Source organism: Acanthopagrus latus, chromosome 13 (genome assembly GCF_904848185.1).
Source record: "Acanthopagrus latus isolate v.2019 chromosome 13, fAcaLat1.1, whole genome shotgun sequence".
NCBI classification, from domain to species: domain Eukaryota; kingdom Metazoa; phylum Chordata; class Actinopteri; order Spariformes; family Sparidae; genus Acanthopagrus; species Acanthopagrus latus.
The window spans coordinates 26,263,428-26,541,610 of NC_051051.1; the positions used below are offsets into that span (position 1 = coordinate 26,263,428).

Consider the following 278,183-nt stretch of genomic DNA (forward strand, 5'->3'; position numbering starts at 1 on the left):
ATAGATTGAGGCATCAGACCTCCGCTACCTTACAAGGATTGCTATTGTAAAGTGAACACAACTCACCACTCTCCTGCTGCAGCTTCCTATTGTGGGCAAGTCCCTGCGAGTCGATTAGCGCGTGTGGTTAGAAACACTCAATTCTGTTCTTTTCTCTGTCCGCTCTCAATAGTAACTGTCATAAAGGTAGGTAAGACACATATGAACTTTGATTGCATTTCCATGGAGTAATAATCATACATTTTCATCCTTGAGCTGCGGAACTCTACTGCACTCGGTAAGCGACTAGCAGGGCTTTCCAACAACAGGAGGCTGTTGCAGGAGAATGGTGATTTGTGTTCACTTTACAATAGCAATCGGGCTAAGCCAGCAGAGGTTTGATGCCTTGAACTATGTGCTGGTTTATGAGCAAGAATGGTGTCTTTTAAATTGGAATAAATCTTAACACCTATTGAAAATCAATCTGAATTTACTCCCTCATGGCGTGTAGTGATTTTGAAATTCCTCAACAACTTAAGTTTGGAAAAGTTTTGACTGGACAAAAACAAGAGAAATTGTGGAAGAAGGGAGGGGACAGGGCAACACAATCACAACCTGGAGTCTATATAATGCTGCAACAGGGGAGATCTTCATTGGAGTTGATGGATGTTACAAAGCTGTTACTATTAATGTGTCTTTGCAAGTTTTCTGACACGATGTCAAATGTTAATCTCTATCACCTTCATTATTCTGTTTTATGATTTGTGAAATCTGCTGCGTGGAGGCGGGGTGCTTTGGTAAAGACATGTAGAAAGATTTTGTACAATCGTCAAATTGTCAGGAACTTATGACTGAGGCATGGATTTACTTAGAATTTTCATACATAATGTTTTAAGTGCTTATCAAAGTCTGAAAAGTTCTTTAGCTCTCACTTATTGACTCTGGGATACACAGTGATAACTATAACTGGGAGAGCTGCATGGTCTTGTCGTGGTTATCGTGACTTAAAAGTGATTTTTGTTACACAGATTGCATATTTTTGTGACATTCACAGCACTGCTGTTCTTTCAGGTTGATGGAAAACTACACATACAACAGTGACACACTCCAGCTGGAAGGGTTAAATGTTTCAGAGGATTTTACATACCCCTTGTTTCTCTTTCTCTTCTTCTCCTACTTGTTCATAATTGTTGTAAATTTAAGCATTGCTGTTCTGGTTTTCATTGACAAAAACCTTCACCAGCCGATGTATCTCCTGTTTTTCAACCTCTCAGTTAATGACATACTAGGAAACTCTATTCTGCCCCGTTTGCTTGTAAACATGTTGCTGCCTCCATCTGAGCGCCTCATCAGTTATTATGAATGTGTAGTTCAAGCTTTCACTGTGCATGTGTGCAGTACCTGCTCTCACACTGTGCTCATGATTATGGCCTTTGACAGATATGTGGCCATCTGCAATCCTCTGCGCTATGCTGTCATAATGACCAACAAAATGCTGATAAAGCTGACAGTTTCTGCCTGGGGAGTGGCCTTTGTTCTGGTCGGGATTCTTCTCGGTCTGACCATACGGCTGAACCGATGCAGGACGATGATAAAAAATCCATACTGTAACAATGCCTCTTTGTTTAAACTCTCCTGTGAGAATGTGTTCATTAATAATATCTACGGCCTCACGTTCACTGTCGTCCTGTTCACCTCTTCTATAGGCACCATGGTTCTTACTTACGCAAAGATTACAGCCGTCTGTCTGACCAGTAAGAACAAGAACAGTAAAGCCTTGAAGACCTGCAGCACTCATCTGGCTGTGTATCTGATTATGTTGCTCAGTGGATTGACTATAATTATTCTGCATCGCTTCCCTCAGTACTCAGACTACAGAAAATTTGCTTCTATTTTGTTTCACATCATCCCCAGCAGCCTTAACCCCATTATTTATGGCATGCAGTCCAAAGAGATAAGAAAGTTTTTATCTATGTCAAAGAAGGTTTTGCCATCCCTGTAAAGACATCTTCCAAGTGTTTTGTTGTGGAGACCTTATTTTCCTCTGAAAACACCTTTTTTATTCACTTGAGGAAAAAAAATATTGTGCATTGTTACCTCATTATTGTTGTAAATATTAAAATACTGAGGTTGAATTTCTTCTCCAAAACTACATAGTGCTCAATCAAAACAAAGTTATGGACATACATTCAAGTCAGGCACAAGGATGGCACTGAACTGTATGTTACAGCAAACTTATCAAGGAGTCAACGTGTTAACTTCACAGCTGAGAACAGGAAACCTTCCTCTGGCTCTGAATTTGGTAGAGGTAAAATATTCAAGAGGAGGACAGGTTGAGTGAATTATATGAATTCAAAGAACTTGAGATGAATCACATTTTCTTCTGCATGTGTCCTGTCCTGTGTCCTTAATATAATCAATGCTTATAAGTTAGCTACCTTTTTCCTCTGTGTGTTGATCAACAAATGCATGACAGCAGAGTAAACTTGTTTGATATATATGTAATTTTATATACACACACACATATATATACACACACATATATATGTATATATACACACACACACACACACATACATACATAGCTTACCAGTCAAAAGTTTAGATATACCTTTTTGGACACACCTTCTCATGTAATACGTTGAATCAATTAATTTATCAATTAAGGCCGTCATTGTTGGAACAGTGAAGATAAAAGAAGTGTTGTCTGGTTTCAATGAAGTGTGTTATACAACAAGAAAATCACTCTTTCTGCAAAGGAAGTCTGGCTGATTTGGTGAGGCTGTTTACAACATAGCACAAAAAGTAGGGAAATTTGTGTTTCAAAGATTATTCCTCTGTTGTAACAATACAATAAATCTTAAAATCTTACACCGTTGGAAAGCCTGTTTATTTCCCTTTTAAATTGTACCACATTTGTAAGGAACATATATTTGTGGGATAAGCAGCACAGCTGGGCATGTGGGTCGTGCCGCTGAAAACTTGGCCAAATCTTCTTTGCAAAACAGCTTATTCTGCTATTGACTCTTGCTTTGTGTTGTTTGGTGGATTGGATGACTGAAGTCTTAATTTCACAAGAGATTAATTCAACCAACAGTGACCTCAGTAGCATGTGATGCCGCAACAGCCTGTCATGTTCTCCTCATGCTGGTCACCAGCCTGGTCACAGACTGCTGCAGGATGGCATGTCATTCTTCAACCATTTATTGCATGTCAACCAACGTGGTTGTGTTGGTCACCCTGGCACGAACAGCAAACCCAAGCTGATCCCACAAGTGTTCAATGAGGTTGAGATCAAGACTGCTGGCAGGACATTCCATCCTCTCCACTCCCAAATTCTGCAGGTAGTCGGTTTGTGTGTGTTTTGGTCATTCGATTTTCCTTTCACAAAAGGGTATTTAATAAACCAAAAAATAGTAGTTACTTGATTTTCATTTTGATATACAAAAATTGAAATACACAGCGTTTTTTTCTTCATGATCAAAAGGGGATGAGTGAAATTTAAAAAATGATTCGATTTTCTATATCATATCACAAAAAATAAAATCACTAGAATACAGAAACGGAAAAGAGGCTTGTTTTTTATATTCTGAGACCGGATGTTGTCATTTACAGGACAGTGCTGTGTAGAAGAAACTGTAGGCTAGTAGGATACGTGGGTGTTTGAACCTACATTTGAAATAAAAATGTCTTACATTAAAGTGGTTGATGAGCCCATGATGAATAATAAATACTTAATATCAAGTATCTTTACTGCACCAGTGTGGAGAAATGCCAAAATAAAAGTCCCATATTTATGCCTCCAGATTGCAAATTTTACCATATTTGAGGTGATGTAAAAACACATTGCTCAATATTTCCTGGCTACTGATGGTATATTTGACTTTTACACATGTAAGACTACAACTGTACTTGCTATCAAGCATTTTAACTGGACCAATGTGGAGACATTCAAATGACATTAAATGTCCCATCTTTCTACCTTGAGATTGCATATTTGACGGTATTTGAGCTATTGTAAAAACACTATGCTCAATAATTCCTGGCTATGGATGATATTTTTGACTTCTATACATATAAGACTACACGCATACTTAATATCAAGCATTTTTACTGCACCAGTGTGGAGAAATTAAACCATAAATGTTCCATATTTGAATCTCCATGTGGCATATTTTCATATATTTGAGCCACTGTAAAGACACTTTGCTTGATAATTCCTGGCTACGGATGGTATATTTGACTTCTACACATCTAACTGTGCATTCAGATCAAAAGCACACATAGAGTGAATTATGCCTTCTCTCCCCTGACCACTCCACCTATGTTGCTTATGTCGCTTTTGTCACTCTGTTCGTTCTTGCCTCTAAATTTAAGGGGCCCGCAAACCACTTGCGTTAAACACCACCATGGTCCCATAAGGTGCCAAAAGGTGGCTCTCTGTAAGGTTTCAACTAGTTCATTGCAAGCCCAGCAGCCAACTAACTATAAGTTGACCATCCTCTGGGTCTCAGCATAGGGAATTCCTGATAAATAAATGTTTTAATGTTGACTGACAGTGTTGGGGGGGTCTACTTTTCTATGGCGTAACATGAATATATTTATCTTAGAATAAATAATTGTATTTATTTTATATGGAATCAAAGAAATAAGTTAACAGCAAAATGAAAACATATTTATTTTTCAGATTGATAAAATGTGTCTGTAAAATAAAGTACTTCAGTACATGTGTTTAGTGGAGACGTGTTGCTATTACATTTATTATGTGACAGTAAGACTTGATTTGTTGTGTGGTGTCCCCTCGTGTTTGTAAATGAACCCTGAAACGATGGCGTCAAAACTGACTACAGAGTTGAGTCAACAACCAGTCTGACACAGCAAGATTTCTTACTTCTGCAGTGGTGGTTACTCTGTTTAACATTACATTAATGTAAATGTTTGAGTTGATATCCTGTTCTCTCTTTTTATAGGCAGTAACTCAATGTATATTTTACTTTCTTCCATCACTGGGTTTTTGGTATATGAGCAAGAATGCTGTCCTTTAAATTGGAATAAATCTTAACACCCATTAAAAATCAATCTGAATTTAACCCCTTATGGTGTGTAGTGATTTTGCAATTCCTCAACAACTTAAGCTTGGAAAAGTTTTGACTGGACAAAAACAAGCCACAAGGGAGGTATAAGGGGAGTGAACAGGGCAACACAAACACAACCTGGAGACTACATAATGCTGCAACAGTGGAGATCTTCCTTGTAGTTGGTGGATGTTACAGAAAGAGTCAAAGTAGCTGTTGCTGTTATTGTTTTGTTCACTAGTTTTCTAACATGATGTGAAAACTTAACCTCTATCACCTTCATTGGTCTATTTAATGATTTGTACAATCATCACATTGTCAGGAACTGATCGCTGATGCATGGATTTACTTAGAGTTGAGTGCTTATCAAAGTCTGAATATGTATGTATAACATTAACTTCTTTAGCTCTTATTGTTGCTACTTCCACAATGACTAACTAATTAACTTACTTACTTATTGATTCTGGGATACACAGTGATATTTATAACTGGAAGAGCCGCATGTTTGTGTTGTGGTTATCTTGACTTAACGTGATTTTTGATACTAGGACTGCCGTTGGTTGTGCCATTCACAGCACTGCTGTTCTTTCAGGTTGATGGAAAACTACACATACAACAGTGACACACTCCAGCTGGAAGGGTTAAATGTTTCAGAGGATTTTACATACCCCTTGTTTCTCTTTCTCTTCTTCTCCTACTTGTTCATAATTGTTGTAAATTTAAGCATTGCTGTTCTGGTTTTCATTGACAAAAACCTTCACCAGCCGATGTATCTCCTGTTTTGCAACCTCTCAGTTAATGACATACTAGGAAACTCTTTTCTGCCCCGTTTGCTTGTAAACATGTTGCTGCCTCCATCTGAGCGCCTCATCAGTTATTATGAATGTGTAGTTCAAGCCTTCACCATACATGTGTGCAATACCTGCTCTCACACTGTGCTCATGATTATGGCCTTTGACAGATATGTGGCCATCTGCAATCCTCTTCGCTATGCTGTCATAATGACCAACAAAATGCTGATCAAGCTGACAGTTTCTGCCTGGGGAGTGGCCTTTGTTCTGGTCGGGATTCTTCTCGGTCTGACCATACGGCTGAACCGATGCAGGACGATGATAATAGGTTTATACTGTAACAATGCATCTTTATTCAAACTCTCCTGTGAGAATGTGTTCATTAATAATATCTACGGCCTCACTTTTACTATAGTCCTGTTCACCTCTTCTATAGGCACCATGGTTCTCACTTACACAAAGATTACAGTTGTCTGTCTGAACAGTAAGAACAAGTCTTTGAACAGCAAAGCTTTGAAGACCTGCAGCACTCATCTGGCTGTGTATCTGATCATGTTGCTCAGTGGATTTTCCATAATTATTCTGCATCGCTTCCCTCAGTACTCAGACTACAGAAAATTTGCTACTATTTTGTATCACATCATCCCCAGCAGCCTTAACCCCATTATTTATGGCATGCAGTCCAAAGAGATACGGAGGTTTTTATCCAAGTCCAAGAAGGTTTTGCCTGTAAAGACGTCTTAAAAGTGTTCTGCTTGTATTGTTCTTGGGACATTATTTTCCTATTCAAGAGGATGACTTTGGTTTGGTGAAATATACAAATTAAAAGAACTTGAGATGAATCACATTTTTTTCTTTATTATCCTTAATATGATCCATGGCTACCCTTTTTCACTATGTGTTGAAATGCAAATTAATGAATGCAAAGTAATCTTATTTGATGAACCATGGCCATACCTTGTTCGATAAAATGATTAAGATATATATATAAGAGCTCTGCTTTTAGCATATTATATTAATAATAAAATGTGTAATGATTGTTGTCATGATTACAACAAAGTTACAGTGAAGTTATAATGAAGTCATAAAAATTAGAAACAGTTACAAAATTGAATGAAGAGATTAATCAGACAAAACTTAATACACAAGATGAAGTGGGGCATGGTTAAGATTTCACGAGAAAAAAGAGGAACAACAGTCAATTAGTATGTCATTGTGCTACTGGAATCGGTGGCATGGTCTTTCAAGGAAGGAAGTAGAATCTCCCTCTTAATCAACAGATGGCCAGCTGATGGAGTATTAAAAACAATGCTCTTCCTCTGCTCTCCTACCTTGGATTAACCTACAAGACGGAGCATGTGAGCAGCCCATCATCGCAGAATGCAATTCAAGAGATTCGCAGTTGGATCTAAGGTTAGCAGAGCACAAGGAAGACTAACCATTTTTACCAACCAACTGTGGGTTATAATTTTGACATTAGAGTTATTCTATTCACTCTGCTGGCATGAATTTTGGACTTTGAGGAAATTTGGGGACCTTGGACCGGGTCATGAGTTACCGCAAGGATTTGGACTTTCAGTAGGAAGGGAAATGCGTACCAGATGGCTTTGCCCTTGCAATCTCTACTACATCTAAATATTTAAACCAAGCCTCAGCTCCATCCATCCATCCATTGTCTGTAACCGCTTTATCCCTTTTATGGGGTTGCAGGGTTTTTTGTTGGAGCCAATCCCAGCTGTCTCTGGGCGAGGGCGGGGTACACCCTAAACAAGTCGCCAGCTCATCGCAGGGCCCTCACTGATGGCAGATGCCACCATGAAAGGTGCCAACCGCACATCAGAAGCAATTTGGGGTTCAGTATCTTGCTCAAGGACACTTCGACATGCATCTCAGCTGCGATTTGAACCAGCGACCTTCTGATCACAGGCCAGCCTGCTCTATCCACTGAGCTACAGCCGCCCCAGCCTCAGCTCTTTTAGATTAATTTTTTTGATATATACTAAAATGTGATCTTTATCGATAGGTATTCTTGATAATGATTGATAGTAATTGAGTAAAAGTAGAAGTTGTGAACATTTCACTTCTCTTTGATGAGAGAAAAAGTAAGTAAAAATATGGGGGTTTTTTCTAGGGAGTTTGGATGAGTTAGCTGCCCGTGACAACAGTGCTTCCCTCGAGGAGCTTTTTTCTTTAGCCATACGGCTAGATAATAGGTTAAGAGAGAGACACAGGGAGAGGCCATTAGCATTGTGACAGCCATTCCCCAATCCAGAAGACTGATGTTTGCGAACACCTCTGACACATCTTCAGCCCCTCCTGCCCAAGTGGAGGAACCTATGCAGCTTGGTCGGATGCGCCTCACCCCAGCAGAGTGCTAGTGCAGGTTCCAGGAGGGACTGTGTCTTTACTGTGGGAAGAACGGTCACGTCATCTCCCACTGTCCTCAGCAACCTCTCTTATCTAGCTCCAAGGTAAGTGCTCATGGCCTCAATGACCACTCTGCAAGAATTAATTGACTCTGGTGCTGAAACGATGCTTCATAGACTCCAAAACTGTTACTTATGCCCATACTCCCACACTCGTTTTCTAGTCTCCAAAAGATGTCTTTGCTTTGGACAGCTGACTTCTTGCTCAAGTAACAAGACGGACAATCCCGCTGACCCTTCTCCTGTCTGCATAATCTCCATATTGACTGGTCTAGTTACCCCTCCTGCAACTCCTCGGCACCAGCCATTCTGGAACCAACTGACCTTTTCTTCAGTTCTCTCAGAGTATCATGACCTGAGTGACGTGCTTAGTAAAGACTGTCCTCTCTCACTACCTCCTCACAGACCTTATGACTGCTCTTTTGACCTGCTTCCTGGTGCCACTCTTCCCTGGAGTCAACTCTATCACCCACCCAGAACAGGACGCCATGGAAACCTACATTAATGACTCCCATGTTTCCGGACTCATCTGCCTGTTCTTCGCCAGTAGACAAAGACGGAAGCATCTCTCCATCCTTGCATTGTTTACTAAGGATAAAAGACATTACTATTGAATACAAATACCCACTGCCCCTCATCAACTCTACTTTCGGACCACTCCATCAAGCCACCATCTTCTCAAGATTGAATCTACGCAATGTGTATCACTTGGTGCATATTCGCAAGAAGGAAGGCAGGATGAGTGGAAGATGGCCTTCAAGATGCCCCTGGGCCACTTCGAGTACCTGATCATGCCCTGGTCTCACCAGTGCACCCACTGTTTTCCACAACTTCATCAAAGACATTTGCTGCGACATGCTGAACTGATACGTGTTCGTGTACTTAGATGACTTCCTTATCTTTTCCCGGAGCCAGGAGGAGCATGTTCAGCACTGGTTGGTGCTCTAATGTCTACTGGAAAACAGGCTGCATGTTAAGGTGGAAAAAAAAATCATTTTCATACTACCCCTTTGGACTTTCTGGGATTTATTATTGAGCATGGACAATGGAGGATGGAGCCCTCCAAGGTGCAGGTATTTTCTGGGGTTTGCCAATTTCTACAGACGTTTCATTCATGTTTACAGCTTTGTGGTTGCCCCTCTCTTCCAGCTCACCTCCACCAAGCTCCCTTTTCTGTGGTCACCCTAAGTCGAAGGGACCCGGCTGAAGACAATATTCTCCACTGCTCCAGTTCTCTCCCAATGAATCAAGCCTCCAGTTTGTGGTGGAGGTGGATGCCACCGACACTGGAGTTGGAGCAGTGCCATCATAGCGTTTGCTGGTAAACCAGAAGCTTCATCCCTGCGCCTTCTTCTTAAGTTGTCTCACCCCAGCTGAGTGAAATTACAATATGGGTAACCGAGAGCTACTAGCTGTTGGACTTGTCCTCCAGGAATGGAGGATCCTCGAGAATCCTCGTTTGGACTGACCTTAAGAACCTCACCTTACTGCGCTTAGCCTAATGACTGGCCGTCAATTTACTTTGACACCAAGGAGTTCGTCACTGCCTGGTACATCTGTGCCCATGGTAAAGCATCACATCATGCCCCTGCTGGTCTGTTACGACTGGCGTGTCGGTCAGCCTGTCCTTGGGATATCACTCCCAATCCAACAGGCAGACATAGCGGGCAAACCAGGACTTAGAGTCTGGACTGCGCTGTGTTTCCACCCAGCATACCGTCTCCTGGGTTGAATATGCACGGGACCACCTGAAGAGATGTCGCAGGATTTGGCAAGTGGCTGGCTCTGCAATCCTCTGTTCCACTGGGCAACACTGCACACCAGTCCCTACATACGTCCTGGGTCAGAAGGTTTGGCTCTACACCAAGGGTTTCACCCTCCAAACTTACTCTTGTAAGTTGGCACCCAGATATATTGGTCGTTTTGAGATTGTCAGGATGATTAACCCTGCAGTGACCTGGCTCAGACTTCCTCCGGAACTCAAGGTGCTCCCTTCCCTTCCTTTCATGTGTTGTTTCTTAAGCCTGTGTCTTCCTGCCCGTTGAGCACCCCAGCCAAGCCCCTCCACCCCCTAACTTGTGGATGGCCATCCAGTCTACACTGTCCGTTGCCTTTTGGATGTTTGTCGTCAGGGCAGAGGTTTCCAATACCTGGTGGTTACGTTCCAGAAGAGCAAGGTAAATAGTTTTTAAGGTGAAATATAATGGTAAAATCAAAAGTAGTCAGAAACAGCCAATTATACCCCAGACCCCAGAGTGTTAACTTGAAAAATGGTCTTTTTAATTCAGAAACATTGTTTGTGTGATTCATGACCAAATTCAAACAGGATCAAAACTGATCATCATGATAGTATTGAATCCGAAGACTAGTATATTCTACTAGTTTAATTTTAAAGATGTGGGGCAGCTCAGCTGGAACAATGACCTCTGTTGGTTAAGCCCAGTCAGCCCCCTCAGTTGATACTTTAATTCAGGCCTCAAAAGTTGAGAGGGAAGTCTGTGTGTCCCGACCCCGGATAAAGCCGAAGAAGATGGATGGATGGATGGATGGATGGATGGGTGGATGGATAGTATTGAATCCGGACATTAGCATATCATACCGGGCCTTATTTTAAAGATGTGTGTATAAACTACAGTGACAGTGGGGCAACTCAGTTGGAACAAAGAGCTCTGTTGGTCAAGCCCAGTCTGCCCCCTCAGATGATACTTTAAACCAGGCCTCCAAAGTTGTTAAAATACAACTGTAAGGTATCTTAGATTAAGTTTGCAGCTGGATTATCAAGATTTATAATTTAGAGGAGTCGCATGTTAATACAAGTTGCAAAGGCCATCACAATAACCTCTTAATGTTGCATCACTCTATATGATGTAGTGACAACTGAATCCCCTGAAGATAAAATCATGACTATAAAACACTGGCACGAGTGGAAATTCTCAGCAGTGAGAAAGACAAGACAGACTGGAAACTGACACTCAAACTGGGTATTACAGATCTGCTCATAACATTTGATCAAACACTTGAACAATAATTTTTAAAGAAATTGTGAATTAATGATCTCTGTCACTGGTTAGAACAACACTGATGGTTATCAGGCAGGAAAATGCTTTTTCAAAGGTGTAACACTTATGTAAAGACATCAGTAGAGCTGAAAATGTGAAGATGAAGATGTAAATTGAACCTAAATGAACATAAGTACACTGAGCTGGAAATTTGTTGTCGCGTTAACTTTCTTCTTCTTTCTTCTTTCAGGTCAATGGGAAACTACACCTACAACAGCTTCACACTCCAGCTGGAAGGGTTAAATGTCTCGAATGAGTCGGTCTACCCCGTCTTTCTCTTCTTCTTTTTCTCCTACCTGTTTATAATGATTACCAATGTGGGTATTGTTGTTCTAATTTTCAATGACAAGAACCTTCACCAGCCGATGTATCTCCTTTTTAGCAACCTGCCATTTAATGACATTATTGGGAACTCTATCATGGTGCCTCGTTTGCTTGTAGACATTTTGCTGCCTCCGTCTGAACGTCTCATCAGTTATTATGAGTGTGTAGTTCAAGCTTTCACTACACATATGTTTGGTACAACTTCTCACACTGTGCTCATGATTATGGCCTTTGACAGATATGTGGCCATCTGTGATCCTCTGCGCTATGCTGCCATAATGACCAACAAAATGGTGATCAAGCTGACAGTTTCTGCCTGGGGAGTGGCCTTGGTTCTGGTCGGGATTCTTCTCGGTCTGACCATACGGCTGAACCGATGCAGGACGATGATCATGAATCCTTACTGTGACAATGCCTCTCTGTTTAAACTCTCCTGTGACAGTGTGTTTATTAATAATGTGTACGGCCTCACTTTCACTGTCGTCCTGTTCACAGCTTCTATAGGCACCATGGTTCTCACTTACACAAAGATTACAGTCGTCTGTCTGAGCAGTAAGAACAAGTCTTTGAACAGTAAAGCCTTGAAGACCTGCAGCACTCATCTGGTTGTGTATTTGATCATGGTGTTCAATGGATTGTCTATCATTACACTTCATCGTTTCCCTCAATACTCGGATTACAGAAAACTTTGTACCATTTTGTTTCACATTATCCCCGGTAGCCTCAACCCCATTATATATGGCATCCAGTCAAAAGAGATAAAGAAGTTTTTCTCAAAGAAGATTTTGCCAAATTACTAACTGTTGCAGAAGAGAAAAAAACACAGCTGGTACTGGGATATTGATAATTTAAACAATTTGCATTGAAACCATTTTAAATATCAAAAATCTGTACACTATTCTATAATGTGTGTGAGACTTTTTCTTAGATAAGATAAGATAAGATAAGGACGTTATTAATCCCGAAGGAAATTCTTGCATCTCTCCTAATAGTTTTTACATCAAATGTAGGGAATTAAGGGTTTATATCAATCAACCCAGTCACTGAGTGCTGGAACAGTGAAAATAAAATAACGTTTGTCTGGTTTGAATGAAGTGTGTTATACAATAATAAAATTAATGTTTCTGCAAATGGAGTCCAGTGCATTTGTGGAGGCTGATTGTGGTTCTCTGGTTCAACAAAAAAGGATCTTAATCTCAAAAGAGGTTTGTCTCTGGAAGAGGGATTCTTTCAATAATTTTGTCAAAATCTTAGAACAATTGATGAGGGGGTATTTCTCATCATTTTCTACAAGTAAGAGATGGGTGGCCATCTGATAAATAAAAACATTCTGTTTACTTTTGAAAAGTTTGTTAAAGTTTGTCAAGGTCGATATGTGATTATTACAGGATTCTTATATGGGGAACATATAATGATTTTATGTGTATATGCTCCAAATGTGTACCAAGAAGAATTCTTCTCTAAATTCTTAGCTGATGCCTCTGCAATGTCTGCAACATTCAGTATACTTGAAGGAGACTTTAACTGTGTTAAGAACCCTGAGGTAGACCAACATCCCTGACCAGTCACGTCTAAAATGAGGGAGGCCACCAGAGAGCTATGTGTAGACTTACAGTTGTTTGATGTACAGTGGGAGACTACCCTCCTTATCCATTCAATTATTCAACTATGTGACCTTGGTAATCCGCTCAGAGTTAAAGTCCCAATCAGAGGAGAACCAGCTCTGAGTCTAAGTCCAAATCAGAGGCAAGACAGCTCAGAGGCTAAGTCCAAATCAGAGGTGAGGCAGCAAGTCTTCAGTCCAAAAAGGTGTTTATTCCAAGAGAAGAAGTTATAAATCCATGAGGTACCCCAGGACAACTGAGAAATCTCCCTGGATCACCCACTTTTATACCTGGGTCAACATTACCAACGCCCACTTAGACCACCCCACTTCATCATGATCACGCGAAACTGTCATCTACTCATTTTTGAATGTGTTATGTAAAAGCCTACAAAATGTCTCACCCAGGCCCTATCTGAGGCCTTAGGTGAGCTGTGGCTGCACCTGTTGCTCACTAACTTCAGCCTTGTTATTATAAAGGGTAACTCAAACATTGGTTATCAGGCTCAAAACTCGTTATTAGAACACAGTTGGGACTGCACAGAATATTTCCCAAATCTATTTATATGCAAGATCATGACCTAGATTTATTTGCCACTACAGATGCTTGGAGAATTCTCCACCCCAGAGTGAGAGATTATACCATTTTTTCTCATCCACACCAAAGTTTATCCTGAGTAGATAATTTCTTTGTCTCAGAGATGGTGTTAGATAGAGTGGAGGAATGTACTCTAGGTATCTGTCTACTATCAGACCATGCAGATACGTCCATTATAGTTTCTCCCCTCTCCCCCCAACCCACACCACGCTGCTGGCAACTAAATCCCATCCATCCATCCATCCATCCATCCATCCATCCATCCATCCATTCATCCATCCACTGTCAACCGCTTATCCAAAATCGGGTCGCGGAGGCAGCAGCTTCAGTAGCCAGCCCCAGACTTCCCTTTCCCCGGTCACATCGGCTAATTCTGACTGTGGAATCCCCAGGTGCTCCCAGGCCAGAGAAGAGTCTACCCCTAGGTCTCCTCCCAGGAACACTCCTGAACGTGCCAGGAACACCTCCCGCTTGTACCCGCAATCTCATTCTTTTGGTCATGACCCATCACTCATGACCATAGGTGAGGGTAGGGACGAAGATTGACTGGTAGATTGAGAGCTTTGCCTTACCTTTTCGTCACAACCATGCGGTGAAGCGCATGCAACATTGCACCGGCTGCTCCGACTTTCCAGTCAATCTCACGCCCCATCATTCCCTCACTCGTGAACAAAAACCTCCTCAAAACTACTTTACTTGGGGCAAGGACTCATTCCCCACCCAGAGTAGGTGACTAACTCCCTCACTTTTTAATAGTCCCTTTATGGAAGAACAAATTAATATTTTTCTTTCAATTAATGATACCAATGATACCAATCCATCAATACTTTGGGATACGGTCAAGGGTTACTTGAGGGAGCCATAATTTCATATAGCACAGCCAGGAAAAGGGAAGTTTTGAGAGAGCAGCTGAATTTAGAGAGATAATTGGCTGATCTTGATAAACAACTAAAGGATAATGACTCTGCAATCCTGTTCAAAAAAGCAGGAGCCACAGGGTCAGCTCTTAACCAACTCTTGATGCAAAAAGCAGAAGCAAGTATCTTCTATGCAAAACACAGACTGTTTGAAATGGGTGGCGAACCAGGGCAACTACTTGCATGCTTAGCAGCTGGTAGGCGTGACGTTAGGGCTATCTCCTCCTTAAAGGACGAAACTGGGAAAAATCATTATGAGACCAAAACGATGGTGGAGATAATGAAGAGCGTTTATGAAAAATGTTACATCTCAGAATCCACTACGTCATCACATTGTATACAGGGTTTTCTAGAAAAGCTTAGTCTCCCCTCCTTATCAGACGCAGGCAAATCCGTTCTTGGAAGACCAGTAACCAGTGAAGAGATTAAAAATGCAATCAATTCTCTGCAGAACGGAAAAGCTCCAGGACCAGATGGTTATGGCCCAGAGTTTTATAAAAAACTATTTAACTCCATAGATGGACCTCTGCTAAGGACTTACCTTCATTCAATAGAGAAAGGTTCCCTACCAGGCTCATTTTATGCTGCCAATATATCTTTAATCCTTAAAAAGGAAAAATCCCCCGACGAGTGTAGCTCATACCACCCTATTAGCCTAATGAATGTGAACAGTAAAATCTTTTCAAAAATATTATTGAAAAGACTTGAGAACTTTTTGCCACTCTTACTCGGATCTGACCAGATGGGCTTTATTAAAAGCAAGAACTCTCATACCAATATGAGAAAATTACTTAACATCATTCAATATGCAAACACTAATCAGGCACAAGATCTTGCCATCTCACTTGAGGCCAAAAAGGTATTTGATCACGTGAAGTGGCCTTATTTATTCACCATCATGCGTTGGACACAGTCTGGGCTCTGGTACCCAACTCCTTGAGAGAGGCTGGACTCTCTTCAACTCTGGGGTTGCCCGCGGTGAGAGGCGGCGAGCAGGTGTGGGCTTGCCCATAGCTCCCCAGCTCAGCCGCCATGTGTTGGAGTTCACCCCGGTGAACGAGAGGGTCGCCTACCTGCGTCTTCGGTTCGGTGAAGAGAGGGGTTGAGCTGTCAACTGATCACCACCTGGTGGTTAGTTGGATCCACTGCCAGGGGAGGAAGCTGGACAGACCTGGCAGACCCAAACATATTGTGAGGGTCTGCTGGGAACGTCTGGTGAGGAAGGCTGGGGACATTGAGTCCGAAAGGACCATGTTCTCCACTTCCATTGTTGACGCGGCTGTCCGGAGCTGTGGCCGTAAGGTCTCCAGTGCCTGTCGTGGTGGCAACCCTCGAACCCAGTGGTGGACTCCGGAAGAAAGGGATGCTGTCAAGCTGAAGGAGTCCTATAGAGCCTGGTTGACTCGGGGTACTCCTGTGGCAGCTGATGGGTACCAGGAGGCCAAGCATGCGGCAGCACAGGTGGTTGCGGAAGCAAACACTCAGGTCTGGGAAAAGCTCAGGGAGGCAATGAAGGAGGACTACCGGTCAGTCTTGAAGACATTCTGGCGAACCATCTGGCAGCTCAGAAGGGGGAAGCAGTCCTCCACCAACATTGTTTACAGTGGAGAAGGGGAACTGTTGACCTCAACTGGGGACATTGTGGGGTGATGGAAGGAATACTTTGAGGATCTCGTCAATCCCACTGACACACCTTCCGTAGGGGAAGCAGAGGCTGGGGACTCAGAGGATGACTCATTCATCACTCAAGCCGAAGACACTGAGGTAGTCCAGAAGCTCCTCAGTGGCAAGGCACCGGGGGTGGATGAGATCTGTCCTTAGTACCTCAAGTCTCTGGATGTTGTGGGGCTGTCTTAGCTGACACGTCTCTGCAGCATTGCATGGCAGTCGGGGACAGTGCCTCTGGAGGTCCCCCTATTCAGGGGTCGGAGGGGGTCTGCCAGGAGGAGAACCCGAGGAATACCCAGGACATGCTGGAGTGACTATGTTGCTCAGCTGGCCTGGGAACACCTTGCGATCCTCCCGGAAGAGCTGGAGGAAGTGTCCGCGGAGAGGGAAGTCTGTGTGTCCCGGCCCCGGATAAAGCGGAAGAAGATGGATGGATGGATGGATGGATAGTATTGAATCTGGACATTATCATATCATACCAGGTCTTATTTTAAAGATGTGCGTATAAACTACAGTGACAATGGAGCGACTCAGTTGGAACAATGACCTCTGTTGGTTAAGCCCAGTCTTCCCCCTCAGAGGATACTGTCAAAATACAACTGTAAGAGATCTTTAATTAAGTTTGTGATTGTATTTTGAAGATTTATCATTTAAAGGAATCATATGTTGATAAAAAGTTCTGTGGCCATCACAATAACCTCTTAATGTTGCATCGCTCTATCTGACGTAGTGACAACTGAATACCTTGGAGAAAAAATCATGACTATAAAACATTGGAGCAAGTGGAAATTCTCAGCGGTGAGAAAGACAAGACAGACTCGAAACTGACACTCAAACTGGGTATTACTGATCTGATCATACTGTTTGATCAAACGCTTGAACAATAATTTTTAAAGAAATTGTAAATTAATGATCTCTGTTACTGGTTAGAACAACACTGATGGTTATCAGACAGGAAAATGCTTTTTCAAAGGTGTAACACTTCTGTAAAGACATCAGTAGAGCTGAAAATGTGAAGATGAAGATGTAAATTGAACCTAAATGAACATGAGTACACTGAGCTGGAAATTTCAGTTTAGTATTTCTTTAGATCACTTTGTTAGAAATTAAGGTGTTAACTTTCTTCTTTCTTCTTTCAGGTCAATGGGAAACTACACCTACAACAGCTTCACACTCCAGCTGGAAGGGTTAAATGTCTCGAATGAGTCGGTCTACCCCGTCTTTCTCTTCTTCTTTTTCTCCTACCTGTTTATAATGATTACCAATGTGGGTATTGTTGTTCTAATTTTCAATGACAGGAACCTTCACCAGCCGATGTATCTCCTTTTTAGCAACCTGCCATTTAATGACATTATTGGGAACTCTATCATGGTGCCTCGTTTGCTTGTAGACATTTTGCTGCCTCCGTCTGAACGTCTCATCAGTTATTATGAGTGTGTAGTTCAAGCTTTTGCTTCACATATGTTTGGTACAACTTCTCACACTGTGCTCATGATTATGGCCTTTGACAGATATGTGGCCATCTGTGATCCTCTGCGCTATGCTGCCATAATGACCAACAAAATGGTGATCAAGCTGACAGTTTCTGCCTGGGGAGTGGCCTTGGTTCTGGTCGGGATTCTTCTCGGTCTGACCATACGGCTGAACCGATGCAGGACGATGATCATGAATCCTTACTGTGACAATGCCTCTCTGTTTAAACTCTCCTGTGACAGTGTGTTTATTAATAATGTGTACGGCCTCACGTTCACTGTCGTCCTGTTCACCTCTTCTATAGGCACCATGGTTCTCACTTACACAAAGATTACAGTCGTCTGTCTGACCAGTAAGAACAAGTCTTTGAACAGTAAAGCCTTGAAGACCTGCAGCACTCATCTGATTGTGTATTTGATCATGTTGATCAGCGGATTTTCTATCATTACTCTTCATCGTTTTCCTCAATACTCAGATTACAGAAAACTTTGTTCTATTTTGTTTCACATTATCCCCGGCAGCCTCAACCCCATTATATATGGCATCCAGTCAAAAGAGATAAAGAAGTTTATCTCAGAGAAGGTTTTCTCGAATTTCTAACTTCAATCTTTTGCCTAGAGAAATATCAATATTTGATACCACAGGGAGAAATTACACACTTAGGGCATAAAAGATCATCATAAAAGGCTTGTATACTGTGTGTTAAACATAACAGCATGTCAGTTAATTTCATTCTGGAGGAGGTGGGACTATGTGGGCACTGCAGTGGTGCATGAGTCAACATGCTGTCAGAGAGGAGAGCAAAAACACAGCTGGTACTGTGATATTGGTAATTTAACAACAATTTATTGAAACCATTTTATATATTCATTATCAGTGTTTCAATACTTTGAAAACACAGTGAATTAAGGGTTTATATCAATCAACCCACACAGTGATTGTTGGAAGGGTGAAAATAAAAGTAGGTTTGTCTGGTTTGAATGAAGTGTGTTATACAATAATAAAATTGCTGTTTCTGCAAATGGAGTCTGGTGCATTCACGGAGGCTGATTGTGGTTAAACAAAAAAGGATCTTATTCATAGAACAGGTTTGTCGCTTCTTTCAGTAATGTTGTCAAACTCTTAGAACAACTTATAAGATTGTAAGTGACAAAACAAACACCTAATATGGTCATATACATGTACATAGTGTACACACATAGTGTGTGTGTGTGTGTGTGTGTGTGTGTGTGTGTGTGTGTGTGTGTGTGTGTGAGTGTGTGTGTATTCATATAATACAATCTAGCGACGCCATAGTGTCCATCACGCCTAGTCCTTGACTAGGTTTGTTGGTTCGCTGTTTATGTTCTAGAATGCAAATGTTACTTCTTGTTAGTGTTTTAACTTGTCTGGTTAGAACGTAGTTGTTTATGTTGGTAATTGTCATTTTTTTATAGCTCATAATTTTAACCAATAGTGAGGTGGCTGTTACATTTCAAGACCAAAGTTGTATTTCTTAACTGTGTTTCTGACTTTTTGCTTCCTATACTAAATGTCATTAAACAGTAGATATCACTGGAAGCTGCTGCTGGTTCCCCTTTCTGTACTTGTTGTTACAGTATATTAGCAGCTCCAAGAACTGATGAACTCTAGTTTCTGATAACTGCAGTTGTCAATATCACCCGACTTAATGGTTTCATAATAAAGCACCACTCCACCTGTTGTTTTACAGAGAACTTAACACCTACTGAGGGTCACTGTTTGGTGATGTTACTTTTAAAAGTAACTCATTACATCACAAGATTACTGCCACTAAAATGTACATGTATACATTATTTCCTTGTTACTGGGAAAAGTGATGTGTTAGAGTGTGTTAGAGTTACCAGCAATTACAGTAAAACTTTATTGTGACTCATTGTGCATGTCGGTTATATTGTCCAGATGGCGTGTAGGCAGCTGTACCCGTACCTTTTAATGTACTGACTCTACACTCAATTTATGTCCTTCTTTACGCCCCGCAGCCTAATAATAGGAATGACAGATGCAATATAACATTTACAGCCCTCTATTACAGCGGACTGGGCAGACGCATTCAGTATTATCCACAGCTGTTTCAATGAAAATGAAAGATGCAAGCAGCGATGGCCCTTGCAGTCCACACGCATCAGGGCATGCTGCTGTCAGGGCTTGTTCAGTCACCACCTTCCGTTGAAGAAGTCATTCTTTTATAAAAAAAAAAAAAAATAATAAATGGTGGGCAGAAATGGCCGGGGCACAATTCTGGGAACATGTGGATATATGACAATGTTGGAGTTGAGATTCTGAATCAAATTGAAGTATCATGATAAACTACAGTGACAGTGGGGCAGCTCAGTTGGGACAATGAGCTCTGTTGGTTAAGCCCAGTCTGCCCCCTCAGAGGATACGTTAATTCAGGCCTTCAGAGTTGTCAAAATACAACTGTGAGAGATCTTAAATTAACTTTGTAGTTGGATTATCAAGACTTACCATTTAGATGAGTCACACATTAAAAAAAGTTCTGTGGCCATCACAATAACCTCTTAATGTTGCATCACTCTATCTGACGGAGTGACAACTGAATACCCTGAAGATAAAATCGTGACTATAAAACATTGGAGCAAGTGGAAATTCTCAGCAGTGAGAAAGACAAGACAGACTGGAAACTGTTACTGATCTGCTCAGAATGTTTGATCAAACATCTGAACAAAAAATTCTAAGAAATTGCAAGTAAATGATCTTTGTAACTGGTTAGAACAACATTGATGGTTATCAGGCAGGAAAATGATTTTTCAGAGGTGTAACACTTATGTAAAGACATAATTAGAGCTAAACATTTCATGAACAATAAGTAAATTAAACCTAAATGAACGTGAGTATACAGAGATGGAAATTTCGGTTTAGTTTACTTTTTAGACCATTTTGTTAGAAACTAAGCTGTTAACCTGTTTTCTTCTTTCAGGTCAATGGGAAACTACACCTACAACAGCTTCACACTCCAGCTGGAAGGGTTAAATGTCTCGAATGAGTCGGTCTACCCCGTCTTTCTCTTCTTCTTTTTCTCCTACCTATTTATAATGATTACCAATGTGGGTATTGTTGTTCTAATTTTCAATGACAAGAACCTTCACCAGCCGATGTATCTCCTTTTTAGCAACCTGCCATTTAATGACATTATTGGGAACTCTATCATGGTGCCTCGTTTGCTTGTAGACATTTTGCTGCCTCCGTCTGAACGTCTCATCAGTTATTATGAGTGTGTAGTTCAAGCTTTTGCTTCACATATGTTTGGTACAACTTCTCACACTGTGCTCATGATTATGGCCTTTGACAGATATGTGGCCATCTGTGATCCTCTGCGCTATGCTGCCATAATGACCAACAAAATGGTGATCAAGCTGACAGTTTCTGCCTGGGGAGTGGCCTTGGTTCTGGTCGGGATTCTTCTCGGTCTGACCATACGGCTGAACCGATGCAGGACGATGATCATGAATCCTTACTGTGACAATGCCTCTCTGTTTAAACTCTCCTGTGACAGTGTGTTTATTAATAATGTGTACGGCCTCACGTTCACTGTCGTCCTGTTCACAGCTTCTATAGGCACCATGGTTCTCACTTACACAAAGATTACAGTCGTCTGTCTGACCAGTAAGAACAAGTCTTTGAACAGTAAAGCCTTGAAGACCTGCAGCACTCATCTGGTTGTGTATTTGATCATGGTCTTCAATGGATTTTCTATCATTACTCTTCATCGTTTCCCTCAATATTCAGATTACAGAAAAATTTGTATGATTTTGTTTCACATTATCCCCGGCAGCCTCAACCCCATTATATATGGCATCCAGTCAAAAGAGATAAAGAAGTTTTTCTCAAAGAAGATTTTGCCAAATTACTAACTTCAAGAATTTGCCTGAAAAAACATCAATATTCGATACCAGAGGGAGAAATTAAACACTGAGGGCATAAACGATAATCATAAAAGGCTTGTGTACATCTGTTAAACACAGAATAATGTAATGAATTTCTTACTGGAGGAGGTGGGACTATGAGTCAACATGCTGTCAGAGAAGAGAGCAAAAACACAGCTGGTAATGTGATATTGATAATTTGAAAAATTTGCATTGAAACCATTTGATGTATTTGGTATCGATATTTCAATACTTTTGAAAACATTCATACAAATACTTTAAATCTGTACTCTATTCTACAACACGTATGAGATTTAAATCTCAAGAAACTATCAGTGAATTAACATCATCTACCAAAATATTGTGTGCATTCCTTTTACTGGGCCATTCTACACAGTTACTATTTTCTAAGGGTTTACCACCAAAATTTTAACATGTAATGATGTTTCTTCTTTTTTTTTTTTATTTCTGTGTTACGGCTGAAAAACACTGGCCAAAAATACACAGCCTGGGCCTGATCACAGCTCAAAACATGCTTCACTGAAAACCTCTTCACACACTTTGATGCACAAAATGGCTGACCACCTTTGTTGTTTTGATTGCTACGGGGCTCTTGGTGGTTAGAGTACGGATGACATGGTGAAGGAGCTCCTGAAATCAGGGTGTTGTATGAGAGTATGATGATTCAATCTTTAAAGTAATTTTGAGCTTTGGGGAGGGAACTGGGGGGGTCGTAGGTCATTATCTATATACATGTGCTATATGTGTACTGAATGTATTTTCCTTGTGCTCCTATGAATAAATAATAGACACTTGATCATAAAAATCTCTTGCATATTCTTTATCAAAATGAGCTGACACTGCAGAGAAAATAATGTAACTCACCACACTTAAAAAAGGAAATGGCTAATCAATTGTTGTTTCCACTCTATTAAATTGAGAATCATTACAAATCAAAAGAGTAACATGATGACAGCATTGTGATTACACAGATTTTTTATCCAGTAGTAAGTTAAGGTGGATAATTTCAGTACTAACTTTGGGCATCAAAAAATATTTAAAAATATACAAATGTCAATAACACTAGTGTCTAACTATGGCCAGAAAAAACCTTTATGAAGCCACAGATGAGTTTGTAACAGAATGTAATGGTAAACCCTGTTTTTCAAACAATATTATATTGTGTCAAGAACATAAAGCTGAATTATTAAATGGCATTTACATAGCTGCTAACGTCGGCCATCACAACACCATTTTTATACACTAGAGGGTTATAGAGATGACTTTTTTTTGTAGGCTAAGTGAAGTTTGCATCACCCTGGTTACATTTTGGGTTATTGCAGAAAATAACCTCTCTGTCAAACATAAGTTTATGTCACTTCTACTGAATAGCTCCAGGTATGATAGTGAAACATGTCATTTTGCAGAGGTTGTGGTGCTCAAAAAAATGTATCCACTGTTTGACGGACCATTCTTTCACAATATTGGATTATGGGAGCAAGTATTTTGGGGGCGCAGTTCATTTAATTACGTAAGGCTGGGTGGAATGATAGAGCCGTCTTTATTGAACCAAACTTCGGTTAGCCTAGCGTCCGAGCAGACTGTGGCCGCACATCTGATGTTCTCCAATCTAGGGCAAAGTAATGCCAAACGTTTTTGCCCTCTGCCCTATCAGAACTCCTACGCCTTCGATCTTAGGAATTCTACAAAATGCCACCCCTCAAGTCTCTACTCGTGGGATCCTTCTCAAAGTCCCTTGGGCAGTACCTTCCTACTCCTGATTGGTCACTGTGGTGGGTTGAAGGTCCATCTATCCAACTGAATAGAAAAGGAGGTGGTCCATCTCCCATAAATGACTAAATCTGTTACTGTCACGCCTTCGGTCTTGTACTCCTAAATTACCTAAATGAGCCCTCTATCCTTTTCTGGAGATGTATGTGTTTAGATATCATCCTGCATCAGGAGTCAGGCTCCATTTTAGTCCCTATAGTGGCCTTGTCCCTTGCTAACTTTTGACCCACACACAGCTGAATGCTGGCTTCAAGGTCTCTTGGAGCTGTGAGCCCCGTATTGTCTGCATTCCCTACCTCACACAAGGAGGAACAGGTTATATTTAAACTGAGTTGAATTAAAGGCCAGAATGTGTCGCCGTCCAGAAACCTCAATTACTTTATCCCCATTCAAGTCAGCCACATGCTAAACCAACTAGGTCTCTCTCTAGTGCACTCGCATCAAATGCACATCCAGGCACAATAACAGAATACTATATTTTGCCACCCACCACTGAGACCTCCACCTCAGGATTGTGGAACTGCATGCCGGTTGATGTGTGTCATTAAAGAGATCCAAAGATAGATGTGCAAAGTTTCACTTTGAATTGGTACAATACTCATAAAACTGACTGATTCAAAGGATCAGCTCGCCATCAAGCTGATAGCGACTCACTTATTTCAACCAGGTGGTGGAACAAGGAAAAATCTAAACATGCAGGGCAGGGCTCCCTTTGGACCAAGATTGAAGAACACAGATCAGAGTCCACTGATGATACAAGTGTGATCACATAAAACTGCAACCATGGAAGAAGATTTCTCTGCTGGCTGTTAACTGCCAACGAAGACTGAATGCTGGTCAACCAGAGGACTCAAGGCAGGTATTAATGGAAAACACAATCTGAATCAAACTCAAAACAAATGTTCTTACCTACAATTTCAGTATTTACTTTTATTGCTTTGATCATGAAGATTTTGTTTTTGATTTTCCATTGTCACATCATTATTGAACATATCAGATAATCTTTTTGTAGTTTTTTGTTGCTTCTTTTTTACTACATTATTTTGCAAAAGTACACTTTTTATATCGTTTATGGTTTGTTGTTTAATCTATCAGTGATCTCTGATCTTATTGCAGGTTGATGGAAAACTACACATTCAACAGCTTGACACTGCAGCTGGAGGGGCTGAATATCTCCAAGGACTCTGTTTACCCCGTCTTTATTATCATCTTTTTCTCCTACATTTTTATCATGGTTGCAAATGGAGGCATTGCATTTCTGGTTTTTATTGACGAGAGCCTTCACCAGTCAATGTATCTCCTGTTTTGCAACCTGATATTCAACGACATCCTTGGAAATTCGATCATGGTGCCTCGTTTGCTGTCAGATCTCTTGCGGCCTCCGTCCGAACGTCTCATCAGTTATTTTGAGTGTGTAGTTCAAGCTTTCATTACACACATGTTCAATACCACCAGTCTCACTGTGCTCATGATTATGGCCTTTGACAGATATGTGGCCATCTGTGATCCTCTGCGCTATGCTGCCATAATGACCAACAAAATGGTGATCAAGCTGACAGTTTCTGCCTGGGGAGTGGCCTTGGTTCTGGTCGGGATTCTTGTCGGTCTGACCATACGGCTGAACCGATGCAGGACGATGATCATGAATCCTTACTGTGACAATGCCTCTCTGTTTAAACTCTCCTGTGACAGTGTGTTTATTAATAATGTGTACGGCCTCACCTTCACTGCCTTCTTGCTCACCTCTTCTGTAAGCACCACGGTTCTCACTTATACTAAGATTGCAGTCATCTGTCTGAGCAGTAAGAACAAGTCTTTGAACAGTAAAGCCTTGAAGACCTGCAGCACTCATCTGGTTGTGTACTTGATCATGGTTACCAGTGGTATGGTTGTCATTTCTCTGCATCGACTCCCTCAGTACACCCACATCAGGAAATTAGCCTCCATTCTGTTTCATGTCATCCCCGGCATCCTCAACCCTGTTATTTACGGAGTGCAGTCTGCAGAAATCTGTAAATCTGTATCAAGATTATTCAGATCCAAACACTGACATCATCATTCTGAGTATAGAAACTTTGGAAACCATATGTGTTTCTCTGTGTGATGCAACCTCAACAAGAATCATTGTTTATTTTCAGAGAAAAGTTAAAGTTATAAAGTTAAAGATTTTCATTTGAATGTTAATTTAGAGTCTCATTCCCATCTTGGCAATCAAATAATCCCAAATAGTCAGGATTTGACAAATTGGGAGTGAGACTTAAAAGTCAATATTCTTAAAGTAAAACTTTACATAATGTTTGTTAAGTCATTATGTATCACAGAATGAGGTTACTGATAATTGTGCCCAATGGCACAATAATTACATTTTTGCAGTATTACAGTGTGTCAGTGGTGACACTAGCGGAAAAAATGCTATATTAAATGTTTGATGCCCATCAATGTTTCCTGTTTTGTAGAAATTGGCGTTGATGTTCTTCACAAACGATTTAATAGATTACAGTTACTGTTGTGCTGAGAGACATTTTTTGCGTGAGTTACGTCCTGCCTTTGTAGATATACAAGTGTTCTAACATTTGTGTGTCTCTTATTGAAAATACAGAGCATTCTGTTAAAGTCTGTCTGATTTCATGCTCCAAGAAACACAAATCAGCTTCAACACAATTATCTATCAAATAGGTATACACATTGTAATAGTATATGCATATAATTCAAAGAGGTCATATCCTGCTTTTGGGGGTTTTGCCTTTCCTTTATTGTGTTATGAACATTTCAAAGTGCACGTCAAAGTGAGTAACTCTCTCCTGAAACACCTGTTTTGGAGTCAAACCTTTACTTCCATGTACTATGTAACACTATCACTATGTAACAGGCATTATATAAATATATATTTACAGTATATATTTACAGTATATATACAAAGAGTATATATATATATATATATATATATATATATATATATATATATATATATATATATATTGAAATGTATACACTCCAGTTAGAGGCAAGTTGTCTCACTCTTAGCTAAACCAGAGTGTTCAAGACAGTGTGAAAACAGTTTCTGCAGCAATGCACCATATAAGAAAAATAATGTATTGTGTGAAAATTAAATGAAGTATGTAAACCTATTCTACTAGGACCCCCAAATAAAAGTACGAACCTGAAATTTAGCTTAATATGACCTCGTTTAATAGAGGTTTCATATGTTTAAATAATTATATGTGTGACATACAGTGCATGCTAAAATATGTAATTGACATTAAATATTTCCTACTGCTGTGTCTTCACATTAAAAGCATTTCAGTGGCTAAACACAACTTGACTTTTACTTGTCTTATTATTTTTAGCATTTTTTGAAAGCACATCACTTCAGAATATTACAGAGCATAATGAAACAAGAGAGAGAAGCTACAAAGAGCTGTTGGACAACTGTTCACCTGTTCAGAATGACAAATGACAACACAGTCACACAAAACGACCCTCTACAGGAGATACTTGAAATGAGGTTTAACATAAGACAATAAAGCGAGTTGCAGTTACAGAAAGAAAAGTTTATCAACTGAACAGAAACCAAACAAAAGGAAAACCCCTTAAAAGAATCAAACAAACAAATAAACTGGTGGGCCGACCAGAATAAACAAAAGAAGGGCAGCCTCCCAGCCCAGCCCACCAGGGCCGTCAGAGCTGGGGGCTAACCCTCTACCCTACCCTAACACAAAGGAACAACTAAACCTAATTGTAACAAAGCCACAAAAAATTGACTTTTGTGACCATTAGATAAACATACAACATAATCCCCTAGCCAGCCTCCAGGCAGACTGACTGCATCTCTGGTCAGGCTGAGAGGAGAGAGCGAGTGATTGGGTAGACCAGCAGCCAAGGACTCTGATGGTGTGGTCAGGAATTCTTTTCTGGAGATGGTAGTAGTGGTGCCTATACAGAAGGACTGGCTGGAGTAAAGTTTGGTAGAGATCCCTGACTTTGATAAGACCTGGCGGAGATGGTAATGGAACCAAAAGTGTGTGGCGACTCAGTGGTGAAGAGTGGGGGATGCATGGTATGCTTGCATCTGGTGTATGTACGATAGGATGGGTTAGTAAGGGCTTAGGTATGACTTTGATCGGAAGGAGAAAATGGGATGAGAGAGGCGAAATTGGTCAGTCTTGCTTTGTTTGAGATTGAATTGGAGGGTGTCTTGCAAATGGATGCCGATGACTGAGAGGGTCGCATGTCGAGAGGGGTCATGATTGGATGTGATGGAAGTGAATTCCAAACATCGTATGAAGCGGAGGAATGCCAGGTGGAACTTTGATTTGAGGGTCGAGTCGATGGACGGGGATGGGTGACCTGAGCGGAATGTTTGGATGCGGCGGGTGAGGAGATCTGTAGTTACGGGTTTCAGTGCAAGCTGGGGTTCTGCCGGAGCTCCGGAGAGCAGTTTGGAGAAGAAGCTGATGCCGCTGACATACACTTGGATCGTGGATGTTCTGAATTTGAGAACCGTGTGGGTGTATGTGATGAGGTTGGTTGTTGTTAAGTTATGCCAATAGAGGGGAAAGGGAGGTTGTGGAGGGTATGGAGTGACTTGCAACAGCACCATCCAGAATGATATGATGAAAGGGTTTTTACCTTCTCAGTTGGAAGGGAGGCTTGGAAGGTGAGTGAATCAGGGAAAGGAATTCGAGTGATGGACTGGGACCTGTTTTTATTTTGGTGGAAAGGGGATGTCGAGTTGGTGGGAGGTTGATTGCTTGTAGGAGATACACTACTATAATAAATGTAATTAATGACTGGCGATTAATAACATACTCATAAATGGGGACCACCTTGGTTGTTTTACCTATTTGAATAATCCAGAGGCAATTAATCAAATCCGATTGGACAAGTTTAGCTTGAAACAGTTCTAATCAATTTCAAATTGATATATTCAATCTCATATCTGAATGCAGTGATTTCTTTCCACAGTAAAATTAAACCTGCACAGACAACGACATATGATTACATATGTTTATTTACTAAATAATTCAGGGTAAATAAAGGAAAGTGTTTAAATATTACAAGTGTAATTTTAATACTAATGAGACCCTAACAGAATTTCTCTTAATCTCAAAAGATAGAAATCAGAGCCTAAGACACCAACTCGAGTTTTAAGTGTGTAAATCCAGCTGTATGGAGATGTTCAGCCTACTATGTCTTGGAAAGTCCTTGGCTTTGGTTTCCTCAGGTGTTCTGGGCTTGACTGCCGGCTCGCTGTGTTGGTCCAATAGCCAGAGGAAAGCCCAGTACTCTGCTGATGAACACTTGGTCCAAAGCCTGATTTAGAGCCCTGGGGGCAGAGCCGGTCTTGGCTTGGCACAAAAGTCTCTCTTTCGTTGATAACCGTTTGCACGGTTGAAATCAACAAGTAATTGATTTGAGATTGCTGTATTAGAGCTTGTCGCAAAAATAAAAGTAAAGTAAAAAGATGAAAACATGAAAAATAAAAAGGAGACTGTGATTTAAAAAGAAGAGGTGAGAAGGGTTAAACAAAGAGAAGAGAAGAGAGAAAGCGTGTCTCTCTGTTTTATTTACAGTGTTCACGCCTTAGACAAAATTATAACTAAACAAAGGGCTGTGGGGAATCGTATATTGTCTGTAGCATCTGAATGTATGGTGAACGACAAAGTAGAAGTAGCCTCTCCAACATAAGCCAAAGAATCTTCAGAAATCTGGACACATGGGCAGGACTTTGAATGGTGACATTTGCTTTAGCCAACCAAGCGCCATGGCTGACGAGACAGATGAGCTTGTTGGCATGGGTTATAGAGGGTGTGATGCATAGAAAAATCTGGGCTGGGGATGAGGCTGTTGCTGATGCTTGGTGTTGTCATGCTTTGGGGGGAAGAGAGCTCTACGATGAGCCTACTTTTGTGTGATGATCCTGATGGGGCTGATATGGTAGATTGGAAAGAGGGGGCTGGAAAATGGGTCAATCATGAAGCTATCCTCAACATTTTTTTTTAATTCCACTGCGTCAGGCTTGGTGAGTGCAGACTGTATATTGTGGCACATGAATGATGAGTTGGGGATGATGTTAATGCCTGGAAGCTGAAACTGAAACCATGGATGAGGATGTGGACGGTGGGATATTGGCAGGTGGAGGGAGGGGCTGGCTTGGGCGGGACTGGGGAAGGAGGTGCAGCATATGCTGGTCGGTGAACACAAGAGCAGTACATGTGTGTGGGACAAAAGGATGAGGAAGTGGGGCAGTGATGATGCATTTGGGAGCTTGGTGTGTGGGAGATCCGGAAAGGTTTCTAGTCAGGGAGGGTCTTGCTGCAAATAGGCAGAGGTTGGAGTCCAGGGCTCCCCAGTAGGTGTTTTTTTATAAATGCATTTCTAAGTACAAGCAAATGTAAGAACTTGAGACAAACTGGAGAGAAATGATTAGGTTTGTCTATATAGGGATGCACAGGTGATTGAATCAGGAATCACAGGTGGTTGAGTTAAAGAAACACAGATGGTTGGGTTGATGAGAAACAGATGGTTCAATTGGATGGGTCCTGGTGGCAAATGAGCAAAGTAGAGTGGTGTGGTCCAGTTCCTGAACTTAAGTTACAATAACTTGATTGAGAGAGGTAACCAGAGCTCACAGCACTGCCAAGCAACTGTGAACATTCTAGCCCTTGAGGAACGTAAGCTAACATACTCCTGTTGACACAAATTTAAAATCTCACCTCAAGTTCTTGCTGCAGAATTAAAAAGAACTGCTGACCACGTCTTCCCACTCATCGAGATTCATTTAATTTTCTGTTTTTGTTAATTGTCACTGCAACACATTACTACAGCAGTCCCATCACACTAATCCCCAATTTGTTTACGTCTGTTTCTCCATGAGATGACCAGTGGGATCACTCATGTGATCACTCAGGGCCATGAAGCCAGATAGTCGAGGCAAAGTTAGCTTTTTACTCAAAATGTATTGTTATCGACTTTATGAGACTTGCCTTACGTGCCTTAGACTAAGATATGAACCAACTTTGGATTGAGTTTCTAAATATCTTCCTGTGTTGGATAAACCCAACTTAGTAACAATAATTACCCAGAAGCCCATTGTGCTGCCTCATTATTTCTTTTAATTGTACCACCTTATCACAACAAGCTGTTGCATACTGCACCCTGCCAACAGAATGATGACCCGTGCAGCTATCATGACATCAGCCATCATGAGGTCTGTCTGTCTCAAGTCAGCTCTGTTAGTCCCCTGACAACAAAAGTGACTATATAAATCTGCTACAAAGAGAAATTTCCCTTGCTGGCTGCAAACTGCTAACAAAGACACAAGAGAGAAAAGACTGAATGCTGGTGAACCGGAGGACTCAAAGCAGGTATTAATGAAAAACAGACTTTTGACCATTTTGAATCAAACTCAAAAACATTTGTAATAATCTCTTTTGGTTTTTAGTTGTTAGTTTTTTGTTGCTTCTTTTTTTACTACATTATTTGGTAAAAGTACACTCTTTATATTGTTTATAGTTTGTTATTGAATCTATCAGTGATCTTTGTTATTGCAGGTTGATGGAAAACTACACATTCAACAGCTTCACACTGCAGCTGGAGGGGCTGAATATCTCCAAGGACTTTGTCTATCCCACCTTTCTCTTCTTCTTTTTCTCTTATGTTTTTATCATGCTTGCAAATGCAGGCATTGCATGTCTAGTTTTAATTGACAAAAGCCTTCACCAGCCAATGTATCTCCTGTTTTGCAACCTGCCATTTAATGACATTATTGGAAATTCGATCATGGTGCCTCGTTTGCTCTCAGATATTTTGCTGCTTCCCTCTGAGCTCATAATCAGTTATCACGAATGTGTTCTTCAGGCTTTTTCTACACACATGTTTGGCACTGCTTCTCACACTGTGCTCATGATTATGGCCTTTGACAGATATGTGGCCATCTGTGATCCTCTGCGCTATGCTGCCATAATGACCAACAAAATGGTGATCAAGCTGACAGTTTCTGCCTGGGGAGTGGCCTTGGTTCTGGTCGGGATTCTTCTCGGTCTGACCATACGGCTGAACCGATGCAGGACGATGATCATGAATCCTTACTGTGACAATGCCTCTTTGTTTAAACTCTCCTGTGACAGTGTGTTAATTAATAATATCTATGGCCTCACTTTCACTGTTGTCTTGCTCACCTCTTCTATAGGCACCATGGTTCTCACTTACGCAAAGATTACAGTCGTCTGTCTGACCAGTAAGAACAAGTCTTTGAACAGTAAAGCCATGAAGACCTGCAGCACTCATCTGGTTGTGTATCTGATAATGCTGATAAGTGGATTTATTGTCATTATTCTGCATCGCTTCCCTCAGTACTCAGACTACAGAAAATTTGCTGCCATTTTGTTTCATATCATCCCCGGCAGCCTCAACCCCATTATTTACGGTGTGCAGTCTGCAGAAATCTGCAAATCTTTGTCAAGATTATTCAGATCCAAACCAGTGATGCCATCATTACGAGCTGAAAAGGCTAAAGTTAATGTGTAAACTTAAAATGTAAACTAAACTGCCTTACTGTATATCACATTATAATGCTGATTTATACATATATTGTTTTTTCATTTTTTTCTCTCTTAAGTTTGATTTTCAGGTGTAGAAATGATGATTAGTCTCTTTCAAAGGTTTACTCTGTGTTTCTGCCTCCTGCTGCTGTCTTACATTTTCCAGTATAACCCAGTAACTGTAAATCAGTAGCATGGAGCCGTAGATGTAAACAATAATCAGTTTTCTATGTGATTCAAAACACTTTCTATTTTAGGAGGAAAGTCAGAGTTTAAAGGTGCACTATGTAGTTTTTGAGAAGAATTCAAACCTTAGAATTTTATTTGTTTAATATTAATGAGGTAATAATGCAAATTTAATATATATATATATATATATATATATATATATATATATATATATATATATATATATATATATATATATATATATTTTTAATTCAGTTTTATTCAGCCATGAAAACAAAGAGAGTTTGAATTAATGAATGAAGATCTTTCTCTTCTCATCAACACTTCTTACCAAAAACTACAAAGTGCAATAATTTTATTCACTGGTTATGTACTGACTAAGAACAATACCCAGATGTAAATGAAAGTTATAAAACTGCATAACTGTTTTGTAACAATTTTCATCTATAGACAGATATGTCCAGTCCATACAGATATGCATGTTTATTATGGAAATGTCATATTCTTGTCATATAATTATACATACATCATACATATAACACATGTGTACAAATGTATGGGTATTATCATATATGTTGTATATAAACTCTATCTCTGTTTTTGTCATATGTCTATATCCAAATGGTAATAAAAGTATGTTTGTCATATAGTTTTTCATATATATGTGAATTCATTTTTTTTGTTTGTTTGTTTCAGTTTCGAAGTTTGTCTCAATCACTCCACCAGTTGTTCATACCTGTTTCTCTACTCTATAGAAGAAAACACCACTCAGTGGATTTACAGGTTTACAGAAAGTCCTTTTACATTTTAATAGTTTTAGGTTGTGGCAGATGAAAATGCTAAATCTAAATGTTAGAATGCTTTTATTTGACATAAGAATTTGTGGATACAAGACATTTACATTAAACTGCCTTAAAACAAATACTGTAGGCCTGTGGTACATGGTTTGTTAAGTTGTTTACTTACTGAGGTGTCGGCACATTTACACATTCCGAGCTAAGATTTAAATGCAATAGTTTGTTTTTCCTTATGGAGAGTTAAGACCTTCAAATGATTGATCTAGCTAGAACTAGAACAAAACTGAGATGGAAAACTTCAGGTACAACAGCCTCACTCTCCAGCTCAAGGGGTTAAGAGTCAGCAGAACCAACAAGTATCCGATGTTCTTCCTCCTGCTCGTGACCTACGTGTTCATCCTAACTGCCAATGTGGGCATGAAAATGAGCTGGACCCGAAAACGAAAATGTGGTAAATCTTAAAAGTGGCTCTTTCATTGTAATCATGCTTTCACACAAAAGGTTTGACTCATATACATTCACAAAATAAGCCTAGGTTGCATTTTGGCCAGAGTTTCAGCTTAAGAGTTAAACTCTTAATTTTTATTCTTTTAACCACTCAGTTTTCTTGCGTCATTCATTCATGTCTGGAATCTTTCTCTACTTAATCCTGGTAAGTAGCTACTGTTGTGCTGTTTTTTGTTGTTTTTTTTAACCCAAGCTTTAGCCAAGTGAAGGGTTAGAGTGAAGCTGACAGCAAGGGGTGAGCTGCAGACACAGTGCAGACCGAGCGTTAGCCCGCTATGTTCACACTGTCGATCTAACGTCAGCCAATAATATCCATAACTTCAATTAATGAAGAAACAGGATCTGCAAAAGGTAAATGTGTGTTTGTATGGTTTTAATAGTGAACACATTTCCAGCAGTTTATAATTAGCAAGCTATGGTGCCAGGTGCGATTAGCGCAGTAGCATGCTAGCGCGAGTATTAGCATGTTAGCGCGCTAATCGAAATTAGCGCATTAGCATGCTAATGACATCAGTATAGCTTTCAGTGTGGTAGCAGACTGTACTGGATTAACTGAATTAAAGGGACATCATTTCTTGCCCTTTTTTATTGATTAGAAAAGCGTTTTTGTGGGTGTAAAAAGTCCACACAGAGGGAGTTACTCTCTTGCACTGAAAACAGTGAAAAGGGATGCTTCAGCAATTCACCACATGAGAAACATTAACTGGTTCAATTAGCAGCAGTTTCTTCTTCATTTTTATTATTTTAACCGTTCAGCTTTTTGTTGCGTCATTTATTTGTGCCTGGAATCTTTCTCTACTTATACAGGTAAGCAGCTACTGGTCTGATGTTTTTTTAACCGAAGTAGCCAAGGTGTGGAGCTAACAGCATGGGGTGAGCAGCAGACATAAAGCAGACCAAGTGCCAGCTATGTTGACATATCAATAACTTAGTTGATGAAGAAACAGCACTGGCTGGTTGAAGATATGCAGATGGAAAATATGTGTTTGTATGGTTTTAATACTGTTCATTAGGAAGCAAGCTATGACGCTAATTACAATAAGCACATTAACATGCTAGCATGCATATTAGCATGCTAATGACATCAGTATAGATTTCAGTATGGTAGCAGACTGTATGCAGTGTAATTGGTGTTGTAAGCCAACACCTGAAGCTAAAACTACCTCAGCATGACGGAGTTTGAGACTACATTTGTGTTAGCTAGTGGTACTAGCAGGTGAAGCAGCCATTTTAGGCTATTAGCTTCCAAGCCAGGACTCTGGCCTGCATGCATGACATCTAAAAGTGAGAGAGAGTTTTTTTAATTGCATGACTGACCATTTTAATGGCACTATTTTATTTACAGCTATTTACATTTAATTCAGCATTGACTCATTTCACATCTGTCACAGTCATTGTATTCTTTGTAAACATGATGAAAATCTTTTGTCTGACCGCTTTGATTTGCAGTCCGTAAATAACTGCATTAAGAGCCGGAGGGACCACATGGAACAAGATGGACGCCATTTTCCTGTGATCTGAAATGTTCTGAAAGCGGTGGAGGATGATGATGATGGCCCCCGACACAAACATGATGATGTACACAGCCAGGTGAGTGGCGCAGGTCTGCAGTGCTTTGCTGTTCAGAGCCTTGTTTTTACTGAACACACACACTGCAGCAATCTTCAGGTAGGTGAGAGTGACGCTGGTGATGGAGGAGCCCACAAGAACCACCGTGTAGCCAAGGCCGTATATGTTATTGATTAGGACGCTCTCACAGGACAGCTTGAACAAGGAGGCGTTGTCACAGAATGGGTTGAATATAATCCACCTGCAGCGGGACAGGCGGACGCTGAGGCCCACAAGGATCAGCACCATCACTAATGCCACCATCCAGGCTGACAGCGACAGTGCCAACATCATCTTCCTGGTCATGATGGTGGTGTATCGCAGTGGGTTGCAGATGGCCACATATCGATCAAAAGTCATGATCATGAGTACTGTGTGAGAGGCACTTGCATGGAAGTGACTACAAAAAGCCTGAATAACACAATCGACATAATGAATGTAGCGGTCTGTGCTTGGGATAAAAATGTCACTCAGCAGGCGAGGGATGATGGTCGAGGCACCAAAAATATCATTAATACTCATGTTGCAAAAGAGCAGATACATGGGCTGGTGGAGGCTCCTCTCCATGGTGATCAGGACAACCAGGCCGATGTTTGTCACCATGATGAAGATGTAAATGAGGAGGAGGAGGATGAAGGCAGGAATGGAGGACTGGGGGGTGACCTTTAACCCCTCCAGGAGCAGAATGTCTGAACCCAAAGTCTGGTTCTCCATAGTGCAGAGGGTTAATCTCAGCCTAGCAAGGATGAGAGAGATAAACATTGAATAAATAGCAATCTTTAATAAGTTGTGTTATTATATTTAAATAAGTTAATGTTTTGAAAGAAGATAATAACTGGATTGATATGGCCTCTAAAGGTACTTGAGTAAAAGTAAAGTAACCCAGTTGCTGATAGAAATGTTATTAGTTAACGTCTTTACTAACCACTGATACATCCAAATGAGTATGTGTCAGATTATGTACCATATTGACATTTCTACAAAACATGTCAGATCACGTTCACTTTACATGCCAGTGAACACAGTTCCAGTCTGTGGTGCTACAATTTGTAAGCATGAAACTACTGGATATTTTACCTCAGGAAAATATTCAGTGAGGTATTTCAAGACAAAACAATGTTTTTTGCCTAAACCTAACCAGAGCAAGCACACAGTGTTGACAAGAGAGAAACTGTCAGTTTATCCTGATTAAATGTAAAGTTTAACCACAAAGAGATGTAAAGTTTAACCTGTCTGTGGTTTAGTAGGAGCACATCACACCTGTTTCAGCCTCTTTACTTTGGTTCCCTGTTTGTTTCAGAATTGATTTTAAGTTTTTATTAATCACTAAAGCTGTTAATGGCCCAACTCCAGATTATATTTCTGACCTTTTAATCCCTTATGAAGTTGTGTGCACTTTGAGCTCCTTCTGTCTCTTTTGTTGTCAGACCTGAAATGACAAGCCTGAAGAGATTAGACTGTTACTTGAAACTTGAATTCAGTGGAGTAAAAAGTAAAATATTTGCCTCCAAAATTCAGTGGAAGTATAAGAAAATGGAAATACTAAAGATAAATACAGTACATTTCATCATTGTTAAGCAGCAGCATCCAAATACTTCCACTGTGCATAATGTAAGCATAATACAAATATTTTTCTATTGTCTGGGGATATAAAAACGTAGTACAAATCCACAACAAATATGTATGTTTGCCTTTGAAATCTATGAATTGGTTCAATGATATGACAATAGAATTATTCAAACACGTACAGGCTACTATAAGCTTACTACCTTTCAAAGTAAAAGCCTACAGTAGCGGCTCAGGACTTCTAACTATTAAAAAAGATATAAATTGTTTAATGACAAATTCTTTCTGGCATTTGTGTGAATATGATGCGCTACAAAAAGCCTTTACAACTGAAAATGACAACAGTAGGTAGAATGATAATATAATGAATACAAAAATAAGACCAGTGTCCATAAAGGGATCCTATGATTTTGGCAGTAAACTCTGTGGACACAGTCTTTTAATCTATCCATACCACTGCTGTGTAGCTTACATTTCTGACAGTTCACTGCTTCATTTAAATACTTCTCATTACTTTAAAACACATTCTTGACATGAAGGATTTGACTAAAAGCTGCATTCCTGGTTTCAATTTTGTTTAATCTTTCATTTCAGGTGTTAAACCAAAAAATAAAACTCAGCATACTGAATAGCTGTGATAACATATCAGTGATGTTTATCTGTAGTGCATGTTTCAAAGCTTGATTTACAGATGTTTTCACACAAAGCAGCAATTATAACATTTCGTGTAGACTCTAATCAAACTGAGAGGTTTTACTTAACAAAAGCGTGAAATAGTTAAAGCCAATTTCCTGCAATATGAAGGTTACAGAAAAGATTTAAATTAGGATAAAATATTAGAATCCTGTGCAGTTGTGATGTGAGTACAAAGTATAAAGGCTGTTGCAATAATCAAGGCTGCAGAAGATTAAATTATGTAAGATGATCCAGAGAGTATTTTTTGCAGTATTTCAAAAAATGTAAATCATTTGGTGTTGATTGGTATTCAGCAAACAAACAACATCATCATCATCATCATCATCATCATCATCATCATCAACAGCATCTCCAGACTGTGTTAACCTGAGTGTCTCGTGCTCATACCTCTGTTGATGTGAGCCCCGTCCTCTTGGATCCGATGTGGGATGACGCTTCTTATAAGCTGAATGTTTTGTCCCTTCAGGTTCAGTTGCATCATAGAAACCTGAGCAGTTTGTCACCAGCCAACCGTTGTCGATCTCTGCCTTTGGCAGGAGCAACACATGCATCCTACTGGTGAACTGTTAGACTGAATGTTTGAAGTAGATAACAACATTCAAGATTCACTGCATCCAAATGACAACAAAAAACTAAGGATGTCCCGATCAGGTTTTTTTTGCCTGGATCCCGATCCGAGTCCTTTGATATCTAGTATCTGCTAATACCGAGTCCCGATCCGATGCTCAGCTGTAACTAATATTTTCCTGGATAATGCAGCTGCATCAAGAAACAAATTACCTGCATCCAAGATGTCCCTTAATAGGTTTTTTTTTATTTTGTTGAAACAAAGTAAATACTTTCATATGGCTCTTTCTTACACTGCATATGCTATTCCAACATTGGCCTCCGCCTTACTCACCTTCCTTGTGTTGGCAGGTGAGTCTGTGATGCTGCACTGTAACAGCAGACCCTCGTGTACAGCAGCTAACTCCAAAGTGGAATCAATGTAATGTGTACAATGTAATGTACTAGGGATGGAAAAACTCCAGGTGATGGAAAAAATCCTGATCCTCTACCACAGAGATGAGCTGGTTGTCCAGAGGAATTAATTTAATTACCTTGTCTGTAATATTTTGGCCATGTTGCTGTCTCGAGGATATTTCTCTGTCCTTCTGAGGGGATCCGGGAGTGTTTGTTGCTTCGGTACCTTTGCCTGTGTCTCTTGAGTGAACTCGTTGTATTCTTTGAGTGTTTGTTGTTTTATATGTCGTATCAAATGTGTAGTATTAATTGCAGCCCTTTTGTAACCCCCTCACAAAACAGTCATATTGCAGATGTTACATGTCGCCACTGGACTGCTTTCGCTTTCTAATTTAAAATATTTCAACATGGCAGACATTTTATCCACAGGTCTGCAGAGTAACTTTCGCGCATGTCTGAGTTCTGACACAAATTGTGCTCTGACGTTAAAAATAAGAAATCGGCCACGTTAAAAAATTGCTGATCCCGATCAGCGAAAAAATGCCCATATCAGCCCCAATCCAGATCAGATCGGGACAAAATCCCTACAGAAAACATTTGCTGAATTGAAATGAAATGCAACAATCCTTTGAGACCCTCATATGTCGTCAGTACACATCGATGGTGTTTATATAGAGAGATGTGACGGGAAACTCCGATATGTCATCTTCAGTTGTTAGACATTACCTTATTATAGAGGAATAGTACAGAGTGCAGCAGCTTCACTGCTGGATTTCAACACTGAAGTCAAAATGTTGGTCTGTCATGCACACGTAACCAGAAACTATGTCGCCTTTGCTAGCTAGTTATCTACAGCAACATCAGCATTATTAGCTGAATTCTTGTTACAACAAAAAGCGCCAAAATTCATTGAAGTGAAATTGAAATTCAACGAAGTTCTCATAACCCTCAGTTTGAAGTGTGCCGCTGAAAATCCTCTACACTCTACACATCAGTGTAGACTTTTTTATTAGATAATAAGATCAGTTTTGTAACCAGAGAACAAAGTCTTGTTTCCCATGAGAAGTGAGTCGTTGCAGGAAGCTGACAGTGGAAACAAGAGATCGATATGGAGTGTGACGTTTGGAGTTCGCCTCGAGGAACTGCGCATGAGAAGTTATTTCCAAGGTCATGGCTGAATATTTAACTGATTTCGTCAATCTAGATGAGGCAACAACTGTAACAACTCAATTTCTGAGATTTCAGAGTAAGATCTCTTTCTGCCGAAGAAAAGTATCTTATGATTTAACCAATAGGTATTTTTCCAGAGGAATCGTTTCTCTGATGTTGTCAGACTCTTAGAATAACAATCTCAGCCTGTCAGCGACAAAAACAAGCACTGTTAGCGGACGTGACTTTGACAGTCGGAGTTGCCCCAAAGGATTATGTTGCAGTCATCTGAGGTCATCTGGTTCCAAAACTTCTGGCAAGTTTGAATAATTTACATACTAAAACATGTACATATAGGGCTTGTTAAAGGGAATAACCTGTTAAAGATTTTTTTTTTTAAATAAAAAATACATTATTACGCTGGATTTGAATCAGTATTTACAGCTTTAATACGAAATACCATTGAATAAAGAAGGAAGAATTTTATAATGATGCAATACATTGAAGCCTAAAGTATTACCAGGATGATGATTAACAGGCGGTTTATCACAATGTTAAGGTTAGTCAACTTGTGTATCGATCATGTTGAAATTCAAATAAGACATTCATATATAATCATATAAATATCCTATGCAAAAGTAATCATTTTTCATGTGTATCACACTGTTTATCATTTTGCTTCCATTACTTTACCGTTACGGAATAAAGTCATAATCCTTTGCCTGACCTCTTTAATCTGTAGCCCATAGATGACAGCATTCAGGGCAGGCAGGGCCACATGTCCCATGACTGACGCCACCTTCCTGTGGTCAGACAGATGAGGAAAACGGTGCAGGATGACGATGATGAAGCCCGACACCAGGAGGATGATGTACACAGCCAGGTGAGTGGCGCAGGTCTGCAGCGCTTTGCTGTTCACCGCCTTGTTTTTACTGATCACACACACTGCAGCGATCTTCAGGTAGGTGAGAGTTATGCTGCACATGGAGGAGCCCAGCAGAACCACCGTGTAGCTGAGGCCGTAGATGTTATTGATGAGGACGCTCTCACAGGACAGCTTGAACAAGGAGGCGTTGTCACAGAATGGGTTGAATATAATCCACCTGCAGCGTGAAAGACGGACGCTGAGGCCCACAAGGATCAACACCAGCACGAAGGCCGTCCCCCAGGCCACCACCGACAACTTGACCACTGCACTGTTGGTCATGATGGTGGCGTATCGCAGTGGGTTGCAGATGGCCACGTAACGATCAAAAGCCATGATCATGAGTACAGTGTGAGAGGCACTTGCATGGAGATGAACACAGAAGGCCTGAATGGCACAGTCAATATAATGAATGTACCGCTTTGAGTTTGATATTAAAAGATCTCTGAATACATGTGGTATAATTATCGTGGCCCCAAAAACATCATTAATACTCATGTTGCAAAGAAGCAGATACATAGGCTGGCGAAGGCTCGTACTCCTGAAGATCAGGACAACCAGGCCGATGTTTGACACCACGATGAAGATGTAAACAAGGAGAAGTAAGACAAAAGCAGGAATAAAAGACTGAGAGGTGACCATTAACCCCTCCAGGACAAGGATATCCACCATGAAAGTCTGGTTTTCCATAATTCAAATGTCACGTAACAATGAAGCCTTTTATCTGGATAAGAATAGTCACACAGATATATATACAAAAGAGCTACAAGATTTCACAATGACACTTTGAATACTTTAACAAAGTAATAACGCTGCCTCTAAACTGCCCAATAAGCCAAAACAATTTTGGTCAAAACTGAGTTATGACTGAAATTCAACTTTTAAATGTCTAAATTTCCTAAGTTCAGCGGTGCTTTATCTCAGAGAAACTATTGGCAGTAAGACCAAAAACCAAAGCAGACTGCATTTAGTTTAGTTACTGTGCTCTGCTTCATTTTTTTCTGAGCCTCATTAATTCTGTGTCAACTGTCTATTAAGACCAATTATAAAAGCAGGTTTTCATAAATTTCATAAACACAATAGATATATCGAGCAGTCTTAATAGGTTAAACTTCAAAATATCACTTAAGGATTGCTTGAATTTATCTTAATAACACATCTCTTTCAACATGCAAACATTAAAACAGTTAAATGCAGATATGATATTTGAAGTGATAAATTAGATTTTGATTTTCTGATGAAGTAAACACAAAAAACATTATAGTTTCTGCACTTTGTCTACACTATATATGTAGTTTTCAGGTAAGACAAAGGTAGAGTGTAGTATATGCATCTTTAGAGTCATATGACAAATAATAGGTCACAATTTTAAAAACATGAATATAACTTGAAGAATACATATTTCATAAGCACATAACCAGTTTTGTACCTGTAACAGGCCTGACAGTCACAGACATTTGAAGCTATTTCACTAAATTAGCCTTGGCAGGGCAGAAAATATTCCCACATTAAAATTGCAATGAATTAATGTTATTCTGAATTGTTTTTCATCCAACATATTGACTCACATGGGTCATTTCTACCAAAATGATTAAACGATTGCTCAAGTGATCAATACAAAAAAAGTGTCAAAACGTAATTATGGATTTTAAAAAAATATTCCCAGTTACACTATCAACAGTTTTCACTGAGAAAAGAAAACAGTTGATAGTGTGTCAATCCAGAGTAACAGGAATACTGTCTCTGCAAAGACACAGTGTAAAGTCAATTTTAGTTATAGTGCAAAACTGTGTTGCTTTTCAGTCTGTAAAGCATACGACTGCCTGAAGCCTTAAAGCCTTGAATCAGATAAAGCCATCGCTGAAAAACCCTTTAAAGACGAGCAATATGGAAGAAACAGACACATATTCATTTTTTAAAAAAAAGATCTCATCAGTCAATGCTGTCAGTGGCACAAACAAAATGTCTTTCATACACTCTAATGTAGCATGAAAGATATAAAACTAACTCTAACTGAACCCTTTCAAAAAAAGCTTGAAGATGAGTTAATGTAAAGTCATGTGTGCAATAGAAGATGGTATCACGGTATCCTTGACTTGATATGAATTTGCCATTTGTAAACTATGCAGACAGTTTACATTAAGATTAACACAGTTTATGATAGCTGAAACACTCAATGAGGCAGCTGCAGAATGAACCACCCTCTCTGACACCAGCTGCCCTCCACCCCAGACCAGAGCCGACTGTTTTATTTGGTGTGTAGGAGGCAGTATCACAAGCTGACAGGTTAACTGGGAAGCCTCTCAGTACCAGTCAACATCATCATCATCATCATCATCATCATCATCATCATTTGTATCTTTTGTAGGTTAGTAGAATATAGTGGTGTAACATAAGGGACACAATGGAAGTGTGATGGTCTGAATGTTTTGCGTGCTGTTCAAGGCTGAGTGCAGAAGAATAAAGTGCGACCCATTTAGTGAATGGAGTTTCCTGTATCTTTATTTTATTATATCTAAGTATAGGTGCTATTACACCAACTCATTAGCTGATGTGTAAAAAGTGAATTAAAAACACAATTCTTTACATACGTTTAATTGAATGAGGTGCAATAAGACAGATACATTTTGAAATTCTGAATTTGAAGCCAGAAACACATTTCAAACAAGTTGGGACAAATGCAGCGATGGACTGGGAAAGTTGTAGGTTAAGTGCTAACAGATGATATCATGACTTAGAAACATTTTTTTATACAATTTGCCCATGAAGTTTTTTTGTTGTTGTTGTTGTTACCAGTGAACTTGAACTTTGTGCTCGCGCCTTGGGTTCCTGAATTTCCTGACGTTCTCTTTCAGTATCTGTCTGCCTGTTATCTGTCAGCCTGCCTGGTATTCTGCTTTCCTGTACTTTCACCCTTGACATCAGTAAATCTCTGAAAGCATTCTGTCGCTGAAGGTAATGTCGAAATGATTACATTATGAGGGAAAAGGTTATTTTCTGACCGTTTCATGGTGTGGAGGCATTCTTAAACACAATAAACACACCCACACCCCATTGATCTCTGTTATTTGCTGGTCAACACACCCACTGCCAAAAGGTTGAGGCCCAGAAGTGTCTGCAAATACTACGAAAATAAGAAAATACTGGCAGATGGATGCCAGACTCTTCAAATAGGGAACATTTTCAATCATGATTGACAGCAATTATTTATGACGAAAGCCCTGCATGTTATGCCCCCAATGATACTAGCCTATTTAGGTTTTAATACTTTTTGTCTAAGAAAGCTGTGTAGTTCAGAAGAACTCTTTTCAATAATTAGTTAAACTGAAACCAAATCAGGAAAATAAATGTAAATGTATTGTAAGACTGCCATACTGAACCAGGATCAATAGTTAAATCTGCTCTGTGAAATGCTACTGACCAGCGAGAGAGCATGATCCCAAGAAATTAATGAATGAATCTTATTTTCCTCAGTAAAGCAAATATAAAATATTATTATCATTCAGTATATCTCCCTTGCAGAATATCAGATCACAGTGTGTATCATTTTATTAGAGCCACTTTACTGTTATTAAACAAAGTGATAATCCTCTGTTTTATCTCTTTTATTTGCAGGCCGTAGATAACTGCATTGAAACCAGGCAGTGTCACTTGAACTAAGACAGATGCAACCTTCCTGTGGTCTGACAGGTGGGGGAAACGGTGCAGGAAGACTATAATGAAGCCCGACACCAGCAGGAAGATGTACACGGCCAGGTGGGTGGAGCAAGTCTGCAGCGCTTTGCTGTTCAGCGCCTTGTTCTTACTGCTGAGACACACTGAAGCAATTTTCAAGTATGTCAGACTTATGCTGCCGATGGAGGAGCCCAGCAGGACCACAGTGTAGCCGAGGCCATAGATGTTATTGATGAGGATGCTCTCACAGGACAGCTTGAACAAGGTGGGGTTGTCACAGAATGGGTTGTATATAACTCGCCTGCAGCGTGACAAGCGTATAGTGAGACCCAAGAGGATTGCTACAAAGAAAAGAGCTGCTGTCCAGGCTCCCACCGACAGCTTCACCACCATCGTCTTGGTCATGATGGTGGCATATTGAAGAGGCTTGCAGATGGCCATATAGCGGTCAAAGGCCATAATCATGAGTATGGTGTGACTGGCGCCCGCATAGAGGTGAACACAGAAGGCCTGAATGACACAGCTATTATAATCAATGACTCGCTCTGAAGGTGGTGTGAAAATGTTTCTCAGTATGTGCGGTGTGATGATCGAGGCCCCAAAAATGTCATTAATACTCATGTTGCAGAAGAACAGATACATGGGCTGGTGGAGGCGCCTGGTGGTAAAGATCAAGCTGACAAGACTAATGTTGGACACCACAGCAAAGATATAGATGAGCAAGAGGAAGATGAAGGAAGGAAGGGAGGATTGGGTGGAGACTTTTAATCCCTCCAGAAGTATAAGATCCTCACTGAAAGTCTGGTTCTCCATGTCTGTAAAAAAAAACACGACTAGAGATTAGGAAAATGTGTCACTGGGATATAACAAAGAAAATTGGACACATAAACTATATGCAATGTTAAAGTTTAAACTTGTGTTGTCTGTATGAAGATTGAAACATTTCAGCTTCAGGCTTGAGTGTCCTGAATGCAAAAATCCGTCACCTCAAGTCCCGACAGACACTGAACAATATAACTGAGGCCCCGTTCAGACCTGGTATCAACATGCATCCTGACTTATCTAGTCATTAGTGGACAGCTGTAACACACACTGAAGACACATTTAAGATCCGATCACTCAGACCACATTCGGAGGTAGTGACAGGGAGAATGGATCACACAGTGTCTGACTTCCATGTGGTTTACGTATGTAAATAACATGTTTGGGTCTCTGTGTTACCTGCCAACATTAAGCAGCTGTTTGAACACACTGTTCCAACTGATCTCAACATTTATACTCAATTTATTTATTGACAGTGATCATGTCAATTTCATGTTTACAGTAACCAACATGAGCTACTTCTAGTCCCCAGACTCCTTTAAAAGATTTGAGTTGTTGAGTGAAAAAAAGTTCATAAACTATTTGAAACACTGTTAACTGTTTAGGCCTTCTTAAGATGAGATGAGACAAGAAAAGATCAAATTTACTTTTGTTGAACTCTCATAGATGAAACTCAATGTGACATGGCTGAATTACAATAGAGAGTCTACTTACAATAGATAAAGCTGTTTGCATATACATGTGTAATGTTCATGTAAGTGTGCAATATGCAAATTTTCACATAGACTGTTTACACTCATACACAGTGTTTGTAGATACATGTGCAATATCTGAGTTACATTTTTTGTACATGAACAAGATATTTCTTTGTGTAAAAATTACAATGTGTCTGTTTGTCCCAGTGATGTACCTGTTTATCTGCATGTAGAGCGGTGAAGTGAGAGCAGATCTTGTTGATACCAGGTCTGAACTCCCTCTGAGAACTGAGGCATCATAAGGCATAAATGTAGTCATTAAAATCTTCAAACCAATTTAAAACTTACTGACAATGAAGGCTGAAAGGGACTTTCCATGTTACATAGAACAATCACAATTATTTCTGTTCAGTTAGGTATACCGATGGAAACACTGATTTGGCTGATTAGTGCTTCCCTAGTTACAGACTAGGAAACATTCAAGAGCCAGAAAACAATGACAGCAAGGCAACTGAATTTTGTCACATTTGTCAGAGATCAAAGTTTCATCAACCCCACAGAGGTGAAAAATTACAAATAGGTTGAATTGTGGATCTGAAAGTAAAAATGACAATCTGACAGCTGTCAACATTAATGCTGCTGTTAAAAAACATTACACAATATTTACACAAGTGCTGTTTCCAGCTGCAGTGTGTTTGTTAATATTACCTCATGTATCTGTGCACCATCCTCCATCCAACAAGAACTGAACCACTTTTATTTAAAGGTCTGTTGGACTTCAGCTGCAGCATCACATGTTGACAGGTAAACCGTCACTTGGCAACCAGTGACTGAGCATCATCAGTGCGTCTCTGTAGTAGTGATGTAATTATAGAGGCTAAATAATAAAGAAAAAGAACATTGTTTTGTTCTTCTCTTAATTGTTTTCCAAATTATAACACAAGTCTAAATGTTCTACCAGTTCAAACACATCACTTCTGAACTTGAATTCAGAAAACAAAGATAGTCTTCATCATGTTTTATATGTCAGACATAATCTTGTAGTCATTTCTGTTGTCTGGTGGTCTAATGATCATTTTAAGACTAGTTTTTTTTTTGTTTGTTTCATTATCAAATTCAATATAAACCATTCAGCACACTATTGTTATCAGTGGAATGTGATGAAACAATCTTTCTGAAAGAGTGAATGATCTACAAAAAAATTAAGGGACACTTTAATCATGAATCAGATCTTGATGAACAAATTATTTAAGTTGAACGTATTTACTGATCTACATTTTATAATTTGTTTAGAGCAAAATGACATAACAGCAGTCAGTGGCAACCAAAATTATCAAACCACTGAGGGGATGATTCAGAATCACAATCAGTAAAACAGTGCAATCACAGGCTGATCCAACTTCTGTGAATGTTATCACGGCAAATGAAAATGTGACTCAGTAGCATGTATGGGGCTCTTGTACCTGTACATGCGAACTCCACACAGAAGGGCCTGCCCCCGCGGCATTTAAACCCAGAACTGTCTTGATGTGGACAAAGTCCATCTTGGATGATCAGTGGGGTTTTCTTTAAACACTTGAGACTGTGACATGGTTTAAATTAAGAAGTGAAAAGGTTCCATGTTCATGCACAAGAAAAGAGAAGAGGCAGGCATGAAGGGCGATGAGACTCACATGGTCACATGACAGGATGGGGAGTGATGGAGATGTGGTCCACCTCCTCAACTTTAGCTAAAAATTGTGTTTCCATTTACGTTACCATACCTTACAACCCAGTACGTTATAACGCATTATGTTACAATATATTAGGTATGAAATTAAACTCTACATTACAATATATTATAATATATATAGACATATATATCAATGTTTACATTTTATAATACAATTACATGTCATATGACATCATTCATTATTATACCATATGAAATCATACACATTAGAGTTTTAAGGTGAGATATTTTTTTCCTCATGCAACAATGGGGTGGAACTCCTTCATGCTACACAAACATAGACCATGCATACAGTTTTTATCCTATAAGTTATAAATACACTTATTTACATAAACTTGAATACACACATGGAATGATTCTTCACAGTTCATCTTCACATTAAAAGTTCAACATCAGATACAAGCTGTCCATCGGCTTCCACTTGTGAGCACTAAGCATCAGTGATTTTTTTCATAATCTTAACAAAGTGGTTTCATGCGTAAAACGAAGCACATCATAAGGACAGGTTTGTGACAAGAGAGAGATAGAAGGTTTAACCTAAACTAACGTGAAGTTGCATCATAAAGGAACATAAAGCTAAAACTAATCTTTGGTTTTTCTGAAACGTACTCAGCAGGCATTAGTTCCGATGATTGGGTTGGAGAAAGACGCTGAATGGCCGCTGTTTGTCTGTTCTGCTCTGCCTTTGTGTGTGTGTGTAGCTCAGCCACACTGTTGTTCAAACAGAAACACAGGCCTGCAGCCTCTGACAGACAGAGAGCAGAGAAAAGAGATGGAGACAATGATGTAACTGAGTCACTATGTTTTAAGCTCTTAACCTGCCGCTATTATTGCCAAGAGGCTGATGACCAGAAGCTTCCTGAAGACAGCAAAATACTTAGAAAATACAAAAAATACTGACACATGGATGGATCAGATGCTGCCACACGCCTGCTGAGGCTTTAATACTTCTTCAAATATTAAGATCGTAAACTTTCAATATGTCTCACTTGCAGAATATCAAGTCATCAGAGCCACTTTACTGTTTTTGAACAAAGTAATAATCCTCCGCTTTATCTCTTTTATTTGCAGGCCGTAGATAACCGCATTAAAAGCAGGCAGTGTCACTTCAGCTAAGACAGCCACGACCTTACCATGTTCTGACAGGTGGGGGAAACGGTGCAGGATGACGATGGCGAAACATGACACCATCAGGAAGATGTACACGGCCAGGTGGGTGGTGCAAGTCTGCAGCGCTTTGCTGTTCAATGCCTTGTTCTTACTGCGCAGACACACTGAAGCAATTTTCAAGTAGGTGAGAGTTAGGCTGCAAGTGGAGGAGCCCAGCAGGACCACAGTGTAGCAGAGTCCGTAGATGTTATTGATGAGGATGCTCTCACAGGACAGCTTGAACAAAGAGGCATTGTCACAGAATGGGCTGAATATAACTCGCCTGCAGCGTGACAAGCGTATAGTGAGACCCAAGAGGATTGCTACAAAGAAAAGAGCTGCTGTCCAGGCTCCCACCGACAGCTTCACCACCATCGTCTTGGTCATGATGGTGGCATATTGAAGAGGCTTGCAGATGGCCATATAGCGGTCAAAGGCCATAATCATGAGTATGGTGTGACTGGCGCCCGCATAGAGGTGAACACAGAAGGCCTGAATGACACAGCTATTATAATCAATGACTCGCTCTGAAGGTGGTGTGAAAATGTTTCTCAGTATGTGCGGTGTGATGATCGAGGCCCCAAAAATGTCATTAATACTCATGTTGCAGAAGAACAGATACATGGGCTGGTGGAGGCGCCTGGTGGTAAAGATCAAGCTGACAAGACTAATGTTGGACACCACAGCAAAGATATAGATGAGCAAGAGGAAGATGAAGGCAGGAAGGGAGGACTGGGTGGAGACTTTTAATCCCTCCAGAAGTATAAGATCCTCACTGAAAGTCTGGTTCTCCATGTCTGTAAAAAAAAAAAAACACGACTAGAGATTAGGAAAATGTGTCACTTGCAATGAATGAGATGAATTACAATAGAAATGCTGTTTAGGATCGATGGATCTGTGTGCATATACCTGTGTAATATGCAAATCTTCCCTGAGATATACAAACAGTGTGTACAAACTTACACACTTCTTTGTATAAAAAATATGATGCGTCTGTTTGTCCCAGTGATTTACATGTATATTTGCATGTAGAGCAGGGAAGTGAGAGCAGATCTGAAGTGGTCACTTGAGACACCTGTTGATTCCAGGTCTGAACTCCCTCTGAGAACTGAGGCATCATAAGGCATAAATGTAGTCATTAAAATCTTCAAACCGATTTAAAACTTACTGACAATGAAGGCTGAAAGGGACTTTCCATGTTACATAGAACAATCACAATTATTTCTGTTAAGTGAGTTATACCAATTGTAAATTTGAGGGGAACTGATTTGGCTGATTAGTGCTTCCCTAGTTACAGCTAGGAAACATTTAAGAGCCAGAAAACAATGACAGCAAGTCAATTGAATTTTGTCACATTTGTCAGAGATCAAAGTTTCATCAACCCCACAGAGGTGAAAAATTACAAACAGGTTGAATAGTGGATCTGAAAGTATAAATGACAATCTGACAGCTGTCAACATTAATGCTGCTGTTAAAAAACATTACACAATATTTATACAATTGCAGCATGTTTGTTATACCTATAATAATAGGTAATATAATATTACCTCATGTATCCGTGCACCATCCTCCATCCAACAAGAACTGAACCAGCACACACTTTTATTTAAGGGTCTGTTGGACTTCAGCTGCAGCATCACATGTTGACAGGTAAACTGTCACTTGGCAACCAGTGACTGAGCTTCATCAGTGAGTCTCTGTAGTAGTGATGTAATAATGGTGGCAGAAAGAATGAACTTCAGTACTATTAAAACAAACAGGAGGCAAGGCAAGTGTATTTATATGGCACAATTCAGACACAAGGTAACTCAAAGTGCTTTTACAGGGGCATGAAATAACATTAAAAGATTTTTTTTTTTAAATTAAAGGGAAAAAAAAGAAGAAGAAGAGAAGCTGTCCTAGAGTGGTTTTAAAAAAGACAAGACTAACAGTTACAGTCCAGTTTAAGATATTGATCAAAGTTTTAGAATTGCTTCAATAAAAGATAGTGACAGACAAACAAACAGGTCTTCAGCTGTAAGACTGTAGGGACTAAAAGCAGAAACCTGGATGGCTTATAAGGAAGCAGCAGGTTCAAAATGTATTTTGGCCATGAACCATTCAGTGCTTTATAAACCAACAGAGGGATTTTGAAATCTACCAATACCAATATCTTGTGATACTGTACTCTTCATACTCAATGAATTTGTGGATGATGAAAAATATATAAATATAAATTGTTTATCAAACTTTATTTTTCATTTTTCAGTTTAACAACATTTAAGACACACATGACAAACATGACGATTGCACACTGCATACAACAACATCAGCAGTGTCACATCTGACAGTCATATAAATTGTTGTGTGATTAGGACAAAAAAAAACAAAACAGGGAATGGATCAAGCAGTCAAACTAAAAAAAACACACAAATATATAAACTGATAGCCTTATAATAAACCTAATACCTAAAAGAGATTTAAATATATTTTCACAAATTCATAAAGCCTACCATACTGACGTGGGATCGATATTTACAACTCTTCTGTGAAATATAATTGACCAACAAGAGAGAGATCTCAACATCATCCCTGCAAAAATAATTTAATGTATTCTCTTAAGTGAAGAAAATATCAATATGATTTAATATGTCTCCTGTTTAACCTGCAAGTTTTCACACTGTGTATCATTTTATTCTTACTGTGTCAAACTACTTTTATATTGTGACTTTTCTTATACCTTTGTGCAAACCACAGAATAGCATAGTGGATTAACAATATACACAATAAAATATTTGTACGCATTCTTTTTTAATCTGTATAGTTATAATGTGCACACAGATATACATCAAATTAATGCAACAGATCCACCATGAGAACAACTCACACAAAACACACGCATGATATTTCCTTGGTATTAAGTGGATAGTGAGTGTCATCAATAGTGAGAGTGTTCATTTAATCCTTTTAATTGTATTTCATTTTTTATCTTAAAAAAAATACTAAAGCATGACAGCAGAAGTGAAGCAGATGTGACAGGAGAGGCGAGGGGCATCGTCCAAATCAAGAATAAAATGATATAGAAGAAAAACCAGAATCATCATCACAATAAAATGTTTGAGAAAATATTTTGATTCAGAGGCCAATAATCTATTAATATTTGTATACAGTCTTGACCCATCAGCCTCCATGTCAATATTTAAGTAATACACCCGTCTTCAAAAGTGAGGACAGACAAGCACATTTTTCTAAATGACTTTTTGACATTTGTATTGACAACAGCATGATAACAAAACTGTTTTGGAGTGGAATATATGTAAAAAGAATTGTATTTGTTTAGACAGAACCTTTGAAATCATCTTTATTACGATGGCACTGTTTTCTTGGACTCAAATAGCTTTGACAAGAATTTCCGCACCTCCTTAGACTGCACACCGTAAATAATGGGGTTGAGGCTGCCGGGGATGATGTGAAACAGAATGGCAGAGAGTTTTCTGTAGTCTGAGTACTGAGGGAAGCGATGCAGGAGGATGATGAGCATCCCACATAAAAACATAATGAGATATACAAAGAGATGAGTGCTGCAAGTCTTTAGAGCTTTACTGTTCAAAGACTTGTTCTTACTGGTCAGACAGACGACTGTAATCTTTGTGTAAGTGAGAACCATGGTGCCTATAGAAGAGGTGAACAGGACGACAGTGAAGGTGAGGCCGTAGATATTATTAATAAACACATTCTCACAGGAGAGTTTAAACAAGGAGGCATTGTCACAGAAAGGGTTTGTGATCATCGTCCTGCATCGGTTCAGCCGTATGGTCAGACCGAGAAGAATCCCGACCAGAACCAAGGCCACTCCCCAGGCAGAAACTGTCAGCCTGATCACCATTTTGTTGGTCATTATGGCAGCATAGCGCAGAGGATCACAGATGGCCACATATCTGTCAAAGGCCATAATCATGAGCACAGTGTGAGAAGCAGTGCCAAACATGTGTGTGGAAAAAGCCTGAACTACACACTCATAATAACTGATGAGACGCTCAGACGGAGGCAGCAAAATGTCGGAGAGCAAACGAGGCACCATGATAGAGTTCCCAATAATGTCATTGACTGGCAGGTTGCAAAACAGCAGATACATCGGCTGGTGAAGGTTCCTGTCAATGAAAACCAGAACTACAATCCCCACATTGGCTAGTATAATAACCAGGTAGGAAAAAAAGAAAAAGAAAAACACGGGGTACACAGAAACTTCAGTGACCTTCAATCCTTCCAGCTGGAGGGTAAAGCTGTTTAAAGTGTAGTTTTCCATCAGCCTGAAACAAAAGAAACAAAAGCTGATTGTTCACATGTTTAAAGTTCAATCTATTAGTGACCATTTACAAGATCTATGATTAACAGTTTTGTAAATACAGACAGAGGAGGAAGAGCTTTTTGACCACAGAAAGTTATCCACGAGAAAACTTTAAGGCTTTAAGACCGAATGTTGCCAGGCCACAATTTAACTTAGATTTATTTGAAATAGTTCAGTCATTAACAATATAAACATAACTTAGAAGAAAAACTTTCATATATTACCTTTTCTTTTCCACTATCGTTTTAGTTTGAGTTTATCTGACAGGAGGCTTCAACCTCTGTGTCAACTTTTATAAAGAGGTTCAGTCATGGTGATGTAATTTCAGGTTGTCAAGATGGTCATCATGGAGACCATCCAACAACAAAAGGAGTCACAGACACTGTGCTGTTGTTCGGGATGCATTTGATTTGTGTCTTATTGTCAAATCTAACCTACTTCCTGGTGTTTTGTTGTGAGAATGAAGCCACAGTAATGAGGTGAAAGCGGTCTGTCAGTCTACATCAGCCACATATTGTCCAGTGGTCCCTCAAGTCAAGTTAGCCAGAATTAACCCAAAGCTCTATTTGCACTAGACCAGTGATGCAATGTGATTTAGAAAAATCACAGGTTTGGGGAGTTTTTTCCCACTTTTTGCATGTGTGTCAGGGATGAATACACGTTTGCAGGGCATTCAGTAACGGCGACATGACTAAAAGTCAGATGATTCTTTTCAGTCTGAGCCGTGAGTGTAATGTAAATAAGACCTCAGCGTTTGACCAGCAGGGTGTGTTTGCTGTTGTTACCGCCACAATGCGTTTATTACAACCATATGCCTCAGCTGACCGCAACCTCCCACCCGACACCAGCAGAGCTGAATCAACAAGCTCCTGCTCGTCCTGCTCAGTTTGGGTTTCCCCGGCGTTCTCAAGACATCAAAATACTTGTACATCATGACTTTTCTTACAACTTTGTTCCAACCACAGCTACATGAAGGTTAAAATCACAGAAGGACAGAATAAGTGATCTTTGCACGAGGTGTTGTTGGCGTTCTCCTTCTTGCTCTACATTTTATATAATCTTTATTTTTATGTTTTTGCATTGTCATCCCTGCCTTTTGAAAGATGGATAGAATGTATTTTTATATAATGTTATTCAACCATGTAAAACCATATCTCTGGTTTTATGACATTGAATACTATATTTGGGATTTGTACAATAGAGCATTCAGGCGAGGCTTTATTGCAGCTAGGCAAGAAGGGCAACTGCCCCCAAGGCCCCAGACCTCTAGACTGAATGCAATGCAAATGGTTTTGCTAATTAGATTAATTGATTAATTCATTAGAAAATGTGCACCTTGAGTATGAATTGGATACATTCTGCATTGTTAGCTAACCTCGTGGCCCAATCTGTAGTAATAATCATGAGAAGTAGTTAGATTGACCAAAGAAAAAAAAAAATAGACATACTTTTTGGAAATCTTACAAAACTTTTTCATTAGTTTCAAAATACTTCAGGTCAATCAGTAGCTGACAATGAAACAACTTATCCCAGCAGCATGGAAAAGTTTCTGACTGCATCCTCTGGTTGTGTCACTGATTTGATTGCCATTGTTTTTTAAAACCTATTTGGCTGGCAGCCATATCTGAGCTAGGAACAGTGGGAAGGCCGGGTGAAGGGAAATGAAGTAGTCTAAGTAATAATTTACTTTCACAGCACCAACTTTAAATAGGCCTAGAGCAACTACTACAAAAGCACAAGATTTAAGCCTGGCGGAGACACAATTATAGGCTAATAAATAACATGGGTCAGATCATTTCAGAAAGGCTTTTAAAGGGTGTTAGTGGATTAAATGCCTATTGTGTCAGTTGCCATCACATTGGCATAGACAATAGGTCTGTGCTATGCATCTTGTCACAGCTGGACTCCCTGTTATGATGTCATGGTCATTTTTAATGCTCATAAATTCAATGAGAATAAAAAAGAAATAACCCAACTGAAACTTAAATCCCGTTCTGTAATTATTCTATGTATTTATCTTAAGTGAATCAGCACCTAGCCTGCCTAAAACCTTCTAGTTTTTAGACATTTCATGTGATAGGCTAACCCATTTACACTATGAAATGTTTTTTCTTATCATCCTTTTATTTTCAATATCATTATGTTTTGGGGCCGGGGAGTATTTGTGTGTGGGACTGTGCTCAGATCTTGGTGACTGATGTCAAGGTCTGTCTTGCACACGGTGCAGAACGCATGATGGTGTAGCCTGGACATGTGGAGGCAAAGCCATCTCCCCGATCGTTGTCAAGAAACCTTTGAGGTTTCCGAACCTTTTATGAGGCGGTTCTGCTGCCATGGCCTGCAAGCCTACAGTTTTGTATGCAGCAGTAATGGATTCGGGGAAACGTTACGGTTAGTCTACTATTTGTAGCACACACACGACATCGATGAACGGTAACTCGAGTAAACTCAACGTCTTTATTTTACCTTTACGTGACAGCAAGCAGCCTCCCTGGCTTGTTTGAGGCACTGAATTGAATTGAATGCACGGAGCATTTGGCTGGGAGGAGCAGGTGGGTGAGGGTGTTAAAATGCAGCGCTCTGATTGGCCAAAAGCTTCTCACTTACACACTTGCATAGAAACTGAAACCGGCAAACTGCGAAATGCAACAGAATGCGTACCAGGAGAGCAGCAGTGGGTACAAGCGTCCTTGTCCTTTAAAGTGTTGAAGTTGTTTGAACGATCAATTCCCATCAAGACAAACACTGCACGAACAAGCTGATGATCATGCTCAACATTTTATGTTCTATGTTGAGTTAAAATAAAACACTTTCCTCCAAAAACTGTAGTTGATGTAGTTGAGCTGCTGAGTTGTGAATTATTCATATTGTGGCCACTTGCTGTAATCCTCTGTGGTGTGAAACGGTCTTCAGATGTGTGTTTTGCTGCTCTATGTGATTGTGGGGCTGTAATGAGCTTCCTGGTGGACCCGAAGCTCCCATGAGTCTCAGTGACCAGCAGGTTAATAGAATTACCATAAACACCACAGTGAGGCGTTCAGGGACTGTTGGACAGGGAGCCGCTCTCTTTCTCTGGAGATGTGTCCTATCTGTGATGCAGTAAAATATTTGTTTACCAACAATGTAAGTGTTAAATGCTTAGTTTTAAACAAATCTTAATTATTTGGATGATAATAATCATCTGTCGAATGTTCTTTTGATAAAATCCATTAGTCACCAATAACCAAGATGGCTGCCATATCAGTGTCAACTAGGTCAGGAACACGTTTTTCTTAAAGTCATATTTTCGGGCAGATGTTTTTGTTACACTGTCTCAACATCAGTTAAATGGTCTCTTCTGACCTCGACTCTCTCCGATGAAGTTACTGTCCTACAAGAAGGCCAGCGCACTTCTTCATAATCAGTCACTCGTGAAAATGAAATGATCATTTTAGTAGGCCGCATCGTTTCTAATAAAAGTTGTTTATTGTTGCATATTTTCACCCTACACTTAAAAATGTTTCAGACATACAAAAAGATTTCTGGTGTTTAAATTTGAACTTTTCCAGAGTTAAAAACCTGTGATCTGACACCAGCATCATGAAATTCAGCCTGAACACTGACCCTGACAAAAAGGAGCCATCTTTAAAAATTGCATGCGTTCTGAAATGTACGTGGCAAAGAGGATATTTCAAAAGAATATCTTCCAGATTTTTTTGCACATGTGCTGTATTTACCTGTCATAATCAGCCTTTTGTGCTAAGCTAGGCTACTTGGTATTAGCTCACCTGACACTGGGTAACACTGGTTTGAATATTTCCCTGTCATTTATCACTTTTGACTAAATGGTTCAACAACTTTTAGATGGATTGAATTTTTAATTCATGTGAATTTTGACACAACCCGCCACCGTCATCAGGTCAACATTTTATTGTGTTCAGCACTTTGGTTTATAATCAAATACCTGCAAACTTAATGATTTTCCCATCAGCCTCAGCTTTGTGTTAAGTGCTTCTTATTAGCGTGCTAGAGATGCTAAGATGCTAAACTAAGATGGTGATCACGTCCAAGAACATCACACCTGCTGACCGCTGGCATGTCAGCATGTTTTCAGTACATTGCAGTGGTGTTTCAGTGATTTTTATCAAACTTAACTGATAAATTGCTTTCTTACTCTCAGTGGATGGTAGAAAGTCAGCAGGCAGAAGTTTTGCTGTGATGAGATCCCAGGAGTCAGCGTCATCCTCTGATCTCTGATAAACATCTATTAGTGTCCCTCTCTCTCATTCTTCGCTCCCACGGGACTGATTACCAGAAACTGTTGATAAGTGTTTTGTTCAGAAGCAGCTCACTGTGGACCTCATTAATGATCACGTTTGTCTCAGAATCATTAACACTCATTATTAGCTGCTGTGGTAACTGAAACACACAGTGATGAAACTGATGGACCACCAGGGGGCAGTGTGGTCCCCTGAGCTCCCAACATGCAACAGTCCAAACAAACTTTGACTTTCTAACCACAAACAAACACAGTGAGCGCCTCCAGGGTTCAAACTGAACAAACACGAAGAAGTCACAAAAGTTACATCATGCAAGTTTCTCAAGTAACACTTTTGTTTCTATATTTCTTCACACAGAAGAACTCCAAACTCAAATGTCGGGCTGGTCTGAAAAATAAAGCTAGTTTCTGTTTATATTTGTGTCACCAGATTCTGAAAGGTGAACAGCAGAATGTTGCCTCATATTGTGCTGATGCCACAGTTATAATGCCACCAGTAATGCCAGTTAACTACAACCAATATAGATGAAGTAATATTTTAACCTCCAGTAAATATTTAAAAAGCCGAAAACAGAAACTATGCCAAACCTTGTTATGAGCATAAACAGATTGTTTATCTAAAACAAAGAAGGAAAAGTCCTCACAGAAAAAGGCACATCGCTTTTAGTCACGTTTATTTGTTCATTTGTTCATTAAGACTTTAAGACTGTGATCAATTCTGAGGAAAAGCTAATCAGTGAATTATTCCATTAGCGTGGTGATTGTAAATGGGTGATGTCATGAATGTCGTCACATGAATGATGTTCAGTTTGAACTTGTCTTTTGTTTTGCACGAATCTACTTAATTAACATTTATTCTGGTATTTGGGTTTTGAAGAACCTGCCAGAGAAATGAACCCGACACCTCGAGTACGTGACCACTATCACTGGACAGACGAAGACGAAACAATATCCCGTGTCCTTTCTGTGACACAGTCATCTAGTAGTTAATTGTTTTTGCCGGCAAAAATCTTGACCTGTATTTTTCATATTGTCTCACACTTCATCAGCTGAAGCTTCTATGTAAGCCGGTCCAGCACAGACTTCACATATGTAAACACTTTATATACATTCACACATCAACACATTGCCTGCTAATATCCATCATCAAGTCATTAACCAACAAGTTGAGTTATCAGTTTATAGTCTGTAACACAAAGCGTCTTTATTAAGTATTTGACAAGTTTAGACTGAGACTCAAAACTCAAATTTCACACTAGTTGACCTTTAATGAGCAGATCTGGAATTAATGTGATCACGTTACAAGCTCAGTTAAGTAATGACTTAATGAATTACAGCAGTTTTGAGGAGATTTGTCATCAATCTTGGAGGTATGAGATCTCCCACCTGCCCTGTCTGGTCAGATAGTTATGTGTGTTTCAGATGTACACGACCAAAAGTTGGGACTCTAATTTTTTTTATACATGAAGCCATGTTTTGTAGACATTTGAAGAAAGTGTAAATCTAATCTGGTGTCTGTTTTAATGTGTTGGATGATGTTTTCTTTGGTCTCGTAACTGCCGCTGACAAAATCTGAGAATTAATCTTGAAACATTTTGAAAAATCAGATGAAACCTGCAACAAAAATCTGAGTCAACAATCTTGACGTCAGTGAAGTGATATTCCAGAACAAGCAGCCGCGATGTTTCTGTCCGCGGGCCTCTTCCACCTGCAGCTTCACTCACATCTGAAAAAAAACAGCTTGTTTCACCTCAGTCATCATGTTCCAGATTTGAGGCACTTCTGGTTTTTACTCAGTTGTTTTCAGACGTCTCAGCAGATAAAAGCTTCCAATTTGGGTTTTTTTTCCAGGAAGTTGTGGAAAACGTTGTAAACTGCGGAAACACCATCAGAGCTAAAAACGCCTTCTGAATTCTGTGGTTTATTTTTCAGGGATTCATGTTGAACTTGGTTCTGTTTTAGTGGATGTAAACAGAAGGCAGACATGACTGTGTGTCATCACAGGGAGACTAGATGGGTGAGAGACCACCGTCTGAGAACGCTTCATACCACTAACATGTTGCAGCTGTGTTTGTGGGATTCCTAAGTCATTGTCTGGTAATTTTCCAGCATTTTCAACTAAGTACAGCACAACATGACATTACAAGAACAGCTAAAACATGAAGCTGAAGTTTAAACATACAAAAACATACAATAGAAACATTTATTGAAGCAACTGGGTCATTTTTTGAAAAATGTCTCAAATAGACGACGGGGATCTCATCTGAGGTTTACATCACTCTGAAGTCGGACCTTTTCTTGTGTTTGAATTTGTCTTTTTTTCTGTTCCGATCAAACTCAGGAGAAACATGTACGTAGTTTCCTGAAAATAAAAAGATGTAACTGCTAAAGGGAGCAGGAATGTCCTGACATGGCGCTGCAACGATTGATCAAGTCCATGTCAAATATTACGTTATTCAGGAAATATTTTGATTATCAATGAATTGATTTAAGTATTCTAAGTTTAAAGTCTCTGGTGTCAGTTTGTTAGATGTTATATTTTCTGGTTTCTTTCCTCCTCTGTGACACTGAACTAAATATCTGTAGGTTGTGGCCAAAACAACATTTGAGGACGAAACACTGATGGACATTTTTCACCATTTTCTAAACTACCTGATCATGGAGAGAATAACAGATGGAATGACAAGAATAATCATCCGCTGTGACTCTTGTTCCTTCACTGTAACGTCTGAGCTTCACTGCACATGTCAGAGTTTTAATCAGAGTTTGATGTGGTGGGAAAAAAAACCACGATGATGAGAGTTTGATGAAATGAGGCTCATTCTAGTTTCTAGTTGGCCTCGTTGTGCCTCTCAGTCAGAGGAGCCCAAACTTTCTCCCTTTGAGAGACAAAACTGAAACTGATCGACTGCCTTCAAAAAGGAAACACCTATTGTTCTGCATTGTGTTGTGAATGACCCTGACTTCCTACAATTGATTGACTTCCTGTGCAAAGTATCTGCACAAATTAGAAATAAATAGAGATTCTACATATTTGTACGTCACAAAACGTAAAAAAACAAACATTTCCATAAGTTTTTGATAAATGTATTGTGATCTTCAGCAGTGTTTCACCTTCGATGCTTCATGACTTTCTGTCAGTGCACATTTTATGTTCCTCTGTCCAAATAAGACAAGTAACCAATAACTGAAGCTGTCAGATAAATGTAGTGGGTTAGTGTAAAGTATAAAGTGGCAATGATCAGAAATGCACGAGTCAAGTGAAAGTTAATGTGCTTCCACCTCTGATCAGCAGTAACTCCTCACATACGGAGGTAAATGTGACACGAGACACAAACTGAGGAGGATCCAGAGTTTCATGTGACTCTGGCGCCACCTGCTGCTCACAGAACCACACAACCGTCAGATTTCCTCTACTGTCCTGAAGTCAGATGGTCAAACTGTTTCCAGTTCAGAGCAAATGTCCAAAAAGTCAGCAGATGAAATGAGTTGTTGTGTTTCAGTCGCTCAGTTCGCCTGCTGCTTCTCTCCTCGTTCAACATTCACCTCATCGATTATTGATGATCCGTCCCGTCTGTCCCGGCACATCTCGGGCTGTTTTGTCTGCCCGCTGTTTATTATTTATTATTAAAGTCATTGTTTGTTCATTAATCAATCAGTCAACCACAAGAAAATGAGTGTAAATATTTGATAATGTTGCTGCTTTTCTTCGTCACAGTTTATTTCTAACATGTGGGGACAACACTGATTTTTCCTTCTCTTCATAACAGAATAGAATAGAATAATCAATTCAATAAAGAAGATAATAAAGTAATAAAAACAAGTTGTAATATATTTAATAAACTATTAACACAATCATTGATTTATCATTTTATCCACTTTACCGTAGTTTACTGTTGTGTCTGTGGCTGTGAAGTCTGGACAGTTCTACCAGCCCGTTTGCAGCCTTTTCTGTGGCAACAAAACCAGGTGGGTTGTTTTCACGAGACCTCGGGACGTTTTCCAGCCGTGTTTGTAACAAAACAACTAAGATGTTTTCCAACTCTGACCAAGTCGTTTTTGTGACTAAACCTTACCGGACCGTGAGCACAGCGCTGTGACGAGAGACAGATTTCAAACTGAACTGAAAGAAACGTAAAGTTTGAGCTCATCTGCGGTTTTGCAGAGGTGTAGTTCTGCTGATTGGTTTGCTTTGAAATCAGAAATCCATCCATGGACACACTGCAAACAGGAGCTGCAGAAGCTACTTCAGCAAATTTTAAATGGAGATAGTTTGCAAATATATATGTATGTAAAATAATACATGGGAGGGGAGGCGTGGCAGAGTGTCACGTTTGATCCAAGATTCATGATTTGCACTGTTCTTGTCCTTGTAAAAGAAACTTAAAGACGGAGAACAATCAACCTTCTTAAATCAGATTCAGTTGGGTTTTGTTCTGTTCTCAGGCTGGAAGATTATACCCGTGGGTCTAAAAACCTTCCTGCTGCTCACCTTCCTCCTTCCTCCTTTTCTCTTTTCACATACTCAAGTTCTTCAACACTTACGGTTCAAATTCCAGTTCCTCCCCTTCACTCCTCCCTCCTCCCTCCTCTGTGGGCCAACAGAACTGTGTCAGCTGCTGGACGGACTCAATGGTTTTGGTGAAACACTACGAGAGGAGATCTGTGATTCTGTGATCTGAGGCGAGCTGCTGCGTTCACAGTGAGTCTGAATAAGTCATTTCTGTCTCTTCTGCCTTCTTACTGGGACAAATCTGCCTCATTAGAGCTGGTTTGTAAAAGCCAGAAAGTTTCTGGTTGTTTTTTCTTCACAGAGTAAATTCAAACAATGCAAAGTGTCACATCAGCTGATTTATTGACTGCTGAGTTGAATCCTGACAGATCTGCTGTTGTGATTCATGAATGGAAGCTGCTGCTGTTTTGGTTTTTGCAGGCGTGACTGAGAAGTATTTACTGACTTACTTGTATGTACGTGTATGATAATGTAAACTTCTCCCTGAAGTCAGAGTAATAATGGATACATGTGTTTTTTTAAAAGGCAAAGGACTCAACAAGTTTTATATTTTATATACAAGTACAAAAATCACATAAACTCTTGCTTAAAGTTTAATGTGAACACAGTAATTCTCGTTCAAACTGAGTGAAAACTGAACACGTCTGACGTTTTTAACACTGATGAAATGAGTCCTCAGTAGATCATAATGATCTGTGACCACGTGAGGCTAAATTAAAACGCTCTGGCTTGTCGACCACCTTCACCACACTGAGCTCAGAGTTGCAACAGACTCACTCGCTCTGGATCCAACAGAGTCTCTCAGTCATGTTGCTGTAGATGTCTGTGGACATTCAACTGTCTCAGACCAGACTGCAGCTCCATAACGACCTCCAGATGCTGCTCTGACAAACTTCTTTGAAATGAGAAAAGTGATAAATGCATTAGCATGAAGTTAAATTAGCATCTAATGTCGAATAAAACGTGTGTGCACTGATTTTTGTGGGTCAAATGGTTCCAGTGTGTTAAACTTTTTATGAACAAGGTGATAAAGTCAAGATGTAATATTCAACATTTCCACATTCAAATGTTTCAATGACGAGGCCTTTATTATATTCACTGCCTGGACAAAATAAAACAGTCACTTCCTGGACTCAGCTAAGCAGAAATTCATTGGATAATCACTGCAGTTGGTGACACGTTATTTAACCAACTGATGCAGGGAGGAGCTTCTCAGACCTGTCAGGAGACATTCTGTGGTTGTGGAAAAGATGTTTCTCTGTTTCAGAAAGGTCAATTATTGGCCCTCATCAAGCAAAGAAAACAGGAGGAGATGCTGAAACTACTGAAGTTGGGTTAAGAACTGTCCAACACATTATTAAATCCTGGCAGGATGGTGGTGGATATTCATCTTCAAGGTCAGAAAAACATCTTGAATGGTTGCAAAGTAGAACTCATGGCTCAACCACTCATCACTGAGGCTTATCTGTAGAAGGAGGAATGTAAAAAGTTCCACATGAGTACCCATCATGCCTCGTGCTGCTGTACAAGCCTGCAGGGGCAGAGTTTGGATCTGAGGCTGACTCAGCTGGTCAGGTTTAGGTTGACTAGCTGACTACCTGAATGTTCTGAATCAGCAGGAGTGGTTCACCTTCACACATGGATCGACCACCACTGGTCGGAAGATGCCATGAGGAATGTGTCCTGTAACCGAAGCTGCAGGCGGTCCAACGAAACGTGACAGTGCGTGGCTTTGGTTTTGGCTGCGCAGTGTATATTGTTGAGTTGTTTACTTATCCAGCATTGTTCATAGAAAGAAAAGTCTGAAACTACCTTAAATAACATCTAACATACTTGCTCGAGGATTATTTTTATTCTGTCAAACTAAAGAAGAACCACAGCTGATCTGCTCAGCCGGAACAAAACTACTCGAATTAAGTTTAAAAGCCAGAACAATAAAACACTGACATGTTTCAACCATGATGTTCTTCATCAGGGTACAAAAGTACATTTTAAAATATTTTTTCATAATAGAGAAATCAGTCCAGTTAATCCGGCCCTGGTTGCTTTAACTTCAGGAAACATCAGATGATGCGTCAGAGAGTGAAGAGGGAAGTTATTTTTTGATTTTTTACCTCGTCCGTGAACACAATCTCGTCTCGGTCAAATCAGATTTGATGAGCCATGATTCCACGCTGCTTCACGATGTCATCACACTGCGTCTTTTGTATTTCTGTATTTTAATCGGGCGACCTCTAGTGGCAGAAATGACACACTTCATGTGATACAGAGAAAATGCTGTCAGTGATTCCTCTCATGTTATGACCAGAGAGAAACAAGTAAAAGCAAGAGTGGTGCTTAAGATTCTGTAAAATAAACTGTATATCTATATCTGTTTCCACGTGTGTCGTGTTCCCTCCTCTGTTTCGTATCACTGCTGATGTTTCCCTCGTGTGTACACTCACACAGAAACATCATTTTGTTACTGTCAGCCTTGTTTTGTTTAACGTTTGGTGTCAGTCGGAGGTTGGACTTTGGAAATATCAGCTGGGGAGTCTGACCTCTGACACTGACTGGAAGGCAGCATTAGTCCTGTGATTGTGGGAGGTCATCTTGTTTTGTTTGCTCTCTGGTGAGATACAGCAGCGTACGTTTTCATTTGTTGACATTCCTCAGCTGATAAGATCCACTTCCTCTCTGCTCATCTGAGTCCTGACTTTTTCTTTGAATCTTTATCTTTCTGTGTCTGTGTTTTCTTTCCTTTTCTGTGGCCTTGTAATGTTTGTCACCACTCACTGTGGTCTGAATGTGGAAGTAGCTGTAGGATGTGAAAATCAGAAACATGTTTGATACTGATGATGATTGTATGAGAGGCTACATGATGTGTGATCAGTGTACCTGTTCAGGTGTAGACACTGATGATTCTCTCTCCTTCACAGTGAAGGTCTCCAGGTTTCTGTATGTTTCTGATAGCCACGCTAGCAGCAGCAGTTTGTCCACCATTTTGGTAAAAACTACTGCTTGGATTGTCCTGAAATCTGGTTCAGATATTTATGTTGATGATCCTCCAACATTCCCATCAGCCTCAGATGTAGTTTATGTTTGTTATCTGGAATAAAATATTACTACATTTGGATTAACAGCACCCATGGCGCTCACGACAAACAGCACAAACGCGTTGGACCGGTCGTGTTTGCGTGCTAACGTATGCATGCAGGTCCGTGCAGATACACTTGTAAAGAGTCAGTGCAGTCCGCCATAGTTGTTCCTAGCAATGCAGATATACAGTGACGTAATGAGACTCTACAGTTGCTCTCATTCTCGTGGAAAAGCAAAGCAGTTCTTAACCAACACTAATACCAGCCCAGAACCAGCACTTGGCTTGCTTCAGTGAAAAAGCTGGTAACAGAGGCACTAGCATGGCCATTAGCCTCAGTGTGTGCAGGGCATCAGCATTACATCTGAGTCACGGCGGGAAGCTAATCACCTGATTCTCTTAAAGCACCTGGATGACAACAATCACAAAAAATAATGTTAATAAAATAATGGCTTAAATGAAAAAGTTACAAATCAGAGGACAAAAGAGTCAAACAGAAACGAGCTTCATGCAGAGAAACTTGAGATTTAAAATTACTCACAGGCAGCACAGTGATGATATTACTGTGAGCGGGCGGTGCGATGGTGCGGTGGTCAGCACCGTCGCCTACAGTTAGAAAGATATAAACACTTTATTGTCAGACTGGAGTCTGAAACTTCTCGCAGTCACAGCTGATGATACAGTCACAGAGGACAAGACACATCCAGCGTTAACGTGCATTTACTTACTTAGTACTGATGCACAAAGAGTCTGACCTTGTTGAAACTCATGCACACTGTGTTTATTGAATGCACAGTGTCTTAGCAGTACCGGAGCTAGCTACATGCTAATATACATCTGTAGTTCCTGGGCAGGAGATTGAAACGTCTGAAGAAAAACGTGTTTGTGTATCAGACCATCATTACGATGTAGTTCTGTGTAATTGTATCTCACCAGTGGAGAGTCTGCTGCGCCTGTATACACACCTGGCTCATAAAATAAACTTTGCAATGCAGCTTTTTCTCTTTTGTAGCACTGCCGAAGGTTCAAACTGGCCTTTCTATGTGGAGTTTGCATGTTCTTCTCCAGGCTTTTGTCTGTAAATGTCGGCCCTGTAACAAACACGTGAACTCTCCCTCTTGCACAATACCAGCCTGCAGGATAATTTGATATCTAGATACTTTATGGACGGGTTAGGGTGCTCTTATCAGTGGTTGTTTATCTCTATGTTAAACACTCATAAAACCTTTTGTCCCCCACATGGTCTTGTTTTTGATTCAGCAGTAGTTTCCGCCTGGCTTCTGTCCAGACCTCACTGGAGCAGCCGGCGACTTTCACACTCTTTGTGAACACACACATCAGCACATGAGGTCAAGTGTGTTTGAGACCTGAATGAGTAAAACAAACGGAAAACTTCAGCTTGTTCAACATCAAGTCGTCATGCCATTAAAGTTACTGTAAGAACAGGAGGAACTGAGCCGCCGTCTGAATGTTGAAATGTTCCCTCACGACGTCACTGCGTGTGTGCCAACGTGTACTAACACGTAGATATCAGTGTGTGTTCAGCTTGACTGACTGTCTTTGTCTTTTCCAGGTGTTGATTTGTTCTTCAGTCTCTGTGTGGTGAAAATCTAATGATGGTGGCCAGAAGTCTCAACGTGAACTCTGACCCGGCCGAGTCACGACCTCCTGCCCGACGCCGGAGTCTCTTCAACAACATCAAGGTTTGTTCTGGTTCAGGAGCACATTTTCATTATTAATGATTAGTTGATGTTTATTTGGTGTAAATAAAAGCAGTGTGCATGTGAGCTGTTCTGTCAGCACCACGTGTTGCTAATTGTTTTTGCTGCTTTATGTGGTCAGTTAATCAGCGTGTTAATTAAATGAACAAAAGATCCGGTTCTAGAGGAATTCTAGAAAACAGGACCTGATTTTATTAGAGGTTCTGTTTGAAATGGACTCTGATGAGCACGTACCACCAGTCGACTGTAAAACATGTGGACGGAGCTTTTTGGTCTGAGAAGTGAAACGAGTGTGGATCAGGACTGGAGCCAGCGTCTTGTTATCAGAGGGCTGCTGGTTCACATCCAGAACTCACCTCAAATCCATCAAACTGAAGTAACAAGCCTGTTTGGTAAATGTGAGGAGGAGAAAGTTCAGATGTTTGAGAGGGAGAGTCAAAGAAATACTACAGATATAAATACAGTACAATACAAATACTAGCTGAAACACCCACTTAAGTACAGTAACAAAGTATTTGTACTCCATTACTTCCCACCTCTGTAGTCTGCAGAACACTGGATTTACACTGGAGACCACCACAAACTCACACATCAGTGAAATCGCCCACAGGCCAGTTGTTGTGACAGGAAGAGTCTATTTCATTCTGACAGTAAAGAATCTCCTCCAGAGTTCAAGCAGAGGCGAAGTGAAACCATCCAACACGTGTGATCGCTGTGTTTGGATGAGCTGAGCCTGTAGATGAGACGCTCACAGGCCTTCATTTATCAACAGTGGGTAACCACAGGTGTGTGTGTCTGTGTGTGTCTGTGTGTGTGTGGAGTTCATCAACTTAAACTTTTACTCATGACTAATGTGTGTAAATATAGGCAGAGCTCTGAACGTGGTGGTGTGTAGCCTGAACACACCTGCGACAATGTTTTGTGTTTCTGCACATTAAATATTTTATTCATACGACTTTTCTACACAATATTAAAAATGAAGGCTCAGTTTCTCTGAACAAGGTGTGAACAGACCGTAAGAGTTAGCAGGTTCCTCTGAATGTAAGTGGAAGCTCTGTGATTCTTGGTTTCTGGTTCTGTCGCGTCAGCTGAGCAGTTTTGTGTCTTTGTCTGAAGAGAAACTTCACTTCCTGAAGTCCATCCTGGTTTTGTTCTCTGAGGCCTCAGTATGTAAACATTTCCTGTCACATTGCTGTGATGAGCTCGCTGTGAAAGAAAAGTCATTTCACTGTTTCAGTCGCCGTCTTTATTGTTTCTGCACCTCACTTCAGTTTCATTTATTATCCTGACGTTGATTAATGCAGATTTAATCAAATTAACTTGGAAACACATCTCTTCTTCTTCTTCTTCTTCTTCTTCTTCTTCCTCTTCTTCTTCTTCTTCTTCTTCTTCTTCCTCTTCTTCTTCTTCTTCTTCTTCTTCTTCTTCTTCTTCTTCTTCTTCTTCTTCTTCTCCTCCTCTCTGCAGTTCTTTGTGTTGTGCCACAGTTTGCTGCAGCTGGCGCAGCTGTTGGTGTCGGGCTACATGAAAAGTTCCATCTCCACCATCGAGCGACGCTACGGCCTCTCCAGTCAGAAGTCTGGACTCCTGGCTGCCTTTAATGAGGTCAGTATGAGACACTTTCTCATGTCTAATGAGCAGCGTAACTATGAGCACCTGTGAACTGTAGAAAGTACAGTTTTTCTCTCTGAACCGTTGTGGAGTAAGGTAAAGTAGCATTTTATAAAATTCAGTACGAGAACCTCAAAATGGGACTGAAGTACGATAAAACTGAGAATCACATGAAAAACGTTCATGCTACTGATTCTGATTCTTCCTCATCTTACTGTCGGGGTGTTTGTGTGTCCAGGTGGGAAACACCGTCCTCATCGTCTTCGTGAGTTTCTTCGGGAGTCGAGTCCACCGGCCGCGCTTCATTGGATGCGGAGCTCTGCTCGCCTGCCTGGCCTCGCTGCTGATGGCGATGCCGCACTTCCTGAGCGGAGCGTACGACTACACCGACCGCATCAGCTGTGAGATTAAACACACACACACACACACACACACATGCACACACACAAAGACATATAAACAGTACACATCTAGATTTGTTGTCCTAAAATGGCACCTGTTTTAATGCTCCTCCACGGATTTTTATCAGTTTTTCAGAAGAAAACACATTAAAGTTTAATACTAATTAGAGCCATTCTCCAATTGTTCACTCATTTGCTCGCTGTCCCAAAATATCCAGACCACATAAGTCAGTTTACATCAAATTGCAGGGAAGACATCATGATGTTCACAGACACGTGACTCTGATTGACTCACATGTTGGACCTCAGGAGCAACAACCAGCTGCCACATTTCTGATGATATCATCATTTAAATGATACTGTATGTGACCTTATGAGAAAATGAACCTCCTCCTCACTTATTGTCAGTAAACAGCTTCCACATGAGTTTATTGTCTCCAGGACCTTCATGTTGATCGAACACTTTTACTTGAACACATTATTAAACTCTTCACCTCCTCTCTGTTTCCTGACAGCCCCCAGTGATAACAGCTCTGGCCTCTGCCAATCAGAGAGCACTCTCGTCACCTCATCCTCCAATCAGAGCTGCAGCCTGCAGGAGAGCCCCGCCCAGCGGGTGGTGTACCCTCTTCTGCTGCTGGGTCAGCTGCTGCTGGGTATCGGAGCCGTCCCCATCCAGCCGTTCGGCATCTCCTACATCGACGACTACGCCAGCAAGAAGAACTCACCGCTCTACCTCGGTACGACTGATCAGAAGACGCTGAATCATGTTTCATCCAAACAGTCCAGTTCTGATTAAAGTACGACTAAAGTCAATAAGTAATTTCCCCTTTCAGAAAGGCGCTGACAACGTCACTTTCGCTCTTTGTGTTTTTTTGGCCCCGGCGATAATATTCAGCATATTTTTGCCTCCTATGGATCACGTCGTGCACCCACATCCTCCCTGTTCTGATGTCCCTATGCCAAAAAGCCCCCAACAGACAGTGAAGCTCAGAGGGGGGCAGTGCTGGTGAAACAGCAGTGATGGTGGTCAGCATATTGTTGTTGCTTCATCTCAGCACTCCGAGCACACAACCAGCAAAAACAGTGTTATTTATACACTGGACGGGCATTAAACACAGCGTGGGTCATGTCTGCTCTCTGCACACTGCTCCTCTGTTACACAACAGCTGTGTGTAACATAACTCCTTCCTGCTCATAATTACATGTTAAAGGCTGGCGTGTGGTATTTTTAAGTTAAGTTCCTTTAATGTCAACGTATTATTTGATGAGGTCACATTTTCCTTGCCAGCAGGACCACACACTGAAGTTTAGTTGTGTATCGTTAAAAATAAACAAAACCATGTGAGGAGAAGTTAACAGAACGGACCGAATCAGGACACAACCGCTGCATCTGAAGGCGTTCGCAGCCTCCCTGCAGGCTCTCTGCTCACATAACAAACCGGTTTTTATTGGTTTCCTGGAACGAGTCTGAAACTGAACCTGATCCACAAACCAGAGCTCATAATCACAACAGTCACTGTATCTTTATTTCTGTAATATAGTGTGAGTTTGAAAATTCCAAGATTAAATCTGATAAGAACAAAACTTACATGTAATACACAAAATCAATGCATTAATAAGCATTAACTGAGCAACATTCATTATATATTTAAATAGGAAAAGATGATAAGATGAACCTTTGTGTAACAGAGTGCCAACAATAACAAACAGTAGCAGTGCAGGTTATAAGTGTACTCAGAGAAAAATAAATATATATATATACTCAAATACTGCTGAATAAATACTGAAGCATTTACTCAAAGATTAATCTGACAATACAGTTGTTAAAGTTACATTATGCACTGAAAACATAGAAGATACTGAAGTATTTGTGTTTTTCAGGCATCCTTCTGGCCGTGACCTCCATCGGCCCGGCCTTCGGCTTCATCACCGGCTCCCTCATGCTGCGCTTTTATGTCGACTTTGACAAGATCTCCAAAGGTGAGAAGACACAGCAACAGCAAAGCTGCACATTCACACTTACACTGATAATGTCTCAAGTGAAGTCACGCTCTGTTATAGCTCGTATTTAACAGGAGGATTTTCTGGATGTTGCAGCCACTCAGTTAAATTGGAGTCAGTGTGTTTAAGTGTGAAGTAAAAACAGTAACTGCTGATTAATGTTGGTCATTTCCTCAGAAACAGCTGTAAAAACTGAGCTGCATCTAAAGAGGACAAATAACTGACAGAGTATTTAAAGCTACAAGGAAATAACACTGGCGCTGGTTCAGTTCAGTAATGTGTTGCTCAGTAAGTATGAAAAGGTTTCACTCCTTTAACCTTTTTGCAGATCTGGTGTGAAGTTATTTTAATGACTCTGACTCGTCATTTAACACATCCAAGAGGTTCAAAGTTGCACACGACACTTCAGTTCCTGACAAAGCAGCTCAAAATCTGATGACTGAATCCTGCCAGCTTCTTCCTTCATACATACAAACTTCATTTAGACATTTGAACGTTCAACAGCTGCGACTTCCTCCTAATATTTCAATCTGAAGAAGTGAAGTTATCTTGACGTCTGAGAGTATTTTCATGTCAAGTTAAATCTGTGCAGGTTCTAAATGAGCTTGAGAGGAAACCAAGAAAAACCAAACAATGTCTGCTTGATATTCTTCCTCCTGTTGTCTTACTGTGATGACTCACTCAGTTCTGCCTTCTGAGTTTGTTTTAAATGTGACGGAACAGTAAACAACATAAATCTGCCAACACCAAGTTAAAACTTAGGTACGAAATTCTACTTATTTGTGCGTAACGGTCTAACATGAGAATATGGAGTTAAATATTTTGGTTTGTTTTGGCTGCAAATACGCTTTGGAAAATAAGTCTGAGTCACCAAATAAGAGTCAGAAAACCCACAAGAATGAGACAATTCGTCACCCACATCCATCAGGTGAGTCAACATGTACCTCTGGTTGTGTTCTGATCCAGTAATTTATCGTCCGTTTCCCCTGTAAACACACCGACCTCTTCAGCTTCTCTCCGGTCTGCTGCTGCTCCTGTCGGACTGCAGAGTCGCTGCAGCAGCAGCAGCAGCAGCAGCAGCAGCTGAAGAAGTCAGCATGCTGCACTATTTACATCACCGCCAGCTGTTTGTTTTACAAACCAACCGCAAGGAAAACACGGAAACGATTAACACCAGACCGGAGATGCACCGAACTCTGATTCCTGATTTTTAAGTCTGACCTGCTGATTCTGATTTTTTTCCCAAGAAACCATAATCGACAGAACAAACAAACATTTGTTTGGCAGAACATCGGCCCAGTTTCTTCTGACCACACAGTGATTTTGATTGTAAAGCTCAGTCCTGAGTTACTGTGTTTCAGAGGCTGCAGTGTGTGTTCACATTGTGTCTGACTTCTTTTTGTTCATGTGAGAAACAGACGTGCAGCAGCAGCACTCAGTCCTCAGGGTGTTCACACTGAGTGACGACAACTATGTAAGAAGGAAACAACTTGAAACAAATGATCTGACATTGAAGATAAGTAAGCTTCATTACTTCATTACTTTGAGTTTTTCAGACCAGTTTGAGCCCCGTCCAGATCCAGTTAAATGATCCCAAAGACTCGAAGGCAGTGCTACCTTCCACATTACTGCAGCACTCTTTGGTATGTCAAACTAACATAGCTGTCACTTATCAGCTTCAGAACACTCCAGACAGTCAAAATGTGTGATTGTACCTAATGTAGCTGCTGATTTTATCAGCGATCTAAATGTGCTGGCTCCAGATCTTGTGTGAGGGTTTCAAGGTCGATTTGTTTTGATTTTAGTGTCAAATGTTCCGCAGATATCTGACTTGTGTAACGTCGCCAACATTTTCTATGGTGACTACGCAGTGAAAGAATCTGTTATACTCATGTTCACGTCTCCCTTTGGAATGAAATGACTCGGACCTGTTGTTCACTTCCAAAAGAGGCGGAGCGGTGGTGAAACCCACATGGCACAGAGGCGGGAAATGACTCTTCAGAAAGTCATCTTGAGAAAACAGGCTAATCTGGACTCAGCAACCACACCGGACTGCTCCAAACACAGCAACTCTCTGCATAATGCAAAACTCTGTGGAGCGTTTTGACCTCCGATAAACTTTCAGATTCATGGATGAGTTACTCAGGCTGATCTTCCTGGATTGTGTTTCATAATGTCGCCAGTTGAAACCAGTGAAACAACACGTAACCAGTGCAGCTGTCCTGTATCTGCTGACTTGGTGTCGTGTGAGCAGGACCTGTTAACTCGAGCCCTCTGAGAGCGAAGCAAAAAACTATTCTGTGCTCGCCAAACTGATTGAAAACCTGAAGCCCAGTGGCGAAGGACGACTACCATGAACCACGGTGAGTCACAGCCAGATAACTTTTCACTTCTCACACGACTAAGGAAGAAGAAAAAACTCCCGAACCTCAAGTGAAACAAAACAGCATCTCCCAAACAAAAGCACACATTTCTCATGACTGGAAACAACAGAGGAACACACAACACACAAGAAGGAATCTCCAAGTACCCACATGAAACAAAACATGAGGTCAATACGCTGATGAAGGTCCTCAGTCATCCAGGTCATGGTACTTCTGACTGCTGTCCTCTAGACAACTGGACAGAAGATGTTTCGGCTCATCAGAGGCTTCTTCAGTTCTAACTAACTGGAGGGAGCTGCAGGCTGTTAAACTCTGTGTGGGAGAAGTTCAGGAATCAGTTCAATACTTTCCACAACCTCCTCAGTGAAAAATGGACCAGACGACGAGACGAGCCGCCATCACACGTGAAAGTTAAACCTGTCCCAATTCACCGTTCTCACGCAGAACACCTGACGGTCTTCAAACAAACATTGAGAATTCATCACTAAAGAATACAGTAGAAGGTTTTCTCTGTTGACATCTTAATTCTAGGTGAGCACGCTTTGGTTTTTTGTTGTCAGCGTAAATCTGAGACTTTATTTTCATGTAGAAAGATGTTTAATAGCATCAATCTACCATCATCGGCCGCGTCTCCGGGCTCTGACTCAACCACAGAGTGAAAGTTTGTTGGCGTTCAGTGAAACTGAGACTCTGGTCGTGTTGTTTTAATGGAGCTTGACCTTCTTTTAGCGGCTTGTTCAAACAGAAGCTTATCTCCTGATACCATGTCGGGTGTGTGAATGGAGGCAAGAGGTGATTGTGCAGGTCAGCATGTGTGTGTATGTGTGTGTGGACATAATGTGTGTATGTGTTTATGCATGCATGTATAATGTGTATGTTGGGGAGGATGTGTTTGTTTGTGTAAGACTCTTTTGTTGTGGTGTGTGTGTGTGTGTGTGTGTGTGTGTGTGTGTGTGTGTGTGTGTGTGTGTGTGTGTGTGTGTGTGTGTGTGTGTGTGTGTGTGTGAGGACCTGTGAAGTGAGGACGTTGTATTTAATTGTAGGATGAAGTGAAACGGTTCGTTTAAGAGTAAATGTGTGTGTGGACTCCAGCGATTAAAGGATTGTTGTGTGACTCAGCAGCTCTTTGTTCTGGATACAAACCAGTAATTTCACTAAACCATCTGTTGATGTGATGTGACTCACGAACCGTCATGACACCGTTGTTTAATTGGCTGCTGGTGAGCTTTAATTCAAACATCCAGTTTGGCAAGAGCCAAGATGTGCTGAGTGAAGTAGGCCGAAAACCTTAACCAGTTAACTACCAGTGTTTGGAAACCTCATTAAAAAACCCATTACACATTATTCTTTACATTTTTTTAATTTAATGCATTAAAATTCCCTACTAACTTCAAATAGAAAGTAACTCATTACACCTTTAGTGTCAGGGTTATGTAATGTTAATACTTTACAGTGTAATAAACCCCACACAAATTAATAATTCACCGTGAAAAACTTTACGATTATTTGCCAGCTTCAAACGTTCTTTTGTCCGGGAGCATCAGAGCTCAGAACAGGAAGCTGGTACTTGACTTCTGTTACGATACATGTAAACGTGCTGCAGGCTGCTCATGTAGGTAAAACATGCTGCAGTGATACGTCACAGATGTAGTAATAGAACATCATTGTGTTAAAACATCGTTGTTTTGGGGCAGGAGTTCCTTTTACTCTCAGTGTTTAAACCAGAGCTCTGTGAGAGTTTGAGGTTTGATTTCACCTCTGTTACATCCTCCTGCTCCTGAAGTCGACCTGAGCAGCTGTCAGGAGTCAGTTTCACTTTCAGGCAGACGTCCAACAAAAGCAGCCGAGCAGCATTCAGACCAGCTCAGATCTGTTGTGTTCGAACATGTTGCTGTGTTGATGCAACAGAACTCCTCCCCACTTTCTCACCCACAGTCCATCATGCCATCTGTCATAATGAGACAAATCCCAGTGGACCATCAAAAACCTGATAAATGTTTTACTGGCCGTCTGTCTCTCTGAAGCCTCCTGGAGAGCCGCATCACAACCTGCTGATCAGGTGACGTCCTGAACCAAGTAGTTTTAGTTGATGCAGCCAAACATTAACGTTAAGGTCAGTCGGCTGTGAACCCTGATTTCAGTATCAGTTTGTTGAATTAAAACAAACTTATGCTGGTGAAACACAAACATGCTGATAATATCAATAACACAGCAACAGATGTCAAAACAAGTCAGATTTCATAAGTGCATTTTAAATGAAATTAAGACTCAAAAATTCTCCAATAATAAAAAGACAATAAACTAATTGTTATGATATGTTGAATAATTCAGGCGGCCTTTTCAGTCCTCTTTGTTTCCGTTGGATAACAGACGAGAGTTTGTGATTCTTTTCTTTCTCCAGATGAGATCGAGTTGACCCCTAAGGACCTGCGCTGGGTCGGAGCCTGGTGGCTCGGCTTCCTGGTGGCGTCCTGCCTCCTCTTCCTCGCTGCGCTGCCGTACCTCTTCTTCCCCAGAGACATGCCCAAAGAGGTGAGCGGAAACAGTCGGACCTGACACATAAGTTCAAACTGAACATTTTATGTTGAAACTTTACGTTTGTTTAGGATTTATTGAATATTTCTCTCTCTCGTCACAACACTGTTTATGCTCTGGTTAGGTTTGTGTCGGCACCATCACATGATGGTGCCGACATCCCGTAAAAAAAATGTGGTTTGGTCGCAACAAACAGCTCAAACTATCCTCTGTGTCCTTAAAATGATCCACTGGTGTGACTCAAACTGCGGTTGTCCATTTGGAAGCCTGGTTTGATGTAAAACCTCACTGAACTTGCACAGCGAGGTGAGCTGACGGGCTAATCTGTGAGGTGACTATCAAAATGATTACTCATGTAGGAAGTGAAGGAGAAAGTGATCTATGTCACACAACACTGAGCAGATAGACAATGATGAAGCTGAGAGAAAATTGAAATCAACAGCTTGTATTTGGCTCCACGATTACAATCTGCCCTTCACCTCCGTCCTGCCAATCCAGACACGTAACAGTCGTGACATTAAAATCGTTAAATACCTGAGAATCTAGCGTGGCAGATTCAGAGATGTGTTTTTGTGTTTATAAGCTTATTGCTTAATTCAGACAAGCATCTCACTGACTGCAGCCTGCGTGACGATGACTTATTGCATTCTCAGAAGTGATAATGATCAGCTGAGGTCAAACTGCTGCAATCAAATGATTTAATGACACTTGGTCGGTTCAGGGAGGAGGAAGGGTTCGACTTTAATGAGCTGCAGGAAATGAGCCTGAGAGGTGCAGCTGAGCTGATGTAAAAATATCTTTAGTTTTCTTTTTCATGAATATGCAGGACTAAAACACAAAGAGCATTATTATGGTTGTCTTGTAGAAGAGCCTGTGTTTTAACTGACGGTGATGTTTCTAAAGCAAATTTGACCCATTTTCCTCTGAACTTGGCCAAATGTGCACGATTGTTTTCTCATAAAGTAATCTGGAAATATCCATCCAAAATCTGAAATAAGAATAAAAATACAAACAAGGCCAGAATATTAAAGTTGTCAAGTTAATTAAGATTAACAGGATGAAAAGTTTGAATAAAGAATAAAACATGTTCATTAACTGAAACCCTGTAACCTCAACAAGCTCCAACAGGATTCTGTTTCGGTTTGCTTTGGCTCCGTCCTCAAGACAAAAACAAATGAGGTTGGATTTATGTGGCGATTGCTCAACAGATTCCTTCTAAAATGACTCCTTGACTGATAAACAGCAGACGGCAGTCAGCCAGACATCATCACTTTCACTTATAAACAGCAAATATTCAAAAAGGGATGATAAAGTTGCAGTATGTTTAATATATTTTGCAGTATTTCAACACCACAAAACATAAAATGCAGATTTGACCGGATGTTTGTCTTTGTGTGTCATTTATCATGAAGTGGAAGGAAATAAAAAACCAGGAGTGTTTTGAGTGTTCAGTCCAAAGTTCAAACCAAACTGATGAGATGTGCTGATGATTTCTACTGGCTGGTAGGGAGAGACTCCACTGGTTACATAAACAAGTCTGATTGTATGGAAGCTTATGAGAAACTGACCCCACGTCTGGCTGATAAACAGCATGACGAGTCTCTTCCACAGTAAAGTATCTGATAAAGCTGGGTGTCCTTCATCAGTGTGCCAACCTGGTGATTGATAAGTCGTCACCTCAGCTGCGTGTCTTTGGTTGTCAGTCAGATCCAATCAGGATATCTCACCTAGATCCGCCCTTTTGTCCAAATATGGTCACTTCTGGCTCCAGCAGCAGACGACGATCTAATGGACGACGTCACGATGGGTTTACACTTTATATTCACACTGAACCTGGAAGGAGAACTGTAACTGTGGTTCAGTGACCTCGGATCTCTGATCTACAGAGAAAACACCTAAAGATAATTTTTTTTTTTTTAAATATCCTCTTGACCAGCTGAGCTGTTACATACATATTTTCAGATATCACACAATACAAAGGTATTTGTATTTATCGGATCAGATGATCTTAATAGTCTAAACACTTCCTTCCTGTTGCTGATTCTTGTTTGTCCAAAAGGGCCATTTTACAAAAACATTTAATGTTGTGACTTGAATGAAACTTATTTGAGTTTTTCCATCTCCAGTGGAGTCAGCAGTGACTGAGAGGTTTGGCTCTGGACTCTGGACTCTGGCAGTTGTGTGTTTTGGTGTGTGTTTCCGTTCTGGGAGTGATATCAGCAGAACGCTGTGTTGAGCAACCTGCTGGCATGTATCGCCTCATTTGTTCAAGAAAATGTTTGCGGTTGAATGTTTTTGTTACGGAGCCGACACTCCTCCACAGACCGACATGGGTTTCACTGCAGAGTCGATAACATTACTGGATTTAAACCACCAGATATCTGACTGACTAGACGGTGGTGAAATGTCTGAAGTGTTTATTTGACAACACTGTGGACTAATTTACAGATTCAGTTTATGAAAATCAAAATATAACTAATTGATATTATGGTTTAGGTTTAGGGAACTAATTTCACCACTGAGATTAATCTTATTTCCTCATTAACAGGGAACAAACTCACGACTGGCAGGGTACTAAAGCCATCTCTCTCCAAATTAATTTAAAATCAGTTCCCAATGTAATGTGAGCCACGTCTGAGCTGGATCCAAACATGCTGCCACGAAACCAGTTGGAACGTAGATCAACCGATAAATCCAGAGTTTGTCTCCAGGCTCGGCTGCAGGCTTTGTCTAAATATGTTGATGAACATCTATCAGAGGACAAAATCAACAAAAGCAAAATGTTTTCCTGCTCAGACCTGCTGGGATCTCTGACCATGTGATTTAAAGATTCACCTTACCTACCTGGGAGCATGTTTATCCGGTGTCCTTACACAGACCTTAAAATCTGACATAGGGTGTTTTATCTAATACATCTTTGTTCCATGAGTAATAAGCTTTTCCCATAAGAGATGATACAACAGTTCAGAGCACAGCAGCCTCGTTACGCGGCATCGAGAGGACTTATTTATCTAAAGCTTACAGGCTGTGAATGTAAACCTTTCCAGCAGACTCCCTGAAAGTAGCCGCAACCGCAGACTGTGCAGTTTTGAAATCAAGTCCATCATGTGATGTTCTGCTACCATATTTGTCCAGGACGGTGCAGACGATGTGGAGTGCAGACCGGACTGTAAGCAGCAGCAGCAGCAGCAGCAGCAGCAGACAGACCAGGAAGCATCTCTACTGAAGTTCCTCAAAAGTAAGACTTCTTCTCCTCTTCTGTTTCCTGTCTGAAGAGGCTGCAGCGGAGGCAACTAAAGGATATCCACAGTGAACAGGGGTCAAGTTTCACTGTCAGCACTAAATCAAAGAGACTCCCAGCAGCTTCGGTTCTTACATCTGTGTTTTAAGAGTGTAACAATCTGCGTTCTGTCCTTAAATTATCCTCTTAGCTAAAACCCAACAACAGGACTGAGTTAGACACACGGCAGTAACAGAGTGAATAAGTGATAAAATAACGGTTTGACCTCCACGCTGTCCGTCTCCGTCCCTCAGGTTTTCCTCGCATCGCTCTGCGAACGCTGCGGAGCCCCATCTACCTGCTGGTGGTTCTGGCCCAGGTCAACCTGGCGGCGCTGCTGGCCGGACTCGCCACCTTTATGGCCAAGTTCATTGAGAGACAGTTCAGCCAGACCGTCTCCTTCTCCACCATGATGATAGGTGAGAGTGCACACGGGTCTGTGGAGCGGTTCCCCTGGGACATGTTCATTCCATGAGTTGGACCGAAGTTAAAGTTAAAACAGGACCCATGTGATCAATGTTACGGGTCCCAGGATTGGTACCGAAGTAACAAAAGAGATGTCTGTAAAATACAGAGCATGCAAATATTGTCTCACACGTTCTAATGTGAATCAAAGCTTCTATATCAGTAAAGTGCAAATTACAGTAATCCTGAACTGTCTTTAAAGAGAACACTTATTCTATAGTAACTCTGGACCCAGGCAGTTACTTTACACATAACTATCACTCATGAGAAAATATAAATCACTTCAACTGCAGAACAACTAAACATCACATTAAGGTTTCACATTTATAATTATATACTGTAAATTATCATTTTAACCTTTTCTACAGATGAATACAGTTCTATTACTCTTAACTGTTTGTTTCAGTTATTACGTGTGCAGGAGCCCAAATAAAGTATTTGCATTGTAAACATAAAACCTAGAAACCTGCCTGCGAGACCGTGCACAGGTGATAAAAACCCACAACACTGTGTGCAGCAGCCTGTCTGCTTGGCTCGAAACAAAGGCAGAAACTTCAGTTTATAAAGTTCAACAGAAGTGTCTGAAACAATCTCAAAATATTGTCACAACACTTGCTGACATAAAGTTAAACTTATAGAAGTTGACATTTATATTATTTTATCAATTACTAACCTGTAAAATACAGATAAAGATCATCAGCAGTGAAGACACATGTTAACCGTTCAACATACAGATTGAATCTGAGGCAAAAGATCCCCTGAAACAACCAGGGGCACAATAGTTCCTGTGTCACATGTTCCACCTGCATGAAATAATTAGACAGTTCACCATATTAGACCCAAAAAAATAAAGGAAATTACTTCATCTTATCAAATTAAATAAACACCAAGAGTGGTCACTATATTTTGGGGTGTACCACATAAACTTTATTAACATTTTTGTCTCCCTCATTTCTTTCTCTCAGGAGGAGTTTGTATCCCTCTGGCAGTGCTGGGCACCGTCCTGGGTGGAGTCCTGATGAGGAGGTTGAACCTTTCAGTCAGCGGTGCCAGCAAGTTGTGCACCGCCGCCATCCTGATCTGCGTGTTCTCCGCCACGCCGCTGCTGCTCATCGGCTGCCCAACACAGAGGGTCGCTGGAGTGTTTCCTCCGAGGTAGCTGCACCGCCAGCGTACAGGCAACTAGCCCAGTGAACAGATTCCACTATTAACAGAATTTAACAAGTTCTACTACCAACAGGAAATTAATTTCACTGCTAACAATTACAGCAAACTAATTTCAAAGATTATATTTGTAACTGATGAGTAATTTTACTGCTAGCATTGAACTAATGTCATCACTGGTATTGCATGAATTCAGTCACTGACGGGGAATTAATCTTCACATCTCAAACTTCTGACGGCAAACTCATTTTGCAGCTGACCAAAAATTCTTAATAGGGAACTAATTTGACCACTGATGGTGAATTAATTTAATTTTCTTGGGCGTTTTCATTCTTATTTAAAAAGATAGGTGCACTTATGTTGTTCCTGCCTATTATTGAAGGGGAAGTTAAAAACGAATGTCCTTCTTTGAAAGGTTTTCCAACAACAGACCCTTCAGACCTTCTCTTAGCAAAAAGTAGTTTATTCAAGTGTATTACAAGTACACTTATTTTATACTAAAACTGAGGCAGTATACTTGAAGTGTACTTTTTATATACTATATTTTATATTCTTAGGAAAAATATAGTGAAGTATACTTGGCTTATACTGAAAAGTATAAAGAATAGTCTAAGACTAAGTACATTAATACTTAGACTTATACTTTAATACTGAAGTTTATACTTGTACTTTATTATACTGTAACGCCCCTTGTGGACTGTGGTGCAAAGACTCATGGGTATTCTGTTGTTGTTGGTGTAAATATGGTTCGTGAATGTGATTGTGAATAAGATGATGTGTAAGACAGCTGCGGGTTAATTCACATCCTTGTTCTGTGGTTAAATTGTGTCGAGTTAACAAAGATGATAAAAATGTTGGCACCGTGAGTGAAGAGGTGCATTCTGGGAGAGACTTCTCATCTGTAAAGTTGTTTACATCTGTGATTGTGAACGTTGATTCTCTGACCAGAGCTCATCAAACTGCAAGTACTAAGACTATATTTTGACCCAAGTACAGATTAAGGTTAATTCATTGACTTTGTTTACATTTAATTTAGCAAAATAAAAATGTTTTTCACTACACACATCTGCTTTGAATATTAAAACTGTTATAAACTTACATGTTAATAAACTAAATTGTTAGTACACTAGTAGTATATAGATGAGTGTACTTGTATATTTGAAAGTGTACTTCTGTTAACTTAAAATGACCTTATAAAGTAAACTTAAAGTAAACTTTTATAAACTTACAAGTATTAAATTAGTAGACTTTCCAGTACATGGTCCATAGTACACTTGCTATACTTATACTCAAGCATACTTAATAAACTACTTTTTGCTAAGGGTTTAATGCAGCGTGTTTGTTTTCAGCTCAGATGGGTTGTCGTGCAGCGCTGGCTGTCGGTGTCCTCAGGAAGCCTTTAACCCGGTCTGTGGATCAGACGGGGTGGAGTTCAGGTCTCCCTGTCACGCCGGCTGTAGCTCCATGGAGACAGACTCCAGCAACAAAGCCACAGTAAGAACTGTTTTATCATTTCACTCAGAGGTTGTTGAGGTCGTGACAGCTGCATATGTTGCATATTTCCCCCCCCAGACATCTTGTTGCTACACGCTCTGACTGACACACAACACAGAACTCATGTCTTGAGTATAAATTCATATTGCGTGCAGTGGCGCAGAACCAGTCAGCTCTTCATTTGTATTCTGCCAGTTCCCATTTACTCTCTGAATGGTTCTTGTGAAAGTGGATGACGTCAAATCTTGTCTTTGACTGAATACCTCATTGTTTTATGCAGAGCTGCAGGCAGCTGCTTTGCCTCTTTTACATATAAACTATTAATCACTGTCGCTCCTGCTATCACACCCTGCTTATGATTTGACTCAAATGTCCTTATTTTTACCACATCGACACCTATTTCTGTGGAAGTGTTCTCAGTGAAAACAAACTGTTAACATGCAAAGTGAAACAAATGTTGAGGCCAAACAAAGCTCCCTGTGTGACCCTCAGTCAGTCCAGGGAGTGGAAGCTGCTGACAGCTGGAGTAAAGTTCACTGGCAAACTATTTCAAACACTTAACTGTTTAGATGGATGGATGGATGGATGGATGGATGGATGGATGGATGGATGGATGGATGGATGGATGGATGGATGGATGGATGGATTGTCCGTTCACTGAGCAGCAGGAAGGTGCTTCATGACAGTGTGTACATTAGGTTTTGATGTGTCTTTGTTCATGGGGAATATGAGTCCTGATGGTGGCGCTGAGGAGTCGCCCTCTGGGATGCAAGAAGATCCATCAACATTTGACAGATAATGGTGGAAATCTCTGACCATCAGAGAACCAGAGCTATATTTTTAAGAACAGGGCAGACACAGGAAGTCGTTTCCTCTGACTGCTGCATTTTATCTTATCAGTTGAATTTAACAGACTGAAAGAGAAACATTTTCATTTTAGCTCCTAGATGGGAAATGATTCAAACGGGAGGTTTTCTTTCCACTGATCTAAAAGTGAAACTGAAAAGTCTTCTCACAGTTTCATCATCCTCCTGATAATGAAATTAAAAGGAAACACTTGAGATTGTCGTCATCATGGTGACGCTAATCCTACATTCTCCTACTCGGAAGTGAAAGTTCAAGTTGGACTTCAGGCTTGTATAAAAGGCCAGATGTGTAGACAGATGTGACATTATTTCCAGATGTTTGCAGCAAATGTGAATGTTTACTGTGAACAAGAAAAGTCCAGGGCTGAAATTTGAATAAGTGAGAAGTGACTAATGACCCACAGACTGAGAAACACGTTTATCACTTCACCAACATCCACATACAGGGAATGTCAAAGCACTGTGGTCATTTCCCTGCAGCTTTAAACTACACAACCACACCGGACCTCGTCAAACAGACAATATTTGGTCTTTAGAACATGAAAACAAAAACTTCCCAGAGCCCACAGCGACGTCTTCAGATGTCTTCGTTTGACTCTTCAGTTTCTGTCAGAAGAGACAAAGAGAAGCAGCAAATCTTCACATTTAAGAAACTGGAACTGGAAAATGACTTTGACCAAGTATCAAAACAGCTGATGTCCAGTTTTCCTCTGCAGCTGTACAGACGTTAGCTGTAGCTTTAGCGACATACGCTCACCACCTCTCACCAGAAGCTGAAGTCATTTTGCTCCTGACCTCTCAGACGACTGTTCTCTCATTCAATCAATCACGAAAACTTGGACGTCTTGAACGACTTGTGGCTCAGTTTTAAATAAACGTGCTGATTGTTCAGGAGGATAAAACAATCGAATCACTCTCGGGACAAACTTGACATTTTTGGCTCATTGTTGTTTGATCACAATGTGGCTGGAATGAGTAAATGAGTGCAGTGGGCAAAGTGATATTTTGCAAAGGAAGAAGTGAACTTGAGATACCTAACAGTGCAATAGTAGGGGGCGCTGCCTCCACCTGTATCCTGACGGTGTGTGTGTCTGTTTGTGCAGAACTACACTGAGTGTCGGTGTGTCGGCGGACTCGGCTTCGCTCTTCCTGGAACCTGCGGCAGCGGATGTTCCCACCTGCTGTTCCCCTTCATGGCTCTGCTCGGTGTCACCAGCTTCATCGCCTCCTTCTCACAGACGCCCTCCTACATGATGATTCTCAGGTATGAGAGCAGGACGATACAAACGATGCTGCTTTCTGTTTTCTTAACTGGACACTTTCATTATTTCAGCTCCGGAGGTCACAGTCGCTCCTCATCCTCTTTAGTTCTGACCCAGTTACACAATCACTTTGTTTCTGGAGCACAATGGAGGAGCAGCTCACAGCTGCACTACATTAACACAAATTCCAGATGGTTATGAAAGAGCTCCAGCTTTCTGTTTTATAATTACTTAAACTGTCGAGCAGGTCAGAGAGGGGAGTGGGCTTCATTTTTCTTTCTATTCTGACTTTTTAGAGCGAGTTTTATTTTACCTTCTCGTCTCAGAGACATGTTTTGAATCAGTGACAGGAAACAGTTTAATGTTTCAAAAACGTTCCAGTCTAATGCTCCGGACTCTGTCAGAGGTCGGAATTTCCCAGTTGAAGCTTTTAACGTCTGTCCTCGAAGTGTTCCAGGTGTGTAATGCCAGAAGTGAACAAAACAAAAGAAATGACTTCTCTGGCGAGTGACTCCTCAGCTGAGCAGCAGCCGCCTGCATTAAAGATGAAGAAAAGAAAAACAACAAGACATAACAGACGTCATGATACATTTTGTTTTACAGAAATGTTATACTTTGAATCAGATCCAAACATTTCATTCACTCACCTTATGATTGTACCAAACCCTCCAAACACGTTCTCTGACAGCTGCTCCCTCATGAATCAGGCAGACAGATGTCGACTCGGAGCGGCGTTACATTGTTCTTCTTCTAGAAGGAGAGGAACGCAGCTCGTCTTAGACTGAAGATATACCTGCTTTCAGCAATGTTCAGGCGCATGATATCCTGCGTCCGTTTGGAGCATCGATTGTGCAGATAGTACGACCTTTCCTGACCCAGCTGGCTTCACGTTGGTTCGGGTGACGTGTTGGTGAAACGATGTAGTTCACTGAGCTTCAACACAAAACTACATCAGGTTTGACTGTAATTACAACAAACTGTGTGATTCAAGCTATTTGTCTTTCTGGCACAGGTCGACTGTAGCTGCGTTACTTAGCGCTCTGTGAACAACAAGGTTCACTGAGCTGCCAGCTGTCACATCATTTCTCTTCTCAAGCTTTCAGGATTCCTGTTCCCACCGTCATGGTGTTTGATTTGAAAGCATGACTGTTCACATCCATGTGAGTGAGAATCAAACCATTTCACAAACCAGATAGACTGGACTAACTCAGTCTGTTAAAAGAGAAACCGATGAATCAGTAACTGCCCTGATAGAGAGTCCTGTTCTGAAAAGGACTGACAGTCTGGTGCTGACGGCAGTTAAGCTGCAGAACTTTTGAGATACATTTTGTCAGATAAGCTCCGTTCAAAGAGTTCTGAATGATCTGTCAGCAGCTCCTGTTTGTACTGTTCACTGGATGACTTTCATACTAAGAGAAAACTTAAAAACAAGTTCTGCAGAGACAACGAGCTCTCAGATAATCAACATGTTGTATCCTGTAAATCAACCTGAGTCTTTTAGTGTTTTCATGTTGCTCAGCCTGTGTTGATAAGCAGCCAAACTGCATCTAACTTCTGGTTGTTTGTAGTCCACCTGCATGCACCTGTCGCCTTCTCACCACACTCTGTGTTTGCCTCACCTGTTCCACACCTCTCTGAGGAGTCCACACACCTCTGACCCAGACAAACTAAACAAGAACAGGAACAGAGACTTGAAATGAGACAATACCAAGTCAAAACCCCTCTGACTGCATGTTATCATAGGAAGTGCCATCAACATTCCTCCTGCTGCTCAGATCTGTTTCAGCACGTCCACAAACCAAACACACGGACAGAAACTCTCGACAACCAGCATCTTATGGAGTGTGTTGTTTGTGTCTGTGCTGCAGGACGGTGCCGGCGGAGGACAAGTCGTTTGCGGTGGGAGTTCAGTACATGCTGTTCAGAGTGCTCGGTGAGTCCACGAGTCATCGGCAGTAACTGAGTCACGCATAGTTCCCTTTGAGCAAGGCACATCAGGTCTGTGGGTCGAAGGAACAGTTCACACATAAAGTGAAACTCAGTCATCTCCTCCTCCCTCCATGCTGATTCATTCATTTCATTTCCCTCTCCTGCTTTTCTCTTTATGACAGTTTCTCCCCTTTTCCCCTTTAATGTGTCACAGCAGCACAGATTCTGCACAGCAGCTCCTCGTCCTCCTCAGTGAGTGAGAGAGAGGAGAAATAATATTTGATAGATGGATTCACATTTCTCTGTAGAGTTTTATAGGAAAGGGGCAGTAAAATCTGTCAATCACAGAGGTCACAGACTCAAAGAAGCTGACAAACAGCCTGCGTGCTCCTGTCAGGAGGGCAGCGGTTACACATGAATGAATGAAAGGTGAAACTAAAAGTAAAAAGTCATTTATTTGACATAGAAACACTGTTACAGTTTGCTCACCAACAGTGCAGGAAACACACTCTCAAATATTTCAGGGTTAAGAACTCCAAAACCTCCGTTTAGTTTCAAACTAAAGACTACGACACTTCACCTGACTTTATATCATCAGGAGGAGGAGACGAGGACTGAGTTTACATTTTTGGGTGAACTGTTCCTTTAAAGACTCAAACCTGCAGTATTTTCACTGATCTCGTTTATATTTAACAGCACCTTTTAATACCTCTGTTAGAAAAATAAAAGTTGTCAACTGCTCACAAAATCAAAAATATCAGTAATAAGTAATGTGTGTGTGTGTGTGTGTGTGTGTGTGTGTGTGTGTGTGTGTGTGTGTGTGTGTGTGTGTGTGTGTGTGTGTGTGTGCGTCTGTGTGTGTGTAGCGTTCATGCCCGGCCCGGTGTTGTACGGCAGCGTCATCGACACCACCTGCATCCTGTGGGGTAAAAAGTGCGGCAAACATACTTCCTGTCTGTACTACAACCTGGACCGCTTCAGACAGAGGTGAGTGGATTCACCTTTAACTCTGATCACAGGTGACACAGGAACACACCTGAAGCCTCATCCCGGCTGGATGTGTCTCTCTAGTGCAGGTGGGAGGAATGAAGGTCTGTGAAGGTGATCCCGGCTCATGTGATTGACATATGAAGAAGCAGCTCCTGTTTGCAGTATAAAAAAACTCAAACTAGCCCTTTAAATATCTTCAGATAATCTGGACTGAGGTTGAAAACCACCAAAACAGGAAATGACATTTCCTGTCCTGTGGGTTCAGGCCAATCACAGACAAGAAGTGCCGTCCCACCTTTTGTGTCATCTGAACTGTTGCCTCCGTCATCTCAACCAAAGAAAAGTTTTATTCATATGAACTCTTTAATATTTGCTTTTTTGTGGCTTTGACTCTGCTCCAAAGCACCAAAACAACTGTGTGTGTGTGTGTGTGTGTGTGTGTGTGTGTGTGTGTGTGTGTGTGTGTGTGCAGGTTCCTGGGTGTGCAGGTGGTGTTTGTGTGCGGCGGTCTGCTCTGCTTCCTGCTGACCATCGTGGTCCTGCGCAGGAGGGCCCGACTTCAGGAGCCACAGCCGGAAAGCAAAGGCGGGTACGAGCTGGTGAACGGAGAGAAAACACCAGAGAGCGTTTCGTCCAAAGAAAAAGAAGTGAAGGGCATCAAGACCTGAAGAAACACCAGAGAGGACGAAGGGAAAGAAAGACAAAGAGGGGCTGAAAGAGGAGAATAAAGACGAGGAGGAGATCAGAAAGATCGTTTGAAAGCTGAAACCAAAGCTGTGAGTCAAGTGTTTCTCCTTCCTCCCATGTAAAGGACCAGTCCGCCTGCATAACCAGGCCAAGATACTCTGTGATGTTTTATATTTTTGTACATCTAATACTCAACACATAATCTGCATATATTTTCTAGTGGTGGAAGAAGTGTTTTCTACTCGTCTGAAAGGAGAAACAACATATGTGCTCAAAGTACCAAAACAAAAGTCACTCTTTGTGCCGAGTGGCCCACTGAAAACAACACGCGATGATTTATTGGATTATAGTTACTGATCCATTAATGTGTTCACTTTCAATCACAGCTAGTAAAAATGGAGCTCTTTACCTTTTTTCTATGAGACTATGATATTAATCACAACAGATGAGAGCAGCCAGACTCCAGAGCAATTTTACAATTTTATTCACTTCCCCAAAGAGCGAAGGACGGAAAGAGAAGAGATCTGTGGCTTTAAGTCGAGTGTCATCACAGGTGAGTTGATGATGTCACTGAGAAAATGACGTGTGAGCCGATTGTGTCTGCAGGTGAAGTGAATCAGAAAAGAGCCGCTGTAAAGTTGTAACAACAGTTTTTAATGTGAAAACAAAAGATTGGGCTGTAAAACGCATGTTTTTCAAATGGAGTTTGGTTCATCAGTCTGTTTTATTGTTAGTAACTGAGTTATGTTATAAACTGAGCTGAGCTGCCTTCACAAAAACACTGAAAAACTCCATATCGGCAACACTGAGTCGTCAGAATTTGGATTCACCATCTCTCAGATTAGACAGGCTGTTTTTACCCAGGAAGGGGCGGGGCATGGCGAGGCATGGTGGGGCATGGCGAGGCATGGCGAGGCATGGCGAGGCATGGTGGGGCATGGCGTGGAGCGATGGATGAGCTGCTCTCACCTATAATCATCATCGTCTGTTGATTTCACTTTGTGTTACTCTGAATGATCACGCAGGTCGTAACTGAGCGCTGAAGAAAGATGTAGTGAGTAGAATTATAGAAAGTACAAATACCTCAAAACTGTACAGGACTTGAGTTAATGTACTTAGTTACTTTCCACCACTACATGTTTCCATGGGGGTTACTGGTGTTTGTACATAAGCTAATCAATAAACTGTGACATTTATGAACATACATTCTGTTTTTACACGACACAGTGAACCCGAACAAACAAACGCCTCCAACTTATGTGTTTAATAAGCTGCTGAGAAACTTTTCCTCTGTGAATGATCTGTGAATGCAAGTTATTATCAGAAATTGGTTGCATGGATGAGCAGGAGGCTTTGAAGCCAGTTTGCATGTGACTTAAACTGTGTAATTACATGCTCACGTGACTGCGGCCCAACAAGACGATTTTCCACAAGCTAACATTGTGAAAGAAGCATCTCTAAAACAGTGGACACATTTCTGAGAGTCACAACCGCCAGACGTGACTCGATTCCTGTCAGGATTTGAGCCATTCGGTCCGATAACATTTAGAAAGTCTAGAGGAGCCACGTCGTTAAATTATTTTAATCCCATTCGAGTTAGCTGGGCGCTAAACCAGAAGTTAGCTCGGTCAGTGAGCAAGTTACATTAAAGCTGCGTCCAGGTTTAATTCAACGTGCTTGGTTGTGTCGTCCACCATTTCTTGTCTCGTCTCAGCCGTCAGCTGTTGAACAAAGGTGTGAAAATGTTCCTGACATAAACTGTAAAACATCTCAAAGAGCTGAAACACCAAAACATTCCTGTCTTTGTTCATCGATGAGTGAAAACACACTTCACTCTTCACACTGTGGAAGATGTTTAATAGATGTGTTGACATCCTGACAGCGACTGTTGGAAGAATTTAAATACTAAATCTCTTAATGTTTTGTTACGTGTTTATCAAGCCGACAGATGCTGTGATCAGTCATCAGACTCCTGATCAGCTGTCTTTGTTTTTTAATATTGCTGAGTTCATGTCTTTATATACATGCATTGAAAACAGAGCTTTTATTTTGAAAAAAAACAATCATATATATTTTGTAAGAAAAGAACATTTATAAAAATAATTTTTAGTTATTGGGACTTTTGTCACACTGATGATCTGCAGCACATTTTTAAAAACATCACAAAGAAATTAACTTTGGACTAAATGAGTTCAGTTCTGCTGATCCGGACCTGCAGCGACAGACGGGACCGTCAGTCAGAACCTTTTTTATAAACATGCTTCATCTTTTATTGACATTCATAAAATGACATGTTGGCGTTTCACTCACTGTAAACTGTAAAAGTTGACTGAGTGATCAGTCGTCTTTACTCGATGTTTATGAGGTGAGATCACTTTGTGTTGTTTTCCTTCCTTTTGTCTCCTCTAGTTTAGTTTCCTTCTCATTTCCTCATTAAAATCGATGGTGTGTTTTTCAGTTTTGTATCTTTCGAAAAGTTCAGTCCTGAAACTCTGACAGACAAAGAAATGACAGATGATATCGCGGCTGATTGAAAGTGTGTTTCTGTACAAACCTCGTGTTAGTCTAGTTAGCCAACAAGCTAATTACTTTAGCATGGTTTCCTGTGATGTGTTCTGGTTCTCCTGCTCCTGGTTCGGAGGTGAAGCTCATTATTGAGGTCGTTCTGAATGTTTATGAATCTTAAACTGAGCCGAGAAACGTGAAGCCAGTCTGATTGAACTGTAATAAACCTGAATAAACACACGTTTGGTTTCTGCTGCTTCTGTGTTACGACTCTTCTCACATGACGTGCAAATTAAGTTTATGATTTTTAAGATAAGATGATTCTTTATTTTTACAGCAGCAAAGAAAAACAACTATAAAAATAAGAAATGAGCCAACACGTGTTCATCTTCTTCACGTATAAACACAAACTGTTCTTCTGAAATAAGAAACATGAATAATTAACTAAAATAGAGACGCATCACTTTTGCTTTTGCTCCCATTTTTTAAGAGTTCAGTAAATGATGACGCTTTTTACGTATTGTAAACAATCTCAACACAGACACAGATTGTTAAAGTCTGTGACAGTGGGAACTTCTGTCTCCTGCAGAGACGATCCTCCACCTGACAGGTGAAGCAGATCAACACGCTGATGAAACACCTTGATCAGTGACAGGTGTGCTACGTCCAGCAGAGCTGCTGCGGCTCAACGTTTGTTTCACTGTCAGCGCGGTTTGAACACTCTGGATGTAAAAATGAAGCATTTTTGAATTTGTCTTCTGATGGTTTATTGGCACTCAGTGACAGATGACATAAAAAAGTCTTCGTCACAGTTTATTATAAAACATTCCTGAGCTCTGATGAACTTCTGCCGGACGTGTCGAGGCAGCAGGTGGTGAAAATGATGCCAGCTTGTTTTCTGCTGCAGGCTCGAACATGAACCAGTCGGTCTGTTGAATGTTGGAGGTCTGAGAATCGTTTCACCTGCTCATCAACACTGAACGCTTCAGTGCAACAATCCAAGATCCTCTGAGCAGTTACACAACTTATCTACTGTATCAAATGTTACAAAGACACAGAGACTCTGAGAACATTAACAGTCATCATCCTGCAGACATCTGATATCTTAGAGTCTCTCGATGAAATCTGACAGACAGGAAACAGTTCCTCAGTGTAAAGGTCCATTTCGTCATGAAGACGAGCGACAGTCTGTTGTCAGAGGAAAAGAAGAGGAAGTGAGTTTTCCTCCTGAACGTGTTTTTCAAGGACACAAAGCTTCAATTTGTCACATTATGAAAATAATTATGTATTACGCCTGAGTGATCAGAGGTCACAGCACTGGGAGTTTATAAAGTGTCTCCAAGTCAACAACTCACTAAACTGACACATTTGTTAAGGGAGTCTGGGGACTTTCTCCACGGGGACAAAGAAGTCGCCTATATTGTTCCTGTTTAGTGTCTTTGTAACATGTGACATGTTTAGATCAATAACACGTTTCTTCTTTCATAAATGGAGTGTGAATGAGTAAAGGTAAGATGCACCTTGGACTAGTAGTAGTGCAGCAACAAACCGGCACTTTTTACAAGGAAAGATACAACTTGATGTATTGAATTTAATGCTGAATTTACAAGAAGACTCAAATAATCAAGAATCTGTCATAGGAATTGTTTCACATAGTTTATAAAGTTTCTCTTAACTCAACAAATCACTAAATTGGGCAATTTTTAAAGGGAGTCTGGGGACGTTCTCCACTGGTGTCAAAAAAGTAGCTTATTTTGTCAACAACATGTTTCTTCTTTCATAAATGGAGTGTAAATGGTGAAATCAGTGTAAACAGTGAGTTCAAACAGCTGATCAATGTTGGCAGGTAAGACTTTAGCACTTTAGACACAGAAGCAGACAGGCTGGTACAGACATGCTGCCACAAACTGACACTTTTTACAAGGAGACAAACAACTTCAGCTGCTCATTTATATTTCTAAACTTTGGACTGTGCCAGGCTAGCTGTTTCCCCCTGCTGCCAGTCTTTATGCTAAGCTAGGCTAACAGCAGCCTGACTGAGCACACACACATCAAGATGCTCACACTCAGAAAGAGAAATGAACGTCTGTATTTTCTAACTCCTCTTTTCAGGTTTGTGGTTCGACTCCGGTGTAAAAATATAAATGTGAGTTCCTCAGACGATCGACCTCCTTCCTCCTGACCTCTGACCTCTGACCTCTGCAGGTTTCCTGTCGTCTGCACTTCATCAGTGATTCTGTCACAGACTGTTCCCTCTTTGACCTCCTGCTCAAGTGTTTTGAGCAACTCTGGTCACCGGTTCAAATCCCTAAACTCAATTAGAAAGTGACCGATGAGAGTTTATGGACTATAAATATTTTCTGAAGGCTATTATAGGAATATAAACATATAATATTCAAACACCTCAGATATAATTAGTATTTCTGTATGTGTAGGTTTGATGGCTGATGAATGTTTGTGTTGTTTAGAGGGCTGCAGGGGTTTTTCTGTGTTTGTCTCCCTCTGGTGGACGCAGAGCGTCACTGCATGTCCAGAAGAAATCAGGGTTCAATAACTGCAGTAATACAGAAGTTTAATGTGTAAATAAAGATTGCATAACACACAAAGACGAGCTGGTGGACCAACCCTGGATAACTCATATAAAGTGTAGTTACACATTATTAGATTATTTAGTGTCGAACAAACATTGTAAATGCCTCCGTCACATGTTGGTCCTCCAGTTTGAAGATCGTTCTACACAAAGCTCTGACTGGACGTTTGACAGGATGATAGTTTCTTTTATTTGTTGGATTCAGAGCTTCAGTCTCTGGAGTTTAAACGTCCCACATCAGACTGATCCACCGTCATGAAGTGGCTCAGAGTCTCCAGCAGGAACTTCTTGCTGCATCAGCATAAAGAATCTGATCACTAAGACTTTAGAGAGATTACTTCAGGTCATTGTGACGGTTTTTCTTCCACTGAAGACTGAGACTGATGTCCAGGACACAGAGAGGATTCATGAAGCTTTCAGCCTCCAACTCTTCTTCTCTGTTTTTCCTCTCAGTCAGCTCGCTCTCCGCTGGGAAACATTTCAGAGACCTCAGGAATCTCAGACTGTGTGGAAAATCCAGACCACATGTGTGCACCACACACACACACACACACACACACACACACACACACACACACACACACACACCTCATGTGTCCTGAGTTGTTCTGTTTCTTCCTGATGTGTATGAAGAAGTTTTTCTTCTTCTGTGCAGGAGACTCTGTTTTTAACGTCAGTGAAGAAGAATGTAGAATCATTTCTGCCAACATGTCGGTCCAACATCTCCTGCAGACGAGTCATGTGATCAGATTCACATGTGGAGAACAGATCAGAAACTGAGCTGCTGCCTCGGTGTCTGCAGAGAAGCTCCAGTCTGTTAAAGTTTGACAGAGTTAATCTGAGTAATCTGACCACAGCCTCAGATCTAGTTTGTCATTTTTTTTCTAGTTTTTTTGTAGTTTCTAGTTTTTTGCATTTAGCCTGAAAAAAGAAATGCTGTGCAGACAGAAACACTGTTCTCTCTGTGTCATGTGCCCCCTGCTGGTCATGAGCGGCGTCACATTTCTCATTATTTCAGCCGAGACGTTCAGCTGAGTGTCGCGTGGCTCGCTTCATGTCACTGGGACGCTTGTTGAAAAAAAAGTTTTAGTAAATATTTGTTTCATCAGCAACGGACAAACAACATTTCCCAGAAGCCCCAGACAGGTTAAACATCCCTGCTGGCAGAAACGAGTCCCTCAGTGAGCTGAATCAGATCTGAGGTCAGATAATCTTCTGCAGGAGTTCAGAGACAGAACAGGTGAGTAAAGTTAAGAAGACCAGCAGTTCTGCTCAAACTCAGCACTCACCACAGATTCTCTCTCATCTCCATAATGTTAAAACTACTGTGTAATCTGCACTTTAATCCCAAAAATTAAAAGTTAATCTCTTAGTTCTCCGGATCAGAGCAGAATCTGCAGTGTTTATTCCTCCAGAAGTTCTGGATCTGCAGCGACTCTCTGCTCCAGAGCCGCCGTGACTCAAACATCAAACATCTCTCGCTTCGAAGTGAAAACATGACTTATTCTGCATTTAAGAGAAGTTTATGAAAAACGTTACGTTATCAGAAGTTCAATGAACAAATCTGACGACACAGAAAAAGAGACACGTTTCGTTTCATTGTCGTATTTATTTTGCTCGAACAAATGACAATATCTGATTTCTTATAAAAACGATCCTTTAAGAAACTCGTCGGTGTGTGTGTGTGTGTGTGTGTGTGTGTGTGTGTGTGTGTGTGTGTGTGTGTGTCCATCAGATCAATAATGTTTCAACATGAAAAGTAAAGAATCAAATTAAATCAAATATCCTCACAAATATCTGCCACCACAAACACCTGAATCCCTCCTAGGACCTGCTAAGAGTGTGTGTGTATATGTGTGTGTGTGTGTGTGTGCGTGTGTGCGTGCGTGTGTGTGTGTGTGTGTGTGTGTGTGCGTGCGTGTGTGTGTGTGTGTTACATTGTCAGGGTCTTGGGGTTGACCACCCTGCCAATAAATAGCAGAGCCCCCGACACTTCGTCTCGGATCAGGTAGAGGAAGGGGCGGTCCACCCTGTAGATCAGGTGGCTCGGGGTCGAGGTGGTGCCGGGGTATTGGTTCCCCTCGGGCGCCGTCTCCATGACGACCTTGTGATGGACGCTACTGAGCTTGGCGGGTAGCGCCGAGATCTTCTCCAGGTCGGTGTCAGCGAGCCACTCGGAGAGACCTGCAGGGAGGAACAGAAGGTGGAGGACAGAAAAAAGCAGCAAGAAGAAGAAAGAGGAGGAGCAAGAAGAAAATAAATGACATCATTTCCTGTTTTACAGAGAGCCATGTACGCAAGTGTTGCATCAAATATACTCAAGTTTGCAGATGATATTTTATTCTATTTCAAAGATTATGGAAAATTAGTCGACAACTATATTAATTACAATTCTTTTTCTAAATAAATGTTTTCTCTTATTTTTCTGCTTTTCAAATCTGAAGGTTTGTTGTTGAACACAATCTTGTGATCTGGAATATACAGTCACCATGTTCAATATATTCATGGCATGATTAACATGTTTTTTTTTAGTCTGAAGGTTTATGTCATCATATGCTTGTTGCAGGTTATTTGGAAGTTGATCTCTACATGTCGTGTTGCTTCAGGAGGGTTTTTATGTATAAATATCAAAATAATCTCAAACTCTCAGTTAAACTCTCAGTTCTTGCTTGATGGTGAAAAAATAACTCATTACACTTTTATTAGACACAGTAACCAAGAAAATACCTCAGTGAGAACTTTAACAGACAACGTTGGACGTTATTACAAGCAGGAAACACGTCGTTGTCGTCATAGTGTTTATTTTTAAAGAAGCGTTTGGATCTTTATTTGTTTTACACCTCAAACACCGACGTGTTCGCTGGACTCACCCAGGTCGCTGAGCAGTGGCTGCAGGTCTGTGGAGTAGCTGAGCTTCAGCGCAGGCAGCGTCAGCGACACCTGGGCAGGAAGCAGCGTCATGGAGAGGTCCTGAACGAACTCGGCGGTCAGACTCTCCTCCAGCAGCGTCATGTTGGAGGTGACGTCATCCGGCAGGAAGATGAACATGCTGACGTCGTTCTGCATCTGGATCTGAGCGATCTGGAGGAGAGACGTTCATTCTGGGGGATGAAGCGTAACATTCTGAAGACGCGTTTCAAAGAAACACTCACCACGCAGCTCAAGTCTGAGTCAGCACCCATCTTCACAGGGTAGTTATCCTGTTGCATCATGGGAATGCGGACTGAAGCGCCACCATCTACCTGGAAGTTCTCCATCGCTCCACTCTGACCGAAGCGAGTCACCCACTTCCCTGTTCGCAGACAGAAAACTGAGTCATTAGCAACATCGTGATTTTTATTCTGAACATCAGTCGAAATGAATCTTTAGTTTCTGAATCGCTTCAGTGAGTTTCTGCAAACTCACACAAGCGTCGGAGATGTTTTACTTTACTTTGAGAGGAGGTTTCACTCATGGAGGAACACTGAGCTGGACTATATACTGTAAACTGATAACATTGCCAAAGATGCTTGATTGATTTGTTTGTGAAGAGGGTTCACTCTGGACTGAACTTTGGAACAAACTGAATTTCTCTCTTTTGTTGCTCATTGCTAAATCACTGATGGCTGCTACTGGTGTTTTATTTTTGCAGAACATCATCTGAACTTGTCATAAAGCCGTCAGGATAAAGTTGAGCTGTCGTAAACTTACTTTTTAAAGAAGGGAAAATGTTGTCAGGACAGACAACACAAAAAAATCTTTAAATGGAAACCAATCATGGAGAGCAGATGTAATTAAATGTGGAGGACTGAAGGATTCAAACAGCCACCAGCTTCCCTGTCAAAGATTGTGAGAAACCTGACGTACCTTTAAAGTAGCCGGCGCTCACGGTGCTCACTCCGAAGTTTCGGGGGAAGGCCGAGGTCAGGAGGCTCTGAACCTTCCCGCCCGTCTGCTGAGACACCCAGCTGTTGACTTCATTCACGTCTCTGGCGGCTCCCTGCAGACCTTTAGGACGAACTCCATACTGCTGCTCCACCAGCGCGAAGAACTCCTGTTTCAGACGAAGTCCTGAGAGAAATAATAATAATTATAAAACGTTTAAGTGAAAAGAGGCGTGATTACGCGTGAATCTCTGATGTTTATACCCAGTCGCTAAAACCCCTCCATGAACTCACGTCGGTCCAGGTAGATGCGTGCCGCGGTGCTCAGGCCTTTGCCGGGCGCCTTGACGGCAGTCAGCAGGTCCTTCAGGGTGTTGTGGAGCTGCGGGTCCTGCAGGTTGTGGTACCTCAGAGCCCGGAACAGCTGCCTCTGAGCACGCTCAGACCCTCCTGAGGGATTTAAAGACTTAAAGTGAGCTCACATAATTCAGATTCAGGTTTCTTTTTCTGCACTTGGTGCTTATTTCCTTCTATGTGACAGATGTTTCCCCGGAGCTAACCTCCAGCATGCTTTTAAACTGTGCTGGATGTAGTTTGTTGTGTGTTTGTCACCCATGGAGAGCTGCGTCAGTGCCGCCGACACGCTGATGGGGGCCAGGAAGATGTTGGTGGAAGCGTCGCGGCTCGCCAGAGAGCGGAACAGGTTGTAGCCGAAGTCCGACGTAGCGGCGCCCATCTTAGTCTGAGGGGTGGTGAAGAGCTCCACATGTTCCTCCTCTCCACCCGTCTCCTCGCCTCCTGTGTCCGTCTGGAACAGATCAAGACGGACGTGAATCCAGGAAAGCAGAAGATGATGTTTCTTGTATTTTGCAAAAGACAGACTGACACGTTTGCTCCGAGGCTGCGAGTGAGATTTGTTAAAGCCAAACTGAAAACATCATGACATGTGAGCAGGTGATGTGGATACCTGAGCCTCACAGAAGCTCAGCACGACTCCAAACACCAGCAGGAAAGCTGTTCGCTTCATCCTGGAAGAGAAACAAGAGAACAGAGTTTTTACACGAGACGCAGCGCAAGAAAACCTTCAGAAGAACAGAAGAAGAAGTAGAGGTGCATCAAACGGCTGCTGACGGTCCAGAGGAGACATGAAATTATCCACAACAGTCGCGTCAAGACAGAAAATTCTTCCTGCATTTGAAGAGAAAGACGACGTTCGGAGCCACGTCATTGTTTCATAACAGTGTTTTATATAATTGAGGGGAAACGCCACAAAATGATCGTCCCTGCTGCTGGAAATTATGTTTGTCCGCAGCATAATTACGCTGCAGTCAAACATAATCACTGTCAGGATTATGCAGCATTTCTTTAAGTGAACAAAACAAACATAAATGTGTGTTTTGTTCTCTTACAGTTACATAATCCTGACAGTGTCCTGTGACGGCTCAGGTCCGGCCAGGAACAAGAGAACTTATAGAAAGTTTGTTGATAAAAATCTCATGAACTCTGAAGTCCTGCAGCCTGAACGTTACCAGCCGCCAGCGTCCACTCGAGGTCACAGCAGCTGATGAGGCCTTTTTAAAAACGTTTTTAAAACCAAACTGTAGGCATCGACATACCTCAGCATTTTATTCAGTTCTGCAAAGACAAACTCATCCTGCATCAGAAAACTACAAAGTCAAAACAGCACAGAGCTGAAAGAACGATGGCTAAACATCAGAGAGACGGAAACCCTGAATGTGTCACAGAACTGAGTGTCTGACGTCTGTTCCATTTCTAAAAAGCTGAAAAAAATATATATAATACAGACAGAAATGTATAAAAAGGTTCATAGAAACATCACTGAGGGAAAATGTAATCATCCAAATGACTTCCTGCAGGTGTCGTGTTCGTTTCGTGGGTTTATCAGCTGTTCAGCAATGTTCCTGCATCATTATGATATTAATCATCTATGAAACATGTCTACAGAGAGACTGTGAGTCAGTGTTTGAGGAGACGGAGCTGAGATTATACAACCAGTGGAAACTGAGGACGGATCGGATCATCGCTGCAGTCTGGACCCGACACACAGAACTTCACTGACACCAAAACTACTGCTGTCTTAAAAACTGTTTTCATGTAATTATGTGACAAAACCTTCATCTCATAAACACTCAGCAGCTCCACACACACACACACACACACACACACACACACACACACACACACACACACACACAATGTCTCTTTGTTCGTCTGCACACATCTGGACCTGGTTGTCTCAGTTTCACACAAAAAAAACAAAAGTCTGTCCTCTGAACCTCAGACCACACACACACACACACACACACACACACACACACACACACACACACACACACACACACACCATGCATGATGGGAAATCCAGACGGTTTCGTCCTAAAAGCTCCGAGGCTGCAGTTTCTTCTCACTCACACTCTGTCTTTGCTTCCAAACGTCCATTAAATGATCTGAAGTCATTAAATAAAGATTTCTCTCGCACGTTTAAATCTTTTATTCTATTATTATTATATTCTAATATCAACATGTGTTGTCTGGAAAACAGTGACTGAAACACAAACTGATCCTGATGTTGATTCTGACTCTTCTTCTCTTACAGGACGAGACGATCAGAGAAACGACAGAACGAACTGGTGATTATCGTTAAAGTCACGTTTGCTTCTCTTCTTCACTTTCACCAGAGCGTGAAGGCAGCAGAGGATTGTGGGAACTAAATCAATAGGATGTCAGTTACAGTCATGGCTGTCTGTGAAGATTTTGTCAAACCAAACTAACTTCAGTTCGTTCACATCTCATGAAAATCACAGAGCTGAAGAAGTTTCAGGTGGATTTTTTTCCATCAAGTCAGCAACTTCCAGACGGATCAGGACATGTGGGGCGTCACAAGGACCGTTAAACTTTGAGTTTGTATAATCTGAACTGCTTCCTCTGTGAGTCTGAACAGGTCTGATGGAGACCTGCAGAGTCCTGAAGCGCTGACACAGCAGATACCCAGTCTGAATGTTTTCTCATTGGCTGATCATCAACTCTGTGATACCTCAGCACAGATTCTTTTAAGGTCACGACCCTGAAACGATTCCAGTGAACTGGCACGCAAAGTCTTGAAATAACCTGAAATAAGCTGACGTGTCAAAGTTTTACATATTTCATCACATATTTCATTTCTTACATTTGTTTCCTGAGACGTCAGACACAATGGAAATGTAAAGATTAAAGTGTAAGTGGAGTGAACCCGCGCTGACACCGAGGACGCTGAAATCAGAGCGATTATATAATCTGATCGATGGGAGATCGACCGATGTGATTGTGTTTCTTGGCACAGAGACGCTGCAGAAAGTTCATGTTTCAAATCTTTAACAAACAGTCTTAACGTCTCAGCGTGGGTCTTTATTCATCTGCAGATCTAATAAACCTGTTTCATTCCTTTAGACCCTCAACAGCTGGCGGGATGTCAGATCCACCAGTCAGAACAGAATCAGGTAAAATGTCACTTTCTGACCGTCAACCTCAAAGTTAAACTCTTTCCCGTCTCTGTATTTATTCATTAACTATGTTTTAAGCTGTGTGTTCTTGCCCTGTATTATTCAAGTTGTCCTGCTGTTGAACTCTTTTGTATCTGACACCATGTTAAATCAGGACACGTGTCAAAGGTTAAATGGATAAATAAAAGTCAGAGAGCTGTGAGTCTGACTTCTCTGCAGCTTCATCTAACATTCACTCCTCTTTCTGTCTCAGACATCATGCAGCTGAATGAACTGAACATTAATGAGCATCTAACGAGGCTGCAGAACAAACGTCTTCATGTGTGGAAGCGCGTCCTCACCTCTCCTCGGTCCGGTCGGTCCACGTCGTTCAGTCTCCGTCCAGCTGCAGATGAGACGACGCTGCTCTGCGCGGAGCCTCCTGGATCACCGGGGCGCGTCCCCGAGGCTGCCAACGGAGCGCCGGGAGCGCGCACGACGAACAGACAGACAGAAGATGAACCAGGAACCAAAGAGTCCCGAACATGTTTGTTACAGTTTATCTCCACTGAGCGGCGCAACACTGAGCTGGACTGACCGGAAGTCTGAGCCACATGTTTCATGTTGCTCCCTGACGGCTCGGATCAGTTTAACGTTTTCAGTTCTGGTCCAGTATTAAACCCAGCAGCCAGAATAAATGTTGGCAGCTCACGTTTCCTCAGGTTTCACTTTTAAATTGTTTCTTGTGACAAAAGACGAACAGTGCTGAGGAAACGTGTTACAGAAACATGTTTCCGAGTTACATAACAACGTTACTGATAATATTTCAGTAAGTGAAGCAAACCAACATCAACATATTAATCCAGACTGTGAGTTTAATACAGGCGAGCAGAGAAATTCTGTGTTCAGTGACTGAAATGAGCCTGATGATGAAAAGTGAGCGTACTTTAATTTACACACATGTTCTTTGTGCTGTGGACTGAAATAAAAGCACATCAGAACAGAAGCTGCAGGTCTGCTGTGTTGCACGTGAATGAGCCAACAATTAAAATATGTATTATTATCTCGTGATATTTCAGACTGTGATCCTTCGTCTGCTCGTCCCTGAGTCCAAGAACATTCATTTATTCAAAAAGATCTCGGTTGTTATTTGGGCATTTTGTTCAAAGTGACTTAAAAGTAGTGTAATAAGACAGTTATATTGTAACATAATATATTTCTTTAAAATGAAGGCAACTAGTAATATGTTGTATCTTATATTTTGAATGTAACTTTCCCAACACTCTCGGTTAATCATTAATAATGTAGTAAATATGTTAAGAAAACAATTGGTGGAGTTCATGTAGATTAAAAAACAGATCAATTAGAATTAAAAGTTGCTTGTATACTAAACAAAAAAACACAAAATAATGATTCATCTTAACTGTGGAGCTTCATCTCCGCCTGAACAACAGAATCCAAACCACACGAGGTTAAATGTGATAATCTCATCTGGTATCGAATGTCTGTTTTAAACTGAACTTTTAAAATTACAGTACACAAGTTCACAAGTGCTTGTAAGTTGATTAAATACAATTTGTCATACCAGTATTAATATTTATCGCTCATATCTATCAAGGCAAGGATTATGAAGAACAGAAACTTGTTGTATTGTTTCACTGCTTTATTTAATTTTGGAAAAGAGCTCATGTTTTGGGGAAATGTTGGATTTTCTTTTTCCTCAAGTAAATCCACTTCTTTCAAACTAATCCAAAATAAAAAGAAAAAAGAAAAGAAAAAAAAACTCTTTCCCACATCACAAATACACTTTTTGTCAGCAACTTTTAACACCATAATGCACAGTTTGTTGGGAAAGATATGATTTATTTTTTTGTATGAAGCAGTCTCCTGTAAAAACTGTCTTTTAATGCACTGCCAGGGCAGGATAAATGGATTTTAAGGTCACTGAGCTCTGTATTTTAAAATTTTTGACACATAAAACACATCAAAAGTTTGAATAAATGTAGCTTCATATTTTCCTGACAGACATGAAAGTGGTATCCATGTTCTCATCTAACTCTTGGCAACAAAGCCAACATGGTTTTTCCAAAATCAATGTTTGGTATCTTCAAACATGTCAAACTATTCTTTTGAAAAGTACGATCTAAAAGCAGGTTCAGAGTCGTCTGGAGCTGGTGTCTTCTCTCTGTTACTGCTTCCCGCCGCTGCCCTCCAGTCCATTTACATTCTGCAGATGCTCCCTCTCACCAGTGGGGGCGCTACATGTCTGCACGCTGCTGCCCTCTGCTCCTGCCTCGCTGCACGACCTGCTGCTCTCGTAGCTATTCTCCATCACAGGCTGGTCACTCATGGTGCTGTTTCCATGGGGAGCATCATTAAGCATGCTGTCGTTGTCGGGGGCCGGGTTTGTGACGATGCCCATGAAGAGGGGAGCCAGAGAGGCGTCATCGACGAGGGCGAATATAAAGGGAGAATTCACAGAGAAGAGAGAGATGGAGCGCATGGAGGTTATAACAGTGGTGGCGGACGCTTCCACGCCTTCTTCACTGAGTTCTACGGTGCTAGCGTGGCGGACTCCGGTAACCTTTAGAGGACGGTCGGAAATCCCAGTAAGATCAGGACCTGAAAAGAGAGAGCCAAGGCCTGATGGAGACAGAAAGAGGGCACAGTTATAGACTGAAGGGCCAGACAAATGCAGCATAAATGCTTGTTAAATAACCTTGTTTCAAAGGTAAGCCTTTAAGACAGTGGTGTCACCATTATGCTGCCTTTAAGCTGTTTGGAAGTCACCACCACTATCATGGTATCTATGTAGTTTCTTGCAATCATCCCTTCTGTCTCAAGTCTTACCCATGTTGGTCAGCGCTTCGTCGAGCTCCTGGCGGTACTGTAGCTTCACCTTGGGTAAGTTGACCTGCATTGTTTTCTCCTGAGGTAGACGTCTGTAAAGGTCGGAGATGTTCAGTTTTGCAAGCACAGATGACACGTTTCCTCGCCCAGGCACAGGCATGACAACTAAGAAACTGCTGTTTCCTTTGAAGGCAAAACTGGCAACCTGGATGAAAGAGAACAATGCGCTTTGTGTTTCATTCATTTCATGTGGAACAACTCTGAACAGATAGACCTCAGTTACAAACGTAACCCTCCCGTTACCTGTGCATCGAGTTCTGGATCATGCAGAAGGCGGAGAGGATACTGGGCAGACTTCATCATGTCCACCATCACTGAGTTCTGGTTGTCCAGGTAGAATGCTCCCTTGGTGGTCCCTTGGGGGTCAAATCGTGTCTGCCATTCACCTGGAAAACACAGACAGGAGCAAGAAGGCATCACTAGCAAGTCAAGAAGAAAATGTTCTCTTTGAGAACATAAACTCATGAGCCACCTGGATCCAAGTTTGCATTTTTAGAATTAAGGGAGCATTCCTGTTTATAATGTTCATGAGCAGCGTATTAGCGACCCACCCCGGTCTGAAGGGTGTTTGATCATGTGATGCTGCAACATGTATGCTGTTTGCTGATGATGTTGTCTTTTTGTCTGGGACAATGATCTCCCATTTATAAAGAAGCAGTACGAAATGAACAGCTCGATTACTGGCAGGGACCTTTAGTGTATTTCATACCAGTTTCTATCTCTACGTGTTTCCCTACAAAATGGCTGTCAAACAAAGTCAAAATGCCAAATATTCCCAGTCTCCCCCCAGAAATAGTAGATTGCTCCATCCACCTGACTGGGGAGCAACTCCCTCATGTGGATGACTTCAGGAATCTTATTCTCAAGTGGATTAAAAGGGTTCTAAGACTAATAATCAATAAAATAGTATTTAGAGACTGACGCTGACAGAAGGCATGCATAAATAAATCAAAGTTATCACTATGAGGTAACTTAAACAGATCAGTGCTTCAAGAGGACCTCGTTATCAAGCAGCTGCTTTATAACTGGAGTGCTGAAGTGGTTTAGGATGCTCCTATGAGGCCCCGTCTGGAGGCTCCACATGGACAGAACAGATTTCGTGTCCAATTATGAGGGTGCACTTATAGAGACTCTTATCTCTATAAACAGGCATCTGCATAGGAATCAGAATTTGTACACAAGAGGGGGTGACTGGAAGAGGTCTGAGGTAAATTTTTCAGAAGTGCTCTGGTTTCTGTTTATGGTCTGTTTGCATATTTGAATTGACCAATCATGTTTGTGTTGGCTTGGTTGCATGCAGATAAACAGTCCATGTGGAGGGCAAAAGAGGTTGAATGCACGCATTCGTGGAAATGCAATCTTGGAACCAATCAACTTTTGTCTGACAATGATTTTGATTCATATCACCTCTTCATTATCGATTTGGATACAGAGGCACATAAATTAAGAGAAATCATTCAGCTCCAACTCCATTCTTGCATCTTAATTTGGAGAGGAAAGGAGAGGAAGTTTTGGCTTCAAAGTCCATTATCCAGACATCCACAGGGTAAAACAGATGCCCCAAAACATTGGCCAAGCAGAGCTATTTTTGTGCATCACTCTGCATGTAAGAGGCAAAACTATCAGCAAGACAAGTAGCACAATTCACTCTTCAGTTCAGAGACAAAGGCAGCTAATTGACTGAGGAGGACTGAACTATCATCCCTTTTCTTTAATTAACTTACCCATCTTTACTGTGACTGTATTCACCAATCAGCCAAAACATTGAAAGGACTGACAGGTGAAGTGAAGAATATTGATCATCTCCTCATAATGCAATGTTCTATTGGGAAACCTTGGGTCCTGACATTCAGAGGAATTCCACTTGACATACACCACCCATCCAAACACTGTTGTAGACCAGGTACAATGCCACAGTTTAACTTCCTGATGGCAGGACAATGAGTCCTAGGCCAAGGCATTTGCCTGGGCTCCCGATTTCCCAGATCCCAATCAAATTGAACATCCTTTAGAGATGCTGGAACAAGTCTGATCTATGGAGGCTCTGCCATGGATTGGACTTGGCTGTGACCCCTTGAGGCTTGGATACAGGACCTTGGTGGCAGATCTTTTAGATCCAGTCACTTGCAAGTGGGGCCTCCCTGGATTCGCCTTTTTCTGGCACATCCCATGGATGCTCAATCAGACTGGAATCTTGGGAATATTCAGGCCAGATCAACATCTTGAGCTCTTTGTCATGTTCTCTCGGTCATTCCAGAGCATTTTTTGTGGGGTTTGACAGAACATCATCCTGCTGGTGAGGGTCACTAATATCAGGGAGTGCCGTCAGGATGTACTTAATCTGAATGATCTGGGTTTGGGTGGACGATGCACGTCAAGTGGCACCCACATGAATGTCAGGACCAAAGGTCTCCCAGCAGAACACTGTATCTTAATGATCAATGTGATTCACTTCTTCGTTAGTCCTTTTAATGTTGTGGCTGATCGGCGTAAAACGCAGCACTGTGTGGTCTTTAGCGGAATGGTTCACCTTTGAAGTACACAGCGTTCATGAGCATGAGCACCACGTCATGTGGAATACTTTCTAGAAAGTTGGGGATGTGACCGTTGGTGGCATTCTCCACCCATTGGTTGACCTCCTCCACAGAGACCAGAGGGACAGGCAGGGATTGGTACCTGCAGAGGAAAGAATTACTATGAATTGCTATAGATTGTAGAGATACATACATGCTGTCACTGTTTAATAGATCCTAGTCCATTGACATGGTTGTTGCATGCTACCTGTCCAATCTTTTCACACCATGCCTTTCCCCACATGTCCAGCAGATGTCACTAGTAGATGTCACTACCTAATCCCAACAGCTGTTGCCAATTAACCCATTAGCTCCCCCATAGATATAGCCCACAGTCGTTGCTCCTCACTGGCCAGTTTGTCAGTGCTTACCAGGCTTTAATATAGTGTCTGTAATGTGAACTTTTTCAGCCATGCAAACTCTACATTTCAAAAAGAATCAACCAACGGATGTTGGTCTTTTAATCAAACTTTTTAAGCAAACTGATTCAAACCAGTGTACATATATAACGGCTGTGTGTAGCTGATACCTGGCCAATGATTCCTCAACAAAAGACAACTTCACTTGAAATCCTGAGAGATAAAAAAAAAAAAAGAGAGAGAGAGAGAATATGGGGAAGAGAGATTAGATGAGCACTACATCAACTTTTTAAAAACCATGACCAATTTAACACTCATGACAACACACCTGGTCTCAGGTACATGCGAGTTGCCATGTCCAACGATGTGTTTCTGAAATGAGGTAGAAGTCCTCCCAGTATGTGATGGTAACACGGCAGACTATGGGCATGAAGGGTCTTCAGCAGCAGCTTCTCCGTCTCGTTATGAGCACCTTCAAGAAAGAAATTTAATCTGAACAAAACAGGGAAAACCAATGCAATGTGAACACACCCTTCAAAACATGGCTTTTTTTACACTTGCAGACATTTCTTGAGGCAGAGCTGCTCTGATGTTTTTCCATTATGATAGTATGACAACAAACCAACAACATCAATAGCAATGATAGACTTCCCAGAAATAATGCCTGACAAAAGGTTGTGGAAACGTCATCTTTTTAATTTTGGCAGTGAGGCTGAGATTAATATGTAAAAGTATTCATTCTCTTCTGGTTAGTTCTGTTTTTGGTTCAGAAGTGGTTCTTCATGGTAGTAGTGCAGCTAACTGGGGGCTAGCATCACTTGCAGAGAACCAGAAACATGGTAAGCTGTGTTTGTTAAGCATGAAAAAACTAAATTAAACTGACTGACCTAAGGTAAGGTGTGCAAGGGCATAGGCCAGGCTGAGAGGTGATAGGACAATGTTTGGCTGTTGTGGACTAATAGGAAGATTTTCCAAGAGCTGTAAACCGAGTCGCTCTATGGTGCCCCCTATCCTCCTGCGTTCCTCAGGGCTGAACACCCGCTTTCCTCCACAGCTTTGAACCTCCTCTGTCTCCTCATCTTCATCGACAGAACCAGAGTCATGAGGAGTTCCTGGACTGGGCTCCTCCTGAAAACAAGAAGATAGACAGTGTTCACTAATAAAGAGAATGATTACAAAGGCACAGCCAATAAATTTCCCTTTAGCTGTTAGCGAGGTAGTTTTTTAGAATAAGGTTCTTACTGTCAGTCCCAGACAGCAAAGACAAAGCAAGAAAAGAAGAAGACACAGCTTCATTTCAATCTGCCTGAAACACAAAGAGACATCATCAAAATTACTATAGACGATTACCATAACACATAACACACAGCGACCGTGCTCCTCCAAACCACTGCTAGGAGGAACTCAGGGAGGAGAGCCCTGGCATGACCATGGCTAGAGGCCTTTGCACCCAAGTACGTTTGTTTTGTATGTATTTTTTAAAACCATCATTCGATAAAAAAACATGGTGCACAGAACCCTTACATACTGAGTCCCATGTGTTAATTATTCTATTTGCTGTGTAAATTCACAAAATGAGAGAGGATCGAGTCATCAAGCGCTGAAGGTGATTTTGGGTTTGCTGGGTCCATCCAATCCTGAAAACAAGACACTAGCAGGCAGGGGAACTGGCAGGCTTTTACCAACAGTCCACATCGCTCCTAGCATGTATGTTAGCATGTTAGCATGTTATGTTTGAAATATTCACAGTTCAACTTAAGTTCAAATAAAGGTGACAGAAATGAATCTGTCTAGTGATGATAAATCTTGTCTGTTGGTGTTGCTGTAGGAAATTTCTAGGGATGAGTTGTTAGGGTTCATCCTCAAGGGACCAAGAATGCCATCACCAAATTTCAGGTCCAATTATCCAATCAGTCCAATTATTGCCAAATATTTTAGCCTAGACCAAAGTGTTTAATCAACTTACTTCTTTAGAGCTGTGCTTCTAATGGCAAAAGCTGCCAGGTTATTAAATTGTTGATAAGTTTTTCACTGTGACGTTATCTTTCAGCACATCTGTCTATCTCTCTTAGAGTCAATTGAGGTTTCAGATACGGCTGCTGTGTTTACCAGTGGACTAAAGGTTACTGTTTCAGAACCTTTTTTTGGCTGCGCTGCTGTACACTGAATACACAACACAGAATACTCTGAACTTCATGAAACATATGAGTCTATAGTAAAAACACTATACTTGATCATATATGCTCATACTTGCTCTGATACTCAGCCTGTATCTATAGATCTGTGGTGGTACATCTTCTCTGAGTCCACGTCAAAACCCTCTTTATGCCTCACTAAGTTTGTAAGAGTATTTTAGCGGCACTGAAATTTACCAGCAAATGTCCAATGTCTCCAGACGCATTATCAAAAAAGGTGAACTCAAACACGGTCTGAACTCACCTGACCTGTGTGTGATGAGGAGGCAAACGAGGCAAAAGATGAGATTAATAAAATAAGAGTAAAGACAGATATGGTCAACCTTCTCCGGGCTGGACAGCGCAGTGGCTGGACTCAAACAGTGCTGCCCCCCTATTGGCTGGTTAATAATCAACCCGGGACGGATCGTGACTATATCTTTGGTCACAACAGGATGCAAAAATATGGAGACAGAATGTTTTATAAGTCTTTTCAGTGACTTTATTTCTTTCAGTAATCTTAACAGTTAGCTGTGAATCCATGAGCCATTATGATTATTACATTATTATGGCGCACCTTTGAATTTGTTCATCACTTAACTTAACAGACCTAAACCAAAACAAACTAAACAAAGATAAACTAAACTAAACTAAACTAAACAAAGATAAACTAAACTAACTAAAGACAGCTAGACTTAACTAAACAAAACAGATCTAATTTTAACTAAACTTAAATAAAAAGAAACCTAAACTTGACTCAACAAAAACAAACATAGGTTAAGAAACCTAACCAAATTTTAAGTTAACTAAACAGAAAAAACTAAAGTAATATAAACTCAATAACCAAATTGAGCTAAAGAAAGCTAAACTAAACTAAACTAAAGATCAAACAAACCTAAACTATCATCAGCAGCAGCGAGTTTATCTGTGAATTAAAGTGTTTCAGATTGAAACTGTGTTGTTCACTGAGTCGTCCTTCAGCTTCAGGCCGTCATGGCGCTCTACACATACATCCAGCAGAGAGAGTGGGCGTGTATTTGTCTTCTTCTGACTGCCTGGTTCCAGCTGACCGCCCCCACAATGCAGCTGTGTAACAAACAGGGTTCACCTTGATCCTCCAGTTTCACCACAGAACCACAATCATCTCTGAGACTCTTGTTTCAGAGTACGGCAACGTATTGTCCTTAACGTTATTGAAGAATCTGTTCAACTTTGTGTTTATGAAGATGCAGCTGAGAGTTTCCATGCAGGACAAATAAGACTGACATGAACTGAACACACTCAAACAGCCGAGAGTTCAGGTTGGAGTTTCAGACCACTAGACTAAACAGAGCTCAGTTTATGGTTGGAAAGATTTTCATGCTGGATGATGATAGACTCATTTTAGAAAACTGTGTTTTACTTCAGGTTTTAACATCTGGTGGACAGTTTGAAACCAAGAGAGTGAACAATATGATCATTAATGTGCTATCAAATTTCATGTTGTCGGTAACAACACTAGCTTCAGTGATGCACTTTATAGTATTTGATATTAATGTTGAACTTAAAGTCACTTTCTACAGTATCTCCCTGAAAGTGGCCTGGACCAAATCAGAAATGTGTAAAGACTTGTGAAGTAAAAATTAGACTGTGCTCAGTGTTTTATATATCATATATAGTTATATATGCAGTATATCCATACAAATGCAACACCAATGATTTACCACTAGGTGTCACCATTTTGACTTTATGAGCACCCCCCAGAGCTGCTGCTTACATCTGAATGCCTTCCACTACAATCACTGCACTTTCATTTGGGGATTAAAGTGCCAGTGTTAAAATTGTTTTGTTGGTTTTGTTCAGAGGGAGTTTGTATCTCGACTGTGTGTGGCTCTCACCCCCATCCTGACGGCCATCCTGACGGCCATCCTGACGGCCATCCTGACGGCCATCCTGACAGCCATCCTGACTGCCATCCTGACAGCCATCCTGACGGCCATCCTGACGGCCATCCTGACTGCCATCCTGACAGCCATCCTGACAGCCATCCTGCACCCTCACCAGTGTGCTTTGATTACCAACACATCCACAGAGGATGCCATATCCACTGCCCACCACCCAGTCTCCACACAGTTGATCTAATCTAAGATAAACTAAACTAAACTAAACTAAATTAATCTAATTTACTCTAATCTAATCTAATCTAATCTAATCTAATCTAATCTAATCTAAACTAAACTAAATGAATCAAGACTAAATCCATCAAACTAACCTAAACTAACCTCACTTCACCTTACCTAACCTAATATTACCATAGGGATTTTTACTATTTCACCCGGGGTTTAAATTTTTAAAACAAAAGTCAGAGTAAAAAATGAAAAGTTGCAACAGACCATGGCCAGTGCAGATGCCCTCAGCTACTGGAGTACATCACTGTTAACCCTCACCTAACCTTACCTAAAATAAACTACACTACACTTAGCTAAACTAAGTTTAACTAAACTTACCCAATCCAATCAAATCGAATCGAATTGAATCAAAACAAACCTAAAATAGATTAAACTAAACCACACTACACTAAACTAAGTTAAACTAAACTAATATAACTTCACATCACCTTATTAAAACTAAACTAAACTAAACTACACTGCATTAAGTTAAATTAAACTAATCCAATTTAATCAAATCTAACTTAAATTAAACTACTCTAAGATACAATAAACTAAAGTTGTCTAAATCGAACACACTGAGCTGACCTCACCTGACCTAACATAAACTAAAGTGATCTAATCTAAACATTTAAGGAGGAGCAAAAGAAAACATCCTGATATAAACTCACAAATATCCTGAAGATACTAAAAAACAACATCCACCCATCCACAGTCTGTTCAGACTGCTGCCACCTGACGACAGGTACAGAAGTACCTGCTGCAGTTACGACACAGCAGCTTCACTCCTCAGACTGTGAGACTCAGTTCATCACCCACAATCCACCATGGTTTTTCTCTGTGTGCGTTTTCTTATCTTATGAAGCATAAGGGGACTTAAACTCAATTCAGTTTTGCAACCCTTGTGTTATAACGGAAATTGGACTGATTGTTGACTTTGTATAATTAGTGGAGTGAAGTCAGACTGAGAGAAAAGCAGCAGTCAGCGAGAGACTTCGGTTAACTAGCTCCACTTTTATATGTTACTGCTGAGGATGCACAAACTTCAACTTGTCAAGTCCTTATAAATGAAGAAATTATAAATGAAGTGCACGTCCATGTGTGTCCACTGGGCGACAGCAGAGGATAAACTGAAGTCTGACTGAACTTGGATTGTTATAATGATTATCATAATGCACAATTATGAAGACCTCAATTACTGTTCCCATTCCTGCAGATTTATCCATTTTCACACGGCAGTGCGATTAATCCTTTGCACAGTTCATACTGAGGGCTGTAAGTGACATTTTGGGAAAATAAGTTCATTATACAGTTCATCAGATGAAAGCTTCACTGGCTGCAGGTCACACATCAGTTTGCACCTCACTTTCTCCTCTCTGCTTTACTGCCACTCTGATCGGGGGACTTTTCTGTATTGTTTCTTGGAGTTTACTCATTTTCAGATTCTGAACGTTTTCGACTACGAACAATAACACTCTATCAGACAGATATTTCATATTAAAATGACATGTCATTCAAAAAAAGATGATCTGTTCCTGAAAGCTTAGACGCCTTTCCTCGAATACCTTCTTCTTCTTCTTCTTCTTCTTTTATTGGCCTGACTAGATAATTCATTCATACAGATGTGTTCTTGCCAACAGTTGATAATAATTACTGTTTTTATAACTTAATGCTTTTAAGTTTGATGAAGGGAACAGAGCGACTTGTTTAGAGCTTGAGTTTGAAACTTTAGATGCACAGGTTTGTTTATTCATGATCATTTCTGGTCATAAAACAGTATTTTACTTAAACATCTTCAATCTTTTGTGACTCCAGCAGCAGTTTTTTCAGTTTTCATGATCGTCATCTGACAGCAGACGTCTCCACTTCTGTTCAAACTGTGAACTTTGACTGATTTGTTGAATTGGTGTAGGAAGATAAAAGCTGAGGTCAGACTGAAGTCTGTGCAGCAGGTCTGATTTCTTCCCCAGTGTTTACTCTGCTGAGAGCCTGTGTGTGTGTGTGTGTGTGTGTGTGTGTGTAGTAACATCAAGTTAATATTTATTTTGTGGACTGTGAAATGCATCACAAATGTGTCAGAGAGAGAGAGAGAGAGAGAGCGAGCGAGGCTGTAGTCAGTGTGTGAGCAGTGAAGAGCAGAAGTCTCGTCGACACAGTTGATCTCTGACAGTCACTTAGTCTCACTCTTCTTCTTCTTCTTCTTCTTCATCTTCATCTTCATCATCACCATCATCTTCTTCCATGTCGGTTCTTCCTCTGGGGGTGAAAATGTTGCGGCAGGTCTGGAGGTTGAAGGGCATCATCGTCCTCGTCTGCAGCCCCTTCATCCTGCTGCCGCTCGCCGTCAGCACCACGGTGAGACCAGAACACTGACCAGTCTAACTAACCAGTTTAATTAACCAGTTTGATTAACCAATACACTGACCAGTCTAATTAACCAGTTTAATTAACCAGTTTGATTAACCAATACACTGACCAGTCTAATTAACCAGTTTAATTAACCAGTTTATTGACCAGTTTATCAACCAGTAACTGAGAAATTACCATCTCAACTTACCTGCTTGTTGAATTGTGACCAGTGTGACCCACCAGTTTACTGAGCAGTAACCAGTCCAGACAACCAGTTTATCTAACAGTGGACATTTCATTTTGAAGTTAACGGTTCTGGAAAAATTAATGACCAGTTTACTTAATAAAAACCAGTTAACTGAGCACTCAGCTGTCTAAATAGTATAAATAACCAGTTTACTGAGCAGCAACCAGTTCAAGTTACCAGGTTAAGATCAAACCAGTTAGAATAACCACTTCATCCAAGATTAACCAGTTTAAATACAAGTTAAACAATTGAAATCAAAATACATTTGAAGTATTAAACATTAAAGTGATTTAATTCACAATAACCTGTTTCAGAATAATAGAAAATTAAAATTGTTGATGTTTTCATCACTTTAATGTTGCAGCTGGAAAAAGTGGAGTTAATGTGAATAACTTTATATTATGCTTTAATCAATATTACTCATCATAATACAATTAGTGGTTATATTGTTAATGTAAATGTGCAGTATATAATCAGTTACTTGGAAAATGGAAATACTCAAGTGAAGAACAACACAGTTGTATTTATGTACAACACTTGATGTTCTTAGTTTCTTTTGGGGAATTGAACTTGATGCCAGATTAACCAGTTTACTTTTGACTGGTTCACAAAACATTTAGAAATTAAAATGAGTTCTATTTTTTTAATCTTCAGGTTCTTTGTATTTTTTCCCCTCCGGCTGCTCGGACACTCAGCAGGCTGCGTTCACAACTTTCTGTCACTGATTGACAAACAGATTCCAGTCGGTGTAAAAGTTCACTGTCATAAGTTACTGACGGGAAACATCACAACACCGAACGCTCAACTGGGATATTTTCACTTCAGATCTTTAATTTGCTTTATTTCTAACGTGTAGAAACACTCTGTTACAGTCGTGCATTTCAAACTTTAGTTACAGTATCATCAGTATTACTGCAGAAACATCAGGTATAATAAAAACACGGGTACTTTTACATGTCCGTCCATCATCTGTAACCACTTTATCCCTTTCATGGAGTCGCAGGACTTTTACATGTCGTACTGAAACGTAAACTTGAATCCTTTTTTCTTCAGTGAGGTTTTGAATGCAGGCGTTTTATTTGTAGTGGTGAATTTGTCTTGTGTTTATACTTTATTCATCATGTGAACACTTTCCATCCATCAGTGGGAAAAGATGCCGGTCTTGGTCAAATATTGGAAAAGCTCTTTGTGTTACCGCTTCCCTCCGACCTCTCTGTAGTCTAACAGTGTGATACTTCCTGCTCCCAACATCATCCAGGTACCAACTACACTTCCTGCAAAGTGTTTAGTTGTATCTAAAGTTTGTGTGAAAACACAGAGAGGATGAATGACAGCGAAGGGAAATAGTTTTTCTTTCTCTGAGACCGCTGAGCTGATGATTCTGTCCAAACACACACACACACACACACACACACACACACACACACACACACACACACACACACACACACACACACACACACACACGCCTGCTGTGAGGTGTGGATTTCTGGGAAAAGCTACCTGAGCCTTTAAGAAACAGAAGTTGAAGCAGAAAATGTTCCTGTATTTGTTATTTCATCACTATTGACGCAGTCGTGGGATGTAACTGAGTATATTTACTCAAGTGATGGAATAAAGCAGCATTGTGATATTAGGAAAAGTGAAATTCAGCCGTATGAACAGTACTTGAGTATCTGATATTCAAAGTATGACTGATTATTGGCATCTATGTTTTTGTTGATGAATTTAAAATGTGCTACTTTGTCTCTGATGCAGCTGTAATGTGTAAAGTAACTAGTAACTTAAGTTGTCAACAAATGTAGAGAAAGAAGTTTAATAGTACCTCAAGTTGTAGTTGGAGTATTTTCATTTCCTCGTACTTTCTGCTTCTACTCCACTACATTTATTTATTTTTGATGTATTATAATAGAATAAAATATCCAGTGTAAGAAGTTGTTAAAAAGAGCTCCAGTTTTATCATCGCAACACTGAAGTGACAAACATATTAATAGACTAAAACAATGTGAATTAATATACAATATGTATTATTCAGAAATGGGGTGAGTACTTTTACTTTGGGTACGTTGTGATCTTAATACTTTTACTCTAGTATTCAGGTATGTGGAGCTTTTATAGGCATTTGTTATGTTTTATTAAGTACGAGGTATTTTGTAACAACACTTCTTGTAACAGAGTATTTCCACACTGTGGTTTTACTACTTTCACTGAAGTACATCATTTATAAAGATCCAACACACACACGCATGTTTCAGGTGTTTTCACTCTCAGCTGAGCTGATCATGAGAACTCTGAATCATCTCAGCTGGATTCTGGCGTCCAGCAGGTGATTGAACACGAGCTGTCAGGTGAGCTGACGGGTTGTAAATCCTCGTGTTCAGTCAGCTCAGAGTTCACAGCAGCAGTCTGAACCAACACGTCTTCATCTTTCTACACAAACAACGCTTGTTTCTGCAGTTTCATACCTTACACAACAAGACTGAATACAGATGAGTCCTTCTGACTGCTGCACACTGTTGTGGGTCTAAGGATTAACCTGAAGTGTGTGTGTGTGTGTGTGTGTGCGTGTGTGTGTGTGTGTGTGTGTGTGTGTAGGAGGCGGCCTGTGCTTATGTCATAGCCCTCATGGCGGTGTACTGGTGCACTGAGGTGTTGCCGCTGCCGGTGACGGCGCTGCTGCCGACCATCCTGTTCCCCGTCCTCGGCATCATGCAGTCCAAAGACGTAAGACTTGACACACACACACACACACACACACAGCTGGTACTGAGCATACACTGCCATTAAAAAGAACTAAGAAGCTATAACTGTCTGAGAAGCACTGACGTTAGCGTTGCTGGTCTGCAGGTGTGTATGCAGTACCTGAAGGACACCAACATGCTGTTTGTGGGGGGGCTGATGGTGGCCGTGGCTGTGGAGCACTGGAACCTCCACAAACGCATCGCGCTCAGAGTGCTGCTGCTGGTCGGGGTTCGACCCGCCCTGTGAGTCTCCTGCTCTGCACTGAACCACCACGACTGTCTGAGTCACAAACAGAGTTTAGGATTAAATGATTTTCTCCTCTCGTGTCTCTCAGGTTGATGCTCGGCTTCATGGGAGTGACGGCCTTTCTGTCCATGTGGATCAGCAACACGGCCACCACTGCCATGATGGTCCCCATCGTCCAGGCCATCCTGGACCAGCTCAACTGCAACGGAGACCCTGAACCTTCCCCCAAGACCCAGAGAAGGACTGTGGTTCTACACGAGGAACATGCGGAGAAAACCAGCAGCATCCTGCCAGCAGCTCCTCCTCTGGAGAACGGTACCATCGATGCACTTCACTTCACAGACTGAAGAGTCTGACTTGTGAATCATTAAGTTTTTTCTGTTGTCTGACACTGATCCTCTGTATGTTTCCTCACAGGCCTGAATGCTGTAACTTTGGCACAAGGAATCTCAGAGAAAACCAGCAACCTAGAAGACAAGATGTCCTCTGAGCAGAGAGCGTCAGAGGGTCAGCTGGACAGACAGGAAGTCAAACCTCCCCCCCAGGACAAACCTCCATCAGACTACACATACAGCGGACCAGGTGAGTCCACAGAGGAGACTCACTGAACTGAAGTTTAAGTCTAAAAGTTTGAATTAGTCCTTTAAATGACTCGACTTTGTGTCAGTGTCGGTGGAGAAGGTCTGCTGTCAGATGGAGCTGGAGGAGCTGAGTGACGAAGAGGAGGAGAGGAGGAAGATGAGTAAAGGCCTCCTGCTGAGTGTGTGTTACGCTGCCAGCATCGGAGGGATCGCTACTCTGACCGGGACCGGACCCAACCTGGTTCTGATCGGACAGATGAACCAGTAAGTGCAAATGTATAAAACAGACGGAAACGAAAATCTCACCTCTTATTGTGAAGTTAAACTCTTTGGTCACTTCCTGTCTGGCTCCCACAGACTCTTCCCTAATAACGGTGATGTCATCAACTTTGCGTCCTGGTTCGCGTTCGCCTTCCCCACCATGGTGCTGATGCTGACGCTCGCCTGGTTCTGGCTGCAGTTCCTCTACATCGGCTGCAAGTGAGTCGCTTCAACAGAACACAAACACACAAAAATCCAAACACTTGAAATCAGATGTAACTGATTAATTTCTGGAATGTAAATGTTTATATGCAGATGATTGTGTTTTTTCAAATGTTGCTGTGTTCTGTGAGATGTTGTTGTGTTTTGATCCTGAGGGCCACCATATTAACCGTATATCTGTACTTTAGAATGCAGATATTAAAAGGTAGACTTTGATTTTCATGTGTCGCAGCCTGCGGAAGACGTGGGGCTGCGGGGCGGTTCAGTCGGAGAAGGAGCGAGCAGCGTCCGAGGTGATCAGAGACGAGTATCGCCGTTTGGGCCCGATGAGTTACGCAGAGATCAGCGTCCTGGCGCTGTTCATCCTCATGGTGGTGCTGTGGTTCACACGAGACCCGCGCTTCGTGGACGGCTGGGCGACTCACGTCTTCAACGCCAAGGCCGAGTGAGTACCCAGAAGTTACTAAACGGGTTCATATTGTTTTTGTGTCCTGGAAGATTAGAAAATGAGACTGAGTACTGTTAGAGTCACAAAAACAGAAACTTTTGATTCAGATTTCGACTTCGAGACGACCTGAGAACATGTTCAGCTCTGTGTTTTTATATCTCCTCAGTCTGGACTGTAGATCTTCTTTTACAGAAACGCTGCCTTGAATAAATTAGTCACATTTTTCTGTGTGTGTGTGTGTGTGTGTGTGTGTGTGTGTGTGTGTGTGTGTGTGTGTGCATTAATGTAAAGTGGAAAAAAGCTTCAGTTCAGAGGACTTAATGAACCCATTTAACTGCTGTTAAACTCGGACCTCGCCTCGGGGCAAAATCCCTGGACACACAGGAATCAGAGGCGAAGAACAAACAGAGGAAACGTGTCCTGAGTACAAACCGTGAACTCTGGTGTGCAGCCAGCAGCTGAGGCTCTGACCTGTGGTGCTGAGCGTGATCTGCACACTTCATCAGGCTGCAGGTTACAGAGGCCGACATTAATCTGATTAACAGAACCTGCCAGAGTTCAGAGTCGGATCCTTTCGTGAATGGCCAAATGGCGTACGGCTCGAATGTTGAATTGTGGGACGGCATTAGCTCCTGTCTTTTGGTTCCACTGCTGACAACAGGATAGATTGAGACAACTTTAATACAAGAATTCAAACCCTTCTTGTTATAGCTGTCACTGACATGCATCCAGGTCATGTCACTCAGATCGCAGCCCAAGATGTAACTCTGAGACCCCTCAGTCCTCACCTCACCTGGCTCCTCCCCCTCACCTATCACCTGCTCTCCTGTCCATACACACTCATTCATAAACTGCCAGCTGGGTCACATGACGAGCGGCTGACGTCATCCATTGATCTGTTTGTCCTCACAGATGTTAACTGTGATGTTTGTTTTGAGTGCGAGATGAGAACACATCAGGACAACAGCAGTCCGGGATTTAAAAACAAAACTCCGTTTCTCAGAAGAGGCGGAAAATTAATCATTTATTTCATTTTACTTTCCTGAACTCTGCTCATGAACGTGATGTTTGCAGTTTGGTTGGACTAAACACTTCAGAGGCAAACTGATGTTCATTTAAAATATTTAATCAAAGAAACAAAATTGCAGTAAAGATTTTCTTTTAGACGTGAGTGCTGAGATCAGACATTGATGCCAGTCATCTTAATCTTTACTGCTAACAGATGTAAATAATGTTTACCACGTGAACCATCTTACTCCAGAGTGCTAGCATGCTAACATTAGCTTATTTGCAATGAACACACATTATAGCTGAGGCTGATGAGAATATCGTTCATTCTGCAGATATTTATTCAGAAACCAAAGTGTTGTTCACATTAAAATGATGGCCTGACGATGGTGCCAATCACTGAACATCTCAACAATCCATCCAACAGTCGTTTAGATACTTCAGTCTGAAACAAAATGGTGGCCGATAGACATTTACATCTATAGAACTGTGATGTCAGCATGACTAACAACAGTGACAATCAGAACAGATTACCACACATCAGTTCTTATTATAAATATCTAGCCAAACACATTACATAGAGAGTATGAATCTGTGAAACTTTCAGTGAGAGATCATCAACATAAGTGTGTTTTTATCTGAAGCGCTTCACAGTTTGTGCCTGTAACAGACAAACTGGACAGAGCACTGACTGCAGCAGAGCAGATCTGCTCATGCTGTTACTGAGCTTACTATCATTATCACACTGTGACGAATATGCTGCGACGCATTGGAATCCAAAAAGACGCAGTGAACTCACAGCTGATGGGAAACGCTCACTGTTTGTTCCCAGATAATTCTTCATCTTGGCATGCTGGAGTTTTCCCGGTAAACACACCGACCTCTTCAGACTCTCTGTCAGTCGTCTGCTGCTGTTGTCAGAGTCTCTCATCCTCCTGAGTCGCTCCTCAAAGTGTCTCTGGGCTTGTTAGGCTGAGCAGACAGGCTGGGTGTCTGCTGGGATACCTGACGGTCCACTAACCAACAAACAAACAAACACTGCAGCTGCGACAGCTGAAGAGGTTGATGTGTTTACCAGGGAAACTACAGCTCATGATAAACTCTGTCAGCTGCGTCACTTGTTGTTTGTTTAACAAAGTCGAGCACAAACCAGTGACACCAGACAGCCTCCAGACCACGCAGGATAACATCGTCTTCGATATGGGGGAAACTTAGTGGTGTAGTTGAGAACATTTATGGACTGGAACCAGAAGTCACAGATCTGACGGTGTTGCCAAATCCTTGTGTAGATCAGCTGACAGCAGGATGTTTGTCGGTTAGTTTGTCATCCAGCTGAGTGACACTTTCTTTCTCCTCATCCTAAAAAACAAGGTCAAAGGCAGCAGGACGCAGACTCGTGATCTTTTGGCCTGGTTTGAAAGGCAGTTGTGGGTAATCGGTCACCTTGGACCTGTGGTTTGTGCAAACGGATGGTTTCAACATGTTTCCTGATTACACAGTGTGATAGTGAAGCTCAGACGTGCAGATGGACATCTGATCGTACTCACACAGAACCTGATGTCTCACAAATAAGGACATAGAACTGAATGGTGAGACAATGTGTTCGGTGAATTATCAGCTGAATCTGCAGCTTCACAGTGAGATTCAGCTCCAAACACAACTTTACTGCTCTGGTTCACTCTCATTGTGTCATTTTCAGAGACAAAAATGTAAAATGTCCCTGTAGACTAACTAACCCTGCTGACACAGAGATGAGCGAGTGGAGGAGCTCTGTCTGTTACTGATATGGTGACATGCTGTATGTTGTTTTGTCTTTTAAGCTTTAATACATTCTGAACACTGAAAAATCCTGCGTTCTTTCAATGAAAGCCCTAAAAGGTTAAGATAAAACACACAAAAAGCCTGAGAGGACTTTTGGTCGCTGAGTTCAGGTAAATACTTTGTGGTGAAATCTTCATCATGAACTGAGCGGCTGTGTTGCACCATGTGGAGGTCTGAATCAATACAGACTCACAGGACGGTTGAGGGGGAGGATTTGGTTTCATAAATCTACATATTAAACATAAAGTTGATTTATGTACATTTCCATTGATCCTGATCGCTGGAAGAAAAACAGTAATTCTCTGTTTGTGTCTGCAGGTTCGTCACTGACGCGACCGTCTCTCTGTTTGTCGCCATTCTGTTGTTTGTTCTTCCCTCCGAGCCGCCGTACTTCCTCTGCTTCTGGAGGAGGTCTGACACAGGTAACACACACACACACACACACACACAAACACACACACACACACACACACACACACACACACACACACAGCAGACAGACAACATTGATTTGTGTGTGTTTTTTTTATCCAATCAAGAGTCCCAGGTGTCGCGAGGCCCCGCCCCTCCTCTGCTCACCTGGCAGGTTACACAGAAGAAGATGCCGTGGAACATCCTCCTGCTGCTGGGAGGAGGCTTCGCTCTGGCCAAAGGCAGCGAGGTGTGTGTGTGTGTGTGTGTGTGTGTGTGTTTCCTGTCCTTGTTGTGTAGATGAGAGTTTTAGATCATCGGATGGTGACGTCTGATGATGTTTTATGTGAGGACAGTTTGGAAAGAACAAAGTTCACACAGTTGAGATGTTATTGACAAAAAGCAGCGTTCTTGGCAGGTTAGAAAGTTTGAAAGAAAGAGTTTTGGACATTTTGGAATGTGGCAACATGTTTGGAGTTTGAATAACCGCTGATCTCTTGCAAACGTGGACAGTGGTAGAATTATCAAATGCAGAACTTAATCAGTCAGAATCGAGTATTCACCCAGAACACGTCATCAGATCAAACTCAATTATTTAAAAAATTAATTAGATAAAAATAGAGGCCTGACTTACACACATACTTTGTTCTGATATCTGAGACTTTATGGTTAGTTGCTCTAAAAAATAGAACCTATATATAAACAAAGGAAGGTACAGAAGCTGAGAACGGCCAACGATTTTTCTTCATTTACATGCACTTTTATATAACAAATTGTTATCAAGAGAAAACAACTTTGTTATATGGAGATAACGACATAATAAGTAAGAACAAATATCCATGGTCGTTCTCAGCTTCTGTAGGAAGGGAACTAAACACAGACACTTACTGTACTGAAGTAGATGCTCCAGGTATTTGTACTTTACTTGAGTATTTCTTTGACTTCTCCTCTCGACATCTAAACTTTCTCCTCCTCACATTTTCCAAACCAGCTCGTTACCGTAGTTTGAGTGCAGTTGAGGGTAATTATGAAAACTGTGAGAACATTTCAGGATGTGAATGATGCAGATGTCTGTGTGCTGTCAGGAGTCTGGTCTGTCCCGCTGGCTCGGTGATCAGATGACGCCGCTCCACTCCATCCCTCCCTGGGCCATCGCCGTCATCCTCTGCCTCCTCATCGCCACCTTCACCGAGTGTGCCAGCAACGTCGCCACGGCAACGCTCTTCCTGCCCGTCCTTGCCTCCATGGTATCAAAACACACACGTACACACAGTTTGAATGCAGGGAGTAGGAGGGGGCGGGATCAGTTTTATTTTGTTAATCTTCTGCACTTCCTGTAGATGTTGGACTTCATTAAACGGTGACAGAATGTATTAGAATCGGAAACAGGAGCAGAGAACCAGTGAATGTTTTGCGTCAGTATGTTTACTGACAGAACTCTGTTTGTCGGTGTCACCTGACTCAGTGCCAGTCTATAAGCCTGAACCCTCTGTACGTGATGATCCCCTGCACGCTCAGCGCCTCCTTCGCCTTCATGCTGCCGGTGGCCACGCCCCCCAACGCCATCGTCTTCTCGTATGGTATCCTCAAAGTGTCCGACATGGTGAGTCCTGCTTCTGTTCAGACAAGAATAAAAGACTCATCAGAGGAAGTCATAATGACCTCCTCCGTCTCTTGACTTGTGCCTCCTGCAGGCTAAAGCCGGCGCGGTGATGAACATCCTCGGGATCGGCTGCATCAGTCTGGCCATCAACAGCTGGGGTCGCGTCATGTTCAGCCTGGACTCTTTCCCTTCGTGGGCCAACACCACTGCACCGGTGTAGAACCAACAACCTGCTGCCTCATCTTCACTGTCAGGCCTCATCACTCAAATCAACTCTGAGATTTTGGGTGAAATTAGTTTTTGTGTTGTGCAGCCTGTGACTGCTGCTTCTGAGCCACCAGGAACATCGACTTGATGTCTGGACCTCCTCAGTGCTGATGTACAGAGTGTCACAGTGTTTTATCAGACTCAGGCTCCACTAAAGGATCCGTCAGCTGCTGCAGTTACACTGACTGAATGCTGTCTTGTGCTTTTCTGGTTTACAGTTTCCTCTAACTGGACCCCTCAGTGGCTTCTTTGACTGTTTTAGAATCAGTTCACTGACTAGTTCAGCAATGTCATCACTGTTGACAGGGTTGTGTAGGCTGAACCCAGACAGTTACACAATAAGCCAAGTGTAATGAAATCACAGCAGTGTCGTGCAGATATAGTTTTAATTAGGAATCCAAGATGACACTTAATTAAAGCCATTTACTTTCTATGTTTTCTTCTGATCAGTGGTTATTGTAAAATCATTGCATGTTTTTCACCTGAGTGAAAAGCACATCTGAACAGCACAGCACAGTTCAGAGAGATTATTTTGAAGCCACTGTGAGACAACGACCAGCTTCAAAGATACTCAACCTTTTATTTTGACACATTGCTCTTGATTTCCTATTATGAAAAACTCAAAGGGCATTACATAGTTTATACTGTGGTCAACTGTCAAGGTAAAAAAAAAAAGACTCTTATTTTATATTATCATAACTTGCATTTGGAATTAGTGATCAAAATCTAAAGATGCCATGACACTAACTAATACCTGGAACAATCATTACAATCCCACGAGGTTCTTACATAATGGAAACCTTGTTCGCTGCTCCTGTAAATAGAACGAAACTTAGACACAACTTAGAATTAGACTCGTCCACTCAGCTCACTGAGCACTTCAACTCAGCTGTTAGCCAAAAAGCTAACAATTGGCTAGCAAGTGTAAAAGTCAATGACACCACCTATTGTTGACAAACGGGAAATAGCCAGATAGCTAACGAGACGTCTCATTGTCCTCAAATCAATATCTAGATTTTCGTAACAAAACGATGTCCGTGTGCGTCAGCGGCAGCCAGAAGTGTTGGTGTGACGCGTGTGGTGCTCTGAAGGACGAAGCTCAGTGATGTAAATAAGATATTTAGATTTGACACAGACAATAATACATTAACTTAGAATGATGAATAGGAATTTTTGGTGGAACTTATTATATATATCAGGACATAGTTGACACTGCAGCCAATCAGAATGAGTTTTGACCCAGAACATGGTATTAAATCAGATTCTGGGTTCGAGTCCCGGCGGCCCTTTGCTGCCTGTCACCTCCCTCCTTCTCTCTCATCCTGTTTCCTGTCATCTCTGAAACTGTTCTATCAGTAAAACCATACAAAGGCTGAAAAAATGAGTAAATAAATACATAAAAATAGAGATAAATATTCTAATATCAGATCATGTCAGGTTCATTTCTGCTTCAAGATTCATTGAAGAGGTAAATAGTCATGTCAGCATGACAAAACAGACATGACTCTTTTAGTGTTTTATTTAATCATTATTTGTTTATTAACAGATTGTTATCTGTTAATTATTTGTGGAACTGGCTCCCTGTGAATTGGAATTATTTTAAGTTGTTAGAACATTGTTTGTACATTTTATATCTATTTAAACATGTTTTTATTCAGTAACATGTGAGAGAATGTGTACTGTACATATGTAACCTTCAGAGTTTTGTACCATCTTGTTACTAACAGTTGTATTTGGTGTTAATAAAAACTGATTACTGACTGTTTGATTGACTGAACACATGTTTTATTGTATTCTTGATTCTTATATCAGTTTATATCATGTGTGCTGTCTGACCAAGTTCTCTTCTTTAACAGACTTCTGAGGAAAAACAAAACTCTCCACACGCTGTGAAAACTAAACGTGTTGCCAATATTAAGTGTGACACACAGAACTTAAAAAGATATTTCACTTGCTTCAGGGAAAGATTGAGTGTGATGAGCAGAACTGTAACTTCATGGAAGATTCCTCAACAACCTTTACTCTCCATGCAGATTTCTTCATCTCCAAGCTTCTGGACGAACCTTTTTAAAAGTTCTCCAGCACAGTTGGTGATTCCTAGAAGAACCCAGTGCCTGATAGGGTTCCTTGTGAGAACCATGGATGTTTCTGGTGTTACCCAATGACTCCTAATGGAGCTTTCTTAAGTACATCTCACAACATTTATTCAGCTTGAAATGATTCTCAGATTAAATTATTGTCAGTTGGCACGAGAGCTTTTGAACTTACAATGCTTTTCCAAACTACTGGAAATTGTTCCAATTATGTGCAGCCTTATTTCTTGTGAATGAAACAAAAATGTCTATGTTTGTGGATGAGTTGGAAATCTTTTGAATAGCTAAGACTGTATTTGCAAATCGACACACATTCAATTGTCCAGCATATTGAAGTAATTGTATAATCAACATTCAGTGTTGGGATTGACTGATGAATAACACCATGTTAAATTACTTCATATTTGAATGGAGTCTGGTGAACCCAGATGAGTCTGCTGTCTTTGATAGTAAGCTAGCTGTGTAGAGCTCGTTCAGATCCACTTAATACATAAAACCTTCAGTTGTTTATATGTACAGGAGACAACATCATAAATTACTTTCTTTACATTCTCTATTCTTCTTTTGATGATGTGAAAAAGTAAAATAATGTTTTACAATTGGAATGAAATACAATTTTCTATAAATAATGACTAAAAAGTTCTGTTGATTCTCAGTGCATCTGTCAGTGAGTCACCTTCATAATGTATATTATTCATGAGTGCAGTTTAAGGAAAGTAAAGATCACTTTAAGGTACATTTTAAATACAAAAGAGATAACTGAGGTCCACTCGCTACACGCTTCGGTAGTATCGACAACACATTGATGTATTTATCGTCATACATATGATGCTACCACTATAGTAGTTAACAGTATTAACTTCTAAATATTAATCAAATTTATAACATCTGGTACAGTATAAAGTATTTATTAAAATATATATGAATATATTTGATATTGTTATGTTATCATACTTAAAGAACCTCTCATATCAAACCTTTGGGACTCAGAGCAGCTTGTTGTAATATGTCTCCCTCTAGCGGGCAGTAACTGAATGACAGCTGCCGTAAACTGACGTAATTTACCGGAAAGAGAGTTTGATTTACGGCAAATATGTGTCCCAATCTTGATGACAGTCGTGATTAAAGAAAGCAACAAAAACCAACGCTCAGCAGTTTATGTGTCCGTGTTTCAGTTGAACAGTTAATATCTCGTCTCGCCGTGTGTGTCTGTTGTCTTCAGGACCGCTTCAGTCCGCAGCCGGTGTCATGGAAACAGGTTTGTAGCTGAAAATGGAGCTTCTTGGATCGCTAATGTTAGCATGCTAGTTTAAAAGCTGTTTGGAGACAACGAAACCTCATCAGTAAATGAATGTAATGTAATTTAAGCTTTACATATTGTAAACAGTACATAACTGTTGACATATTGTGTGTGTAGATGTGACGGACTTTTGAATGCGTTAGTATTAAATTGTCAGATATTTGAATGGTGTCTGGTGCGTCGAGGGTTTTGTTCTTATTACATACATTCTAATTGTTTGTACAAAAACACGATGGAACGTGTTAATGGAGGCATTGTTAAACTTGTGTTCAGTTAGTGTTACCGCTACTGTAGCGATGTTGAAAAGGTACTGATCAGTTTGCATCAGAGCCTTTTAACTTACACGGAGACGATGCCATGCCGAACTGCATCAAGAACTGTTTTAATTAAGTGCAGCTTTGTTTCTTGACAAAAAATGAAGTAAGTAAACGTGTCTGTACGAGCACGACATGATTAGAGTAGCTGAGAGCTGGTTGTGTAAATCGGCGCAAATTAAATTGTCCAGTATATTTAAGTAATTGTTTAATCAACGTTCAATTTTGTGATTGACTGATGATCAACACCGCGCTAAATTCCTCCGAATTTGAATGGAGTCTGGTGCACACGGATGAGTCTGTGTTCTTTGATAGTAAGCTAGCTGTGTAGAGCTCATTCAGAAAAGGCAAGTAAACGTTTTACAATTAGAATGACATTAAAAGTACTGAAAATAATGTTTAAAAAGTGCTGTTCAATTGTTTCTCTAAATCTGCATCTGCAAAGTTCTGTCACCTCTTCACACACAGTCACATCTTCATCGTCATGTTGGGAATTATGATTTAGATATTTAACTGTGTGTTCATGTGTTTTCTGGTCCAGAGGAGCAGGCCAGGAACCGTTTCCAGTCAGAGCTGGAGTTCATCCAGTGTCTGGCCAACCCAAACTACCTGAACTGTGAGTGACAGCTGTAAGGCACAATGTGTTGTGTGTTAAGTGAAAACATCCTGACTTCCTGTGTGCGTTTGTGTCCAGTTTTGGCTCAGAGAGGCGTCCTGAGGGAGCGACCCTTCATCAACTACCTGAAGTACCTGCTGTACTGGAAAGAGCCTGAGTACGCCAAGTTCCTCAAGTAAGTTACTACAGTATCAAACAGCTCAGCCTCCTTTTAGCTTGTGTACTTTCAACTTTCCTTGCTAATAATCTAAAAGGCTTAAACACACAGTAGCATGTCACTAACTGCTACAAGATAATAAATGATCCTTTATGGTTGTAAAGCTAAAGACTGCAGTGAACAGCTGTTAAATGACATTTCTAATCCTTCTATAAACTTGATATTATATATGTGCGAGCTGTTTCTAAAGTGTTATGTCTTCGGCATGGACCAATGGGCTTTCAGAGCCGGACATTATTGAGAGACGGACTAACATGTAGTTGGTTTTGCAGCAGACTGATCCTTTAAGCTTCAGTCACACTGTGTGTGTCAGACTTCTTCACTGAAAATCAGATCAAACATCAGTATGGTTGTCTCACTGTGATGGTCTTCGTCCCTCCTTCAGTCTCGGATATGAAGTCTCTTGGTTCAGACTCTGTAGAGACGTGACGCCTCCTGTCTCCTCCTGTCTCCTCCTCCTCTGCAGGTATCCTCACTGCCTCCACATGCTGGAGCTGCTGCAGTATGAACACTTCAGGAAGGAGCTGGTCAACGCTCAGTGTGCCAAGTTCATCGACGAGCAGCAGCTGCTGCACTGGCAGCACTACTCCAGGAAACGCACCCGGCTGCAGCAGGCGCTGGCCGAGCAGCAGCAGCCCCAGCAGCAGCCACCGCCACATGGGAACGCCACCGCCAAGTGATGATGTCACTGGAGGCAGTCGTGCATGTAAATTAAAGATGAACAGCTTCTGGAGCGCTGCAGTTGCTGATTGGAAGATCCTCCATTTTAAACACTGTATTGCTGCAGTAAAAGACATTTCTCCATCGGAATAAATCACGTTGACATTGTTGATTCTCAGCTTGTAGTTCACAAACAAGATTTTCTTCTATTGACTAAGTTTATGTTTTCAACAACCTGTGACTAAAAGATCCCACAGTGCTCCTGAAACTTCACTGAGACTTCACTGGTGAATAAGAAGCGGTGACTGAGAAACACTCACTGCATTGTGATTAACAATATATGTGTGAAGGATGATGTTACATGTGACATTAAAGGTGCTGGAAGCTGGTTGTTAGTTTATGTTAGCAGACTCCATTTATAAACTGAGGTTAGCTACTGTTGCTCTCTGTTAGCGGCACTGAGAGCGTGTAATACCACTGAATGACTTCTTGATATAAAGTCACATCATCTGGACTGTCTGAGGAAGTCTGACCTGAGTCCTTCTCTGAGAAATCAACAGTCCAGCAACATTCGACAGCTTCAAATCATCCACAGGCTTGTTTAGACAACTGAGAGAGAGACGTTGTGTTACAATCTGCTCTCATATGTCTGATAAACAAGTGATTAATACATGTAAATTACTACAAATTGTTACATAACGCCCCTTTGACATTTTGAAATCTTAACTGAATTCAGTTCTTCAGAATTTATTCTCACAACGAAGCTGCAGACTGTAATATGAAGTTGTTAAGAGAAGATCAGACATTTACAGTTTAAATGGATGAAAACACAAAATGCAGTGAAAACATATAATGTGGCCGATTCAACCGAGTCGCTGTTTGTACAATTTAAACATCAACAGCAACAAAGTGAATATTTCATCTGGATGAGAACAGATTCATTTATTTACATTTCTTCTACTTTTTCTGTCTTTTTAATAAAATATTTGACATTTTGAAATGTTACATTTCCTTTGATTTCCATCAATGTTATGACATTTAATATTTGCACCAACTTGAACTGAAGCTGCCTCAACATCTGCATCTTTATGACTGGTGTCGACTGAAGCTATTCACACAGGTATTTTATGTTAACAAAAATCTTTACTATGTAGATTATTCTTTTTATAGTAGTCACACTACATGAAGTATCACAAAAAGACATTCATGTATTTGCTGATGAATTACTAACTTGTAGCACCACTCACTGATTCCTTGACACATTGTTTATTCTTTATCTGCATATTTATAATTTAAACTGGTCTGTTAATTATTTTGTGTGGTGTGGAAAGAGAAAAATCAACTATCTTTTGTATGTTTTTAAAAATCCTGGTAGTAGAAATATTTACACCACTTATTATTTTCCTGTTCGACTACAACTAAATAATATCCATATCGGGATAAAGCACAGGCCAATAGAAGAACTCTGACTTATGATTTGAGCAGTTTTAAGGTTTATTTTGCTAAATGCTGACGTGATAACTCTTTTATTCTGAAGGATTCAGGTCGGAAATTGTTACATTTAGCGGAAGAGAACCATTCTCTTCATTACACCTGGTCGTTATGGAGAAACTGTCACGGTGTTGTGACGTAATTCGTCTCTCATCAGTGGGATCTCTCACAGATTTATGTAATATTTTAACGATGTTTGCTTGATTTCCGCTGCGCACAGTCAGGACAGCGGGACGGATAAAGACTGACGGAGGCTCCGGTAACACCTCTAATTTATTCAAGTGTTTATTTTCTGTTTTGTCTCTTTATTCTAACTTTAGTCGTAAGAAGCGCTAACATTTAGCTAGCTAGCGCAACATTACAAAGTTTGTAGCCGTTCTCTGTGAGCATGCGCAGTCGACTTCATGGAGTCAAATCTTAAAGTGATGATAAGTACGTTTGATCAAACTGCAGTTAGCTTGTTAGCCGATTAACACGATTCCTCAAACATCAGATATGAAGTTTGCAGAATCAATAATTTAATGTCCGTTCGTCCTGAATCAGTCAGTTACAACCTGTTTATTATCTAAATGTCTGTGCTCGTCTAAACAACACCCTAAACTGAGCTTCAGCTAACAGCTAACAGCTAAAGTTATAATGTCACTCAACATGTCCGTTACATGAACGTCTTGTGTCCAGTGTTCCGTCTGACCGGGTCAGAGTCCACATCCTCTCCACACCCTCTCAGACTGGTAGGTACACCTGTAGTCAGAGTATATTTACTCGAGTACTGCGCTGTCGTCAAGTACACAAGAGTCATACTTCAGTTAGAACAGTGAGAATATTACTATGTATTTGACAGTAATTATACTTTAGTATGAAAAGTACATTTTAAAGCACAAACTACATTCACTTTTTGGCAGTCATGGAATGTAACTAAGTACATTTACTGAAGTATTTTACGTAACTACAATTTTGATGGAGTTATACTTTGGTATTTCCATATTCTGCTTCTTTATACTTCCTCTTCACTACATGTTGGAGGCAAACACTGTACTTTTTACTTAACTATATGTATTCGATAACTTTAGTCACTAATTACTTTTGCAGTTTATTTTATTGGCAATCAGATTTTTTTTAAAAACATCACTGATTAAGATAATCTGTCAAATGATGAACATCAAATCTATAATCCATTGACCCACATACATGTAAATACACTTATTATCCACTTTTACTGGTACTTTTGATACTTAAGTATATCTAATATCAGATACTTTAAGACTTTGACTCAGGTACTGTTCATATGGGTGACTTTCACTTTTAGCAAATTTATCTATGCTGGTAAAAAAAAAAAAAGTATTTTGTACCATTATATTTACTTTAGTATAAAAGATTAATATCTTTACATGTATGTACACACTTTATACAATGAGCTGACTAATTATCAAATCAGATACTGAGCACATTTGTGATTATTAATGAACCCACAATAAAAAACAAAACGTTTAGCTGCTACTTTGGCTCTTGTAATTTGAAACTGTTCTCAAATACAGTACAGTTAGATTGCATCCCGTCACTGACAGACTCGTTTACAAGAGTATTTCTTTTGTATGCTGCTTTACATGTGTACTCCATTTCATTACATTTTAGAGAGAGATATTGTCCTTTTTATGGCTCTAGTGACTACTTTTAACTTTTAATTGTAGAAATGATCAATGTTTCACAGAAAACATCAGGAAAAATCACCAGAATGAATAAAATATTTATCAATATATTTTAGTATCCGTCACATTGGACGATTTCTGCAAAACGTGGACTCTAACTGTTAAAACTGTGAGATGATGTGGCTGATAAGACTTGTGTACTTTTACTGGTCTGGTTATTGAAAGAAACAGTTCCAACATGCTCCTGTAGCCTCCAGTCCTCTGGCTGTTTGTCTGTTTGTCTGTTTGTTTCAGCTGACAGTTGGAGTCCTGCAGCAGACACGTCATCAGACACGTCATCACACCTGTAGTCGCTGTCACTGAGTAAAGAGCTCGGCTGTTCTCTCTCCATCAGGATGCTGACGATGCTGCGGCGGGTGGCGGTGGTCGGTGCCGGGGCGGCGGGTCTCTGTGTAGCCAGACACGTCCTGTCCCGTCGGGACACCTTCGCCCCTCCGGTGGTGTTCGAGCTCACCGACAACATCGGGGGCACCTGGTGTTACGATGAGCGCGTCGGGACGGACGACAACGGACGGCCGATTCACAGCAGCATGTACAGAAACCTCCGGTGTGTAACTGAGTGCTCTCATGGTGTTTCTGCTCCTACTGCACATCTCAGAGGGAGATATTGTACTTTTACCCCACTACATTTATCTGACAACTGTAAGATTTTACACAAAGAACATTTGTTTTAGTTGCACTCACATACTTTTACTTGAGTAACATTATCATTCATTGTAACAGAGTATTTCAGAGTATTATTATTTAACCCTTGACCTTTCTGTGTATGGAAGATTGAAACTGACCAAATAAATAAATACATTTTGTATAAATTAATGATATGCTTTTAAGTGCACAGAGGGTGATATTGAATTAAATGTGGCAATGTATTAATTTATAAAAAATGTGACAGATGTTTTAATTTTGCTTCTGTATTTATCCACCTTTAATTCATTTTTAAATTAATGGATTTGTTAACATATTTATTTATGTATTGTCCTAAAAATGCAAAGGGAAAAACAATACAGAAATAAATATGTAAATAAGTAAATTGAAAAATGAATAAAATAATTGATAGAAAATTAAGAAATAAGGAAGAAAATAAACAGGAAATGATACAAAGACGGATAAATACAGACTCAAATTAAAACAGAAATATAGATTCATGTCATATTTGTAAGTTTTGGGTGCTTTTATTGTAGTAATTCATTTAGATATTTATTTATGTCGACAAAGTTTAAGGCTCATTCTGACGAGATTTAGTCCAGCTGAGAACTTCTCACTCAAACATTTCTGATCTCAAGTGGTTGAACGAGAACATTCTTATATTTTATAGTATTTATATTTTACTCCTGAGGTTCAAACTGACTTTGATTCCCTCCCGACAGAACCAACCTGCCCAAAGAGGTGATGATGTTCCCCGACTTCCCGTTTGACCCCGAGCTCAACAGCTTCATGCCCCACCAGGAGGTCCAGAGGTACCTGGAGAAGTACTGCCAGAACCACAACATCCGGCCTCACATCAGGGTGAGTCGTCCTGCTGCTGATCACATTCTGAGGGAAACAATCTGTTATTATTATTATTGTTATGTATAATAACTGTGAATAGTTTGAATTTAAGTATTTTTTGTGACAAAGATACAAACATTGTCTGGTTCCTCAGCTTTGAGTTTCTTGTCTTGAAGCCTAATAAACTATATTTCTTGTGGTTTGGAACGATTGGATGAACAAAATAACACAAATTTTAAAGAAACATTTTTTTGACTTTTTACCATGTTTTTATATCAATTGATTAGAATTAAGAAGAATAGAAATAATAATGCCTTATTTCGGCTTCATTCCTCTCTTCTGTTTCTCTGCATCAGTTCAACACAGTGGTGGAACACGTGGTGCCCGTTGTCGTGACAACAGAGGGGGAGGAGCAGAGGACGACGTGGGAAGTGACATCATGTGATTCCTCAGGTTGTCAGAAAACAGAGACCTTCGACTCGGTCTTTGTCTGCTCGGGGTGAGATCTGACCGTCAGTTTATTAATGATCATGTAATAAGTTTGGATTTTTGCCACTAGGAGTCACTGAACGCTGCATTTTTCAGTTGAAATGTGTTTATTTGGATTTTCCGAAGTTTATTTTAGTCTGTTTTTAAGGCATTACTCCGATCCTCACATCCCGGACATTCCAGGGATAGAGAACTTTAAAGGTACAGTCCACATTAACACACATATGTAAATATTAAATGGACATACTGAATGCATAAAGGAACAGTTCCCCACATTATGTCTTCCCTGCATCATGATTGAAGTCAGGTGAAGTGTTGTAGTCCACAGAACAGTTCTGGAGCTTCACAGTAAAACAGAGTTACAACACCTGAAGCAGCTGGAGACTTGATTTAAAACAGAAAAACAACCAAAAACATGAAAAGATTTTATCTACAGGCTAAGCTAACAGTTTCCCCCTGCTTCTAGTATTCATGCTAAGCTAGGCTAACACAAGCTCTGGATGAAACTGATGTCAGTCCTCTCTCTGTTTGTAGGGAAGGTGCTGCACAGTCATGCGTACAGGTGTGCAGAACCGTTCTCGGGTCTGTCGGTGGTCGTTCTGGGCGCCAAAGCATCAGGACTGGACATTTCCATTGAACTGGCCAAAGCTGGAGCTCAGGTGACCAACAACACGCTGCAGCTCAGACACACCGATCGCTTCAATAAAGTTAAATGATATTTGTTTACAGCTGCTTTTCAAAATGTCTTGAAAAAGTGTCACACAAACATAAGCTGGAAACAAATGCGGCTCTCTCTCTCTCTCTGTCTCTCTCTCTCTGTCTCTCTCTCTGTCTCTCTCTCTCTCTCTCTCTCTGTCTCTCTCTGTCTCTGTCTCTCTCTCTCTCTCTCTCTCTCTGTCTCTCTGTCTCTCTCTCTCTCTCTCTGTCTCTCTCTCTCTCTCTCTCTCTGTCTCTCTCTCTCTCTCTCTCTCTGTCTCTCTCTCTCTCTCTGTCTCTCTCTCTCTCTGTCTCTCTCTCTGTCTCTCTCTCTCTCTGTCTCTCTCTCTCTCTCTCTCTCTGTCTCTCTCTCTGTCTCTGTCTCTCTCTCTCTGTCTCTCTCTCTCTGTCTCTCTCTCTGTCTCTCTCTCTCTCTCTCTCTCTCTCTCTGTCTCTCTCTCTGTCTCTGTCTCTCTCTCTCTCCAGGTGACTCTGAGTCACCGTCGTCCTCGTTTGACCTTCCCTCTCCCGTCTGGGATTCAGCAGTCCAGTCCGGTGGTGGCAGTCGAGGAGGACGGCAACCTTCGCTTCCAGGTTTCTGAAGTCTTTGGTTTCTGTTGCGTTCACACTGGAGACGTGACTCTTCAGTTGGAGCTGCAGTGTGTTGTTTGTTACCTGAGCACCAGTTAGTCTCCTGAAATAAAACCCACCTGTTGCAGGACGGCTCTGTGGCCGCGGCCGATGTCCTGATGTTCTGCACTGGGTACAACTTCACTTATACATTCCTGGACGCGGATCAGCTCGGTCTGGAGATCCAGGACCATTTGGTGTCTCCGCTGTACCGGTTCCTGATGCCGCCAGCCTTCCCCTCGCTCTTCTTCATCGGTATCTGCAAGATCATCTGCCCCTTCCCACATTTCAACTGCCAGGTGAGCTGAAGAGTCAACAGGACGAGAGGTGAGCAGCCGAGCTTGTGGCCATTCTCAAATCATCTCTTCTCTGCAGGTCCAGTTCGCTCTGGCCGTGTTGGACGGCTCGGTCACTTTACCGTCTGCGGCTCAGATGGAGGAAGAGGCCCGGAGAAAGCTTCAGGAAAAGATGGAGCAGGTCATCCAACAGCACCACCTGATGATCCTGGACCAGGATCAGTGGGAGTACTGCAACACGCTGGCTCGCACCGCCGGCTTCCCACCGCTGCCAACGGTCATACGCAGCCTGTATGAGGAGGTGTGGCGACAGCGACGAGTTCACCCCGAAAACTACCGGAGGCTCAACTACAGGCTGATCAGCGACACCCAGTGGGAGCTGATCGACTGACGGAGAGACAGCAGGTGTAGAAAAAACACAGAGTCACCACAAGACACAACACAACGTTTTAAACCTCACAAACAGCAGCTTCATCCGAGTCGTTGAGGCACTCAGACATGGTGATTCATCACAACGCTCATTTTATAAGCTGTATAAGTGTCTTGTATTCAGAGTCGATGGAGGTCAAAAATGACAAAAATGAACCAACATCTTAATTTTTATGTGAGCGCTCCGACAGATGAAGTCGTGTTTCATATTTTCGGACCTTTGATTGATTGAACACCTTCCCGACACGTCGCCGGGCTGCTGAGGAGAAACTGTGTAACCGTGTGACGTTCACACGGTTACACAGGAGCGTGAGTTTTAAAAAAATAACTTAAGTATAAGTAGATGTTTTAAAAGATCTCAGTTTTCATTGACCTCAGGCGCTGTCTGCAGGTGGACAAGAATGCCAGTTAACACGCTAACATGAGATGGTCTCAATGATTATTATGATTATTAATACTTAAATGAATTTAAAAAAACAACACATCTAAATCAGTTACAGTCTCACCTGCCAACATTTAGCAGCTGTTCGAACACACTGTTTCAACGGCTCTAGTCATGGAACTGAACCACAGCATCACCATTAACAGATTTTAAGAATTGATTCATGAGCAGAAACCAAACGAACTTTGTGAAAGTGCCACAACAGACTCTCACCTGCCAACATTGATCAGCTGTTTGAACACACTGTTTACACTGATTTCACCATTTACACTCCATTTATGAAAGAAGAAACATGTTATTGATCTAAACATGTCACATGTTACAAAGACACTTAACAGGAACAATATAGGCGACTTCTTTGTCTCCGTGGAGAAAGTCCCCAGACTCCCTTAACAAATGTGTCAGTTTAGTGAGTTGTTGATTTTGGGGAAACTTCATAATCATATAGAAGAGCTGTTGGCCATCTCTGACAAATTCTTGCTAATTGATGCTAATTTTTGATCCAAATTCTGCGTTCCCAGACGGAAGTTCTTGCTCTGTGTAACCTGAGGCGGAGGGTTTGATCTCCTGTCTAATTGTTCGGAGAGAGACTGATATAATAATAAAAGTTGCGTGACGCAGAGTCGACCCTCCTGCTGGTAAACTAGCGGCGTTGCTGTGTCTTGTGTTAACTTGTTTTGATTGTTAAGTAATATAATCATGCACATGTACAGCTGAAGTGAATTTTCCTCAGGAATCGTAGGAAATTACAATTCTTGCATTATTTTTGTTTGAATGAACATCTAAATAACATTGTACATTCTAAACTACCTCATTGATTGTATTAAAGTTTCTGCTGTGGATTATTTCGTTAATGTTAATTTTGTACTTGTCCATCAAACTGAGAGCCAATCAGCATGTTCCTTGTTGTTCAGTGGCTGCTGGTCATGTGACCCACTGACTCGATCAGTGCTGATACGTCTTCCTGTACCGCTCGAATGAGACTCGACTCTTTTTATTGGAGTTATTTTAAAAGATATTGCACCAATCTTTGCTCAGCTCAAATCTTAATTAATGAAACACAATAATTAGGAGATCTTAGCAGTCTTCCTCAGAACAACAACAACATCCTCATCAGATCATGTTAGGAATACCAAAGGTTGACTGTTGAGTGGTATATGAATGAATTACCAGATCAGTGTGAGATACGTTGTGTGTTTCAGCTCAGCAGTGATGTGATCGTTCAGCTGATTCATCATTTCTGGGAATGAGCGGATCCTCTAGTTAACCATGAACAAGGCCGGAGACACAAACAGCTGATCAACAACAGACTTTAATCCGGATATTGCGACACAGAACATCAAAATACACGAGTGAACAATATGAGGTCTGACAACAGACTAACCTGAGCTCCAAAACAACAACAACAACACGATGACATGAAGCAGGAGCGTGCAGTGTTGCTCTGTGAGGGAGATACATTCAGACAACATGGCCGCCACTCAGGGTTTAACATCTAAAACAGGTTCCAGGAACGATTTAGTTTGTCTTCACCAACACGAGGAAAAATATCCCAAAGTCAGCAGCCGGTTAATGCTCAACAGAACAGACAGATATTACACAACAGGGTCAAAGGTCAGCTTCCTGCTTCCTGGCTAGCAGCAGCAGGTGGTGGATGTTCGCTGAGTCTTAACAGTGTTTTTCATTTAATGTGAACTGAGCCTTTAATTCATTGGTTTGCTACAGAGCTGGAAATCAGGTGAAAATTATTCTCTCAAATTAATCATGTGTGCTCAGACATATTTAATCATTACAGCTTAAGAAAGGTTCAAAATATTTTTCAAGTACTTGATTATTGATATTATTGATGATAATAGTCAATTCTCTGAAGTCATTTATCTGCTGAAAAGACGTCAAGCTGTTCCTTTTTTTGTCAGTTATCGTTGCAAACTGAATATCTTCACATTTTGGACTTTTGGTCAGAATAAACAAGATATTTGATTGCATCACCACCTACTTGACAAATATTTGTACATAAATGATTACCAATATGATTCTAATAATCAACAGAATAATCATTAATTTCTTTACAAAACAACCGATGTTCAGAATGTCCCAAATCCCTTCTATACAGTATGTACGACCAAATAAATCTCTAATTCTGTGTCTCTAAATAATTACCATTTTATCCTTACAGGACATGACAAAACACACAAGTTGTTTTCCAAGTGCCGTTTCATAACCACCTACATTTTATTTTATTTCATGAGCAGTTCCTCCTTTTCCTTTGTGTTCAGTTTCAACACAGGACAAAAACAAACAACCGTATTTATTTTCGCATCCTGTCTGAGTTAATACCTGATTTTACTTATTTTATGCTTTTAAAATGTTGACTTTACTTTTGAAATGTCAGGAAACTGATAACCGCAGATTTACCAAGTAAAGAAAACCCTCCAAAATTTTAACAACTTGAAATTGTTGGTTACTTTAAGTAAAGTCATTTTGTCAGATTTTACAGCGTAGTTTATTTGTAACAAGTATATCCACAAATCTCAATCCAAAGTCTGAATAAAGGTCAGTTAAATCTGCACTGAGTGTTGGGAGGACAAAAGGTTTTTGTAATAATTCTTTTAATTTGAGGAAATTAATTGATTCAAGGGAACAATTTCTGTTTTCTTCATGAGTTGAGTAAAATAAGCCTACAAATGACAACATTAAGGGAACAAAGAGCAAAAGTTGAGTTTGTGAATGAGTTAATTGAGGGCAGTTGATTAAAACACGACCCCTCAGACTTCACACGTTCATGATTCAGGACATGTTGCTCTTTCTGATCTGAGGACAATCGGTCCAAGACAAAAAGTTTGGATGCTGTGTAAAAAATAAATGAAACAGAATTCATTTAATTTGATAATCCTTTCTGACATTTACTCAACTTAACAGTACAAAGTCAATATATTTAATGTTTAGTTCATCATCTTCATTATTTTTTGTAAATATTTTCTTATTCTACATGAGCTCACAAACACTTTGCACAACAGCCATCAATAAACAGCTCGTTTGCACCAGACTGCATTTTGTTTTTATTTTCTTTTTACACAGCATCCCAACATAAAATTTGCTCTTAATTTGGAGGGAACTTCCAGGAATAGTGAGCAGCTTCCTTTGAAGTTGCTAGATCATTTCCTGGAGCGTCACACATCATTTCAAGTCTTTTTTTAATAAAGAAATGGCTCTAAAACCTTCTAGAAGATGACCCGTGAAGACTTGGACTCGTTCTCCATGTGCACCTCCCTTTCAACCTTCTCTGCTGCCTCCTGGTCGTCTTCTCCCACACCGTCTTTTTTCAGGATCTTCAATGGCCACCAGAGGGAGCCGCTCCGGCGGTCTCTGCGGACGGTGGGTTCTGCCGGCCAGCAGCAGGGGGCGCCCTTATCCCCCGTCAGGAAGTACAGGAGTGCGTTGAGCCAGGCGTTGCAGGAGGCCAGAGGCCGGGTGACTTTGTAGCAGATGGAGACAGTCTTCATGACGTTGCAGCCGCCGAGCTGCCCCCGCCGCAGGAGCAGGAAGAGCGTCCGCGTCACGTGGAAGGGCAGGAAGCAGAGCGCAAAAAGTAGCGTGATGGTTACGATGGTTTTAATGGATTTCCGTCGCCGCCGTATGTAATGCGAGTACTGCGATCCCGAGATGGAGACCGATGTTCTCTCTCGATCTCTAACTCCCTCTGTAGCGCCGTCTCCCACCGGACCATCCTCACCGCCCTCTATCGAGCTGGGAGGGGACCGCAGGGTCTGAAATATCGTCCTAACCACCTGAGAGTAGCACCAGGCAATGATCACAAAGGGTACAAAGAAGCCAATCAGGTGGAGGACGATGCCGTATGGGACGTAGTCGGCAAACTCTTTATCGATGGCATCATCCCAGCAGTTCATGTACCCCTCCTGGTCGTCCAACTCAGATCCAGAACTGTTCCAACCTTCCCCCGGCCCTCCAGGCTCAACGACCCCTCCGCCTCCTCTTTTGACGTATCCTGTCTGGGCGAACCTGAAGATGGGGCAGGTGAGGATGAAGACCACCACCCACACCAGTGCACAGGTCGCCTTCACCACCCGCTTACTCTCCAGAGTGATCGTCCTCATTGGGTGGCAGATCCCCAGGTACCTGAGGACGGACGACCAGGGGTGAGTTCAGATCCATCACGTTAATCTCATTCTTGTTTAAAACATTAAAAGAGTCTCAGAGTCTGGTTCACATTTTGCGTATTTTAAAATTTTGTATTTCATTTTAAACACTCCCATGCATGCAGTAATGTCACTGCAGCAAATATTTAAGCAACAAAATTAAAGGCTGTAGTCATAAACCTAACAGGACCGACAAAACTGAAACAGCTCTGATGGAGCTCAGGATTTCTCCCGAGGACAGCTGCTTTACTCCAAACCTAAACTGTGTGTGAGACCTTTTCATGTGTAAAGTAACTTTTACAGAACCGACCAATTAAGGGTCGAAAGACAACCCCCTTTCACTTTGCATATTACTTTCAGCCTTCTGATATAAGGATATGAAGTAAGTACAGGAATCAACTTAATCAGGTGTTAAAAGCAGCTTTCTGAAAGTGTGTTTTAAGAAGTGGATAAAATGGGGCGCTGATTCAGCACAGCAATCTAATGCACATCTCTCTTTATATTCAATATTTATACAATTTTTCACTGTCAATGGTTACCAGCTAACATTATACTGGGTGCATACTATAGAAATAAAAAATGTTTATGTTTTATTTTTTCCAGCTACCAAGACTGACAGGAACCATGTGATTCCAGCAGTGTTATTCTATTGATATACATCAGAATTCTGACATAGAGACAGACAAAACTCATTGAAAAATCATTTTGGACCCACCAAAATCTTATAATTACAGATTCACACTCATTTTTAAGGAAAAGACACTTTTCTTCTGCACCTTTCTACAAGCTCTGTAGATGTATTATTTAAAAGAAAGACAGAAAAAGATTTGTCCTCATAAAAATGTTTTCAGTGTGACCTTTAAATGTTTGTAGATTTATTAATAAGCTGATGGACGCAGCCTGATGTTGCACATATCATTTGGTTGCATTTTAAACCTGTTCTTCACTAACCTGTATCAATCATAACTTTTACATTAATGACTGTTTTGTCACTCATGACCTACCATACCTGTTGTAGGTTTGTGTGACAGAGTGAGGAAACAGGTCAGCAACTTTGGGGTGTGTGAACCAGAACTCGTCTTACTCTCTGAAGTTAAACCCATCAGCTAACTTGACCCTTTTATTAACATTTCGCTTCTGATTGGCTCAAAGGTCAGAAGAATCAGCAAGCTTCCAACTTTAAGATTGGTCGTATGTGTCACTTTTATGTAAGAAAGTCAAAGTTCAAATATCACGTGTCAAAAACGTTTTTTACTCCACCAAATGTTCATCTTAATGTGCCCAACATTTAATTTTCAGTAGTAGATATAATGAAGCATTCATTTTCATTTATCTTGACGATTTTCTCCAAAAATTCAGTTAAAACATTTGCACTGAGTTTGGATAAAAGTTTGACTGTTGTTAACTGTATAAGAGACATAATGAAGAGCCAAGTGAACAGATAACGGATGAAGAAAGACAAGACAAAGAAGCATCTTATTGTTTAAAGTTCAAACACCAATTCAAAAGTCTCCAAAGTAAAAGCACCTGTGGTCACTTCATCTCTGATTGTGCTGAGGGTTTCCTACCTGTGCACGGAGATGCAGGTGAGGAAGAAGATGGAGCAGTAGAGGTTGAAGTAGAAGAGGAAGCGGACGAGGCGGCACATGAAGTCCCCGAACACCCAGCGGTCCCTCAGCACGTAGCTCGCCACCAGGAAGGGCAGCGACAGTCCATACATCAGGTCGGTGGTGGCCAGGTTTACCATGTAGATCAGCGAGGTGTTCCAGCGCCGTCCGCCACTGCTGATGCCGCTGCAGCAGCCGCCGTGGTGGCGGCAGGAGCGCAGCAGCACCACGGAGTTGAGGGTGAGGCTGAAGAGGAAGGTCAGCGAGTAGCAGACGGGCAGGAAGACGTACTTATAGGATTCATCGATGCTGCAGGACGACGGAGGAAGAGTGGAGGTGCCAGAGGTGTTGGGGTGGTTGCTCGCCGCCGCCGCCGCTGCTGCCACCAAACCGATGTCTGGGGTGATGTTGGAGGCTTGGCTCAGTCCCATGATGGAGGCTATTTCTGGCAGAGCTGGACCAGTTCAGGTTCCTCTGGCCTCATCTTAGCTTCCAGATTCAAGTCTTCTCACTCACTGATGTTTCCTTCATTTGTCCTTCATCCTATCTATCTATCTATCTATCTGTCTATCTATCTATCTGTCTGTCTATCTATCTGTCTGATTGTCTGTCTTTCTATCTAATCTCTGTTCACATCAACATGTCTCTGGCATGTAGAAGGAGTTTCTGTGACAGAGACGGGGAAGAAAAAACATGTCATTAGTTCAGAAAAGCTCGTTCAGAATGTACCGCCGCTGTTCTGCTGATGAAGACTGCGTTTCGCTCAATTAGCCCCTCAATCATTAACAAAGCTTTCCTGAAACCTCTCTCCATTCCTGTAGCCTTTCTGTGCGGCAGGTTGGTGGTCTGGTTCAGGGTTCAGGGTTTAAATTCATCCTGTAACATCACAACAACTGCTGCAGTTTGTGTTGAGATGCATTCAAGGATTCAGCAAAACGGTGTAAAAGACTGACACACTACAACATTAGAACAATTTCAAAAGCAGTTACAGGTCCCAAGATCAGGCCCAGTTGTGTCACTGCTACGATCAGGAAGAAAACACAAACTGGTCAGGATGGTCAGGAGTCAACCAAAAAACACCAAATGGCAAGTCTACAATGATTTAGAAGCTGCTGGACAGGTGACAGTGTCCACAGTCAGCTGAGAGGCTTCCAGACATGAAGGAAGCTCCTGATCCAGACACAACATCTTAAAGCTGGACTGAAGTTTGCTGCTGATCACATGGACACAGTGAGCAGCAACATGTTCAGAGGACAGAAGGTGAGGCCTGTTACCCCGAGAACACCAGACCTGTTGTCAGGCATGGTGCTGGTGGTATGATGCTGTGGGGACTATTTCCAAATTCTTCAGGAAAGCCTGAAATCATCAGCAGACTCTTGGGTTCAGTTGGGTTTTCTAACAAGACATGCGGTAAATGGATCAGTCAGGCTAGAACTGAGATCTGAGCCCCATCGAGAACACGTGGACTGTGCTGAAGAAACAAGTCTGCACCAGGACGCCGACACGTGTAGCTGAACTTCACCGATTCTGTCAAGAGGAGTGGGTAGATTTCTGTCTGATGAAGGGAAATTTTTTGCTCCAGTTTACTTGTGTGTTTCTTATTATCCATTACAGTAAACAATAATAATGTGATATTTGACTCCAGCTGTGTGCATAACAGCTAAAAAAGAAAATGTCTTTAGGGACTGTAGCTCTTTTCATCTTTACAAAATTAAAACATTTATTTTACAGTTCTCGATATTTCTTACGTGTGAATGTCTTGTGTTGTCTGACCAACACACAAAAAACTGAAATATCTTCAGTTTAGTTTAATAGAAAATAAAGAGCCAGATCCTCACATAAACCCAAATGATTACTTGATTATCAGAATTGTTTCCAGTTTTCTGTTGATTGAGTTGTTTGATCTGATCAGACGTCATAGCTGGATTTGTGCCTTAGTGGTTGACCTCACTGACCCTAAATCAGTCCACGAAACACTTGAACTGTAAAGACTCGACTAGATCTGAATCAGAACTGTGTGAATTAAGCAAAAGTGCTGCTTTTGGCCAATCAGGTGTGAGTATTTCACGTTCATGACATCAGCTTGATCTGGATCAGAGGTGAGTCTGGTCTTACCTCCAGTCGTCCTCCTCGTCCTCTCGGTCTCGTCGGTGGAGTTGTGGCTCAGAAGTGTCTGTTTCGGGGCCGAAGGGTCTCTCGAGGTTTCTCCTCTGACCTTCAGCTTCTCTGTAAATAATTGATCAGCGTTCATTCAGTCAGAACTGCAGGAATGAAACCCAATACAGGGACTGCAGATGAGGAGGAGGCGGAGGCGCTCACAGTGCAGCTACGTGTTGTTCACTTTTAATACGACACGTATGAACATTAAAAAAACACTACAAAGATCTGAAGGTTTTACTCTGAGATCTCTTGTGTTCAAGTTTTATTTCTGCTAAATAATTCCCACAAATATTCACCTTTTATTCAATTACAATTTATTTCCTTTTAATATTATCATATTTTAATGTCCAGATAATTATTGCAAAGCAGCAGATAAGCTTGATGCTAACCCTGCTGTCACACCTGGTCCTCACTAAATAATCCAAACTAAACCACCAATATTAATTTAGACAAGGTAACCATGAAGTCTTTACATATTCATAACACAAAATATGAAACTAAAAATCAAAAGGTTTAATGTTCTTGAGCTCTAAAGACGAGATTGCATTAAAACCATAGAAAACTGGGATCGCTATAATCTTTTTGAATCACAAATAATCATGCACACATCTTTAATCAATAACTGCTGCATGATATAAATCTGGTTAGTTGAGACGTAAAGCTAAATAAATCGGCTTCTCTAAAGGTAATAAATCTCTCACCTTTTCCTCCAGAGAGGCTGCTGAAGATTTCTGGTCAGACTCTCTCCTCTTCCTCTCGTTATCTGAGGCTTCAGAAAGAGCAAAGTGAACACAGCAGCTCCTCCTCTTCTTCCTCTGCTCTGCTCTCCATCATCAACATCATCAACTCTGATTCAGACGGTAAATACTGCGCCAACACACAGTCAAAGAGCTGAGCGACAAAGCACTGCGTGTGTGTTTGAACATGTGATAGTGTGAGTGTAAATCAAACACGGCAACACAATGATGGCCGAACAGCGCGCAGGTAGCAGAGGTATGAATAAATACAGAGAGGGTTAGGACATAAAATCAATCTGACATTTATTTAAAATCAATACCTGCTGCAAAAAAAACAAATATATTCCCTCATGTGACTGTTCAACACAATTCATCCACCATTTTGTTGTTAGTTACGTTAGCAAACCTGGTAGCTATTGATCTCCGTCCAAATCAACCTCCTGTCTGCACGTTTATCAACAAATCCTGAGAACATTTAAAATCTTTCAATTATTGTCGCTAGTTACGCTTGCTAACTTAACCTGCAAGTGTTCAAGTATTAGTTTTGAAGCCTAGCCAGTCTAAAACAGCTATCTGCCAACTGTACACACCAACACTGCTCTACAACCATATGTAGAGTCACAGGTCCCATGAAATTAGCATTAGCATTAGCTCAGCACTTTTATAAACTTAACCAGGGGCTTTCAAATACCTGCTAACAAAACTCCTCGTTATCTGACCATTACAACACATCTCATCCAACTTAGCCAGGCTTCAGAAGAATAGATTGTTTTCATTTCTTTGAACATCAGCATTTCTTAGTTTTGTTAGCTAGCATGTTAGCTGTTGTTACCCGTACCCCATGTTCCTTGTCTTCTTCCAGTTTGCTAGCCAAGCTCGCCAACGTAGCTAGCAAACTTTAAAATATTTGTTTGTATTAGTTTTTAGTAAGTTAGTTTTGTTATATATCATGTTTGCTGTTGTTACTGTTACCACTTGTTTCTTGTCTTCTTGTAGCCTGCCAATGTAGCTAGCAAACTTACGATATTTGTTTATGTTTTCAGCATAGCCTAACCATCGGCAGAAGTGTAGCACATATACTGCTTCACGTGTGTTCATTTTGGCAAAGTGGCAAATACATTTTAAATTATGGCCAAGATTTTACAATATCAGCTCACACTGCTGAGCTTTATCACTTCTTTGCATCAACTTATTCTGTTAGCTCGCCTGTATTTTATTTATTCTTGTGCACCTTAATGTGAAGCCCTTTCAATTGTGTTGTATATTGTATAATGACAATAAACTCGATAATTTAATATGGTCTCAATACCAACTGTTACATACTCTGTAAGCAAGCCTTACTTGTGCTAAACACTAGCTAGCTAACCTCACCGATGTATAAAGAAAACTGGCTTTTCAAGATGGCCGCTTTGCTCATTACAAGTCCTGTACTGGACTCCTGCTGACACTCAACACACATGAACGCTAACAATCCGTTCTTTAAAACTTTAAACTAAAAAATGTACCTGAAGCTGAAGTTCTGACTGAGAACAATACGCAGTGATCAATCAAGCCATACAATTTTAACAAAACTTTAAAAAACTGCGTGGGAAAGACGATAACAAAGTACTTTTACTCAAATACTGTAATGAATATACTGAGAACATGAAACACTGAAGCAATAAAGTGGACACAAATTAAAACTGTAGCAAGTCATCAAAATATATTTTAGAATTAATGTTTTACATTTAAAAATACATTTGCAATTAATTTTATTTACATTTTAAAATACATCTCTAAATACTCGAAGTCACAATGAAATGAAAAACAACCTGTTCAGTTTGTTTCGGACCATAATAAGATTAAAATATTACTCTGGCTATACTTTAACTCTCCCTCACTGTGTTACGTCCTCCACAAACATGTTTCAAGACAAAACACATTAAACTCATCGTAAAACAACATTTCAGCGTGACTTTAAGTATATGAACAAAAAAGTAACAAACACATTTCCATTACAGTACATTCCCTTCCATGAATATGAAATTCAGCTCCTTATCACAGATCAATACGAGAGAATAAAGAATTAATCAGTATCAAAATATAATTTATTTGTAAGGCACTGGAGGACATCGCTAGTGGTGATTTCAAAAAAGACACATTTTAAATCATCTATGTCTCCACAGAAGTGTCAGAATAAAACCTCTTCCCATCCTTACAAACATTCAGGAAGTTACAAAACAAAGTGATGGTGTTTAGGTGCCATCATAGAGGAGGAGTAGGGCCACTGTAAAAATAACAAGAATAATGATTAATGAGTTCTGACGATTTAATTTAAGTCTGAATTCTGAAGTTTAAAGTCAGAATTCCGAGTTCAAAGTAAAAAATCTGAGGAAAAAAGAACTCAAAACTTTGTTTTCTCCCTTTTTAACAATCACTCTAGTTAATAGAAGATAAAATCAAACAGCTCAGCGATATTTCGGGTGCATCATCATATAAACTCGACTGTTCAATATATTCTGTGCATTATTCCGTTTGCATTTCTCACGAGTAAACATTGATGTATCTCTGACGGTACCTGAAGAGTTGAGCATCAGTTAAAGAGCGATGCCACCAAAACTCCAACAAAACGAAAAGTCAACGTAACAACACGTTTTACCGACTGACTGCTTCTACACTTTGAAAGAAAGACGGTTGTGTTCCTGTAGCTGACGTCAAACATCTGCTGTTTAGTTTTCATAGTTCTTTTTAGGCCTTCAGCTAATCATCTTTTCATTGTCAATGAATTGATTATTTTCTCCATTAGTTGATTAGTTGAAAAGATTCACAATTGTGTCTTTTTTCTTTAAAAGAAACCAAAACATTCATGATTAAATTAGTTGGTGGTTCTGCAGCTCTGGATTTCTCTCTAAGGTTCAATAATACTGAAAACAACATCAAAATAAATCTGTGTATCTTTTCTCTGCTGCACATTCTGACGGAATTCCTCTTTTTGTTTTTCAGAAAAATAAAAATATAACAACAAAAACATGAATACATCAGTTATGTTGAGCTCGTCCTGCTACACATGCTGTATGAGTGTAATGTTCCCTCGTTATTAGAACAAGTGAGTAAGTAAACACAATAAAACTTAAATAAGATAAGTTAGAATCCCTCGTTTGCATATAAATGTAGATTTACACCAGCAGCCCCACAAACAGAACTTCCAGACTTCCACGTCTCACTTCTGTCAGAAACATTTTGAGCTGGAGGGAAATTAAAGTTAGAGTTCAACACAACATGGACTTTTCTCTAAAACACAATCAGCTACTTTCCTCTAAATGTGAAACAGTCGCTCAACGAGCTCGACTGGTTTTAGTTCAACGAGTTCACCTGCTGCTGTTCGTCCTTCCTGAGGAGAATCGCTCAGAGACGAAACACTTCACACCACGTCTACGTGTCCTGTCTCAAGCGGTTTACACCGTGAAGACGTGTCCACGTTGTTTTATCAAATTGTAGCTTATGAGAGGTTTTTATTTTAGTTTCCACGTCGCTCCTGCTCCCACTCGCCTGAAGATTTCATCATCGATCATTTCTCGAGTGCATCTTAAACCCCCAGAAAACCTGATTTACAAGTGTGTCTTCTATCATGTTAAATGATAAAATTAAGCATTTATTTGCATTTTATTTATTGGATCCTCCTCAATTATACGCTGGCGCACCTTAACGAGTACAACCAGTGTGAAACTTCATCTCTGCCTGTAAAGTTCTGATTGATCGTAGCTGCACCTGTCATCAGATTCACTTTCAGCTGAAGTCTGATTGATGTGTGTCGGAGTGTGTCAGTGTGTGTCGGTGTGTCGGAGTGTGTCGGTGTGTGTCGGAGTGTGTCAGTGTGTGTCGGTGTGTGTCGGAGTGTGTCAGTGTGTGTCGGTGTGTCGGAGTGTGTAGGAGTGTGTCGGAGTGTGTCGGAGTGTGTCGGTGTGTGTCGGAGTGTGTCGGTGTGTGTCGGAGTGTGTCGGTGTGTGTCGGTGTGTCGGAGTGTGTCTGTGTGTGTGCTGAACGTGTCAAGTGAAGATGTTGGAACCATCAAACCATCTTCTGCCTTCTTGTCTCATCTCATCCTGATTGTAGACGTTTGGATTCAGCTTCCAAACAATTTGTTCCTCTGTTGATCTGAAACACTGACCTCCTGTCAGTTCTAGGTTTCTTCTCGTTTCCTTGGATGCGTGTTGAAGTCTCATCAGTCTGTGATCAAACTTCTGTTGGTTTCACGTTGGTTATTTGTCGTCGATCCCAGAACAGAATTGTCACTATGATATTTGGGTTTTTTCAGGTGATTTCCTTTGAATCTGAGCCATGTTTCCCTCTTTGTTGTCCAGACTGCTGGTGATTCGTCAGTTTCCATTAATTAGCAGGTCTGCTTACATTTTGTTCTGGGCTGACGTGGACGAGCAGCCCTTCCTGGTCCCAGAGTGGACAAATGTTCTGGTGGTCTGTGCGGTCCTGTTAGGTCAGGTCCTGGACGTCCAGCAGCATGGCGTCCTGCTTGGTCCTCAGCTGGTCTCGTACCAACAGGTGGGCCACCAGCTCGGAGCTCAGAGCTGCAACAACACCAAGAGGACAGAGTCATGGAGGAGACGATGTCATCACTGTTAACCGTCTCTGCGTGGACTCGTTGTCTTTCATTGGTCGCAAATAATAAACGGCTGAAATGTAATATTAAGCTGTACTCCAGCAGAAAGTGTTACAGGTCGTGGTGTCTCTGAGGATTCATGTTCTGTTATCAACTTCTGTAACGTAGGAAACAATCTCCATATTTACACACAGTGATTTCTGTTGATATGCTGCCGGCTCTGGACCGTCAGACCTCGGGGCTCCTGTGGATCACTGCTGTCTTCTGACTCACCGTCTCTTTATATCTGCACTTCTGTGAAAGTTACATCTTTTTACACTCTCATGGTTTGTTGGCTGTCCTCAAACTTCACAGCTGGATTAAACTGCAGGAGACGTACGAGTTTAAGTTGGTCCGGACCTTCTGATGCTTTGGATTTCCTCAGAGACACCTTTAAGACTGCAGTGTGTGTGTGTGTGTGTGTGTGTGTGTGTGTGTGTGTGTGTGTGTGTGTGTACCGTGCACGTCCTGTTGTAGTGATGCTCTCAAGCTGCTGAGCTGCTGCTCTGAACACTCCTGCAGCTCCCAGCGCTCCAGATGTTTCCGCTTGGAAACACTGCTGCTGCCGGCCAGATGCTGCAACACACACACACACACACACACACACACACACACACACACACACACACACACACACTCTTTGTTGATAACATTTCTTTCTTGTCTTTGTCCTTATGTCTTGGACACGTCTCATAAAGTCATTCTTTCACCTCCTTCTCCTTCTGTTCAGCCAGCAGTTTGTCTCTCAGCGTCCTCAGAGCCGTGGCCACTTCCTGTTTTAGCCCAGCGGCATGGCAACCGTTGCCACCCGTTCCCTTGGAAACCTGACGGTGATGTAATGTCAGTGGTCAGACGAAAATCATTTTTAGTTTGCTGTCTTTTATGTGATAAAACTGAAACAGACTTTCTGAACAATTTTGTCGAACATGCATGAAGATATGAAGTGACTTCATGTTGAGTGACATCTGAGGACGTGTGAGCTGATCCTGGTCAGAACTGATACGATTCTCCAGACTTCTTTAGAGTTCACAAACATTCACACTGTTGTGCACATTCCTCAAAGGAGAGACAGAAGTGACCTTTTTGCTGCCTCCTTCCTCCTCGTCTTCACTGTCGCTGTTGTTGATGAAGCACAGCTGCAGGTTTCTGTGGTTGTGAAATCTGTTAACAGATAACAAACATTGTGAATCTCCAGCAGGAGCAGATACAGCGTCAGTGTTCAGTCGGCTCCTCGTGTTTACATCATCCTGTCCTCTGCTGTTTGTTTCACATCAGAGCTTCATCTTCGTTTCATTTCTCAACTTCAACGTGAAGAAAATGTTTCAAATGAAGCTTCAAGGAAATAGGAGATGACTGGAAGATGAAACTCTGATACTGAATATTTAAATCAAACACTCCGAGTGTCCTCCGGAGTTAAAGCCTCGGACGAGATTCATAAACACTCGCTGAGCTTCAGTTGATTCGGTCTGCAGCCTGTGTGTCTCTGTGTTACCTCTGCGTCACTCGACACCTCCTGAAGTCTTCCTCCTCTTCCTCCCAGACGTCTCTCCACACTCCCCCCTGACTCTCCTCCACACTCACCCCCGTCCCCCTCTGCAGGAACACAGAGACATGAACACAATGAGATCCAAGCCGGATCGTCAGACAACTAATCATCAGTTTGACCGGTTCATTTCTGAAAGCTTGTGTAGAGAAACGAAGGCGCTACAAGACTGGAGAGTGATTAAAGTTTTCATCTGCCTCAAACCAGCAAAGAGTCTGAATTTAATCTCAGACAGTTCAGATCTGAGGTTGTTTACTGGAGCACAGAGGACATCTGTGTTGGGGAGTTCTCAGAGTAAAAGTTGTCATTATACCACCCAGAAATGTCGAAATATGCAGCAGAGCGCCACACAGCATCTCTGTAATGTGCAGCCGGTCACTCTGCTCGCTGCAGCTCCTCCAGCAGGATTAAAAACTGTGTTTGGAGGATTTACAGACGAACATGTTCTCATCGTCAGGAATGTTATCAGACGGAGACAGAAACAACAACAAGCGGGACAAACAGAGGAGATAAGTCAGAACTGAAGGAGGAATGAAGACTCGGATACAGTCCAAACACACTCAGTCCTACATTTCCCACAATCCAACTGCATAGCATCCAACTGTAGTCATGAAACTTGTGCAGTATGAGGGTGGTGTGCCTGTTTGTCGAGCAGTGAACACAACATGAACGTCTCGTCATGTTTTAAACGTTGCGTCACGCTGAGTCGATTCTGACGCAGCTGACAGAACCAGAACAATGACGATGTGTCAAACGGATCAACGATGAGCTGAACTCACGATGAAGCTCCATAAAGATGATGTCACATCATGCAGGCTTGTACAGAAGCTCCGAGACTTACTGTGATGTCATTTCCTGTTTCGGTGCCGTTCAACCTCAGTCCGGATTCTTTGTTTAAAGGGCCAGTTCGGGTTTTTATACTGCGAACAGCAGCTGCTAATTCATATGTCCATCACATGAAGGACGACAGAGGGGAAAAATGACTGACGTGAAAAAACAAAAAGATTATCCAAGCAAAACTTATTATTTTCCCACCAGTTCTCAAGTCTCAAACGCTGATGAGAAAATAATGTGGATCAGACTTCACTCGTCCCTCAGGTCTTCAATACAGAACAGCTGTCATGACAGGAAAAATAATATATCTGCTTCAAATCCACAAATCAAAACCAACAACAAGGATGAATACAGTGATGTCCTACCAAAACAAAAATAAATATTGGTTCCATTTCGTCTCATCAGACGCCCGACAGACTCTGAATCCAAACTGAACACTGGACCTCAGAACTTCTGTCAGGTTCAATCTGAGTCGCTCCAGCAGAACCTGAGCAGGAAACAGCGCTGGCAATGTTTACACTGCTCAGGAGCAGAGGACGCTAAGCCTCATGGGAAATGTAGTCTTTTGAAAACTATTACCACCAACAGCTAACCTCGCTCAGAAAACTGAACCCTGGAAACACTCGTGTCTTCATGGCTGACCTTTGACCTCTCCCTCCTCTCCTGCTCCTGTTTCTCCAACTCAGCTATCCGCTGGCTCAGGTCCTCCCAGTGCATGATGGGAAGGCCCGGGTAGTCCACAGAGGTCGCCGCAGCGATGTGAAGAAGCTCTTTCTCCTCCTCCTCCTCCTCCTCCTTCTCCTCGGCCGTCTCTTTCTCTCCCTCCATCCTCCTGTCTGCAAAGAAACAACAAGACCAAATGTTGAAAACTTTAAGGGAAACAGGCCCAAAATATATCAGTGAATTAAACAAATAAAACTGTTACTCATGAGTTTTACCTTCATCCTGTTTGTGGAAACATAAATGATTTATTATTAGCCTGTTATCACCAGTAAGTCAACAATATCATCCGTCAATATGCAACATTTATGAAGTGTCGAGGTTAAACTGGAGAAACGTCGGCTATATCTGCTCTTTTTAATTAAATAAAAACAGGAAAACCATTATGTAGAAATCAGAGCTGCAACTAACATTTAGCGTGATTATAATTTTCCCAATTAATTGATTAGTTGTTCAGTCAATAAAGAGTCTAAAAGGTGAATCAGAACCTCCTGAAGCCGAAGACGACGTCGACAAACGTCTTGTTTTGTCCTCAACACAAAGATCTACAGTTTACTGTCACAGAGGAGGAAATAAACCAGGAAATATTCACATGTAACAAGATGATGTCAGAGAATTTGTTTGTCTCAAAAACTGACTTAAATCGAATAGTTTGTGATTAATCTAATAACACATCAAACCTTTAATCGCTGCAGCTCCTGCACAAAACAAATGTCAAGTCAAAGTTCAGAACATCAGAACATTTTTACCAATATTGCAGCAAAGTAAAGGTCAGACTGAACAATCATAGTGATCCGCAAGATCCTTTAAATACTGAACCCACAAGAATCAACCTGACTAGTCAGTTTTATTGACTGTTATTAAACAGAACCGGTTATTAAAGGCTCTTAAAACGCCACCATACCAACCCAGCAGGGTTCTTATAGAGGATCCATGTGGATTTAACGCACAAATGAAAGACATTTAGGCAATAAAGTGTTTCAGTTTGTGGTTCTACTCAACTCTTACATTAGAGAGAAAACAGACACTGATTTGCCCTCAGTGTCTATCTATCTATCTATCTATCTATCTATCTATCTGTCTGTCTGTCTGTCTGTCTGTCTGTCTGTCTGTCTGTTGAAGTAGTCAGAACCGTATTTAAATCTGGACTAGCAGAGGCGGAGGCTCGGCTACAGTCTCCGGGTTGTGGAGCTGTGCTGCCCCGCTGCAGCGCTCCTGTCCTGCCCGCAGTTGTTTACCAGCAGCGGGGAGACTTCGGAGTTTTCTCCCACCTACCAGTCACATCCAGGCGGCCCCGGATCCCTCCGACATGTCGCCGTCCGTCACCCCGCGGGTCCTCTCAGCCCGCCGGCGTCGCTGTGTGGACTGACGGCGGTGCGAAGCTGCGGAGGTTTTACTGAAACTTTAAAGTTTGTGAAAGTGGCCTGAAAGTAGTTTGACTCCGTGTGAAGGAGGAAGGCAGGACCGTCCCTTCCTCCTTCCTCCCCCCGCCTCCCCTCTTCCGCTCCGCACACTTTAACCTCTTGTCTCCGGCGGAGCGACGGTGAAGTCGGCGGGCTGCAGCGGGGCTCAGCAGCGGGGCTCAGCAGCGGGGCTCCGCAGCCCGCTGCCGGCGGACGGCAGGACTGTTGTACCGGGACAGTTCGGGTCCGTGTTGTGACAGAAGTACTGCAAGTACAAGTACACGCTCGGTACTGCTGTCACACCGAGGATGTTACATCAAAGTAACTTAGTTACTTGTAACTAAGTACGTTTACTGAAGATCCGTGTAAGACTTTACTTTACATTTCCTGCTACTGTATGTTACTTTTAATTTTAATATCAGATACTTTAAGACTTCTGCTCAGTACTATTCACATGGCTGACTTTCACGGTACTTAATACAACAGTATGTATTTACTGTATGCAGGGATGGAATGTAACTATATTTATTCAATTGAGGTGCAAGTTTTAGATAATAAATGTAATAGATGATCACATGATGCATTCATGCCAAAAGGTGCACAAATAAAAACAAAAGTACAAAATTCCAATAATCTGTAGCTGTGTAGTTACACTGACCTGTACATGGAAGCTAAATGTATGCAGAACTATTTATTTTTGCATTTTTATATTTCTATCTATTGGCACACATTGCATACAGTCTTAAAGTATCTGCTATAAAATATATTAAAGTAACAAAAAAATGTATGGCAATAAATCAAAATATAAAAATGTAAAAATACATAGTTCTGCATATATTTAGCTTCCATATACAGGTCAGTGTGTACCTAAGAGCCACAGATTATTGGAATTGTGTACTTTTGGTTTTATTTATCTCACTGACAATAAAATACAATAATCTAAAAATGTGTTACTTTGGCTTTGATGCACTCTGCAAAGTGACTAACTAGAGTAACTAAGTTGTCAGATAACGGCAGTGATGTGCAATATTTATACTTCCAAGATGCAGCAGAGTGGAAGAATGAAGAAATACTAAAGTAAAGGCTTCCTGTAGCTTTTTATTGATCGACAGTTAAAGAACATTGACTCCAGCTAAACAAACAAACAAACAAACATGATCACAAGAACAAAACAGAGAACAAGACGAGTCTTACAACCACAGTCACATCAGTACAAAGTACTAAGTCATTAACAACCTGTAACTTTGGGAGTAACAATAAATAATTAATAAAAGTGTGTACAGTTGTTGTCTTTTTGTATTTCTGTAGTCATTACAACTGCAGTATGATTGTAAGTCACAGTCCGTGGTGGAAGAAGATCCTCAGCTTCAGTAGGAATAGTAATAACACACAGAAATGTTGTACTGTCGTTAGAGGGAAAGTGCTAACTTGTTTTGTTTCACAAACTGCTGGCTGATTAAATGTATATCTTGTAATATTTTGATGGTTTTGAATGTAAAACTTTAATATTCACAGTAACTAAAGCCGTCAGATAAATGTAGTAGTTGCAGCAAATGTTCAGTATTTGTTTCATGTGAGTAAAAATGGGAGTACTATACTGGAGTAAATGTACTCAGGTACGTTCCACCACTGGTCACAGTGTGTTGGTCGTTCACAGACGATGTTAGCGGACTTAAAGAAAAGCCTCTGTGAAGATGGATGGTGTTTGTCTGCCGGCTCTCGTCTCTCTGACTCGCGTGTCTCGGGGGCAGTGAAGGGTTAACGGCCGAGCCTCCCGGTGTCCTGTTTCACCATTTTTTAGCGATGACGACTCAAAGCAGATGGAGGATTTTTGGGGATTCTGGGAGAACAGCAGACAGTTTAGTGTCACAACAACAAAGGAAACACAAAAACCCTCCAATAATATTCTTTCTTCACTCTGCGGAGATTATGACCACCTGAAGTCACTCTGGGCTTCAGTTTGAACTATTTTATTCCTGTTGTGAGTTCTAATGTCTGTGATTTATAGTTTTATTTATAGTTCATAATTTACTTCATCTGCTCAGGTATCAGTTTATCACTGCAGTACATACAGTCTGATTATTTGTGTTAATGATATTGTTCCGTTTCATATTATTTGATTGAAACACATAGAAATAAATTTCTTACTTTTTTTTTTTTTCACTGGCTTCAGCGTAGTTCACAGTCAGTCAATAAACTGATCAGTCGATCAATAGAAAAACTGCTACTTGATTTTTTTCTTGTCTCCAGTGGGAGAATTTTATACTTCAAACTAAATTTCTGTTGGTCACCTTTTTTAAAGAACTTTTTCTGACTAAAATCTGAATTAATGTATTGATATGATCAACATTAAAGTAATCAATCATTAATTTAGTCTTTCGCTGCACCCCTTGTTTAATGTTTTAACAAGTATATCCACGTTTACTAAAAAGTTAACATTCTTAATTTGGCTAAATAAAAAGCACTTTGCTATTTAATATCTATTCCATATAATATTTTTAAAAAATAATAAAAAATATTGAGAATAAAAATATATATATATAAAGATAACTCAAGAAACACAGCAGAGTTCATCCACAGACACACATTAAGCCCAACATAATTTTGAGATGAACGTTGTTAAGTGTAAAACAAACAGTAGTGCAGTGTGTGTGTGTGTGTGTGTGTGTGTGTGTGTGTGTGTGTGTGTGTGTGTGTGTGTGTGTGTGTGTGTGTGTGTGTGTGTGTGTGCAGCGGACCTGCGCTGCTCCGGCTGGCCGGGCGGCGGCGCTGTTTTCACAGTTGGTGAACTACCTCTATTTGGTCAAGGACTATGTTGTAAAAAATCTTTCTAACTGTTCCTTTTCTCTGGTTCTGGGACTCTTCTGGAGATCCGCTCGGTGTCCCGGGGACCGTGTGACCGACTCTCCCCGAGGACTGTGTGCCCGGCCCGGGTCGGCCGTTTCGGACAGCTGTTAGCGGTTTTCTGATCTCTGACTGGAGGTTTTACTGCCAACCAAGTTAGCTCAACAGCTAATCCTAAAAGTCACGTCACCTGCGCGGACTCGAATTAAAAGTTCGTCCGCTGGTTCGGGCCGCCGGGTGAGTCTGGAGGGTGAGCGCGTTCAAAACTTTGTCTCGAGTGTTTTTGCGCGGGGTTCGTGTTTTATCTCGCTCTCACGCAGCCATTATATTCGCGTAGAGACAGCAGCAAGTGAAGCGTAGCTGCGGGTTTTAAATGACGGTCTGACCCGCAGTCTCACACCAATACGCTGTTTTTCTGCGGGACATGCGGTAGAGAGGACACAGCTTCGGTGTTCGGCCCGCTGACTTGGCGGCTCTGGGTTTGCTGCTCGTGAGGCCTGCGGGTCAGGCTTCCACCGGGCTCGAGTAGAGCCCGACGCCGCCATCGAAAGGTCGGAGGCCGGCAGTTGGCGCTGCCACCGCCGGGCCTGCGGACCGAGGTATGGAACGGATGGAAGTGGACCAGTGCGCAGGCGCAGCTGGCGGGGCAGGAGGCGGGGCACTCCGGAGATCGAACAGCGCCCCCATGATCACTAGTGTCAGGTCAGTGGTACTACACCCAACCGGGCGACACCGACTTCCATTAAAAAACATTCCCTTTATATTTGCCTTGTTCACAGAGAGCCAATCACATGTCATCAAGTATTACTTTACATATTTCATTAATCTAAAGGCGCCACTGTTTAATTCGGCGTATTTCAAACCCACCAAGTAGAGCTTTTTAAATGAACAATAAAATCCAAATCCCATATGTGAAATGTATTAGTTATGAGGCTGTTGTGACCCTCACAGATGTCTCTGATTGTGTTACTGTTCTGTGATCAGCTCTCATATATAAGAACGTGACCATTTTGATAAAGTTTATATTTATAAAACATTTGTCTCTGTTCCGGATCAACTAACAACATCAAATATTCTTCATTTGAATGAAATGAGAAAATGAGAGTTTTCTGTAAAAATATGGGAATGCTTTTCATTTCAGGAGACATTTCTTTTTCTAGAAAAAAAAAAGAAATATGTAAAATCTCCTGACATCCAAAAATGTACTGAGAAAATGTGATCTGGTTTTACACATGAAGACAATGTTGTAAAAGCCACAGGTTCATTTGAGAGTGAAACGTTGTTCACTACAGAACAGCTGAGAAGATTTTATGATTGATATGTTTTTAACTATATTTCCTATGAATCTGTTGTGAATGTCTCAGTGACGGGATGACGGTCTTCAGTCCCGTGTCCTCGGCTCGATACAGACGCAGCAGCGTGTCCATCAACCCCAGCTGCCCCTCACAGGTCGTTGTGATTATCATGATGATATATTTACTGTCTGTTTCAGTTTCTCATCCATCGTTTCTTCTTCTTCTTCTTCTGCAGCTCGTTCCTCTCTCACCTTTCTCCCTGACCGGAGACAGACACGACCACAAGAGACAGGTGAGGACAGAAACTCTCCTCTTCTGTCCACTGTGGGAACAAAGTGTTCATGAGTCCAGATCAGAGCGTTTAGACTGACCTGATGATAGAAAAGGTTTTCACTTGGTTTTACACTTAATCTGGTTCATGAATTTTGTTAATAATTTTCCTCCTGGGAAAACAAACAAACCTTTTGTCAGTTTTTCAGATGAAAAAGAAAATCCTCAGAACTTTTCCCCGTGAATATTTGTTTTCCACGTTTTCTCAGAAGGAGAAAACAATTAAGGAGCAGAAAGATCATCCTGGTAGAACTTGTATTTCCACCAGTCCTCAGATCGTAACCTTCACTCCCCTCGGGGCTCCTGCAGGATTCAGACTGATCTACATGAGACTCTGAACACTAAATCCAGACCAGCTTCAGTCTTTATTGAGTTTCAGAAGTCTTTAACATTAGTCAGATCAACCCGACACAGACTGTGTTCTGGGTGATGTTTGTTCCCTTTATTACAAAGTGTTTAATTTGACAGTGAAGACAAGAAGTCGCTGATTCAGCATGAAGGTTAATAACAGCTGTTTGTGGTGAATACAGGAGGAGAACATGGAGATGACGCTCAGAGGGAGTCTGCAGAGGCTGAGGTACAGAATATATTCATCACTCTGCCGCCGTTTGATGTTAAATCAAGACACAAAAGTTGAATTAACTCTTCGTATCTCTGTCCCAGTTCTTCCAGTTTGATCCCAGTTCCTCCAGTCAGTCAGTGGCACGACCACGCGTCAGTGGTGAGCATCTCCACTCCTGCTTCTTCACCACCTCACTCTTATTTTGATGGATTTTTGGAGGCGCTTCCTGTCAGTTAAGATGCTTTTCTAACCAGGTTCATATCTAGAAAGCTAAGGCTCATGGGTAATGTAGTATTTAGTGCAATCCCATCCACCAATAAGAGGTGTAGACATAAAAGGCAGAAAGGAAAGATTAACTGTTTGAAACTACGGAAGCCCTGAGGGTCAAATGAAGAATGTTTTTCCTGGTGACTCATTCTCTAAATCTGGTCTGAGGTGTTTTCTCTTCTGTGTTTGTGACTGAGAACTGGTGGAAAAACTTTGCAAGTTCCCCACATTTCTATTCCATCTTAAAATTTGAAGAATATTTTCTGTGAAGAGAAGTAATTTTAGAGTAACTAAGGGAAAAACATATTTCCCAAAGGAATATTCTCCTGAAATGTTTCTTTCTCAGTAGATCTTTTGCACAAGAAAAAATCATTATCAAAATTACTTTTTGTCATGTGTGAACTGCATGGGATGAAAATTCTGGACAGTGAAAGAGAAGAATTTGTGTTGAACACAGTGAAAAACATTTTTTTTGTTCAGGAGAAATGTATTTTCCCACACATGTTTCCGTTAGTAAAACACTCAATGTGTGAACCACGTGGAAGAAATATTTTTAAGGAGAACAATGTGTGAAAAAACATTCTCGGTTAAAACATTAATTTATTTTTCTCCTAAAAGTTTTTTCACTCAGTTGACAAATGGGAAAAAAATGTTCTTTCACACAAAAACAACGTTTTTTTTTTTTTCAGCCTGTTTCATGTTTTTTTTCCCCCCTTATGTTTTGACAGATTAAAATAATTTGGATTTATCAAGTCATAAACACAGAAGAGAAAACAATTTAGATCAGACAGAAAATGGATCGCCAGAAAAACAGAAGTCGTCACGTCTGCTAGAATCCAGATCAGAGGATTTAGACTCAAATCAATCCAGACTCTGAATAAAGGGTTCAGGCTGATCTGGATGGGACTCATCAACACTCTCAGGGTTCAGTCTGTTTGTGTATTCAGTGTTTCACTTTCTTCTTCTTCAGTGGTTCCAGTCACAGGACAGCGGCGTCACGCCCAACTCCTCACCAAGTCCCACCAGGAGGTTCAGGTACGCGAGCAAACAAAAAGCTCTTCTTCAGGTTATTTTCCAGTTTGAGTTTTTGAACTCACGTCTGTTTATTGTCGTGCAGACCAGCCGTCAGTGCCACGGTGAGGTGGCCTGCACTCACGCCGCTCAAGAGAAAAGGTAATAAATATATCACACCAGAAACAAGCTGTCGTATCGTGTTGATCTGTTTGATTGTTGGCCACCAGTTTCACTCCAGCAGCTGCTGAGCAACATTATCAATATGTGGACGTGTTGATGTTGTTCACCTGTTTCCATCAGTGATTTATTACACGTGGATTCATTTAAACATGCAGTGTGTAACTTTGGTTTCTCAGTTAAAACAAAAAATGGAGTCTGATTATGTCATGAAGTAGCACTGAATCATGGGAGTTGTTGTCTTCTTTGTTAGACAGAAGACAATGAATAATCTTGCTGGATCTCGTTCATCTTCCTTCATGTCCGACTTCTCTGATGGTTAAAGTTACGTATAACAAGTGGAGGGTGACATGAGCGCAGCGACAGGTCCAGTTGTTAGACCTTTAAAAAGAACACGTAGTGATGAAGAAAACAACAAGCTGCAGGCTTTTGAAATCTGAAACGCTCGTCCGGTCCGGCCAGAACACATTCTTCTTCCACAACACACAGTTATTAGATAATCTACATATTTTTTTTAAAACCAGAAGAGCAAAGAAGCAAGTAGAAAACGTTTTCACAGTAAAAGCTTTTAAAATGAGCCGTCAGCTTCAGCTTTAACTTCACTCTTCTGTAGCTCGCCCACAGCGCTGTCAGTGTCTGAACTCTTGTGAACTGTCTTCCTGTCAGGAGGGGTGGAGTCTGACGGACCCCCCAAGAAGCTTTTTGTTGCCGGGGTGACAGATCCCACCAACCGCAGCAGCTACACGGTCAGGTGAGAGTCGTCGTGTACTGAAGGTCACGGCTGCTCACACAACTGATTTTAACTTTAATAAAAAAGTCAGGACTCTGTGTGATTGACAGCGGCCTGAATCATCTTCCACAGATATAAATCTGAAAACATAAATGTCAGATGATGATTATATCTTATTGATCCTGCCTGTCGTTCTCCCCTCAGTGTCTCTCAGTCGGTGGCGGACTCTCCACCTGCAGGTGGTGTCAGTCCTCAGTCCAGCCCTCTCTCCCTCTCTCCTCCTCCCGCCTTCACCCCCTTCACCTCCCACCAGCACCCCGGACACTAGAGCCCACCTCCGCCCTCCTCCTCAGCCTGAAGCACGACCCTGTCACTGTGGGCGCCGACCGACCACCAGCAGCTCCAGAGACATTAAAAGAAACCTGGAGGAACATCGATCCCCCATCGGACCTCGTTTCTGTTCCAATCACCTGCCAGCATCACTGTAAGCCCCGCCTCCTCCTGCGAGCTCATTGGATCGTCAGAAGAATCACAGGAAAGAAATCATGAATTCAAGGTTGCGACATCCGAATGTGAAACTCTCCTGCCGGGTTTCCTGTTTTTCGATCCCTCGAGTTTATTTTTTTTTTTTGCAGCGAGTTTCCGCTGTTTCTATTGGCTGGTTGGATATTTAACCAGCTGAACTTTTCGACAGTTCATCGCTCTTCAGTTGATCCCTCACAGATCTCACCATGTTGGACTGTGCTCGGGCAGAAGGACCGACGTCTGCTGTCACATTCTTGGCCTCCTTCGATCCCGCGAGTTAAATGGTTTACAGAGGATTCATCATCAGCATCATCGCACGATCACAAAGAAGCTTTGTGAAACTGAGGACACGAGGCGAGAATAAAACATCTGTGGGAATAAACAAAGAAACGGATCCCAACTTGTCCCACAGACCAGAACCTCAGTCGAGCTACGTGGCCGATTCATTGGAGAGAGAAGTAAAACTCGATTATTGTGTAAGTTGTTTGGATAAAAGCATAAAGCACACAAATGTGCAGCCGGAAGACGCTCTCGTTCCTTGGCTGCAGTCCTCTGAGAACATGGAACGGGTTCTGTCAGACCGGTTCTGCAGATGTGGAAGGAGTCCAAGCCCAGAATGGGATGAAGCTCGTCTTGCTGCTTCTTGGATGGACGACATCTCGGAGCTGCTCCGGTCCAATCAGTCGTCGCTGTTAATGAAGTTCCAGATCTTGATCTCTGATTAAGGTTCTGAAGAAGTTCTATTAAGGTCTTGAGTTGTAATCAAGACGACAAAATGTTCCCAGACTGTTGATCAGAATCTCTGAAGGAGTCGAGGACTTTCAGGAGCGTTTGGTTCCGTCTTCAGTGATCCAGACGACACTCACGTACGTAACGTACCGATTTCTCCGTCAGCTGATTACTCTGATCCGGTCTTGACTGTTGGATCTGTGGAGGAACATCTGGACTCTGCCAGCACTTCTAACAGTGAACCAGGGTTCTGCACTTCTTGTGCCTCGTATCATTTCTATTGAACTTGACAGAAAATATATTTAGAATCTGCTCAAGATGATTTTTTCATCTTTAGTCGACAAAGCAGAGGATTAAACCACATGAAGGGGATAAAGCTTTCTGTAAGGCCAAAACTGCTAGTTGAGTATTTTTTGTCAGTGTTTTTGAGCCCAAACCAGCGAAAACCTGACAAAGTTCAGCCGTGAACAAAGTTTCAGTCATTGAAGCAGAAGATTTTTGTGTTTTAACGAAAGGTTCTAGTCTCTTTTCACCAGGAGAAACTTGACAGTCAGCAGTTTGTTAAACTGATGGTTTCACTGTTGGAGGTTTTTGAGAGACTGGTTTTACAAACTGGCTCCCAGTCAGCAGCCGAGTGTTTGTTAATAGTGTATCTATATGTGAATATCGACAGTCTGAGCAGCTGATAAGTGCTCAGTTTTCTTCCGGCTGCAGTGTTTGATTGTACATATTGAATCTGCAGGAAGCGATCGCGCTCTTTCCTCCTGAAGGTGCATTTAAACTGCGACTTCTCACTTCCCACTTCATTTTCTCTCTGACCGACTTCTTCTTCTGACTTGAATCAGCCTCACTGTTGTTCATGAAGGTCGTCTGATTGGTTAAAGACAGAAAACACGACTCCGCCTGCTTTACTGCCTGTTTGTCACACAGCCAGTCAGAAGTCGCCCTTCTGTCCTCTGTCCATCCTGAAGTGTCTCTAACATGTTAACCAGAGAGTCAAACCTTCTGCAGTTTGTTTTACTAGAGTTAAAACTTTAGATTTTAGATTAGGATCCAGGTTTTTGTGTCCTGGTTTCTTTATCTTCTTGCACTTAAAAGAAATGCCCTTAATTTAAAATCCAAATAAATCTTTAGATAAAGTTGATGGTAATCTAGAACTGGGCACAGAAACTGTCAGGTGAGAATCAGCACAGAGTCTCTAAAGATCCAAATCATCCCAGCTGAACGCAGCCAAAGTGCAGAAAGGATCCGTAATCAGATAATAATGGACGAGGATCAGAACCGCTGGACTTTCTTATCTCAGAAAATTTGGGGGCAAAATCTGACTTTTAGTTGGATTATTATGTTTTTTATGCAGTTGCACAGTTGCTCTGATCCTCCTCTGTAGGTTTTTAACTCGATCCTGCAGATTTTCACATTATTACAGATATTCAGTGACTTTTTCTGTCGTGTCCCATCAAAATATAAATTATGGTTACCATGACAACATGAATCCCTGACACAGACATCATTTTAATAAACAATTCACAATGTGGATTAATGAAGATTATATTACCGTACAGTCAGGACGCTCGTTAGCGTCTCATCAGAGGTCAGAGGTCAGTCGGGGGTCAGAGGTCAGTCGGGGGTCAGTCGGAGGTCAGAGGTCAGTCGGGGGTCAGTCGGGGGTCAGAGGTCAGTCAGGGGTCAGTCGGGGGTCAGAGGTCAGAGTTCAGGAATGAGCTGCAGTTCTGCTTCCTTCTTTTGCACTTGCACAGTATTGTACAGTTTTGTATTCTCACTCATCGTTGTGCCTCAACATGTCGTCATGTTCAGGTCCGGGTCGGTTCTCATCATGTTGGACATCGACAGGAATCTTTTTGTTTGTTTTTGACGACCTGCCACCTGTGAGATGTTTGTACATAGAGTCTCTATAAGCTGTTTTTATTTAAGTGTCTTTACGCCCCCAAAAAATCTCCGAGTCAGCGAGTCGGTCGCGGCTCCCTCAGCTGCTCCGACGCCGCCGAGATCGTCATGTTTCCAGACCTGTTGGTGACGGAGCTGTCGGGTGTTCTGTTGTCGTGACTTTGCACAGTTCTAGTTCGACCATTTAAATCTTTCTTCTGTTACATGATCAGTAACAAATCTTCATGAAAGAAATGCTGTTAAGTTTTGCTGCTTCTTCTGTTTTTCCTGCTTTATTTCTTGACTTGTTATCGTCTCTCTGAGTCTGTCCTGTTCCCATACAATTCACTTAAAGTCCAAAAGAATTACTCGTTATTAAATATGAAGACATAAGACAATAAATTATAAATTTGAGCAGATGCTTTGCTCAAAGTTTCGGACACAATTTGATTGTTTTCACGTGTTTTTGTACAGTAATACACTGTAAACATCCAGTTACAGGTCGAGGTTTAACCTTTAAACTGTCAGAGAACAGAATCTGTCTCTGACCTGAGAACAGTCCAGAGTTTGAACTGGTGAGAAGCAGGATAGACTTTCCTGAGAGGCGACAACACGCTGCCAAACTCCTCCAGCTGTACAGACACAAACTGTAGCTTTAAGACAATTTCTGTTTGTCGTTTTTTACCTTTGCACACTCGTCTCCCACACAGCAGAAGACAGAAGCAGCTCTTATGTAGCCGGATCACAATGTGACGAGGACTCAGTCTGCACTCTGCTGCTCGTTTGGATTTCTTTCTGCTTCACAGAAGTTTTAAAGCCAAAAATCAATCAGCAAAAATGCAAAAGTTTATTCAGAACGTTCTCACAGACGAGGCGATCAGTTTTCTCTCCACCGACGTCTTCTCTGGATTTACTGCTCCTGGTTTGTGTCTCGAGGCTCAAATCATTTTAAGTCCAATTATTTTTTTTAACGTACATTTCCAGTGTGATTTTAACACTCTGATGCTAATCTGGGTGTAAATGCTAACAGTTAGCATATCAAATGAAAGCGTTTGGACGTTGCTGAGCTCAGGTCTGTCCGGGGGAACCGTGTAAACAGTTTGCTGATAATCTTGAACTGAGTATCACGGACATGTGAACACATCAGCCTGGTTTATTAGTTGCAGCTCTAAGAAAGATGAAACTGGATGATATATGGAACATTATCTGTCACCATCAGCACTGCAGTCACACTGGAGTCGAATGTTCTTTTAATTGACTTTGGTCCTCGTGACGCTTTCTTCTCCCTCAAAATCTCATCAATCTGTTTTTCAGCACCTGTTTTATCTTCAGCTTCTTTACAAACGTGGATTTAAGATGTTACACGTTCAAGTTTTTCTGTTCGGGTCATTCTTCGGTATAAACTTGACCTTTTCTCCACGTGACAGCAGTTGTACTTCAGTTATACTTCAGTTATACTTCAGTTATACTTCAGTTATACTTCAGGCTTTGAGAGGCGTCGAGTCGAGTCTGAGGTCACAGCAGCCGCTCAGTTCTCTCTTTGTGTTTTTCAGTTTGTCGTCACTGAGACAGAAGTCCGAGCATGTAGCGAGTAACCAGTCAATGTTTTTCAGTATTAAAGCGACATTTCACTCTGGCAGAAACACGATGATTTCTCAGCACAAATACGCAAAAACACCAAAACTGACCGTCACGACCTAAAGATCAGATCAGTCAGAATCACTGAGCGGAGGTCAGTTAGTCGTCGTGGACGAGGATGTTTGAAGACGACGACGTCGATCCTCCGTCCTGAAGTTTAGATTATTATGTTAAAGTTGAAGCCTTAAAAACATTTGATTTGTTGTTTTATCACAATCAGAAAAAAGTGATCTGGTAACCTCGATGTGAAAATGTTCTCTTTCGCAAAAAATATTCTAATTTGGACGAAAAGAATCGTGATTAAATGTTTAAATGCTTTAAGAGAAAAGTGTTTTTGTTACTATGAAATCTTGAATGTTAACGTTTTTAAACAAACTACAAACCAACACCATCACTTCAGATTGTAAAGCTTTAAAAAGTCGACTTATAAAGTAAGAAAAGTTGTAGCTGTTTCCATTTCCAGTCTTTATGCTAAGCTAAGCTAACCAGCTGTGAGAGCTGTTGAACTCACCGTAAGAAAGCAAATAAAAAATTCTCCCAAAACATCAAATTCTTTGTTTTTAAGTCTTCACTTCTGTCAGGACGTGAAGTCTGAAATATTTAAGCACTTTATATGTTTTGTGACACAAAAAAATTAAAATCAGTTTCCCCTAAAAAGCAGAAAAGACGAGACATTAAAACTTCAGCCGGACGTTCTCCTTCAGTGCTGAAAGACGTCGCCGACGAGTCAGAGTGAGATTCAACTTTAAAAAAAAAAAGGGCTGCTAGAGTTTTAGTGAGGTGATAAAAGGGAACTAAAAGCACATCTATAAAAACATTCACACAAGTATTTTCAAAGTGTAAATAGTTTTTCTCTCTTTTCTTTTGGACAAATTCTCTTCATACACAAATGAGATGATGTATTTTTATGCAACTGTAAAATAAAAGTCTATATTCAAGTGTTCATTCCCTCCTGATGATCTTGTGGCTGTAAAAATGACGCAGAATGACTTTTTAGTTTTTAGTGGAGACGATTCATCTACGAACTATAAATATATATTATATTGTATAAAAACTACCAATAAAACAAAGTCTGTATCATATCTGAGCTCCTGTTTTCTTTCTCTGATCAGAGGAATCATTTAGTTTTGTTACGAGTGTGTTTTAATTGCATAGTTTTGTGTCATTTTCATTATTATTTGATTTTCTTTATTATTTTATTTATACATATATTTATTCATCACAGTTTTCGGGTTGGCAGAATAATCTTCGATCTTTTTCTTTGAAAATGTGAAAAAAAAAATGTTAACCAGGATATGAAAAAAAAAGAGTAATCCGAGCAGGAAAAACATTTTGAGGGAAGAATTAATGAAAAAAAAAATGAAAGAAATATTTTGAGGATTTGTAAATCCATTTTTCTTGTCATGCATGAAACCAGAAAAAATGAGAAAAACTTTTTTTTCCCCTCAGGAAGAAAAACACAAAACTGTTCCCGTGTAAAAAAAAACAAGTAGAACAATATTTTCATTTTCACAAATAAAAGAACAAAGAAAAGTTCATGTTTTCACTGATGGAAGAAAAAAAGTTTTCTTCTTAAGTGGAACCTTTTAATTCATAAATAATGAGGCCGGCTCCAGAAGTTTTTACATCAGTGTTGCTCTTAATCAAATCAAACTGAGAAATTTGAGGCAAACGAGGTCAAACAATGACAATCTGCAGCCTCAGCTGTCAGATCTGCAGGTGCCTGGTGTTAAACTACAGAAGCCCTGAAGGGAAAGTGAAGCATTTTACATTTCGGGGATCTAAATTGTTTTTCTCTGTTTATGATTTGAGAAGTGTTGGAAAAATCAGAAAAATCTTCTCTTGCCCCTCGGGGCTTCCGTACCCACCAGATCAATCAGCGACATTAATCTGTAGCCGCAGAGTTCATAATGTTCATGATTATTTGGTCTTTACATTACAAAACAAGATATTTATGATATTCAGTGAATGAATCTGTCACTGATTTTCCATCAACTTGGAGGTGAGTAGATACTGACTGAATTTCCAGTTTTGGGTGAACTGTTCCTTTAATAACAGGTCTTCCACAGTTCACGTGACGAGGCGACGTGGACGCCTTCGACCTCGAACGCTGATTACAATCATCAGATCATCAGATGAAAACTCCATCAAACATCTTCGACACAGACAAATAAAGACGAACACGCTGATCTGAGTTCAGTTTTTTTTACTAACATAATCAAAATGTGTTTGTACGTCACTCAGCCACTGATCGGGAACATGTTCAAGTCAAAATCCTGATTTCTATCTCAGCTACCTTCATGATCACCAGGACACTGACAGGAACGCCTGCTGGTTTCTACATTTCATCTTCAACAGAACTAAACGTTCCGACTCAAACTGAAAACTGTGGATTCATCCGCCGCTGAAAATAGTCCCAACAAATGTATTATTCGTATGAAGTCGATCTCGTCTCTGCAGAGTATCTGATGAACTGTCCCCTCGAGTCAGTCGTCTGTTTGTTTATTCCCTCGCTTTAATCATCGGCGTCCCGCTGAGCTCTCGTCCTCCATCTGAAGTCTTCAACGAGTTGACGTGTGGAGAAAATCCACGTTCTGTCAGTTGAACACAACATTTTACAGGATAACCGACTGTTCTCTGCCTCTCCTGTGTTTCTGTCACCTCATCGCACTTAACGTCCAGTTTCCACAATCCTCAAAGACTCTTTAAACCTCATTTTGTTTTCGGGTTCAGTGCCGATATGAGGAAGTAAAATCTTCTGATCTTAAGACATCAGCCGACATCTGAACTGAAACAAAGTGTAATAATTATAAATCTCCAAGCATCGCTGGTGTCCAAACAAAGATGGTGGCCGGAAACGACACTCGTTATTTAAACAACGTGAACCGACATTTAAACGAATCTGTTATATTGGTTCAGTTGTCAATGTTGTGTTTTTGTTTTATATTGTTTCCTGCTGAAAGTTCACCGACAACAAACTCTGTTATCTTCAGATGCTCCTCATGGTGCTGAACTCTGCTTCAAACATGTTTGTTGATCAGCTGACGGAGCTTTTGTTTTTTTTTAACTGAACCGTTCAAAGAGTCGTTCAGGATTCTGGATAAAAATCTTTTGAGTTTTTTTCATGAAAACAAGCTGTGACTCAGATGTTCAGGTGGCCACGTGTGATTACAGCGCAGCTTCATAGCTGCACGATAATTAAAACGAGGGATTAATTATTAGTTTAAAGATAAAATAAGCACTTTGAGCACAAAAGACTGATCTAAGTGAACAGTTCATCGTCTTCCTGCCAACATGTTTCTTCATATTAAAGCGTCTTTGAAGCAGATTATTCTGCACGATAAACACAGGATGTAAAAAACTGACTGATGTTTCTCTTCTCAGACTTTCTGTCTGATTTCTAAAAACGGTTCAGAACTCAACTAAAATCTGATGGAAACATGATTCTGCTAAACAAAAAGCAACAAACTAAATCCTGACCTGAAGTTCATCACGTTCTTTGAAAAGAAAATTAAACTGTTGTGAATTTGTTGCCTTCAGCTCAGGTCTGAGCTGCAACACGTGGAGGCGGAGCCTCCTGATGAACAGGTGAGCTTCAGGTGACAGGACGGTAACAGAGGCTTTGTAAAAATGTACATGTTTAAGAGGCGGCTCGACGTGAAGCCACAGGATGATCTGGAGGTCAAAGGTCAACGGGACAGGAGGGGCAGGTCACTGGAGTTCATGATGAGGCTGGAGTCCAGGTTCAGGCTCTCTGAGGGAACAAAAGACACGATCAGGATCAAGACGACTTAGACTCACACTGTGGCTGAGACACCTCAGAGACACCGACCTTGGTCGAAGTTGAGTTTCTTGTTAGACGAGCCGTCGCCGAGTCCTTCGATGTCCACCAGGTCGCTGTTCACGTCTGAGTCGTTCAGAGCGCTGAGCGTCACGTCTGCAGGGGGAAGAGGAGGAGGAGGAGGAGGAGGAGGAGGAGGAGGAGGAGGAGGAGGAGGGGGAGGAGGAGGAGGAGGAGGAGGAGGAGGAGGAGGAAGAGGAAGAGGAAGAGGAGGAGGAGGAGGAGGAAGAAGAGTGTCATCATCACGTCTAAATCTGATTTGACAGAAGTCACTTCCCGTCGTCTCCCACCTGCCGTCTTCTGTTTCTTGATGGGCGGGGCCAGTGAGGGGCTGTTCTGCATGCCTGTTGCCACAACGACCTGTGATGTCGACACGGCGATCATGGCGGGAGTGGCGGGAGTCTGTGCTGGCGTCATGGCAACAGCAGTTTTCTTGACAGTCTTCTTCGGGGACTCAGAGGAAATGGGGACTCTGCTGTCCTCGTACAACTTCCTCTTCACGGTGCTCTTTATCTGAGCTCTGCAGGAGGACAACATGACAACATGAGGACACCTGACCTACAGGTACAGGTGAGTCAGCAGTGTAGTCAGCTGACTGTGGCGAGAGCAGAGATCATACCTGGCAACCCCAGAACACTCTGAGGGTTTCTTCTCTTCTCTTTCTTGCTGAGTTAGATGTTCAGATTGAATCTTACATGTTCAGTAAATACAGCAGCAACTAGTTCGCTAAATAGCAGTTAGCTTAGCTTAGCATAAAGACTGGTAACAGCTAGCCTGGTTCTGTCCAGTGGTGACAAGATCCACCGACCAGCAGCTCTGACGCTCATTGATGAACACAACAATTGAACATTTTTGGTCTGGACTTCCTGGAGTCACCGCTTGTTGCCTGGCAACTATTCCCATCCAATAAATAGCCTGGCACATAGCCCCTCCCTCTTCCAATAAGTATTAAGTCTCTGAATATCTCCTCAAGTTATTTGCATTCTCTAGGGACGGATCTAGTCAAATGTTACAAGGTTGTCGTAGTTTTGTGATTATTTAACAAGCAACTAATGTATTAAAAACACATTAATTAGATACTTACTTACTTAAATGATATACCAATCATTATACATTCTACTAAAAAGTGTTCAGAAGTAGCTTTAACTCTCTGTAAATGTTTCAGACTGAACCCACTCTTTTCTATAAGGGTTGTAGAACAAACGATCTGAGATTTATCAAACAAAGCTGAAGTCATCACTGCTTTTTCACCTTAAATGTGCAGAAAAGTCTTGAGAAATGCCTTAAAAACACAAGAAGAATAGTAGATGAACTGCTCCTTTATGACTTACACAGTGCGCTCTTTGATCACAGTGCTGATGTTGTTCAGGTCGTCTCCAAATCTACGAACTGCCAAACGCAGCATCTCGATCTCTGTCTCTGTCCATTTGGCTCTGAGGACGAAGACACAGAGAGGACGTCAGCTTCTGCTTCACTGATCAACTCATTAATTACTGAAAACATTCAACTGTGCTGTGTCATCACTGAAGACTGAATTACTGAGCAACAAGAACAATTCTGCATCATCATCATCATCATCATCACACTGTGAACACAATCTGAACTACTAGTAGGAAACATGTGAGTATGTATGTGTGTGTGTGTGTGTGTGTCTGACCCTGCAGGGCTGGAGTCTGACACCGGGTGCAGCTGCATGGTCAGCTCTCCCAGCTTGGTGAAAGCAGCTCCTGCTGCAGAGAAAATCTCTCCCACCTGCAGTGAAGAGGACAATGTGTTGGTTTGATTCATTACAGGTTAATGGTTAAAATGATGGCACTCAACAGACAGATGTGACTTTATCATTGTATTTTCTGCAGGAATAATCTGATGGTATTATAATAATAATAATAATAATAATAATAATAATAATAATAATAATAATAATAACACACGTTATATATAAGCACCTTTTAAACCACCCAAGGACACTTTACACAGCACAGAAAAAATCACATAAAAAATAATAGTATACCCATCAGACCACAGCTAGCTAGCACAACTAATCATGTTTGTATTTCTGTTTCATAATTACTGTTTGGTGTTTTAACTGTAAGCCGAATCTACCACGACATTTGGTTTATTAATGAGAAAAAGTTAAAGTACTTTTCACAAAGTCTATATCTTAGTTATACGGAAATGCTTAAAATTGGCAGATTTCTGAACGAAGTTTTGTGGACAGATGTACGACCTGCTCTTCAACAGTTATGATTAGTCACAACTAAGTCTATATAATCAGGTGATGACCAGGTAAGAACTCACCTTCGCAGAGGCAGACGTCATTTTTGTAAAAGGGTCGAAGCTCTTTTTTAAAAACTTGTTCTTCACTCAACAAAAACACGAAAACACACAGCTAGCTGCTAGCTAAAGTTAGCTCCTGTAACGTTAGCTAGCTCGCTATTGTTAGCGGGCTTCCATAGAGAACTCGATAAGATTTGTACAAACGCAGTTTTGAAGGGTCCGCGTGCGTTCAAACACCGTGAAACACTTGTGGATTATTTATATTCAACATATTCAGAAGGAAAATATGAATATCGTGCAACAAAGGTGACGGCAGAAAGGAAATGCTGCGCGAGTTTGGAGATTGAACGCCATTGGCCAGTCTCACAGGAAAAGGCGGGGCCGGTGCGTAAGACGTTTTCATTGGTCGCTGCGCTCCGTGTCACGATAATAGTCGACTTTCACCGAGTGTAACCGAGTGATGAGGATCAGCTGACCGTCAGGCACGTTCGTCCTTCGATGGATCATTTCTCAGTTTAGTGAATCAAAAATAAAATCCTTCTTCTGATCGATCGATAAGTTCGAACACAGACATGCCGTCGCTGCTGTTCTGCGGGCCGAAGATGGCCGCGTGCGGGATCGTGATCAGTATCTGGGGCGTCATCATGCTGGTAAGACTGACGGAGCTCCAGCAGGGGAGCCGACTATTTCCTGGATTCATACTGGTTAGCTAGCAACCCGTTTGTGGTGACGTTGAGTTCTTCTCTAAAAAACAAACCAGATATCTCTTTAAAACTCATTTATATGACCTCATATGGTCGTTGCAGTTCGTAAGACGTAAAAAAATGACGAAAACAAACAGTCTGTCTCAAAGTAATCCAGTTTCCGGTATATAGACGGATCCCGAGTAGGCCTAGCTTAGTGTATATACGATAACAATACTGCGCTGGTAATCAATATATGTCTACTTCGATCAATTAACTTAAAGTAAGCGTCTGTGCCCGTGTAATAACCGTGATGGCGCCGACTACAGCCTGGTGTTTCAGTCAGATAAATGGTAGAGAAGGGTTCTGATCACATGACAGCCTGTCAGTAGTTGAAGTCCAGACAGCTGTCACTCAAACACACACTGATCATGTTGTTATCGATCAGCAGGACATACATCCTCATCATGTGATCAGCTGGTGACACGAATATTAAAGTATATGAAGTTAATTTGTGTTTTTCTTGGACTGAGTCATGTGACTCTTATTCTGCCTCATGTGATGTTTCAGAACAGGAAGTCAGGATGTCAGAACACATGAAGACTCAGATCATAATGCAAAAGTGAAGGAGGATGTTGTCTGTAACTAATGATCAGTTTGATTATGAATTCATGTTTTTATTATTTTTCATAAAACTTGTCTTGGCTGACCTTCACTTTACTGTGTGCACACAGACAGACTGTCAGAAACAGGCTCGATAAAGACTGTTAACTACAAATAAACAATAGTAAAGTAGAATAAAGGCAAAAAACACAGACATGGAAATGACCTCAGCAGTCTGTCTTATGTTTTCTTATGTAATCTTGTAAAGTATCATTTAAAAGCACTAAAGCATAAATTACTGTTGATTATTAAAATAGCTGCAGATAAATCTTTATGATTTCATTTCTACTTGTTTCACTCAGTGCTTCATGAGACCATCTTGGATGAAATGTTAGTTATTTGTTCATCAGGCTGCATTCTCACATGTTGAACTCATCCATCAGTGTGTTGGTTTGATCCTGGAAGAAAACTGAATAAATGGATCACTGAAATCTACACGAAGATGTAGAAGTTCTTAAATATTAATGATGTGTTCACCTGTAAAGACGTCAGAGTTATTCTGAGTTCTTTATTGATAGAAACATATGAAGCTTTTTTGAAAAACACCAGATGGAACCTAATTTTTTCACAAAATAAACACGAGCAGCTGATATAAAGTGAAACCTGGAGCCTCGTGTTGATCCGCTCTGCTCTTTTCTTCCAGGCGATGTTGGGAATCTTCTTCAGCGCGAAGTCGGCCGTGCTGATCGAGGACGTCCCGTTCACCGAGGAGGACATCCGCGGCGAGTGAGTCACCGTTGTTGCTGTTGCTAACGCTGAAATGAGGAAGTTAAAAAATACCAATATATTTATATAGACATGCATTTTCCAGTTGTGACAGAGATACAGATCAGAGGCAGGATATCTCAGTTAAACAGCATTAAACTTCACAGGGAGTTTAATGACTTACAGGGCCGATACTGGCTGATGATATCTGTGAAGCTCTATCGTTGAGTTTCAGAGCAGCTGAATCAACAGGATGTTGTTGGGATCACTGTTGTTTAAAGATATCAGCTGATCTCATAAATAATATAATATATACTATATATTATATAATGTTTTTAGGCTGTATTGGATACACAATACTGATCTTAACATCTTGAAATCTATATGTTATGAAATCAATATATTGACCAGATACGTCCATATCAATAATTCGACCATACTGTCATCAGTTTACACTCTTTACTTCTCTTACTGATTGTCCACGAGCTGCAGCATTTAGATCCACTTTATTATATTTACATACACAAAATAAAACAGCATACTGTTTCCGTCAGCTCCAATATGTATCAGTGTTTCAGACGTAATAAGAATCTATACAAAAAGAAAAACTGCAGCAGTAGTTTTGAACGGATGTTTAAAGACCATCGGAAACTTGTTTCCATTATTTTACATTCAAAATCATGTTAGTAATCGCTTGTTGCAGCTCGACCACATGTGATGTGACGTCATCTGGCTCCTCCACAGCTCTTCAGTCAACATATTACAAGAGTCATTATCAGATATTTGTGTCTGACTTTAGCTAAATGTTTTCAGACGAACAGTTTCAGGAACTCTTCTCTTCTTCTCTCCTGCAGTCAAAATCCTCCCGGGAACATCTACAGTCTCTACAACCAGGTCGGCATCAACTGCTTCATCGCCGCAGGGATCTACGTGGCGGTGGGCGCCGTGTCGCTCTGCCAGGTCCGCCTCAACAAACGGCAGGAGTACATGGTGACATAATCAGCCAGGATCTGACCTCTGACCCCTCCGAGGACCTGACATCAGCAGCTGGAGGTCGTTTTCTGTCTATAAAGTTTACGTTTCTTTTAAACCCGACCGATCAGCAGCTGAAGTAACCGGAGAGTCGTTTAAATCTCATTTCGGGGCGATGTGACGGTGGTCAGGCGGCACCGGAATTATTTATTTTAAAGATGAAATCCTCGATGTGTTTGTCGTCTGCTGTGATGTGTGTTGTTGTTGTTGTTGAATGAAACGTTGCATCATTCCTTTGTCATGAAAACGAAATGAAAACTGTTGATTCACTTTAGCTTCAAAACTCCTGAAACATCACAATTATTTCATCACTGAATTAGATTTAAATTAACAGGAAAATTAGAAATGAAAGTAAATGTTGGATTTTCTGTCGGCTGACTGAACATCTTGTCGGCTGGAGGCGACGACACTGTAAACTGAGTCACTCTTTATTTTGTACCTGTTGAACGAACACGTCAAGGTGTCGACTCCAGAAACAACCTTCAGAAGAAATACAAATGTTAACGTGTGTTCAGGCTGTTTGTTATTAATGCTGCTGTGGATCAAACTGAAAGATGTTTAATGTTACAAAAATTATGGTGGATGATCCTTTGCAATAAAGTTTGTGTGAATGTAAACTAAGATAATTGTCTTTATTTATAGAATTGTAGAACTCGTTCTTTATTTGAATGAAGGTTGGTGTGAAGTCTCCTGTTAGTTACATTTAAACAAGTTTTTAATTTAATCGCTCAATAATTAACTTCAGGTATAAAAGTTAACTAACAATACATTTGTTGATAATAAACACTGAAGGTTTCACCAGGAAGTACTTTTTAATGAGTGACAATGCTGTGCACAAATTAGTTTTATTATACATGAATTGCTGTGCATCAGTTTACATAAACACTCATTTAACACATATTGTGTTTATTATTTATCTTCTCACTCTTGATTACTAAATACATTTTAGAACTAAACTGTTTCTACTATCAGTCAGCTGTATAAGGTTGTTTACTGTGGTAGTTTTATACCTATGTCCATATTATATTTGTATACTCACTGATATTTGTATGTTTCCTGTGCTGCACTGGTCAGATACTGATCCTGGTACTGTTGTTTTATTCTGTTCGATGGTAATAAAGACTTTCTATTCTATCCTGCAGCTCTGCTCCTCCACAAGTCAAATTTTATTAGTTATAAATTAGTTTTAGATCATTTTAAACTGTTGTAAAAGGTCTCTGTTGATGCTCTGGCTCTCTCTGTCCACCTGTGTTGAAAGTGAAACCACTTTTGTTGAGTTGGTTCAGCCCGGATTCTGGGCGGGAAGGAGCGGGCTGAACCATTGTTCACTGGAGGGGTGACATGTGAGCCGTGAAACTGGATGTAATGACAATCAAAGTTGAAAAAACTATGAAACTATGGTGATTAGAAAACTGTCATCTTATGTATTTTTAAATGTCCTGTCAATAACCAGGGCGCAGGAGGGTCATGACACATGATTTACTTGGTATGTGCCGTGTTTCCTGTTCCCGCCACTGAAAGACCGACAGGCAGCCGTCAGGTCTGGGATGTAAACAAGCTGTTGAGGAAGTGAGTAGGAATTTTTAATAAAGACCGTTAATAATTATTAATTTAAGATGCATGTCTTTTGAAAGATGAATCCACTGAGAGATAAAGCCTTTATAACTGTAATGATTAAGCTAATATTTGTGCTAAACTTCGAACAGACTGTAAGAGGAGGATTTGTTTGTTCTTTGATCTCCGGTATGAACGGTGGTTAATGCTAGCTCCATGTTAGCTGTTAGCTGGACTAAGATCGAATTAAAGGTTGAAGGAGCAGAAGGTTTATTGTTGGCGTCTCTTATCTCGTCTGTACTTGTTCATGTACAGCAGTCACAGGTCTGGTGGTCGTTGCTGGTGCTGACTTGTTTGACTTGACTGTAAGCTCTCACAACAAGGCAAATAGTAAAAACGTAATGAGGACATAAAAACTTTAACTGTAACTCTTAACTAAATACATCTCTCATGTTTCTGTTCTGTCATGTTTCTGTGTGACAGAGATGTCGGATACTGCAGAGAAGGAGTGGAAACCAACTCTGACTGAAGTCCTGGAGGATCTGGACAACATACAGTACAGAAAGACGATGGAATATTTGGACAAAATCCCTAGAAGTCAGAAGAAAGGGAGATCTGAAGCAATGATGGCCCAAAAAATAATTGAGTACTACGGACATGATGAATCAATTTTAAAAATACGTGATATCATGAAAGAGATACCGAGGAATGATCCAAAGATTCAGGGACTGTTGGGCCCCTTTGTCAAAAAACTGAGGAACAAAACTGGAAAAGGTGAGTTCATATAATAAGAGTTTTAAAATATTGGACTTTTTAAATGTTTCATTGGCTCACAGATGGATGTATTAATACTCTAATGTCAAGATGTAAACCAATATCTAAACGATAAATATAAATATTGAACCCCAAGTAAGTGATTAAGTATCCACCCCCTTCAGGTTTTGTTTAGCAGAGACACCTCCGTCTGCAGGAAACAGCTGTGACACTGTTAAACTGTTCACACTGTCAAAGTGAAGCATGGACACTCAGTGGACAGCACGTGTCTCAGGAACTAAACTTACATTTAGTATCAAAACTATTTTACAGGAAAGAAGAGAAAATGTGACCCAGTGAAGAAGGAAGACAATCGTCCAGCAGGTACGTTAACAGACCACATCACTCAGAAGTATTTCACTGCTGGCTCGTGCATTAAACTGGTTCGTCTCTGCAGCAGAAAGACAGAAGTGTGTTTGAAATTGGCGCGTCATGACTGGAGAGAACAGAGATTGGTTTTCGCTCGTGGTCGGCTGGCTGGTAACAAACGACATCAAAGCTAAAATGTCCACAGAAACAGTCACCGAACAGGATTGTGGTTAATATCAGCACTTTCACACAGAAACAATATGACGCTGACTTCAAGCACACATTTTTCTCTACTCTATCTAAACAAAACACCAAAGTATGTTTCTGAAAACATTTTGGGCATAAGTACACAGTTGTAGTCGTTTAGACAGTTTGGTGAGACAACCTGGCGGCTCTCTCTTCTGAACTGACAGCACTCACTGTAGTGAAACTAAGCTGGCTGAAAATCAGCTTTCCTGTTCCTTTATTTTAGTGTAATTTCTACTGAAACTACTTTTGGTGTAGTATCCAATCTGTGTTTGTGTTTTCATTTACAGTTTATGTTTTGTGTTCAGGGAAGAAGAGGAAATGTGATCCAGTGAAGGAGGAAACAAAGCCAGCAGAAGGTACGCAGGTGTCACCAGCTGTAAGATCTGGTCCCACGTCTCTTTACACCTGTTTAATAAAATTAAATTAAACAATGGAAAACTCTGATTAATGTCAAGCAAGGTCTCACTTTTGTAGCTTTATCCATAATTTCTACCAGTAATAATACAAATGTACTCAAGTTAATATCTGAGATCACAATCAGTCAGTCGACCTGCCAGCTTGTTAACAAACCAGTTTTCTGAGTCACCCTAACCCTAGAGTAGAAGTTGACTTCAGCTCAGCTTTAACACACCACAGCCTCACATGCTGATACAGAAAGTCACTCAGAAACACTGACTGATGTTTGTTTCTCCTTTTACAGATCAAAAGAGCAGCCAACCTGTCAAGGTAGGAGTTTTGAAATTAACTTGCTGAATTAATCCCCTTGTATGAACTCTTACATGCATATAAAATATATGAAATCTAAATATTTCAAACACACGATGCCTCTGACTGTGTAGCTGAAGATGAGGAATGATGAGAGTGATGGAGGTGTAACACGTTTATAAAGAGAAAGTCCAGTGTTCATATTTGTTCCCATGTTATTAAGAACTGAGCATCAATGAAACGTTTGTTTTCCAGGAGACGAACACTGATCGTTGGGTAAGTGGTTTCCTTTGAATTTTTCTTTCACTGCTAACAACCTGAATGTTTGTGTTGATGTTTCTTTGAGATTTCTGTCTCTTGTTTGTATGCAGAAGAAATCCATCCGTGAGCTGAAGTCCAGCAGTGCACTTCTCGACACTGACATCATTGTTGGGAAAGTTGTTGAGAAATCCGGTGTGCGCACTTATAAAACCAAAGAAAATGTAAAAAAGTATTTTTTTTACCTGGCAGTCGCCGATGAGACGGCCAGCATTAAATTGATGGTGTATGGAAAACCGTTATATAAAGAATTCATGGAAGAGAAGACCTACATGTTCAGACGGCTGATGAAAGACGAGAATGGTTTTGTTAAGTTTTCGTCACAGAGTAAATCCTCACAGACGAAACCTGTTCAAGTTCCAGACAAGCTTCAGGCTGAAGCTCGGGAGCTGATTTATCCCAACAGTCCAGATTACTCCATTGCTGATGCCAAACTATCTGCTGTCAGCCGTGTGACTGTTAAAGGAACCATTACACAGGTGAGTTAAAACCAGAGAACTCAGCATTCTCTCTGGTTTAGATCAGATTTTAGCCTCCAGCTGCTGCTGAAGGAAACATCTGCCTCTTAACGCTCCTCTGTGTTCACCAGCACGTCTCGTCATGTGTCTGTCTGCAGTTTGCTGTTCACAGAATAACCAGAAAATACACAGAACAGCCTTTTTCTAATCTGAAGTGAAACTAACACAAAGTTGTTGATTAAATGAAATCTGATCTGAAAGTCAGACTGGTGGAAACATTCAGTGCAGCACTAATGGAGCCACATCTTTACCAAAACTTGGTGGTCTTTTTATTCCATTGTTGTTTTAATCTGTTGGTTTGTTCAGATTGATCCTATCGAACCAGCCGCAGGGAAGAAGAAACAGAAGACGCAGCGTTTCAAGATAAGAGACGACTCCGATTCCATCAACATCTGCATGTGGGGTGAAGACACCAAGCAGTGCACAGGATTATCAGTTGGTGATGTCGTCCAGGCTGCAAACATGAAGACCAACTGGTACCGTGACATAATCTCACTGAACTCAACTGGATTCACTAAAATTCAGAAGGTAACTGCAGTGATCTGCTGCTGGTTGTTGTTTATGTGGGAATAATGAGGCACATCTGCATGTAGTGTTGGAAAAAACTAAAACATTGAAGCGACAAACAGCCTCGAACACACGTAGCTGTTCTCAGGCTGGGATTCTTATCAAACATGTTACATTTAGGGTGGATTAGAATTAAAGTGAAACTCTGTACAAAAAAGAAAGTTTCTGTACAACTCAGCTTAGCAGTTGCCAAAGGAAGAAAACAACATGTTCCTCGTCTGTCAGGCACCAACAACGTCTCTGATGGTCTTTGATACGACCTCCTCACTGCAACGTTTCTGAGCTGGCAACTTTAAAAGTGTTTCTAATCATCTCCTGAACTGTGACTGTTGATCTTCACACAGGTTCAAAGTGCTGGCAGCCAGAGTGAGAGAATTAAAATTGCAGGAATCGCAAAAGCCACAAAGACGGAAACTCACCTGGACGCAGTCTTCAGAGACGAGATGCAGAGGTGTGTTGTGGCTTCTCGACTTCTGGCAAAGGCTTTTGGCTTCGACCTGGATGGTGATATAGAAAAAAAGCTCCTTGACATCATTCCAGTGTCAGCAGACGCAGTAATACAAGGAGGGAAAATTAAAAAACTCACAGCCGCTCCAGTCAAATAATTAATGATGCTAATAATGTAACTGTTTGTTTCAGTTCAAAGCTTTGTGACATATTTTCTCTTCTTGCTTTTACTTTTTTGAAAATGCGTCAATGTTTTTTGTGTTGTTGTGTCAAACATACAGGTGCAACATTCATATTCATGTTAATGAAAATGTCAGTGCAGATTTATTTTGAGTACTTTTACATGTAAACATGTTGAAATCAACATACTTTATACTTTTTAATATGTTCACTTTTTAAAGCATTGATCCGTCATCATGAAAAATGTCGGACTTGATTGTTCTGTTTGTCTTTGTGCTGTTTTATCGAGCTTGTCATGTGACTGAAAACAGTTTTTAATTAAAGTGAAGCAGAAGCTCCATAAAGTTGAGCTGCAAGTGAAGGTTGTTAAATCTGCAGAAACACTGGTTATAACAACCAGTTCAAACATCTCCTCCTGTGATAAGAACTTTAGTACGGATCTTTGTCGCCCCCTAGTGTTTTTTTAATATATAAATAATGTTCTTCTTTGTTTTTTTGTTTTTTTTGTAAATGTCTCCTGCAGTTCAGAACCTCATTTCTAGCTGTTTGGGAACTTTTCTCAATGATCCATCTTGAGGCGCTGAAACAACACAAACGGGTTTTGTTTTTTTCTTGTTTTTTTGTGCTCTCTGTAGTTTTGTTGAAGTGATTTTAATGAGAAAATTCTTCATGGACCAAATTTGTTCTTCTTAAACACAGTGCACACTGAAGTGACACTCTTATCTCTGCATGGTGAATATTAAATATAATTCTGTTAAAATGACATTCTCTTTTGTCCATCTGTCATCATCAGAAAGCAAGTTGTTCTCTTCAATAATGTAAATAAAATATATAAAGAGACCTGTGTGGCTCCTTTATAGTCTGTACAACAGGCCATTCTGTGTAAAAAAAAAAAAAAAAATTTAATGTAGTACTTTTAACAGTGTATTTTAACAGTACGGTACAGAAGATAATTGCTCTCGTAATGACTTCGCATTAAACGAAACTGAACTATGATTCAGTGATGCGTTAACTTGGGAGGAGGAGCATGCAAACCCATTGTTGAACGGAGGGGTGACTGTTAACTGTGAAACTAGATATTCAGAGGATTAACACGCAAAGGTATAAAAGATAGGTGTTTGATGATGAAAACTCTGTTCAGTTATTAAAAAAACCATGTAATCAAGATAAAGAGAGCTGCAAACACGTCGGTGAGATATTTTCAGTTGGAGTCTGTTACCTGTCCTCCACCCCGGAAGAAAACTAAATCTTCCCGCCATAAAAAGAAAAACGCTCCTGAGGACACAGAAGAACAAAAGATCTGTACAGAAAGTGACGGTAAGTGTTTTTTAAAGGCTTTACTTGAGCATTTATCTGGTTAATCCATGAGTGTTTCTTCAGTCCGTCAGATTTCTGTGTTTAATGTGTGTTGCAGATGTCATTAAAGGCTTTAGAGACCAGGTGGAAAACAGCCCTGACCTCCATCCTGGAGCAGCTGACCGAGCCAGAGTTCAAGAGGATGCTGTCCGATCTGGACAGAATCCCCCAGGGTGTGAAGAGTGGTAAGGTGAGAGAGGAGATGCCTCAGATCATCATCCAGTACTTCGGGACTGAAGGGTCCATCACTGTGATAGAAAAAGAAATGAAGCAGATACCGAGGCTGGACGCTGCAGTCCAGGACAAGCTGCGACCCTTTGTGGACAAACTGAAGAAACAACAGCAGAAAAAAAAGGGTGAGTTTGTTTCATCAGGACCAGAAACTTAAGGATAGAAGTGCAGACTATGGTTTTATTTAGACTCGACATGTCAGACTCTTTCTGTTGTAGACAATTTTGATGTGTGAATATGTTGTTGTGTATGTATGTTGTGTACGTTTGTTCGTCCGAGATGTTTTTCTGTGACATCATAATATATCATAAAATTGTTTTCGGTTTTCCATCATATTTACATGTTGGTTTCAGTTTAGTCGTTCAACACAGCAGGTTTTATATAAATATTATTTCTCTGCATAAAATGAACGGTAAAACACACTCGCCATGGCAGACCTCATCTTTTGCATAACGGCTCGTTGTAAATGACTTCAAATGTTCAAATTCCCTCAAGTGGTGTTTTTGTGGTTAGAGTGCCAGTACACTTTAAATTCCTGTGTTTAACCATTTAAACATCTCTTTCAGAGGCGGCGAGCAAAGCTGCAGCTGGTAAGTCAAAACACGCCGAACCATTTCAGAAATCGAATACTTGGACAGGGCAGTGAACACATCACGAGTGTGTCTGTTCAGTATTAACTGTGACAGAGTATTAAGGACACACTGAGAAAAGAAGGTCGTCATTCTGAGAATAAAGTTGTTTTTACAGTAGTCATATCTGCAGTCTGTTCTGTCATCAGCAAAACTGACAAATGAACAACATGACTCATCAGCTGAACACTAAAATCTTTTACCTTAAACACGACGTACAGAAACAGTTTCACCTGAAGACCACGAACACACCCACGTTTGTTTCTTCTCTTAAAGGTCAACAGAAGAGCTGCAAACCTGAAAAGGTGAGTGAAAGAAACCAGATGAGATTATTGAAAAACACTTTACTCGCAGTCTTATTCTTTTCTCTATTATTATTATATTAATTAAAATTTACGTTTATTTGCCTTCTCCTTTTATATCCAGAAGTAAAACATCTGTAATCTGAGAGGCAGCAGTGAAAGATAAAGATAAATTACAGCTGCAAGCAGCGATGAACGGGCCCTGGCAGTCCACGCGTGTTGGGGCATGCAGCGTAAACGTATTCAGGGAAATACCCTCTACATGCAAATTGTATGTGGAAGTTATAATGACTTGATTGTTTTATGGCACAGCATCAAAACGGACCGCACCACCACAGCTACCAGGTGTGACGTCGGTGAAAGCTTTTGATAAGTTTTGTCCACAGATGCTTCATGCAAAGAGTGGTGCAGATTTGTGAAATGGCCTAGGAGGAGTTGGAAAAAGTAATTTTTTCATTTCTGGCGATTCTGCGAATAGAAAGTTGGCGTGGCCTACATCACACAGTGGTTATGGTGTGGGAACAGAGCCTAATATTCAATTAGACTGCCACCAGAGTGCCACCTAGTGGCGGATTGGTAACAGTTTGGTCAGTTGTCCTCGGGAGGGAATTGGCAAAAATTGTACCACGTTTGTTTTAATCTGACCAACCGATGTGGAGATTTAAAATAATTCAATTCAAACAGCGCCACCTTGTGGTCATCGACCAAGATTTTGCACAGAGCGACAAAGTATATGGGAGTTATAAGCCAAAACGTGCTTTCCTAGTGGTGGAAATTCAGGAAAACAATACATTATGAATTTATTCTGCAGGTGTGAATTTTATTCCAAGTTTGGCGAGTTTTGGGGAATGTTCAGGCAGTGAAAAGATCTGAGGACCGAACACACTTCCTGTGGTGTCCCATTTTCTACAGCAGGATCTCCATCAGTACTTTAAAAGTAAAACTGTCAGTTGACAAACCTGCGTTGTTTCAAGGTCACCATCAATGAACATGATGTATCTCATTATTTTCAAATGTTGTGTCTCTGGTTTGTTCAGGCTGATTCTGTTGAACCTGTGAAACCCAAACAGAGGAAGTCACAGAAGCAAGATTTGTCCCAGAAACCAGCTGGATCCACCAAAACCTCCACGGTAGGAAGATTCTACTGGAGCCAACATGTCAGAAAAGTGTTTGATTTCCTCTCCAGTCAGCTTTGTTTGTTTATTATCGTTAACATCGGTTTTAATCAGAAGATTTGAGGACCGAGCACACTTCCCTGAAGTGTCCCATTTACTACCACAGGATCTCCGTCAGTACTTTAAAAGTAAAATCCTCCGTCGACAAACTGCGTTGTTTCAAGGTCATCATCACTGGACATGATTATGGGTGTCACGATTTCAATTTTAAATCGAAATCGACCAAAATTAATTCATAATCTCGAACTTTGAATTAAAAAATGGAATCGTCGAGGCTGCCACACCCCCATGTCACGTCCGGTTGGCTTGCCAAGTGCAAAAAGACACACACGTGTTGAAGTGCTGCGAGTCGACCTCCTCTAACTTAGCCACGAGCCAAGCCAGTGGCTATTAGCTACAGCCAGTCAAACGACAGCATGGTGTTACACCATTCCTGTTCAACGTCACCTTTATTCACAGCCAAACTGCAGCTTGTTGTGTACACTTGTGTTGTACATTTTATTGCCAGGTTAGGGTGCTACTTATGCTATGCATGCACGCTTCCTCACTCTTGCTCGCCCACTCACACCTTACGCACACCTTACGTACACCTCACGCACCGCCCTATTCCTGAAAGGGATTACGTCACTCTTACAACAACGGCATCTGCAGATGCAGGAGACCCATCGACAAAAGTTGTCGACAAAAAAGCCACAGTTTGCAAACTCTGCAGAAACTAGATGGCAGGTTATTTAGTTTAAGTTTACAGTTGAATGAAGATGTAAGTTATTGTTACATTAGGTTGTTAATAAATGTTTTAAATTTGACAATGTAGTGTGGTACATTGCGAACAAAGATCAGATATTATATTGCACAAAAGTCTAGTCTTAAAATGGCACAGCAACCTGTGATTTAAAAAAAAAAACATAAAAATCGAGAATCGAATCAAACCATGACCTTAGAATTGAAAATGTTATCGAATTGAGGATTCTGGAGAATCGTGACACCCCTAAACACAATACATCATTATTTTCCCCAAATTTTTCCGGTCTTTCTCTCAAACCACAGAGCTACGACATTACACAAATGTGATTGGTTCCAGGTGGAACAGCAACAAGGCGTGACAGCAGAGGCGAGTGACAGATGAAGCTTTTATCCGTCTGTGAGTCTTAACAGCTCTTTGATTTGTTCAGGCTGATCCTGTTGAACCTGTGAAGCTCAAACAGAAAAAGACACAGAAGCAAGATTCTTCCCAGAATCCAGCTGGATCCACCAAAACCTCCACGGTCACAGAAGACTGCCTCTGTTCTGAACAGGATCTCTGTCAACACTTTAAAATCCTCCAGTTTGAAGTGAGTGTTAAAGGTCATCAGTTAATAAAACAGATACTTTACAGATCAACTATTACAGACAGTCATTTTTCTACTGGAGCCAACATGTCAGAAAAGTGTTTGATTTCCTCTCCAGTCTGCTTTGTTTGTTTAATATTGTTAACATCAGTTTTAATCAGAAGATTTGAGGACCGAACACACTTCCCTGAGGTGTCCCATTTACTACAACAGGATCTCCGTCAGTACTTTAAAAGTAAAATCCTCCCCTGACAAACTGCGTTGTTTACAGGTCATCATCACTGGACAAGATATATTTCATTATTTTTAAAAGTTGTCTCTGGTTTGTTCAGGCTGATCCTGTTGAACCTGTGAAACCGAAACAGAGGAAGTCACAGAAGCAAGATTTGTCCCAGAAACCAGCTGGATCCACCAAAACCTCCACGGTAGGAAGATTCTACTGGAGCCAACATGTCAGAAAAGTGTTTTATTTCCCCTCCAGTCTGCTTTGTTTGTTTAATACTGTTAACATTAGACTTAATGAGAAGATCTGAGGACCGAACACACTTCCCTGAGGTGTCCCATTTTCTACAACAGAATCTCCGTCAGTACTTTAAAAGTAAAACCCTCCATTGACAAACAGTGTTGTTTAAAGGTCATCATCACTGGACATGATATATGTCATTATTTTAAAATGTTGTGTCTCTGGTTTGTTCAGGCTGATCCTATTGAATCTGATCCTGTTGAACCTGTGAAGCCCAAACAGAGGAAGACACGGAAGCAAGATTTGTCCCAGAAACCAGCTGGATCCACCAAAACCTCCACGGTAGGAAGATTCTACTGGAGCCAACATGTCAGAAAAGTGTTTGATTTCGTATTACACCGTACTACTGATGCATTTACAAAATATGAACACAGTAAGATTTGTGATTATCATCATTAATAATCTGGATATCATTACTGAGTGGTTAACAGTATCGGGGGTTGACAGACAGTAATTTTTCATCACTGATACCGACTCTGAGGAACCAAGGAGACCGATAACTGATATTTAGAACCAATATTAATTTGCAGTAAAAATGTAATATTGGTCCAAACTTTGAACAACCAGTGATGAAATTAACCTCAATTTAATTTACACAATTACATTTTTAGATACTTTACTTGAATATATTTATTTTTCTGATACTTGAGTTATCAAATAGCACATTTTTAACTTGTTTATTTTATTTGCAATCTGAAAGAAAAATCACTGACACCAAGAAGCAGAAAGATGCTGAACATCTGCCCTGATAGTCATTCCACCCTGATCTGTGGTCTCATATGACAAGTATGATATAATATCAATATGCCTACTAATTTGATGAAAGTATATAAAAACAAAGATGTGAAAGATTAACTCAAACTCCAGTTACCAGAATTAAAGAATCAACAGTAAAGAATATTTTGATTTAGCTCTTTCCATCTTTCTCTGGAGCTTTGAGACACATCTCAAGTTTTCCAGAGTCCATGAACATAAATGTTAATCACAATCCGTTAAAACTAAACCAACAACCCTGAGAGAAGTTCTGTCTTAATCAAGGCTGTGATGTTTCTGTAGAAATGAATTATATCATCTTAAATTGTTAACAATATTTGAATAATTGGTAACTTGGAAATGCTCTTTCTAATAGTGTTTAAATGTTGTCTCTCTGGTTTGTTCAGGCTGATCCCGTTGAACCTGTGAAACCCAAACAGACAAAGTCACAGAAGCAAGATTTGTCCCAGAAACCAGCTGGATCCACCAAAACCTCCACGGTAGGAAGATTCTACTGGAGCCAACATGTTAGAAAAGTGTTTGATTTCCTCTCCAGTCAGCTTTGTTTGTTTATTATCGTTAACATCAGTTTTAAAGTGAAACACTTGCCAAAATGCAACCTAGACTTTTTTTGTGAATGTACCCGAGTCAAACCTCCATGTAAAAGCATAATTACACTGTAATAAACTCTGTGTACACAAACAATGTTCTCAGTGCTGGTGTTCATGTGTAGAGACCCTGGTGATACTAGATGATCATAGAATTTGCCCCGTGCACTCCCGCTGAAAATGATTTTGACCCAAAAACAAAAATACAGTCAATCTTTAGAGCAGCGCTTTCGTTGTAATTATGCTTTTAAACAAACGTTTGGCTCGGGTACATTCACAAAAAGATCCTAGGTTGCATTTTGGCGAGAGTTTCACTTTAACGTTGTGTATTTTAGTTGCAACAGCGTCCTGTTTCATAGTGAAAAGTCATAATTCACCACACAGCCAACACAAACGTTTAATAACTTTACATTGTTTAAGTGTTTACAATGAGCCAACCCAATGTGAAGCTCATCAAACTAATATTCCACAAGGTAACTGGCAACAAAATGGCCAACTTCCTGTTTGATAAGAGTAGCAGCAAGAGGCTTTTTGTGAATCTAATCTATTTTAATTTGCAACACTTTTGACACGTATGTCATTTTGGGGGGGTTTGAGTATCCTAAGCACGTGAAAAGGAAGAAAACAACATGTTCCTCGTCTGTCAGGCACCAACAACGTCTCTGATGGTCTTTGATACGACCTCCTCACTGCAACGTTTCTGAGCTGGCAACTGTTAAATCACTTCAGTAACTTTAAAAGTGTTTCTAATCATCTCCTGAACTGTGATTATCGATCTTCACACAGGTTCAAAGTGCTGGCAGCCAGAGTGAGAGAATTGAAATTGAAGGAATTGCAAAAGCCACAAAGACGGAGACTCACCTGGACGCAGTCTTCAGAGACGAGATGCAGAGGTGTGTTGTGGCTTCTCGACTTCTGGCAAAGGCTTTTGGCTTCGACCTGGATGGTGATATAGAAAAAAAACTCCTTGACATCATTCCAGTGTCAGCAGACGCAGTAATACAAGGAGGGAAAATTAAAAAACTCACAGCCGCTCCAGTCAAATAATTAATGATGCTAATAATGTAACTTCTTTATACTTTTTAATATGTTCACTTTTTAAAGAATTGATCCGTCATCATGAAAAATGTCGGACTTGATTGTTCTGTTTGTCTTTGTGCTGTTTTATCGAGCTTGTCGTGTGACTGAAAACAGTTTTTAATTAAAGTGAAGCAGAAGCTCCATAAAGTTGAGCTACAAGTGAAGGTTGTTGTTAAATCTACAGAAACACGTGGTTATAACAACCAGTTCAAACACATTTGTTCAATTAACACTCAAAAATAAAAAGCATTTAAAACTTTGACATCTCGTCCTGTGATAAGAACTTTAGTACGGATCTTTGTCGCCCCCTCGTGTTTTATATAAATAATGTTTTTTTCCTATCTTTGTTTTTTTTTGTAAATGTTTCCTGCAGTTCAGAGTTCTGCGTTGTGTCTTGATGTATCTGATATTATCCATAACTTGACCTTTGACCTGTATGAATGATTTACAGATTGAACCTCATGTGGTTCTTCAGACAGTACAGGAGACTCTAGTACATTTACATCTTTGTCCAAAGTGACTTACAGTAATTCATACATACATTCATACACGGATGACGGTGGCTGCCATGCACGGTGCTGACCAGCACATCAGCAGCAGTTCGGGGTTCAGTATCTCGCCCAAGGACACTTCGCCATGTAGACCAGGAGAATAGAACCAGCAACCTTCCAATAACAAGGCGCTGGTTCTACCCCTGGACCATAATTCTTTTAAAATGACACTCTTTTGTCCATCTGTCATCATAAGAAAGCGAGTAGTTCTCTTCACTGTGATTGTTCCGTATGAAATAAAGGGAAAGAAAAGGGACAAGACACAACAACATGCTGCTGCCTGCGTACATGTGAATGCGTCAGTAAAAATGATTCAGTAATGTGAATAAAATATATAAAGAGACCTGTGTGGCTCCTTTATAGTAGTAATTTTAACAGTGCATTTTTACAGTAGGGTACAGAAGACAGTCTGCTCTCATGATAACTTCACACTAAATGAAACTGAAAGCAACTGTGGTTCATTGTTGTGTTGACTTTTTGGAGGGCAGAGCGGGCTAAACCATTGTTGAACGGAGGGGTGACTATTAACTGTGAAACTGGATATTCAGAGGATTAACAATCAAAGGTAAAAAACAATTAAATGTTTGATGATGTAAAATCTGTCCACATGTTAAAAAAACATGTAATCAAGATAAAGAGAGCTGCAAACACGTCAGTGAGATATTTTCAGTTGGAGTCTGTTACCTGTCCTCCACCCCGGAAGAAAACTAAATCTTCCCGCCATAAAAAGAAAAACGCTCCTGAGGACACAGAAAAAGAAAAGATCTGTACAGAAAGTGACGGTAAGTGTTTTTTAAAGACTTTACTTGAGCATTTATCTGGTTAATCCATGAGTGTTTCTTCAGTCCGTCAGATTTCTGTGTTTAATGTGTGTTGCAGATGTCATTAAAGGCTTTAGAGACCAGGTGGAAAACAGCCCTGACCTCCATCCTGGAGCAGCTGACCGAGCCAGAGTTCAAGAAGATGCTGTTCGATCTGGACAGAATCCCCCAGGGTGTGAAGAGTGGTAAGGTGAGAGAGGAGATGCCTCAGATCATCATCCAGTACTTCGGGCCTGAAGGGTCCATCACTGTGATAGAAAAAGAAATGAAGCAGATACCGAGGATGGACGCTGCAGTCCAGGACAAGCTGCGACCCTTTGTGGACAAACTGAAGAAACAACAGCAGAAAAAAAAGGGTGAGTTTGTTTCATCAGGACCAGAAACTTAAGGATAGAAGTGCAGACTATGGTTTTATTTAGACTCGACATGTCAGACTCTTTCAATTCCTGTGTTTAACCGTTTAAACATCTCTTTCAGAGGCGGCGAGCAAAGCTGCAGCTGGTGAGTCAAAATACATTGAACCACTTCAGAAATCAAATACTCAGAACAGACTTCAGGTGACTACTGTGACTACCTTCTTTCCTCAGTGTGTCCTTAATACTCTCACAGTTACACTAACAGACACACTCGTGATGTGTTCACTGCCCTGTCCGTCATCGTGACTCATCAGCTGAACACTAAAATCTTTTACATTAAACACGACGTACAGAAACAGTTTCACCTGAAGACCACGAACACACCCACGTTTGTTTCTTCTCTTAAAGGTCAACGGAAGAGCTGCAAATCTGAAAAGGTGAGTAAAAGAAACCAGATGAGATTATTGAAAAACACTTTACACACAGTCTTATTCTTTTCTCTACTATTATTATATTAATTAGAATTATTATCGTTTCTTTACCTTCTCCTTTTGTATCCAGAAGGAAATGTGAGAGGTGGCAGTGAAAGATAAAGATAAAGATAAATAATGTTCCCCTGCTGTTTGCAGGTAACACAGCAGTACAGAGGGAAATAAGTAGCAGCACAATGAGTAAGTCTCATAAAATAAAGATAAACATTATATACAGTAACTCAGAACTTGGCTTTAAAGTCAGCACGGTTTAATCACACCTGAGGTCGACCACCCTCAGATGTGAAACTGATGAAGGCAGGACACCTGACGAGAGAATTTAAACACTTTCCTCCAGTTTCTTTTTGAGTCGTCTGTTGAACACTTTGGAGTAGATGGATATGGCTAAAATTCATCCACATGATAACTTGTAATCCAATTGAGGATTTTGGAGAATCGTGACACCCCTAAACACAATACATCATTATTTCCCCCAATTTTTCTGGTCTTTCTCCCAAACCACAGAGCTACGACATTACAATAATGCGATTAGTTCCAGGAAGAACAGCAACAAGGCATGACAGCAGAAGTGAGTGACAGATGAAGCTTTTATCCGTCTGTGAGTCTTAACAGCTCTTTGATTTGTTCAGGCTGATCCTGTTGAACCTGTGAAGCTCAAACGGAAGATGACACAGAAACAAGATTTGTCCCAGAAACCAGCTGGATCCACCAAAACCTCCACGGTAGGAAGATTCTACTGGAGCCAACATGTCAGAAAAGTGTTTGATTTCCTCTCCAGTCTGCTTTGTTTGTTTATTATCGTTAACATCAGTCTTAATCAGAAGATTTGAGGACCGAACACACTTCCCTGAGGTGTCCCATTTACTACAACAGGATCTCCGTCAGTACTTTAAAAGTAAAATCCTCCCCTGACAAACTGCGTTGTTTACAGGTCATCATCACTGGACATGATATATTTCATTATTTTTAAAAGTTGTCTCTGGTTTGTTCAGGCTGATCCTGTTGAACCTGTGAAACCCAAACAGAGGAAGTCACAGAAACAAGATTTGTCCCAGAAACCAGCTGGATCCACCAAAACCTCCACGGTAGGAAGATTCTACTGGAGCCAACATGTTAGAAAAGTGTTTGATTTCCTCTCCAGTCTGCTTTGTTTGTTTAATACTGTTAACATTAGACTTAATGAGAAGATTTGAGGACCGAACACACTTCCCTGAGGTGTCCCATTTACTACAACAGGATCTCCATCAGTACTTTAAAAGTAAATCCCCTCATTGATGAACTGCGTTGTTTGAATCATTCATCATCAATGTACACGATATATCTGATTATTTTAAAATGCTATTTCTGGTTTGTTCAGGTGGATCCTGTTGGATCTGTGAAGCCCAAACTGAAGAAGACTAAGAAGCAAGATTCGAATGGATCCATCAAAACCTCCAAGGTAGCTGCAGGTCGTCCCTGTTGTACTGAAGCTGCAATATGTTTTAATTTAAAAAAACAAATCGTCCTAATCAATCAACAGAGTTGACCAAAACATTTTAAATAAATACCTGTTAAATAAAAACATTCAAGTCTATATTCCATAATAAATCTGTTAAAGAGACATTTAAACTTTTATTTCATAAAGCACGAAAATGTAACTTTCTGGAGAAAGACACTCAATTGATATCAAACGCACCGACCCAAAGTGTTGAGCTGTATATATATTTAGAGGTTTGCATGTCTCAGTTTCTCTGTTTTCAGGGCTGAGATGGACTCATATCACCCATCAGCACATTTTCACTGTGATGTAAATTTTTATCGCTTATTTCCTGATTGGAAACGCAAAACCTCATGTGGCCAGTCCTTAACACACCCACTCTGAGACCAGTGGACTATTCCACCATTTTATCTGAGTGAGTTTTGTTCTGTACCTCTCAGCTGGTCTCACTATGAATCTCAATCTGTCCTCCTGCAGGCTCAGAGTGCTGCTGTCCAGCCCGGGACAAAGAAAACTGCAGGAATCAAGAAGGCCAGTTAGAAAAGCGCTCGCCTGGAAGTGTTAATCAAATAAAGTTACAAACATCTCAGATCTTCTCCACTGTGAACGCACAAAAACTAGAAATCAAAGCTCATCTATCAAAAAAACTCCAGACTGGCACAAACTCTCGGCACAATTCCTCTGTGATAAAGATTAAGTTAAAGATTTCACTGCATTGATCATGTCTAACAGTGAACATTTACTGGGGGAACCTGAAGACGAGGGAAGCCGATCATTCATCAGGTTCTGTGCCAACTTGACTTTGGCTGTCATAAAAAGCAGTGGGACAAATCTTTTTCAAAGATTTTCACTCAGACTGTTAAACTGATATCAACTGTAGTAAAAAGAGAAAAAAAAAGTGTTACATTAAAAAAGGTGCACAGTAGAAATATTCTGACTGGTCAATGGTAGCAGTTTAAATGACACTGGCAGGAGATACTCGTGATAAATATTTCAGTGGATCAAATCAGACTTGAAAGAACATTTAACTGCCGTCTGTTTAGTTTTAGAGAAGCTGAGTTTTAGTTTCAGGAAACGTGTTCAAACGAAAAACTGTAGAGAAAGTATACATGTATCTGTTAGGTGTTGTCTTGACTGTGTCCTCTCTATTTCTGTTGTTTGACTTAACACTGAATAAAAAGCGATCTGTGGCGGGTAACCTGCTGTGACTGTTGAAGCCTTTTTGATCGAGGATCGTGGAACTAAAACAGGAACTTTTTGTTACTGCGGCATCTAAAGAACCCGGAGAACGATGACAGAGATTAAGATTGCTTTTCAGATTTTCTGTAAATTTTGGGACCTGGCTGAAAACTTCAACAGGTGACTAGGTGGCTGGAATCTCTGAGTGAGTACGACTTCACTTAGAGCAACTATGATTTTGGATCTAGTGGGTTAAAATATGTTTAACAATTATAGATCAGGCTTCATTGAATTAAAGGGGACTGTTCAGCCTTGGCGGAGGTTTACACTCTACTAAGTTTAGAAATAACAATAAATGTCCACCTCCTGTCCTAATACGGATTCTAGTAACAAGCTGAACTTCCTTGTTTCCTAAATGAAGCAGCGCTGAAAGTTTTATAGTTATTGAGAAATCATCAAAGACATGAAAAAACAACTTTATTTCTACTTGACTTTATTAAAAAATATCAACAAAATCTTCCAGAAACATGCACACAAACACACATACACGCACGCACACAGTTTGTGTTCAACAGGAGAACAAACAGACATCATATAGAGCTTCCTGTTTGTCAAAAAACAACTGAACTGATTTTACTTTGAAGGAGAAAAAAAAAAAAAAAAAACATTCTTGGCAAGCGGACAGTTATTCTACAGGACAAAAGAAAGATGATCCATCGATCGATCAGTGAAGGGTTTCATTCCAAAACTCATTGCATCCAATTTATGAATAATTAAAGGTGGAGGATAAAAACGACCTGATATTCCCTGTTTGATTTTCCAAAAATATACAATATTTATATAATTACATGCAGCGAAATCTCTGGTTGGCAGCTGGTTTTGGAAGGAAACTCTTCAACTCTGATGAAGTGCTAATAAAAAATAACACGCTTGTTTGTTTGTTTGTTGTTTATTTCTGGTTTACGTGCACACACACACACACACACACACACGCACACACACCCACTTCTGATTTAACATTCAAACCAAACAGAAAAACAAGAAACCTACAAAAATAGACCATTAGGCATTTTACACTTTGCATGTTGAGTCGTCTCCAAAAATTAAACTTTGTGCACATCGAACCCGTCTGTACGACATCACCGCTCGTCTTTAATATTAAGATAATCGTCTTTATTCACATATCGACAGATGAACAGATGCTACGGTCACACTACGCTAAGCTAACGGCTGCTTTTATTTGCTTATTAAATCCAAATCTGTAAATGAAAAACAAGCAGTCGGAGAGGATTTTTGCCCTCCGAGCTCATCAACATCTTGGAGCTTTCTTTGGGGTCGGAGATCAAACGAGTGACTGAGGGTCACATTTACACACTCACATGCACAGTGTCAAAGACGCTACTCAAACAGAAAGAACTTGCTAAAGATGTAAATAATTCTGTTTTCAGGGAGCATTTCAGAATAATAAACGATGACGGAACAGAAATGACTCAGTGTGAATATACTTTCAGTTCACCTCTTCAGATCACATCGAGTGATAAAGAGGAGCCGCACCAGTGTGTCTACAAACTATACGTGTTTGCTGCAAAGCTCAGTCGGTTAATCGATTATTTGCCAACTATTTAAAAAGTAGGGACGGTGATTCTGGAGGAAGAGAGTTGATTGGTGAGTCTGACAGATGTATTTTCTGGTTTCTTTCCTCTGTGATAGTAAAACTGAATATCTGAGATGTGGACAGAACGAGGACGAATCACTGATCGACATTTTTTACTATTTTGTGATCGATTAATGCAGGAAATGATTGACAGACTAACAGACAATGAAATAATCTTGAGTTGCAGCTGTAATTTAAACCAAAAATACATTTAAACATCTTGTGACACCTTTAAGACGGAACAAGTCAGTTATGATCAGTTCAAGTTTGAGTTATTTGGTTTTTGCCACAATATACACAGTTTCTCTGAATGTTTTTAGTATGTTTTGGGGAAAACTAATCCTAAATCATGAACATAAAATCTGAAAAATTAAGGATAATTTGTTTTACGACCACATGCAGGTGTCTTGTGGCGTCTGGACCCTGAGGTTGGGAACAACTGGCCGAAACCAGGAAAACGTGTTTTTAAACGTTTGACTGTGACGTTCAGAATGTGAGATTTGTAGACTGTTGTAAATAAAACTTCACTGGTCAGGAGGTTCAAATTAAGAGTCATTACACTGTTGTTTCATTTTAAAATGCTCCTCTGAAGCCAAACACACACACACGCACTCAGGCACACACACACAGACACACATACACACACACACACACACACACACACACACACACACACACACACGATGAGGAATGACGTATCGAAGCTCTCTGCTGTTTTCTGGACAAACTGAAGGCGCTGCAGAAGCTCAAAGTGAATAAACTCCAGGATAAAGTTCTCAATCTGTTCTCCTCCACGGTTGAAGACGACAGACTTTCTTTTCGCTCCTTTTTTCTGCATCAGAGTTTTGGGATGTTTGAGTGTCTGAAGTCTCAAACACCTGACAAAATGCGCTCTCATTGGCTGACGATGAGCTGTCGCAGGTACGACTGCGTGAGGCCTCGCAGCTCCTCCAGCGTGTAGTCCTCCGGCATTGGCAGGCGGGTGATGTGCGGCGCCAGCTGGGTGAGCGGGATGCTGAGGGAGTCGGATGCTGCGTCGCCCTGCTGCAGGCTCAGCACCACACGCAGGATGTTGGCCACACGCTTCGCCATTTCTGCAAGGAGGGAGGGAGGGAGGGGGCCGGGTTGGGGGCGGAGCTTGGTTAGGTTGTGTGTCGTCTGCAGGTTTTCATTCTCATCCAACAACAAGAGCTGACTTCACTCACCTACCTGAACTTCTTGTTTACTATGATCTGCAAACAAATGATGACTTCCTGCCGTCACTGTGAGGCAGGAAGCCTCAACAGAAACTCTTCTTCTGTGTTCCCTCAAGTGAGTGAACTTGATTTAGTCCGCTGAATCCTTTCCTCTCTTCAAAAGAATCTCACTAGACCTGCAGAACCTCCTCTGAGGGCAAATACTCGCTGTCATATCGCCTTCTCATAATCAACTCATATTCCATCACTTCAGACACTGCAGCCTCACTTTGTAGCACTTTTTCAGATGATCTATATCTGGTCTGTTTTCAAAAAGCCGTCAGACCAACTGAGGACAGAGAGTTTAACATAACCTCACACTGACATGAGTCTTAAACCTGACAGATGTGTGAGTGAATCCAGCTGCTGTTGTTTCTGGACGTCAGCGTGTCGTTACTAGTTAAACTTGTTGAACATGTGGCAGTCGTGCTGTTACCTGATTGGGCGAGGCGGTCTCTGGCGGTGCTGCAGGGCAGCAGCTCGATTCTGCTGCAGAGAGACGTCACGTCGGTGTGAAGACGCTCCAGCTCGTAACCAGCGTTGTCCATCTGTCAGCGAGGACACAAACATCAGACATCGAACATCCAAGCTTCCTTTCTTTATGTTGATGATCTGACTTTAACTGACTATTTTCATGTTACGTTATACTTTATATTGTCCTATTTTTATTTTACAGCTGTAGTTAGTTTACAGATTCAAGTTTTCCACATGAAACACAAGATCACATTACATCTTATACAGTATTCATTCTGCTTTATGTCAAAGTAGCTAGTAGTAGTTGTTGTTGAAGTACATTTTGCTGTCAACAGTTCTGAGATAAAGAGTTAAAGAGTTAAACTTATTTTTATTGTTTTCATTTGTCACCTTTATGAGGTATTATGAGTAATTAATCTGAAGTGTACGGCTGCCATCTTGTCATATTCAAACTTGTATTTCTGTTCTTTTAAATAATGATTAAAACATAATAATAAACGGAAGTTATAACCTTACTAACTGTACTTCAGGAAGTGTTGGATTAGCAGCATGCCAACATGTTAAAACTTAACTACTCCTCAGTCTTATCACAGGTTTGAGTTCATCACTTTGCACATTAAAGCACCACAGAAACAAATATAAAAGTCTGTTTTGCTTGTGACACTTTGACAACTCAAATAAAGAATAACGTTTATATTTGAAGCCATTTAGAAACAGAGATGGTGTCTGTACCTGTTGGATGTTCTGCAGAGTCTTGATGACTCGGATGTAGTCCAGGTAAACCCTCCCTGCAGTGTCCCAGTCCTGGATGGTGGCGCTGTGTTCAGGGACCGCCAGACCCTCCAGGAACTCCAGCAGGTAGTCATGGTTGTCGTTGATGATGCAGTCTACAGAGGGATTATACAGATGATAGAGTCCATAAATTCAAATGAATTGGGGGGAAAAAAGCACTTTTTCCTGCAGAAACAGACACTTTTCTCTTCAACACAAGTTTTTTTTCATCACAAAAAAAAACTTGATTCCTGCAAACTGGGTTCAGGTGCATCTCCTGACAGTTAGAAACACGACACTGATCCATACGAACATGAAACTGAAAACCAGTTCAAACTAATCAGTTTTTTTGTATTGCTGATTAAACCAGAGTCCCTCAGAGTGTGCAGACCTGAGGCCAGGTGTTGGATCAGCAGCCGGTGACACTGGCTCCAGTATCTGGCCCGGTAGAGGTGCAGCGCCTCCTGGTGTCTGTCACCGTCGCGGCGGGCTCGGGTAGCCTTGGCCTCATGGATCCACTGCTCGGGGATCTGCAGCCTCTCGGTCAGGAAGCGCTCCCTCCGGACTGACTCGTCTGTCTCCTGCAGGGGGCAGTGGAGGGTCAGCATCTCCCTCACCGCTCTCTCCCGCTGACTGAAGACACAAAAACATCACAGTGAAGAAGAATGAAGATTGTTTTATTGTCAGGGAGGATGAGTGGAGACAACAGAGGCTAATAAAAGTTAAAGACGATGAAACAAGTACAAAATTATGAAGAATCGGAGAAAGAAGGACGTGAAGAAGATGAGACGTGACAAAAAAAGACTGAATCTCACTGCTGCTACGTACTTAACATTCTCACTACAACTGACGCTCATACTAAACCAACATTCTTCTGGTTACAGTCTGTAAACTTCACAATTACTCCAATTTATACTTTGACAATCAAGTGATCAAAATGCTTCATGCATCAGTGGATTTAATCCAAATTATAAGTGAACAAATTATAATTTAACAAATGTAGAATATACAGGTGTTGAAAGGTGAAAGAAAACAGAACTGTTAAATCGAGTTTGAAGATTTAAAACGTACCTGTGGTCGGGGATGTGCAGCAGGATGAAGATGGCCATGTGCCACAGCCCGGCGCTCTCCAGCTGTGCGGCGTAGCTGGTGTGGAGGAGTCCCTGCCGCGAGCCGCTCAGGTGGCTGTAGTGCAACGCCTGCAGGACGCCCCACAGGTGCCAGCTCAGACGGTAATCCAGCCGCTCCCAGGTGACGGTCAGCGGGTCCAACAGCTGCTGCAGGCTGTAATGTCTGCATGGCGACACAGAGACAACTGGAGCATCAGAGATCTGTCTATCACTCATCATCATAATCCTGATGATGTTTGAGAGATGTCCTCAGTCACGTCAGCTTTGGTGTTGAAACTGATGTTGTTTAACAGCAGGCCTGCGTTACAAATCTGAGGCTGTGGGACAAACTTTAAGCAGCATTAAGGCAAAATGTAGGCGATGCAAAGTCATTATCAATTAATTTGCTGGATATTTTCTTGATTAATTGATTCATTTTTTGTCTATAAAACGTAAGAAAATAGTTATAAAAAAAAGTTCCAACAATTCTTCAAACGTCTTGTTTTGTTGGATCAACTCAGAAGGAATCAGGAATATTTATTTACTTATTTTAGAAGTTTAGGTTGCAAAATGTGATCTTGAGATTTGTTACATTTTAGTGACTAATTCCACCCAGTATATTTCATTCAGTTTGAATCATATCAGGGACTAAAAGCTCATATTTTGTCAGCCTCGGCTGCAAAGAAATCAAACATGCATTGTTATAATCTGACTATCATGGGTAAAACTTGATAAAAACTTCAGTCAGATCAGTTGATGGTCAGACGTTCTGCAGTTTGAGCAGCTCTGGGATCAGATTCTTCACCATGGCTGCCGTTAGAAGTCTTGTACGCTGTATTGAGCTCATTTAAAAATGCTGGAGTTGTATTTTTGTCTTTCTCAGAATATTTCTGAAATGTACTGATATTTGATGTGCTGAACCTTTAAACCAGTTGGAGCTGAAAGAGGAGAATTTAAATCTGATGCTGCACAGGTGGACGAGACGAGATGAACGTCTGTAATAAATTCATGTTGGGTTTCTTCATCATTCTGAGTTTTAATCCAGTTCAGGAAAACACAAATGCATCTTATATCCTCATTCATATGAACATTGTTCCTGCTGCAGGTGAGTGATGATGGGGCTGGTTTACCTGTCACTGTAGAGTTTGAGCAGGTGGAAGCAGAGGTCGTGCAGTGGCCGTTTAGACTCCTCCTCCTCGTCCTCCATGTCCAGCTGCTCCGCCTCCATGTATGGAGGAAGGGGGGCGCAGGCATACTTTCCCCCCTCACATGAGCCCTGCAGGACAGAAATAAAGATGTTCAGTGGACGGCCGGAGGGTCAACAGAGAGAAACAACACAGTAAAACCATCATGTGACAGCAGTTTGAAAGGCAGCAGCTCACCTGGAAGGCAGCTTCATATTTGGCGAGGGCGTCAGCCACCGAGGCAGTCGGGGGCAACATGAACCAGAGATGGACGGCCACGGAGCGTTTCCAGTCCAACTCGGAGCAGACGTTCACCACAGAGTCCGACGACTGCCACACCTGCAGGAACAGACAGGAAACATCGTCACCATCAAACTACAACAAACTTGTGTTGTGAATCTCAACAAACTGAATCTCTCTGAGCCAGTAAAAGAGTTTCTTCTGGACAAGCTGTCTTACAGGTTTCCCGGCGAGCAGTGCGAAGATGCGCAGTCGCTCCTCAGGCAGGTAGCAGTCGGTCTGCATGCGGTTCCAGTCGGCGAGCTGAAGCGCGAGCAGTTCTCGGCAGTACTGAGAGCCGACGGCCTGAGACAGCAGCAGGGACAGACGGTGGTCTCCTGAGGACACACAGCTGGATGTCAGCAGGGCTGGTAGTTTTAACAGTGACAGTTACTGAAATATTTTACTAACTAACCACCTCGTGTTTGTCTGTTTAACATGTAACATCTCCAACTTGTGCTGCTTCTTAAAGCATCTGGTGAAGCTGAAAAAAGTTACTTTGAGTAGCTTTCACTACTTATCAGTCAGTTAATTAGTAAATTTAATCCATTTAACTATTTTGTATTAGTTTAATCTTGTATCTGGACTATCCACTGTCTAGCTCTGACACTTCATTGTGCTGAATTTTAAAACAAATGTTTGAACCAGCTCCTCTCTCTCGTCTCATTATAAATCTCACCTTCCTTCTGTGCCAGTCGACAGGCCTCACTGATGCAGTTGCCAGTCAGGTAGCTGAAGATGGCCTCCGTGTGACTGCCCTTCCCCGCCAGCGCCACCTCCTCCTTCACCCTGGAGGTGGCTCCGCGGGACAGCCAGTCCGAGAAGGTCCGTCTCCTCTCCAGCTGCTGCTCATACTCGCTGGACGTCTCGACATCGGGCTCCTGATCTGCTGGGCCCAACCGGCCCCACAAGGCCTCACACAACGTCCAGACCTCAGACCAGTAACCCAGTAGGGCTGAAGGAGAGAGAGAGATGGGTCAAAATGTGCCCCTGATTCCCAAGAAAAGACCTGCGGGTTCATTGTATAGAATGAAACGTCTGTTCATTTTAAGAGTTTTCTCAAAATATGTCAAACACACACAATACTAAATACAAAACAAAATATTCAGGAATTCTGAAGAAACATTATTTTAACACGAACTTCAAACCAATTATTGTTATGTACATGAACTAGTTTCTAACTCGTCGAACTTACGATCTGCGTCGCCCCGCTTGTCGTTCAGTTCGGTGATCCACTCGGCGTATTCGTGCAGCGCCGCCACGCCGGTCTGTGGTCGAACCAGAGGGCAGGCGGAGGCGTCTGTTGTGTCGACGGTGCTGTGCTTCAGACAGATCTCCAGGGGGCGCTGCAGCACCGCCTGGCTCTCGTCCTCCTCTTCCTCACTGATCTTCACTGCTGGAGCCTGCAGACCCACCAGCTGCTCCAACGTCACCTTATAGGAGCCGTCTATCAGTCTGCAGAAGGAGACAACTTAACATGAATTTACTGGAATTTATTTTTTTTGGTTTTTGTGTCTTTACAGAACCTTTTTCATGCTTCATATTTACAGTCAGTTGCTCGATAACTGTTGGATTCTGTTTTTCTAAAGGCCAGGTCTGTGTCTTACGGTTTGCTCCTGGCAGGTTTTGGTGGGAAGCTGAAGTCAGTTTTGGCCATCAGCTCTTCCTGCTCGAGCTGTTTGCCCATCGGCGAGGTCAGACGCTGGCCACAGTGTGCCAGCGTCCAGCCGGGACCCCACCCGACCCGAAAGGAACGACCCACAAACAGTCCAGCATCCATCAACAAACTCCCCTACAAAATAGCAACAACACAACATGAATTATCTCGGTTTCTTTTTCATTTTGTGTCATGTTTTAGGTCAGAGTAAACTGCCCAGAGAAACATCTGAGGCCCATTCAGAACTAAATCAGTACCAACCTTCCCTCGAGTCACCGACTCTTTGAGGGGGACAGGGCCGCCCAGCCGCCGGACGCCAACCGTCCTGATCGAAGGCTCTGGAGCGCGAGGGGGCAGCACGAAGGACGATGGGCCCGGCCCGGCCCAGTGTAACTGACGAGGGGGTTCAACAGCTGCTGGAGACCCCCGAGACAGAGGAGGGCGAGGAGAATCTGACAGCTGAGAGAGGAGTCCAGAGGTAAAACGAGCCTGAAGGAGACCTCCCACTAAAAGAGAGAGAGAGAGTTGTTTTGTGAATATTCATTCTGTCATAACATTTATTTACAATAATAACAAGTTAATAATAAGTTTGCTTGAAAATAAGTTTTTCTTTTCGTCCCAGAGAAAAAACGTGCTCATCCCAATTACTTTTCATGTGGTTTAACTTTGCTGACAAAATTAAACATTTGTGCTGTAGTTGTTGTCGAAGAGAAGAAATGTTGGTCATGTTCTCATTCTCATCTGCACAAACAACAAACTGAAGGACTCAATTAGAGCAAAATATCAATCAGCAACATTGCTGTATATAGTTTCATATCTTTCCGTTTTTTGATTGTTGGTTGGAACTGCTGATGTTAGTAGATTAACCACAACATCAGAGGGTAGGAATTACACTGTGAGGACATTTTCCAACCAGTTTATAACCAGCGGCGGACATTTGAACAGGACGCTCATTGTATCATCTGTTGAGCGATTTATTAATATACATAATGAAAACTAAACATTTCCTACTGCTGCACCACAACATTTAAAGTGATCAACTGCCAAAAAATAAGTTGACTTCTATTTTGAAGTAGTCAACAACGTTAGAGCAGCAAATGAACTGGTTTTTGACTGGCGGGTTGTTGATTCGATCCCTGGACATGCAGGATGATTCTGGGTGGGGAAGTTAACGGAGGCTTGTGTTTCCTACCGGACGGTCGGCTCTGGGTTCCTGGCAGGATGATGCGGGGAGACGAGACATCCGGGGCGACCTTCATTGCTCCATGATCCTGAAACATCTCGCTCTCCTCCTCATCTTCAGCAAACAAAGATGCCTTCATGATCTGCCGACAAAATGGGAGAAGATTTGATGGTTTTATTCCAATGGCAGTGTGACGAAGTGATGATCTTCCTGTCTGTGGATGAGAGCCGCGGCTCTACCTGGAGGGTGTGCGGGTTGATCCCCAGCGAGGACGCCATGTGGCTGGACGCAGAGATGCCGTCGTGCTCCGCAGAGATCAAACCTCCGAGCTTCCCGCCTGACGTATCCATCTCTCCCGCCAGCAGCTCACTGTCCTCCTCTCCTCCCAGCATGCTCTCTGTTGGGAAGCTCTGGGTGATGTCGGCCATGTCGCTGTCCAGCTCGGCCATACCACCTGGAAGATCCACGACAACGGTGGACTGAACACACACACACACAAACACACACACACACACACACACACACACACACACACACACACAGAGTGAATGACGAACAATCTGCTTCATTATGAGTCGTTTCAGTGTCACAGACAAAAATAAACCTGGTAGTTTATTAATTATTGTCAATGACTCATTATTTCATTCAACTGTTAACTCTTTGTGGCTTGTTCTTTACAAAAGAACAAATTAATTTAACACAAAACACACATTAAATTAATTTCTGCTTGACCTGCATCAACCCACAGATGCTTTGACTGTGTTCAGAGCTACAGGAGCCTCATCAGTCCGAATGTCTGCTGATGGTTGGAGGTCGGTGGATAAACCCTCCTCTGATCTCTGGATGTATGTTTAGATACATGTTCTGATCCAGAATAAAAACTCACATGTCACATTTTAAAGGGCTAGTAATCTAAATGTTCAGCAAGAAACTGTTTATGCTGAAACTCTCCCACCAGTTCAGATTTTTATCCTGTTATCAACCACAAAGCTCTTCACAGAAACTTAACAGACCAAAGATTAAATCGTCTTCTTTATCAACTTTATTAGTTTTTCTTAATAAGTACAGTTTACGTCACACATCTTGAAGCATGTTAGAGTCTAATATAATCCACCAACTCTGAACATGATATAAGATCATTAAAATGTACTAATAAAATAACACCAACACAGACATCCTTTGTATGCACTCATGCACAAACCTCATTATAAAACGTCTAATTAGTTTCCTAAATAGTGAAAATATTTCTTCTTTTTCTCTGTTCAAGTTAAAGCTGAAGCAGCTGTGAAATCAGAGCTGCTGGATTCTATCTGATGAACAATAAAAACAGATCCAGTTATAAACTGTTTCCTATGTACATTCTCAGAGATGCAGAGCTAAACTGTTAGCTCTGAGACTTTCATCCTTTCCATAAAATTAATTCCCTCAATATTCAATATTCATGTTATGATCGTAAAACAGCATCAGATCTGCAATAGAACAACTGGCAGCAACACGTCAGATGCGTAGACAGAATTCAGAACTATGACGAGAGAAAACAGTAAATTCTTCTGTCTGCTGAACAACAAAAGTTAATTTTCCTCTGGTTCAACTGCAAAACCCAGAACTGAAGTTTGATGTGACAGATGATGTGTGGTTCCAATTTAAGATGAAACTGGTGGTCCAGTAATCGATTACTTTAGGGAATTTTTTATTTAACATAACATGAAATTTACATCTTCCATCCTGTTGAATGTGAAGATTTGTTGCATTTCTGTTTAATATCACAGTAACTGATTATCTGTGAATTCTTCCAATCATGGCATTTGAAGGAGCCCTGTTCAGTTCGATGCTAATGATTAATCTGCATTTTAATTGGTACGGAGAAATAACCTTTTCTTTATTAACTCCCAACATGTTCTGTAAAGTGATCCGTTTTGGGTTATTGTACTGCAGCAGTACAGACATTAGTCCGACTGTAGTCGCAGAATGATTGATCTCTTATCACAGAAACGCCGTCTATATGTTCTGTTGCAGTTTTCTGTGCCGTCCATCTTTCTACAATCTCTGTTCAAACACGGATTTGTTTTTACCGTTTGACTCAAAGTAAGGCAAAATAAAAATAAAGTATTTTTTTTTTTTGTCTTATATTGATAACGATAGATATTGTAGCAGGAAAGGTAACATTTGCAGCATCATTTTCTCATGTTAAAAAACATATTCAAATCTTTTTTCTTTACTGAGGTCTGTAACAAACCAGAATGCTCCCTTCTTGTCTGGACTGAGAACTTTAGTATGTTGAGACACATTTTACCATATAAAATGTAGCTCTGCTGATTCATATATTGCACAATTCCAATTGATTGTTCAGCCACATCTAAAAGACATCAGAACTACAACAGAGGCTCCTGTAAACACCTGTGATAAAGTGCATCAGTAAAATCCTGTCTGACCTCAGATCATTTACAGCTCTCACTCTGTTCACTGTTCTGTTCCAACGACATTCTGACACCTGTTGAACTTTCAAAGACTCATAAACTGAACTGCATCAGAAAATAACTTCTGTCTCATCTTTTTAAGCTGTTTGACTAATTGATTGAAATGGATCATTATTGGGCTGCTGCATGAAAAAAAAAGCTCCTTATCACAAAAAAACCACGGCGTTATAAACACTTCAGAAGATTTCCTGTTATAAAAAGTGTAAAGCTTTTGTGGGAAAACTCAAGACACTTGCCTTTGGATTAGCATTGTGCATGAAAATGATATAACTAGGAAAATATCTAAAGGATAGAAAGTGCCGTCACTGGAGAGGAAAGCAGATGAATCCTTTTTATGTTTTTTTCAGCTGCAGGTGAATCATTCCACTACGACCAAACGGCTAAATATAAGCACAAGTTTGAGTGAAATGCTCCTTTAAATCATCAGACATGTCAGTGAAGATGATGATGATGATTAGTGTAGATGGTGGCAGGCTGCTCTACCTGAGCCTGTGGCGCCACCTGCTGCTGGGACGGAGGCAGTTGCTGCTGCAGCCTGGAGGGAGGAAGCGACATCGTCTTCAGCTTCTTGGAGTCGGTTTTTAGCGGGACGTCCTCGTCTTCGTCAGAGTCCTGGAGGCCATATTTGGAGAAGTGGGCCACCTGAGAGAGAGGGAGGAGTCAGTTACACCTGAGCAGCAGTAACCGTCTGAAACTGATTGACCTTAAATTTAAATAACATCCATATTCACAGTGTTCTCAGTTTCAAAACACGACTTAAGGTGACTTTTAGGTTTACTAGAAGTAAATAAGCTGATTTTTTTTTTCCTCCCTGAAAGGTGTGTGAGTAGCAGTAACTAACCTCAAACACCCAGGATCCGGTCTCAGGTCTGTACTCCAGGAATCGAGCTCCCTGTTTGCGGGAGGCTTTCTCCAGCCGCCCCTCGTAGTTCATCTCAGTCAGACGCTCGGGGCTCCTGATCTGAGTGCAGGTTGTTTTGTCATTCGGCCACACACCGTCCAGCGTCACCTCGGCTCGCCTACGATAGGATCAGGGACTAGATTAGCAACGTATAACTGGCCAGCTTCAGACAAATCATTTTATCAAACAGACGACCCAACGACAAGTCAACCATCACAAATGTTTTGCTTTACTGTCGCTGGCTTCACCTGCTCTCTTGTTGCTCACCTATTAAGCCCCTCCCCCTCCACCGGCTTGTTTTTGTCATCTGGGTACACAATGACCTCCTTGCGTCTGAAGTGGACGATCTCGTCGAGGTTCAGTCCTGTCACGTTCACCTCGCCAGGGAAGAAGATGGAGCCGTAGCCTGTTAGGACCAATCAGAACACGTCTGCCCAATTAAGAGTTGCATGACAACAAGCAGCTCAGCTCACAACACTGTGAGCTGTCCTGTTTGGACTGAACTTAGAGCGGTAACATCTTGACAGTTTTGCGTTACCTTTCCTGCCAATAGAGAAGTTTTCCACCACACAGTCTCCATTTTCATCCACCATGTCAGCAAGATCCTCCATCGAGGGGATGGTGTAATAACCAACACGGTTCAGAACGATGCCTGAAAAAACAGAAACAAGAACATCTCATTTATTCAGCAGCCACTCAGCAGAAAATCATGGTCTTTTAAAATAAACACTTTGCCCTCTCAATGTTAGTGTTGGGGTGAAGGAAGTATTAAGTTTGTGTAGTCTAACAGGAGTGCCAAAGTGTTTCTGACCTGCTGGGTGGGGAGCCTGTTGGGTCTCCTGCTGCTCCTCCTCTCTGTCCTCCTGCAGGGACTCCTCCCCAAGGGACGCCGACACGTCTTCACTGCTCAGCTATGGAAAAGTCATAATTAAAAGAAAAAAAATCAGCACTGAACGAACACAGTGAAGTTTGAGGTTTCAGAACAGTCGAACCTTCTGGACTCTTAATGTTTCTGACTCAATAAAAATCTATCATATGTGAAAACTTCTGGGGGTTTTCTATAGTGATATTTGTATTCTGTTCTCATTCAAGATATTTAAATGTTGTCCTGAAATAAACACACACAAAAAGATGTCAGCTGTTGCCACTCTGCCCTCTCAGCTTCCTCTGCTCATCAAACTGTTACAGGCTAAGTGCTTTTTGAACTGACACGTGAACATCAGAAACTCTTGCTTCTGACCTCGAGTCCATTCCTGGCCTGTTTGTGCATGTTGAGGTCACTGATGGTGTCCTGCAGGCTGGTCTGGACCCGGCCCTGCGGGATGGGCTTGGCGATTGGGTTGACATAGAACTGGGTGACCTCTGGGTCGTCGTCTGCCCGTCCGGGACCTGGCTCCTCCCTCAGCTCCTCCTCCTCCATCATATGACTGCAGAAGAAAAAGGGCTGTTTGAATCATCCTGCATATTTCAAAGTGTGTTTGTCGTCAGTTTGTTAAGAAGGTGAAGGCTTGTTTCTCTCTGGTGAAGTCACACTCTATCAAAATTAAGAAAACCAAGAGGGAACATTTCCACCCACCTGCTAAATTATAGGCAACAATTATATACCTATATACTATATATACACCTCGACCAGACCTACTCCACTACTTGTAGTACAGCACCAAAGGGACGGACATCTACATTCTCCATGTCTGACCTGTAAAGCTCAGAATTTAAATATGTTAAAATAAAGTGCTTTCTTTTTTTTTTACAGTGCACAGGATGCCAGTTGCGTCCGACCTAGACTCTTCGGACAACAGATTAATTAATAACATGCAGAAATCCTGAACTTCTATTGCTCACATTTAAGATTAAAACTATTAAAATTAAAGGTCTTATTGAGTTGCAGCTTCAATCTTCAAGCACTGCAATACCTTTTACAAAAGAGCAGCTGTCACTGTGCTGCTGAGTTCGAAGTGTGTGTGTGTGTGTGTGTGTGTGTGTGTGTGTGTACGTGTGTGTGTGTGTGTGTGTGTGTGTGTGTGTGTGTGTGTGTGTGTGTGTACGTGTACGTGTGCGTGTGTGTGTGCGCTCAGACCTGTGTCCATTCTGTGGGTACTCTGATGGCGAGGCGAGGTCATCTGTCTCTTTGTTGATTGGACTGTTGTACTGGCTGCTGTTCAGGTTCTTCAGCACCAGTTTCTTGATGCTCTTCCTGTAAATGAAACTCAAACTCAGTCACCACAACATACTGGCTGGTCTGGTGTATCATACACTGGTTATGTAGGATTTTATTTTATTACAATAGTAGTAATTTGCTTAAAATTTGCTGTCAAATTTGTCCTGTCACAATAACTACAATTTATTTGGATGATTTATTGTCCCAGAAATAACTACGAACAACCATGTTACTGTCAGTTTAACAGCATAACACAATTGCACCCGTCAACCATCATTAATGTTTTAAATTCAGACATTTGAATGTGAAAATGTGAAAAAACAACAAATCATCCAAAATAAAATTATAAATGAATCAAACCACACAACCAAAACAATAACTGAAATATGTAAAAACTCATCAGTGTTATAATGGTGGGAAAACCCGTGAGTTATTCCATCCTCATGTTGGCAACATTCTTTCATGCATGATTTAAGTAATGTCTTTTCATTGAACATGTTTGTTACCAGATGATGTCACAAAGCACATTCAGATACTATCACCATGGTGACCAGATGGTTACCTGGGTACGAAGGCTCCGTTTGTCAGAGACGGTTCGTCATCGTCGAGGCCGTCGAACAGCTGTGACTTGGAGGCACCTGAGGACGACAGAGCTTTGGGCCGGACTCTGGTCGCAGGTCGGGGGGTCAGCTTGTAGTGAGTGGGTGTGGTCAGAGCCTTCTGGGCCGTGGGATTTGTTGGTTTCAAACGCTGTCAGAGATAAATGTTTATGTAATGCAGGTCATCATTCTAAAAAACAAAGATCTGTCAAGAAAGCACAAACAAGAGCAGCTGCTTCAGTCACTGAAGACAAACTGAGACTGGAGTTGTCTCACCTCCTCTTTCTTCTTGGGGTCTGACAGCTGGTTTCTGAACAGTGGCGAGTCTCCATAAGGCGAGTACGCCAGAATACTGAGCTGCTGCTGCAGCACGGCCTGTTGGGCAGCAGCTGCACTTGGATCTGTGAGAGCTGCAGGAGAAATATGGAAAAACAGTTTAAAGCCGCTCCACCTGTCCAGGGAGAGGTCAAATATAGCACAATCACTGATGGTGTCAGGCGAAATCAATCAAAGACATATCTTTGATTTGACTGGAGTCCAAGGGAGATTTTCAATTTTGGCTTGTTTTATTGGTCAGAGTTTAAACTCCCACCAGCTGGTTGAGCAGAAAGGAGAAGGAATAGTTCTCACATAACTGAGATTGAACAGTTACACAGGTGTAAGGTGTGCTCGTTGGGAGGAGCTAAAGAAGGTCAAAGGTACAATTATATTCTCTCTGACATGAAAGCAAAGTTTGTTCCTGATGCTGCAGAGAAAAAATGTTTAGAGGAACAAAGATAAAGACGCTTTGAGGAAAGTCTTCCTCATTGCTCTGAGTGTAGATAAACATGTAAAAACTGCACAGGAATCATCATAAACTCCCACAAATTAATATCATGCAAGTGTAGCTATGGAAGCCTTTCAGCCTCTCTGATTGGATCAGACAGTCAGTTTCCAGCTGCTCACCAACAGGCTGCTGTGGAGCTCCGAAGCCCAGGGTGCTGGCTCCGCTGTTGAATCCAGTTGCTCCGAATGTTCCAATTGCTCCGAGTGTGGAGCCCAGTTTGTTCTGGTTGTTCCCAAAGAGAGTCGTCTGCCCTGTGCCCACTGCTGATCACACAAAAGCTTGTATCAATATTTTTGGGAGAACTCTCGCAGCATGTTGCCACAGTCACTCCTCAGCTTTAACCTGCCTGATTGACAGGTCTGCTGCAAACTGTAAGCAGTTAATTGACTGAACATGTTAAAAGCAGGCATGAAAAAATGGGTCAGGGGTGAAAAAGGTGAAAGGATACGACCCCTCTCTGGGGGTTTGGGGGAATGCTCCCCTGGAAGAAAATTTTGAATATTTCATATTCAAAAGCATCAATCTGATGCATTTTAAGAGAACAATCAAGCAGAATTCTCCACGTAGAGCTGTGGTATTTTTTGTCATCAAAGAAGTTGCCAAAGACGGTTACAGTTACTAAGTTGCTACTTTACTTTTGTTTGGTCCTGTAACATTGCTTTGTGGGACATTTCTCTGTATTAAGTTGAGTGAAGGACCTGTGCAGTTACTAGACTGTCTGATAGACACGCCCCCGCTCTGCGCCACCGGCTCATCCCTTCACACTGATTTGGTTCTCCAATAATAAGACCCTGATACTACCTCCAGAGGTGGATCAGTGCCTGTCTCCACGGCCAACTTTTGCCGTTTTGCCAGGTCTCAGCCTTGCCCCCTTCTCTCCTTCAGCTGTCTGTCTTTTGGTCTGCTGAGCAGTGCCAGATGTTTAGGAGCCATAATTGCTCTGCTGCTGCTTTTCTCTTTAATTCATATTCTGATGGCGTCTGTATGTTCCTGCTGCAGAGCTGATGTTCCGGCATACTGTTCAGTCAACCTCCCCTCCCCCACAAAAATTATTTTCTCATTGGATCTACACGATTCACATAGATCACCTATTTTGGTTTCTAAATGGCGAATTTCGCCAAAAGATGAGTGATTTTTATGCCTGTAAAAGGGATTTATCTGGGAAAAATAAGAATATTGAGAGTGAGGCAAAAAAAAAGAAAAAGAAACAAAAATTACATCCTGGCGGTTATATGCCTCTGCTCTAACCAAGGTGAAGCTCCTGGAAAGGTACAATATGGTCACTGTGAACTCACAATAAGGTTGCAGTTTTGACCTTTGACCTCCAAAATGTTATCAGTTCTCCCTTGAGAAGGGCATTCAATGACATTCTGCTTTTGTGATACACAACGCCTTAGTTAGCTTGACCTTTGACCTCCAAAATTGAATTAGTTCATATGATATAAGATATAATAAATCTGAAGAAACGCTTCTTAGGTGGCAGTAACCTTTTGACCTGCAAAACCCATTCAGGTCAGTGTGGGTTTGTTCCAAATTAGATGAATGAAAAGTTCTACTTATTGTCACCTTTTCTAATCATCCTTACGATGTGAAAGCAGTCATGCAATACCAGGGAAGAAGTCATAAGCACAGTTTATTTTGGAAATTTTTCACATCCTGGTTTTAGTCTCCTCATGATTTAGCCCTTCCTGAATTCACTGAGGCTCCAGGTACCTGTTCCAAAGCTGGTTCCTAGTCCGGTCCCGAGACCTCCAGTGGCTGGCTTGTTCCCGAACAGACTCCCTGCAGCAGGGTTTGCACCAAAACCTGTGAAACACAAAAATACTCATCACTAATCAAAATAAATCAAGTTTAATGCTCAAGTAGCCTGAAGCATCTGTACACTTTAATTGTTTTCATCAGGTGTTTCACTTTGCTTGTTAAACCCATCTCCACTCAGAACACCAGCAGACTCACCAAAGGTGGAGGTGTTGGTTCCAGTCCCAAGAGTGAGGGTGGGCTTGTTGCCAAACAGCCCGGTGCCGGTGCCAAAGGATGGAGCGCTGGTGGTGGTGGTGCCGAACCCAGCTGTCTTATTAAATAAACTCTGCTGTAATAGACAAACACACAGAGTAACATTACAATGATGTTCATACACACTGACAGCAGCCCCCCAGTGAAAAAACAGGACCAGCTCAAAAGGAGTGTGAAGAATTGCGACTGGCTGGTTTTACTGTCAGGACACGTGCTTTATAACCCTGAAAACAACTGAAGAACAGAAGCAGCAGTGGAGCGAGCTAATCAATTCATGACCACAATGAGATGGAGCAGCAACAAAAGAACAAAGTCCTTTTTTCGGTATGTACGATCCAACTTTTTCAGTCCCAATACCGATGCCAGGGATTTGTGTATCCGTCGACACCCGATACCGATCCGATACCGTTGTTGAATTAATTATAAATTGTATACCGGTTTCGGAAAAATACTTGACATTGCAAACAGTCGTCAAACTAGTTGGCGAGGCAAGCGTGAAACTATCACAGCCGACTCTGTGGCTCGCTCCATGTTGCTTAACGGTTAACTCAACTCTTCCAGCACGCGACACACGTGCGGCTGACGAATGATGAAGGATGTGCTGCGACGGAGAGAATAAAACAAAACTCGATCAGCCAGTGGATCTTTCCCATCCCCGATCCAGCTATTTTTATCAATATTGGGGCTGATATCCAATCGGTGCACCCCTAGTACATTTAAAAAAAGAGAAATAAAACTGATATTACTGATTGTTTTGTGGCGGTTATGCTTTCTTAAATCAATAAGCATTAACACAGAACTACAGGATCACTCTATTTTGTTTGTCTCCACGAATAAATTAAAATGGAAATGATTTTGTTGGCGATGTTTTAGTTTTTTGTTTAGTTCCCTGCTTTCTGAGATCTAAGAACGTCTTTGTGAGTTTATTGTCTCCATTTTATGAAGCAGTGTTTTGTCATGATTTGCCACAGTAAACCTGGCTGCCTATGTAAAGTAACTTTATTACAGGTTATAAAATGCCCCGTTTTGTTTGTGTATGCGATGAGTTATTTATTTCTCATCTAACTGCAACAGTTTTGTGTTCCATACTTGAGTGCCGACATTTCCAAATCCAGTGTTGGTTTGCCCGAACAGCCCAGTGCCCGTCCCAAAGCCAGTGGCGGTGCTCGTCTGAGCGGCGCCGAACAACCCACTCGCCTGAGGCGCTGCCGTGTTACCAAACAGACCCTGAATCACAGGAGAGGACGAGTGAGACATAAAACATCCTCGAAACTCATAATGAGGAGTCAGTGCTTTTTGATTCATACTGCATTAAAACTGCAGACTTAAAGACAGTTTCATCTTTTTTCTTCCACTCCTGCAGATCAAATTCATGAATGCATTCACTTTCAGTATGCAGCTTGAAAAGGTGCTTAGTTGTAATATTGGACTTGTAGTTTATTGATGGATATCTATGGGACAGATCCAGTGTTGAGGTTTAAATATATAGTGTCCTCTGAAACTGAATTTAAGATATATATTTTTAAAACTTACTATCTAAGGACTTAATCAAAGACAGTTAAGCCCTTTAAGCGTTTGTGAGCAAAGCTATATAGAGAAACAAAACAACCCACCATGCTGCTAGTGTTGGCCTGTCCCATCGTGTTGGTGTTGCCAAAGGAGAAGCCGGTGCTCTGTGTGGTGGTGGCCTGACCGAAGGGCTTGAAGAGGCTGGCGGCTTGTGGCTGCGCAGTCTGACCAAACAGACCGCCAGTAGCTGTACCGAACCCACCAGTGGCTGCAGCTAGAGAGGCAAACACACAGCACGTTGCTTCATTCACTCCAGTTAGCACTTATTGCTGTTATTGTCTTTTTTTGTTTCATCACCACGTACGTGCCGCTCCAAAGGTGGTCTTATTCTGTCCGAAGGAGAAACTGCTGTTGGGGGCAGCGGCACCGAACAGGCCAGTAGCGGTGCTGGATGTGGCCGGAGCTGATCCAAACAAACTGCCCGTTGCTGCAGCCATTGGGTTGGTTGGGCCTTTCCTGCCCGCCTGGTAGTCCTCCAGCCTCAACTCCTGCAGACAGACACAAAGAGAAATGGAAAAACTGAGAGAAAGCAACCAAAAAACAAGCCATGATCTAAAGACAAATTTGTTTAATTTCAACAAAAAGAAGTGCAGATCAACAGATGGGTAAAACCGATCTGTTCTCAGCTGCTCCAACAACAGTCTTCAACTTTGCAAAAATGTAACGTTTATTCCACACGTCTCCACTTTATGACATCAATTTCACTTTGACTCCTCAGTACTAAATTTTCACCATTAACTTAACGAGCAGCATGCCAACAACCAGCAGACCAGGGACCGAAACGCCTGCCTGCTCATCTCTTGCTAGCTGGGAACTCTGCAGGTGTTTTGGCTGAAATTCTACATTGACATGCGTTTCCTCTTAACTTTTTGCTTTCGAGAGTTGCTGGGCTGCTACCAGTAGCCATGTTGTTAACACCATCTTTGCGACACGGGGAAACACTTTGAGCGAGGGCAGTTAAAAATGTTGTTTTCTGTTTCTGCTTCAACTATTAGGAAAAAGTTGTTTGTGATATCTTAAGTATTAAGCATATTTAGATGTAATTCGGGTCTCATTCTTCCAATAAACAGTGACAAAACCAAACTAAAGCACTATTCAAAAACAAACAGGAGTTTGCAAAGCTCAGAACAGGATTTGGTCGGATGCAACGCCAAACTCACCTCTAGGGATTTATTCTCATACTCCTTCATGGCTGTGATGCACTGGTGCTTGGTGTTGATGCTCGTGGTCACACCTGCTTTCACCATTGTGTCACTTCCTGTTGGAGGCTGACGGGGAAAGAAAAATCAAAAGTTCAAAATACATAAACACACTTTAGTTTTCAATTAAAAAAGCTCCCTACATAGTCACTGTATTCCTTCTGTAATTTATACCATCTTCTTTACAGTACAGTGTTTTTGCATTGTGCACCCTAAATCAACATACTAATGCTTTGTTACTGACTGTCAGAAGTTGAATATGTAACTTCAGATCGCAGCTGCCAATTAATCTTTACAAAGACCCTGCCAAAGGTTTTCACAGATCATTTAAAGTTCACACATAATGCTGTCCAGCTGTCTCCTGAGGATTGAATTGTTCAAGGTTTACATAAAATTCAAAAAATTTGTGGGATAAATACTGATCAGTCTGTAGTTTGACTGGGTCACGGCTACAGTCAATATGTCACTTTACAGCAGGATGGAAGCATGCTTCTATAAGCTGTCCACAAATTACTCACATTGAATTTTACGGTCGTTCCTGGCTGCTGTGCAGCAGAGAACCCAGAGCCTCCAAACAGGGAGGTTGCTCCACCGAAAGGGTTGGAGGCAGTGTTGGTCGCCCCAAACAGTCCACCACTGCTGGTGCTTGTCCCAAAGCCTGAAGGACACAAAGTGAAGCAGACTTTCGTTAGATAAACAAAGCAATGTGACAACTGAACTGAGCAGTCTGGAAACAAATCTGTAGTTATGGAACATCATTTTTCAAGACAGACATATTTCAAACAAAAAGATACTGATTTTTGTGGTTTTATTTTATACTATACACTACTTATACAATGACATATTTAGACATTTGCTTAATTTCCCTGGTGCTTTTATCTTTTCGGTTTCTGATATTCACCTCTGTTCATGGATATTGTGATGAACCAAATTGAGTTAATACATTTTTCTCTAATGCATCTAAAGCTGCAATCTGTACAGACAGTGACATAAAGAGGGTTCTCACTTCCGAAAGAGGTGGGTTTATTGGCTCCAAAAGCATTGTTCTGTTGGGAAAAGAGTCCCCCAGTGGTGCCCGTTGCACTGCTGCCAAACAGGCTTGTTGAAGTGCCACTCGCTGCACCAAATCCAAAACCTGTGCTGGTGGAGGAAGTTGCTGGTTGACTGAATGTACTGGATCCAAACAGACCGCCTGCTGGAAAGAGAGCAGGGACAGATTACAAAACATTTATTTATAAATCTTGAAAAAGTTATTTTCTTTATTAATATACATTTTTCTGCATGCTTGGATAAAGAACAGAAGGTTTGATCAATCTAAACATCACTGCAGGACTGGATACAGACAAGTTGCAGGCTGATGTCATTTCAGCAGGTGAAACTTTACCCAGACATTAAAATACAGACATTGGATTGTTTTAATAACAAAACGTAACCAGGCTTATTCTGTGTGGTGCCAAACAGTCCTCCAGCGTTGGTGGTGGCCCCAAACGCAGACGTCCCAAAGCCTCCTGCCGTCCCAAAACCTGCATCTTTAGTGACAGAGTTCATGCAAGGAGAGGCGACATGACAGATTGACTCAATGTTGTAACTTCATTCACCAGGTATAAAAACCTAGAATATTGAAACCTTAAATCTAGATCACAGAAAAATGTCAAATTCACACCAGTAATAATAAAATAGGGGAAGAAAAGGGAGAGGTAGTAGTACATTATTGCTTTCCTCATTCTGTCTTAGGGCCGGGTGGTATGGCAAAAAAAAATCTAATCTCTTCCGGTGGTCCGCCACAGTATCTACATTTGCCATCACATAATAGATTTTTTATTTTTGAAACTGGGCTTGCCATTCTCACTCACTCAGGACAGCCCATCCATCAATAGCATGATGTTATATACAGTGGATGGCCGTGTGGTTTTCAGTCCTCTAGTAAAACCAAAGAAAAAGAGGAGGAGGAGGAGCAGCAGTGAATGCTGTTGACTTGAGCAGAACTTCTTCTGCAAAAACGATGACTGGCCCCATCGTCGAGATCAAGTCACAGGTAGGGCGCCGGCAATGAAGCCAGTTTTCTTAGTTGCCAAACCATGTAATTACATCATTATGTGATGCACTCAGGCCCAAAAAGACTTTTTCCCACAAGCTAACATTGCGAAAGAAGCATCTCACCCCTGTGAAATGACCAGTTTTAGTAGCAGAACTTGAGACATATGCTCAAATTTGGAAAGGGTAGAAGAACAGCCCAATTACATAATTTCACCTCGATTCAAAATAGACTGGAATTTAACCTGATTAATCCCTGGTTGTTGTTGTTTTTATTTTTGCCAAGCGAAAGGCTCTTATATCTGTCCATGTCCAGCAAAAATGCATAAGGCTTATCGCCAAAATGTACATAAATTTGATCAAAATCAGGATTGAGATTAATTAGTGGCCCTGCTCCATTCTGGATCATTTCAAGAATGACTTTTGTACAGTTAAAGTCTCTGGACACCTGTCACACTTCTGGCCAGATATCACTGCTCGTTGTGGTGTTGTGTTAAATTCATTGTTTCACTGTATGACATAAAACATAACTTCAATCTAAGTAATGTGCCATTTCGCACAGGAAATGCAATGTTATCTTTATATTAGTTTTCATTTATAACACATAATAATGTATAATTAGAACAGCTTCTGTTTGGACCATCATCTGATGAGAAAATTAAGCTGAGAATTGTCAAGATTTCGGTGTCTTAGGATCTTTTGATACCTGCACCCTGATCACAAGCTCTAAGTACAGGTGTGAAGGCAATAAAGGTGGGTTGAGATCTGGTCAGTCTGGGTCACACATAGCTACAGTCTTTTAACGGCGAGTACATGAATGTCTGAACTGATGTTTAAAGTTTAAACTGCCTTTGCATAAGAGTGTTCCTCGAGGGAATGCATAACGATATTCAGATAAAGGATTTTGTGAAAGACACTAAATTAGTAAATTTAGGTCCACAACTGGATAATTTGGTCAGTAATTCCTAAAACTGAAAGTTAAACAAATAAATTAAATGACTTACTTTGTGCTCCAAAGGTCGATGACGTGCCAAACCCCCCTGTTCCTCCTCCGAAGGGAGTACCAAATGACTTGTTGAACATCTTGCCCTGCTAGCAGGACCACATATGTCTTCTGTTTGAAGACAAACAATATAAATAGCAAATTAAACAAGTGCATTTCTATAGCAACATCTGCTTTGTTTATATTCTGCAGTCCAAAACTGCAAGACAATAAAATCAACAGGCAAAATGTGTCATTAGAATAGTTCACATTCAGTCAAACTGACAATTATAGTACAAGATTACACATCATTGCAGATTATAAAGACTGTAAAATCTGGCAACTGTAATCATAATCATGTTTTATACAGCCCAGAATGGAAGGCAGAACCCCCAAACAGATTAAATCCCAAATAAAAATAATTTCACAATATTTTTAACCCGTTTCACGTTCTCAACCACAAACTGAGCTCAAATCAAAACTGTTCCATGGTAAGAAATTAATCACAGTCAATTTACTGTTTCTTCTTTTATGTATAAATTATGTGTTTGCTAAAGGCCAAGAATTATTACAGCTAGAGGATTACATGAAGTTTGGGGCAACAAAATCACAATATTTCTAGAGCAGGGGATTTTGTCTTGTAGATGTGGAGATAGAGTAAACACCACCTATGTCTGTACCGACTCGATCAATAGTTTAGAATTATGGAATGTATCACTTTCTCTCTGCTGAAGTGGGAAAAACAACACTTGAATGTGATATTTCATCTGCAAATCTTTCTTTCACAACTGATGCTACGGCCACTCCTCCCTCCACATATAATCACCCCAAACATTATAGAACTACATTTAAAACAGTAAAAACTAAGGTTTTGAGGAACTGCTAGCTCTTCACTGACAAACGCATCTCGCTGGATCTGCTTTTAGACCAACTTTGAACTGAGATGTAGAAGGTGTGGCTGTATGATGGTGACTGGATCTGAACTATTTCAAAATGAAAGCAGGATGCCATGGTCTAAACTCTGGAAGCACAAAGTAAAGTTTTCGCGGAGGACAACCCCAGCCGACCCTCGCTCGGGGGTTACCTGACCCCCGATTCCACGTGCAGCTAACCGGGCTTGCCATCAGTTAGAACCGTTAATCCAAAACACAACCCTAACGACAGGCCCTGGTAGGTGAGTTTAATCTACGTGGAAATCAAGCCCATTTATTAGCAAGTCAAAGCCAGGCAAAACCAGTTATGAACCGCAAATCAACACACGCAGAGACAGCTAACACTGACAAGCCCATAGCATAATGTCCGCGTCAGCTAACAACATGACAACGTTAGCTCTACGATTTCAGCGCACAGAGAGCTAACGACAAGTCCACTCCTATTTCCTAATGGACAGAATACGCTTTTAACCATTATACAAACATCCTGCTATGGTGCAGTTATTATTAGAATCACAGTTACTAGATAGAAGTTACGTGTGTCAAGCTAATGTTAAGTTAGCCACTAGCTCTCCAGCTAACTACTTAGCGTTGCTACGTAAATGTTAGCAAAACAAAAAGCAAGACAGATAAAGAATACTTGATATTGCACACGTTTACCTTGAACTACTTTTCTATGGATGTTCGGTTTCTTTGTCGACCTTCCTCCTACAATGTTAAAGGTAAAGAGTCAAAAATGTTTAGCGATAAAAGTATCTTTAGCTAAACATCGGCATAACCGGATAGCTTTGTCAGCGAGGAGGGAAAACTGTCGACTAACGTCTCTGCCGTCACTACGCACTTTCAAACGTCATACGTCATGACGGCGACCTTACGAGTGCCGCATTTGAAAACCAAAACCTTTATTTCATTATTTATCGCTGAATTTCTCTCAGTTTAAATAATATTGAATCAACGTGAATTTGATCATTATTTTCCTAAAGAAGATCTTCGTCTGAATATTTGTTTGTTTATTTGACTTGTTTTTCTGAAGCTAGAAAGAATTAAGTAAATGTATGTGAATCATCATATCTACCAGTGTATTTGCATTTTTATAAACTGGAAAGTGATCGAACTAAACTAAACTGGGTGTCAATGAAGGTACTATTGACCTACACTGTGCACGTACAAACCAGAAGGTGGGGCAAGAGAGCCACTATGGTTATGGTTATGGCTTCGATGTTAAGGGAGAGACATACATCCTTTATTTATATATATATATATATATATATATATATATATATATATATATATATATATATATATATATATATATATATATATATATATATATATAGTGCATTATGTTGATATATATTTATATCAATCAGAAAAAAGCTGTATATCAGATCCAGGCTGATAGTCAACCCATAGTATACAATATCAACATACGTGTAAATATATGTATGATTAACTTTTGCTTTTATATGATTTTTTTATTTTAATTTAACATGATATTTTTGCTTTCACCCAAGTATGAGTTTCTACAAAGTAGAAATACTCTGTTTCAAGTAGAGGTCATAAATTCAAAAGAAGGTTCTGTGTTTCCTTTAAAAGTAAGAAAGTACACGCTTTATAAGAATTATAAGATGGTGGTGGCCAATCTGATTTAATTGATGTTAAATGCTGCTGGGTAGTTCAATTATAATAGTACATCATAATTTGTTTGATTAGATTTTACTTAAATTTAGTAACTTAAATCATCAAATAAATGTAGTGAATACATGATTTCCATCTGAATTAGAAGAGAAGTATAAATTAATTTAAAATAGAGAGTACTTTGAAATGTGAGTTTATGTTCTAAAAATCAAATCATGTTTATTGTCACATACATAATCATACACATTAAAATTTATACTTAAAATATTTCTCTGACTTTAACCTGTCCTAAGCAGAATTAACTTAGCATGCATGTTTTTGATGGTGGCTGAGGACGCCTGCTAATGCCACACAGAAAATCCAAATTCATCATATTAAATCAAGAACCTTTGTGCTGTGAGGTGACAGTGCAAACAACATGTAATCTGTGAAGACCATGAACAACATATTCCTTGAAATAGGAACCACACGATAGAATTCAATGTGAAATGAAACTTAAACTGATTGTTTTCAAACCATTGTAATTTTCAGCTTCTGATGGTTGTCAGAATGATTATTTTGAAAGGCTTTAATAAGTCGACTTAATAAATACTGACAGAACTACAAGTGAATATCAAAAAGACAAATCCTTAGGCCAATTAATTTAAGTGTCATTCCTGCTCTATTAACAATGTCAGATATGCCAAAGACCTGTCTGAGGACAGCATGAGTTGAACAAATATGTAGACGGATTCATTCAATTTGTGTATTTCAGGCTTCTGCCTTAACTGGGACGTGTCAGTCGACAGCATAAATAGTGGACAAGGACGGGTCTGATAGTCTGGTCTCTGAGTCCATAGATGAGAGCACTCAGACATCTGGGTAAAAGGATGATACACACATACAAAATGTTCTGTATGCGCACAAGATCTATCCTCTTTACAACTTTTGAGATAGCTATGAGCATTGGGTTGTGTATGGTTGAGGACAGACTGAGGCCCAGCTGCACCAGATGCAGCAGCAGTGTCTTACGAGCCTTTTGTGCTGAAGCTTTGTCTGTGGAAGCTGACCTGGCTGCTACCATCACACCAGCATAGGAGGAAATGACTGCCATACCAGCTGATACAAACAGAAAACAGGTGTAGGCTTTATCATAAAGATCAGACGTTGTTTCAAGAAACATGATAAGTGTACCACACAATTGTTCCATCTGCAGGCTCTCCAAGTTTTCAAATGGAAAATTCAACAGTAAGAGAACCCGAGTGAGGACATTTAGTGAACAAAAGGTCCAAACCACAATAATAGCCACTCCTGTGTTTCTGATGGTCACGATGGTCGCATGTCTCAGTGGGTAACACACAGCTACATATCTCTCCAGAGACATCACCACCAGCGTGAGAGGAGAGACTTCATTTGTGAGATTGGCGAGCATGACTAGAAGTCCACACACAGGATATGTCAGTCTTATTCTACCAGAAGACAGTATGTACAGTAACTGACTCAGTGCCATCTGGACAGTGTCTGCAAAAAGGAGGTTATACAGAAGAACGTAACGGGAGGTCTCACAAAACACAGATTTACTCCTCAAGGTGAACAACATGGTGCCATTAATGAAGAGAAATATACAGCAGGGCACTGTTGTCAGGGTAGAAAGCATCACCCTCTCCAGAAGTCCCAGGCCAACAGTGATATTGTTCTGAGATGGAGTTGCATAGGACATCTCACATTTAAATCATGACAATATGAACCTGTCAATGTTATTGAAACACAAAAACTCAATAAATACCTTCCTGTTTGTATTCTTAGAACAGTGAAAAGAAAATGAAAAAGTCTTTTAAGCACAGATTCCTGTTGATTCCTGTCCACAATCCCAAATCATTCACAAACATCTTCCCTTATTGGCAGATCAGAGTCTCTGCCTGTTGTCATTGTGATCACAGCTGATCTAACCGGTGATCACTTACTGTATATCAGCTTTGACCTACAACAACACAACACGTCACACCATCACATGTCAGCATTGTTAACAGCAATACATGATGTAATCTGTTGTCCATTTCTCTTGCACCTTATTTTCCACAATGCCTCAGTATGTTGTCTTTTAACTGCATAAGCATTTTATTGTTTATAATACTTTTTTACATATTGTATATAGTATTTTATTATTATTTCTTATTTTTTTTCGATATTTGGCCTTATATTTTGATAGTATATATAATTGAATGTACCTGCTGCTGTGATGACCTATATAAATACAGTCTGTCTATCTATCTATCAGAATCAGAATCAGAATTGATTAAATTACATTTCATTCTTTATTTATCTGACTATATTTCTATCTGCTGTTGTCCAGAATTTGTTTTCCCACTGATATGTTTATCATTTACCGACCCCAACCTGCAGTATTTGGCGGCTTTGCAGGAAACGCAGTTCTTGCAGCATGGCAACATCATTTGACTGGGGAACAGATTTTCACACAGTTTTAGAACAAATCTTCTATCAGGTCAATGACGGGTAGATACATGATAGACTCTTAGTTTGCACAGCATGGCCTTAGGCCCACATTTACATAGGATGATTTTTTTTCATGAAATAAAAAAAATATTTATATTCTTTTGTCTTAGTCTGATTTGAAGGCTTTAGTAATCCTAATCTCTGGAAGCCCCAAGAGCCTAAAACAGATTTGAAAAGGTCTTATTTACACCCCCAATGTCCAATCGAGCTTGTGCAAGTACTGCAGAGCAGTGATTTGTATTTCCACCACAACTGGTCTGCTTGCTTGGAGGCGCATCTTAATGCAATGATGTGCTTGTCCTTATCCCTGTAGCTCTATCGAAGAATCACCACTGAAAAAGTGCATCCACAATTCAGTTACAAACACATTTCATTCACTCTAACTTCTTCACAATAAAGCCCCCGAGTTATTTAGTAATTTAAAAGCTTTTATTATCAATCAGCAATACAGAAAATGATGTGTTTTCAGTAGCTGTAACTAAATTGACTCCTGAAACAGCTGAAAGTGAACACAATGAAACAGTAAAACACAGCAGATGTTTGGAAGAAAGAACAGGACGAGAGAAACTAAAGAGATTCAGTTAGAGGCAACGTCACCGGCCCTCTTGGAGGCAGTTCAGCCACAGCTTGTGACTACACCGAGGAAGGTCTATCGTTGGTGTGGCACCAGTAAAACTGGTGATGCACAAAGAAATCAGTGTGTCTCAGCTTGACTCAGCGTGATCATAAGTGCTCGTGGATAAACGACATTACACTCATACACATGGGGCGGGAGGTCACCCTCCAACAGGAGACGGCAATCCACTGTTTTCCGTCAGAGAAAAGTGTTTATGCAGAGCATTTTTACGCCACAGTCACAGTCAGTTCATCCCTGAGTCTGTTGCTAAGGAGTGCTGCTGTGGTTTTTCAGTCACTGAAACTACTGCACTGATTCAACTTAATGTTTGATTAAGTATGAGTAAACAACTATGGGTGTAGAGGCTATTTTCTATGGAGATTTGTTAAGAAATCCCCTGAATTAATTGCTTTCTGATTTTAGTATTTGTCAGGACAACTGAGACAAAGTGAGCACTTCCTCTGAAAGCAGAGATTGTACAAGAAGACAGGTCTGATGGTCTGGTCTCTAACACCATAGATGAGGGAACTCAGACATCTTGGAAGGATAATAAGACAAATATAAAACACAATCTTGATACGCACAATTCTTATCCTGTCCATGTTTTGGGAGACATAGTAGAGCAGGGGATTGTGTATCGTTGAGGAGAGACTGAGGCCCAGCTGCACCAGATGCAGCAGCAGTGTGTTATGAGCTTTTTGGGCTGAAGCTTTATCTGTGGAGGCTGACCTGGCTGCTACCATCACACCAATATAGGAGCAACTGATTGCCGTACCAGCTGAAAGAAACAGAAAATAAGAAAAGAATTTTTCATACTGATCAGAAATTGAATCAAGCATCACGCTCTCTGTGCCACAGAAGTCCGTCATCTGCAGATTCTGTAGGTTGTTCAATGAAAAGTTTAACACAAGAAGAACTTGAATGAGAACATTTAGTGAACTGAAGGCCCAAATCACAACAATAGACATCTCTGTGTTTCTGATGGTGATGATGGTAGCATGCCTTAATGGGTAACACACAGCTACATATCTTTCCAGAGACATCACCACCAGTGTGAGAGGAGAGATCACAGCTGTGACATTGCCAAGCATCATGAGAAAACCACACACAGGATATGTCAGTGTAATTCTGGAGGCAGCTAGCATGTACGTTAACAGGCTGAGTGCCAACAGTACAGTGTCTGCAAAAAGGAGGTTATACAGAAGAATGAAACGGGAGGTCTCACGAAACACAGATTTACTCCTCAAGGTGAAAATTAAAGTCCCATTAATGAAGAAGAACACGCAACATGGTAGCGTAGTCACGGTGGAAATAAACAGTAATCCCAGTAACCCCTGATACGGCACTCCAACAGTGAAGTTCATCTGAGACTGATCTGTATATGACATCTTCAAGTCATACTTACTGCAGGAGCATAAGAAGAACAATGAATTCTGTCCAGTTTATTTTGGTGAAAGACTGAAGATCCAAACACATCCACAAACACACTTTCCTGTGCAGAGAGGTTGCAGGTTAGATGCCATGAATAGGCAGAGCTGCTCTACAAGGTTTCACAAACCTCATGTATTGTTTATGATCTCTGTCCTCACACACGTGACACAATCACGTCAGAAGCCAACAACCTTTGAGAAATAACGAGGAAGCTGGTCGAGCTTTTTTTGTTTTGTTTCCTTGCTGCTTCCATACATACATACATACATACATACATACATATATACACACATACATATACATATATACATACATAAACATCAACACTGGTGTATGCTGCTTACCTGGGGACCACATGGTACCAGGATGCACTATGGGAAGAAGGCAAGCCGGCGGAGGTGGTGTGATGCTTTGGGCAATGTTCTGCTGGGAAACCTGGGGTCCTGCCATCCATGGGGATGTTATTTTGACACGTACCACTTACCTAAGCATTGTTACTGACCTTTGACATCCTTTCATGCAAACAGTATTCACTGATGGCTGTGGCCTCTTTCAAAAAAATTGTTCAGGAATGGTTTGAGGAACAAAACAACGGGTTTGAGGTGTCTACTTGGTCTACAATTCCCCAGATCTCAATCCAATTGAGAATCTGTGGGATGTGCTGGACAAACAAGTCTGATCCGTGGGGACCCCACCTCACAACTTACAGGATTTAAAGGCTCTGCTCCTAACATCTTGGTGCCAGATACCACAGCACACCTTCAGGGGTATAGTGGAGTCCATGCATCAATGGGTCAGGGTGGTTTTGGCAGCAAAAGGGGGACCAACACAGTATTAGGCAGGTGGTCATAATGTTATGCCTGATCGATGTGTATACAGTTGAGGCCAAAATATTAGCCCCCTTATGAAATTAGACAAAACTCTTGATTTCTCCATGGAAATGACCATTAACAACAAGTTTTTGTAGTATTTTTGTTTCCAAAATAACAAAGACAAAATGTCCACTAAGTTTGATTAGGATATTTATTGATACACTGAGTTGAAATAAGAAAGGACAAAAATGAGACGTCCAAAATTATTGGCACCCTGGCCATTAACAGTCAATAGTGTACCCTTTCTCTGCCACAACTGACAACAGCCTCTTAGAGTAGTGCTTTACTAGGTTGACAAAGGTCTCCTGAGGGATTTTGGCCCATTCTTCCCTTGCAAATTGTTATAGCTGGTCCACATTGCATGGTTTCCAAGCATGGACATTCACATTCACTCATCTTTACCTTTCAAATGTTCACAGGCAAACCTCAGTCTTGCTGTGATGAAGAGCCACCATGAAGAGCCCTAACAACTGTGTTCCTTGAAACATCAACTCCAGATCAGAAACAATCATCTTGGCAGATGTCCGGAGCTTCTTGCTGACATCTCTGACTATTTTCCTCTCCAGAGTTCTTGAAATCTTGCGCTTATGACCACGTCTAGGTTTGTTTCTTACAGAATTTGTCTCTTTGTACTTGGCAATGATGCAAAGTACAGCGGTTCAAGACACTGTGAAATGCTTGGAAATGGCAGTATAGCCTTCCTCCTTATCAAGAGCCTCCACTACCTTCTTTCTGAGCTCAAGACAGATTTCCTTTGTCTATGGCATGGTGAGTGAAAGTAGTCCCTCTCAATAATGTGTTCAAGTGCCCTTTTCCTAGGAGTCCTTTTATGCTGATTGAATGCTCAGGTGTTGTTAGGAAGCCAGTTGTCTGTACAGGTGCGGTTTGAAAGCTGATTGGTTAATTAGGTGTGTTTTGCCGCTGGAGGCAGAGTCTGGGTGAGGCTGGGCTGCATCAGGTATTCCACAAAAAAGCTCTGTTAAAAAAATCCAATCTCCCAAATCTCATTACTAACAGTTCTTCAGTATCTTGAAAGGGTTCCTCTGAACATGAACTGTCCTGAACATGAATGGAACTCTCATGTTCCATTCAAGTCCTTTGAATCAATTTACTACAAAGATTCATTCAAAGGATGATAAAAAATACAAAACGGTGTGCATTCTCTCATTGAAATAAATACACTGCCTATTGCGTTTATGTACTGATATTCATTGTTATTTTTGATTATTTTAGTTTTATTCAGTCATTTGCAATCATTATAGTGTTTACATTTGATAATGGGACACATTGAAAGAAGTGAAACACATGATAACAAATAGAAATATCTCTGTAATGCTTATTGTGTGAGGCATTTACTATGGAGTAAAATGTTTTGATGAACAAATCTTCTTCCGCAAATGATTCAATACATTCCACTCACCCACAAGATTTTTTCGAATGATTTGTCCGTTAACGTCCCATCATTGCAGAGCAAGCGTGGAGTGCACGAAGTCAGGACAGTGGGACACCATTATTTATTTATTATATACAAACCATGGGATGCAGCCATGGAGGCGTTATTTACTGGCTATTATTTTCTATAGTAACTCCATGGATGCAGCAGGCGTTGCACATCCTAGCCAACACCAATGTTCCTCTGACTATATCACCGACTGTGTCACCGCCCCTGGGAGCCATATACCCCACTGTGATTGGTAGGTTTGTTCAGCTCCAGCTCGGGCAACAAAGGGACCTTTCACACACAACACGGCAAAGCGCCATTCACATAACACTTGCAGGATGCACTAACATTAAACTTTTATATCAAGGTGGGGGCCACAAAATATCGTCCTGTGGGCCGCAATTGGCCCGTGGGCCACAACTTTGAGGCCCATGCACAGTATTAATGGTGTCTGACAGTGAGTTGTAAATGGAATTGTCTTCGAGTGCCCTCCTCCTGAAGCATTTGACCCACAGATATATGTGTTAGAAGTCACAACTATGCAAATAACATACATAACAATTTGAGTGTAACATTTAATGACTTCTTCACGGCAAGTCCAAACTGTTGAACTATGTGAGGTCAAGAAAATTAATCAGGACACAGTTACAATGGTCTCATGACAGCCAACTATAATTAGGCCTGCTATGACAGCTTATGTTGTCTTAGTTAATGTCAGGGTGTCACAAAAAGACATCTCCAACAATGTAAACTTTGAATTTTGAAATAACAGAACTCACCGAATGACTCATAAGAACAATCAATAGAAACACTGTTAAGAATTTTTTATGTTCATGACCGGTGTCATGTCAGCCTTATGCACACCCCTTTGAATAAAGTATCACCAATAAATGTAGTTTTATGTTCTTTAATGATAGAAGTGCTTCTTTCGTGTTGTTTCCTTTAATCACAAATAATGTAAAGAGACACATAAACCTGTTTGGTGTAGCAAAACAACTTTACTTAAAAAATAATAAATCTGTCATGCCACACTGACAACCAATTACTCCACATAGTGATTTGCAGTACATGTATTTAGACAGCAGAATGCATCCTCAGTGAATTTCAAGCAGTCCAATTTTTGCTCTGCTCAATCACAGCAGCCACTAAAAAAGACGTCCCTGAAGAAAGCTTTATTTCTTAGCCTTTGCTGAGATGGGGGATTGTTTCATTCGACAACAGAGATGGTACACGAGGACCGGTCGGATGGATCGATCTCTTATTCCATAAATGAGAGAACTCAAGCATCTCGGGAGGAGCGAAACACACACATACAAAATAATCTGGATTTCCACACGTGTTATGCTTGTTACATTTTTTGAGATAGCTATGAGCATTGGCCTGTAAATAGTTGAGGACAGACTGAGGCCCAGCTGCACCAGATGCAGCAGCAGTGTGTTACGACCCTTACAGGCTGAAGCTTTGTCTGTGGAAGCTGACCTGGCAGCCAGTATCACAGCAATATAGGAGGAAATGACTGTCATACCAGCTGATACAAACAAAAAACAAGTGTAGGCTTTATCATAAAGATCAGACAGTGGCCCAGGTAACATAGCTACTATAGAACAGAAATCGTTCATCTGCAGGTCCTCAAATGGAGAATGTATCAGCAGAAGAAGTCGAGTGAGGACATTCAGTGAACTGAAGGTCCAAACCACACTGATAGCCACTCCTGTGTTTCTGATGGTGATGATGGTAGCATGCCTCAGTGGGTAACACACAGCTACATATCTTTCCAGAGACATCACCACCAGTGTGAGTGGAGAGACTCCACTTGCGACACTGGCAAGCATGGTAAGGACACCACACACAGGATATGTTAGTCTTATGCTGCAACAAGCTAGTATGAACAGTAACTGGCTCAGTTCCATCTGTACAGTGTCTGCAAAAAGAAGGTTAAACAGAAGAATGTAACGGGAGGTCTCACGAAACACAGATTTACTCCTCAAAGTAAAAATTAAAATCCAGTTAATACAGAGGAATGAACAACATGCTGCTGTAGTCACGGTGGAAATAAACAGTAATCCCAGTAACCCCTGATACTGCACTCCAACAGTGAAGTTCATCTGAGACTGATCTGTATATGACATCTTCAAGTCATACTTACTGCAGGAGCATAAAAAGAACAATGAATTCTGTCCAGTTTATTTTGGTGAAAGACTGAAGATCCAAATACATCCACAAACACACTTTCCCGTGCAGAGAGGTTGCAGGTTAGATGCCATGAATAGGCAGAGCTGCTCTACAAGGTTTCACAAACCTCATGTATTGTTTATGATCTCTGTCCTCACACCAGATCCATGTCACACGTTCACGTCATAAGAGACCTTTGAGAAATAATGAGGAAGCAGTTTTTTTTTGTTTTGTTTTGTTTCCTCGCTGCTTCCATATTGTCAGTGTACTTCCTGGAGATAGAGAGAGGGTTAGTTAAAACAGTTAATAAAACACATGCATTGTAAGCCCACTTTGTTAAATGGCCTGTAAAGATAAATATAAATGCAGAATCAGACTAAGCAGTTTGTGAGTTGTCTTAATATATATGACATACATACCGTACATACATACATATATACACACGTGTGTGTCTGTGTGTGTGTGTGTGTGTGTGTGTGTGTGTGTGTGTGTGTGTGTGTGTGTGTGTGTGTGTGTGTGTGTTTACAGTATATGATCCTATTTACAATTATCTGATCTTCTCCTCTAAGAGGCTGGACACACCACACCTCAAATCCAAAAACTAGCAGCAACAAAGGCCGTCTGTAGCATCCTCTCGCATCCCATGTGCCATTTCAACACACTGCAAAGACTAGAGCCAATACAGCCAACCAACTTGTATGTTCTGCATCAAAGTGAAAGGAGAAACTCTCCATACCACCTGTTAACCGTATTCTGTGCACACAATAATAATTGTGTCTGATACAGAGTTGTAAATGGCACTGGTAGAGGTAGAGGCAAATAATAAAGAAATTCACTAAATGACTTTCAATTATTTCTTTCCATTTCACTTCTTGCAGACTGAACAGTCAGCGATTTTCTCACCATCTGGTTCCGTCACAGGGGTTCTGTGTCTTGAACAGTCTGTCAACGTCCTTCTCCAGGATGGTGAGTTATCATTTTGGTGGATGTTGAAGGTTCTCAGTCATCCAGGTCATGGTAAATCTGTAAGTGCTGTATTGACTTGTTTCAGTTTCTTGAATGATGTTTCGCCTCTGATCCAAGAGCTGCCACACAGCATGAAAATCTCTCGAATATGCACTGATGACAATATAATACTGGCAAGGTGCTTTTTGACGGAGAGACTGGCTACCATTCCCCCATTTCCTCAGACTCAGCTTCCATAGTAAGGGTATGATTGGATTTAGGAGTTCCTGATTGTGTTCCTTCATCTCTCCAAGTATAAGATCACTGAGGTTGAATAGTTCTCCTCCCATGCCACAGTCATGTGTAAAATGGCCAGAATGTCTGAGGCCTCCCCAAACTCTTCACAAGCCAACATTTTATCACTTGAAGATTCCATGTGTATCAGTCAGATATTACTTTTTAGTCATAACTAAACTTAACAAATTGCCTTTATTACAACTACTGGTACTAGTATACTGTTACATATGGCAGTTATACATATGGTTTGTCACAGTGGTTTTTCTGTACCCCAGCAAGAGGAGGACTACTTTACTGTACTGTACTTTACTTTACAACTGATGTCACTGCCTCTCTATTTCATTACTTTCAAACATATAAAAAGTGAGAAACCATAATGTAATATGAGATTTGGTGGGGGTCTTTATTTTATTTCTAGGTTGTTGGGTTTTTCTTGTTGCTTTTGTTTTGTTTTTAATGGCTTTATTTTAGAGGACAGCTCAGACAGGTGACAGGAAATAGAGACGACCTGCAGCTAAGGGCTACAGATTAGACCCGAACTCTGGGCTGCTGCAGCAAGGGGACGGCTTCAGTACATGGAACCCCGACTCTACCAACTGAGCTAACCAGCGCCATGAGCTAACCAGCGCCATGAGCTAACCAGCGCCATGAGCTACTGGTATTTCTAAGGTATTAGTACAAGTCATGTTCTTCTTTTGGTGTGAAACAGCAATTGGTGGAGCCTTTTTTTCAGACCTATATCAATCATGGAGATGGATAGTATAAAATGTTCCTAATTTGTTGTTCCCAAATTATTGAAAAAACTGAACTGGTAATGGAAGCTTGTAAGTTTTCTGGGACATAGTCTGGTCCAGCTCAAGATAAGTCAGTGTATTGTTCTGCACATACTGCACAAAATAATTTAAAAAACATATTTTAAACTTAAAAACATTGCATCCCTCAATATATTTAATAGTTAATAGTGTTTGTTCATTTACTGTTCCAATTCTGAGTCGCTGCTATTCTAGGCCAGGTCAGTGTTGTTAAAGAGAAGCTTGATCTCGGTGGGACAAACCTGGTAAGATAAAGCTTTCAATAAAAATACTTTTTTTTACTATGTAAAATATGCTGAACATTGTGTTGTACCAACATTTTATTGTCTATATGAAAATCTGGTCAAGTGCAGCTTGGTGTACAATTTTGAACAAAAAGTTGTTATGTCCATGTATGGAAGACAGAAGTTAAGTTTTCTCTTTTTACTTTGGACTTGATTAACTTGGTAAACTTTGCCATCATTTGTCTCCGCAGAGGTATGTCATCATGTCTCCAAGAAGAGTCCTGATAAACACCCACAGGAACCAATATTCATGTAAATATTTACTGAAAACATTAATGAGTAAGGGTTTGAATATTTAATGTGTCTAAATGAGTTATCAGGGGGCTTGGTCAGATGGGAGGGATTTATCACCCCAGAGTGGTTTCAGAAGCTGAAAAACAACATTACAGCAACACCAGTTACTCTGAGGTTTACGACAGGGCTCCAGTCAATTAAAGAAACATGTCCCAGAGCATGAAGACTAGTGATTCTAAACTTAAGGAAAAAAAGCCACATGGAGGTGAAATAAACTACAGACACCTTCACCTTTCATTTATCTTTTTATTATGAATTTCAAGATATAATTCAAAGGATCTTTTGACTGATTAAAGTGCCCACTGACCATTAGAGGATCTGCAGCTTTAAAGCAGTGGTTTCAACAGTCAGTTGCAGTTGTAGTTATTTTGTGAGAAGATTAGAGGTAATACGGTCATTAAAGTCATTAACGAGTCATTACATTTTTCTTTTTTCCATTAAAATATGCATTTATTCCCATTTGTTTTAAACTCTGATATGAATGATACAAAAAAATGCTAATCCAAATAACACAAAAAACTGTATTTTAACAGTTTCACGTGAGCAGGTGGAATTAAGGGCAGAAATATAAACATTTTTTGTACAAATAGTGGACAGAACCACCCACAGGTTTAGCCACAATGATGCTCGAAGTTGGTGGTAGCACCCGTCACCATCTTGGCAGGGCCTGATACCAGCTAACTACCAGCTAATCAAAATGGGCAAACTGGTGGAGGGTGGTTGGAGCTGAAGCAAGCTTAGTTAATTAAAGCTTGAATCAACAGGAAGCTACCAACCTAGCTAAGGCCAACAAGCTATCTGTATTCACAAAGAAAGGTTAGCGGATTACACCTCATGTGAATTGCGTTATTGATGATATGTACATTAAGTAAACAGCAGTCGAATAAGAGAGAGCTGATGCACTGTACTACAATATTTTTTGGCAGGCAGGAGTGAAAATAAATCCTCAATCCCAGACTGACACTAGAAGGCCTTTTCACGTTTTTAGTGGTCAGTGTGGTAGAGGGTGAGACCAGGAGAGTACATCTAAGCCAGGTGCCAGATAATAAATCCTACACAGAGTTTCAATACTTACTATGAGGGATTGTGGCACATAATTAGCAGTTCTTACTGGATCTGACTTGAAGGTGGAACAGCTCAGAAGACTCACCCTATCACCCCTATATTCATAAATACTGTAACCTACTTACTCCAAATAACACATAGCTACTACTCTTTCATTACTTTCTACACTACAGTGCACTGGGCTGGCAAACAGACAATGAACAGTCTAAGCAAGTGCCAGCCAATGTTTCTCTCTGTCCAAGCTCTGCTTAGGGTTTAAAGGACAGTTTTTATTGTTCAACAATAGTTTAATGAAGAGCAGTTTGAAATGTGAAACATTATTTAAGTAATTTAAATTAGTTAATCACGGTCATACGTATTTACGAGTACAAACATTTAAGATTCATGTTAACTTTCGTAAGACAGACATGATGGTGGAAGTTTTCTCGATTAACTTTGGACTTGTTTATTCTTGTTGAACTTTGCCATTCTTTCTTTCCACACAGGTACACATCAGCCTCTTCCCACTGAGATTACTGAAAACAAACACAAGAGGCACTAATTATATCAATATTTAATGAAAACATTTATGTGTACAGGTCTGAATGTTTAATGCCTCTAAATGAGTTACCAGGGGAGATGTGAGATGTGGGGATTTCTCTCTGTGGTGTGGTACCTCAGAGTATTTCACCAAACTAAAAACAATATTTCCATAGCAACAAAAACACTCCTCATCATGCTACATCACCAAACTTTTAATATCTTGCATCTCAGGCTGTTTTCTGTTTTGTTCCAGGTATCAGATGTTCAAGTAGAATAAAATAAAACCTAATGTATAAATCTAATAGACATTCTACAGCTATATAGCAGCATACAGTTTTAAAGACTGGTGGAGAAACAACATATGGCCATCAAATATCAAGCATCTGTCAATCAAGTACATGTGTTTAAAGGACCAGTGTGGAGGATTTAGGGTGATCTGATGACATGAATGGAATATAATATTCATAACAACAGAGCACGGCCGTGGTCGTCAATGTTGTGGTTCCACCATACCTGCAACAGCACGTGTCAGAAGGATTCCAGAAGTGGCTCTTGCTAGGTCTATCTTTGAGAGAAGCAGACAATAGTATATCTATCTATCTATCTATCTATCTATCTATCTATCTATCTATCTATCTATCTATCTATCTATCTATCTATCTATTGTAGTATCTGTGTGTTTCCTACACATCCCGGGTTACTAATTGTTTCTCCTCATGTGAGTTAAGAATGCAGATAGAGTGGGTTCACAGCTCCAGGGGTCAGAGTGGTAACTCTGTGAGTGCTACAGGTTAGCAGGCGGCAGGCCATGATAAAGTACTAAACCTGAGGTTGACCCCCACGCCAAATGCTGGGAGATGCTTAAATGTTTATGTTCCCGTAGAAGAGCAGGAAACCCACTTGGGTCATTTTGGGGACAAGACATGAAGTTGAATGCAGCCAAGTTAGATGAGTTTACGAGGGAGACAGGTCAACTCCTATTTTAGTCCATTGGATAATTTACCAAAGTGACCAATTAGAAGAAGTGGGTGTGTGCTGGAAAGGGACTCTAAAAACCCTCGCACAGGAAGAGAAGGAAGGGGTGGCATTTGGTAGAATTCCTAAGCTCGAAGGCACCAGAAGTTCTGATGGGGCAAGAGGGCAAAAACGTTTGGCATTACTTTGCCCTAGATTGGAGAACATCAGATGTGCGGCCACAGTCTGCTCGGACGCTAGGCTAACCGAAGTTTGTCTCAATAAAGACGGCTCTATCATTCCACCCAGGCTTGCCTCCGCAGAATTCTTTTATCAACATACATACAGCTGAACACATACATATATACACACACACACACACACACACACACACACACACACACACACATATATATATATATATATATATATATATATATATATATATATATATATGGTATAGTGTATCAAGCAGCAAAAGCAGATTGAGCTGGAAATCAGACACAGGAATGACACATGCTGTTGGAGGGTGACCTACCGCCCCATGTGTAGTATGATGAGGAGTAATGAAATTTTTCCACTAGCAGGCCGCATGGAGTCAAAACGAGCAGCGCTGATTTCATTTTGACACACCGGTTTGACAGCACCCAGCTGAGCTGAGCCGCGCCACCAATGGACCTGCTCTGGAGAAGGCCAAGCCGTGGTCACCCTGTCTGTAAGCAGGCTGTGGTGATGTCTGACTACTGCAGCCGACCCTTAACAAACACTGTCTCCCCCTAACATTTCTATAATAATACAGTCACCTCGTGTCTGTGCAGGACACCTAAAAGAAAGAGTCATTTTGTGTTCAGCTTTTAATACTTATGTAGCTTCTAACTGTAACAGAATCTGTTTCATCTCATTCATTTTCAGCTGTTTCAGGAGTCATGTGCACTGCTCAGTTACTGCTGGTAAAGACACGACGTTCAAAATGAAAGGCTTTTAAATAACTTTTAATGTGAAGAAGTTGTAGTAAATTAAACATTTTTGTAACTGAATTAGTGGAGCAACTTTGTCAGTGGGGACTTTTTGCTGGGGATCAGGACAAGCATATCATTGGTTTAATACACACTTCAAGCCACACTGAGTCAAACCAAGTAGAGCCAGGCCAGCAGATGTAATGAAAAAACCATATAGAGCATTTGGTACATTTTCAGAGTATAAGACCTTGTGCAGACTTGGGATTTACAACACAACAAAGTGGTAAATAACAGCAGAACAATTAAAACCGACAAACGTGAATTAATGCTTTGCGGTTGTATGTACACTGTATGTTTGCTCCTCCAGAAGATCTGGCTCTGCACCGGAACCCTCCAGAGCCGGACAGCTTCGAGCAGCTGAGCAGAAGCTGCCTCTCCTGGTTCTCCACACACAACACATGAAGTTTTTTTTTTTTTTTTTTTTCCCTGAAAGTTAAAAGTTAAATATCTTCAACTAACCATGGCCTAGCCTAGCAGTGACCTGAATTTAACGCAATACATTATTCAGGCCATGTCGAAGAAAGCTCAGTCAATCCTGGCTGACCCTTGTAAACAATGTGTTTTTGAGCGTTTAAGTTGCTTTCATCTTGTTGCAGATATAATCTTCAGAGATGCAGAACAAATAGATTTGAACAGTGATGGGTCCCTGCAAGTTCTTGAAGTGGGCCAGCACTTTTGAATTTTGCTCTTTCACAAATTTTGGCCTTTTTTGTGTACCGGCACTTCAAATAAGCTGCCAGTACCCTTTTCTCCCAATCATCTACCATCTATCATACCACAGAACCTCAAGTTCACATTACTATTCTGTGTGCCACAAAATCTTTCATGAAAATGAGGGCTGACTAGATCATCAGTCAGTCATGAAAATGACCATGACCTTGTAAGCAGTGGGAGAAAATGGGGCGAGTGTGAAAGAGACAGTTGTAAAGAGTCACATTACTAATTTCTGATGTGAACAAGATGCTGATGTAATGATATCATGTGGGGTTGACCTGAGGACAAAGCATATATAGCTTGTGTTGCAGGAAACACCAGCAGCACACCACTTCTGCTGTCTGTGCAAACAAACATGTCCTCTAACTTGCTGACTTGACTGCTCAACTTTGATGAATAATTTGTCGTTCTGAACTCAACAGGTGATTGTGGTGATCATTTTGAGCTTCTTTGACATGATTAACTTTTCTTTGTTTGTGTTGCAGTTTACTGGTACAACAAGCCAGAAGAGTCTTTTATTCTTCACATATCGTTCTGTAATGTTGTCTGTTTTGCAGCCAAAGGCTAATATTACCACTTATTTGCAGTATCAAGTATCACATGAGCTAATGTTTTTTAGCATGTTATCTGTGGGATCAAGCTGCTCTTTCTTCTACATTAACAGTGTTTTGCTGTTCACCCTGAGGTCAAAGCAGGTGTTCTGTGAGACATCCCGTTACATCCTGCTGTTCAACCTGCTCTTTGCAGACACTGCTACACTGGTGTCGAACCTTCTGCTCTACATTCTGGCTTTTCTAGGGCTAAGAATGTCATATTATGCATGTGGTCCCCTCATTCTGCTCTCAGTTTTCATGATCACCATCTCCCCTCTCACCTTGGCTGTGATGTCAGTTGAGAGATTTGTGGCTGTGCGCTATCCTCTGAGGCATGCTGCCATCTTTACCATGAGAAGCCTGAGCATCATCATTGCTCTGGTGTGGGCCTTCAGTTTTATTCACATCCTCATTCGAGTTTTTATGCTGTTATATGTGTTCACAACAACCTCCCTTGATCTGCAAATGAATGACTTTTGCAGTATGGAAGCAATGTTTTTCACACCAATCTTTAATTATTTTGAAGAAGCATATTCCAGCATTCTCTTCCTGTCAGTTGGTGCTGTAATCTTTGCCTCCTACATTGGTGTAGTTCTGGTAGCCAGGTCTGCTTCAACAGACAAAGCCTCAGCTAGAAAGGCTCTTCAAACACTTCTGCTTCACCTGATTCAGCTGAGCCTGATTCTTACATCCACCTTGAGCTCCACCATTTTAACATCCATTGCTAGAAGAGTAGGTAGATTAACCCTCATGCGGATTTACAATGTATGCTTTGTGTGCCTGACTATCCTTCCAAGATGTCTGAGTGCTCTCATCTATGGGCTCAGGGATCAAACCATCAGGCCTGCCCTCAGGCAAAATCTGTGCTGTCGATGGAGATGCTCACTTTTCCGAAACAAGAGCCACTAACAATTTCAAGTGAATGCTTTTCCAATACACACTCTGCTTTTCAGCATGTTACACCATGTTGCTAAATATTTAAGAAGGACAATAATAATAATAAAACAATAATATGTGGTTATTCACCATTTACAAAAGTGATGATTGTATGGAAAGGTTTTGTGTTATTGGCTTTATTACATGTCTCTAAATTATTGTTCTTCTTGAATAACGTAATGGTGGTTTATTTTTCTGTTTGTCAGTGAATGTCCTCAAACAGTTATGATCATGACAATCAGACAGTGAAACAAAAGTGTATAGATGAAAAACACAAGTGTTAAATCGTGAAAGAAGTACATAGTAACGAAGTAACTTCAAATATTCTCTGATTTCAAATCCAGAGAGATGTTAGTCGGAGATACTAAAAATGAACAGTCAAACTGACAAGAGATAGTGTTCAACAACAGTAGCACACATGTATGTTCTAAAAGGTTAATAGGTTTAAATCAAGATTAAAATCTGTTGATCTGTGAAGGAGATTTCATCTTTAACTGGTGACAACAGTTATTTTCTGCTACAGCCGTTTGTTGTCACAAGAAATATAGGTAAGTCTTTGTTTATGCTCGATCTGCCAGGTTCTTTTAGTCTAATGAAATGTGTGTCCTCAAAAGAGGCCTGCAAGTCTTACAGCTTCATTTACTCAGTGTTGTATGACTCTGTGGTGGCATCAGCCATTTTCTATAGAGTAGGCTGCTGCAGCAGCACATCTCAGCAGCAGGTAGGAAGAGATCTGATGAACGTATCAAGAAGGCCAGCTCCACCCTGGGATGCCCTCCTGACCCAGTGCAGGTGTTGGGAGAGAGCAGGATGATGGACAAGCTGTCATCACTGCTGGTGAAGAAGTCCCGCCCCCTGCAGGTCACTGTCACAGCACTGGGCAGCTCCTCCAGCGACAGACTGATACACCCCAAGTGTGTGAAGGATATATGTTCATCAATTATGGACCAATTATCAGGTGCGATAGTCAACATTTATCTGGTGTGGCATGCAGTCAGAAAAGTTACAAGTTACTTTACTTCTTTAATTCATTTAATGATTAAAAAGTACGATATTTGCCTCCAAAATGTAAAGGAAGGAAAGTGTAAAGTAGAAGATACTTAAATAAATACTTAAGTTCCTCAAAATAAGTAAAGTACTTCAGTAAATGTATTTAGTTACACTCCATCACAGTATTTACTACATTTACTTGTTTTAATTTGTCTGACAGTGTGTTTAAATGTGACATTAATGAGTTTTGAATTTTTTTAAATCAGAATTTAAACATTCTATATGTAACTTTTTGCTGGTTATGAATCAATTTAACTCTGGTGGCTCTATGTACTACAGAGAAGGAAACAACACTATTAAAATGAATGCATCACCAGGTGGAAGATCTGACTTCAACTTTGGGGGAAAAACAAAATGATCTCCTGCTCTCCTACTGTTCTCCAGTGCGTCTCTCATGCCTCCTCCATCCAAGGTCTAGCCCACTACTGCATTTAAAGGCAGTGAGTGATTAGTAACTGGGTGCCCGCTCACCTCCACATACTTCCACCGCCCGACTTTGGCCAGGGAGCCATCTGGCCGAACCTACCCCCACCATCCCTCTGCGTGGAGGAGAAGCTCCCCACAGAGGGCTTGTTTGTTCCTCTCAAATACCAGCTGGCAAGGCTCCGTCCACTGGACAGGATCTGAGGCACCCTTTCGGGTGAGGTTAGTCACGGGGCTGGTCAGGTCCGCAAATCACGGAGTGAACTGCCGGTAGTAGCCAGCCAGCCCTAAAAACCGTCTCAGCTCTTTTTTCATCTTGGGTCTCGGGAAAGCAGCAATGGCAGCTGTCTTATCTACCTGGGGACGCACCTGCCTGCCACCCAAGTTGTACCCCAGATACGTACCTCCGTCCAACTGCACACTTCTTTCGATTGGCCGTGAGCCCTGCCAGTGACTTGAGCACCGCGGCCACCTGCTGCATATGCTCGGCCCAGCCGCCACTGTGAATGATCACATCATCTGAGTAGGCAGCTGCATACACAGCAGTGACGTGCAGTCAGGAGATTCAGGGGAGGCAAAGCTTCACCTGTCATCACTGAAAAAATAAAATATATAATAAACAAATAAATTAAATGATTATATTTATCAAATGGTTTGAACTATAAACTAATTTTCCATTTAACTTAAACAATTTGGATTGTTTTTTTTATTAAAAATCACTGAATTTTCACATTTCCATTCAAATACGGGGAAGAGACACACAGTAAGGCAGCAGCAACCTGAGCCTCACCTTGGATTGCGCAATCCCTCACAAACTGTGCTCTGCCATGCTGTGAGAGTGTGTCACTGTCTCTCTGTATGTCGCCAATCAAATGTTTCTCCACCCCCCCGTTTACTGCCCCATTCTCACCTCTACCTCCCTCTCCACGGCTTTCATGTCACAGACTCCCCCCACTGCCCCCCCTGACATTCACCCTCCCCCCACATCGGACACTCATCCCCCCTGCACTCCACCCTCCACTCTGTCCCTCTCGTCTCTCCAGGTGAGAAATGAGTTGAGGAAGATGAAGGTGAAGAAGGCTGCGTGTCCAGATAGGATCAGCTCCAGGCTCCTCAAGTCCTGTGCAGACCAGCTGTGCAGGATTGTGGAACATATATTCAACCTGAGTCTGAAGCTGGGAAAAGTGCCACTGCTGTGGAAAACCTCCTGCGTGGTACCTGTACCAAAGATCCCTCACCCTAAAGACAGCTACAGACCAGTTGCTCTCACTTCACACCTGATGAAGACCCTGGAGCAGGTCCTTCCTTCCCGCTGCTGTCAGACTTTACAACCAGCACTGCTCCCAAGAGAATATAGACCTCACCCTGTACCCTGCACTGTGCAGTATGTCTGCACGAGGTCACTTCTGTTTTTGCACTATCTGGTCAGTTTCCCATACACCCATATTTATTCCATATTTATTATCTGTATTTAAAATCTACATTTAAAAAAACAAAAAAACAAAACAAAAACTGCTGTTAATTTTGCACTACATCATGTAAATATGTACATATGTCTATTTCTTCCCTTTTTAATTTTATTGCTTATTTTTGCTATTGTTCCTGTTGTTGTAATATGTTTCAGTTTTTGTAATACTATGTCGCTGCTGTGACAAACAGATTTCCCCATCTGCGGGACATTAAAGGATTTCTGATTCTGATTCTGATTCTGAAAGAAACACTTTTAATATATGCCACCCCACAGGCCCCTGTTTCTGTGAATGAAATAGCTGGGGGCGGGTTGGTAAGGTAACGCTGAGTGGCTGGTATATGAGGAAATAACAATTTGGACAATTTGTCCAATCACCTTGATGCCTGTCAGTCATGATGAGTCATGATGATGTGACATCAGTTGTTTGTCAGCAAGAAAAAAAAGCAAATGAATAAAAGTTGACAAGATGATGTTTAGCAAGCCTAAACAAAAAAGCGGTGCGCAAAAGAGAAAGGAAAGAAAGAAACAGGATGAAGGTCTGCTGTGTCTGCAGCTGAGCACTGTCGGCCGAGCCGATGCATGTCTCTCTCCCCGGACCGGGAGAGTTATCATTGTTACCAAGGCAAGGCGTAGCAGAAAAAAAAACAAAAAACAAAAATATAGTAAAGAGGTATAAAAAAACGTCCGTCTATCGGCCCATTACTGATCGGCCCACCGGGAAATCCCGGTACTCCCGATGGCCAGTCCACCCCTGCAGTAGCATCTCTCTCGAGTGGCTGTGCGCGTGTCCAAGCGCGCGTGTGCAGTGTGCACAGTGCGCTTGTGTTTAGGGGCGCACAAAAAAAAAATTGCACCAGGGCCTATCACCATGATGTTATGCTACTGGCTCCTTCAGACCATAAGCATGCACCAAATTGACCTGCGCACATTATTCCACATTAATATGAAAAATCCTGACAGCTGGGATAATGACACGCTGATGATGGCAGCAGGATACGATTGGTGGCCGTCAAAAGCAATATTGTCTCACGCTCATCTGTGACACCATTGCAGCTCTCGGGTACATGAGACTGGAGTTTGACAGTTTCTATGAAGCCTACCCTGGCAGACAAAATGTCTTTACGATCACTTACACACCTTGTGATTCTCATCTTCGGATAAAGAGAGGGGGGGAAAAGTTAGGAATTGTGTCTCTTGGAGCGCTGCCATTGGCACAATCACCCTGGGCAGACTATCAATGCTCACTCGGTGTCAGACTCAGACAAGGAGAGAGGACTCAGATGCAGAAAAGCAGATGTAATGACAGGTTTTATTTTGCTGAATTGCAACTCTTCAGAATGAATTGATAAATCAATCGCTATGAAATACTATGAACAACAGACAAGACAAACAAGACACAGAACATACAGAACGGAAAATGCTCCCGAAGGAGGAATCTACACTGATCTTAAATACTTGACTATAAAACTTAAAAGGAAAACAAAATCTCTCCGAAGAGGTCAGCACACAGGCTATGAAAATTATCTACACTGAGTAATGTAAAAAGGTACAACAAAAGGCGCTCCACACGGCTATCAAAACTTCTGCGTAGCGTAACTGCAACCGCATTCCTCTTCGGATAAGCCGCTCACACATCACGTTATATTGCCACCTGGCATCCCTCACCTGAGCTGAATAATGTTGGCGGATGTAAACTTTGCTACCCTGGTAGGTGAGCTCATTCCTTTCTCTGGTCACTGCAAGAATCCACTGTTTGTTGTTAAAGTTGTGAAGTTTAATAACGACAGGCCTGTGTAATTTGTCTTTAGCGGCCCGATCTGTGCGCCCTGTCAATCCTAATTGTCCCTCGCTTGGTCTCTAGTCCAAGCATGTCTGGGAGCCAGGTTTCAAAAACTTAATTGCCTGTCGCCCTTCTGTACATACTTTGAGACCGATGACTCTTATATTCTCTCTATGGCTCATATTTTCGATGTCCTCGGTTCAGTCAGTTAATAACTTAACTTTTTGTTCAAGTTCAGTGACTTGGTTCTCCAGGGATGTGGTGTGGTCCTCACCTTCAGAAATGCGGCTCTCAGCTTTCGTTAACCTTTTAATGTTGTCCTCAATGCGGTTGCCCATTCTGTCCAAAGTGAACTGCAGCTCGGCAAACTTCTGCTCCATGAGGGCACTTCTCTGTAACATTCTGGGCAATAGCAGGTGCAACATTTTCCTCCACCAGCACGCCGCCACCATTATCCAAGTTAGCTTCAGCGCTGGCCATGTGTGTCATTTTATTTTTTGCTTCAGTGCGCGTTTTCTTCGATGTTTCTCTCAAATAACTTTTCCTTTCAGCTCCAAACATAGTTGCAAACAAAAACCACCAAAGTAGTTGGGGGTTTAATCCGTAAAAGTGTAGAAACATTTAGGACATTTAGGGCAGGAGGCCAGTGAAGTGGACCCTCTCACTCTGACTGTATCACATGACCCCCCAAAAGAAAGCTTTTGAACAACTCACCTTAGCAGTAGCTTGTTCCGCTCCCAGTCATCATGGTAGCCGAAAAGTATCGATCTCCGAATGCAACATAACTTTGACGAGAGTAAAGGTGGACCGGTACTGTCTTCCAGCAACATTTGAGGCACCTTTTTCAACTTCAAGGTCAATATTGGTTTTCACTAATGACAAAACAATGAATTATCCGTGCATTTATATGGAACTAAGCTTTAGGAGCGGTCCACCTTAATTCACTTCCACGTTACATCGCATTCGGAGATCGATGCTTCTCACTGGCAGGATAGCGGCGAGCGGAGGAAACATCTGCTAAGCTGAGTTGTACAAAAACTCTCTTTTTAGTGAACTCTGTGTACACAAACAATGCTCTCAATGCTGGTGTTCATGTGTAGAGACCCTGGTGATCCTACAAGCAAAGTTTCATGTTGTGTGGAGCCATCTTAGTGTTTTAAAAATAGAGATTAGAGACTCCCATTGAAAATGAGCTTGACCCGAAAACAAAAATACAGTAAATCTTAAAAGTACCTCTTTCGGGCGCCGCATAGCTCAGTCGGTAGCGCGCGCAACCCATGTGCCGAGGCTCTGCAGCGGACCCGGGTTCGACTTCCGGCCCGGGTCCCTTTGCTGCGTGTCACTCCCCGTCTCTTACCCTGTTTCCTGTCCAAACTCTTCAGCTGTACTGTCAATAAAGCCGAAAAAGGCCAAAAAAATACTTAAAAAAAAAAAAAAAGTACCTCTTTCATCACAATTATGTTTTTACACAAAGCTTTTACTCATACACATTACACAGAAAAAAAGCTTAGGTTGCATTTTGGCAAGAGTTTCACTTTAATCTAGTTCCTCTGTTGTGCAGGCGCTTTTGACGCTCCTGGGCCTTAAGCAAATTCTCCTGTGACAGCTGCCCTAGTGTGTGGAGTTTTGCTCTAAGGTCCAGGACATACTGAATTTTGTTTTTACTCAGGCTCGGCCCCTCCTCCCAGCTTTCCATAACCAGGTCCAGAGCCCCCTGCGGTGTTCTGTCAAAGAGAAGTTCAAAGGGAGGCCTGGGGTACCTTCCCCACTGCAAACAACAGAGGATCTAGCCATCTATCCCAATTAAGGCCATCCTTGTGCACAAACTTACGGATCATAGACTTCAAAGTTTTATTCAGACGGTCAACAAGACCATTGGTCTGCAGGTGGTATACGCTAGTCAGAATTGACTTGATGCCCAATAACCCATAAAGTTCCCGCAGTGTAGGTGACATAAACGAGGTGCCCTGGTCAGTTAGGATCTCTTTTGGGATCCCCGCTCAGGAGATGACCTGAAACAACACCTGCGCCACACTCTTGGCAGAGATTGTGCACAGGGCCACTGTTTCAGGATATCGTGTTGTGTAGTAAATGAGGACTAACACAAAACGATGCACACCGGTGAAACGGCTTGGTGAGGTCCATACCAATCCACTCAAACGGGACCTCCATGAGTGGTAATGGGCGCAAAGGCGCTCTTGGGATGAGCAGCTGGTTAGCATTAAGGGCAAGACGCACACCAGCAGTGTACATCCTTTCGAGTGCTGACAAATTCGTTGTCACTGTTCACGGCCCAATTTTGTGAATTCCAGAAGAATACACTCGAAACAAAACATCCTCACATCCCAAACTCAGAGGACAGTGAACAGAGGTAGACTGAGAAAGCTTCAAAGAAAAAGGTAAGTGACTGCACCAATTGTTGTTTTTCTTATACAATAGCTTAAATATACTTTACAATTCTCTCTCTCTCTCTCTCTCTCTCTCTCTCTCTCTCTCTCTACTTTCTCTCTTTTTTTGGTACTTAACTTTTAATAATTTTAAAATCTTTAATGTATAATTTTGAACAATGTACGTGCAATTACATGTAAAGAAACTTGTACATCACACATAGGTACATATATAGGTGAGCATATAGGTACATATATAGGTACATATACAAGTGAACATATAAGTACATATATGGGTGCATATATGTACATATAAGGACATATATGTACCTATAGGTACATATAATATATGAAACCGGAAAATTTTATGTATGTTGCATATATTCAAAACCTATATCAAAGCCTATATGTTTATATAGGTTCTTTCTGTGTGGGTTCTGATGTGAACAAGATGCTGATGTAATGATATCATGTGGGGTTGACCTGAGGACAAAGCATATATAGCTTGTGTTGCAGGAAACACCAGCAGCACACCACTTCTGCTGTCTGTGCAAACAAACATGTCCTCTAACTTGCTGACTTGACTGCTCAACTTTGATGAATAATTTGTCGTTCTGAACTCAACAGGTGATTGTGGTGATCATTTTGAGCTTCTTTGACATGATTAACTTTTCTTTGTATGTGTTGCAGTTTACTGGTATAACAAGCCAGAAGAGTCTTTTTTTCTTCACATATCGTTCTGTAATGTTGTCTGTGTTGCAGCCAAAGGCTAATATTACCACTTATTTGCAGTATCTACCATCACATGAGCTAATGTTTTTTAGCATGTTATCTGTGGGATCAAGCTGCTCTTTCTTCTACATTAACAGTGTTTTGCTGTTCACCCTGAGGTCAAAGCAGGTGTTCTGTGAGACATCCCGTTACATCCTGCTGTTCAACCTGCTCTTTGCAGACACTGCTACACTGGTGTCGAACCTTCTACTATACTTTCTGGCTTCTTTAGGGCTAAGAATTTCATATTATGCATGTGGTCCCCTCATTCTGCTCTCAGTTTTAACTGTCACCATCTCCCCTCTCACCTTGGCTGTGATGTCATTTGAGAGATTTGTGGCTGTGTGCTATCCTCTGAGGCATGCTGCCATCTTTACCATGAGAAGCCTGAGCATCATCATTGCTCTGGTGTGGGCCTTCAGTTTTATTCACATCCTCATTCGAGTTTTTATGCTGTTATATGTGTTCACAACAACCTCCCTTGATCTGCATATGAATGACTTTTGCAGTAAGGAAGCAATGTTTTTTGCACCAATCTTTAATTATTTTGAAGAAGCATATTCCAGCATTCTCTTCCTGTCAGTTGGTGCTGTAATCTTTGCCTCCTACATTGGTGTAGTTCTGGTAGCCAGGTCTGCTTCAACAGACAAAGCCTCAGCTAGAAAGGCTCTTCAAACACTTCTGCTTCACCTGATTCAGCTGAGCCTGATTCTTACATCCACCTTGAGCTCCACCATTTTAACATCCATTGCTAGAAGAGTAGGTAGATTAACCCTCATGCGGATTTACAATGTATGCTTTGTGTGCCTGACTATCCTTCCAAGATGTCTGAGTGCTCTCATCTATGGGCTCAGGGATCAAACCATCAGGCCTGCCCTCAGGCAAAATCTGTGCTGTCGATGGAGATGCTCACTTTTCCGAAACAAGAGCCACTAACAATTTCAAGTGAATGCTTTTCCAATACACACTCTGCTTTTCAGCATGTTACACCATGTTGCTAAATATTTAAGAAGGACAATAATAATAATAAAACAATGATATGTGGTTATTCACCATTTACAAAAGTGATGATTGTATGGAAAGGTTTTGTGTTATTGGCTTTATTACATGTCTCTAAATTATTGTTCTGCTTGAATAACGTAATGGTGGTTTATTTTTCTGTTTGTCAGTGAATGTCCTCAAACAGTTATGATCATGACAATCAGACAGTGAAACAAAAGTGTATAGATGAAAAACACAAGTGTTAAATCGTGAAAGAAGTACATAGTAACGAAGTAACTTCAAATATTCTCTGATTTCAAATCCAGAGAGATGTTAGTCGGAGATACTAAAAATGAACAGTCAAACTGACAAGAGATAGTGTTCAACAACAGTAGCACACATGTATGTTCTAAAAGGTTAATAGGTTTAAATCAAGATTAAAATCTGATGATCTGTGAAGGAGATTTCATCTTTAATTGGTGACAACAGTTATTTTCTGCTACAGCCGTTTGTTGTCACAAGAAATATAGGTAAGTCTTTGTTTATGCTCGATCTGCCAGGTTCTTTTAGTCTAGTGAAATGTGTGTCCTCAAAAGAGGCCTGCAAGTCTTACAGCTTCATTTACTCAGTGTTGTATGACTCTGTGGTGGCATCAGCCATTTTCTATAGAGTAGGCTGCTGCAGCAGCACATCTCAGCAGCAGGTAGGAAGAGATCTGATGAACGTATCAAGAAGGCCAGCTCCACCCTGGGATGCCCTCCTGACCCAGTGCAGGTGTTGGGAGAGAGCAGGATGATGGACAAGCTGTCATCACTGCTGGTGAAGAAGTCCCGCCCCCTGCAGGTCACTGTCACAGCACTGGGCAGCTCCTCCAGCGACAGACTGATACACCCCAAGTGTGTGAAGGATATATGTTCATCAATTATGGACCAATTATCAGGTGCGATAGTCAACATTTATCTGGTGTGGCATGCAGTCAGAAAAGTTACAAGTTACTTTACTTCTTTAATTCATTTAATGATTAAAAAGTACGATATTTGCCTCCAAAATGTAAAGGAAGGAAAGTGTAAAGTAGAAGATACTTAAATAAATACTTAAGTTCCTCAAAATAAGTAAAGTACTTCAGTAAATGTATTACACAAAAAAAAAAAATTTGCACCAGGGCCTATCACCATGATGTTATGCTACTGGCTCCTTCAGACCATAAGCATGCACCAAATTGACCTGCGCACATTATTCCACATTAATATGAAAAATCCTGACAGCTGGGATAATGACACGCTGATGATGGCAGCAGGATACGATTGGTGGCCGTCAAAAGCAATATTGTCTCACGCTCATCTGTGACACCATTGCAGCTCTCGGGTACATGAGACTGGAGTTTGACAGTTTCTATGAAGCCTACCCTGGCAGACAAAATGTCTTTACGATCACTTACACACCTTGTGATTCTCATCTTCGGATAAAGAGAGGGGGGGAAAAGTTAGGAATTGTGTCTCTTGGAGCGCTGCCATTGGCACAATCACCCTGGGCAGACTATCAATGCTCACTCGGTGTCAGACTCAGACAAGGAGAGAGGACTCAGATGCAGAAAAGCAGATGTAATGACAGGTTTTATTTTGCTGAATTGCAACTCTTCAGAATGAATTGATAAATCAATCGCTATGAAATACTATGAACAACAGACAAGACAAACAAGACACAGAACATACAGAACGGAAAACGCTCCCGAAGAAGGAATCTACACTGATCTTAAATACTTGACTATAAAACTTAAAAGGAAAACAAAATCTCTCCGAAGAGGTCAGCACACAGGCTATGAAAATTATCTACACTGAGTAATGTAAAAAGGTACAACAAAAGGCGCTCCACACGGCTATCAAAACTTCTGCGTAGCGTAACTGCAACCGCATTCCTCTTCGGATAAGCCGCTCACACATCACGTTATATTGCCACCTGGCATCCCTCACCTGAGCTGAATAATGTTGGCGGATGTAAACTTTGCTACCCTGGTAGGTGAGCTCATTCCTTTCTCTGGTCACTGCAAGAATCCACTGTTTGTTGTTAAAGTTGTGAAGTTTAATAACGACAGGCCTGTGTAATTTGTCTTTAGCGGCCCGATCTGTGCGCCCTGTCAATCCTAATTGTCCCTCGCTTGGTCTCTAGTCCAAGCATGTCTGGGAGCCAGGTTTCAAAAACTTAATTGCCTGTCGCCCTTCTGTACATACTTTGAGACCGATGACTCTTATATTCTCTCTATGGCTCATATTTTCGATGTCCTCGGTTCAGTCAGTTAATAACTTAACTTTTTGTTCAAGTTCAGTGACTTGGTTCTCCAGGGATGTGGTGTGGTCCTCACCTTCAGAAATGCGGCTCTCAGCTTTCGTTAACCTTTTAATGTTGTCCTCAATGCGGTTGCCCATTCTGTCCAAAGTGAACTGCAGCTCGGCAAACTTCTGCTCCATGAGGGCACTTCTCTGTAACATTCTGGGCAATAGCAGGTGCAACATTTTCCTCCACCAGCACGCCGCCACCATTATCCAAGTTAGCTTCAGCGCTGGCCATGTGTGTCATTTTATTTTTTGCTTCAGTGCGCGTTTTCTTCGATGTTTCTCTCAAATAACTTTTCCTTTCAGCTCCAGACATAGTTGCAAACAAAAACCACCAAAGTAGTTGGGGGTTTAATCCGTAAAAGTGTAGAAACATTTAGGACATTTAGGGCAGGAGGCCAGTACAAAGTTGAGTTGTACAAAAACTCTCTTTTTAGTGAACTCTGTGTACACAAACAATGCTCTCAATGCTGGTGTTCATGTGTAGAGACCCTGGTGATCCTACAAGCAAAGTTTCATGTTGTGTGGAGCCATCTTAGTGTTTTAAAAATAGAGATTAGAGACTCCCATTGAAAATGAGCTTGACCCGAAAACAAAAATACAGTAAATCTTAAAAGTACCTCTTTCATCACAATTATGTTTTTACACAAAGCTTTTACTCATACACATTACACAGAAAAAAAGCTTAGGTTGCATTTTGGCAAGAGTTTCACTTTAATCTAGTTCCTCTGTTGTGCAGGCGCTTTTGACGCTCCTGGGCCTTAAGCAAATTCTCCTGTGACAGCTGCCCTAGTGTGTGGAGTTTTGCTCTAAGGTCCAGGACATACTGAATTTTGTTTTTACTCAGGCTCGGCCCCTCCTCCCAGCTTTCCATAACCAGGTCCAGAGCCCCCTGCGGTGTTCTGTCAAAGAGAAGTTCAAAGGGAGGCCTGGGGTACCTTCCCCACTGCAAACAACAGAGGATCTAGCCATCTATCCTAATTAAGGCCATCCTTGTGCACAAACTTACGGATCATAGACTTCAAAGTTTTATTCAGACGGTCAACAAGACCATTGGTCTGCAGGTGGTATACGCTAGTCAGAATTGACTTGATGCCCAATAACCCATAAAGTTCCCGCAGTGTAGGTGACATAAACGAGGTGCCCTGGTCAGTTAGGATCTCTTTTGGGATCCCCGCTCAGGAGATGACCTGAAACAACACCTGCGCCACACTCTTGGCAGAGATTGTGCACAGGGCCACTGTTTCAGGATATCGTGTTGTGTAGTAAATGAGGACTAACACAAAACGATGCACACCGGTGAAACGGCTTGGTGAGGTCCATACCAATCCACTCAAACGGGACCTCCATGAGTGGTAATGGGCGCAAAGGCGCTCTTGGGATGAGCAGCTGGTTAGCATTAAGGGCAAGACGCACACCAGCAGTGTACATCCTTTCGAGTGCTGACAAATTCGTTGTCACTGTTCACGGCCCAATTTTGTGAATTCCATAAGACTCCCCAAATAAAGCTATGCGAGATGAAGATGGCCGAGAATACACTCGAAACAAAACATCCTCACATCCCAAACTCAGAGGACAGTGAACAGAGGTAGACTGAGAAAGCTTCAAAGAAAAAGGTAAGTGACTGCACCAATTGTTGTTTTTCTTATACAATAGCTTAAATATACTTTACAATTCTCTCTCTCTCTCTCTCTCTCTCTCTCTCTCTCTCTCTCTCTCTCTCTCTCTCTCTACTTTCTCTCTTTTTTTGGTACTTAACTTTTAATAATTTAAAATCTTTAATGTATAATTTTCAACAATGTACGTGCAATTACATGTAAAGAAACTTGTACATCACACATAGGTACATATATAGGTGAGCATATAGGTACATATATAGGTACATATACAAGTGAACATATAAGTACATATATGGGTGCATATATGTACATATATGTACATATAAGGACATATATGTACCTATAGGTACATATATGTCCTTATATGTACATATATGTACATATAAGGACATATATGTACCTATAGGTACATATAATATATGAAACCGGAAAATTTTATGTATGTTGCATATATTCAAAACCTATATTAAAGCCTATATGTTTATATAGGTTATTTCTGTGTGGGTTCTGATGTGAACAAGATGCTGATGTAATGATATCATGTGGGGTCGACCTGAGGACAAAGCATATATAGCTTGTGTTGCAGGAAACACCAGCAGCACACCACTTCTGCTGTCTGTGCAAACAAACATGTCCTCTAACTTGCTGACTTGACTGCTCAACTTTGATGAATAATTTGTCGTTCTGAACTCAACAGGTGATTGTGGTGATCATTTTGAGCTTCTTTGACATGATGATCTTTACTTTGTTTGTGTTGCAGTTTACTGGTACAACAAGCCAGAAGAGTCTTTTTTTCTTCACATATCGTTCTGTAATGTTGTCTGTGTTGCAGCCAAAGGCTAATATTACCACTTATTTGCAGTATCTACCATCACATGAGCTAATGTTTTTTAGCATGTTATCTGTGGGATCAAGCTGCTCTTTCTTCTACATTAACAGTGTTTTGCTGTTCACCCTGAGGTCAAAGCAGGTGTTCTGTGAGACATCCCGTTACATCCTGCTGTTCAACCTGCTCCTTGCAGACACTGCTACACTGGTGTCGAACCTTCTGCTCTACATTCTGGCTTTTTTAGGGCTAAGAATTTCATATTATGCATGTGGTCCCCTCATTCTGCTCTCAGTTTTAACTGTCACCATCTCCCCTCTCACCTTGGCTGTGATGTCATTTGAGAGATTTGTGGCTGTGTGCTATCCTCTGAGGCATGCTGCCATCTTTACCATGAGAAGCCTGAGCATCATCATTGCTCTGGTGTGGGCCTTCAGTTTTATTCACATCCTCATTCGAGTTTTTATGCTGTTATATGTGTTCACAACAACCTCCCTTGATCTGCAAATGAATGACTTTTGCAGTATGGAAGCAATGTTTTTCACACCAATCTTTAATTATTTTGAAGAAGCATATTCCAGCATTCTCTTCCTGTCAGTTGGTGCTATAATCTTTGCCTCCTACATTGGTGTAGTTCTGGTAGCCAGGTCTGCTTCAACAGACAAAGCCTCAGTTAGAAAGGCTCTTCAAACACTTCTGCTTCACCTGATTCAGCTGAGCCTGAGTCTTACCTTCACCTTGAGCTCCACAATTTTAACATCTGTTGCAAGAAGAGTAGGTAGATTAACCCTCATGCGGATTTACAATGTATGCTTTGTGTCCCTGAATATCTTTCCAAGATGTCTGAGTGCTCTCATCTATGGACTCAGGGATCAAACCATCAGGCCTGCCCTCAGGCAAAATCTGTGCTGTCGATGGAGATGCTCACTTTTCTGAAAGCCACTAACAATTAAAAAATGACAATAATAATGATAATAGTTATAATGATCACACTAACAATCATCTGTGATTATTTACAATTTTAAAAAGTGATGATCGTATGGAAAGATTTTGTATTATTGGCTTTCCTTACATGTTTCTTAATTATTCAATAAATGTGTTTTTCTTGCAAAATAAAACAGTGGTTTATTATTTCTGTTTGTCTGTGAATGTTGTCAGACAGTTATGTTCATGACAATCACACAGAAACAAAACAGTATAGATGAAAAACACAGATGTTAAATTGTGTAAGAAGTACATACAAATAACTTCAAATATCCTCTGACTTAAAAACAAGAAACATGTTTACACATGTCAAGAGTGTCAAAATTAGTCTGAGATAAAATAGGCGAGCAAGAGATCATGATTAAAATCTGTTTATCTTTAAGAGGTGATAACAGTTATTTTCTGCTACAGCCGTTTGTTGTTACAAGAAATATAGGTAAGACTTTGTTCATGCTAGATCTGCCAGGTTTTTTTAGTCTAATGAAATGTGTGTCCTCAAAAGAGGCCTTCAAGTCTTACAGCTTCATTTACTCAGTGTCGTATAAAGTACCCAATAGTCATACCTGAGTGAAGTCTGTAAGCATCTGATATTAAATGTACTTACTAACCCTATCAAAACTATAATAAAAATAAATTATATATATGTTTACATGCATGTAGTATTGTATATTATAGGTTGACCTGTTGCACTTGGTGTTTTGGGTAGGACCCAAAAGCGGGCACAGCGCTGAGGTAGATGAGAAGACAATTTATTTAAGGCACTAGCAGAGTCACAGTTGTCGGGTTTGGCACTGAAAATCGTTTGCACAGAGTCTGTGAAGTGGAGAGCAAAGGTGCGGAACACACAGGGGCATTCACTAACAAGACCACACCAAGTTTATCTGTTTGAAAAGATTTATTTAAATTTTGGGAGGATTTGGAGAGGATAGAAAGGTGGGGGGGGGGGGGTCGGGGGTGGTTGGATGAGGAAAAGGGGTCGAGGTCGGCGGGTTTGCCGAGACTCAGAGTGGGGGTATGTCTCAATGGGCGCACGTCCTTACGGGCGTGGCCTCATCTTCTCCCCTGTGGCTCATGTGTTGGATGGCCCGGGTCCCCGCTCTGGAATCTTCTTGCCATGGAATAGTGATATCGAATGCTGGGCTGCCAATGGTCCTGTGAGAAGGGATGGTGGAGAAAGACAGGGTCTGGTGGGGAGGGTTATCAGAACTTGCAACGAATGGGAGAGAGATGGTTTGGCTTACCTTATGTAGGCTTCACAGGTGATGAGATTGGGCGGTGGAGATGGTTGAGTTGATTGGGCACAGGTGGTTAGGTTGATGATGCAGGTGGTTTGATTGGCTGGACCCGGGTGGCAGGTCAGCGAGTGGATTGGGGTGGTCCAGTTCCTGAACCTTAGTTATGATAACTCCATGAGGAGAGCGGCGCAGCGCCTAGTAACTCGGAGGAGTGCAGGACAGGTGGCAGACTGCAGGGGTGCGGCGGTGCACAGTGAATTTGATGTGTCACAGTAAATTATCTTTATTTTAAGGTAACATAGGGTTAAGTGGCTCTCCTGATACTAAGTGAAGCTAAGTTGTGTCTAGTGAAGCTTGCTGTCTTTTCATGCTCCACTATATTCACTGGTGCTGTCCTCACAGAGTTAAAGGTGTTTCTGGCTCCTTAAACGACAGCAAACCTCACCAAGAAAAAAATGTGTCTGAGTCATCGACAGCGTCGGCCGCTTGCTCTCTCTTGCTCAACCACATAATGTCCATATGCAAACATTAATCACTGCCCCAGTCCTTACAGAATCTATGCTACTGTATATGTTGTTAATCAGAAAAGAGATCATGATGTTCCTGGATCCGACTGCCACTTGGCAGCGTCTATAGCACCAGGCTGCACAACGTGTGAAAGGCGAATACGGGGCTAACTAGCTAGTATTAGCATGCTAACACCAAGGCGAATCAGCACTATAAGGTTACTGCACATGTTTTACTTAACTTCTCTAAAAATTCATCAAACCCAGACCACCTTCTTCCATTGCTCCGTGGTCCAGTTCTGATGCTCATGTGACCAGTGTTGCCACTTTCAGCAGCAAACAAGGGTCAGCATGGGCACCCTGACTGGTCTGCGGCTATGCATCCCCCTTTGCAACAAACTGCGATGCACTGTGTATTCTGACAAGATTCTATCAGAATCAGCACTAACTTCATCAGCAATTTGAATGTGAGAATGAACTGTGCCAATGTTATGGCATTATAACAATATGTTTTATGTTTTTTTAAGTAATTTGTGTGTTTGTAGTTCAGTGTAATGACTTTATTACTGCTGATGGTGAAACAAATTGCTCCAGACAGTGTAATAAACATGACCTTGACCTCGTAAGCAGTGGGAGAAAATGGGGCGAGTGTGAAAGAGACAGTTGTAAAGAGTCACATTACTAATTTCTAATGTGAACAAGATGCTGATGTAATGATATCATGTGGGGTTGACCTGAGGACAAAGCATATATAGCTTGTGTTGCAGGAAACACCAGCAGCACACCACTTCTGCTGTCTGTGCAAACAAACATGTCCTCTAACTTGCTGACTTGACTGCTCAACTTTGATGAATAATTTGTCGTTCTGAACTCAACAGGTGATTGTGGTGATCATTTTGAGCTTCTTTGACATGATTAACTTTTCTTTGTATGTGTTGCAGTTTACTGGTACAACAAGCCAGAAGAGTCTTTTTTTCTTCACATATCGTTCTGTAATGTTGTCTGTGTTGCAGCCAAAGGCTAATATTACCACTTATTTGCAGTATCTACCATCACATGAGCTAATGTTTTTTAGCATGTTATCTGTGGGATCAAGCTGCTCTTTCTTCTACATTAACAGTGTTTTGCTGTTCACCCTGAGGTCAAAGCAGGTGTTCTGTGAGACATCCCGTTACATCCTGCTGTTCAACCTGCTCTTTGCAGACACTGCTACACTGGTGTCGAACCTTCTGCTCTACATTCTGGCTTTTTTAGGGCTAAGAATTTCATATTATGCATGTGGTCCCCTCATTCTGCTCTCAGTTTTCATGATCACCATCTCCCCTCTCACCTTGGCTGTGATGTCATTTGAGAGATTTGTGGCTGTGTGCTATCCTCTGAGGCATGCTGCCATCTTTACCATGAGAAGCCTGAGCATCATCATTGCTCTGGTGTGGGCCTTCAGTTTTATTCACATCCTCATTCGAGTTTTTATGCTGTTATATGTGTTCACAACAACCTCCCTTGATCTGCAAATGAATGACTTTTGCAGTATGGAAGCATTGTTTTTCACACCAATCTTTAATTATTTTGAAGAAGCATATTCCAGCATTCTCTTCCTGTCAGTTGGTGCTATAATCTTTGCCTCCTACATTGGTGTAGTTCTGGTAGCCAGGTCTGCTTCAACAGACAAAGCCTCAGTTAGAAAGGCTCTTCAAACACTTCTGCTTCACCTGATTCAGCTGAGCCTGATTCTTACATCCACCTTGAGCTCCACCATTTTAACATCCATTGCTAGAAGAGTAGGTAGATTAACCCTCATGCGGATTTACAATGTATGCTTTGTGTGCCTGACTATCCTTCCAAGATGTCTGAGTGCTCTCATCTATGGGCTCAGGGATCAAACCATCAGGCCTGCCCTCAGGCAAAATCTGTGCTGTCGATGGAGATGCTCACTTTTCCGAAACAAGAGCCACTAACAATTTCAAGTGAATGCTTTTCCAATACACACTCTGCTTTTCAGCATGTTACACCATGTTGCTAAATATTTAAGAAGGACAATAATAATAATAAAACAATAATATGTGGTTATTCACCATTTACAAAAGTGATGATTGTATGGAAAGGTTTTGTGTTATTGGCTTTATTACATGTCTCTAAATTATTGTTCTTCTTGAATAACGTAATGGTGGTTTATTTTTCTGTTTGTCAGTGAATGTCCTCAAACAGTTATGATCATGACAATCAGACAGTGAAACAAAAGTGTATAGATGAAAAACACAAGTGTTAAATCGTGAAAGAAGTACATAGTAACGAAGTAACTTCAAATATTCTCTGATTTCAAATCCAGAGAGATGTTAGTCGGAGATACTAAAAATGAACAGTCAAACTGACAAGAGATAGTGTTCAACAACAGTAGCACACATGTATGTTCTAAAAGGTTAATAGGTTTAAATCAAGATTAAAATCTGTTGATCTGTGAAGGAGATTTCATCTTTAACTGGTGACAACAGTTATTTTCTGCTACAGCCGTTTGTTGTCACAAGAAATATAGGTAAGTCTTTGTTTATGCTCGATCTGCCAGGTTCTTTTAGTCTAATGAAATGTGTGTCCTCAAAAGAGGCCTGCAAGTCTTACAGCTTCATTTACTCAGTGTTGTATGACTCTGTGGTGGCATCAGCCATTTTCTATAGAGTAGGCTGCTGCAGCAGCACATCTCAGCAGCAGGTAGGAAGAGATCTGATGAACGTATCAAGAAGGCCAGCTCCACCCTGGGATGCCCTCCTGACCCAGTGCAGGTGTTGGGAGAGAGCAGGATGATGGACAAGCTGTCATCACTGCTGGTGAAGAAGTCCCGCCCCCTGCAGGTCACTGTCACAGCACTGGGCAGCTCCTCCAGCGACAGACTGATACACCCCAAGTGTGTGAAGGATATATGTTCATCAATTATGGACCAATTATCAGGTGCGATAGTCAACATTTATCTGGTGTGGCATGCAGTCAGAAAAGTTACAAGTTACTTTACTTCTTTAATTCATTTAATGATTAAAAAGTACGATATTTGCCTCCAAAATGTAAAGGAAGGAAAGTGTAAAGTAGAAGATACTTAAATAAATACTTAAGTTCCTCAAAATAAGTAAAGTACTTCAGTAAATGTATTTAGTTACACTCCATCACAGTATTTACTACATTTACTTGTTTTAATTTGTCTGACAGTGTGTTTAAATGTGACATTAATGAGTTTTGAATTTTTTTAAATCAGAATTTAAACATTCTATATGTAACTTTTTGCTGGTTATGAATCAATTTAACTCTGGTGGCTCTATGTACTACAGAGAAGGAAACAACACTATTAAAATGAATGCATCACCAGGTGGAAGATCTGACTTCAACTTTGGGGGAAAAACAAAATGATCTCCTGCTCTCCTACTGTTCTCCAGTGCGTCTCTCATGCCTCCTCCATCCAAGGTCTAGCCCACTACTGCATTTAAAGGCAGTGAGTGATTAGTAACTGGGTGCCCGCTCACCTCCACATACTTCCACCGCCCGACTTTGGCCAGGGAGCCATCTGGCCGAACCTACCCCCACCATCCCTCTGCGTGGAGGAGAAGCTCCCCACAGAGGGCTTGTTTGTTCCTCTCAAATACCAGCTGGCAAGGCTCCGTCCACTGGACAGGATCTGAGGCACCCTTTCGGGTGAGGTTAGTCACGGGGCTGGTCAGGTCCGCAAATCACGGAGTGAACTGCCGGTAGTAGCCAGCCAGCCCTAAAAACCGTCTCAGCTCTTTTTTCATCTTGGGTCTCGGGAAAGCAGCAATGGCAGCTGTCTTATCTACCTGGGGACGCACCTGCCTGCCACCCAAGTTGTACCCCAGATACGTACCTCCGTCCAACTGCACACTTCTTTCGATTGGCCGTGAGCCCTGCCAGTGACTTGAGCACCGCGGCCACCTGCTGCATATGCTCGGCCCAGCCGCCACTGTGAATGATCACATCATCTGAGTAGGCAGCTGCATACACAGCAGTGACGTGCAGTCAGGAGATTCAGGGGAGGCAAAGCTTCACCTGTCATCACTGAAAAAATAAAATATATAATAAACAAATAAATTAAATGATTATATTTATCAAATGGTTTGAACTATAAACTAATTTTCCATTTAACTTAAACAATTTGGATTGTTTTTTTTATTAAAAATCACTGAATTTTCACATTTCCATTCAAATACGGGGAAGAGACACACAGTAAGGCAGCAGCAACCTGAGCCTCACCTTGGATTGCGCAATCCCTCACAAACTGTGCTCTGCCATGCTGTGAGAGTGTGTCACTGTCTCTCTGTATGTCGCCAATCAAATGTTTCTCCACCCCCCCGTTTACTGCCCCATTCTCACCTCTACCTCCCTCTCCACGGCTTTCATGTCACAGACTCCCCCCACTGCCCCCCCTGACATTCACCCTCCCCCCACATCGGACACTCATCCCCCTGCACTCCACCCTCCACTCTGTCCCTCTCGTCTCTCCAGGTGAGAAATGAGTTGAGGAAGATGAAGGTGAAGAAGGCTGCGTGTCCAGATAGGATCAGCTCCAGGCTCCTCAAGTCCTGTGCAGACCAGCTGTGCAGGATTGTGGAACATATATTCAACCTGAGTCTGAAGCTGGGAAAAGTGCCACTGCTGTGGAAAACCTCCTGCGTGGTACCTGTACCAAAGATCCCTCACCCTAAAGACAGCTACAGACCAGTTGCTCTCACTTCACACCTGATGAAGACCCTGGAGCAGGTCCTTCCTTCCCGCTGCTGTCAGACTTTACAACCAGCACTGCTCCCAAGAGAATATAGACCTCACCCTGTACCCTGCACTGTGCAGTATGTCTGCACGAGGTCACTTCTGTTTTTGCACTATCTGGTCAGTTTCCCATACACCCATATTTATTCCATATTTATTATCTGTATTTAAAATCTACATTTAAAAAAACAAAAAAACAAAACAAAAACTGCTGTTAATTTTGCACTACATCATGTAAATATGTACATATGTCTATTTCTTCCCTTTTTAATTTTATTGCTTATTTTTGCTATTGTTCCTGTTGTTGTAATATGTTTCAGTTTTTGTAATACTATGTCGCTGCTGTGACAAACAGATTTCCCCATCTGCGGGACATTAAAGGATTTCTGATTCTGATTCTGATTCTGAAAGAAACACTTTTAATATATGCCACCCCACAGGCCCCTGTTTCTGTGAATGAAATAGCTGGGGGCGGGTTGGTAAGGTAACGCTGAGTGGCTGGTATATGAGGAAATAACAATTTGGACAATTTGTCCAATCACCTTGATGCCTGTCAGTCATGATGAGTCATGATGATGTGACATCAGTTGTTTGTCAGCAAGAAAAAAAAGCAAATGAATAAAAGTTGACAAGATGATGTTTAGCAAGCCTAAACAAAAAAGCGGTGTGCAAAAGAGAAAGGAAAGAAAGAAACAGGATGAAGGTCTGCTGTGTCTGCAGCTGAGCACTGTCGGCCGAGCCGATGCATGTCTCTCTCCCCGGACCGGGAGAGTTATCATTGTTACCAAGGCAAGGCGTAGCAGAAAAAAAAACAAAAAACAAAAATATAGTATAGAGGTATAAAAAAACGTCCGTCTATCGGCCCATTACTGATCGGCCCACCGGGAAATCCCGGTACTCCCGATGGCCAGTCCACCCCTGCAGTAGCATCTCTCTCGAGTGGCTGTGCGCGTGTCCAAGCGCGCGCGTGTGTGTGCGTGTGTGCAGTGTGCACAGTGCGCTTGTGTTTAGGGGGGCACAAAAAAAAAATTGCACCAGGGCCTATCACCATGATATTATGCTACTGGCTCCTTCAGACCATAAGCATGCACCAAATTGACCTGCGCACATTATTCCACATTAATATGAAAAATCCTGACAGCTGGGATAATGACACGCTGATGATGGCAGCAGGATACGATTGGTGGCCGTCAAAAGCAATATTGTCTCACGCTCATCTGTGACACCATTGCAGCTCTCGGGTGCATGAGACTGGAGTTTGACAGTTTCTATGAAGCCTACCCTGGCAGACAAAATGTCTTTACGATCACTTACACACCTTGTGATTCTCATCTTCGGATAAAGAGAGGGGGGAAAAGTTAGGAATTGTGTCTCTTGGAGCGCTGCCATTGGCACAATCACCCTGGGCAGACTATCAATGCTCACTCGGTGTCAGACTCAGACAAGGAGAGAGGACTCAGATGCAGAAAAGCAGATGTAATGACAGGTTTTATTTTGCTGAATTGCAACTCTTCAGAATGAATTGATAAATCAATCGCTATGAAATACTATGAACAACAGACAAGACAAACAAGACACAGAACATACAGAACGGAAAACGCTCCCGAAGGAGGAATCTACACTGATCTTAAATACTTGACTATAAAACTTAAAAGGAAAACAAAATCTCTCCGAAGAGGTCAGCACACAGGCTATGAAAATTATCTACACTGAGTAATGTAAAATGGTACAACAAAAGGCGCTCCACACGGCTATCAAAACTTCTGCGTAGCGTAACTGCAACCGCATTCCTCTTCGGATAAGCCGCTCACACATCACGTTATATTGCCGCCTGGCATCCCTCACCTGAGCTGAATAATGTTGGCGGATGTAAACTTTGCTACCCTGGTAGGTGAGCTCATTCCTTTCTCTGGTCACTGCAAGAATCCACTGTTTGTTGTTAAAGTTGTGAAGTTTAATAACGACAGGCCTGTGTAATTTGTCTTTAGCGGCCCGATCTGTGCGCCCTGTCAATCCTAATTGTCCCTCGCTTGGTCTCTAGTCCAAGCATGTCTGGGAGCCAGGTTTCAAAAACTTAATTGCCTGTCGCCCTTCTGTACATACTTTGAGACCGATGACTCTTATATTCTCTCTATGGCTCATATTTTCGATGTCCTCGGTTCAGTCAGTTAATAACTTAACTTTTTGTTCAAGTTCAGTGACTTGGTTCTCCAGGGATGTGGTGTGGTCCTCACCTTCAGAAATGCGGCTCTCAGCTTTCGTTAACCTTTTAATGTTGTCCTCAATGCGGTTGCCCATTCTGTCCAAAGTGAACTGCAGCTCGGCAAACTTCTGCTCCATGAGGGCACTTCTCTGTAACATTCTGGGCAATAGCAGGTGCAACATTTTCCTCCACCAGCACGCCGCCACCATTATCCAAGTTAGCTTCAGCGCTGGCCATGTGTGTCATTTTATTTTTTGCTTCAGTGCGCGTTTTCTTCGATGTTTCTCTCAAATAACTTTTCCTTTCAGCTCCAGACATAGTTGCAAACAAAAACCACCAAAGTAGTTGGGGGTTTAATCCGTAAAAGTGTAGAAACATTTAGGACATTTAGGGCAGGAGGCCAGTGCAAAGTTGAGTTGTACAAAAACTCTCTTTTTAGTGAACTCTGTGTACACAAACAATGCTCTCAATGCTGGTGTTCATGTGTAGAGACCCTGGTGATCCTACAAGCAAAGTTTCATGTTGTGTGGAGCCATCTTAGTGTTTTAAAAATAGAGATTAGAGACTCCCATTGAAAATGAGCTTGACCCGAAAACAAAAATACAGTAAATCTTAAAAGTACCTCTTTCGGGCGCCGCATAGCTCAGTCGGTAGCGCGCGCAACCCATGTGCCGAGGCTCTGCAGCGGACCCGGGTTCGACTTCCGGCCCGGGTCCCTTTGCTGCGTGTCACTCCCCGTCTCTTACCCTGTTTCCTGTCCAAACTCTTCAGCTGTACTGTCAATAAAGCCGAATAAAGGCCAAAAAAATACTTAAAAAAAAAAAAAAAGTACCTCTTTCACATTACACAGAAAAAAAGCTTAGGTTGCATTTTGGCAAGAGTTTCACTTTAATCTAGTTCCTCTGTTGTGCAGGCGCTTTTGACGCTCCTGGGCCTTAAGCAAATTCTCCTGTGACAGCTGCCCTAGTGTGTGGAGTTTTGCTCTAAGGTCCAGGACATACTGAATTTTGTTTTTACTCAGGCTCGGCCCCTCCTCCCAGCTTTCCATAACCAGGTCCAGAGCCCCCTGCGGTGTTCTGTCAAAGAGAAGTTCAAAGGGAGGCCTGGGGTACCTTCCCCACTGCAAACAACAGAGGATCTAGCCATCTATCCCAATTAAGGCCATCCTTGTGCACAAACTTACGGATCATAGACTTCAAAGTTTTATTCAGACGGTCAACAAGACCATTGGTCTGCAGGTGGTATACGCTAGTCAGAATTGACTTGATGCCCAATAACCCATAAAGTTCCCGCAGTGTAGGTGACATAAACGAGGTGCCCTGGTCAGTTAGGATCTCTTTTGGGATCCCCGCTCAGGAGATGACCTGAAACAACACCTGCGCCACACTCTTGGCAGAGATTGTGCACAGGGCCACTGTTTCAGGATATCGTGTTGTGTAGTAAATGAGGACTAACACAAAACGATGCACACCGGTGAAACGGCTTGGTGAGGTCCATACCAATCCACTCAAACGGGACCTCCATGAGTGGTAATGGGCGCAAAGGCGCTCTTGGGATGAGCAGCTGGTTAGCATTAAGGGCAAGACGCACACCAGCAGTGTACATCCTTTCGAGTGCTGACAAATTCGTTGTCACTGTTCACGGCCCAATTTTGTGAATTCCATAAGACTCCCCAAATAAAGCTATGCGAGATGAAGATGGCCGAGAATACACTCGAAACAAAACATCCTCACATCCCAAACTCAGAGGACAGTGAACAGAGGTAGACTGAGAAAGCTTCAAAGAAAAAGGTAAGTGACTGCACCAATTGTTGTTTTTCTTATACAATAGCTTAAATATACTTTACAATTCTCTCTCTCTCTCTCTCTCTCTCTCTCTCTCTCTCTCTCTCTCTACTTTCTCTCTTTTTTTGGTACTTAACTTTTAATAATTTTAAAATCTTTAATGTATAATTTTGAACAATGTACGTGCAATTACATGTAAAGAAACTTGTACATCACACATAGGTACATATATAGGTGAGCATATAGGTACATATATAGGTACATATACAAGTGAACATATAAGTACATATATGGGTGCATATATGTACATATAAGGACATATATGTACCTATAGGTACATATAATATATGAAACCGGAAAATTTTATGTATGTTGCATATATTCAAAACCTATATTAAAGCCTATATGTTTATATAGGTTCTTTCTGTGTGGGTTCTGATGTGAACAAGATGCTGATGTAATGATATCATGTGGGGTTGACCTGAGGACAAAGCATATATAGCTTGTGTTGCAGGAAACACCAGCAGCACATCACTTCTGCTGTCTGTGCAAACAAACATGTCCTCTAACTTGCTGACTTGACTGCTCAACTTTGATGAATAATTTGTCGTTCTGAACTCAACAGGTGATTGTGGTGATCATTTTGAGCTTCTTTGACATGATTAACCTTTCTTTGTATGTGTTGCAGTTTACTGGTACAACAAGCCAGAAGAGTCTTTTATTCTTCACATATCGTTCTGTAATGTTGTCTGTGTTGCAGCCAAAGGCTAATATTACCACTTATTTGCAGTATCTACCATCACATGAGCTAATGTTTTTTAGCATGTTATCTGTGGGATCAAGCTGCTCTTTCTTCTACATTAACAGTGTTTTGCTGTTCACCCTGAGGTCAAAGCAGGTGTTCTGTGAGACATCCCGTTACATCCTGCTGTTCAACCTGCTCCTTGCAGACACTGCTACACTGGTGTCGAACCTTCTGCTCTACATTCTGGCTTTTTTAGGGCTAAGAATTTCATATTATGCATGTGGTCCCCTCATTCTGCTCTCAGTTTTAACTGTCACCATCTCCCCTCTCACCTTGGCTGTGATGTCATTTGAGAGATTTGTGGCTGTGCGCTATCCTCTGAGGCATGCTGCCATCTTTACCATGAGAAGCCTGAGCATCATCATTGCTCTGGTGTGGGCCTTCAGTTTTATTCACATCCTCATTCGAGTTTTTATGCTGTTATATGTGTTCACAACAACCTCCCTTGATCTGCAAATGAATGACTTTTGCAGTAAGGAAGCAATGTTTTTTGCACCAATCTTTAATGATTTTGAGGAAGCATATTCCAGCATTCTCTTCCTGTCAGTTGGTGCTGTAATCTTTGCCTCCTACATTGGTGTAGTTCTGGTAGCCAGGTCTGCTTCAACAGACAAAGCCTCAGCTAGAAAGGCTCTTCAAACACTTCTGCTTCACCTGATTCAACTGAGCCTGATTCTTACATCCACCTTGAGCTCCACCATTTTAACATCCATTGCTAGAAGAGTAGGTAGATTAACCCTCATGCGGATTTACAATGTATGCTTTGTGTGCCTGACTATCCTTCCAAGATGTCTGAGTGCTCTCATCTATGGGCTCAGGGATCAAACCATCAGGCCTGCCCTCAGGCAAAATCTGTGCTGTCGATGGAGATGCTCACTTTTCCGAAACAAGAGCCACTGACAATTTCAAGTGAATGCTTTTCCAATACACACTCTGCTTTTCAGCATGTTACACCATGTTGCTAAATATTTAAGAAGGACAATAATAATAATAAAACAATAATATGTGGTTATTCACCATTTACAAAAGTGATGATTGTATGGAAAGGTTTTGTGTTATTGGCTTTATTACATGTCTCTAAATTATTGTTCTTCTTGAATAACGTAATGGTGGTTTATTTTTCTGTTTGTCAGTGAATGTCCTCAAACAGTTATGATCATGACAATCAGACAGTGAAACAAAAGTGTATAGATGAAAAACACAAGTGTTAAATCGTGAAAGAAGTACATAGTAACGAAGTAACTTCAAATATTCTCTGATTTCAAATCCAGAGAGATGTTAGTCGGAGATACTAAAAATGAACAGTCAAACTGACAAGAGATAGTGTTCAACAACAGTAGCACACATGTATGTTCTAAAAGGTTAATAGGTTTAAATCAAGATTAAAATCTGTTGATCTGTGAAGGAGATTTCATCTTTAATTGGTGACAACAGTTATTTTCTGCTACAGCCGTTTGTTGTCACAAGAAATATAGGTAAGTCTTTGTTTATGCTCGATCTGCCAGGTTCTTTTAGTCTAGTGAAATGTGTGTCCTCAAAAGAGGCCTGCAAGTCTTACAGCTTCATTTACTCAGTGTTGTATGACTCTGTGGTGGCATCAGCCATTTTCTATAGAGTAGGCTGCTGCAGCAGCACATCTCAGCAGCAGGTAGGAAGAGATCTGATGAACGTATCAAGAAGGCCAGCTCCACCCTGGGATGCCCTCCTGACCCAGTGCAGGTGTTGGGAGAGAGCAGGATGATGGACAAGCTGTCATCACTGCTGGTGAAGAAGTCCCGCCCCCTGCAGGTCACTGTCACAGCACTGGGCAGCTCCTCCAGCGACAGACTGATACACCCCAAGTGTGTGAAGGATATATGTTCATCAATTATGGACCAATTATCAGGTGCAATAGTCAACATTTATCTGGTGTGGCATGCAGTCAGAAAAGTTACAAGTTACTTTACTTCTTTAATTCATTTAATGATTAAAAAGTACGATATTTGCCTCCAAAATGTAAAGGAAGGAAAGTGTAAAGTAGAAGATACTTAAATAAATACTTAAGTTCCTCAAAATAAGTAAAGTACTTCAGTAAATGTATTACACAAAAAAAAAATTGCACCAGGGCCTATCACCATGATGTTATGCTACTGGCTCCTTCAGACCATAAGCATGCACCAAATTGACCTGCGCACATTATTCCACATTAATATGAAAAATCCTGACAGCTGGGATAATGACACGCTGATGATGGCAGCAGGATACGATTGGTGGCCGTCAAAAGCAATATTGTCTCACGCTCATCTGTGACACCATTGCAGCTCTCGGGTGCATGAGACTGGAGTTTGACAGTTTCTATGAAGCCTACCCTGGCAGACAAAATGTCTTTACGATCACTTACACACCTTGTGATTCTCATCTTCGGATAAAGAGAGGGGGGGAAAAGTTAGGAATTGTGTCTCTTGGAGCGCTGCCATTGGCACAATCACCCTGGGCAGACTATCAATGCTCACTCGGTGTCAGACTCAGACAAGGAGAGAGGACTCAGATGCAGAAAAGCAGATGTAATGACAGGTTTTATTTTGCTGAATTGCAACTCTTCAGAATGAATTGATAAATCAATCGCTATGAAATACTATGAACAACAGACAAGACAAACAAGACACAGAACATACAGAACGGAAAACGCTCCCGAAGGAGGAATCTACACTGATCTTAAATACTTGACTATAAAACTTAAAAGGAAAACAAAATCTCTCCGAAGAGGTCAGCACACAGGCTATGAAAATTATCTACACTGAGTAATGTAAAAAGGTACAACAAAAGGCGCTCCACACGGCTATCAAAACTTCTGCGTAGCGTAACTGCAACCGCATTCCTCTTCGGATAAGCCGCTCACACATCACGTTATATTGCCGCCTGGCATCCCTCACCTGAGCTGAATAATGTTGGCGGATGTAAACTTTGCTACCCTGGTAGGTGAGCTCATTCCTTTCTCTGGTCACTGCAAGAATCCACTGTTTGTTGTTAAAGTTGTGAAGTTTAATAATGACAGGCCTGTGTAATTTGTCTTTAGCGGCCCGATCTGTGCGCCCTGTCAATCCTAATTGTCCCTCGCTTGGTCTCTAGTCCAAGCATGTCTGGGAGCCAGGTTTCAAAAACTTAATTGCCTGTCGCCCTTCTGTACATACTTTGAGACCGATGACTCTTATATTCTCTCTATGGCTCATATTTTCGATGTCCTCGGTTCAGTCAGTTAATAACTTAACTTTTTGTTCAAGTTCAGTGACTTGGTTCTCCAGGGATGTGGTGTGGTCCTCACCTTCAGAAATGCGGCTCTCAGCTTTCGTTAACCTTTTAATGTTGTCCTCAATGCGGTTGCCCATTCTGTCCAAAGTGAACTGCAGCTCGGCAAACTTCTGCTCCATGAGGGCACTTCTCTGTAACATTCTGGGCAATAGCAGGTGCAACATTTTCCTCCACCAGCACGCCGCCACCATTATCCAAGTTAGCTTCAGCGCTGGCCATGTGTGTCATTTTATTTTTTGCTTCAGTGCGCGTTTTCTTCGATGTTTCTCTCAAATAACTTTTCCTTTCAGCTCCAGACATAGTTGCAAACAAAAACCACCAAAGTAGTTGGGGGTTTAATCCGTAAAAGTGTAGAAACATTTAGGACATTTAGGGCAGGAGGCCAGTGCAAAGTTGAGTTGTACAAAAACTCTCTTTTTAGTGAACTCTGTGTACACAAACAATGCTCTCAATGCTGGTGTTCATGTGTAGAGACCCTGGTGATCCTACAAGCAAAGTTTCATGTTGTGTGGAGCCATCTTAGTGTTTTAAAAATAGAGATTAGAGACTCCCATTGAAAATGAGCTTGACCCGAAAACAAAAATACAGTAAATCTTAAAAGTACCTCTTTCGGGCGCCGCATAGCTCAGTCGGTAGCGCGCGCGACCCATGTGCCGAGGCTCTGCAGCGGACCCGGGTTCGACTTCCGGCCTGGGTCCCTTTGCTGCGTGTCACTCCCCGTCTCTTACCCTGTTTCCTGTCCAAACTCTTCAGCTGTACTGTCAATAAAGCCGAAAAAGGCCAAAAAAATACTTTAAAAAAAAAAAAAAGTACCTCTTTCATCACAATTATGTTTTTACACAAAGCTTTTACTCATACACATTACACAGAAAAAAGGCTTAGGTTGCATTTTGGCAAGAGTTTCACTTTAATCTAGTTCCTCTGTTGTGCAGGCGCTTTTGACGCTCCTGGGCCTTAAGCAAATTCTCCTGTGACAGCTGCCCTAGTGTGTGGAGTTTTGCTCTAAGGTCCAGGACATACTGAATTTTGTTTTTACTCAGGCTCGGCCCCTCCTCCCAGCTTTCCATAACCAGGTCCAGAGCCCCCTGCGGTGTTCTGTCAAAGAGAAGTTCAAAGGGAGGCCTGGGGTACCTTCCCCACTGCAAACAACAGAGGATCTAGCCATCTATCCTAATTAAGGCCATCCTTGTGCACAAACTTACGGATCATAGACTTCAAAGTTTTATTCAGACGGTCAACAAGACCATTGGTCTGCAGGTGGTATACGCTAGTCAGAATTGACTTGATGCCCAATAACCCATAAAGTTCCCGCAGTGTAGGTGACATAAACGAGGTGCCCTGGTCAGTTAGGATCTCTTTTGGGATCCCCACTCAGGAGATGACCTGAAACAACACCTGCACCACACTCTTGGCAGAGATTGTGCACAGGGCCACTGTTTCAGGATATCGTGTTGTGTAGTAAATGAGGACTAACACAAAACGATGCACACCGGTGAAACGGCTTGGTGAGGTCCATACCAATCCACTCAAACGGGACCTCCATGAGTGGTAATGGGCGCAAAGGCGATCTTGGGATGAGCAGCTGGTTAGCATTAAGGGCAAGACGCACACCAGCAGTGTACATCCTTTCGAGTGCTGACAAATTCGTTGTCACTGTTCACGGCCCAATTTTGTGAATTCCATAAGACTCCCCAAATAAAGCTATGCGAGATGAAGATGGCCGAGAATACACTCGAAACAAAACATCCTCACATCCCAAACTCAGAGGACAGTGAACAGAGGTAGACTGAGAAAGCTTCAAAGAAAAAGGTAAGTGACTGCACCAATTGTTGTTTTTCTTATACAATAGCTTAAATATACTTTACAATTCTCTCTCTCTCTCTCTCTCTCTCTCTCTCTCTCTCTCTCTCTCTACTTTCTCTCTTTTTTTGGTACTTAACTTTTAATAATTTTAAAATCTTTAATGTATAATTTTGAACAATGTACGTGCAATTACATGTAAAGAAACTTGTACATCACACATAGGTACATATATAGGTGAGCATATAGGTACATATATAGGTACATATACAAGTGAACATATAAGTACATATATGGGTGCATATATGTACATATATGTACATATAAGGACATATATGTACCTATAGGTACATATAATATATGAAACCGGAAAATTTTATGTATGTTGCATATATTCAAAACCTATATTAAAGCCTATATGTTTATATAGGTTCTTTCTGTGTGGGTTCTGATGTGAACAAGATGCTGATGTAATGATATCATGTGGGGTTGACCTGAGGACAAAGCATATATAGCTTGTGTTGCAGGAAACACCAGCAGCACACCACTTCTGCTGTCTGTGCAAACAAACATGTCCTCTAACTTGCTGACTTGACTGCTCAACTTTGATGAATAATTTGTCGTTCTGAACTCAACAGGTGATTGTGGTGATCATTTTGAGCTTCTTTGACATGATGATCTTTACTTTGTTTGTGTTGCAGTTTACTGGTACAACAAGCCAGAAGAGTCTTTTTTTCTTCACATATCGTTCTGTAATGTTGTCTGTGTTGCAGCCAAAGGCTAATATTACCACTTATTTGCAGTATCTACCATCACATGAGCTAATGTTTTTTAGCATGTTATCTGTGGGATCAAGCTGCTCTTTCTTCTACATTAACAGTGTTTTGCTGTTCACCCTGAGGTCAAAGCAGGTGTTCTGTGAGACATCCCGTTACATCCTGCTGTTCAACCTGCTCCTTGCAGACACTGCTACACTGGTGTCGAACCTTCTGCTCTACATTCTGGCTTTTTTAGGGCTAAGAATTTCATATTATGCATGTGGTCCCCTCATTCTGCTCTCAGTTTTAACTGTCACCATCTCCCCTCTCACCTTGGCTGTGATGTCATTTGAGAGATTTGTGGCTGTGTGCTATCCTCTGAGGCATGCTGCCATCTTTACCATGAGAAGCCTGAGCATCATCATTGCTCTGGTGTGGGCCTTCAGTTTTATTCACATCCTCATTCGAGTTTTTATGCTGTTATATGTGTTCACAACAACCTCCCTTGATCTGCAAATGAATGACTTTTGCAGTATGGAAGCAATGTTTTTCACACCAATCTTTAATTATTTTGAAGAAGCATATTCCAGCATTCTCTTCCTGTCAGTTGGTGCTATAATCTTTGCCTCCTACATTGGTGTAGTTCTGGTAGCCAGGTCTGCTTCAACAGACAAAGCCTCAGTTAGAAAGGCTCTTCAAACACTTCTGCTTCACCTGATTCAGCTGAGCCTGAGTCTTACCTTCACCTTGAGCTCCACAATTTTAACATCTGTTGCAAGAAGAGTAGGTAGATTAACCCTCATGCGGATTTACAATGTATGCTTTGTGTCCCTGAATATCTTTCCAAGATGTCTGAGTGCTCTCATCTATGGACTCAGGGATCAAACCATCAGGCCTGCCCTCAGGCAAAATCTGTGCTGTCGATGGAGATGCTCACTTTTCTGAAAGCCACTAACAATTAAAAAATGACAATAATAATGATAATAGTTATAATGATCACACTAACAATCATCTGTGATTATTTACAATTTTAAAAAGTGATGATCGTATGGAAAGATTTTGTATTATTGGCTTTCCTTACATGTTTCTTAATTATTCAATAAATGTGTTTTTCTTGCAAAATAAAACAGTGGTTTATTATTTCTGTTTGTCTGTGAATGTTGTCAGACAGTTATGTTCATGACAATCACACAGAAACAAAACAGTATAGATGAAAAACACAGATGTTAAATTGTGTAAGAAGTACATACAAATAACTTCAAATATCCTCTGACTTAAAAACAAGAAACATGTTTACACGTGTCAAGAGTGTCAAAATTAGTCTGAGATAAAATAGGCGAGCAAGAGATCATGATTAAAATCTGTTTATCTTTAAGAGGTGATAACAGTTATTTTCTGCTACAGCCGTTTGTTGTTACAAGAAATATAGGTAAGACTTTGTTCATGCTAGATCTGCCAGGTTTTTTTAGTCTAATGAAATGTGTGTCCTCAAAAGAGGCCTGCAAGTCTTACAGCTTCATTTACTCAGTGTCGTATAAAGTACCCAATAGTCATACCTGAGTGAAGTCTGTAAGCATCTGATATTAAATGTACTTACTAACCCTATCAAAACTATAATAAAAATAAATTATATATATGTTTACATGCATGTAGTATTGTATATTATAGCTTGACCTGTTGCACTTGGTGTTTTGGGTAGGACCCAAAAGCGGGCACAGCGCTGAGGTAGATGAGAAGACAATTTATTTAAGGCACTAGCAGAGTCACAGTTGTCGGGTTTGGCACTGAAAATCGTTTGCACAGAGTCTGTGAAGTGGAGAGCAAAGGTGCGGAACACACAGGGGCATTCACTAACAAGACCACACCAAGTTTATCTGTTTGAAAAGATTTATTTAAATTTTGGGAGGATTTGGAGAGGATAGAAAGGGGGGGGGGGGTCGGGGGTGGTGGTGGTTGGATGAGGAAAAGGGGTCGAGGTCGGCGGGTTTGCCGAGACTCAGAGTGGGGGTATGTCTCAATGGGCGCACGTCCTTACGGGCGTGGCCTCATCTTCTCCCCTGTGGCTCATGTGTTGGATGGCCCGGGTCCCCGCTCTGGAATCTTCTTGCCATGGAATAGTGATATCGAATGCTGGGCTGCCAATGGTCCTGTGAGAAGGGATGGTGGAGAAAGACAGGGTCTGGTGGGGAGGGTTATCAGAACTTGCAACGAATGGGAGAGAGATGGTTTGGCTTACCTTATGTAGGCTTCACAGGTGATGAGATTGGGCGGTGGAGATGGTTGAGTTGATTGGGCACAGGTGGTTAGGTTGATGATGCAGGTGGTTTGATTGGCTGGACCCGGGTGGCAGGTCAGCGAGTGGATTGGGGTGGTCCAGTTCCTGAACCTTAGTTATGATAACTCCATGAGGAGAGCGGCGCAGCGCCTAGTAACTCGGAGGAGTGCAGGACAGGTGGCAGACTGCAGGGGTGCGGCGGTGCACAGTGAATTTGATATGTCACAGTAAATTATCTTTATTTTAAGGTAACATAGGGTTAAGTGGCTCTCCTGATATTAAGTGAAGCTAAGTTGTGTCTAGTGAAGCTTGCTGTCTTTTCATGCTCCACTATATTCACTGGTGCTGTCCTCACAGAGTTAAAGGTGTTTCTGGCTCCTTAAACGACAGCAAACCTCACCAAGAAAAAAATGTGTCTGAGTCATCGACAGCGTCGGCCGCTTGCTCTCTCTTGCTCAACCACATAATGTCCATATGCAAACATTAATCACTGCCCCAGTCCTTACAGAATCTATGCTACTGTATATGTTGTTAATCAGAAAAGAGATCATGATGTTCCTGGATCCGACTGCCACTTGGCAGCGTCTATAGCACCAGGCTGCACAACGTGTGAAAGGCGAATACGGGGCTAACTAGCTAGTATTAGCATGCTAACACCAAGGCGAATCAGCACTATAAGGTTACTGCACATGTTTTACTTAACTTCTCTAAAAATTCATCAAACCCAGACCACCTTCTTCCATTGCTCCGTGGTCCAGTTCTGATGCTCATGTGACCAGTGTTGCCACTTTCAGCAGCAAACAAGGGTCAGCATGGGCACCCTGACTGGTCTGCGGCTATGCATCCCCCTTTGCAACAAACTGCGATGCACTGTGTATTCTGACAAGATTCTATCAGAATCAGCACTAACTTCATCAGCAATTTGAATGTGAGAATGAACTGTGCCAATGTTATGGCATTATAACAATATGTTTTATGTTTTTTTAAGTAATTTGTGTGTTTGTAGTTCAGTGTAATGACTTTATTACTGCTGATGGTGAAACAAATTGCTCCAGACAGTGTAATAAACATGACCTTGACCTCGTAAGCAGTGGGAGAAAATGGGGCGAGTGTGAAAGAGACAGTTGTAAAGAGTCACATTACTAATTTCTAATGTGAACAAGATGCTGATGTAATGATATCATGTGGGGTTGACCTGAGGACAAAGCATATATAGCTTGTGTTGCAGGAAACACCAGCAGCACACCACTTCTGCTGTCTGTGCAAACAAACATGTCCTCTAACTTGCTGACTTGACTGCTCAACTTTGATGAATAATTTGTCGTTCTGAACTCAACAGGTGATTGTGGTGATCATTTTGAGCTTCTTTGACATGATTAACTTTTCTTTGTATGTGTTGCAGTTTACTGGTATAACAAGCCAGAAGAGTCTTTTTTTCTTCACATATCGTTCTGTAATGTTGTCTGTGTTGCAGCCAAAGGCTAATATTACCACTTATTTGCAGTATCTACCATCACATGAGCTAATGTTTTTTAGCATGTTATCTGTGGGATCAAGCTGCTCTTTCTTCTACATTAACAGTGTTTTGCTGTTCACCCTGAGGTCAAAGCAGGTGTTCTGTGAGACATCCCGTTACATCCTGCTGTTCAACCTGCTCTTTGCAGACACTGCTACACTGGTGTCGAACCTTCTGCTCTACATTCTGGCTTTTTTAGGGCTAAGAATTTCATATTATGCATGTGGTCCCCTCATTCTGCTCTCAGTTTTCATGATCACCATCTCCCCTCTCACCTTGGCTGTGATGTCATTTGAGAGATTTGTGGCTGTGTGCTATCCTCTGAGGCATGCTGCCATCTTTACCATGAGAAGCCTGAGCATCATCATTGCTCTGGTGTGGGCCTTCAGTTTTATTCACATCCTCATTCGAGTTTTTATGCTGTTATATGTGTTCACAACAACCTCCCTTGATCTGCAAATGAATGACTTTTGCAGTATGGAAGCATTGTTTTTCACACCAATCTTTAATTATTTTGAAGAAGCATATTCCAGCATTCTCTTCCTGTCAGTTGGTGCTGTAATCTTTGCCTCCTACATTGGTGTAGTTCTGGTAGCCAGGTCTGCTTCAACAGACAAAGCCTCAGCTAGAAAGGCTCTTCAAACACTTCTGCTTCACCTGATTCAGCTGAGCCTGATTCTTACATCCACCTTGAGCTCCACCATTTTAACATCCATTGCTAGAAGAGTAGGTAGATTAACCCTCATGCGGATTTACAATGTATGCTTTGTGTGCCTGACTATCCTTCCAAGATGTCTGAGTGCTCTCATCTATGGGCTCAGGGATCAAACCATCAGGCCTGCCCTCAGGCAAAATCTGTGCTGTCGATGGAGATGCTCACTTTTCCGAAACAAGAGCCACTAACAATTTCAAGTGAATGCTTTTCCAATACACACTCTGCTTTTCAGCATGTTACACCATGTTGCTAAATATTTAAGAAGGACAATAATAATAATAAAACAATAATATGTGGTTATTCACCATTTACAAAAGTGATGATTGTATGGAAAGGTTTTGTGTTATTGGCTTTATTACATGTCTCTAAATTATTGTTCTTCTTGAATAACGTAATGGTGGTTTATTTTTCTGTTTGTCAGTGAATGTCCTCAAATGTTGAATGAATGTTATGATCATGACAATCAGACAGTGAAACAAAAGTGTATAGATGAAAAACACAAGTGTTAAATCGTGAAAGAAGTACATAGTAACGAAGTAACTTCAAATATTCTCTGATTTCAAATCCAGAGAGATGTTAGTCGGAGATACTAAAAATGAACAGTCAAACTGACAAGAGATAGTGTTCAACAACAGTAGCACACATGTATGTTCTAAAAGGTTAATAGGTTTAAATCAAGATTAAAATCTGTTGATCTGTGAAGGAGATTTCATCTTTAACTGGTGACAACAGTTATTTTCTGCTACAGCCGTTTGTTGTCACAAGAAATATAGGTAAGTCTTTGTTTATGCTCGATCTGCCAGGTTCTTTTAGTCTAATGAAATGTGTGTCCTCAAAAGAGGCCTGCAAGTCTTACAGCTTCATTTACTCAGTGTTGTATGACTCTGTGGTGGCATCAGCCATTTTCTATAGAGTAGGCTGCTGCAGCAGCACATCTCAGCAGCAGGTAGGAAGAGATCTGATGAACGTATCAAGAAGGCCAGCTCCACCCTGGGATGCCCTCCTGACCCAGTGCAGGTGTTGGGGGAGAGCAGGATGATGGACAAGCTGTCATCACTGCTGGTGAAGAAGTCCCGCCCCCTGCAGGTCACTGTCACAGCACTGGGCAGCTCCTCCAGCGACAGACTGATACACCCCAAGTGTGTGAAGGATATATGTTCATCAATTATGGACCAATTATCAGGTGCGATAGTCAACATTTATCTGGTGTGGCATGCAGTCAGAAAAGTTACAAGTTACTTTACTTCTTTAATTCATTTAATGATTAAAAAGTACGATATTTGCCTCCAAAATGTAAAGGAAGGAAAGTGTAAAGTAGAAGATACTTAAATAAATACTTAAGTTCCTCAAAATAAGTAAAGTACTTCAGTAAATGTATTTAGTTACACTCCATCACAGTATTTACTACATTTACTTGTTTTAATTTGTCTGACAGTGTGTTTAAATGTGACATTAATGAGTTTTGAATTTTTTTAAATCAGAATTTAAACATTCTATATGTAACTTTTTGCTGGTTATGAATCAATTTAACTCTGGTGGCTCTATGTACTACAGAGAAGGAAACAACACTATTAAAATGAATGCATCACCAGGTGGAAGATCTGACTTCAACTTTGGGGGAAAAACAAAATGATCTCCTGCTCTCCTACTGTTCTCCAGTGCGTCTCTCATGCCTCCTCCATCCAAGGTCTAGCCCACTACTGCATTTAAAGGCAGTGAGTGATTAGTAACTGGGTGCCCGCTCACCTCCACATACTTCCACCGCCCGACTTTGGCCAGGGAGCCATCTGGCCGAACCTACCCCCACCATCCCTCTGCGTGGAGGAGAAGCTCCCCACAGAGGGCTTGTTTGTTCCTCTCAAATACCAGCTGGCAAGGCTCCGTCCACTGGACAGGATCTGAGGCACCCTTTCGGGTGAGGTTAGTCACGGGGCTGGTCAGGTCCGCAAATCACGGAGTGAACTGCCGGTAGTAGCCAGCCAGCCCTAAAAACCGTCTCAGCTCTTTTTTCATCTTGGGTCTTGGGAAAGCAGCAATGGCAGCTGTCTTATCTACCTGGGGACGCACCTGCCTGCCACCCAAGTTGTACCCCAGATACGTACCTCCGTCCAACTGCACACTTCTTTCGATTGGCCGTGAGCCCTGCCAGTGACTTGAGCACCGCGGCCACCTGCTGCATATGCTCGGCCCAGCCGCCACTGTGAATGATCACATCATCTGAGTAGGCAGCTGCATACACAGCAGTGACGTGCAGTCAGGAGATTCAGGGGAGGCAAAGCTTCACCTGTCATCACTGAAAAAATAAAATATATAATAAACAAATAAATTAAATGATTATATTTATCAAATGGTTTGAACTATAAACTAATTTTCCATTTAACTTAAACAATTTGGATTGTTTTTTTTATTAAAAATCACTGAATTTTCACATTTCCATTCAAATACGGGGAAGAGACACACAGTAAGGCAGCAGCAACCTGAGCCTCACCTTGGATTGCGCAATCCCTCACAAACTGTGCTCTGCCATGCTGTGAGAGTGTGTCACTGTCTCTCTGTATGTCGCCAATCAAATGTTTCTCCACCCCCCCGTTTACTGCCCCATTCTCACCTCTACCTCCCTCTCCACGGCTTTCATGTCACAGATTCCCCCCACTGCCCCCCCGACATTCACCCTCCCCCCACATCAGACACTCATCCCCCTGCACTCCACCCTCCACTCTGTCCCTCTCGTCTCTCCAGGTGAGAAATGAGTTGAGGAAGATGAAGGTGAAGAAGGCTGCGTGTCCAGATAGGATCAGCTCCAGGCTCCTCAAGTCCTGTGCAGACCAGCTGTGCAGGATTGTGGAACATATATTCAACCTGAGCCTGAAGCTGGGAAAAGTGCCACTGCTGTGGAAAACCTCCTGCGTGGTACCTGTACCAAAGATCCCTCACCCTAAAGACAGCTACAGACCAGTTGCTCTCACTTCACACCTGATGAAGACCCTGGAGCAGGTCCTTCCTTCCCGCTGCTGTCAGACTTTACAACCAGCACTGCTCCCAAGAGAATATAGACCTCACCCTGTACCCTGCACTGTGCAGTATGTCTGCACAAGGTCACTTCTGTTTTTGCACTATCTGGTCAATTTCCCATACACCCATATTTATTCCATATTTATTATCTGTATTTAAAATCTACATTTAAAAAAACAAAAAAACAAAACAAAAACTGCTGTTAATTTTGCACTACATCATGTAAATATGTACATATGTCTATTTCTTCCCTTTTTAATTTTATTGCTTATTTTTGCTATTGTTCCTGTTGTTGTAATATGTTTCAGTTTTTGTAATACTATGTCGCTGCTGTGACAAACAGATTTCCCCATCTGCGGGACATTAAAGGATTTCTGATTCTGATTCTGATTCTGAAAGAAACACTTTTAATATATGCCACCCCACAGGCCCCTGTTTCTGTGAATGAAATAGCTGGGGGCGGGTTGGTAAGGTAACGCTGAGTGGCTGGTATATGAGGAAATAACAATTTGGACAATTTGTCCAATCACCTTGATGCCTGTCAGTCATGATGAGTCATGATGATGTGACATCAGTTGTTTGTCAGCAAGAAAAAAAAGCAAATGAATAAAAGTTGACAAGATGATGTTTAGCAAGCCTAAACAAAAAAGCGGTGCGCAAAAGAGAAAGGAAAGAAAGAAACAGGATGAAGGTCTGCTGTGTCTGCAGCTGAGCACTGTCGGCCGAGCCGATGCATGTCTCTCTCCCCGGACCGGGAGAGTTATCATTGTTACCAAGGCAAGGCGTAGCAGAAAAAAAAACAAAAAACAAAAATATAGTATAGAGGTATAAAAAAACGTCCGTCTATCGGCCCATTACTGATCGGCCCACCGGGAAATCCCGGTACTCCCGATGGCCAGTCCACCCCTGCAGTAGCATCTCTCTCGAGTGGCTGTGCGCGTGTCCAAGCGCGCGCGTGTGTGTGCGTGTGTGCAGTGTGCACAGTGCGCTTGTGTTTAGGGGGGCACAAAAAAAAAATTGCACCAGGGCCTATCACCATGATGTTATGCTACTGGCTCCTTCAGACCATAAGCATGCACCAAATTGACCTGCGCACATTATTCCACATTAATATGAAAAATCCTGACAGCTGGGATAATGACACGCTGATGATGGCAGCAGGATACGATTGGTGGCCGTCAAAAGCAATATTGTCTCACGCTCATCTGTGACACCATTGCAGCTCTCGGGTGCATGAGACTGGAGTTTGACAGTTTCTATGAAGCCTACCCTGGCAGACAAAATGTCTTTACGATCACTTACACACCTTGTGATTCTCATCTTCGGATAAAGAGAGGGGGGAAAAGTTAGGAATTGTGTCTCTTGGAGCGCTGCCATTGGCACAATCACCCTGGGCAGACTATCAATGCTCACTCGGTGTCAGACTCAGACAAGGAGAGAGGACTCAGATGCAGAAAAGCAGATGTAATGACAGGTTTTATTTTGCTGAATTGCAACTCTTCAGAATGAATTGATAAATCAATCGCTATGAAATACTATGAACAACAGACAAGACAAACAAGACACAGAACATACAGAACGGAAAACGCTCCCGAAGGAGGAATCTACACTGATCTTAAATACTTGACTATAAAACTTAAAAGGAAAACAAAATCTCTCCGAAGAGGTCAGCACACAGGCTATGAAAATTATCTACACTGAGTAATGTAAAAAGGTACAACAAAAGGCGCTCCACACGGCTATCAAAACTTCTGCGTAGCGTAACTGCAACCGCATTCCTCTTCGGATAAGCCG

The 278,183-nt window shown here is 41.2% G+C and overlaps 36 protein-coding genes, 4 long non-coding RNA genes and 1 pseudogene across 59 annotated transcripts; 23 read left to right on the top strand and 18 right to left on the bottom strand.

Annotated features, from left to right (window-relative positions):
- Positions 1-1,051: 1,051 nt before the first annotated feature.
- On the top strand, positions 1,052-1,981 carry LOC119031637 (olfactory receptor 146-like). Its single transcript, XM_037120214.1, has one exon. The coding sequence runs from the start codon at positions 1,055-1,057 to the stop codon at positions 1,979-1,981; it is 927 nt and encodes a 308-aa protein (XP_036976109.1). The 5' UTR covers positions 1,052-1,054.
- Positions 1,982-5,647: 3,666 nt separating this feature from the next.
- On the top strand, positions 5,648-6,589 carry LOC119031638 (olfactory receptor 146-like). The gene has a single exon (XM_037120215.1). It carries the CDS (start codon positions 5,651-5,653, stop codon positions 6,587-6,589), a length of 939 nt encoding a protein of 312 aa, XP_036976110.1. The 5' UTR covers positions 5,648-5,650.
- Positions 6,590-11,497: 4,908 nt separating this feature from the next.
- Positions 11,498-12,454, top strand: LOC119031300 (olfactory receptor 146-like). Its single transcript, XM_037119681.1, has one exon. It carries the CDS (start codon positions 11,525-11,527, stop codon positions 12,452-12,454), a length of 930 nt encoding a protein of 309 aa, XP_036975576.1. The 5' UTR covers positions 11,498-11,524.
- A 5,105-nt stretch (positions 12,455-17,559) lies between these two features.
- LOC119031639 (olfactory receptor 146-like) lies at positions 17,560-18,513 on the top strand. Its single transcript, XM_037120216.1, has one exon. The coding sequence runs from the start codon at positions 17,584-17,586 to the stop codon at positions 18,511-18,513; it is 930 nt and encodes a 309-aa protein (XP_036976111.1). The 5' UTR covers positions 17,560-17,583.
- A 2,342-nt stretch (positions 18,514-20,855) lies between these two features.
- Positions 20,856-21,806, top strand: LOC119031640 (olfactory receptor 146-like). The gene has a single exon (XM_037120217.1). The coding sequence runs from the start codon at positions 20,877-20,879 to the stop codon at positions 21,804-21,806; it is 930 nt and encodes a 309-aa protein (XP_036976112.1). The 5' UTR covers positions 20,856-20,876.
- Positions 21,807-24,729: 2,923 nt separating this feature from the next.
- On the top strand, positions 24,730-27,153 carry LOC119031302 (olfactory receptor 52K1-like). The gene is made up of 2 exons (XM_037119682.1): positions 24,730-25,621; positions 27,152-27,153. Coding segments are annotated over exons 1-2 (894 nt in total).
- A 4,013-nt stretch (positions 27,154-31,166) lies between these two features.
- Positions 31,167-38,653, top strand: LOC119030800 (olfactory receptor 52N2-like). Its single transcript, XM_037118669.1, has 2 exons — positions 31,167-32,037; positions 38,530-38,653. The coding sequence occupies exons 1-2, from the start codon at positions 31,167-31,169 to the stop codon at positions 38,604-38,606; spliced, it is 948 nt and encodes a 315-aa protein (XP_036974564.1). The 3' UTR covers positions 38,607-38,653.
- On the bottom strand, positions 34,491-37,542 carry LOC119030795 (olfactory receptor 146-like). 2 transcript variants are annotated; one of them, XM_037118661.1, is made up of 2 exons: positions 35,095-36,940; positions 34,491-34,619 (listed from the first exon to the last, which is right to left on the bottom strand). In XM_037118661.1, the coding sequence occupies exons 1-2, from the start codon at positions 36,013-36,015 to the stop codon at positions 34,566-34,568; spliced, it is 975 nt and encodes a 324-aa protein (XP_036974556.1). In that variant the 5' UTR covers positions 36,016-36,940; the 3' UTR covers positions 34,491-34,565. The 2 variants fall into 2 exon arrangements, with proteins under 2 accessions (XP_036974556.1, XP_036974555.1); XM_037118660.1 differs by lacking the exon at positions 34,491-34,619 and having other exon boundaries at positions 34,632-37,542.
- Positions 38,654-39,917: 1,264 nt separating the features above from the next.
- Positions 39,918-43,016, bottom strand: LOC119030798 (olfactory receptor 52N5-like). Its single transcript, XM_037118664.1, has one exon. The coding sequence runs from the start codon at positions 41,240-41,242 to the stop codon at positions 40,298-40,300; it is 945 nt and encodes a 314-aa protein (XP_036974559.1). The 5' UTR covers positions 41,243-43,016; the 3' UTR covers positions 39,918-40,297.
- A 1,079-nt stretch (positions 43,017-44,095) lies between these two features.
- Positions 44,096-46,608, bottom strand: LOC119031641 (olfactory receptor 52Z1-like). Its single transcript, XM_037120218.1, has 2 exons — positions 45,960-46,608; positions 44,096-45,042 (listed from the first exon to the last, which is right to left on the bottom strand). Exon 2 carries the CDS (start codon positions 45,038-45,040, stop codon positions 44,096-44,098), a length of 945 nt encoding a protein of 314 aa, XP_036976113.1. The 5' UTR covers positions 45,041-45,042; positions 45,960-46,608.
- A 1,867-nt stretch (positions 46,609-48,475) lies between these two features.
- On the bottom strand, positions 48,476-51,355 carry LOC119030796 (olfactory receptor 52N5-like). Of its 2 annotated transcripts, none has more exons than XM_037118663.1 (2): positions 50,173-51,355; positions 48,476-49,422 (listed from the first exon to the last, which is right to left on the bottom strand). In XM_037118663.1, exon 2 carries the CDS (start codon positions 49,418-49,420, stop codon positions 48,476-48,478), a length of 945 nt encoding a protein of 314 aa, XP_036974558.1. In that variant the 5' UTR covers positions 49,421-49,422; positions 50,173-51,355. The 2 variants fall into 2 exon arrangements, with proteins under 2 accessions (XP_036974558.1, XP_036974557.1); XM_037118662.1 differs by having other exon boundaries at positions 48,476-49,733; positions 50,173-51,351.
- slco2b1 (solute carrier organic anion transporter family, member 2B1) lies at positions 48,552-90,353 on the top strand. 3 transcript variants are annotated; one of them, XM_037118657.1, is made up of 16 exons: positions 48,552-48,688; positions 61,816-61,912; positions 66,373-66,502; positions 67,988-68,125; positions 68,370-68,532; positions 69,048-69,272; positions 70,417-70,515; positions 75,322-75,452; positions 78,591-78,693; positions 78,990-79,154; positions 80,166-80,355; positions 81,714-81,858; positions 83,828-83,988; positions 85,855-85,919; positions 86,782-86,902; positions 87,378-90,353. In XM_037118657.1, exons 3-16 carry the CDS (start codon positions 66,413-66,415, stop codon positions 87,571-87,573), a joined length of 1,992 nt encoding a protein of 663 aa, XP_036974552.1. In that variant the 5' UTR covers positions 48,552-48,688; positions 61,816-61,912; positions 66,373-66,412; the 3' UTR covers positions 87,574-90,353. The 3 variants fall into 3 exon arrangements, with proteins under 3 accessions (XP_036974552.1, XP_036974553.1, XP_036974554.1); XM_037118658.1 differs by lacking the exon at positions 61,816-61,912 and having other exon boundaries at positions 48,556-48,688; XM_037118659.1 differs by lacking the exons at positions 48,552-48,688; positions 61,816-61,912 and adding an exon at positions 66,132-66,235.
- On the bottom strand, positions 51,476-54,933 carry or115-15 (odorant receptor, family F, subfamily 115, member 15). Of its 3 annotated transcripts, none has more exons than XM_037118667.1 (3): positions 53,177-54,933; positions 52,621-52,914; positions 51,476-52,542 (listed from the first exon to the last, which is right to left on the bottom strand). In XM_037118667.1, the coding sequence occupies exons 2-3, from the start codon at positions 52,908-52,910 to the stop codon at positions 51,969-51,971; spliced, it is 864 nt and encodes a 287-aa protein (XP_036974562.1). In that variant the 5' UTR covers positions 52,911-52,914; positions 53,177-54,933; the 3' UTR covers positions 51,476-51,968. The 3 variants fall into 3 exon arrangements, with proteins under 3 accessions (XP_036974562.1, XP_036974560.1, XP_036974563.1); XM_037118668.1 differs by having other exon boundaries at positions 51,483-52,755; positions 52,860-52,914; XM_037118665.1 differs by having other exon boundaries at positions 51,481-52,914.
- Positions 90,354-94,272: 3,919 nt separating the features above from the next.
- Positions 94,273-100,521, bottom strand: serpinf1 (serpin peptidase inhibitor, clade F (alpha-2 antiplasmin, pigment epithelium derived factor), member 1). The gene is made up of 8 exons (XM_037119646.1): positions 100,392-100,521; positions 97,518-97,578; positions 97,163-97,358; positions 96,845-97,000; positions 96,534-96,737; positions 95,840-95,979; positions 95,558-95,768; positions 94,273-94,871 (listed from the first exon to the last, which is right to left on the bottom strand). Exons 2-8 carry the CDS (start codon positions 97,575-97,577, stop codon positions 94,621-94,623), a joined length of 1,218 nt encoding a protein of 405 aa, XP_036975541.1. The 5' UTR covers position 97,578; positions 100,392-100,521; the 3' UTR covers positions 94,273-94,620.
- Positions 100,522-101,674: 1,153 nt separating this feature from the next.
- serpinf2a (serpin peptidase inhibitor, clade F (alpha-2 antiplasmin, pigment epithelium derived factor), member 2a) lies at positions 101,675-108,419 on the bottom strand. The gene is made up of 9 exons (XM_037118570.1): positions 108,311-108,419; positions 107,114-107,177; positions 106,759-106,999; positions 106,200-106,343; positions 106,042-106,084; positions 105,470-105,615; positions 103,183-103,325; positions 102,880-103,084; positions 101,675-102,672 (listed from the first exon to the last, which is right to left on the bottom strand). Exons 2-9 carry the CDS (start codon positions 107,165-107,167, stop codon positions 102,218-102,220), a joined length of 1,431 nt encoding a protein of 476 aa, XP_036974465.1. The 5' UTR covers positions 107,168-107,177; positions 108,311-108,419; the 3' UTR covers positions 101,675-102,217.
- Positions 108,420-112,295: 3,876 nt separating this feature from the next.
- On the top strand, positions 112,296-122,829 carry LOC119031915 (solute carrier family 13 member 5-like). Of its 2 annotated transcripts, XM_037120709.1 has the most exons (13): positions 112,297-112,547; positions 115,384-115,512; positions 115,636-115,772; positions 115,865-116,091; positions 116,194-116,358; positions 116,444-116,621; positions 116,715-116,837; positions 117,073-117,285; positions 120,436-120,539; positions 120,657-120,778; positions 121,614-121,775; positions 121,994-122,131; positions 122,223-122,829. In XM_037120709.1, the coding sequence occupies exons 1-13, from the start codon at positions 112,434-112,436 to the stop codon at positions 122,349-122,351; spliced, it is 1,941 nt and encodes a 646-aa protein (XP_036976604.1). In that variant the 5' UTR covers positions 112,297-112,433; the 3' UTR covers positions 122,352-122,829. The 2 variants fall into 2 exon arrangements, with proteins under 2 accessions (XP_036976603.1, XP_036976604.1); XM_037120708.1 differs by having other exon boundaries at positions 112,296-112,547; positions 120,436-120,778.
- LOC119031917 lies at positions 115,378-116,755 on the bottom strand. The gene is made up of 3 exons (XR_005078743.1): positions 116,664-116,755; positions 115,651-115,809; positions 115,378-115,518 (listed from the first exon to the last, which is right to left on the bottom strand). It is a non-coding gene; the product is annotated as an uncharacterized LOC119031917 (long non-coding RNA).
- On the bottom strand, positions 117,298-121,602 carry LOC119031916. The gene is made up of 3 exons (XR_005078742.1): positions 121,417-121,602; positions 120,697-120,859; positions 117,298-120,530 (listed from the first exon to the last, which is right to left on the bottom strand). It is a non-coding gene; the product is annotated as an uncharacterized LOC119031916 (long non-coding RNA).
- Positions 122,830-125,558: 2,729 nt separating the features above from the next.
- med31 (mediator complex subunit 31) lies at positions 125,559-128,482 on the top strand. The gene is made up of 4 exons (XM_037120714.1): positions 125,559-125,749; positions 126,647-126,721; positions 126,800-126,896; positions 127,405-128,482. Exons 1-4 carry the CDS (start codon positions 125,740-125,742, stop codon positions 127,616-127,618), a joined length of 396 nt encoding a protein of 131 aa, XP_036976609.1. The 5' UTR covers positions 125,559-125,739; the 3' UTR covers positions 127,619-128,482.
- A 698-nt stretch (positions 128,483-129,180) lies between these two features.
- LOC119030668 (flavin-containing monooxygenase FMO GS-OX4) lies at positions 129,181-145,226 on the top strand. 6 transcript variants are annotated; one of them, XM_037118433.1, is made up of 10 exons: positions 129,181-129,348; positions 131,130-131,342; positions 132,163-132,301; positions 132,640-132,782; positions 132,909-132,973; positions 133,307-133,431; positions 133,955-134,062; positions 134,188-134,397; positions 134,474-134,799; positions 143,903-145,226. In XM_037118433.1, exons 2-9 carry the CDS (start codon positions 131,131-131,133, stop codon positions 134,783-134,785), a joined length of 1,314 nt encoding a protein of 437 aa, XP_036974328.1. In that variant the 5' UTR covers positions 129,181-129,348; position 131,130; the 3' UTR covers positions 134,786-134,799; positions 143,903-145,226. The 6 variants fall into 6 exon arrangements, with proteins under 6 accessions (XP_036974328.1, XP_036974325.1, XP_036974324.1 ...); XM_037118430.1 differs by lacking the exon at positions 143,903-145,226 and adding an exon at positions 129,768-129,820 and having other exon boundaries at positions 129,182-129,348; positions 134,474-136,107; XM_037118432.1 differs by lacking the exons at positions 129,181-129,348; positions 143,903-145,226 and adding exons at positions 129,435-129,521; positions 129,768-129,820 and having other exon boundaries at positions 134,474-136,107.
- LOC119030667 (P2Y purinoceptor 3) lies at positions 136,445-143,998 on the bottom strand. Its single transcript, XM_037118428.1, has 4 exons — positions 143,891-143,998; positions 143,145-143,255; positions 140,991-141,695; positions 136,445-139,402 (listed from the first exon to the last, which is right to left on the bottom strand). The coding sequence occupies exons 3-4, from the start codon at positions 141,458-141,460 to the stop codon at positions 138,487-138,489; spliced, it is 1,386 nt and encodes a 461-aa protein (XP_036974323.1). The 5' UTR covers positions 141,461-141,695; positions 143,145-143,255; positions 143,891-143,998; the 3' UTR covers positions 136,445-138,486.
- A 2,597-nt stretch (positions 145,227-147,823) lies between the features above and the next one.
- Positions 147,824-153,711, bottom strand: LOC119030670 (schwannomin-interacting protein 1-like). Its single transcript, XM_037118436.1, has 7 exons — positions 152,932-153,711; positions 151,579-151,772; positions 150,052-150,152; positions 149,639-149,720; positions 149,270-149,383; positions 149,018-149,135; positions 147,824-148,488 (listed from the first exon to the last, which is right to left on the bottom strand). Exons 2-7 carry the CDS (start codon positions 151,762-151,764, stop codon positions 148,394-148,396), a joined length of 696 nt encoding a protein of 231 aa, XP_036974331.1. The 5' UTR covers positions 151,765-151,772; positions 152,932-153,711; the 3' UTR covers positions 147,824-148,393.
- A 426-nt stretch (positions 153,712-154,137) lies between these two features.
- Positions 154,138-156,457, bottom strand: LOC119030672. Its single transcript, XR_005078371.1, has 2 exons — positions 155,798-156,457; positions 154,138-154,899 (listed from the first exon to the last, which is right to left on the bottom strand). It is a non-coding gene; the product is annotated as an uncharacterized LOC119030672 (long non-coding RNA).
- Positions 156,458-156,473: 16 nt separating this feature from the next.
- LOC119030671 (protein FAM122A) lies at positions 156,474-166,136 on the top strand. Its single transcript, XM_037118437.1, has 10 exons — positions 156,474-156,605; positions 157,268-157,352; positions 157,434-157,490; positions 158,059-158,105; positions 158,192-158,249; positions 159,328-159,392; positions 159,475-159,530; positions 160,215-160,299; positions 160,483-163,130; positions 163,207-166,136. Exons 1-9 carry the CDS (start codon positions 156,505-156,507, stop codon positions 160,604-160,606), a joined length of 678 nt encoding a protein of 225 aa, XP_036974332.1. The 5' UTR covers positions 156,474-156,504; the 3' UTR covers positions 160,607-163,130; positions 163,207-166,136.
- A 1,107-nt stretch (positions 166,137-167,243) lies between these two features.
- On the bottom strand, positions 167,244-171,492 carry c13h17orf49 (chromosome 13 C17orf49 homolog). The gene is made up of 6 exons (XM_037119604.1): positions 171,194-171,492; positions 170,553-170,647; positions 170,227-170,328; positions 169,186-169,415; positions 168,887-168,991; positions 167,244-168,808 (listed from the first exon to the last, which is right to left on the bottom strand). The coding sequence occupies exons 1-6, from the start codon at positions 171,212-171,214 to the stop codon at positions 168,744-168,746; spliced, it is 618 nt and encodes a 205-aa protein (XP_036975499.1). The 5' UTR covers positions 171,215-171,492; the 3' UTR covers positions 167,244-168,743.
- Positions 171,493-171,605: 113 nt separating this feature from the next.
- Positions 171,606-174,872, top strand: rnasekb (ribonuclease, RNase K b). The gene is made up of 3 exons (XM_037119605.1): positions 171,606-171,822; positions 173,162-173,244; positions 174,078-174,872. The coding sequence occupies exons 1-3, from the start codon at positions 171,745-171,747 to the stop codon at positions 174,220-174,222; spliced, it is 306 nt and encodes a 101-aa protein (XP_036975500.1). The 5' UTR covers positions 171,606-171,744; the 3' UTR covers positions 174,223-174,872.
- On the bottom strand, positions 173,003-179,845 carry LOC119031256. Its single transcript, XR_005078558.1, has 2 exons — positions 179,708-179,845; positions 173,003-173,273 (listed from the first exon to the last, which is right to left on the bottom strand). It is a non-coding gene; the product is annotated as an uncharacterized LOC119031256 (long non-coding RNA).
- On the top strand, positions 175,020-180,755 carry LOC119031252. 4 transcript variants are annotated; one of them, XM_037119598.1, is made up of 9 exons: positions 175,020-175,824; positions 176,293-176,583; positions 176,896-176,946; positions 177,468-177,536; positions 177,881-177,906; positions 178,141-178,161; positions 178,257-178,682; positions 179,028-179,249; positions 179,633-180,755. In XM_037119598.1, exons 2-9 carry the CDS (start codon positions 176,295-176,297, stop codon positions 179,891-179,893), a joined length of 1,365 nt encoding a protein of 454 aa, XP_036975493.1. In that variant the 5' UTR covers positions 175,020-175,824; positions 176,293-176,294; the 3' UTR covers positions 179,894-180,755. The 4 variants fall into 4 exon arrangements, with proteins under 4 accessions (XP_036975493.1, XP_036975494.1, XP_036975495.1 ...); XM_037119599.1 differs by having other exon boundaries at positions 178,260-178,682; XM_037119600.1 differs by having other exon boundaries at positions 177,486-177,536.
- Positions 180,756-182,301: 1,546 nt separating this feature from the next.
- Positions 182,302-188,433, top strand: LOC119031642. The gene is made up of 7 exons (XM_037120220.1): positions 182,302-182,436; positions 183,471-183,563; positions 184,781-184,939; positions 185,269-185,361; positions 185,634-185,741; positions 186,620-186,712; positions 187,607-188,433. The coding sequence occupies exons 1-7, from the start codon at positions 182,302-182,304 to the stop codon at positions 187,865-187,867; spliced, it is 942 nt and encodes a 313-aa protein (XP_036976115.1). The 3' UTR covers positions 187,868-188,433.
- Positions 188,434-189,143: 710 nt separating this feature from the next.
- LOC119031253 lies at positions 189,144-192,810 on the top strand. Its single transcript, XM_037119603.1, has 8 exons — positions 189,144-189,233; positions 189,331-189,628; positions 189,750-189,773; positions 190,037-190,065; positions 190,749-190,841; positions 191,112-191,204; positions 191,477-191,557; positions 192,074-192,810. Exons 2-8 carry the CDS (start codon positions 189,331-189,333, stop codon positions 192,134-192,136), a joined length of 681 nt encoding a protein of 226 aa, XP_036975498.1. The 5' UTR covers positions 189,144-189,233; the 3' UTR covers positions 192,137-192,810.
- Positions 192,811-193,561: 751 nt separating this feature from the next.
- nup98 (nucleoporin 98 and 96 precursor) lies at positions 193,562-218,863 on the bottom strand. Of its 5 annotated transcripts, none has more exons than XM_037119597.1 (35): positions 218,672-218,863; positions 217,102-217,211; positions 215,497-215,592; positions 215,070-215,255; positions 214,582-214,721; positions 214,025-214,132; positions 213,169-213,352; positions 212,909-213,078; positions 212,385-212,522; positions 211,239-211,371; positions 210,996-211,088; positions 209,402-209,542; positions 208,733-208,866; positions 208,420-208,607; positions 207,777-207,893; positions 206,940-207,126; positions 206,511-206,610; positions 206,238-206,351; positions 205,967-206,105; positions 205,640-205,817; positions 205,282-205,440; positions 202,561-202,800; positions 202,331-202,463; positions 201,400-201,644; positions 201,089-201,273; positions 200,677-200,936; positions 200,161-200,436; positions 199,662-199,819; positions 199,401-199,541; positions 199,149-199,294; positions 197,981-198,202; positions 197,301-197,542; positions 196,871-197,025; positions 196,101-196,212; positions 193,562-195,523 (listed from the first exon to the last, which is right to left on the bottom strand). In XM_037119597.1, exons 2-35 carry the CDS (start codon positions 217,178-217,180, stop codon positions 195,324-195,326), a joined length of 5,499 nt encoding a protein of 1,832 aa, XP_036975492.1. In that variant the 5' UTR covers positions 217,181-217,211; positions 218,672-218,863; the 3' UTR covers positions 193,562-195,323. The 5 variants fall into 5 exon arrangements, with proteins under 5 accessions (XP_036975492.1, XP_036975489.1, XP_036975490.1 ...); XM_037119594.1 differs by having other exon boundaries at positions 209,402-209,545; XM_037119595.1 differs by having other exon boundaries at positions 215,070-215,258.
- A 1,549-nt stretch (positions 218,864-220,412) lies between these two features.
- LOC119031643 (odorant receptor 131-2-like) lies at positions 220,413-221,348 on the bottom strand. The gene has a single exon (XM_037120221.1). It carries the CDS (start codon positions 221,346-221,348, stop codon positions 220,413-220,415), a length of 936 nt encoding a protein of 311 aa, XP_036976116.1.
- Positions 221,349-223,143: 1,795 nt separating this feature from the next.
- Positions 223,144-224,146, bottom strand: LOC119031644 (annotated as a pseudogene).
- Positions 224,147-227,664: 3,518 nt separating this feature from the next.
- LOC119031382 (odorant receptor 131-2-like) lies at positions 227,665-228,880 on the bottom strand. Its single transcript, XM_037119812.1, has one exon. It carries the CDS (start codon positions 228,629-228,631, stop codon positions 227,675-227,677), a length of 957 nt encoding a protein of 318 aa, XP_036975707.1. The 5' UTR covers positions 228,632-228,880; the 3' UTR covers positions 227,665-227,674.
- A 6,947-nt stretch (positions 228,881-235,827) lies between these two features.
- Positions 235,828-237,861, top strand: LOC119031375 (odorant receptor 131-2-like). The gene has a single exon (XM_037119805.1). It carries the CDS (start codon positions 236,036-236,038, stop codon positions 237,080-237,082), a length of 1,047 nt encoding a protein of 348 aa, XP_036975700.1. The 5' UTR covers positions 235,828-236,035; the 3' UTR covers positions 237,083-237,861.
- Positions 237,862-244,666: 6,805 nt separating this feature from the next.
- Positions 244,667-246,134, top strand: LOC119031393 (odorant receptor 131-2-like). Its single transcript, XM_037119828.1, has one exon. It carries the CDS (start codon positions 244,881-244,883, stop codon positions 245,925-245,927), a length of 1,047 nt encoding a protein of 348 aa, XP_036975723.1. The 5' UTR covers positions 244,667-244,880; the 3' UTR covers positions 245,928-246,134.
- A 4,345-nt stretch (positions 246,135-250,479) lies between these two features.
- Positions 250,480-251,683, top strand: LOC119031645 (odorant receptor 131-2-like). Its single transcript, XM_037120222.1, has one exon. The coding sequence runs from the start codon at positions 250,652-250,654 to the stop codon at positions 251,681-251,683; it is 1,032 nt and encodes a 343-aa protein (XP_036976117.1). The 5' UTR covers positions 250,480-250,651.
- Positions 251,684-252,625: 942 nt separating this feature from the next.
- On the top strand, positions 252,626-256,209 carry LOC119031288 (odorant receptor 131-2-like). The gene has a single exon (XM_037119659.1). The coding sequence runs from the start codon at positions 254,384-254,386 to the stop codon at positions 255,428-255,430; it is 1,047 nt and encodes a 348-aa protein (XP_036975554.1). The 5' UTR covers positions 252,626-254,383; the 3' UTR covers positions 255,431-256,209.
- A 6,653-nt stretch (positions 256,210-262,862) lies between these two features.
- On the top strand, positions 262,863-263,925 carry LOC119031646 (odorant receptor 131-2-like). The gene has a single exon (XM_037120223.1). The coding sequence runs from the start codon at positions 262,879-262,881 to the stop codon at positions 263,923-263,925; it is 1,047 nt and encodes a 348-aa protein (XP_036976118.1). The 5' UTR covers positions 262,863-262,878.
- Positions 263,926-268,560: 4,635 nt separating this feature from the next.
- On the top strand, positions 268,561-269,816 carry LOC119031647 (odorant receptor 131-2-like). Its single transcript, XM_037120224.1, has one exon. The coding sequence runs from the start codon at positions 268,785-268,787 to the stop codon at positions 269,814-269,816; it is 1,032 nt and encodes a 343-aa protein (XP_036976119.1). The 5' UTR covers positions 268,561-268,784.
- A 1,016-nt stretch (positions 269,817-270,832) lies between these two features.
- On the top strand, positions 270,833-274,756 carry LOC119030675 (odorant receptor 131-2-like). The gene has a single exon (XM_037118440.1). It carries the CDS (start codon positions 272,519-272,521, stop codon positions 273,563-273,565), a length of 1,047 nt encoding a protein of 348 aa, XP_036974335.1. The 5' UTR covers positions 270,833-272,518; the 3' UTR covers positions 273,566-274,756.
- Positions 274,757-278,183: the final 3,427 nt, after the last annotated feature.

Excerpts from the sequence above, each read along its gene's own strand:
- LOC119031637 (XM_037120214.1), top strand. The coding sequence starts at position 1,055 with ATGGAAAACTACACATACAACAGTGACACACTCCAGCTGGAAGGGTTA.
- LOC119031638 (XM_037120215.1), top strand. The coding sequence starts at position 5,651 with ATGGAAAACTACACATACAACAGTGACACACTCCAGCTGGAAGGGTTA.
- LOC119031300 (XM_037119681.1), top strand. The coding sequence starts at position 11,525 with ATGGGAAACTACACCTACAACAGCTTCACACTCCAGCTGGAAGGGTTA.
- LOC119031639 (XM_037120216.1), top strand. The coding sequence starts at position 17,584 with ATGGGAAACTACACCTACAACAGCTTCACACTCCAGCTGGAAGGGTTA.
- LOC119031640 (XM_037120217.1), top strand. The coding sequence starts at position 20,877 with ATGGGAAACTACACCTACAACAGCTTCACACTCCAGCTGGAAGGGTTA.
- LOC119031302 (XM_037119682.1), top strand. The coding sequence starts at position 24,730 with ATGGAAAACTACACATTCAACAGCTTGACACTGCAGCTGGAGGGGCTG.
- LOC119030800 (XM_037118669.1), top strand. The coding sequence starts at position 31,167 with ATGGAAAACTACACATTCAACAGCTTCACACTGCAGCTGGAGGGGCTG. Across the intron at positions 32,038-38,529 it reads CCTCAACCCCATTATTTACG|GGATGGAAAAACTCCAGGTG; the intron begins GTGTGCAGTCTG and ends GTAATGTACTAG.
- LOC119030795 (XM_037118660.1), bottom strand. The coding sequence starts at position 36,015 with ATGTTTATCTCTCTCATCCTTGCTAGGCTGAGATTAACCCTCTGCACT.
- LOC119030798 (XM_037118664.1), bottom strand. The coding sequence starts at position 41,242 with ATGGAAAACCAGACTTTCATGGTGGATATCCTTGTCCTGGAGGGGTTA.
- LOC119031641 (XM_037120218.1), bottom strand. The coding sequence starts at position 45,040 with ATGGAGAACCAGACTTTCAGTGAGGATCTTATACTTCTGGAGGGATTA.
- LOC119030796 (XM_037118663.1), bottom strand. The coding sequence starts at position 49,420 with ATGGAGAACCAGACTTTCAGTGAGGATCTTATACTTCTGGAGGGATTA.
- or115-15 (XM_037118665.1), bottom strand. The coding sequence starts at position 52,910 with ATGGAAAACTACACTTTAAACAGCTTTACCCTCCAGCTGGAAGGATTG.
- slco2b1 (XM_037118657.1), top strand. The coding sequence starts at position 66,413 with ATGATGGTGGCCAGAAGTCTCAACGTGAACTCTGACCCGGCCGAGTCA. Across the intron at positions 68,533-69,047 it reads CTACACCGACCGCATCAGCT|CCCCCAGTGATAACAGCTCT; the intron begins GTGAGATTAAAC and ends GTTTCCTGACAG. Across the intron at positions 78,694-78,989 it reads TCTACTGAAGTTCCTCAAAA|GTTTTCCTCGCATCGCTCTG; the intron begins GTAAGACTTCTT and ends TCCGTCCCTCAG.
- serpinf1 (XM_037119646.1), bottom strand. The coding sequence starts at position 97,577 with ATGAAGCGAACAGCTTTCCTGCTGGTGTTTGGAGTCGTGCTGAGCTTC. Across the intron at positions 96,738-96,844 it reads ACGCATCTACCTGGACCGAC|GACTTCGTCTGAAACAGGAG; the intron begins GTGAGTTCATGG and ends TATTTCTCTCAG. Across the intron at positions 94,872-95,557 it reads GCCACTGCTCAGCGACCTGG|GTCTCTCCGAGTGGCTCGCT; the intron begins GTGAGTCCAGCG and ends TCCTCCCTGCAG.
- serpinf2a (XM_037118570.1), bottom strand. The coding sequence starts at position 107,167 with ATGAAGCTGTGTCTTCTTCTTTTCTTGCTTTGTCTTTGCTGTCTGGGA. Across the intron at positions 103,085-103,182 it reads ATCCAGAACTCGATGCACAG|GTTGCCAGTTTTGCCTTCAA; the intron begins GTAACGGGAGGG and ends TCTTTCATCCAG. Across the intron at positions 102,673-102,879 it reads CGAAGCGCTGACCAACATGG|GCCTTGGCTCTCTCTTTTCA; the intron begins GTAAGACTTGAG and ends TGTCTCCATCAG.
- LOC119031915 (XM_037120708.1), top strand. The coding sequence starts at position 112,434 with ATGTCGGTTCTTCCTCTGGGGGTGAAAATGTTGCGGCAGGTCTGGAGG. Across the intron at positions 115,513-115,635 it reads GCATCATGCAGTCCAAAGAC|GTGTGTATGCAGTACCTGAA; the intron begins GTAAGACTTGAC and ends GCTGGTCTGCAG. Across the intron at positions 116,838-117,072 it reads TTCCTCTACATCGGCTGCAA|CCTGCGGAAGACGTGGGGCT; the intron begins GTGAGTCGCTTC and ends CATGTGTCGCAG.
- med31 (XM_037120714.1), top strand. Across the intron at positions 126,722-126,799 it reads CAACCCAAACTACCTGAACT|TTTTGGCTCAGAGAGGCGTC; the intron begins GTGAGTGACAGC and ends GTTTGTGTCCAG. Across the intron at positions 126,897-127,404 it reads GAGTACGCCAAGTTCCTCAA|GTATCCTCACTGCCTCCACA; the intron begins GTAAGTTACTAC and ends CCTCCTCTGCAG.
- LOC119030668 (XM_037118433.1), top strand. The coding sequence starts at position 131,131 with ATGCTGACGATGCTGCGGCGGGTGGCGGTGGTCGGTGCCGGGGCGGCG. Across the intron at positions 132,302-132,639 it reads ACATCCGGCCTCACATCAGG|TTCAACACAGTGGTGGAACA; the intron begins GTGAGTCGTCCT and ends TCTCTGCATCAG. Across the intron at positions 133,432-133,954 it reads TGGCCAAAGCTGGAGCTCAG|GTGACTCTGAGTCACCGTCG; the intron begins GTGACCAACAAC and ends CTCTCTCTCCAG.
- LOC119030667 (XM_037118428.1), bottom strand. The coding sequence starts at position 141,460 with ATGGGACTGAGCCAAGCCTCCAACATCACCCCAGACATCGGTTTGGTG. Across the intron at positions 139,403-140,990 it reads ACCTGCATCTCCGTGCACAG|GTACCTGGGGATCTGCCACC; the intron begins GTAGGAAACCCT and ends GTCCGTCCTCAG.
- LOC119030670 (XM_037118436.1), bottom strand. The coding sequence starts at position 151,764 with ATGGAGGGAGAGAAAGAGACGGCCGAGGAGAAGGAGGAGGAGGAGGAG. Across the intron at positions 149,721-150,051 it reads AGGTGTCGAGTGACGCAGAG|ATTTCACAACCACAGAAACC; the intron begins GTAACACAGAGA and ends ATCTGTTAACAG. Across the intron at positions 149,384-149,638 it reads AGGAAGGAGGCAGCAAAAAG|GTTTCCAAGGGAACGGGTGG; the intron begins GTCACTTCTGTC and ends CATCACCGTCAG.
- LOC119030671 (XM_037118437.1), top strand. The coding sequence starts at position 156,505 with ATGGAACGGATGGAAGTGGACCAGTGCGCAGGCGCAGCTGGCGGGGCA. Across the intron at positions 159,531-160,214 it reads CACGCCGCTCAAGAGAAAAG|GAGGGGTGGAGTCTGACGGA; the intron begins GTAATAAATATA and ends TCTTCCTGTCAG. Across the intron at positions 160,300-160,482 it reads CGCAGCAGCTACACGGTCAG|TGTCTCTCAGTCGGTGGCGG; the intron begins GTGAGAGTCGTC and ends TTCTCCCCTCAG.
- c13h17orf49 (XM_037119604.1), bottom strand. The coding sequence starts at position 171,214 with ATGACGTCTGCCTCTGCGAAG. Across the intron at positions 170,648-171,193 it reads TGACGTCTGCCTCTGCGAAG|GTGGGAGAGATTTTCTCTGC; the intron begins GTGAGTTCTTAC and ends TCTTCACTGCAG. Across the intron at positions 169,416-170,226 it reads GTGATCAAAGAGCGCACTGT|AGCTCAGATAAAGAGCACCG; the intron begins GTAAGTCATAAA and ends GTCCTCCTGCAG.
- rnasekb (XM_037119605.1), top strand. The coding sequence starts at position 171,745 with ATGCCGTCGCTGCTGTTCTGCGGGCCGAAGATGGCCGCGTGCGGGATC. Across the intron at positions 171,823-173,161 it reads TCTGGGGCGTCATCATGCTG|GCGATGTTGGGAATCTTCTT; the intron begins GTAAGACTGACG and ends CTTTTCTTCCAG. Across the intron at positions 173,245-174,077 it reads GAGGAGGACATCCGCGGCGA|TCAAAATCCTCCCGGGAACA; the intron begins GTGAGTCACCGT and ends TCTCTCCTGCAG.
- LOC119031252 (XM_037119598.1), top strand. The coding sequence starts at position 176,295 with ATGTCGGATACTGCAGAGAAGGAGTGGAAACCAACTCTGACTGAAGTC. Across the intron at positions 176,584-176,895 it reads GAGGAACAAAACTGGAAAAG|GAAAGAAGAGAAAATGTGAC; the intron begins GTGAGTTCATAT and ends ACTATTTTACAG. Across the intron at positions 178,162-178,256 it reads AGACGAACACTGATCGTTGG|AAGAAATCCATCCGTGAGCT; the intron begins GTAAGTGGTTTC and ends GTTTGTATGCAG.
- LOC119031642 (XM_037120220.1), top strand. The coding sequence starts at position 182,302 with ATGACTCATCAGCTGAACACTAAAATCTTTTACCTTAAACACGACGTA. Across the intron at positions 185,742-186,619 it reads GATCCACCAAAACCTCCACG|GCTGATCCCGTTGAACCTGT; the intron begins GTAGGAAGATTC and ends TGGTTTGTTCAG. Across the intron at positions 186,713-187,606 it reads GATCCACCAAAACCTCCACG|GTTCAAAGTGCTGGCAGCCA; the intron begins GTAGGAAGATTC and ends ATCTTCACACAG.
- LOC119031253 (XM_037119603.1), top strand. The coding sequence starts at position 189,331 with ATGTCATTAAAGGCTTTAGAGACCAGGTGGAAAACAGCCCTGACCTCC. Across the intron at positions 190,842-191,111 it reads GATCCACCAAAACCTCCACG|GCTGATCCTGTTGAACCTGT; the intron begins GTAGGAAGATTC and ends TGGTTTGTTCAG. Across the intron at positions 191,205-191,476 it reads GATCCACCAAAACCTCCACG|GTGGATCCTGTTGGATCTGT; the intron begins GTAGGAAGATTC and ends TGGTTTGTTCAG.
- nup98 (XM_037119593.1), bottom strand. The coding sequence starts at position 217,180 with ATGTTCAACAAGTCATTTGGTACTCCCTTCGGAGGAGGAACAGGGGGG. Across the intron at positions 201,645-202,330 it reads AACCCAGAGCCGACCGTCCG|TGGGAGGTCTCCTTCAGGCT; the intron begins GTAGGAAACACA and ends TCTCTCTTTTAG. Across the intron at positions 197,026-197,300 it reads GATCCAACACCTGGCCTCAG|ACTGCATCATCAACGACAAC; the intron begins GTCTGCACACTC and ends ATCCCTCTGTAG.
- LOC119031643 (XM_037120221.1), bottom strand. The coding sequence starts at position 221,348 with ATGTCCTATGCAACTCCATCTCAGAACAATATCACTGTTGGCCTGGGA.
- LOC119031382 (XM_037119812.1), bottom strand. The coding sequence starts at position 228,631 with ATGTCATATACAGATCAGTCTCAGATGAACTTCACTGTTGGAGTGCAG.
- LOC119031375 (XM_037119805.1), top strand. The coding sequence starts at position 236,036 with ATGATTAACTTTTCTTTGTTTGTGTTGCAGTTTACTGGTACAACAAGC.
- LOC119031393 (XM_037119828.1), top strand. The coding sequence starts at position 244,881 with ATGATTAACTTTTCTTTGTATGTGTTGCAGTTTACTGGTATAACAAGC.
- LOC119031645 (XM_037120222.1), top strand. The coding sequence starts at position 250,652 with ATGATGATCTTTACTTTGTTTGTGTTGCAGTTTACTGGTACAACAAGC.
- LOC119031288 (XM_037119659.1), top strand. The coding sequence starts at position 254,384 with ATGATTAACTTTTCTTTGTATGTGTTGCAGTTTACTGGTACAACAAGC.
- LOC119031646 (XM_037120223.1), top strand. The coding sequence starts at position 262,879 with ATGATTAACCTTTCTTTGTATGTGTTGCAGTTTACTGGTACAACAAGC.
- LOC119031647 (XM_037120224.1), top strand. The coding sequence starts at position 268,785 with ATGATGATCTTTACTTTGTTTGTGTTGCAGTTTACTGGTACAACAAGC.
- LOC119030675 (XM_037118440.1), top strand. The coding sequence starts at position 272,519 with ATGATTAACTTTTCTTTGTATGTGTTGCAGTTTACTGGTATAACAAGC.